The sequence below is a fragment of the Muscardinus avellanarius genome (assembly GCF_963383645.1).
Source record: "Muscardinus avellanarius genome assembly, chromosome: 14".
Classification (NCBI taxonomy): Eukaryota; Metazoa; Chordata; class Mammalia; order Rodentia; family Gliridae; genus Muscardinus; species Muscardinus avellanarius.
Genome location: NC_137800.1, coordinates 42994895 through 43283252, shown reverse-complemented (window position 1 = coordinate 43283252; position 288358 = coordinate 42994895). Strand labels below are relative to the sequence as shown.

The 288358-nt window shown below is 35.7% G+C and overlaps 1 protein-coding gene across 1 annotated transcript; it reads left to right on the top strand.

Moving 5' to 3' along the window:
- Nucleotides 1-100529: 100529 nt before the first annotated feature.
- TUSC3 (tumor suppressor candidate 3) lies at nt 100530-260226 on the top strand (the record flags this gene model as incomplete). Its single annotated transcript, XM_080710637.1, has 9 exons — nt 100530-100712; nt 150892-151061; nt 171999-172116; nt 177620-177760; nt 180591-180731; nt 203455-203544; nt 244822-244885; nt 256578-256652; nt 260132-260226. The coding sequence occupies exons 1-9, from the start codon at nt 100575-100577 to the stop codon at nt 260224-260226; spliced, it is 1032 nt and encodes a 343-aa protein (XP_080566763.1). The 5' UTR covers nt 100530-100574.
- Between the last annotated feature and the right edge of the window lie 28132 nt (nt 260227-288358).

Below are 288358 nucleotides of genomic sequence, written 5' to 3'. Positions count from 1 at the left end.
TTATATGTCATGTGAAAAATGTTAATTTAAAATAACAATGAAATGCCATAGAATAACTATTAGAATAGTCAAACTTCAAAACACTAAAGCAAGGATATGGAACAATATGAATTCTCTTTCATTTCTGTTGGGAATACAAAATGGTATAGGAAACAGTCTGGCAGTTTCATATAAAGTTACATATATTTTTACCATATGATTAGGCAATTGTAATCCTTGATATTTATCCAAATGAATTAGAAACTTATATGCATAGAACTTGTAGCCATTTATAGTAGTTTATAAGAACTAAGTTATCCTTCAATACCTAAACAGAAAAATAAACTATGGTATATCCAGACAATCTAATGAAATATTATATGGTACTAGAAATGGCCTATCCATCCTTGAAGAGACATAGAAGAAACTTAATGCATATTTTTTAAAAGGTCAGTGTCAAAAGACTGTATACGATTTGCTTCTAACTATACGTCATTGTGGAAAAGACAAAATTATGAAAATAAAAAGACCAGTAGTTTCTAAGAGTTGAGAAGAGAGAAAGCTGAATAGGCAGAACACAGAGAATTTTCAGGACAGCAAAATTATTTTCTCTATGGTACAACAATGGTAGACACATGCCATTATACATTTGCCAGTACCCATGGAGTCCATAACACTAAGAATGAAATCTAATGTGAACTACAGACTTTGGGTGATAATGTGTCAATATAGATGTATCAGCTGTAACAGTGCATTGCTGTGGACTAAGGATGTAGCTCAGGCCTAGCATCGGCCTAGCATTTGTGAGGTCCAGTGTTCAATCTTTAGTAACACACACACACACACACAGTATTCCTTTGGCACAAGATGTCCAGTGTTTGTGGCTGGAGAGGAATGAGGTACATAGGAATTCTTAAGTTGTTTTTTTTTTTTTTTAATTTCACTATAAAACTGTAGCTCTCTAAAAACTGAAGCCTATTTTTAAGAGTGTTTTATCATTCTTGGAAGAAATTTTCTTTCATTCTTTGTGCAGAAGACATTTTCTAGCAATCTTATTACTATGAAGACTTTTTTGTGTGATTGTGGGTCTGGGGATTGAGCCCAGAGTCATTCTACCTCCGAGGTACACCCACTGCCCTCATTTTTTAAATTCTGAAACAGGGTCTAAGTTGCAGACGGCCTCACTAAGTAGCTGAGGCTGTCTGAAAACCGTTATCCTCGGGTCTCAGCCTCTCAAATGCTGGGATCACAAAGGTGTGCCACCATGCCCAGCTATTAAACTCATGTCTGAATATTTTAAATTTTTGAAGAAATAGACATTTATTTGAGTGATTTTATAGTATTTTAAGTTTAGTAATAAATGACATATCAGTTTCCACTGGGGTGTGTGTGTGTGTGAGAGAGAGAGAGAGAGACAGACAGAGACAGAAGACATGGGGTTAAAACCAGGGGTGTTCTACCTCTGAGCTACATCCCCAGACCTTTTTCATCTTTAAAAAAGTGTCTCATTAAGTTGTTGAGGCTGGCCTCAAACCTGGGATTCCCCTATATCAGCTTCCCAAGTACTGGGATTGATTACAGGAAATGTACCACTATACCCAGCTAGTTTGAACTGATTTAATGTCATAATTAAATAACAATTTATAGCCATTAGTTTTTCTTCTGGATATGTGAGCAAAAATAAAAATTAAAAGTCTCCCCCATTCAAACAATGTATAATCATAGCAAAAAAATGTTAACTTTTCAATAATACACATAAAATAAAGTATTTCCTAGCTTTGGGAAAGAATTTTGCAAATTAGAATTAGTCTATTTAAAATATCATATGGACACCAGGCGTGGTGGTGCACGCATGTAATCCCCGTGCTTGGGAGGCTGAGACAGGAGGATCACACAGGTTCAAAGACTGCCTCAGCTACTTAGTGAGACCCTGTTTCTAAATAAAATAGAAAATAGGTCTGGAAGTATAGCCCGGAGGTAGAAAGCCTCTGGGTTCCACCCCTAGTACCACGAAAAATAAATAAATAAATAAATAAGAATAAATAAAATAAAATATATGGAGAAAGCAAAATAAAAATCTTAATTTTTGCTTAAGGCCTAATAAATTTGCCTTTTTATGGTGAGTGATTTTTTTTTAAGATTTAAAGAAGTTTATTAGAAAGATAGAAATACAGAAGATAGGTACAGCTCCATACCAGACTGGCATGGAGGGGTGACTCGAATGAATACACCTGTGATTTTCAAAATACCTGCCTCAAATGATTATTATAATTTAACAGCATAAGTTACACTGATATTTTTAATCAAGAAAATCAGACCAAAAAATGAAAATCAAATAAATTAAGACTTTTTTCAATGATAAGATTGAAAAAGATTGCCTATTACCTAGGCAATGTGTGATATTGCTGTAAATCAATCATTTTGCAGATGACTTTAGATGGCCTAAATTTTACGTCTGACTATTCCTTCTAGTCAAGGCAAAAGTTTGCCACACGTAGTGAAAATCCTCTGCCATTTCAATTTCCTTCTTGAATATTTGCCAACCCCAAGTTTGTGTTTCATTATAAAGCATCAAAGTGAATCATTTCTTCTGCAACAAAGAACACTTCAGTATATGCAAGATGGCAGAAGTATCTATGCAAGACATTGGTTTGCCTGGGACTCTTCAGTTATAAGCTGGAAATTGAGTTCTTAAAAATTTTAAATCAAGCCAGGCATGGTAGTGCATGCTTGTAATCCCAGCATTTGGGAGGCTGAGACAGGACTGTAGTTAGTGGACAGCCTCAGCTTCTTAGTGAGGTCCTTTGCAACTCAGTGAGACCCTGTTTAAAAATAAAAAAATAGGGCTAGGGGTATAGCTTAGAGGTAGAATGCCCCTGAGTTCCATCCCCAGTACCACAAAAAGAAAAAGTTAATTCATATGGTGTCAATTATTTACATCTCTACCTCTAACAAAGAAAATCAAATTTATTACTTGTAACAAAATCTGTTCAAGTATTTGTATGCAGTAAGTGGTACATATATCACAGGCATGGACAGGATACCCAGAGGAAGAGTGAAATATATTCACAATGATCAGTAATAGTATATAGTTATGTTATATGAAGTTGTATCTGAAATGGCACATGAACACCAGCTCCCTAAGGCAAAGCTGGAAAAAGGAACTTCATTTTCCTATTTATGTAAACTTCATGACACAGTCATGATTCTATTTTTTTAATGTGTGAAAGATAAAATGGCATAAAAATACTGACTTCAGCAGCATATCATTGTTGTATGCAGGTTTGTCGAGAAATAAGAGACTCAAAAGTACAAGGGAATGTGCCTAGTGAAGCCTTTATTAGCTGGCCAGTAGCAGTACCCTCAGCACAGAAGTTTGGCTATAGGGGTGCATCAAGGTCAGACAGCAGGAACCTTTTATACTAACAAGGGACCAATCAGATTCTTAGACATTTAACCCAATCACCACAGGAGCTACTACAAACAAGCCAAATACAGAAGCCAATTAGCCATTAACAGGGGGCTAGGGTGGGAACACACAGCTGCAAGCCATATATAGTGATTACTGAGGCCAACCAGAATGTTGTGGTTAGCTAGATCCTGTTTAAGAAGAACCATGTTTTAAACCTTGCACAATCAACTCTATAGTTACAAAATTGTGGAGAAAAAAAAAATAAAGTTACTTTGGTTTCACATTCCCCACTGCTGTAAAATTCTCTCAAATCCTTGAGAAGCTGAAGTTTGTTGTTTGTTTGTTTTTTAACTTTCTGACACCTGTCAAGCCAAAGGGAATGGGGATGAAGAAAGTCAATCAAGCTATTTCCATGCTGAGAGGGGTCAATGTGGGGCCATGGCCTTGAGGGTGTGAGGAAATCACTTGTGGGGGTTAGATCAGCTGATATTTGATCTAACCATATTTGTCCATGGCTGTCTAAGGGGCTCTAGCAGATGTTTATTTGGGATATTATCTGGAGCATCATCTGGATCTTAACAGCTTTAAGTCTGTGGGAAACAAAACTCATAATATAGTTTAGCAGGCATGACCCCAAAATAAGAAAAGGGTAGGAGCCATGTCACCCATGAGGAACTGTATAGGTTTTCATGAGCAGTCTGGTGCGTTGTCTGAGATAGTTGGCTCTAAAGCTGCTGACTTCAGGCAGCTGTGATGAACTGATAGACAAAACACCAGTCAGTTTAACTAATACCTAAGCACAAATATAGCATTACTGTTACACAAGAGTTAACGTTTAATGGGAAGTATGCTTATTACCTCCTGAAGGCTCACCACTACATAGCCTGATTTCTGAGTTTACTAAACTACCTTTTTACAGGTTTAAGACATCACAAATTTGGACTTGGGATGCTATCAACGCCAGGTACAATATGGGTCGCTTTAGCAAAGAACTCTAGGAAAGACAAAGCAAGCAAAGAACTAAGCCCTGTATCTGAAAATATCAGTATTTTGCTGTCACCTCAAGAGTCACTCAGGCTTTTGTATTCAGCTAGTGAGAGGGCTGATCAAAGGGGGCCTTGCCAAGCCTTGGACATCCTCAATCTTTGTGGGCAGCCATAATGGGAGCAGATGACTTCACTTCCCTTCAGAGTTGAAGGCAACATGCTTTCCAGTGTTTCCTTTTTACATAGGTGGCACAGCCCAGCTGCAGATGGACTCCACTCAGTGCAGTCCTTGACACATTGCCCAGACATTTTGCAATGATGGCAGCTGCCAGGCCTCCAGCTCCTTTCCCTCTCTAGAAGAAGCCTTTGGTATCTCTGAGGGGGCAGGGACTTATTACCCAATGCCAGGGCTATTAAATGGGTTTGTTCCTGTGTCTGCATTTGTCTCCTCTGTGCTTAATTTTGTCTGCCTTATCTCTGTTGAGAAACCCCAAAGGCCAAACTTAAAATCTAATTAGTGGGAGTCTAAGTCCCAGAGATACAACAGGATATATATATTATTTTTGTTAGCCAGGTTCTGAAATTCATTAATATATTCATCAAGGTTTTCTTAAAATTGACTCTTTATACTAGCCTAGCTCTGGTAGTCCATTGATCCATTTTTACACTGAAATACACTGGTAATTATAAGTCTATGTAAGCTAAAAGTATTGACAAAAATCAGGTAGGTCTAGATTTTTATAGTTTTAGAAAATAGTATTAATAAAAAATAACTTGTTATAATCATCTGTCAGGTATTTTTACTCAATCAGGACAAACAGATGTAAGTCAGGTCTTAATGCTGAATCTTTATCAAAATGACAAAAAAAATCTTAAGACATTTTATTTGATTTTACCAAAAAACTTAAACCCTTTAAAAACTCAAGCCACATAAACTAAGATGTCCTCTTATTTTTACCTTTTTAACTTTAGGGACATTTTCCAGCAAAACACAATTAGATGTTAACAAGAGATTAGAATAAATTATATTTTAAGCACAGTTTTTTTTTAATTAGTTGGTGCTGTTCTTAAATGCCCCGCCCTAGTAAACACTAGGTTAAACTAGAAAATGAGACCAAAAATAATTAGATCTTCCTGGAGGTTCACTACAGTTTTATGGCCCTGGGAGGGCCTTAGGTCTAGGACCTATAAGGAGGAGTTGCCCTTTCACAATCCAATTCAGCATCATCAGACAAGCCTTATCCTGATTCAGGGGAGAGGCTGATTTAAAGCATTAGGTAACCAGCCCCCATGTGTACTTGTCTGGCAGAATCTTCTCTTTTATTTCCCCATCCAACTTTGGGGTGGGGTGTGTAAAAATTCAAACATATGCACACCAAACAGACAAGTCAAATACAACAGGACAAACATAGAGAACGACAAACAGCTAAACAGAGACCAGATCTCCAGGAGCCTGAAGAGAAACCCAGAGGCTAGGGACATCTTGCGAACCTCTGGAGACCAAGGTTACAAACTGCATCCAATCAACCTTGACTCCCCCAAATAAGTCAACTCACCAAATAAATCCCTTTGGAGAATTTATCTGCCAACATTGGATGGGTGAAGGAGGCAGGACGCTGAACGCTCTCCTCCTCTGAATCATTGTTTAAGGTTTGATTTGGGTCCATTCTTGCTGGGCTTTCAGAAATCCAGGCATCTAGACCAGAGGGCATACAATAGTGGATTTGGGTGGTGTCAGAGAATGAAGCTGAGGAACATCTTCTCAGGTGCTTCGCAAAATTTGATTCCCGCTGAGAATTCTGAATTTCTCTCAAATATCTTGCTGAGGCCTCCAAAATGTTGTATGCAGGTTTAGCAAGAAATGAGAGACTCAAGAGTCCAAGGGAATGTGCCAATCCAAGCCTTTATTAGCTGGCCAGTAGCAGTACCCTCAACACAGAAATTGTACTTTAGGGGTGTGCTGAGTCCAGGCAGCAGGAACCTTTTATACTAACAAGGGACCAATCAGATTCTTAGACATTTAACCCAATCACCATGCGAGTTACTACAAACAAGCCATATACAGAAGCCAATTAGGCATTAACAGGGGCTAGGGCAGGAACACAGCTGCGAGCCATATATATGGTGATTACTGAGGCCAACCAGAATGTTGCGGTTAGCTAGATCCTGTTTAACAAGAACCACATGTTTTAAACTTTGCACAATCAACTCTATTGTTAGAAAATGGCAGAGAAAACAAAATGAAGTTACTTCAGTTTCACACCATAGTGATACAGGTATACCCATGTTTTAGCAGCACAATTCACAATTGGCAAGTTAAAGAACAGCACAGGTGTCCATCAACAGATGCACCTGACTAGGAACAGCAAAGGGAACAGGTATAAGAAAAACTGTCTGCATCCTAGAATCTAAAAAGTTTATTATTGCAGAAATTTTTGAAGTTAAATATTGTGTAGATATACATATCTTGTGAGGGTAAATCTGGATTTTCAATTTGACTGGGTTATTACCTAATATTATGTGAGTTTGGGTGTGTTGATGAGTTTGGCTGGCTTATGTAATGGCAGATTGAGAGGTCCTGCTTTGAATGTAACCAGCAATGTTCTGATAGGCACAGGAACAAGATAAAAAGAAAAAAGTTGCACAAGGGCATATGTGGTTCTTCTTGAGAAACATATGTCTTCTTTCACCTAAGATAACAGCCTTCAGCTCTTCCAACTGGACTTTCACTATCATTTTTTCTGGAGAGTTTCCTGGTCTTTCCATCTTGGACTGGGACTGCATTATCAGTCACTCTTATTCTGTGGTTCCAGCTCTTGGACAACTTTACCAAGGTTCCTCCAGCTTTTCACATGCAGGCAGCCACTTGAAACTATACTACTTTGTAATATAAACTAATTTGATAAATTTCCTTTTACCATATACACATAATCTAGAGAATTCTAATACTGTGTTTCACACTCTAGAGAATTATAATACATATGTGTGTGTGTGTGTGTGTGTGTGTATAGTCAGGTAAATACTTATATAAATGTTCATTATTTGGGAAATTTCAGAGAAAATATATACGTATATATAATATGTATAAAATGTGTGTATGTAATTTTGTAGCTTAGAGCTTAGACTGGGTTTTTTAAAAAGAAATATATTTTTGTCACAGTAGAAAAACCTAAGTTTGAATACCTAAATATATAAGAAAATACATCTGAAAATAAGTGTAATAACCAAGACATACTGATGGTTTAGAACCTGCAATTTATTTCATAACCTCTCCTCTTAGAATTTTCTTTCATACTCACACAAAACCCATCTCAATCTCATTTAACCTCAACCTTGACCTACTAATCTCCCAAGAATAACCATTTTCACAGCATTTATATCATTTTTCTAACAATTTTATCTGTCTTTAAGACACTGTGACTCCATAGGTTCAGATATTAACAACAAAACTGTTTTGATAATTGTCAACTACTATAATTAAAAAATTGTATTTATAGGTATCCCTTTATATGTGGTTTTCTTCTATATAACAAAAGTAGCTAATTTCATTGATCAATGTTTATGTTGTCAAATTTTTGTCTTAATCTGTTTTCTGTGACTATTACAGAATACCTAAGACTGATAATTTATAAAGAAAAAAGGCTCATCCTTGCCTTATGTTTCTGGTATCTGGGAATTTCAAGCATGGTGCTTGTATCTATAACAGCTTATTTTTTTAGGGGGGGGACTCGTAGTTCTTCAATGCATGATGGAAAGTAGAAGGGCCAGAGGGTATGTCAAAGGCAAAAAAAAAAATAGCCTCATTTTTATAAAATCTTCTCTTTTAGTAACTATACCAATCTCACAAGAGTAGGAACTCACTTGAGAAAATCATTCATGCATTTATAAGGACTCTGTCCCCACAATACAAACACATCTCCCTAGGTCCCACCTCCCAATACTGCTGCATTAGAAACCAGGCTGTAACATGAGTTCTGATGGGGACAAAAATATATTGAAACCATAGCAGACAATAATAGTATTTTTATTGAGCAATTTTTATGTTGTCAGGCTTAAATTATCCTATTCAGTCTGCAGCAACCCTGCGACTATTAAACGCACTTTATAGATGAATCTAAAGATTCTAAGAAACTTGCCTGAGGTTACTGAATTGTTATCAGGCAAGCTAACACCAGAATCCAAATCAGCCTGTCCCCAGAGATGAAGCTATTATCCTTTACTGTTTCTTGATACATTTGCCTGGTGTTTATACAGGTAAGGAAGCATTTGAGGACAGTTTTTAAGTAGTGTCATCTTCTGCTTCATTTATTTAGTACCAATCTTATTCTCCCCATCTGTCAGTTTTCTGTTTATCTCTCAGCCTCTTAGCCAAATTCCAATATAGATTTCTAAATTCCCTCATCTAAACTTTGAGATCAGAAACTGTTTAACCCTGTATAAAGAGTTTCATTGTTCTAGAGATAAAACAAAATGTATAAACTGATAAACTAGAAAAGTGGGGCTTTAGAAAAAAAATTGATGCATAAACTTACAATAGATTTTAAAAAAAAAACACTTGTAATTTTATATGAAGATCATTAGCTTAAGTGTGTTTTTCTTTAGTTTAAATTGTGCATATTACCATAAATACACAATGCAAAGAGAAATAACTAATTTGCATTTTATAAATGTAATTAGCATTAATAGAATGTGGGCACTCTGATAGTCTCGATGACATTGTTGCATTAATTTTTTCCCTGGATAGATTTAAGTGATTCAGAATATATTCCTTTCTAATTAGATTGTTCTAACAAGGATAACTCAGCATGATGTGCATTTAGAGTTCAACAGAATAGGATTTCTGGAACTTTAACAACATAATGAGATTTTTTATTTTTGTCTTTCTATACATCAAGCTTTCAAAGATACCTTTAACATTATTGCTACAGTACTTGTTTGCTCCTCCTTGGAAATTTTATCCTGAATAAAGTGAACTTTTTAGCACACTAAAATGCAGCCTGTACCCAAGAGGTAACTATGTAATTGTGTACTTTTTCAAATAGGCTTTATGCTATTATGTAAAAAAATAAACCACTAAAAGGATGTCTTTAAAAATTATAAAATGTAATCCAATGTGCACACTGAATAGAACAGAATAAAAATCTATATTAATTCCTACAACACATTTAATTACCCAACATGTGTGTCATTTCACAATGTATTCCATTCCTTTGTGTTTTCCGTATTCTTTTTTTTTATATAGTTCAAAAGTTTAGAGAGTATGCTGATTTTAACATATTATATTATTTTTATTTTTTAACTAAGATATTTCCTCCCCTAAGGAACCTGGTAACTATATCATCAAATCTATTAAGTCCTCAAATACTGAGGTTTAAAAAATGCTCATTTATATTTTTAAATCTTATTTATAAAATAATTTATTCCATATTGTGCCACAGAATTAGAATTTTCCAATATCATTGATCAAAGAGTAAATGTGTCTCGATCTAGTTGCCCATGAGGTTATATCCTTCCTGCTTTCTACGGTTTTCCAGGATGGGAAAAAGAAATGTTGCCTACAACTTAATATCAGACTTTCGTTGTAGAGAAAATTTAATTCTGCAAATAATTACTTGCAGTCACTTTAGTAACTTAGAAAATTACACCACATTAAAAGCTTAAAAAACATAAACATAGTGAGAAACATATATATCTACACATAGGGTGTTTTCATGTAAATTTTCAAAGAATTCTAGATGAGATGATATTAGCAACATTTCCTTCTTACTTTCCTATTTTTATTGTCCTCTTTCTCCCCTCATTTTCAGTTAAGCTCCATAATGTTACAGAAACTAATAAAATATCTATGAAAAAGTTTTATAAAGAGATACTATACTTGACTTTTCTTAGTTTACTTAGACTGCCATAACATATTGCACCAATTGCGTGGTTCATATGAGAGAAATTTTCTCAAAGAACGGGCCATAAATTCAAGATGAAGATGTCAATGGCTTGAGTTATTCTGAGTCCTTTCTGCTGGGTTTTCAGATGGCTGTCCTCTGGCTGCCTTTTGACGTGGTCATCTCTTCTTTCATTAACTCCCTAAAGTCTCTCTGTAAGTCTTAAGATCTTCTTATTAGGACACTAGTCAGGAGTAGAGGCACCCAAAGGAACTTATTTAATCTTACTACAAATTTTAAATTCCTATCTCCAGATGCAATCACATTCTAAGATACTCAGGCCTCAGGCTTCAACATGTAAGTTCAGGGTAAAACAATTTTGTTTCTATAACATGCCTTTAATAATTTTATGAAAAATTAATCTATTTTTCTTCATCCCAGTAGCCATCCTTATCTCAGGTTATCATAATGCATCCCAGATCCTGATCTTTGGAAAAGCAAGTGAAATAGAAACACAATGTTAAAGGTAGGCCTGTGCTTCACATGATCTCTTTTCCTTGGGCAAGGTTATAGATAAAGACTACTCCATTAGTCCGTATTCTAGAATAAAAATAATATGGAGCTGATTCTGAGCTACCTTCAATTAACATCTTCGGTGAGTAATAAATATATCTTTATTGATTTATTCCAGTGAGATTTAGGGGATTATTTTTTCCAGAAGAATATAGCTAATTCTGTTGAACACAGATATATACATATAATCATTGATATGCTGTTCAGTCATTTAAGGTTCTCTAAACTCTAAGAATAATAATTGAATACATGGTCTCTAATTTTTTAACACTTGTATAAAAATAGGAAATTAAGTACTTTTATTGATTAATAAATTGACACATGAAATTATATGAATTAGATGTTCAAATTAAATCCATAAATCTTATATATTCAACTTTATCCTCCAAGGCATATTAAGAAGATAAACCATAGCTGCTACTGGTAATTTTATAGTTAAAAATAAACTAAAAAAATAAATGAGGTATCAGCATGTCAATCACTGTTCTTTTAGTCATATGTTAGAACCACTACCAAACATTCAAGGATATTTGTGTAATTGCACTTTCAATTGTATAAAATATACTTATTCAACCTATATTATATATACTCAATAAAATATTTTGCAATTATTAAAAGAATATTTATTGTCGCATCCATAAGGCTCCGACCTGCAGAGCCCCAGGAAAGAAGACACAAACGCCGAGTCTGTTGATGATGCTTCCTCTTTAATCCTTCCTCTTTAATGCTACCCTCTCAATGCTCACAGCAGGCAAATATATATCAGTCTCATAACTCCTCCCTCATCACTCCACCAACCCCAAGCTTCCCACCGCTAGGGCATGCACATTTCTAACCCTCTCATAGGCGGGCTGGTGGTAGCACAAGGCGCTGCGTCACTGATCATCCGTAGGGCGCCTGATAGGGCACACTGCGCAGGCTCAGGGCACCGCCAGCCTCGTGAGCCTCGTGACTTGGCAACATGCCTAGGTGCCATCTTGAGCCACCGCCCCATCCCGGTCTAGCTGAGCAGGCCCCGACAATTTATAAAGTTTATAATGACATAAAAATTAATGCTATACATGCACAAGGCCCTAGGTTTAATTCTCACTACTACACACACACACACACACACACACACACACACACACACACACACGAAAAGCTGTATTAAAGGATGATATGATGAAAATTTGTATACAGAATAACAGCAAATTTGTATGCACAGTTATTTCTATGAATAGAAAAAATAAGAACAACCCAGGAAATAAATTTAACTGCAGTGCCTTTGTATGTTATAATGAATGACTTCCTGTACTCTTAAAAAAAACTGTCTTATGTGTTCAAACAAAAAAAATTTATGATAATAGAAGTTGAACTCAGGGGCATTTTGCCTCCAAGAAACACCCACAGATTGCTTTTTAATTTTGAAACAGAGTCTCACATGAATTATATGAGTTTAAACTTTAAATAATGAGTTTTACTTAAATAATGTCTGCTGTTTTGGTCAATATTCTCACTGCGATAATCCAAACTACTGACCACACAATTGAGAAGAAGGAATTGTTCTCTGCTCAGTTTTTTGGAGATTCTGAGTTCAGTCCATGTGAGGCCAGGGTCTCAAGTTCAGGGCAAGGCAGTGGAAAGCAGAGAGAATATGCAAAGTTCTGAAAAGCTGAAAACAGAGAGCGAGCAGAAAGAAGAAGGCTATATAGTCCTGAAGGTCACACACCCAGGGACCCCTTTTAAGCAACCAAGCCCCACTTATAAAATAACTACCTTGTTTCCATGATGGCTACAGGGACATTCTACATTCAAACCATTATCCTCCACCCCAGCCTCTAGATTTTAGAGTCACCTCACAAGGCGAAATGCATGTGGTTCATTTCCAAGAGTTCCACAGTCTTACCAGTTCCAACATCACTCAAAAGTTCTAAAATCTCCTCTGAGATTCAAGATAAACTCTTGGCTGTCAGTTCTTATAAAAATAAAAAGCATGTTAGATACATTCAATGTACAGTGCCACTGAATAAACATTTTTCTTACAAAAGGGGAAAATTGGACCATAAAAGGATGGGACTCAAACAATATCAAAATTCAGGAGGGTAAGCATTTAATCCTGTAGCTCCATTTTGGCATTTGGGGCACATGATAGTGAGATGTGATTTTCAAGAGGCATTAGCAGCATCACCTTTGTGGCCTGGTTGATGGCAGTTGACAGCATACTAGTTCTTCCAGTCTTACTCTGTGATTCAAAGCTTGCAGACAAGCTGGGCGTGGTGGCGCACGCTTGTAATCCCCGAACTTGGGAGGCAGAGACAGGAGGATCGCGCAGGTTCGAAGCCAGTCGCGCGCGCTGATTTAGGAGACCCTGTTTCCAAATTAAAAAAATGTAAAAATAGGTCTGGGAGTGTAGCCCGGAGGTAGAAGGGCTTCCAGGAACCCCAGTACCACCACCAAAAAAAAAAAAAAGCTTGCAGACATGCATCTAGTATTTCTAAATACTAATAAATCATTTTAAAACACCAACCCTTGTAGATTACAAACAACCTTTAATATTTACAGAAAATTATGCAACATATTGCCTAATTATATATTAAACAGAAGAGAAAATAAATTTAGAAGAAAGTGATAACAGCTTATCTGCTCTTTTAAGTTAAATCTTATTGAATTTTATTGTTAAGTGTATTTTCTGAAAGTAAAAGGAACAGGAGTAAATAGTAATATATCCTTAACTTTCAGATAAGTATTCTTAAGCAACACAATGTATTCATTGCTTGAAAAATATCATGAGATTAAGAGTATAGGAATCCACTGTGATTTTTAGGTACATGTTGATTGGCTCTTCCTATAAATGTTAAGATCATTAGCAATGCTTTATGTTTTCTTTCGTTCCTCTCCCACCATCCCTTTATATGCATTATATTAAGTTTATTTTATTGAAATCTTAATATTTACATGTGTTTACACAAGTCAAAATTTTTAATTATTTCTCAAATTCTTCTCATGAGTCACATTTTAACTCAAATCTCAGTCTCCCAGGAAGCCTTAAATTATCATATTAATCTCTATTTATCAGAACTGGATATGATTTAGTACCTAATTGTTCTCAAGTTGCTTCCATTGTGCTTATTTAGATTTATGACTATTCTATGAAGCTACAGAAACAAGTGCTTTTATTTTCTTCACATTTTTTTAGCATAACTGGGGACACACTACTAGTACTCAATAATCTCATGTGTGTTATTTTTTTAGATGCATCTAAATGTCCAGTAAAGTTAGATCTGACATATTTATTATTCTTCATTTCTATATGGACATAGATAAACAGTAAAATTAATCTGAGCACCTTGCTCTTCACAAAATTATTTTAGCAATATACTACGTTAGCCTAGGTACATATAAACCATTCTTTTAATGTAGGCAATTCTTGCTTTGTACAGTAGTGCAAAGTCATAAACTAACCATAAACTGAGACCATGCAATGAAATCTTAATATTTAGTGAGAAAAACTATGATTGTTTAATTTTTTGTCAAAGGGAAAAGGGAAAAGAACTGATGAAGGAAACAGTTCAAATAATGTTATGTCCATATACAAAGATATCATTACCAATCTCACTAATATGTATATGGAGTGGTGGGTAGCAGGGAGGATCTGAAGGGAAACACATCAAGTGCTGTGTGCACATATGCTTGTATCACTTTGACTTCACTATGATGTATACTAAAAATGCAACAAAGTATTGTTTTAAAAGTAAAATGCTGTTATTAAAATTATTAAAACTCTTACTATTGTATTAAAATCAGAACAGAAATAAATGAAATAGAGAATAAAAAATTCAAACAATCAACAAAACAAAAAGCTGGTTCTTTGAGAAGATTAATAGGATTGGCAAACTCCTGGCCAACCTAATCAAAAGAAAGAGAGAATCAACTCAAATTATTAAAATCAGAAATGAAAAAGGAGACATCACCACAGACAGAGGGAAAATTCAAAGGATTATCAGAAACCATTTTGAGAATTTATACTCCAACAGACTGAAAAACATGGAAGAAATCAATAGATTTCTAAGCACACATAACCTACCTAAACTGATCCAAGAGGACATAGCATGCCTAAACCAACCAATAGAAAACAAATCAATAGAAACAGCAATCAAAATTCTGCCAACAAAGAAAAGCCCAGGCCCCGATGGGTTCCCAGCTGAATTCTACAAAACTTCCAGTAAAGAACTAATACCAAAACTTCACAACTTGTTCCAGGAAATTGAAAGAGATGGAATTCTCCCAAATTTCTTCTATGAGGCCAATATCACATTAATCCCCAAACCAAATAAAGATACTTCAAGAAAGGAAAATTACAGACCAATATCCTTAATGAACATAGACGCAAAAATTCTAAACAAAATACTAGCTATACACATTCAAAACCATATCAAGATAATTGTACACCATGTCCAAGCTGGTTTCATACTAGAAAAGCAAGGCTGGTTCAACATATGCAAACTAATACTTGTTATTCACCACATAAAAAGAACTAAGAACAAAAACCACACGATCATATCAATAGATGATGAAAAAGCGTTCAACAAAATCTAACACCCATTTATGTTAAAAAAACACTGCAGAAAATTGGAATAGAAGGCAGATATTTCAACATCATTAAGGCTATATACAATAAACTCAAAGCCAACATCATATTGAATGGAGAAAACTATAAGAATTCCCTTTAAAATCCGGCACAAGACAAGGATACCCATTATCACCTCTCCTTTTCAATACCGTCCTTGAGACTCTTGCCACAGCAATAAGACAAGAGAAGAAAATCAAAGGAACTCAAATAGGAAGAGAGGAGCTAAAACTATCCTTATTTGCAGATGATATGATTCTTTATCTAGAAGACCCAATGAACTCAACCAAAAGACTTCTGGAGCTGATTAACCAGTTCAACAAAGTTGCAGGATACAAAATCAACCTAAAGAAATCCATTGATTTTCTTTATGCCAACAATGAATCCACAATGAAAGAAATAAGGAAAACTATTTCATTTAGGATAACCTCTAAACCAATAAAATACCTAGGACTAAACCTAACCAAAGATGTAAAAGACCTCTACAGAGAAAACTACAAAACATTAAAGAAAGAAACTGACGAAGACCTTGGAAGATGGAAAGATCTCCCTTGCTCATGGATAGGCAGAATTAATATCATCAAAATGGCCATTCTGCCAAAAGTGATCTATAGATTCAATGAAATCCCCATTAAAATACCAACAACATTTCTCATAGACCTGGAAAAATCAGTTATGAATTTTGTATGGAGAAAGAAAAGACCCAGAATAGCCAAAGCAATTCTCAGCAACAAGAACCAGGCTGGCGGCATCACAATCCTGGACTTCAAATTATACTATAGAGCAATAGTAAAAACATCATGGTATTGGCACAATAGGCAGATTGACCAGTGGAACAAAATAAAAGATACAGAAAAAAAAACCCACACATATATAGTCTAGTGATCTTTGACAAAGGGGCCAAACTCATACACTGGAGAAAAGACAGCCTTTTCAACAAATGGTGCTGGGAGAACTGGCTATCCATTTGTAGAAAGTTGGATCTGAATCCTTACTTCTCACCATGCACAGGAATCAACTCGAGATGGATCAAAGACTTAGAAATTAGACCAGAGACTGTAAAGTTATTAGAGAAAGGCATAGGATCTACACTCCAACATATAGGCACAGGCAGTAACTTTCTCAATATGATTTCCAAAGTGCAGGAAATTAAAGCAAGAATTAATAAGGGGGATCTCTTCAAACTAAAAAGTTTTTTTTCTCATCAAAGGAAACCATCCAGAACCTAAAGAGGAAGCCTAAAGAATGGGAGAAGATCTTTACCAGCCACCAGTCTGATAGGGGGCTAATATCCAGAATATACAAAGAGTTCAAAAGACTCTACACTAGCAAAACTAACAACCCAATCAAGAAATGGGCAACTGAAATGAATAGACACTTCACAAAAGACAAATGGCCGATACATAAAAAGATGTTCTTCATCATTAGCCATTAGGGAGATGCAAATCAAAACTACAATGAGATTCCATCTAACCCCAATAAGAGTGGCAAGCACAAAAAAATCAAACAACAATTGCTGGTGAGGATACGGGGTAAGAGGAACTCTTTTACACTGTTGGTGGGAGGGCAGAGTAGTTCAGCCACTATGAAGATCAGTATGGAGATTCCTTAGAAACTTGGGAATATATCCACCATTTGATCCTGCTATACCACTTCTGGGTATATTTCCAAAGGAGCTGAAATCAGAGAACTACAGTAACATATGCATACCCATGTTCATAGCAGCACAGTTTGTAATAGCCAAAATATGGAACCAACCTAGATCTCCATCAACAGATGAATGGATTGCAAAACTCTGGGAAATACACACAATGGAATTCTATTTAGCTATAAAGAAGAATAAAATAATAGTATTTTCAAGAAGATGGAAGGAACTGGAGAACATTAAGTGAAATTATTCAAGCACAGAAAGAGAAGGGAAATATGTTTTCTCTAATATGCCCAAGCTATGGAGTAATGGTAATACCAGAGGGACTCCAGATGATGGCAAAATCTCAGCGAAGCTTGAATGGAAGGATAGGGGAAGAAGAAAGCTGAGGTTATTCAATGGAGTAGCTACATACAAATATGTGTAATAGTATAAATATAGCATGGTTAACCTGGACACTCTTTATTGGGAGGGGGGAAGGGAAATGAGGGAATGAAGGGGGGGAGGCACAAAGCACAATCTAAATGTACACCATTTTCAATAGTTCCACTTATAAAGAATAAAATAAAAAAAACTCTTACTATTGCTTATAAATAATGAGAATAGAAAGGATGATTAAAAGCAGCAAAACTAATGTGTATTTCCTACAATATAATTTAAGGGGGGTTACAGAGTGTAAGGTGATAGAATAGAGAAGAACAATGCATTTGGGTTTCTCTGAGACTCCAGACTCAACCAGCAGTAAGACTGTTTCTTGGCAAGAGAAGAAATACAGTCAGAACTCAACACAAGAATGACAGTCAAAATGCGGTGGAATTAAATGCAGCAAAAAGAGCAGAGAACTGTAAAAAGCTCCAAGTGTCTCATCTGGTGAATGAGAAGCAGAGTTAGTGTCATCTTGGAGAGTCCTCATCAGGGCTGGTGACTGTGAGGACCCAGCAAGCCTCAGAGACCAACTCCAGAAAGAAGAAGCAGTATCTCATTGAGCCAATGATTACAGAAAACCATCATCAAAAGCACTGCCATTCTTCTCTTCACACTGGAATTTCAGGACTGGGATTCCCCTGACCAACCATTCAAAACATTCAGTGAACTCCTGTGGTTGCAGCTGAACTCTGATTGAGAGATGACAGGACCTTTCTGAAAGGACCCCAAAGTCTACAATCCACGTCATCAAGACCATAGTGACTATAGAGACCAACCAGCTAAACTGCTCAGGGAACTTCTCTGGCTGCAACTGAATTCATCCCTGCCTGCAGGGACCCAGGCAGCACTTGTCAAGACCTTCAGTTTATAAACTGTCCCAGTGGGAGCCCATATGGCTATAAAGACTTGTGTCACAAGAAAAATGATTCACAGGGTCTGCGAGTTTGCAAATCATCCATATGGATGTGGTGACAGGGACTACAATCAGACACGACAGAAACATGAGCTAGAAAAGAGTCCCTAGGGACACTCAGCTGTTCATGACGCCCTTGCAGAGTCTTCAGCAATAACCACAGGACTACTAGCATTGTTGTCTATGGGATGAAATAGCTTGACCAATCATGTTGCATGCTCAGAAAGCTATAAACTCAGGCACAGTGGTGTTTGGATGCCATAAACACCAAAGCCAGAGGTCAAAAAAAGTTTCATATGAACACCATATGAAACAAAAAATAACTCAAAATGACAAGAAACAAAAGTCATCTTTTAATATTGAGATGATCTAATTTTGAATGTCCAAAGTCTAAACTCCTTAATTAAAAGACATAGATTGGCAAAGTGAATAAAAGAACCGAATTCAATTATTTGCCTGTAAAATAAAGTTTCTTGCAAGCAGCAAAGATATCCATACACTAAATTTGTGGTGCTGGGGATTAAACCCAGGGATCTTCTACCTCTGGGCTACACCTCCAGATGTATTTTTATATTTTATTTGGAAAGAGGGTCTCGCAAAGTTGCCGAGAACCTCACTAAGCTGCTAAGGCTGGTTTTGAACCTGCAATACTCCTGAACTAGCCTCTCAAGTGCTAGGATTACAAGTGCGCACCACCATACCTGACTTTCCATACACTAAATTTGAAAGGATGGAAAAAGATACAACATGAAAATGGAGTCTGAAAACAAAGCAAGGGTAGCAACACTTATATCCAACAAAGCACATTTTAACCTAGAACCTACCCAAAAGGATACAGAGAGTCACATCTTTTTTTTTTTTTTTTTTTTTGGTGGTACTGGGGATGGAACCCAAGGGCATTATACCTCCTAGCAACACCCCCAGCCATATTTTTTATTCTTTATTTTGAAAATGGGTCTCATTGAGTTGCAAAGGGCCTCAATAAGTAACTGAGACTGGCTTGGAACCTGTGTGATCCTCCTGTCTCAGCTTCCTAAGTGCGGGGATTACAAGCATGTCCCACCACACCTGGCTCAGAGGTCACTTCTTACTAATAAAAGGAACAACCCAACAAGAAAATGTGATGGTAACAAACCTTTATGTTCCAAATGTGGATGCACCAACTTTTATAAAACAAGCTCTTTAAGAAGACTCTTCAGACTTAAAGAACACTATAAACCAAGTGGACCTAATAGACATATTTAGAATATTCCAAACAAAAACTGAGTACATATTCTTCTCAGTTGCTAATGATACCTTATTCAACAATTTCAAAAAATGTAATATGATTCCTTGCATATTTTTAGATCATAATCAATGAAAGTAGAATTCAACAATAGGAAGACCAAAAAATACATAAATACATAGAGACAGAATGATACTTTTGAATGAGAAATGTATTGTAGAGGAAATAAGGAAAGAACAAATTTTTAAATAATCCTAGAATTAAACAATAGAGACACAGTATAAAAATCTATGGGGCACTTTGAAGGTGGTTTTAAGAGAAAAATTTGTAGCATTGAGTGCTCGTTTAATTAAAAACAGAAAGTCAACAAATAACCCAATGACACACCTCAAGGACTAGGAAAAACAGGAACAGCCAGGAGAAGGCAGAAGATAATTAAAATTAGAGCAGAAACCAATGAAATAGAAAACAAATTAAAAAAACAATACAAAAGATCAACAAAATAAAAAGCTGGTTCTTTGAAAAGATAGCAAGATTTATAAGCCCATAGCCAGCTTCACCAAAAGAAAAGGAAAATCAACCTAAATTATCAAAACTAGAAGTGAAAAAGGAGACATTACTACAGACAGTGGGAAAATGCAGAGGATCATCAAAAACTATTTTGAAATTTATGCTTCAAAAAACTGTAAAACATAAAAAATGGACAGATTTCTAGATTCATACAATCTACCTGAAGTGAACTAAGAGGATATAGAAAATTTAAACTAACCAATAGCAAGTAAAGAGATAGAAATAGCAATAAAAAAACTTTCCATCTAATGTCCAGATAGATTATGAGCTGCAATGACAGTTTTAATACATTAAGAAAATAAATTAAGAATCTTAGAAGACAGAAGCATCTCCGTTGCTCTAAAATAGGCAGAATAAATGTTATCAAAATGTCCATTCTACCAAAAGTGATCTACAGAATCAATGCAATCTTCTCAAAATAACAATGGCTTTTTTCACATACCTTGAAAAATCAGTCCTAACTTGCTTATGGAGAAACAAAAGATTAGCCAAAGAAATTTTCAACATTGAGAAACATGCAGGAAGCATCATAATTCCTCACTTCAAATTATACTACAGAGTTAGAGTAATAAAAACAGCATGGTATTGGCCAAAAAAAAAAAAAAAGACGCATAGATCAATGGAACAGAACTCATGATGCAGAAAAAAATTCTCACACTTTTAGTCAATTGATTTCCAACAAAGGTACTAAACACGTATAAAGGAGAAAAGACAGCCATTTCAACAGTGATGCTGAGAATATTGGTTATTCATTTGCAGAAAAATAAAATCAAATCCATACCTCTCACCCTGCACAAAAGGAGGGTATAGGTCCAACTTTCCAACATATAAGAACAGGTGGACACTTCCTTAATAATACACCCAAGGCTCAAACAAGAATTAATAAATGGGATGTCATTAAAATAAAAATGTTCTGCTCATCAAAGGAAACTAACAAGAGTCTAAAGAGAAGGCCTACAGCATGGGAGATCTTTGACAGTTATCCTTCTGATAAAGGACTAATAGCTAGAATATACAAAGTACTTAAAAGACTTAACACTAAAAACAAATAACCCAATCAGGAAATGGGCTACTGAATTCAATGGACACTTTACAAAGGAAAAGATACAAATGGCCAATAAATATTTGGAAAAATGTTCAATATCATTAACAATAAGGGAGATGCTAATCAAAACTACACTGAGACTCCATATAATCCCAATCAGAATGGTAATCATCAAGAAATCAAACAACAATAAATGCTATCATTTAGAGATTAAGGATTTAGAGAAATAGGAACTCTTCTTCACTGTTGATGGGATTGTAAATTAATAGAGCTGCTATGAATATCAGTGTGGTGATTCCTCAGAAAATTAGGAATGGATCTACCATATGATCCGTTATACCACTCCTGGGTATCTTTCCGAAGAGAATAAAATGATAATATTTTAGTAATATATGCATAGTCATGTGTATAGTAGCAACATTTACAGTTAGCCAAATTATGGAACCAATTTAGGTGTCCACAACAGATGAATGGACTACAAAATTATGGAATATATCCACAATGACATTCTACTCAGCAATAAAAAAGAGCAAAATTATATCATTTGCAGGAAAATGGATGGCCCTGGAGAACATTATTTTAAATGAGATTAGTCAGTCACAGAAATGAAGACTCATATGTTTCCCCTCATATGTAGAAGATAGGAAGTAATTAGGACACCCAAAGGGAAGTAATTAGGACACCCAAAGGGGTCCACTAGAGACTCTAGTGGATCCAAGGAGGTGGTCTAGGAGAAGGGGAGAAGAGGGAAGATCGATGAAGGAATCACTTTCATTGACATTATGGTACTTATGTGAGAATACCAATATCAATCTCAACATTCTGTTTGGGGAAGCGAGGCAATGGGGAGGGAGCTGGGGGAAAGCCAACCAAGTGCTGTGTGCATGTATGTCACCATTACTATGAAGTACATTATGATGTGAAACTAATGCACTAATACATGTATAAAAATATAAGACAAAGATTTTAAACATTAGATAATTGAAGATTAAAAGTTTTATATCTATATGAAAATTAATTGTAATTTGAACATGATTAACTTCCACTTCTCATAGTATTACTTATGATGTGGAGTGAGCATCTGTTTATGCTTTGGTGAATTCTCATGCTCCATGCTAAGTTTGTATCAGCCTGTTCATTTATCATTTGCATTTCCAATGTCAGAAACAAAAAAAGTGAAGCCTTTTGCTAGGATCACTTCCTCTAGGATACCTTTATTGTTTTTTCATAACCATGTTCCTTCTTTACAATGGTGAGGTCACCTTCAACACATTTCTTTGCCTATCAAGAAACTTTTGAACATTAGTAGCATCCACATTTCCATTAATAGCTATTTTTTATAATATCATTAAATTCAATTAGAATTTCACTTCTTATGCTATACCTTTTCATTTCTTCATTTCATTTTAATCTCTATTAGCAAATTTAATCTTTTAATTGTCCATTTTTTTTAAGTACCACATGGATTTATCACTGGAAGATAGGAAAACAACATAACTGTACTCTCTGTTGTCCATGCATGAACTGAATAACAATTGCACAGTGACTAGTTGCCCATATACTGAAAAAAAATGATGTTGATTGGTCATGGATCATGATGTGCACCTGTTATTTACATAGTGATCTATGAATCAGAAAGTATCAGTGATGTTTGTATATCATGTGATTATTATCAATTAATATGAGATAGTAACTGGAACTTGAACTGTTCAGGGGAAATTAATATTTAATGAAAATGTGGTAACTGAAATTTGTTCATATCTGGACTATACAAATGAGTGATTCCTGTATTTGGTTTTAATATTTCTTTATACTGATTATTCTATAGTCCCAAAGAATAATCTTCTCTCCTTCTATACTCTATTAAGATAAATATATTGGTTTACTTTAATATTTTCAGAAATTTATTCTGTACTCTTTTGCTCAAAATTGAAACTAGCATTATAAATATATTTTAAACATCTTAAGAATGCCTGGATTCCAATAATGGCAATATACATAGATACTCTATATATTTTCTGCTAATGCAAATCTTGCACCTTTCAAATATAATTGAAACATGCTTTAATCAGTCACCTAACATGTCATCTTATTTGAAAGGATAAGAATCTTCAGTTTTTAGACCACATTTCTTATTTGTTTTCTCTTCTTTTCTGACAGAGTAAGGAGATACTATCTCTTCTTTCTGCATTGCCTATTATGTTTGAGTTCCATTTTATTTTTGTATTTTATTGATCCTAGTGTTTTTATATCTTCCTTCTTTCAATGATCTGACCTGGTTTCTATGACTCCAATTTTTTCCAGTTAACCTGAAAATATTGATTTTAAGTATATCATACTCTTGTTTTCTTCTTTTACAAGAAATTGTGCTTGACTTCTGAGTGTCTTTAAAACCAAATAACTTGTCTTACTAGTTATTTTTTCTTTTAGTATGCTGGTAAGTATCAACATTTATGTTAGAGTACATGATTATTTTTAATGTTAATATCTTCTCTAGCACCTGTTTTAGTAATTACAGTCATTGATACTGACAGTCTGTCTCTAAATTTTTTTGGTGAGCTGATCAAAGAAAAATTAATCCATCCCCTTAGTTTTTTGTAAAAGTCTGCTTTGTCATGGTAGACTTTTACCTCCAGTACCACCAAAAAAAAAAAAAAGTCCCTGTTTCCCTAAATACTGTCTCTCTACATTTGACTACAAAACATATCCAAGCTATTTTGTTATTTTTTCTAAATTCTTTCTTCCACATTAAATCTTTCAAAGAATCAGTTATTTTTGGCATGAATGCCTTAAAATTTCAAAGCAAACTACACGTAATTTAATATCTAGTCTTAGTTTATTATTTTCATTGCTAGAGCAATCAATATGCTGACATGTTTTTCTGCTGAAGAGTAATACTCTTCAGTCATTGAAAACAATCTGGAAGTCAGGCATGATGGTGCACACTTGTGCACACAGTACCTGGTAGGCTGAGATGGGAGGATTGCAGGTTCGCAGCCAGCCTACTTAGTGAGGTCCTCTGCAACTTAATGAGAACTTGTTTTGAAATAAAGGATAAAAAAAGGGCCAGGGGTGTAGTATGGAGGTAGAATGCTCATAAGTTGAGTCTCCAGTATAACAGGAAAAAAAGAAAAAAAAAAAAAAAAAACGTACTGGGAATTCAGGAGATGCAAATTCTACACTTAATTCTAATCTAGGCAGTGTGATCTTTAGAAAATCAATTTTCTTGAGCAAAAGTTTCATTATCTATAAGATCATGTGCATTTGAGAAAAAATTATTTAAAGTAGATGATTTCTACTTTTCTTTTGACCCCTTACCTTGTCCTGATTAAGGTTTTTTTTTTTTTTTTTTTTTTTTTGGTGGTGGTGGTACTGGGGTTCTTGGAAGCCCTTCTACCTCCGGGCTACACTCCCAGACCTATTTTTTATATATTTTTATTTGGAAACAGGGTCTCACTTAAGTTCACCTGCGCGATCCTCCTGTTTCTGCCTCCCAAGCGCGGGAATTACAAGCGTGCGCCACCACGCCGGGTTTAAGGTCTTCTTTTGATACATTACCTAAAATTTTTCTCTAGTATTAACTTTGTATATTGGCTTTATCTCTAAAATGTTTCTGTCACTATACTATAGTGACGTAGATTGAATTGAATGTTTTTCCGTTCCATAAATTCATATGCTAATATTCTAATCCCAAGTGTGATGATATTGGAGTTGACTTTGGAGAGGTGATAAGTTTTAGATAAGATCATGGGAGTGGCATTCCTTCAATGGTGATGATATTCATATTTAAAGAGAAATATCAGAGCCTCCCCCCTGTGAAAATAGAGCAAGAAGACTACTGTCTGCAATCCAGCGAGTGAGCTCTCTCCAGACACTGAATCTGCTGGTGCCTTAATCTTGAGTTGTCTAGACTCTATCACTGTGATAAATAAGCGTATGTTCCTTAATGCACAGTCTATGGTATTTTGTTGCAATGTTGTATATGTTATCTGTTATAGTTAAGACAGGTAGGCTCTTTCTCTCAACCAGGCATATGAATAAATACGCTGATTTAGAGGACTACCCTCATAATCTCAATTATTGTTTTTGAAAACTTCTACTTAAATACATCTATTTAAAGTATAGTATAAGCTAGGCATAGTAGTGCACCCTTGTAATCCCTGCATTTGGGAGGCTGAGACAGGAGAATCACGGTTCATGGACAGCCTCAGCTACTTAGTGAGGCTCTTTGCAACTCAGTGAAAACCTGTTTCAAAATAAAGAATGAAAATTAGGGATGAGGGTGTAGCTCAGAGGTAGAATACCCCTGGGTTCCATCCCTAGTACCACAAAAATGAAATATATAATATAATATAATATAATATAATATAATATAATATAATATAATATAATATAGTCTAGCCCCGGTATGGTGGTGCACATTTGTAATCCTAGCATTTGGGAGGCTGAGACAGGAGGATCGTAGTTCACAGATAGCCTCAGCTACTTAGTGAGGCCTTTTTCAACTCAATGAGACCCTGTTTCAAAAGTAAAGAATAATGCCAGGTATGGTGGCACATGATTGTAATCCCAGCATTTGGGAGGCTGAGACAGGAGGATCGCGGTTCTCAGACAGCCTCAGCTATCCTTCGCAACTCAATGAGACCCTGCTTCAAAATAAAGAATAAAAAATAGAACTGAAAGTGTATCTCAGAGGTAGAATGCCCCTGGGTTCTACCCCCAGTACAGCTAAAATAAATAAATAAATAGAAAGAAAGAATAAAAATAAGGCTCATGGTGTAGCTCAGAGGTAAAATGCTCCTGGGTTCCATCCCCAGTACTGAAAATAAATAAACAAACAAACAAACAAACAATCATAATCTATTCTATTCCTAAACAGATATATGAAATATATCAATTAGCTGGGCATGGTGGCACATGCTTGTAATCCCCACGCCTGGGAGGCAGAGACAGGAGGATCGCCCAGGTTCGAAGCCAGCCATGCTGGACTAAGAGACCCTGTTTCCAAATAAAAAAAGTATAAAAATAGGTCTGGGAGTGTAACCCGGAGGTAGAAGGGTTTCCAGGAACCCCAGTACCACCAAAAAATAAATATATTATATTAAATATATTAATTCTGATATGACTAAGCAGTAATAAATGATAAAGTTTTATAATTCTGTTAGAAGTAAAATAGTGTAAAGAAAAAAATTATCTTTTCTTGTGTTGTTTTACTAAGGTACTGTGCCAGCAAGTTTTTTATAAAAAAAAAAAAAAGACAGAATTCTTTCCAGATATAACAATGGAAAATATTTACTAGGGTGTGTGTGTGTGTGTGTGTGTGTGTGTGTGTGTGTGTGTGTGTGTACATTACTAGGAATTGAACTCAGGGGCATTCTGTATCCAAGCTACAGATTTATATCCCCCCCTTTTTTTGTTTAAACAGAGTCTCACTAGGTTGCTGAGAGTCTCACTACTTGCTGAGGCTGTCCTCAAACCTGTGATCCTCCCATCTCAGCCTTCCAAGTACTGGATTACAGGTATGTGCCTCTATGTCCAGTTCTTGTTTGTTTATTAAGATTGTTATGGTTAAATATATAATGACCTATGAAGAGTTCATTTATTAATGTTCAGAGTTTATATAATAAAATATTGAGTGTTGTCATCTCATCAGTAGATAAATCCACTGTAGTAAATTTCCTGGGTGGTAGTAACCTAAGCTAGTGGACTGTAGCTGGAAAAGGGGGTTCCTGAGGGTGTGGCCTTAAGGATTGTGCTTTTGTCTTCGAATCCCTTGATTGTTAGCTCTCTTGCTTCCGGCTTCCATGTAAGAGCAGAATCCTGGCTCCTTCTTTCTCTCTGCTTCCCAGTCCCATGTCCTGAGCTCTACAGACCACAGCTGAGCATGGACTGAACCCCAAATCTCCAAAAACTGTAGCAAATAAATCTTTCTTCCTTTAAGTTGTGTTCAGTTGTTTTAGATTATAGCACTGAGAATGTTGACTGAGACAAATATAGATAATGAAAGTGCTAGAAAGTAAAACAAATGATGGTGAGTAATCCTAAATATCAGGTCAGTGGGAGGCCACCAACATTCCTCATCAAAAGAGACAAAAGATGAGGCACTGCTACCAGAAAGCGGGAGAAAAAAACACAAGCAAATGAAGCTATAATCATGGTAAAGCTGTCCTTGGTAAAGCTGTCTGGAAGCACAGAGAATTCATCACCCCTACTAGAGAGCATCCTTAGGGGGAGAAGGAGGACACTCTAGCTTCTCCGTTTCAAATCCCATCACCACCACCATTATCACTACCCTGTAATTTTCCACAATTCCTCCCATTGGCTGTCCCTAGCTGGGGACCTGAGAACAAGGCCTGAGAAATGCAGCCTACAGAGTTCAGCACAGTAGGGGATGAAGAAGGTGAGCTGAGGGCTCACAGCCCAGCCAGGAAACATGTAGAGCTGGTTGTCTGGTTTCTCAATTATTCAAAACAGAATATGTTTGGCTTGAGGGAAGTGCTCATGTATATGTGATAAATCACAGTAATAAAGGTTGCATTTATCATAACCAATACATTGTTTTACATTATTTACCAAAATGAAAGAAGTTCATCAAAATAATCTTCTTCAGGAGATTTTCTTTCTTAATTTTCTCAGCTAGACTTGTGCTACAAATCTGAGTGAGTCTTCTGGATCTATCCAAATGCTTTACCCAACAAAGGCATGACTGACTTTCTTTTCTTTTCTTTTCTTTTTTTTTTTTTTTTTTTTGCAGGTTTGGGGATGGAACCCAGGGGCATTTGACTTCCATGCTACACCCCCTGCCCTGTTTTTTACTCTTTATTTTGAAACAGGGTCTCACTAATTGCAGAGGACCTCACTAAGTAGCTGAGGCTGTTCCTGAACCGCACGATCCCTGGCCTCAGCCTCCCAAATGCTGGGATTACAAGCATGCGCCACCACACCCGGCTGCATGACTGACTTTCTAGTGGAGAGATAGTTACAAACCTTTTCTTTGGCCACCGAATTTTCTTCTCTCTGCTGACACACACTATGCTAAATATAGCTAATTATCCTTGGATAGTGTGATTCCCTAATCTTTCCATCCTGTACTAGCTCTCCAGCTGATTCACAAAGGCAGAGTTTAAGGAAACTAGGACCAAACACCATATAAGAACCTTAGAAAACTTTTAGTATCTATCCACCAAACCAGAGACATTAGCTGAAAAGAATGGGCCTGACATAACCAAAACACCTTAACAAATTCTATAACCAAAATAAGCAATGACTGGCATATAACAGTAGTATTCCACATAATAGTTTCTATTCTTAGTCATTCTCATGTATTAACTGCTCCAATTATTCACATTTAGTTTATATATTAACAACTTTCATTATCTTTTTTATTTTTATTTTTTGGCGGTACTGGGGCTCCTGGAAGCCCTTCTACTTCCGGGCTACACTCCAGGCCTACTTTTATATTATTTTTAAATTTTTATTTGGGAATAGGGTCTCTTAAGCTAGCGAGGCTGGCTTCGAACCTGCGCTATCCTTCTGTCTCCACCTCCCAAGGGCAGGTGGGGATTACAAGCGTGAGCCACCACACCTGGCTAACTTTCATATTCTTTAGTGTAGTTTATTCTATCTAACTACCTAGAATTACCTCAAATCACCATGCAGTTTTATATGTTCAAGTTTTTTAATGTGTTTTCTGCTTCCTTAAATGCTTTACTTCTAATCTACCTGGTTATACCATATTCTTTAATTGATTTATAAAACATTTGCTGAGTACTTACCGTGGTCTTTTGGGCAAAATCTTGGAGCCTACCAGGCCATAGATATGTATGTGGGAGGCCATGAAACACAAAGGTGAGGTATCTAAACCCTATTTGGGTGGTGTGGTAGTGTGAAGAGATGAAGCATTAGCTCCAACTCAAGAAATAACTATTTAAAGTCTTCCTTGATCAACTACCCCAATACTAATAACATTAATGTGGCAGTTAACTTTAGCCTCTTGGTTCTAACAGTATTTTCATTTTATTATTTAAAGAGCTCATATGCAGTACAAGCTTACTATATTATTAACTTTGGATATGTGTGTTTATCTCTAAAATGTTTCCAAAAATATAGTAGTAATATATATGAATTTTTTTCCAAAAGAAATTTATATGCTTATATTCTAATCCCCAACATGATGGTATTGAAATTGGCTTGAGGAGGTGATACATTTTAGATGAGGTCATGGGGGTGGAGTTCTCTTGATGGTGTTAATGTTCATATATAAAGATAAAGAGATCATAGTCTTCCCACTCTGGTCCATACAGCAGGATTGAGGTTGATGAGAGCAAAGTCACAAAGGCACCCTAATTAACGGGAGCACCACACATCTGAGATCAGCCTTAGTAACTTAGCAAGGCTCTGAGCAACACAGTGAGAACTTGTTTCAAAATAAAAACTAAATTAAGACTGGATTTATAGCTCAAAGGTATAGAATACCCCTTAGCTCAATCCCCAGTACTGCCGCCCCCAAAAAAGATGTAGGGGGGTGAAAACCCTGTTTATAGAAATGTTGGGAGAAAAATTGGACATTGGATGGCTCATATCAGACATAGAGTTGGATATTTAATTTGGAAACCTCTCAGATGTCTTAGACACAAATTATGTAATTTTAAGAATATATCATTAATATTTATATGAGATTTCATCCTTGCATATTCAAAGTATATCAAAGTACAAAGTTTGGGGAATTGGTTACCTAGTGATGATGTTAACTCTATTCACATAAATCTTATAATACATTATTAAAAAGAAAACATTAGCCGGGCGTGGTGGCGCACGCTTGTAATCCTTGCGCTTGGGAGGCGGAGACAGGAGGATCGCGCAGGTTCGAAGCCAGCCGCGTGCGCTGGCTTAGGAGACCCTGTTTCTAAATTTAAAAAAATATATATAAAATAGGTCTGGGAGTGTAGCCCAGAGGTAGAAGGGCTTCCAGGAACCCCAGTACCACAAAAAAAAAAAAAGAAAGAAAACATTATTAAAAAGACAACTAAACTTCTATGGTGTTTCATGTTCAACACTAAGTACTTGGTAAATGTGATCTTTAATCTTAATAAAAACAGAAACTTCTGTAAGGTAAATATTCTTAAGGAAATAAGAATAAAAGTGGTTAAATAACTTAGCCAAAGTCACAGAGTGAATGAAAGGGTTAAAATTTCTACCTGAGTCCTAGTACAGATTCTGTATTCCTTTTTTTTCTTTCTTTTTTTCTGTACATAGGATTGAAACCAGGGACATTCTAGCTCTCACCTACACCCCCAGCAATTTATATATTTTTTAATATTGACCAGTTTATTTATTTATTTATTTTTAAACAAAATTTTTATTGAACATAAATGGTATACATTTAAATTATATTTGGTGCCATCTCCCCCCACCCCGTTTTCTCTTCCCCCCTCCCACCAATGGTTGTCCAGGAAAACCATGTCATATTCATAATTTTACACATATTCGAATGTAGACCCTCATTAATCAAGATCAGCCTTCCTCCTCTCCTATCTTCCCATTCAAACCTTGCTGATATTTCCCCCCCATTATCTGGAGTCCCACTGGTATCCTCTGTGTTCCCTAGTTTGGGCATATTAGAGGAAACATATGTACCTTCTCCTTCTGTGCTTGGCTGATCTCACTTAACATAATGTCCTCCAGGACTTTCCATCTTCTTGCAAATGATATAATTTTGTTCTTCTTTATGGCTGAATAGAATTCCATTGTGTGTATTTCCCAGAGTTTTGCTATCCATTCATCTGTTGATGGAGACCTTGGTTGGTTCTATCTTTTGGCTATTACAAATTGTGCTGCTATGAACATAGGTATGTATATGTTGCTGTAGTTCTCTGAATTCAACCCCTTTGGAAAGATACCCAGGAGTGGTAGAGCTGGATCGTATGGTGGATCTATTCCTAGCTTTCTTAGGAATCTCCACACAGATCTCTATATAGTGACTGAACTAGTTTGCATTCCCACCAACAGTGTAAAAAGAGTTCCTCTTTCCCCACATCCTTGCCAGCATTTGTTGTTATTTGATTCATTTATGCTTGCCACTCTGACTGGGGTTAGATGGAATCTCAGTGTAGTTTTGATTTGCATCTCCCTGATGGCCAGTGATGAAGAACATCTTTTCATGTATCTATTGGCCCTTTGTATCTCTTCTTTTGTGAAGTGTCTATTTAGTTCAGTTGCCCATTTCTTGATTGTGTGGTTTGTTTTGCTAGTGAAGAGTCTTTTGAGCTCTTTGTATATTCTGGATATTATCCCCCTATAGAGTGGTGGCTGGTAAAGATCTCTTCCCATTCTGTAGGCTTCCTCTTTAGGTTACTGATGGTTTCCTTTGGTGAGAGGAAACTTTTTAGTTTGATGCTATCCCACTTGTTAATTCTTGCTTTAATTTCCTGAGTGTTGGAGTTTTTGTTGAGAAAGTTACTGCCTGTGCCAATATGTTGTAGTGTTGAACCTATGCTCTCCTCTACTAACTTCACAGTCTCAGGTCTAATTTCTAAGTCTTTGATCCAACTTGAGTTGATTGCTGTGCATGGTGAGATATAGGGGTTTAGTTCCATCTTTCTACAAATGGATAGCCAGTTCTCCCAGCATCATTTGTTGAAAAGACTGTCTTTTCTCCAGCATATGAGTTTGGCCCCTTTGTCAAAGATTAATTGACTAAAGATGTGTGGGTTTGTTTCTGTATCTTCTATTCTAATCCACTGGTCAGTATATCTGTTATTGTGTCAGTACCATGCTGTTTTTACTACTATTGCTCTATAGTATAATTTGAAGTCTGGGATTGTGATGCCTCCTGCATGTTTCTTATTGCTGAGAATTGCTTTGGCTATTCTGGGTCTTTTCTTTCTCCATATAAAGTTCATGATTGATTTTTCTAAGTCTGTGAAGAATGTCTCTGGTATTTTATTGGGAATTACATTGAATCTATAGATCAGTTTTGGCAGAATGGCCATTTTGATGATATTTATTCTGCCTATCCATGAGCACGGGAGGTCTTTCCATCTTCCAAGGTCTTCTTCAATTTCTTTCTTTAATGTTTTATAGTTTTTGTTGTAGAGGTCTTTTACATCTTGGGTTAGGTTTATTCCTAGGTATTTTATTGGTTTTGAGGTTATAGTGAATGGAATTTTTTTTCTTTGTTTCTTTCATTGTAGATTCATTGTTGGCATAAAGAAAAGCCACTGATTTTAGGTTGATTTTGTATCTTGCGACTTTGCTGAATTTGTCAATCAGCTCCAGAAGTCTTTTGGTTGAGTTCTTTGGGTCTTCCAGATAAAGGATCATGTCATCTGCAAATAAGGATAATTTTAATTTCTCTCTTCCTATGTGGATTCCTTTGATTTCCTTCTCTTGTCTTATTGCTGTGGTAAGGGTCTCAAAGACTATATTAAAAAGGAGTGGTGATACTGGGCATCCTTGTCTTGTTCCTGATTTTAGAGTAAATTCTTGAAGTTTTTCCCCATTCAGTATAATGTTGGCTTTGGGTTTACAGTATATTGCCTTAATGATGTTGAAGTACTTTCCTTCTATCCCAATTTTCTGCAGTGCTTTTTAACATAAATGGGTGTTGGATTTTGTCGAATGGTTTTTCAGCATCTATTGCTATGATGATGTGGTTTTTGTTCTTGGTTCTATTTATGTGGTGAATAACATGTATTGATTTGTGTATGTTGAACCAGCCTTGTTTTTCTGGGATGAAACTGACTTGGTCATGATGTATTATTCTCTTGATATAGTTTTGAATGTGTATGGCTAGTATTTTGTTTAGAATTTTTGCATCCATGTTCATTAAGGATATTGGTCTGTAGTTTTCCTTTCTTGAGGTATCTTTATTTGGTTTTGGGATTAATGTGATACTGGCCTAATAGAAGGAATCTGGGAGAGTTCCATCTCTTTCAATTTCCCGGAACAAGTTCTGAAGTATTGGTATTAGTTGTTCACTGAAGGTTTTGTAAAATTCAGCTGGAAACCCATCTGGGCCTGGGCTTTTCTTTGGTGGAACAATTTTTATTGCCATTTCTATTTCTTTCATTGCTATTGGTTAGTTTAGGCTTGCTGTGTCCTCTTGATTGAGTTTAGGTAGGTTTATTGTGCTTAGAATCTATCGATTTCTTCCATGTTTTCTAGTCTATTGGAGTATAAATTTTTAAAGTAGTTTCTTATAAACTTTTGAATTTCTTCACTATCTGTGGTGATATCTCCTTTTTCATTTCTAATTTTGATAATTTGAGTTGATTCTCTTTTTCTTTTGGTTAGGTTGGCTGGGGGGTTATTAATTCTATCTTTTCAAAGAACCAACTTTTTGTTTTATTGATTCTTTGAATTGTTTTTTGTTCTCTATTTCATTTATTTCTGCTCTAATTTTAATGATTTCTTGCCTTCTGCTGGCTTTGGGAATAGACTGTTGCAGTCTTTCTAGGTCCTTTAGTTGTGTCATTAGGTTCTTTACTTGGTGATTCTCTGTCCTTCTTATGTGGGCACTCAATGCAATAAACTTTCCTCTTAATACTGCCTTTATAGTGTCCCATAGATTTTGGTAGGTTGTGTTTTCCTTTGTTTCCATAAATTTCTTTATTTCTTCCCTAATTTCCGCTCTTACCCATTCATCATTCAATAGTGTATCATTCAATCTCCATGTATTTGAATAATTTCTTTTGAGTTTCCTGTTGTTGATTTCTACTTTTATTCCATTATGGTCTGAAAAGATGCAAGGAATCATATTACATTTTTAAAAATTTGCATGCGCTTTCTTTGTGGCCCAGGATGTGGTCTATTTTGGAGAAGGTTCCATGGGCTGCTGAGAAGAATGTGCATTCTGTAGTTCCTGGCTGAAATATTCTGTAAATGTCTATTAGGTCCATTTGATTTATGGTTTTCTTTAGTTCTAAGGAGTCTTTACTCATCTTTTGCCTTGAAGATTGATCCAGATGTGTGAGAGGCATATTAAAGTCTCCCAGAATTATTGTATTTGGGTCTATTTGGGATCTGATGTCCAGAAGGGTTTGTTTTATAAATGTGGTTGCATCCGCATTTGGGGCATAAATATTTATTATCATTATATCTTCTTGGTATATTGTTTCTTTTAATAAAATGAAGTGCCCTGATTTGTCTCTTCTGATGTGTTTTAGTTTGAAGTCTGTTTTGTTGGATATCAGGATTGCTACCCCTTCTCTTTTTTGGTCTCCACTAGCATGGTATATCTTTTTCCATCCTTTCACTTTCAGTCTGTGAATGTCTTTGGCTGTAAGGTGAGTTTCTTGCAGATAGCATATATTTGGATTATGTTTTTTAATCCACATTGCCAGTCTATGTCTTGATTGGTGAGTTAAGTCCTTTGACATTAAGAAATATTGAAATATGATATTTGTTTTCTTTCATTTTGTGTTCTGTCTTCTATTGGGTAGTTTGGTCCGTCTTCTTTATTTAAATGGCTCACTTATTAACTTCCTCTCTTCTATGGTTCTGAAGTCTGTTTCTTTTTTCTTCTTTATGGTTTATATCTCCTCTCTGGTTCTGAGCTCCATTCTGAGTCCTCCTCCTCTCTGGAGCCCGGCGCTGCGAGGGAAGATGGCACCGGCGGGCTGGTTTCCTCTCTGGCATCTGGCCGTTCTTCTAACCTTCCTTCTCTCTGTCCTTTGTACTTGCAGTTTTTATTTCTCTGCTGGTGGTGTTTTCTGGCCATGAAAAGCGCTGATTTTGTAGTAATAAAGATCAATTGTTAGCAGGATACGTAAACGCCTCTTTATTCGGTCGCCACCCTCCCGGAAGTCTGTATTTTTTTTTTCTGAAACAGAATCTTACTAAGTTGCTAAAAGTCTCACTAAGTTGCTGAGGCTCGCCTTTAATCTTCAATTCTCCTGTCAGCTTTCCAAATACTCGGATTTCACATCTGCACCGCCACACCCAGCCTCTGTATTTTTTTTTTACTATATTAAATAATTCCTACTTACAGACATTAATTTAAAAAACGAGTCATCAAATACTTATTGAATTATTGGTCTGAAACAAGACTTGGAAGGTACAATGAAATTCAAAAATAAGAATAAATTAATCCCGTTATGAAAAAATGACACCATATATTGGAAGACTAACTTCACAACTGAGTGCAAATAATGAGCACAACAGATAAAATTTACTTTGATTTTCCATCTAGATATTAAATATGTATTTTTACTTTTTAGTCAATTAGCTAATTGGAAACTTTACTTTCAGTTGGCTTTTGAAACCAAGATATTAAATATCTAAATATCACCCTTCCTTGTGGTTAAAGGACCATATTGGTGGTTTTTCACTGAAAAAGTCAATAAAGATGCTAAAACCTCAATAGTTGGTGTGCATAAAATTTGCTCTTTGATTTACAAGTCCAGCTGGTATTTGCACAACATGGCATTTTTTGCATTGTCTTCTCTTAGATTCATAACATGCTTGAAATCTTTGTTCAAGAATAACCCCACCATACCAGCCTGCTGTTCCACCAGCTGCTCTGCTCTCTGCTGCTGCTATTGTCCTCATAGTCTCTACTAGGCTGTGTTGTTTCAAATGGTCTCTCAGTTGTTTACATAGTCAATGAAATTTGAATCTGAATTCCTTCATAGTTCATGGATGCCATATGGAGTCTATTAACTCCACTGCGAGAGCAACATGGAGTGATGCTTTGCCTAACAGGTAATAAAATTAGGTATCTTGGACATAAGATATTTATGTAACAATGAGACACCTCTAATCCAATGATTTCCAGTCTATGGTCAGTATACATTTCATTACTGGACTAAGGAATTATTACAAACAGCTCCCAAAATCATATTCATGATATAGAGAAAATAGATCTTAAAATATATGTGCTACTATTCTCACATGCATATGACTAAGAAAACACAAACATTCAAATCATGACTGGGTTTATATAGCCTTTTATTATTTTTAAAGCCAATGTATGTCTAAAAATATCTGTTGTAGACTGGCATTCCTGCGAACCAGATTCTGACAGTAATCCTAAATATCAGTAACAAGAGATAGCACCAACATCCCTAGGCAGGAGAGACAAAAATAAGCACTGCTCCCAGTGGGCGGGATATAGAAGTTAGCCTTCAGGATAATTATTAAGCAGTGCCTGTGGAAGGGAGAATAAGACGCAAAAGTGAACACAAGGAGAAGTTGAGCTTTAGTGTTTTGGTTTTACTTTTTTTTTTTTTTGTGGCCCTGGAAATTGAACCCAGGGGCATTCTACATCTGAGCTACACTCCCAACCCTATTTTATTTTTTATTTTGAAAAAAGATCTCACTAAGTTGTTAAAACTGGTCTTGAACCTGTGATCCTCCTGTCTCAGACTCCCAAGACAGTGATTACAGGCATGCACCACTATGCCCAGCTAGAAGTTGTGCTTTGATACAGGACAATGATGGGTCTGAGTTAAAGGCATGTGGTTGGGCATAATGAAGTGGGCACAAAGAATAAATTCCTGATCACATGCTAAGGCTCACCAGAGAACAACTATAGAGAAGAGGTTTTAACTTCAAAAAAATAATAATCAAATAACATTAGACATCTATTATCAGTCAAAGCCAGTATCCTTTCTCTATAACTGCTAAGTCTTTCTGTCCTCTATTCTGATAGGAATGGAAAAGAACTCATTCACCAAATCATTTGCTACATACCATGTACCTGAGACCCTTTTAAACTCTTCTAACAAAAGAAGAGCAAATATGGCATAGCAGAAAGAAATGGGGATTCTGTTTTGTTCAGTTTATAGTATTTTTTTGGCTCCATCTATTTTTTTCTATGAGCATGAAACTGGTAAATTAAATGAATGTGTGCTGAAAAAATAACATCCCTGAACCCTTTAGATGTTTAAGAGTGGTGCTAATTTTTGCCATCCCTCTGGGATAAAATGTCTGTTTTTATTTCTCTCTTGTCTGGAGTGGGGAAGAGACTTCCAATTAACCTGCCCCCTACAGTATCACTTACCTGACAAACCCCCAATGTTGGTGGTTTGACAGTTACCAGTTATTTCTTCTGAGTATATACTCAAGAATCATGGAAAGCCTGGCTTGGTAATGCAGGCTTTTAATCCCAGTACCTGGGAGACTGACAGGAAGATCACAGGTTCGCAGCCAGCCTCAGATACTTGATGAGGCCCTTTGCAACTTAGTGAGACCTTGTTTCAAATGGACGTGGTGGTGCACACTTGTAATCCCAGTACTTGGGAGGTTGACACAGGAGGATTGCACAGGTTTGATGCCAGCCTCGGCTACTTAATGAGGCTCTCAACAACTTAGTGAGACCCTGTTTCAAAATAAAATATAAAATGGGTCATAGGTGTAGCCCAGAGATAGAGGCCCATGGGTTCCATCCCCAGGATCACACACACACACAAAAAATAAGAATAACAAATGGGGCTGGGGTGTGGCTTGGAGATAGAATGCCTCTGGGTTAAACCCCAGTTCCATAAAAATAAAATAAAATAAAATAAGAATTATGGAAATGATCTTCTGATACACGCACAAACCCAGTAGATCGATTATGACCGGATCTTAGCAAGCACTTCACTTGTTATCTGTCCTACATATGCTTACCTTGAGCAGGGACCCAGAAAATGATTTTGGTCTCCAGGTATTAGGCAACTCAGATCCTTTGCCTAATAGCCCTTGAAATATTTGTATATTATCCTTTTCCTAGTCATAATTTTACCCAAGAAAATTCAAAAGAACCTTTGGGGCAGGATGGGATTTTTGCTAAGTGTATTTATCATATGGTCATTCCTTCGGAGACAAGAGGAATTGAATGGTGAGCTTCAGGTTCAAAACTTGCTGAAGTACAGAAATTGGGAAATGTGATAGCTTTATATATTGTAGAAATGGCCCTCACACTCATAGTATCTGCCTTTAGTTCCTTTTAATAGTATAACTAGTATCTTTGCCATTCAATATAAAAACTACATCTACCTGACTTCTGACAGATGATAACACTACCATGCAGTTTCTGTTGTTTCAGAACCCTGCCATCTCTATTTCTACTAGTGACCCTACTTCTCTAATAGTCCCTCATACTGTCAGCCCTGTTCGGAGGAAGAAAGTACTTTTTCTTTTTTTTTTTTTTTTTTTTTTGCGGGTTTCAGGATGGAACCCAGGGGCATTTGACCTTCAAGCTACACCATCTGCCCTATTTTTTACTCTTTATTTTGAAACCGGGTCTCACTAAGTTGTGGAGGGCCTCACTAAGTAGCTGAGGCTGTCCACGAACCGCGATCCCCTGGTCTCAGCCCCCCGAATGCTGGGATTACAAGTGTGCGCCACCACGCCCGGCTAAGAGAGTACTTTTTACATTACGCTGAAACACGTTGTAAATGGCCCAAAATATAGACAAGCTTGGGATCCACTTATAACGATTAAATCTACACAAAAAAATATTTTTACTTTTACTTTATCATTTAAAAACATGATTTTTCCCTACTGCATTTTTAATATCATTGCTTCAGGACCCTTTTTATTTAAGATGAAGAAGAGTTTACTGGTTCTTATTTTTGTACCTTTTGTACATATAACTTTGATCCTTTTATAGTTTGTGCCTTACTGATATTCTCTTAATATAAAATTTCACAGCTCAGCCGGGTGTGGTGGCTTATTAAAGTTTTTAAATTTAAAAATCAAAGAGAGAATAAAATCTTAAAGCAAAATTTAGGATACTAGATGTTAGAAATTAAAATATAATACTGTACTCCGAAAAGTATATATATAAGGTACTGAGGTTCCTGGAAACCCTTACTACCTACGGGCTACACTCCCAGACCAATTTTTATACGTTTTTATTTGGAAACAGGGTCTCTTAAGCCAGCATGGCTGACTTCGAACCTGCGTGATCCTCCTGTCTCCGCCTCCCAAGCGTGGGGATTACAAGCGTGCGCCACCATGCCCGACATAAGTACATATATTTAAAGAATATTTATTAATACTTATTTCATATTAAACCATGAACCACATTAAAACAGTACAAAATATAGGTGTATGAAGCACATGACATGACTATTATACATTATATCTCAAAATGAATAAAACCAAATAAATAATGAATAAATTTTAAGTCTCCCAAACAGAACCCTTTATTCATAATTAAATTTGCTATTAAATATAAAATTTGATATTTTTTAACTTTTTTCTTTTGGTGGTACTGGGGTTCCTGGAAACCCTTCTACCTCCGGGCTACACTCGCAGACACCTATTTTTTGTATTTTTATTTGGAAACAGGGTCTCAAGCCAGCAAGGTTGGCATCCAACCTGCGCAATCCTCCTGTCTCTGCCTCCTCCCAAGCGCGGGGATTACAAGCGTGCACCACCACGCCCGGCATATATTTTTAACTTTTATTGGTGCATTGTACTCATACATCTTAATGGGATACAAGATGGTAGAGACTTACATGCCCACATCACTCATTTAGCCCTTCCCCAATTCCCTCTCCATTCCCTCCACCCCCTCCTCCTTTTATGTTTGGCGTAGTGATTGATATGTTTGTAAATGTACATCATGTATATTAAGAAATTTCTCTCTTCCCCTTTCCTTTTCCCTCAGTTAGGTTGCATTATTTGCTCATCTATAGTTTCTCCTTCTTTGTCTAGAGTTCCTCCTGTGACCCTTTTTCTCCCTAGCTTCCGCATATTAGGGAAAGCATCCAATTTTTCCTTTGTGTGACTGACTAATCTCACTTAGCATAATGTTCTCTATTTCCATTCAAATTTTATATTTAATAATGCCTAAATTTAAATTTATTAAATTTTATATATAATAAGTTTTATATTTAATGAACACCTAAGGATAGTTTATGAACTGAGGTGAAGACCCCAAGAGGGATGAACTGACAAGATGTCATTGAGAAGGGAACATAGAGCAATTTAAAAAGCAAAACGTCAACGAAAGCTAGAGATGGTGGCCTTTTCCTTAGAAATATGCCAAAATTATCAAATTGAATTGACATTATAGGTAAATGTATAGTTCTAAAGGCAAAAATAAAGAATATTGAGGTAATTAGAAATATAAGGCCTCCCTTGTAAGTGAAATGGGAAACATAGGCACTAATAAAGACAACGGAAACTAAAGTTTATTGACCTTACTGTACCACTCACTGTGTTAAGAGCTTTAAATTCATTACCTTAATTAACTCCTCCATATAAAGTTGGCCCTGTGACTGTCTCCATTTGACCAAATGGGAAATTGAAAGTTTTAGAAGTTATATAACTGCTGCAGGTTGCAGAAGTCTTGCCTGGTGGAATCATAATTTCAAATAAACCTGTGGTCTCAGAATTAGAAGGTAGAGTTGAAAGGTATGAATTATCTTCTTTGGGAAATTAAAGATTCAACTGATGAGCAGAGAAAAGGGGAATCTGAGAACTCTGGTAAGGAGGAAGTCCTTTGCTCTACTAAAAATCAACATTCATTTCCCTTTTTTTTTTTTTTTTTTTTTGGCAGTACCGGGGATTGAACCCAGGGGCATTCTACCTCCGAGCTACACCCCCAGTCCTATTTTGTATTCTTTAGTAGTTGCAAGGGGCCTAAGTAGCTGAGGCTGTCTGCAAACCACGATCCTCCTGTCTCAGACTCCAAAATGCTGGGATTATAAGCGTGCACCACCTCACCAGGATCAACATTCTTTTCTAATGACAAAGAAAGATTGGATATTGGAGAAGAGTAAATGACAGTGCTTTTGCTTCTTTCAAATGTCCCTTCTTGTAAATAAATAGCAGCTAAATAAATAAGTCTTCCCTACATATTATTAGTGTGTATGTGTGTGTGTGTGTGTGTGTGTGTGTGTGTGTGTGTGTTACAAGGGATGGAACCCAGGGTTTTCTATTTCTGGGCTACACTCCCAGACCTATTTTATATTTGATTTGGAAACAGGATCTCACTAAGTTGCTGAGGAGCCTCACAAAGTAGCTGAGGCTGGCTTCGAACCTGCGATCCCCTTGTCTCAGTCTCCAAATTACTAGGATTGCAAGCATGCACCATCATAACCAGCTTTTTAATTTTATATTTATATTTATTGTGGTACTGAGATTGAACTCAAGGGCATCATACCTCCAAGCTATTCCCCAAGCCCTATTTTAGTTTTATTTTGAAATGGGTCTCACTAAGTAGATGAGAGTCTCACTACTTCTGAGGCTGTCCTCAAACCTGTCTCAGTCTCCCAAGGATAGCCTCCCACCACACCCAGCTTTCCCTTTTATTTTAATCTAGTACATCCTGAAACTCAAATTCTAATTCCAAAAACATTAGACTAAGTATTTGCAGGATAAATTGTAGTCTTAACTTCACCATTTTTATTATCTCTGGGCTTTACTTTTTCATATTTAAAATTCAAGTGATTTTGCCAGGCATGGTGGTGCAAGCTTGTAATCCCCTTGCTTGGGAGGTGGAGACAGGAGGATCATGCAGGTTCAAAGCCAGCCTTGCTGGCTTAAGAGACCCTGTTTCCAAATAAAAATATAAAACAATAGGTTTGGGAGTGTAACCTGGAGGTAGCAGGGTTTCCAGGAACCCCAGTACCACCAAAACAAACAAACCAAAAAAAAAATTCAAGTGATTTTGAAGTATACATTTTAATAAACTAATTGTCCTAATAATATGAAAGTGAGGTGAATATCAATACATAAACCATTTTCTTATGTATTAGTTGATTTTTAAAAAATATGTAAGTTTTGAGGCAGGTGTGGTCCTCCTAGTACTTAGGAAGCTGAGACAAGAGGATTGCAGGTTCATGGCCAGTTTCAGCTATTAAGGCCCTCTGCAACTTAGTGAGACCCTGTTTCAAAATAAAGAATTTTTAAAAAAGGCTGGGGGTAGAGCACACAGATAGAATGCCCCCCAGTTTCAATCCCCACTACTGCAAAAAATAAATAGGGGTAGGGGTGTAACTTGGAGGAAGAATGCCTCTAGGTTCAATCCTCAGTAACCAAAAAAAAAAAGTTGCAATTGTCTAATAGGTTATTTCTCCATCTATCTAATGCTGAAAGAAAATTCTAGAAAGCATTGCCAGTTCAAATGTCAAACATTAATCTCTTGATTTTACAGAAGCATTAGATTGATAAGGTTTCATTTGTTCTCTGTATTTAACAATATCTAATTGTCTAAAACAGTAGTCAGGTTTAAATTAAATTTCAAGGCAAAGAGAAACTCAGTATTTGATAGCTATTGAAATAGTGGTATTTTACCTAGTAAAGTTTTAACAAAGGGCCGAGTGTGGTGCCGCACGCTTGTAATCCCTACTCTTGGGAGGCTGAGACAGGAGAGTCACACAGGTTCGAAGCCAGCCTCAGCTACTTAGTGAGGCTCTTAGCAACTTAGTGAGATCCTGTTTCCAAATAAAATATAAAATAGGTCTGGGAGTATAGCCCGGAGGTAGAAGGCCTTTGGGTTCCATCCCCAGTACCACCAAAAAAAAAAAAAAAAAAGTTTTGAGAAAGGTGAGCATCTTCAGGGAACTTGTAGGATAATTTTCTGCTTAGCTACAATTATGTAGTAGAACATCATTACTTTTATTTTATCTTGCTTTACCTTATACTCAGTTTATAATCAACAGTGAACATAAGTTTAATGGGGTATTTTTTCAACATAGAGATTCAAAGTTTGCATGCTAACAGAGCTGAACTTTATGTCCTTCAATAAATTCATTGAGAAATTCTTTCTTACTATAGAAAGTTTAGAACTAGCACACACACTTATTTAGCCTTCACCCCTACCCCTTGATGCTAAGGTTTCAACCTAAGGCCGTGTGTATGCTGACCAAGTGCTCTATCACTGACCTACACTCCCACCACAAGAAATGCATTTCGATGTAATACTTTTCATTGAGGTAAAATATCCATTCAGATATATATATATATATATATATATATATATATATATATATATATATACACATATATATATATATACAAAAGTGTAAATCTCAATAAATTTTTCTACCAAATAAGTAGTATTTATGGTAAAAAAAAAAAAAGAGAGAGAGAGAGAAGACACAAAAGTCATAAGATGACGTAAGAAGACTTCTCATAGCCGGGCATGCTGGAGCACTCTTGTAATCCCCATGCTTGGGAGGCAGAGACAGGAGGATCATGCTGGTTCAGAGCCAGCCTCGCTGGCTTAAGAGACCCTGTTTCCAAATAAAAAAAATATAAAAGAGGTCTGGGAGTGTAGCCCGGAGGTAAAAGGACTTCCAGGAACCCCAGTACCACTAAAAAAAAAAAAAAAAAGGAAGACTTTTCATCCTCCTATTTAGCTGTCGTTTCATTCTTCCAAGGTAACAATTATTCTGCCTCTAACAGTGCAGGTTAGTTTTCCCTATGTTTGAGTTTTGCATAAACACAGCAGTATAGTGTATACTATTTGTTTAAGGGTCCTTTAATGTAAAAGTATGTTTTTGAGATTCTTCCAGGTAATTGTATATAGCAATAGTACATTAATCTTCATGTCACGTACAAGAACATCAAAGGAAAATATGAATCTTTGCAAAAGAATGAAAATTTCCAGATATAGTATTTGTTAATTTATATTTAAGATTTTAAAATCATTTATACATCTTTAAAAATAATTGTTTCAACAAAAGTAATAAAAACTGAATGTGAGGAATATGTTTGATTTTTGTCTTCTGTTCCTGACATAGCACTCCTAAATCTATTGAAATTTTCTGGTTGATAAGAATGTCTTTTGTTTTAAGGAGGTGACTCTTGTGGGCTGCTGAATACCAGCCAAATAAGAACTGATCTCCAGAAAGGCCAAGTCTTTATTGGAAGCTTGGAACTTTCAGCCTCACCCTTCGTCCTCTGGGGAAAAGGAAGGTATTAAAGGTTGAGTTCATGATCAATTGTGTATATGTAATGAAGCCCCCACAAAAATCTCTAAACTGGGCGTGGTGGTGTACGCTTGTAATGCCTGCGCTTGGGAGGCAGAGACAGGAGGATCACGCAGGTTCGAAGCCAGCCATGCTGGCTTAAGAGACCCTGTTCCCAAATAAAAAAGAGTATAAAAATAGGTCTGGGAGTGTAGCCAGGAGGTAGAAGGGTTTCCAGGAACTCCAGTACCACCAAAAAAAAAAAAAAAGAAAAAAGAAAAAAAACTCTAGTTTACAGGATTCAGAGTTTTCAGTTTGGTAGATGCACCTATGTACCATACCAGGAAGTTAACACACCCCTAATTTTCCATAGGTACAGAAATTCTTGTGCTCAGAACGCATCAGGACCTTACTCTACATACTTTTTCATCTAGTTGTTCATTTTTTTTTCTCTTCTTTTCTTTTCTTTTCTTTTTTTTTTTTTTTTTTTTGTGTGGTACTGGAGGTGGAACCCAGCAGCTTTGCTACCTCTGGGCTATACTCCCAGATTTACTTTATATTTTACTTAAAAACAGGGTCTCACTAAGTCACTAATTGCTGAGAGCCTCACTAAGTAGCTGAGGCTGGCTTCAAACCTGTGCTATCCTCCTGTCTCAGCCTCCCAAGCGCTGGGATTACAAGTGTGCACCACCATGTGTAGCTCTGGTTGCTCATTACTATCCTTCCCCAAGTTCTGTGAGCCATTATAGCAAATTAATATTAGATTTGATAAAACCTAAAAAGTGTTAACGGTTTCGGTGTTGTTGGGAGTCCTTTTGCATGGCTAATATAGAAGTAAAGAGCGAAGAAAACTCCAACTGCAATGCTTAAGCAAGTTTTTTTTGGGTTTTTTTTGTTTTTTTTTTTTTATATAGGATAAGAAAATCTAGAAGAAAGGATGCTCTCTCCTGACTGACGTGTCTCACTCACACTCACACAGAGGCTCATGCACCTTTGCCTGGAGGTTTCCTGCAACTTGACCTCCAAGATGACCCTACCAAGGAAATACTTTACCACCTCCTATGGTGTTTCTTACCCTTGCCCATGCATGCAGTTACCTGGTCATCATGGTTTTTACTAGGGCCCTTTCCCCGTGTTGCCAAGAGACTTGTGCTGGGTCTCAGGTCTTAGCCTGTTAGGGATTTGCCACGTTGTCCTCAGCACCCAGAAGCAATCCTCAACAAGGCAGTAGGATGTATCTCTCCCTAAGTGGGGAGTCTGTGGCACTCACCCAAATGGCTAGGATACTGGATGCACCCCAAAACTGTTAGAAACTGCTTCCAGGGAAGCTGCAAATAAAGCACATATAACCAAGTAACTTGGCAAAGCAATTTATTTCTACGGAAGAGTGTGCAATCAACACAGAGTTTGGTTAGTAAGCATATCAAGCAGGTATCTGCTCAACTTTTATCCCTAACATCATCCTGTCTCTCATCCTGATTCAAGGAGGGTTTGGGTTTACAACTCTGTGTGATTGGTTATTTTCAAAGATATACAATAAATTTGAAATAAAGTTTATCATTCGGGACCTAAGATGGACAACCAAAGCTAAGATGGTTGACTTCTGGAAAAATTTTAGTCAACTAAAGGTCAACTATGAGCTAAGATGGATGACCAAAACCAAGATGGCTGACTTCTGGAAAGTCTGGGAGGGAAGCAGATACATGCATGTATCATTACAACAAAGAATGCTCATTTGACAGTTACAAAATGAAAGAAGTACATTTCCATGTAATTTGCTACCTTGACAGAAAGATTGTTTTAACTTCTTACAAAGAGAGAATGAAAACCCCTGATTTGTAGACAAGTTAGTCAAAAATATTAGGGGCTCAGGACTTGTAATTATCATACGAAGTGGGAGCAGTCTTGTGGAACTGACTCAGCCTGTGGGATCCACATGGACTCCAGGGACATACTATCAGAATTGAGTCAAATTATATAACACCCAGTTGGGTCAGAAGAATTGGAGGAAAACCTCACACATTTAGTATCAGAAGAGTTGTGAGTATAGAAAACAATTTTTTTTAAGTTTATTAAATGTAAAGGTAAAATGTATGACAACAGTAAAAAATAAAATTGAGTAAAAAGTCAAGAACAGAAATCTATCTGGAAAATCCTCCATCTTGAAAACTGGATAACACACGTCCAAATAATATGAAAATCAAAAAGTAAATTAAAAAGCCAGGCATGGTGGCACACACTCGTAATCCCAGCATTCGGGAGGCTAAGACCGGAAGATAGCGATTTTTGGACAGCCTCAGCTACTTAGTGAGGCCCTATGCAACTCAGTGAGACCCTGTTTCAAAATAAAGAATAGCGCCGGGCGTGGTGGTGCACGCTTGTAATCCTCGCGCTTGGGAGGCGGAGACAGGAGAATCGCGCAGGTTCGAAGCCAGCCGCGCTGGCGTAAGAGACCCTGTTTCAAAACTATAAAATAGGTCTGGGAGTGTAGCCCGGAGGTAGAAGGGCTTCCAGGGACCCCAGTACCACTAAAATAAATAAATAAATAAATAAATAAATAAATAAATAAAATAAAAATAATAGGGCAGGGGTTGTAGCTCAGAGGTCAAATGCCCTTGGGTTCCATCCCCACAACTGAAGAAGAAAAAAAAAGTAAGTTAAAGTGGAAGTTAGAAGTATTTTGAATTAGCCGGGCATGGTGGTGCAAACTTGTAATCCCAGCACTTGGGAAGCTGAGACAGGAGGATTGCACAGTTCAAAGCCAGCCTCAGCTACTTAGTGAGACTCTTAGTAACTTAGTGAAACCCTATTTCCAAATAAAACATAAAATAGGTCTGGGAGTATTGTTCGAAGGTAGAAAGCCTCTGGGTTATACCCCCAATACCACCAAAAAAAAAAAAAGTATTTTTTTAATAAAAATACTTATAAAATACTTATAAAATAAAAGCATATCTTTTATTTTATTTTATTGTGGGATGGTCCTAAAGCAGTACTTAGGAAGACTATATGGTTCTAAATACAATAGAAAGGAAAGAAAGAAAGAAAGAAAGAAAGAAAGAAAGAAAGAAAGAAAGAAAGAGGAAGAAATAGAGATCTCAATGCCTTCAGATTCAAATTCTGAAAAATCTAGAAAATAGCAAATAAACCCAAAAGAAGGAAAACATAAAAATAAAAAATTAAGGTGTAAACAATGCAATACAAAGAAGAAAAAGAAAAAAAGGAGGAAGAGAAAAATAATCAGTGAAGCCAGAAGCTGTTTCTTTGAGGAGGTCAATAAAATAAATAAACTTGGTAATGTTGGTAAGGAAAATAAAAGAAGGTACAAGTCACCAGTATCTGAAATGAGAGCAATGGCATTAAAGTATAAATGTATACCAGTATATTTGACAACTTGTGTGAAATAGAGTAATTACTGGAAACATCACTTCTAAATCTCACTCAAGAAAATTAGATAATCCAGGCCACATGCCTATAATCCTAGTACTGAGTAAGATGACAGGAGGATCACAGGTTGGAGACCAGCCTCAGCATAAGTAGAGACCCTTTTCCCCAGCAATTTAGAGAGAGCCTGTTTCAAAATTTAAAAAACTTAAAAATTTAAAAAATTAAATGGGATGAGAATATAGCTCAAGGGTAGAATATAGCTCATGGGTAGAATCCCCCTGGGTTTAATACCCAGTATCAAAATATAAAACAAAACAAACCCATAGTGTGTGTGTGTGTGTGTGTGTGTGTGTGTGTGTGTGTGTGTGTTACTGGGTGTTTAATACTGAGGGCATTTCTACCTCTTAACTATAGCCTTAGTCCTATTTTATGTTTTAATTTGAATCAGGGTCCCACAAAGTTGCTGAGGCTGACTTCAGAACTGTGATCTTCCTGTCCCACCTTTCAAGTACTGGGATTATAGGCACCTATCACCATGCCAAGTTCCTATAATCATTTGATAAAAAATTATTTGCAGTTAAAAACTTTCCCACAAAGAAAAATTTAGGCCCTGATGTGGTCTCTAATATCAAATATTGGAGGAAGAGTTTATACCAATTTTATAAAAACTCTTTCAAAAATCTGAAGAGGAGGAGCTGGGCATGGTGGCACCACGTGTAATCCCAGTACTTGGGAGACTGAGACGGGAGGATCACAGGTTCACGGCCAGCCTCGGCTACTTAGTGAGGCCCTCCACAACAGAGTGAGACCCTGTTTCAAAATAAAGAGTAAAAATAGGGCTGAGAGTGTAGCTCAGAGGTAGAATGGCCCTTGATTCCATCCTCAGTACCAAAAATAAATAAATAAATAAATAAACAAATAAATAAATAAGAAGGAGGAAAATACTTTTCACCAAGTAGCATTACCCTCATCACAAAACCAAAGTTGTATAAAAAAGCAAAATCAGAGACTAATATTTCTCCTGACTATGAAGACAAATATTCTAAACAAAATTTTAGAAATCTACTCCAACAATAAATACAAAGAATAATACATTATCAAATTAGGTGGAAAAAGTGCATTCCTGAATGCACAATTTAATATTTGAAAAATCACTGAGTAAAATCGATTGCATTAACAGTTTTTTGTTTTGTATTTTTTTGTTGTTGTTTTTTGGTGGTACTGGGGTTCCTGGAAGCCCTTCTATCTCTGGGCTACACTCCCAGACCTATTTTACATATATATTCTTATTTGGAAACAGGGTCTCTTAAGCCAGCGTGGCTGGCTCCAAACCAGCGCGATCCTCCTGTCTCTGCCTCCAAAGCGGGGGCGGGGGACGACACGACCACGCCTGGCGACTGCATTAACAGTTTAAAGTAGAGAAAACTACTTACCATGTCCATATTTGAAGAAAATATTGTTAAAATAGTCAACAAGTATCTATAATAAAACATTTAGCAATCCAGGAATAGACAATAGACACTCTTCCACATTATAAAGGGCATTCACAAAAAAAAATGTAACTAATATCAAACTTAATAAAAGTTTGAAATATTGCCTCTATGTTTAGGAACAAAGCAAGAATATACACTCTACACTATTACCATTTCTACTCATCATAAAGCTGGAAGCTCTACACAGAGGAAAAGAGGAAAGAAGAAAGGGAGGGAGGGGACAGGAGTGGAAGGAGAGGAGAGAAGGGGAGGGGAAACAAGGTGTCTAGATTGGAAAAGAAGAAATAATGCTAGTTTGGGTACATTATATGATTTTCTATGTAGAAAATGTGATGAATTATATAAAATAAGTATTATAATAGTTTAATGAGTTTATTAAGGTTAAATAAATCAAAGTCAATATACAAAAATGAGTTGCATTTCTATGTATCATCAATGAAAAGTCAGACACTTAAATATAATACTAAAATATAATACCACCAATTTATTAGTTTTGAATATATTAAATATTACAGGAAAAATTTACTGAAGATGGAATCCAGGGGCATTTAACCTCTGAGCTATACCCCCAGCTCTATTTTTTATTCTTTATTTTGAAACAAGGTCTCACTAAGTTGTGAAGGCCTCAATAAGTAGCTGAGGCTGGCCGTGAACCTGAGATCCTCCTGTCTCAGCCTCCCAAGTACTAGGATTACAAGTGTGTGCCACCTTACCTGGCAATATTACATAAATTTAAAGGTGTCTAATTCCTGTACTCTGAAAGCTACACTGTTGGAAAAAAGAACACCTAAATAGATGGAGATGCTTACTATTCCATAGATTAGTAAGCTTAATATTAAATATAACTGATTCTAATTTTATCCATAGATTCAATGCGGTTGCAATAAAAATTACACTAGGAATTTGTAAAAAGTTGGCAAACTAATTCTAACAGTCATATGGAAAGGAAAAAAGTTAAATGATCCAAAACACCTTTGAAAAAGAGGAACAACATTGGAAGACTTGTACTATGTGATTTCAAGAATTATACAATAATTGAGACTGTGATATTTGTGAAAATATAGAAAGCTAGATTAGAGAAAGGAGAGAGATTTCAGAAATAGACCCACAAATTTAATTTTGACAAAGGTCCAAAGGCAATTTAACTAAAAAAGGAAATCATCTTCAACAAATGGTGATGGAAAAAATGGATCTCTCATGCAAATAATGAACTCCATGCCATATGTAAAAATGAAGTCAAAATAGATCATATACCTAAATTTTAAAACCATAATAAAGCTTCTAGAAAAAAATAAAAGGGAAAGTCTTTTAGACCTTGGGTAAGACAATACTATTTTAGATATAATACTAAAAGTTAACCCACAAAAAATTAATAAATCAGATTTACCAAAATTAAGAACTTCTGTTTTTTTGAAAGACAATTTATAGAATTAAAAGATAAGCTGCAAGTTTGAAAAAATATCTATAAACTACATACATGACAAAGAACCTGTTTTCATGATATGTAAAGGCCACTCAAAACTCTTAAATAAAACAACCCAGTAAAATGTGGATAAAAAATTGAATCGAGTACTAAATCAAAGATGGTAGATGAATTGCAATTCAGTACAGGTGGAAAATGTTCAGCATTATTAATCATTGCGCATTCAAACTGAAACCCCAATGAGATATTACAACGGGAGAGAAGGGAACTGAACAGGAGAAAGGGCATCTACGGAGACATGAATAATCTTTTATGAGTGATAGATAGATTCCTTATCTTAATGATGGTTCAACGAATGTCTACATATATAAAGACTTACATATTTTACAGGGTAAATATTATCATTTATTTATATTAGTTGTACTTCAAAAAAGGCTGGATTTTTTTTTCTTTTTTTTTTTTCTTCTTTTTTTTTTTTTTTTTTTTTGTGTGTGTGTGTGTGGTATTGGGGTGGAACCCAGGGGCATTTTACCTCCAAGCTACATTTCCAGCCCTGTTTTTTATTCTTTATTTTGGTTTATTTTATTTTGTTTATTTTTTATTTGGTGCACTATAGTACCATATAATGTGAATCATGTTGACAATGGCATATATTCACACAGTACTTGGGCCCATCCCCCACACACACTTTCCCAATTTCCCTTCTTCCCAATGCTAAGTGTCCAGGTTAACAATGTTATATTAGTATCACATAGTCCCATGTAGCTTTTCCATTATTGAACCTCAGCCTTCTTCCTCCTCTACCCTTCCTTCCTAGCTTTGCTGAGGTTTCCCCTCCATTGTCAGGAATCCCACTGGTATCCCTAATACTCCCTAGCTTGAGCATATAGAGAAAAGATATTCCCCTTCTCTTTGTGTGCTTGGCTAATCTCACTTAACATAATGTTCTCCAGGTCTTTCCATCTTCTTAATAAATGACAATTTTGTTCTTCTTTATTGCTGAATAGAATTCCGTTATGTGTATTTCCCAGAATTTTGTAATCCATTCATATGTTGATGGACACCTAGGTTGCTACCCCTCTGATAGAGGGCTAATATCCAGAATTTACAAAGAGCTTAATAGACTTTAAACTAGAAAAAAAAAAATCAAGAAATGGGAAACTGAATTGAATAGACACTTCACAAAAGAAGAGATACAAATGGCCAATTGATATATGAAAAGATGTTCAACATCCTTAGCAATCAAGGAGATGCAAATCAAAACAACACTGAGATTCCATATAACCCTAATCAGAGTGGCAAGCATAAAGAAGTCAAATAACAACAAATGCTGGCAAGAATGTGGGGAAATAGGAACTCTTCTACACTGTTGGTGGGAGTGCAAACTAGTTCAGCCACTATGGAGATCAGTTTGAAGACTTCTTAGAAAATTGGGAATGGATCCACCATTCGGTCTGCTTATACCACTACTGGGTAGCTTTCCAAAGGGGATGAAATCAGAGAACTACAGTAACATATGTATACCCATGTTCATAGCAGCACAAGTATTCTTTATTTTGAAACAGGGCCTCACTAGTTGCAGAGGGCCTAGGTAGCTGAGGTTGCCCACGAGCCTGTAATTCTCATGTCTCTGCTTCCCAAGTACTGGAATTATAAGCATTTGCCACCACAACTGGCTAAAAAAAAGGCTGTTTTTAAAAATCCCCAAAAAGTAGCTGAAAGAGCTGAATACAATTGTTTCTGAGAGACAAAAATGGGATCGGAAGAGTTGATTGCAAGCAATTATATCATTTTAGCACAATGCTTTTGGTACTGTTAAATTTCTTAACATATTAGTTTGCTGAAAATAAAAATAAAAGCATTTTTATAATTTTATGTGAACAGTATAAGAAAACATAAAATTTTTAATTTTTATGTCATACTTGAGACTTTTCAAAATGATTTCTCCATCTATTATTTCTCATATTCCAATCTGTCTTTTAAAAAATTTTTATTGGTGCATTATAGTCATACATTTTAATGGGGTACAAGCTGGTAGAGGCATACATGCACACATCACTCATTTAGCCCTTCCCCAGTTCTCTCCCCATTCCCTTCCCCTTCCCTCCTTCTCCTGTTTGGCTTGGTGATTGACTTTGATATATCTGTGAATGTACAGCATGAACATTAGGGAATTTCCCTCTTTCCCCCTCTCCTCACCCTAAGTTAGGTTGCCTTATATGCTCATTTTAGATTCTTCTTTCTCATCTAGAGTTCCTCCCTAGATGACCCTTGACCCTTGTTCTCCCTAACTTCCACATATTAAGGAGAGCATCTGATTTCTCACTTTTTGTGACTGACTAATCTCACTTAGCATAATGTTCTCGAGTTCCATCCATTTCCCTATAAATGCTGTAAGTTTGTTCTTCTTTATGGCTGAGTAAAATTCTGTTGTGTACATATCCCATAATTTTGTAATTTATTCATCTGTTGATGGGCATCTTAGCTGGTTCCATAGTTTGGTAATTGTGAATTGTACAGCTATGAACATAGACACGCATGCGTTAGTTTTGTAATTTGATTTCTACTCTTTAGGGTAGATACCCAGAAGTGGTATTGCTGGATCATATGGTAGGTTTGTTCTCATTCTTCTGAGGATTTTCCATACTCTTTCCAAATTGCAATCCCACCAACAGTGTAATAAAGTTCCTACTTCTCCACATCCTTGCCAGCATTTGTTGTTCTTTGTGTTTTGAATGATTGCTATTCTAGTTGGAATTAGGTGAAATCTCAGGGTAGTTTTAATTTGCATCTCTCTGATTGCTAATTATGTTGAGCATTTTTTCATACATTTATTGACCATTTGAATTTCTTCTTTTGCTAAGTGTTTATTTAGTTCACGTGCCCATTTTTTTTTAATTGGGTTATTTGTTTTCTTAGTGCTGAGTTTCTTGAGTTCTCTGTATATTCTATATATTAGTTCTAATCTATCTTAATGTCAGCTGGTGGTTGAATCTTCCTAAAGTCCTCAGGACATGCCAATCCCCTTTCCTAAGACTTTCAATGTCCACACTGTTAAAAATATTTACACATCTCCAAGTTTGATGCATGGCAGATGGGTTACTGATTGGTAGGAAAAAGTAACAGCCACACTTCTGTTATAAATTCTGGATGTATTAGGCCTGGGGAGATTATTACAAAAGTAGAGAGATAGTTAAAATCTACAGGGAGTGATAGGGCTCACATTAGAATATGCTGCCCTTTGCCCTGAGTCCCTATGGGGGTACACACCTGCCTATAACTATCCCTCATTATATAGTTAGGGTTCCTGTCAGAGCTGAGAGAAATGCTAATGTCTCAGTATGCAACAGGCCTTTTATAATAATGTTTAAGTCATCACTCTAAAAGTAAAGATAGAGTTTTAATTTACTAGAAATTCTTGAATCATGCACCAGATTCATCAAGAAGATCCCATATTCCTGGAAGTAAAGTGGCATTGATGTGATTTTCAGCCTTGAAACATCTCTTCCTATCACCCCTTTCCACAAAGAAAGAATAAATAATACAGAAATTCACAGATAATTAATATCCTAAAATGTAAAACAAATTGAACAATGAGATCAAAATTGTTGGGAGACAATTCTCAACAGATTTCTTTTTATCTCTCCTTTTCTGAGCAAGAATTAACAGCTTGGTTTCAAACTGATCTTTTCAAGGATATTTATAGCAAACAGCCTTTGAAACTAGAGAGAGTAATTTCCATCAGGGTCAAGGGCAGATTTTTTTTTTTCTGATCCCAATAATAAAGACAACTTCTCCCTCTGGGGCAAAGTTTAGAAGGTTTGCTAGCAAGCCATTATGAAGTTCCAGGTTTCTTAAACTCAGGCTTCCTGAGCTGAGGTGTGAACGTACTGCATACATAGGCCCCACCTAACATACTCTGTGCTAGGATTTTCAGGGCAAGAAGATTCTGAGAAACGTGAAGCTCATACTGCCCACTGTGCCGTGAGTAATGAAGTACTTTGTCTCTGACCCAAGAATATTGTGTCTTTCACGGTTTCAGTGCTACTGTGGAAAACTAATTTATTAGCTTTCAAGTAGCATAGAATCACAAACCTTTGACAGTTATTAACAAAGATATGTCAAAAGACAATTCTTGATACCAGAGGGCCTAATCATCAACTCTTAATTAGAAAGAAAAAAATTGATGATATAATTGGACTTTAAGAGAAGCAGTAAGATTGAAAATTTCATAGCGGAGATAACGGGAAATCAATAAGAAACCTAGCTGACCCTGATTATGTTTTTGAAATTTGAAGACAAGGGCCGGGTGTGGTGGCGCACGCTTGTAATCTCCGTGCTTGGGAGGCGGAGACAGGAGGATCGCGCTGGTTTGGAGCCAGCCACACTGGCTTAAGAGACCCTGTTTCCAAATAAAGAAAATATTAAAAAATAGGCCTGGGAGTGAAGCCCGGAGGTAGAAGGGTTTCCAGGAACCCCAGTACCACCAGTAAATAAATAAATAAATAAATAAATAAATAAATAAATAAATAAATAAATAAATAAAAAAGAAAGAAAAAAGAAAAAAATTTAAGAACAAAAAAAAAACTTTTAAGAATTCATGAAAAAGAAGCCAGTTGTTTACTCAGGAAGAATGAAGGAGGACATGAAACATGAGGTTGAGGAAGAAGAGGAGCAAAAACAGAAGAAAATCAGTGTCAACTGACTGAAGGAAAAATATCACTAATAAATTATGTTTAATTATATGAACCAAATTGGTTGGACCATGGTGACCTGCTCAGGTATTTGGTCAAAAATGAATCTGGATGTTTCTGTGAGGTTATTTTTGAAGATCATTAGCATATAAATTGATACACTTTAAGTAAAGCAGATTATTCCCCATAATATGGTTGAGTCTTATCCAATTCCTTGGAAGTTTTAATAGAACATAAGTTAGCTCCTCCAACAAGAAAAAATTCTGCCAGCAGATTGCCTCTGAACTTGAACTTTAACTGTTCTGTAAGCCTTCATTTTGCCTGTCAACCCCAAGAGATTTACAGATTTTGGACTAAACAAGCTTCCATATTCATATGAACTAATTCCTTAAAATTTCCTCTGTGTGTGTGTGTGTGTGTGTGTGTGTGTGTGTGTGTGTGTGTTCATAAAACCCAAAAGCTTAGTGTAAAACAATGTGCTGTCTTACATAGGTAGCAGCCTCAAACATGCTTGTCTATTGAATGAATTCTTTTCTCCTATGCTTGATTTAATCTTGTATCATTTTGTACATCATGGCCCTTAGAGTCATAGGCTTTCATAGGGAGAATTAAGAGGTATGTTTTAATTTGGGAGAGCTATAAATTGAAAATTGTATACTTAAAAAGATATAAAGGCAAAAATCTATTGTAAAATAAGAGTATATTCAAAGGTTTAAGAAAGTGCTTATAAAGCTGTGGGGGTCAAGAGACAAAGAAAAATATAACTTAGAATAATAATTTAAATCTTATATTCCAGTTTTAGATTTAAAAATCTTATTAAGAATTTAGATCCTGAGCTGGGCGTGGTGACTCATGCTTATGATCCGAGTATTTGGGAAGCTGAGACAGGAGGATCGCGGTTTTGCAGACAGCTTCAGCTACTTAGTGAAGGCCTTTACAACTTATTGAGACCCTGTTTCAAAATGAAGAATAAAAAATAGGTCTGGGAGTATAGCTCAAAGGTAGAAATGCCCCTGGGTTCCATCCCCAGTACCGCAAAAAAAAAAAAAAAAAAAAACAGAATTTAGGTCCTTCCTTATTGACCAAAGGTTTAATGTTTTTCAAGATATTTTACTTTTGTAAATAAGACTAAATTATACATTTATATGATTTATAAATTAAGGATATTTACATATCAAATAAATGTAACAAAGTATAGGATAGTTTTGAGTAAAATCCAATGTGTCTCTGGGTCTCTGCACAGATTCTGTCCCAGTCTAAAGCAACAAGTTGTTTGGAAGAACAGAGAGCCCAAGACTCATGTCAATGGCAAAATTCTCAGGAACCAAGGGCACCTACATCTTGCCACAGCAAATGAGCGGGGTCGTTCTCTTTTCAATCTACTTCTTAGTTGCCCCCAACTCTACCCTCTCTTTTCTTCTCTCCATCTCTTCTTCCCTGTGCCTAACTTCTCTTCCTCTCACTTCTTCCTCCAGCTACTTCTCTACTGCTCTTAGCTTCCTTCCCTCATTCTTTACGTACAGTAATTCTCTTACAGCACCTAGAAACATACGGTGCTTTTCACTTCAACAGCATAGAACTTATTCTATATATTATCACTTCCCAAGGAGGCATTAAAAAGAGGGGCAAGCTGGACATGATGGTATATTCCTATAATTGTAGTACTTGAGAAGCTGAGACAAGAAGATTGCAGGTTCAGGGACAGTCTCAGCAACTTAGCAAGGCCCTCAACAACTTAGTGAACCCTGTTTTGAGATTAAAAAAAAAAATTAGATAGGGCTTGGAGTGTTGAAGCCCCTGGCTTCAATCCTCAGTGCCTAAAATAAAATAAACTGGGCTCCATGGCACACACTTAAAATCTAGCAATACTGGAAAGGTTGACACCAGGAGGATCTCAGATTTGAGGCTAGTGCATGGTGACTTAGTGAGATACTGTTTCAAAATATGAAATATGACCAGGCATGATGACACACCCTTGTAATCCCAGTGCTTGGGAGGAGGATCTTACCTCAGATCTTACCTCTGAGACAGAAGGATCGCAGCCAGCTCAGCTGTTTAGTGAGAATCTCCGCAACTTAATGAGACCCTATTTCAAAAATAAAGAATAAAAAGGCTTGGGGGTGTATCTCAGAAGTAGAATTCCCCTGGGTTCAATCTTCATTACTGCTAATATATATGGCATGTAAAATACTAAAAACAAAAATGGTCAGGGGTGTAGCTCAAGCAGTAGAAGTAGAATGCCTCTGGGTTCAACTCAATAAGAGAGACAGAGAGAAGGAGAAAGAGGGAGAGGAACAGGGGGAGAAGGAAGAGGAAGAGGAAGAGGGGGAGGAAGAGAAGTGTAAGAGAGAAAGAAAAAGAAAAAGATGATTTTTGTTGGTATTTATATTTATACTGCAAATCCAACTGCATTTAATACAAAGTTATTTAGATGTTTTACTTTATGTGGCATGAAAGTACTGTGCTCTTTATGTAGACACCCAAATTTGTTTTGTCCTCCCATATTGTGAGGGAGTGATGAGTGAGTTAGTAGGTGTAAACAGACAAAAATACATGTTTTCTTTCAAAATAATACTTAGATCTGTAGTGTAACTTATTTTTATATCTTAGAAATTTTTTAACACTCTGCCAAAAGTGGTTCAGCAAGAAAATTAATATAACAGGAATACAAAAAAAAACTGTTCATCATTTCAAAGCATGCAGAATAAAATGTATCCCTGAGTATGGTGTAATATTTTTTAAATATATTAACTGTAAAGGCCACATGTGGAAGGCTATGAGATTTGCAGTTCACACTCCTTTTATAATCATGCTGAAGGCAGAAGTCTACTTCTCCAGGGTGTAGAATTCTGTACATCTGGCACGTTCTAGAGACATAATTACTGTTTTGCTTACATATTTTATATGAAATTGCCAACTACGTGTGTTTATGAAACTATTTTTATGATTATACTTAATTGGTTTTAATAATATTAAATTATATTATTTTGAATACTCATTTCATTTATATTATAAAGACCTGTCAAAGGTATCGTGTAGGTGGTACTTGCTTTGGAATTAGGGTCTAGCATCAAGTGGACCTGGGTTCAGAGTTACAGTTCTGCCACTTCTAGTTAGTTGCATCAAGCTCTCTCGGTGTCATATGCTTTGCCAATAAAATTGATAAAGAAAAGCTACCTTTCATGGCTGTGGCTAAGGTTAGAAAGAAATATGTACATACACCATAATCAATACTCCATAAATGAGAATATTTATGGGTTGAATTTTGGGTTGAATAGTCAACGGACCATATTATTATGGTATTATTTCTGTGCTCTCATTTTTTCCCCATTGATCTATATGCCTGTCCTTAGCTCAAGACCACACTGTCTCCAGGACAGCTTTGTGCAAAATGTTATAACTAGAAAGTGTAAGTTATTTGATGTTTCAAAATTGTTTGGGCTTCTTTTTTCTTTTTCAAGAATGTTTGGACTATTTGGGGAGGGGGGAGATGTCCTTTGCATTTTCCCATGAATTTCAGGATGAGCATATTCAATTTCTCCTTTAATGTTTTTCAAATAAAAACTTAAAAAAAGAGCCCACTTCTGCCAGCTGCCAGACCGCAGTGAGCCATTAATACTCCTGAGGTTAAACATATCTAGTTTTTTTTCCCCTTACTTACTTCACTGAGACTTCTAGTAATAAATTTAAGGAGATTTCCTGAGAATCTAGCTGTGATTTTTTTTCAAATTCTTCTTTAGCTATAATATGAATTGTCATACAGCATTTTTCTGACTCTTAACAAATGACTGAATATATATTTTCTTTGGTGTATTGTTAGTTGGTAGATTTGAATCAACATTTAAATGCTTTCATCTTAATCATGGTCTAGGGCAAAAGAGCAGTAGAATTGTGTGTGTTTTCAAACAGAAAAGTTTATATAGTTTATTAAAAATAAATTTTATTCTTCAATTTTCTTTTTACTATCCCTCATGCTTCAGTATGATATTTTATGTGTGAAATTATCCTAAACAATTTCTAGAGAACTTTGGAGAAATGTATAAAGAGGTCAGTTTAGTATTGATTTTTATTCTTACTCTTTGTTAATGACTTTCATGGTTGAGTCAACTGAATTTGATTCATCCTCATCTATCGTACCAGAGATGCTTCACTGATCTCAGAAGTGACATATATTTTGTATCTTCTGTCCTTGATATATTCAGCATATCAGTAGGTACTAAAACAATTGCAGAGGAAATGTACTGACAATCAATATACAGAATTCACGGTCTATTTCAACTTTTGAAAGCAGGTTATTAAAATGTTCCTAATGTTCTCACAGGACCTTAATTACTGACAATTTTGGTTTGTTTTCTAGCTTCCTTTGTTGTAGATTACTTCTCACTTTGATTACTTTGGGGCATTATTCATTTATAATACATTACACTTGGGCTCTATGTATTTCTCTTGATACATACATAGCTTCTTGATACTATGGCAGGTGATTTTTTCCCCTTGAAAAGGGTTTGGGTTTCCATTACCATACAGATTACTTTTCTTAATTAAAGTGGGTAGGTTTATAAATTGGAGTTGAAAGCCTTTGGCTCCTCCTTGAAACTCTGTTTTGCCATTCATTACTTGAAGTGTTCTCTCTCACAGTCATTCTACCATTAACCAGAGGGCAAAAGTGTTTCTGATTTAGACAGGCTATATTTAGACAAATTAATTTTATGAAACATAAAAGGTCACTCAGTATTCCTCCTATGTTTGTTGAACAATGAAAATGGTGAGTAATAGACCATCAGACAATATGTAAAACTGGGGGTTATTCATTATGAAGATTAAGCTTTCGAATGAGTCTATGGCTTTAAAAGTAATACATAATTTTGAGTACTCACATTATTTAACTTTAAAAAGTTGGATTGTTAATTTTATGCTCTGAAGGTGTGGACAGGATAGATATAAAGCATGGGGCTCTGTAAGAAAATTCACTTGAAGAAGTATCCTTTAGCCTTTCTAAGGTAACTGAATAAGACAATAAGGCTGGAAAAAATAACTTCTTATCATCTATAACAGAGCTAACAATCTTCGATCCATAGAAATAGTCCATTTAGAGCAGCCAGGAGGAACAGGGTGGGGACGGGGTCGTTCACAGAACTTTACAGAACTTTTTTCCAACCATTTTCTGGACCACTGAACTAAACTAGTGCTAGTACACTGTCCAGATAGAATCAGCGCCTGGGGGCGGGGGAGGAGGGCAGGAAAAAGCCAAGGACAGGACCCAGCCTGTCCCCAACACCTCAAGAATCATGAACATCCGCACCCCAGAGCAGCATGGTTCCCCTCAACATCCCCATAAAATCAGCTTTATCAGAAACGGCTTGGGCCCAGCCCCAGCAGGCTCAGGAAAATGTGGTGCCAAGTACACCACTGCCCTGAGAGCTGGCGCCTCGGGGCAGCCAGCAAAGCGGAGTGCCTGGTGACCTAGTAAGGGCTACACTCTCCCTAGCCACTTCAGTTGGTTCCGCAAACGCGGGTGGGCTGACAATACCAGGATCCTTCCTCCTTCCCTCTCTTTCTGAGACCGAGCACGCGCTGAAATGGCTTGACCCAGAGAGGTTCCAGAGTGCGCGGTGGCGCCTCGCCCCCTCCCACCCATCAGGTCCCAGTGAGCAGTGAAGAGCTCCCCTGCTTCCGGGAGTGTTCCTGAGGCCAAAGCTGAGCCTCTCCCTCCCCTCCACCCAGCACCAGTGTCCATCCACCTTCAGCAGTGCTGAGGCCAGCCCCGCCCACCCCAAACGCGCGGAGAACAGCGCATACAGTCTAGATCTCAGACTGACATTAAAACAAATGTCACCGCTGGCACAGCCTGGCCACAGCCATCAAGTCACAGCCAAAGGTGTGGCTTAGGCCAGAGAGCGCCCCCTCCCAGAGGTAGTAGCACAGGGAGAAACACCAGCTGGACCCCAGGCCCAGGGGCACCTTCCACCAGGAACTGCTAGCAGGCTTTCCTTGCAAAGTGGTCAAGTTTCTGTTATAGACCCAGTGGCAGCAGCAGGAGCCCAAACTGCAGGGGAACCAACTCAGGTTGAGGAGAGACTGAGGCCGACTGCACCAAGGTCCACCCTACCACAGACCTGCACTGGCAGAGTCTGCGCAATCTCAGTAGTGTCTCTAGGTGATTGCTCTCAGCACATCACTCCTGAACGCAACAAAGGAGGAATGGAACCCAGCATAAGTACTGTATCCAAGGCGCTCTTAGGTCACGCATTCGGGAGCACTGGGCCTACTGACAGGGACCAAAGTAGAATCACTGAGCCTACTGACAGGGCCTACTCCCTGCCCTACTCAGTAGAGCATCAAAGCTACTGGTGCAAGGAAGAACCCACAAACCTTAAACTGAACCAGAGAAGAGTTGAAGGAAGGCTCAAATGAGCTCAAATTGACCCACCTTATTCCTGCTTGCTAAAGGACAAAGGAAACACAGACTCTTATCAAGCAGGAGCAGCAGGAGCCCATAACCATTTAGAACAGAAGATTCCTTTTTGGGGGGGGGGGTGGAGATGGAACCCAGGGGCATTTGACCTCTGAGCTACACCCCTTGCCTTATTTTTTATTCTTTACTTTGAAACCAAGTCTCACTGAATTGCAGAAGGCCTCACTAAATAGCTAAGGCTGTCCACAAACCGCTATCCTCCGGGTCTCAGCCTCCTGAACTCTGGGATTACAAGCGTGCGCCACCATGCCCGGTGAAAGAAGATTCCTTTATTGAACCTTCACCATAAACAAAATAAAATCCCCATCCCAAAACAATAAAATATAAATTAATCTCTCTTAAAATTTGTATTAATTTTAAAAATCTTTTCAAATCTTTAAAAATATTTAATTTTTTAAAGTTTTAATCTAATGTTTATTTTTCTTTATTTTTATTCTCTAATAAATAGTTGCTCTTATTTCTCTGTTACTGGTGGCATTTGGGGGGTCTTCTGGTTTTAATATTTTGTGTTAGGCTGATCTCTTTCCTTTCTTCCCTTTTATCATTATCTAAAACACAAAACTTTGGCATATACATACAATGAAATTTTACTCAGCCATAAAGAACGAAAGTACACCATTTGCAGGAAAATGGATAAAACTTGAGATTATACTGAGTACATCCAGTCCCAATTAGTGAGTAGATGTATGTTCTTGATTGTATGTGGAAGCTAGAGAGATATCTGGAAATAGGACAACATCAGATAGATAAGCAGAGACTCCAGGAGAGTGACGAAGGGAGATTAGGGAAGGTGGGGGGATGAAAACATAAAGAATGCAATAGTAGAAATAATGCTATGAATGCTTACAAAATTGCCGATTCCAATCTCAAAGAACTGTGAGGTGAAGGTGAGATAGGTGGGAGACCTATTGGGGAGGGTAACAAGAGGTGTGCGCATGTATTTTTCTAATACTCTGTACCTCAATATGATGTAAAATCATAATGCACTACATTTTTAAAAAGTAAAAAAAATTATACTCTTTCACATTTTTGGTTGATGCATAAAAATATACATATTTATGGGATATCATGGGACATTTTGATATGTGTATATATTATGCAATGTTCAAATCAGAATAAACAAATATATCTCCTCAAACATTTGTTATTTCTTTATAGTGAAAACATTCAAAGTCCTTTATTCTAAGGTGTGTGTGTGTGTGTGTGTGTGTGTGTGTGTGTGTGTGTGTTTTACTGGGGTTGAACCCAGGGGCATCTGTCTCTGAGCTAAACCTCCAGCCCTATTTTATTTTTGTTTAATTTTGAACAGATTCTCACTAAGTTGTGGAGGGCCTCACTAAGTTGCTGGCCACAAACCTGTGATCTTCCTGTCCCAGCCTCCCAGTTTCTAGAATTGCAAGCATGTGCCACTATGCCCTTTTTTTTTTCCAATACACACTATATTAACATTATCTATAGTCACTTTCTTACGCAACAGACACCAGAACATGTTTTCCTAATTATAATTTAATGCCCATTAACGCACCACTCACTGTCATTTCTCCCCTCCCCCATTTACTCTCACCTTTTATGAGATCAATTTCTTTAGATTTTACATATGTATGTGATGGTGTGGTACTTGTGTTTGTGTACCTGGTGTATATTTCACTTCTAAGCTCTTTTAAATACAATAGTCTAACCAAATGCCACTGGACAAAATGTTACTGAAATGTGATAAAATTTTAGGGATAAGAAAATGTTTATAAATCATTTACTTCATGATAGTATTGCTTAAATTCCCTTCATCCCTTAATTAATGCCTGTATTTTCAGTGGGAACATGTGTTATGGGCTTAATGAGTTTTTGTGCTTTTCATCACAAGAATCAGATAAAGGCACAGCTGTAGTGAGTACAAGACTCCTTACCAGGGCTTCTTCCTAGAAGGGAAACACAGCACTGACCAAGACAGTTTTAATCTGGCTTCACAACAGAGAAGAGAGCTAGTTTTATTAATGCATAAGGGTGGTAAGGGTAAACTGCAGCATAGGGATATTAATTGGCTTTAGGTGCATTTCATTATTTTATTTTTTGGTACGGGGAGTTGAACCCAGATGCATTCTAACTTCAAGCTAAACCTCCATCTTTATTTTAATTTTTAAATTTTGTTTTTACATAATTTTATTGATTCATTGTAAATGCACATCTGTCTGTAGTTCAGAGTGATAGGGGCATTCATGGATGAGCTTTTCCCTGCAACTCTAAGACCCTGCTTCAAAATCAAAACTAAAAATTGTTACCGATTTGTGAAGATGATATTATGGTTTTGGGGAAACTGTCCCCGGGGACCCCTGTTAGGGTCCTGGACACAATTTCCCTCAAACCACATCAAAACACAAAAACAGAAAAACCGTGGGTTCTTGTTCTGAGCTAAGGATAAATACACATTATCCTGGACTCTTGCTGAAGATTTAAAGAAGTTTATTAAAAAGATATAAATACAGAAGATAGTTACAGCCTTATGCCATTAATGGCATGAAGGGGGTTCGAGTGAATGCCCCACCAAAGATACAACACGTGGACCAGACCTTTTATACCCATGACTTCCATCTTGTTTACATAATTATGACTAGTAAAGGTCCCTGTAAGGTTTCTTCCCAGGCAAGGTGTCTCCTTTCAAGAAGGTCAACCCTTCTCCCATCCTTGCTAGATTATCCAATTATTATGTAAACCTGTCTTTAGAATAAGGATGAGGAAATCCTAGTTCCCCTCTCCTATAGACTTGCTAATTACCTTTAGCTAGATTAATTTACATTGGAATAGTTGCCTGCTTTTTTTTGGTGGGGGGGAGAAACCAAGTCCTTTCACCGAATTTTGAAATATATTAATCAGAGCTTTCTCAAATCTACCTAGGCCATTCCCAATACTAGCACAAAAAGGGGCTTGAGGTGCAGTTCCATTAGAGGGAAACATGATAAGTCCTTGGGGTTCTTGGATTCCATGGCAGAAAAGAATTTCAGCACATGCAGGTCAGAGAAAAAGATTTATTTAGGAAATTGAGGAAGAAAATAGGCTACCTCAAGAGTGTGTGTGTGTGTGTGTGTGTGTGTGTGTGTGTGTGTGTGTGACACAGAGAGAGAGAGAGAGAGAGAGAGAGAGAGCGAGAGAGAGAGAGAGAGAGAGAGAGAGAGAGAAAGAAAATCCTCAGGTTTCTGACATTGACATCAACCATCAACGTGCGGTGGCTGGGAAGTTATAAAGATTGTGGTGGCTGGGAGATAATAAAGATTTGCCTGACCTTGTCCCTCCTTATGGATCCTTTGTTTACTAAACATATCAGGAATCTCAGATGTGGAGAGGGGCAATTGTGCCTAAGGGTGTATGGACTCTTTGGGCCTAAAGTAGAACAGATCTTGTGGGTGGGGTTAGATTAAGGGTGTGGGCCTATTGAGTCTTCTGCTTGAAATAGAACACACCCTGTAGGGTGAAGTTAGAGATTATAAAGTTTCTAGGTTTTCAAAATACATTTTTCCTCCTTCCCAATTTGTCCCCATTCTACCTGTACCAGTATTGGGAATGGCCTAGGAAATTTTGAGAAAGCTCTGATTATTAATATATTTCAAAAGAAAATAATTGATGCATTTCAAAATAGTTGTGTCAAAATGGCGGCAGACATGGGTAAAGAAAGGACCAGGATCAAACAAGAGGGTTAAAGCAAGTTGCAGAATGTTTGTGGTAAGTTGCAGAGGGTGTGTGGTATGTTTGCATATGTGATCAAGATGAATTATTAAAAGGGTGTAGGTTTCCAATAAGCCTACCGCTTGTGTATTCCCAAGAGAAAAGCGCTAGAGTTCAGCAGGGGTGTACTATGAATAGAAAGGCTAGAGGATTACTTTTGGTAATAAAATCAGGAGACCCCCAAAGTCTGCAATAATTCTTTAAAACTGGCTTCAAGATTATTTACGGGGAAAAAAGTTACAGGAGACTAAATCGCATCATACAGGGATTTGAAATTTGCTTTAGAAATTAATTAATTCCAAAAATAGCTTCTTAAGTCCACCAGGCAAGCAATCTAGACACACATGTCCAGGTAAAGATTGGCAGCTTGGGTTCACTCATATGCCAGGAGAAACTTTTCGATCTTTTCTGACTGGGACATAGTCCTAGATAACAATGTTACCCTATTGTTATTGTACCAGCAAGTTTTAAGTAAACTTCAAACAGTGCCAGAGGAAAAGGATAAATTCTGTTTTGTGCAGGTTACCTGGTACTCATCAAATCATCTAAAATCTTTATTCCAAAGCCTAGTTCAGGTCTCCACAGCACTAATTTCTGGGTTCACATTGCACAAAATAAACTAAATACATCCCACTTTTGTGTGTTTCAGCCTAAGTCAGCGAAACAGGTTTTAATTTCTCATTTAAGTGCTATGTTTGGGTTTTCATGGTTAACCTGTATTGTGAGTGTTGTTTCATAGGGTTAAAGCTTTCTTTTTTTTTTTTTTAGGTTGTATTTTCTATTCATTTTATTTTATTTTTGGGTTAAAGCTTTCTGACAGACAGAACCTGACAGCCATCTATCGAGGCCCTTTGGATCATCATAGACACACACGGCATGGACCCATCTGATTCCCCCATGCTAACTATATGCATGAATATTACCCTAAAGCTGGGGCCCCCAACTTTGCCCCTGTTCAGCTCGAAGCAGTTTATGACCGACTCGACGTCCTTCTTCCTTTGCTGAGGGGTACATTCATGTGATAGAAATGGGGGAAAAATTAATGGAAATTGAGCTCATGTTAAATGTTTGTAAAATTGTAAATGTCAAAATGTATTTTCTGTATCTACCTTTGGCCTGACAGGTGTCAGGAAGTTACTAGACAAAAGGGGGAATGTACCAGTATTGGGAATGGCCTAGGAAGATTTGAGAAAGCTATGATTATTGATATATTTCAAAAATTGGGTGAGGGGCAAATCTGTGCAAGGACTTGGTTTCTGCCTAAAAGCAGGCAACTATTCCAATGTAAATTAACCTAGGTAAAAGCAATTAACAAGTCCATAGGAGAGGAACTAGGCCTTTCTCTATCTAAAAACAGATCTTAGGAGAGGAGAACTAGGCCTTTATCTAAAGACAGAGCTACATGATTGGATAAGCTGGCTAAGATGGTAGGAGGGATCGACCTTCATGAAAGGAGACACCTCACCACACCTTGCTAAGGGGGGTACCTTACAGGGACGTTCATGACGTCAGAATTACATAAACAAAATGGAGGTCATGGGTATAAAAGTCCGGTCCACGTGCGATCCCTTTGGTGTACTCATTCGAGTCATCCCTCCATGCCAGTCTAGTATGGAGCTGTACCTATCCTCTGTATTTCTATCTTTTAATAAACTTCTTTAAATCTTCAGCAACTGTCCAAGCTATGCATATTTATTCTTAGCTTAGGACAAGAACCCATGGTAATTTTCTGTTTTTGGTTGTTTGGGGTTTTGTTATGGGTTGGGGGAAATTGTGTCCAGGACACTAGCAGGGGTTCCCGGGGAACAGTTTCCCGAACCATACTCTCCCCAAAACCGTAACACTACCTAATATTTTATTTCTCCTATTCTACCTCAGTTCAGGAGTACAATGCCTTTGGATTCACTTCCTAGTACCAGACAAAAATGTATTTTAATCACAATATTATATGTTTTTAATTTGCTAGATATGTTTTAATTTACTATCTCAAATTATACATGATAGTTTTATCCTGATAGCATGTGATATTGAGAAAAATAAGTATAATATTAAATACAAATTTAAAAATAAAAAAAAATAGAAAATAGTTTTTTTCTTAAATTTGTATGTGTTATTTGTAATGAAAGAAAAATATGCAGAGAACATTTAATATATATAAATGCTTATTATATATGAAAGAGAAAGAAACAGAGATGTAGATTTTCACTTTAACTAGTCAGAAATTTTTATATTTTAGGCAGGGTCTTGCCTTGTTGCTCAGACTGGCCTTGTTCTTCTGGGCCCAAGTAGTTGGGATTATATGTGCATGCTGATAGGTCAGTTCCCTCCCTTCCCCTACAGGACCCTGCAGCAGGGAAGGAGATGGAACCTCAGAAGCCAGAGAGAGATATCAGGAGAATACAGGTACCTGAGACTCCAAACATCATGAGACAGACTCCAGGCATCTAATACTCCAGATGTCACTAGAGAATCGGCATATTGGCATTCCCACACTGCTAGCCCAAACCCAACCCCGCTACCTCCCTTAAAACATCAGTACTTTAGCTCTGCCATGTGACTGCCAACCGACTGTGACCCTGCTTGACCGCATGGTTCTATTGCTCAGTCATCAGTCCCTCCCCCCATAGGCGGCAGACCTCACCCGAAGATGCTGGGTTTGATTAAAGCAGCAGTTTTTGATAACCTGGCTGGTGTTTGCCTCCTTTGTGACTCCCCAGATCAATTTCGACATTACACATGCCACCACGATGGACTTTCAGATGGTTTAATTTTAACTAATTAAATTAGATAAAGATATCATCGAATCATTTTTTCCCACAATGTTTATGTCCTTTTGTTTCTTCCATAGGCTTGTAAAGAAACATTAAAATGCATATTTGTACAAATGGCTACCAGTCTTAGCAATAAATTAGAATTTTAAGGAAAAAAATAGGGTGAAATCAGCTTTATGTCCCTAAAGGTTCATGCAGGGATACTTTTAGTATGTATCTAAAGGAATTTTAAAATCAGTAATGCTAACAATACTTAATTTTTATAAAATTAAACATAAGTTTTATGTTCAAATTGCATATAAATATGAAGTTGCAATTATATTAACAATGGAATGTTCTAAATTATACTATTCCCTCTCCTCTCTTTGAAAATGTTTTTTGAACTATGCCCATGATACTCTAAGTCCCTCCTAAAATCAAATCAATAAATGAAATCTCTGTGTGCAAATAAGTCACAGAATAACATTACTATGCTTATACCACAAAAACATTATTATAACAATGTTGCATGGTCCCATATTTTGGCTCATTGATTTGGCTCCCTGTGTACTCTGATATATACATCTGCTGACATAAGATTTATCACCCATCTTTTAATTAAATCATTGAAGTGTGATGGAGGAGTCATGATTGCAAGAATAATGATTCCATTTTATTCTCTTATTTGGCTAATTTTAATATAGTTTCAAAAAGTTTTGGTATAAAACTCTAATTGAAACTTATTAAAATTATAAAAGCATTAATATATGAAATGTAGGCTCAGGACCCAGATAAGTAAAAGAGAGTTTAATGTCAGGAGCCTGGCAGGTTGTTTCAGGTAAGAGCAGCAGCCAGGACCCTTTGACAGTATAGGTTTTATAGATTTTTGAGATATAAGCTGAAATGGTGGAAGAGTCTATTAGGGGCAGGGTTGACATTTAAAAAAAATGCAGTGTGCTTTGCCATGGCCACGTGTTGTCTTGGAGTGTTATTTTCAACACAAACAAATTCCTTGGTTCCATCTTCTTTTTTCTTTCTTTTTTTCTTTTTTTTTCTTTTTGCTGGAACTGAGGTTCCTGGAAGCCCTTCTACCTCTGGGCTACACTCCCAGACCTATTTTTATACTTTTTTATTTGGAAACAGGATCTTTTAAGCCAGCGCGGCTGGCTTCGAACCTGCGCGATCCTCCTGTCTCCACCTCCCAAGTGCTGGGATTACAAGTGTGTGCCACCACGCCCGGCCAGAATTCCTTGGTTTCTAAGGAAACTAAACTAAATAGACTGGCTACAAACATGGTGGCTGGATTCTAAAATGTCAGGATTTATGCGAATAGCAGTGCTTATACCAATTATATATATATATTATCAATGATAAATAATATATCAATATATATTTATATACTTTTTTCAGTACTAGAGATGGAACCCAGGGGCATTCTACCTCCGATCTATACCCTCAGTCCTATTTTTTATTTTTTATTTTGAAACATGGTCTCACTGAGTTGCAAAGGGCCTTTCTAAGTGGCTGAGACTGTCCACAAATTGTGATCCTTCTTCTCAGCCTCCCAAATGCTGGGATTGCAAGCATATGCTACCACACTCAGCTATATTTTTATATTGATCTCAGAAGTATGTTTTATATAATCAACATTTTAATAGTTCTTTATTATAGCTATGAGGGCTTTCAACTAGCTGATTACTCAATAAATTATAGAAATCCAAAGCTATAATTGGCTAAGTGATCATTTAGTTGTAGAAAGGTCTGTATCTACCATTAAAAGCAAGCAGAGCCAGGCGTGGTGGCTCACGCTTGTAATCCCAGCATTTGGGAGGCTGAGACCTGGAGGATCATGGTTTGCGGACAGCCTCAGCTACTTAGTGAGGCCCTCTGCAATTCAGTGAGACCCGGTTTCAAAAATAAAGAATAAAAAATAGGGCAGGGGGTGTAGCTCAGAGGTCAAATTCCCCTGGGTTCCATCCCCAGACCTGCAAACAAACAAACAAACAAAAAAACAAGCAGATATTTATTTTGACATATATTTGCATATAAAAATTATCCAATTCACCAGGCATGGTGGTGGTTTGAAGCTAGCCTCAGCTACTGAAGGAGTCTCTCAGCAACTTAGTGAGACCCTGTTTCCAAATAAAATATAAAATAGGTCTGGGAGTATAGCTCAGAGGTAGCATACTGACCAGTAGAACAAAATAGAAGATACAGAAACAAACCCATACACCTATAGTCAATTAATCTTTGACAAAGGGGCCAAACGCATATGCTGGAGAAAAGACAGCCTTTTCAACAAATGGTGCTGGGAGAATTGGATATCCATTTGTAGAAAGATAGCACTGAATCCTTACCTCTCACAGTGCACAGGAACCAACTCAATATGGATCAAAGACTTAGAAATTAGACCAGAGCCAGTGAAGTTATTAGAGAAGGGCATAGGCTCAACACTACAACATATAGGCACAGGCAGTAACTTTCTCAACAAGACCTCCAAAGCTCAGTAAATTAACGCAAGAATTAGCAAGTGGGATGGTGTCAAACTAAAGTTTCTTCTCATCAAAGGCAACCATCAAGAACCTAAAGAGGAAGTCTAAAGAATGGGAGAAGATCTTTATCAGCCACCACTCTGATAGAGGGCTAATATCCAGAATATACAAAGAGCTCAAAAGGCTCTACACTAGAAAACCAAATAACCCAATCAAGAAATGGGCAACTGAACTGAATAGACACTTCACAAAAGAAGAAATACAAATGGCCAATAGATACATGAAAAGATGTTCTACATCATTAACCATCAGGGAGGCGCAAATCAAAACTATGCTGAGATTCCATCTAACCCCAGTTAGAGTGGCAAGCATAAAGAAATCAAATAACAAAAACTGTTGGTGAGGATGTGGGGAAAGAGTAACTCTTTTATACTGTTGGTGGAAGTGCAATACTAGTTCAGCCACTATGAAGGTCGGTGTGGAGATTCTTTACTGGGAATAGATCCACCATATGATCCAGCTCTGCCACTCCTGGGTATTTTTACAAAGGGGTTGAAATCAGAGAACTACAGTATCATATGCATACCTACATTCATAGCACAATTTGTAATAGCCAAAATATGGAACCAACCCAGGTCTCCATCAACAGATAATGAATTGCAAAATTGTGGGAAATACACACAATGGAATTCTATTCAGCCATAAAGAAGAACAAAATCATGTTATTCGCAAGAAGATGGAAAGTCCTGGAGAATATTATGTTAAGTGAGATCAGCCAACCACAGAAAGAGAAGGGACATATGTTTTCTCTAATATGCTCAAACTAGGAAGCATTGGGGATACTCCAAATAATGGAAGGGAAATCTCAGCAAAGCTAGAATGGGATAGAAACTAGACTGAAAGGATAGGAGAGGAAGAAGGCTGAATTTGATTAATGGAGAAACTATATCCAAATATGTATAAAAGTATGAATATAGCATGGTTACCCTGGACACTTATTGTTGGGAGGGAAGGAAGGGAAAACAGGGGTTGGGGGGTGATGGCACCAAGCACAGTTTAAATGTTACCATTTATTTTCAATAAAAAATAGTATTAATAATGTCCTTAAATTTTTCACACACACAAACACACATACACACAGAGAACACATATAAAATCAAACACAATGAGAAGATCCCATTTGGAATTATTTTTCAAAACAGACTAAAACTGAGTCATTAAAATACATTGATGAATTTCTTATGGAATTAAAATTTCAGAAGAACAAAAAGAATTCAACAAACATTCTCTTTCTCCAACAAATTATGGAAACACTGAGGTAGAGAGAAAAGAATGAGACGTGGTTTTTGTTCACAGAAATTCATGATTTTGTAAGTATACAGAATGTTGAAATGTCATGAAAAAACATAACTCTGTAGTTTTTGGTTTCCATGACAAAAAGAATGTCAGCACACACAGGTCAGAGACAAAGACACAGGGTTTTTTGGGGTTTGTTTGTTTGTTTGTTTGTTTGTTTGTTTTGGTGTTACTAGGATGGAACCCAGGGGCCTTATAACTCTGGGCTACACTCCCAGACCTTTTTTTTAATTTTTATTTGGAAACAGGGTCTCTTAAGCCAGCGCGCGCGGCTGGCTTCGAACCTGCGCGGTCCTCCTGTCTCTGCCTCCCAAGCGCGGGGATTACAAGCGTGCGCCACCACACCCGGCAGAGGTTTTATTTTGATTTTTGTGTGGTTCTGGGTTTATTTAGGAAAAGTAGGATATATGTTCAAGGGAGGACACAGGCCACCCTGAAAATGAGATATTTTGGAATCTTTGCAATCCTTTTCTTATAGGAGACCTGGGGTGGTGGTGTCTGGGGGGACAGGCGTGAATGGGATGTCTGGTCTCCTTTTTTTAAAAATTTAAGTTATCACCATTTCATTGGTAGGTGCTGGGCTTGACAAAAGACGATAATTGGGGGAGGGGGGGTTCTTCCCAGAAAGTTGAAGTGCAAAGCTGGTATCTGGGCTTGACAAAAGGTGAAATTTCTTCTTTCAATTTAGTGTCTCCGGAATTTCAGTTGTGAAACTAGGCCATTATGATTAAAAGTATAGGCCAAGCTTTTTGAGAATTTAAAGGACAGGCCAGATGGGCTATTCCTCTTAAAGTATATAGGCCAAACCTATTAAAGAACTTTGCCTAAGGAAAGGGTAGGCCAAGTCCACTATTATAATTAAAAGTGTGGCCCATAAAGGATTTTTGTCTAAGAAAGAGTAGGCTCTATAAGGTGAAACTAAGGATTGTGAAGTTTTTAGATTTTTTTTTCCTTTGGTGGTACTGGGGTTCCTGGAAACCCTTCTACCTCCGGGCTACACTCCCAGACCTATTTTTTATATTTTTATTTGGAAACAGGCTCTCTTAAGCTAGCGAGGCTGGCTTTGAACCTGTGCGAGCACGGGGATTACAAGCGTGAGCCACCACCCCCAGCCAAGTTTCTAGATTTTAAAATTATATTTGCCACCAGGAGAGGTGGCGCATGCTTGTAATCCCAGCACTTCGGAGGCTGAGACAGGAGGATTGCGCAGGTTCAAAGCCAGCCTCAGCTACTTAGTGAGGCTCTCAGCAACTTAGTGAGGCCCTGTTTCCAAATAAAATATAAAATAGGTCTGGGAGTATAGCCTGGAGGTAGAAAGCCCCTGGGTTCCATCCCCAGTACCACAAAAAATAAAAATAAAAATAAAACTGTATTTTCCCTTTCCTTCTTAATTTGTCTCCTTTTCACCTAATATTTTATTTCTTCTATTCTACCCCAGAAGTACCTTTACAATCATAAAAACAGATCAGTGCTACATTACAATTGGATTTTTTCTTCCCATTTCACCACTTAACACTGTGACCTTGAGTTCCATAAGCCTTCATCTCCTCATTTGTAAATGAGATGATTTCTGCAAACCACTCAGTCTGGTGCCTGAAACCTTTATAACACATTGTTGGCCATTTTTAGCTAATTTTATTAAGTGGCATCAATTTGTATTTCTGTAAAACTGAAAGTGTTCTCTAGGCTACCATGAAATGTTCCTGCTTAAGTACTGGATAAGCCTCTGTATTGAATAACAAATACAATTTTATTTCATTTACCTGGAACTAAAGAAGACTCATAGGTTTAATTTCTTCATAATTGTCCTCAGTTGTTCTCACTCTTCTCTTCCTAGCCAAACTCAGATCGCAGCCTGTATTGCCCCTGTACCAGGGGTCCATTTCATGCTTTGAGTATGAACTTTAAGGCAGCCAGCAGGTGCCTTACTTTAAAATTGACACTTATATTTTTCTCCTTCCTGTCTTCTCTCCTTCTGCCCCTCCCTAACCATAAAGGAAAGATTAACATTCTTATTCTTATCATGCTCTTCTACTCACTGACCTGACCACAGGAATGGAAATTGGTAGCAGGGGGTCTGAGGACATCATTTGGGCATAAATGATGTCTCCTGATAAGCATACCTGGAGCTTAGTCATTGTATTTCTTCAAGAAGCTTGTTCTTCTCCTTATTGGGTGAGGGAGGGGTGTCAGCTACTTCTGAACATCAGTCACTGTGCTTCCCTGTTTGCTAGCAAATGTGAGATGAGGTGTGTCTGGATTTTTCCTTTCCTTAAAGATTAAACTATGCTTTGTTAGTCAGGCTTAACTGCTTGGCTCCTGTATTTTTTGCCTGACTTGCACTGAGGAACCTTCCACCCCTAACCCCCTCTGACCTCGATGTGAGTTACCGAAAGAATTTTAACTGCTATTATCTGCTTCTATAATCTGCTTCACTTGAGGGGACTAACTTGGTCCAAAGATAACAAGAACATGTTGATTATCCAAAAAGAATATCTGGTATTTGCTATAACGATGAAGGCTTGACCTTTCCATACCCCAACTTTGTAACCAAGGGATATAAAAGGCAGTTAAAACTGACATGCAAAGCTTTAGAATGCTGTTTGCCCTGGCTGGAGAATAAAGCCACTTCTTTAGCACTTTGGAATCTGGCGTGTCTCTGTGGGTTACCTTGCAACAAATCAACAGAACTTTTTCCTTTTCCTCAATGCTTTGGCCATGATTATGTGATCTGGCATCAGAACAAGATCCTAGTTTTTGGTATTATCCCTACCCACAAGAAATTTCCCAAAAATGCTATTATTTATTCTATAAAAATAGGGTAGTATTTTCCTTAGTGCTAGTTTTAGGAGATCCAGAAATGAGTCAGTCCAGGTTCTTGTCCTGATAGTCTTGTTGGCAGGAACATAAATAAATAAAAGTAAACCAGCACTTACAATGAAAGGGCAAGTATTTTATTTGTAAAGAGATCCAAGAAAAGAAAGAAGTGAGAGTCAGGGGGAAGTAAAACAGGGGAAAGAGGCCGGGCGTGGTGGCACACACTTGTAATCCCAGCATTTGGGAGACTGAGACCGGAAGATCGCTGCTGGCGGACAGCCTCAGCTACTTAGTGAGGCCCTCTGCAACTCAGTGAGACCCGGTTTCAAAACAAAGAATAAAAAATTGGGCAGGGGGTGTAGCTTGGAGGTCAAATGCCCCTTGGTTCCATCCCCAGACCACCATCCCCCCCAAAAAAAACAGGGAAAGGAGAAATATTTGGCAAGAATGTTGGTCCCAATGTGGGAGACTGGTATGTCATCCCAATGGTTCTTCTGAGGTACTTTATTAAATAAAATGCATTGCAGAACTGACACTTCCTGTTGATCACTGACTCTCTTGTTTCACTGGTGCCCTTCCCTGTTGGTTGAGGGTAGCCCCAGGACTTAATTTTCCTTTCACTGCTAGGCTGTACATGGTTGAGTAGCTAGCTGATCTTGCAAGTAACTCAAGCTACTGAGGAAGGACATGAGAAGTATGTCCCCAAACCCCCCTGGCCTCCAATCCCTTCCTTAATCCTATGTGAAAGCATTTCTGGAATCTACCTCAGTTCCTCATCGACTATTGTGCCCAAGCTTTGCAGAAATATCCTATTATTTGTACTAGCTCCAGGTTCCTTTACCAGGACATTGTACCCCAACTCCTATGTGTTAGAGCCTCAGACAAAAGTGACTCCATCTTGGCCAGGAACTCTCAAGTGTGGCTCAGTATGCTCTTCCCTCTGCTTCCTGAAAATGTCTCCACTGTCTTGCCTAAGACTTCCCCATAATCCTCTTGCTTATTGGACCACTCTGCTTATGGGAATGCTCCATCATCCTGCTTAACCTTTAAGTAACACACTCCTCCAGCCCTGTAGAATCTCCCCTTAATGACCTTCTTTAATAGCTAACTACCACTCCCCCTCACTATAGAATCTCTCCTTAAACAACGTCTGTCTATAGGCAGATATGAGCTTCAACCTTTCCTGGATACGCCCACCCTCTCCCACCCTAGGTTTTATCCCAATAAAGCCTGTCCTACCATTAAGCCATCTCTGTTCTCCTTTCTCCCCCAAACCTTTCAATATGTAGGTACTTCCAACTTAACAAATAGTATATTATCCAGCCTTTTCTTCTTGTCACTTTGACCCAGCTTGTTTTAGGTCCACCTTCACACATGTTCCACTCATTTCTGACCACTTACTATCCAGATTGTGAATCTTTGGGGTGGGTAGGCTATTTTCTCCAAAGCAGTGGCTATTTCCTACTCATACTCTACAGAGTTCTCATGCAGGATCCAGAAATACAGAATAGTAAGGAAAAAATACATTCTTTTGTGAGGCTCTGGCATCACCCACGGTGTTTTCAATGTTTTGAGACAAAGGGAAGCATCTTTCCTCTGGTGACGGGGTTACCTCTGCCACTCTCAAGGATACTGATCATTTCCAATTCTCAAAACTGCCTGCATAATTCCCTACTTCAGGAGTGTTTAAGAAGGGTTGACAACCAATATAAAGATGCATCATCAAGTAAGGTGTCACCAAAGGAGACTAATGTTTAATTTTGTAGGCCCTTCTGAGAAGTTTTATGGAAGACTCAGTAATATCCGCCAGTGTGATGACACAGAGGAGCTCTGTCCTTGGCTTTCATCCCCTGATGGTCAAGAGGTGTTCAACAGCCTTCATCATCCTGCACTCATGGATGTCCCTGGGGTATGAGGTAAAAAGTGCAGGACATGATCTGATTTGAAGTATTGCCCAAGCCATATGTGGAAAGCCTAGAGAAAGTGGTGACTAGTAGCAGTGTGGCTGAAAGAAGAATGTTAGGCAGCGTGCACAAGAGATTTGAGGAGTCCTGTATAGATGTTTAGGAGTGATACAATAACTGTATTTGTATTATCATTTTTAATACATGATATAATTTTTGCTGTATCCTTTGTATTATTACTTATCCCTTATCTATTTTTCAAAAACATTTATTCTCTTTTCCAAAAATATGTAAGGTTTTTTAGGACCAAATCTTTTTATTTTAATTATTTTATATTCTGAGATGACCCATCACTGTATTGTGTCCTATAATAATAGCATGCTAAATGATTGTTAATTAGTAATTATTATAAATAAGTAAATGTATTGCCTACTTTCCAAATATTTGACTCCCTAAATATTAGTTTAAAGAAAGTATGTGTGTATGGTGTGTGTGTGTGTGTGTGTGTGTGTGTGTGTGTGTGTGTGTGTTATTGGGGATTGAATCCGGGGTATTGTAGCTCTTAGCTATACCCAATCCCTTTCTATTTTTTTATTTTGTAATAGGGCTTCACTAAGTTTCTGAATCTAGCCTCAAACATATGATCCGTCTGTCTCAGCCTCCCAAGTAGTGGAATTATAGGCATGAGCCACCATGACTAAGAAACTTTTTTTAACAAAATAATTTTTTATAATAGGAGATAATTCAAGTGCAGGTGCCAGCACTGCTGACTTCAGCGCTGCAGCTCCAAGAAATCCCAACATATAATTCAAGAACTTTAAGTGCAAAAAAAGCAGCAGCAGAGGTCCAACATCTTAAATGACCAGCACCACACTTCAGGGATGCAGAAAAAGATCCAAAAGCCTGTGTGCTTACCAGAGGTAGCACCCTCAGTGGCTCCACATGCCCCCCAGCGACCCTGTAACAGAAAAGCTAAGTAATCACTTGCCTTACTCGGTACTTGGCAGAGGGGGAAGACCACCCAGAGCAGCCGTGGAACCCCAGTGGAATAAGACCAGAAGGCCCCCATTCCCAGATGTAGTCCAGTTAGAAACTCCAGAGATGCTGGAAAGATGCTCAAGGCATGGTACCTGCACAGGGTCACAGGGGATCACTCCAAGACTACACTGGATGCCCTCTTCTGATTCAACACCCTGACACCTAAAAAGAAAGCTGTCAGAGACTAGAGAGGCTCAAACAATCATAGAGTGGGTTCAAAAACTAACAATAGGTTATGGGACAAATGAGAGACATTGGAATACACTCCAGAATCTACCACAGTAAACAGACATGCAGACATTATACTGGCCCCAACCCTTCATATGTAAATTAGTAGGACTGCTGATTTTTTTGTGTTTTTTTGTATTGTTTTTTCTCTCACCCTACCACTAGTTCTGTTTTATTTCATTTTTGTTCTTTTTTTCTCTTTTGTATTCTTTTTTTCTTTTGTGTTTTTTCTTTGATTTATCATTGTTATTGTTTATAATTTGTTTTGTTACTTTATTCGTGTTTGTTTGCTCCTTCCCCCATTCCTTTTACAAACGTTCTCACTCTAGCCTATCTACTCTCTTCTCTCAAAATTTTTCTTTTTTCTCTTACTGTATCTCCTTGTTTTATATTCAAAGTATTTCATATCTCCATACTTAAATATTCTAACTACAAGAATCCTACTAACCTTCTCTCATTCTCAACCAGATACTACCTTACTATACTTAAATTCGTACTTAACCTAATTATATTCTCTACTTTACCAACTTCTGTACCCATCACCCCAGATCCTCCCTCATTATCCAACCCTCACCATTGAAAAAAATCACTACTTACTTGCTGATAACCTCTAAATTCCTACTACTAAGATTGGATCAGATAGAATACCCAAAGAATCACACAGAAAAGTGAAGATATCAAGACATCAGAAAAACAAGCCTGAGAAACCTGAAATTATGATAACTAGGAACAGTGAAGAAATAAGGGAAATCATGAATACTAGCCTACAAGAAATACAAGAAAGAGAATTCTGAATCCTGATCTTCAATATGAAGAAAGGCCTTAAAGCAAGTGTAGAGGAAATGAAAGAAGAAATAGAGACATTAAGAATCAGAATGAGGTCTGGAATTAAATGAAAGGGTCAATAAATGAAATGAAGAGAGCAATAGAAAGAAATTTAGAAGATTAGATGAAATGGAAAGTAGAATATCACTGTTAGAAGACAGTTTATTCAAAATCAAAAGCACAGTCAACATCATACAGAAGTCATCACAGCAACAAAACTTAAACATCCAACAGCTATAGGACAACATGAAACATCATAACTTACAGATAAAAAGCATTGAAGAAAGAATAGAGGTACAGACCAAGGGTATTCTTAATCTCCTCAAAGAAATAATTCCAGAGAAGTTTCCAAACATGGAAAGAGACAGGAGACATACAGAACACTGTTAAGGTCAAAGAAGGATCTCCCCACACCATGTAATAATAAAAATGACCAACATAGAGACCAAGGAAAGAATCTTAAAAGCAGTGAGAACAAAAGAAGGGGTGACATATATGGGCAAAACAATAAAATCACCCCAGACTTTACAACAAAGTCATGAATGCCAGGAGAGACTGGTATGATAAAATTCAGAACCTGGAAGAAAACCACTTCCAACCAAAACTGCTATATCCAGCAAGGTTACTATTCAAAATTGATGGAGAAACAAAGTATTTCAAGATAAGCAGAATCTCAAAAAAAAAAAATCATGAACACAAAGCCAACACTAGAAAAAATACTTAAATACTTAAAGAAATAAAACATAAAGTAGAATAAAGAAGCAAATTTTAGAGCCAGGGAAGAGATAAAGTTAATCAGCGGGGCATCTAAGTAAAGAAGAAATAACATTATACCAAAGAAAAGATAGGACACAAAATGACAGGAAGCAAAAGTCATATTTCAATAATAACCCTGAACATCAAAGGACTTAACTCACCAATTAAAAGACATAGACTGGAAATGTGGATTAAAAAACGTAATCCAAATTGCCCGGCATGGTGGTGCGTGCTTGTAATCCCCGTGCTTGGGAAGTGGAGACAGGAGGATCATGCAGGTTCGAAGCCAGCCTTGATGGCTTAAGAGACCCTGTATCCTCTTTCCAAATTAAAAAAATATATAAAAATAGGTCTGGGAGTGTAGCCCGGAGGTAGAAGGGTTTCCAGGAACCCCAGTACCACCACCGAAAAAAAAAAAAATCATAATCCAAATATATGCTGCTTGCAAGAGACTCACTGAAAGTGAAAGGATGGAAGAAGATATATCATGCTAATGGAGACCCAAAACAGGCAGAGGTAGCAACAGTGATATCCAACAAAATATACTTTAAGCTAAAAACATATCAAAAGAGACAAAGCAGGGCACTTTCTTTTATTAAAAGGAACAATTTACTAAGAAATATGAGAATAAATGTTTATGCCCCAAATGTGGGTGCACTCACATTTGTAAAACAAAACCTTCAGGACATCAGATCTCAAATAGACCAAATACAATGATATTGGGAGACATCAACACACCTCTCATGCCACTAGATCAATCTTTAAGGCAAAAGATGAGTGAAGAGTCTTCAAAATTAAAGAAAACTATAAAATAAATGGATCTAATAGACATATATAGAATATTTCAACAAGGAAGAACATAATGCACATTCTTCTCAGCAGCCTATGGAACCTTCTCCAAAATATACCACATTCTGGGACACAACGCAAGCACCAGCAAATTCAAAAGATGTAATATAATCTCTGCATCTTTTCAGACCATGATGAAATGGAAATGGAAATCAACAACAGGAAGACCAAAAGAAACTATTTAAATACATGAAGATTGAGCTGAGCATGGTGGTGCATGCTTGTAATCCCCAGACTTGGGAGGCTGAGACAGGAGGATCACACAGGTTCGAAGCTAGCTTCAGCTACTTAGTGAGACTCTCAGTAACTTTGTGAGACCCTGTTTCCAAATAAAATATAAAATAGGTCTGAGAGTATAGCCCAGAGGTAGAAAGCCCCTGGATTCCACCCCTATTAAAAATAAATAAATAAATAAATAAATAAATAAATAAATAAATACATGGAGATTGAACGATACACTATTGAATGATGAGTGGGTAAGATCAGAAATAAGGGGAGAAATAAAGGAATTTCTGGAATTAAATAAAAATATAGAGACAATTTACCAAAATCTATGGGACACTTTGAAGGCAGTGTTAAGATGAAATTTTATAGCACTGAGCACCACATAAAGAACAGAGTCACCAAGTAAACAATCTAAAGACACATCTCAAGGAACTAGAAACACTGCAACAGTCAAATCCCAAAGTCAGCAGGAGGCAGGAAATAATTAAAATCAGACCAGAAATAAATAAAATGGAAAATAAAAAAAACAATTCAAACAATCACAAAACAAAAAGCTGGTTCTTTGAAAAGATTAACAGAATTGACAAACCCCTGGCCAACCTAACAAAAAGAAAGAGAGAATCAACTCAAATCATTAAAATTAGAAATGAAAAAGGAGACATCACCACAGACAGTGGGGAAATTCAAAGGATTATCAGAAACTATTTTCAAAATTTATATTCCAGTAGACTGGAAAACATGGGAGAAAGTGATACATTTCTAAGCGCATATCACCTACCTAAACTGAACCAAGAGGACATAGCAAGTTTAAACCAACCAAAAGCAAGCAAAGAAATAGATACAGCAATAAAAATTCTGCCATCAAAGAAAAGTCCAGGCCCTGATGGGTTTCTAGCTGAATTCTAGAAACCTTCAGTGAAGAACTAATAATAATTCACAACTTAATTCGGGAAATTGAAAGAGACGTAATTCTCCCAAATTCCTTCCATGAAGCCAGTATCCACATTAATATCAAAACCAAATAAAGATACTTCAAGAAAAGAAAATTACAGACCAATATCCTTAATGAAGATAGATGCAAACACTCTAAACAATATACTAGCTATACACATTCAAAACCATATCAATAGAATTGTATACCACAACCAAGTTAGTTTCAACCATTAAAAGCAAGGCTGGTTCAATATATGCAAATCAATACATTTTATTCAACACATAAAAAGAACTGAGAAAAAAAACACATGATCATATCAATAGATGCATTTAACAAAATCCAATGCCCATTCATGTTAAAAACACTGCAGGAAAATTGGAATAGAAGGAACATATTTCAACATTTTTAAGGCGATATACAATAAACCCAAAGCCAACATCAATTGAATGGGGAAAAACTGCAAGAATTCCCTCTAAAATCAGGAACAAGACAAGGATGCCCACTATCACCACTCCTTTTCAATCTAGTCCTTAAGACTCTTGCCACAGCAATAAGACAAGAGAAGAATATTAAAGGAATTCAAATAGAAAGCAAGAAATTAAAACTATTCTTGTTTGCATATGACATTATCCTTTATCTAGAAGACCCAAAGAACTCAACCAAAAGACAACTGGAGTTGATTATCCAATTCAGCAAAGTTGCAGGATACAAAATCAATCTAAAGAAATCAGTTGTTTTTTTATATGCCAACTATGAATCCGCAATTAAAAAAATAAAGAAAACAATTCCATTCACTATAACCTCAAATCCAATAAAATATCTAGGAATACAGCTAGCCAAATATTTTAAAAACCTCTACAATGAAAACTATAAAACATTAAAGAAATAAATTGAGGATGACTCTGGAAGATGGAAAGATCTCCCTTGCTCATGGAAAAGCAGAATAAATATCATCAAAATGGACATTCTGCCAAAAGTGATCTGCTGATTCAATGCAATTTTTATCAAAATACCAATGACATTCTTCATAGACCTCGAAAAATCAGTCATGAATTTTATATGAAAAGAGAAAACACTCAGAATAGCAATTCTCAGCAGTAAGAATCATGCAGGAGGCATCACAATCCCTGACTTCAAATTATACTACAGAGCAATAATAGTAAAAACAACATGATATTGGCACAACAAGAGACATACAGACCAATTGAACAGAATATAAGATACAGAAACAATTCCACACACCTATAGTCAATTCATCTTTGACAAAGGGGCCAAACTCATACACTGGAAAAAAGATAGCCTTTTTAACAAACGGTGCTGGGAGAACTGGCTATCCATTTGTAGAAAGACAGAACTGAATCCTTACCTCTCACAGTGCCCAGGAACCAACTCAATATGGATCAAAGACTTAGAAATTAGACCAGAGCCAGTGAAGTTATTAGAGAAGGGCATAGGCTCAACACTACAACATATAGGCACAGGCAGTAACTTTCTCAACAAGAACTCCAAAGTGCAGGAAATTAAAGCAAGAATTAAAAAGTTGGATGACATCAAACTTAAAAGTTTCTTCTCATCAAAGGAAACCATTAAGAACCTAAAGAGAAAGCCTACAGAATGAGAGAAGATCTTTACCAGACACCACTCTGATGGAGGACTAATATCCAGAATATACAAAGAACTCAAAAGACTCTACATTAACAAAACAAATAACCCAATAAGAAATGGACAATTGAACTGAATAGACACTTCACAAAGAAGAGATACAAATGGCCAATAGATACATGAAAAAATGTTCAACATCACTAGCCATCAGAGAGATGCAAATCAAAACTATGCTGAGAATCCATTTAACCCCAATCAGAGTGGCAAGCATAAAGAAGTCAAATAACAACAAATACTGGCCAGGATGTGAGGAAAGAGGAAGTCTTTTACACTGTTGGCGGGAGTGCACACTTGTTCAGCCACTATGGAGATCAGTGTGGAGATTCCTTAGAAAACTGGGAATGGATCCACTATATGATTCAGCTATACCACTCCTGGGTATGTTTCTAAAGAGGTTGAAATCAGAGAAATTACAATAGCATATGCATACCCATGTTCATAGCAGCACAATTTGTAATAGCCAAAATATGGAACCAACCTAGGTTTCCATCAACAGATGAATGGATTTTACATTTATGGGAAATACACACAATGGAATTCTACTCAACAATAAAGAACAAAATCATGCAATTTTCAAGAAGATGGAAAGACCTGTTAATCTCATTTATGCTAAGTGAGATCTGCCAAACACAGAAAGAAAAGGGACGTATGTTTTCTCTAATATACCCAAACTTGGGAGTATTGGATATATGAGAGGAACTCCAGATAATGGAGGGGAAACCTCCATTGGAATGGAAGGGTAGGAGAGGTAGAAGGCTTAGGTTGATTAATGGAGGAGCTACATCTAAATATGTATAAAAGCATGAATGTAGCATGTCAACCTGCACACTCATTGTTGGGGAGAACAGGGTAGCAGGGGGTGGAGGGTACCAAGCACTGTCTGATTGTATGCCATTTTTCATATGATCCATATAAAAAATTAGAACTAGCCTATAGTCCTAATACTTTAATAGAATCATTTTATTTCTTTATATTAATTGCTATGATAATTCTACATAGCTAATTTTGTATTCCTTAAAGTTAAAATTAAGTGTAAGTTAACTAGCATTTATTATTTAATTAATTAATTTATTTATTTTATTTTATTTTTTCAGGTCTAGAGATGGAACCCAGAGGCATTTGACCTCTGGACTATACCCCCTGCCCTATTTTTCTTTCTTTCTTCCCTCTTTTCTTTCTTTCTTTCTTTCTTTCTTTCTTTCTTTCTTTCTTTCTTTCTCTCTTTCTTTCTTTTCTGCTTGCTTGCTTGCTTTCTTGCTTTCTTGCCTTATTTATTTGGTGGTACTGGGGTACCTGGAAATCCTTCTACCTCCGGGCTACACTCCCAGACCTATTTTTATATTTTTATTTGGAAGCAGGGTCTCTTAAGCCAGTGAGACTGGCTTCAAACCTGTGGGATCCTCTGGTCTCAGCCTCGCAAGCACGGGTCTTACAAGTGTGCACCACCATGCCCAGCTATTCTTTATTTTTTATTATTTATTTATTTATTTTTTAATATTTTTATTGGTGCATTGTAATCATACATCAATTGGAATACAAGACTTGGAGGATATACAAGCACACATCATCCATATAGCCCTCATCCAATCCCCATCCCATTCCCTCCCCCTCCATTGATCCCATGCTTGATTGGTGATTATCTTTGATACATTTGTTTACATACCTCCTGAGTTCTAAAGGATGTAGAGAAGAAGCAGTCCTCCTTCGCGGGGAATTTTTCCAAAAGTTCTAGTTCAGTTGGATATGTTTTGTCTGCATTTCCAGTATCCTGGCTGCTGCCACGGCCATCTTAATCCCTCTCAGATATTTTTTCTTTTTTCTTTTTCTTTTCATATATATATATATATATATATATATATATATATATATATATATATATATATATATTTTTTTTTTTTTTTAAATAAGAGAAGACAGTATGTGTGGTTTGAGGAGGTTGTGGGATCAGTCACTCGGTAGCAATGAATTTTTTTTCTTTCCTCCCTTCCAAGTGCAGAGTCCAACAGCCTCACCTGTTGGAATCTGTTGTTCTAAGCGCACCATAGCCTGGCGCAGCACAGTAGTGCTGGGTTTTTCTGTACCCGCAGCTGGGCCTCCTATTTGGTGCTGGGCCTCCTGGAGCTCGGGCTCGGCCTCCTGCGCGGCACCATGCCTTCCCGTGGGGTAGGCCGGGCCGCCCATCCCTCACCCAGGGCACCGGACCTTCCTGGGTGCCGGTTTGCCCTGTGCAACTCCCGTCCGGGGCCCAGGGCCTTGCGGCCCGGACCTCCGGACTCTTCCTAGGGGCAAGCGTGTCCCACGCGACCCCCGCCCTGGGCTCAGGGACTTGGGGCCTGGGCTCCAGTCCTTCCTGAGTGCCTGTGTGCCCTGTGTGACCCCCGCCCGGGACCCAGGGCCTCCGGACCTTTCAGGGGGCGGGTGTGCCCCACGTACCTATTCTTTATTTTGAAACAGGGTCTCAGTAAGTTGCAGGGGGCCTAAGTAGCTGAGGCTGTCCACGAACTGCAATCCTCTGGTCTCAGCCTCCTGAATGCTGGGATTACAAGTGTGTGCCACCACGCTCAGCTTAACTAGCATTTATTTTTAAAATAGTAACCCATTTACTGTAAATAATGTCCTCCAGTAACTTTACCATCCTTCAGCCATAATAGCAGTGACAGATTTAGGAGAATTAATAGACTTAATCACATCAAATAAAAAGAAATTGTGACCAAATAATCCCCAAGTCATTTGATTTTGAGTATGGAATAATAAGGACTTATAAAAACAATAATATTTTATTTATTTATTTAGTGCTATTGAGGATTAAACTTCTGAGCTACACCCCCAGTTCTATTTTTTATTCTTTACTTTGAAGCAGGATCTCACTAATTGTGGAGGGCCTCACTAAGTAGCTAGCCAAGAAGCTAAGATCCTCCTGTATAAGCATCCCAAGTACTGGGATTATAAGCATGCACCACTATGTCCAGTTCAATAATAATGTTTGATATTCTCAGAAACTCAAGGGAATTTGCTTAATGTAATACTAAAACTCATATAGTTTTTTGTGGTACTGGGGGTAGAACCCAGGTACTTTCCTACCTCTCGGGTATACTCCCAGACCTATTTTATATTTTATTTGGGAACAGGGTCTCACTAAGTTGCTGAGAGCCTCACTAAGTAGCTGAGGCTGGCTTCAAACCTGTGTGATCCTCCTGTCTCAGCCTTGTAAGCGCTGGAATTATAAGCGTGCGTCACCATACCCGGCTTCTTATATACTTTTATTAAACTGAGTGTATACTCTGTGAAAGTGATACCCATTTTAGCAGTGGGAGAAACTTATTTGAGGATTAAATCCTCAAAGAGGGCAATCTCTACTTGAACAATAGTGACTTCCTTCCTGTTTTTATATGTTGTAGGTGGATTAGATAGAAATAGACCCAATGACAGATTAACTTTTAGATAACCAAACCTGTAATTCTCTTGCAAGGGTACATAGTGGAATTTTTTTTATTATGTGTAATTAAATGTAAAAATAGTTATGCAGCCGGGCGTGGTGGTGCACGCTTGTAATCCTCGTGCTTGGGAGGCGGAGACAGGAGGATCACACAGGTTCAAAGCCAGCCGCGCTGGTTTAGGAGACCCTGTTTCCAAATAAACCTTATAAAATAGATCTGGAAGTGTAGTCCGGAGGTAGTAGGGCTTCCAGAAACCCCAGTACCACCCCCCCAAAAAATAGTTATGCAAATGTAGCTGTCTCTTAGTAAGTTAGATATTAAGAAGGCTGGCAAAAATTTAAAATATTGCCACCCTTCTCATTTTATATGTTAAAAACATGCTCTTTATATTAACAAACAGTAGGCTTACTATTACTTTTAATTAAGTGGTTTACATTTTTTGCTTTATTTTATAATATAGAAAATATTGATAGATATAACCCACATAAACTGAAACTCTTGAGATCTTCAAAAATTTGGGAAGTGTAAAGAGGTCTTGAGTCCAAAGAGTCACTAATTGTCCAATGGTAGAACTAGGCAAAGAATTCAGAAAAAGAGCTTACAGTGATTGGAGGATTCAGTGAAGACTTCTTGGAAAAATAGGAACTTGCACTTGGTCTTTAGTAATGAGGAGATATTATGGTTTGAGACTAGAATGGCCACCAAAATCTCATGTGTTCAGTTTTGGGCCTTTTGGGAAATGAGCAGATCATGAAGATTGTTTTAGTCAGCACTCTTGTTGCTATGACCCAAATACTGAAGAAGAACAACTTAAGAAAATTTGTTTTGGTTCATGGTTTCAAACATTTCAGTCCATAGGGCTAACTCTGAGTCATAAACTATGGTGGCGGTGGCAATAGCAGCAAGGTATGTAGTGGTGGAAAGTAGTTGTATGTCCTGGTGGCTGAAAAGAGAGAGGGAGAAGGAGAAGGAGAGGGAGAAAGAGAGTGAAGAGAGAGAGAAAGAAAAATAAGAATAAGAATAAGAAGAGGAGGAGGAGGAGGAGGGGGTGAGGAAAAGGAGGAAGAGGAGAGGGGAGAGGAAGAGAGAGAGCCCATGGACATATACAGTCCCCAAGCCCACACCCGCAGTGGCCTGCTTCCTGCAGCCTTGCCCCACCTCTAACCCTTGCTGCATGAGGGTCATGCTTTCAACTCATTCGCGTTTGGGATTTTTTTTTTTTTGGTGGTACTGGGGTTTCTGTAAGCCCTTCTACCTCCAGGCTATACTCCCAGACCTATTTTATACATTTTATTTGGAAACAAGGTCTCTTAAGCCAGTGCGGCTGGCTTCAAAGTTGCGCGATCCTCCTGTCTGCCTCCCAAGTGCAGGATTACAAGCGTGCACCACCACACCCGGCATATTTGGGAAAATTTAAAATCAAAACTATCACAAGGAGTCTGACCTCATCAGTGGATTAGTCAAGTGATAGCTGAATGGACCTCTGGGAGGCACCAGGTTGGAGGAAGTAGGTCACTGGGGTGTGCTCTGGAAAGGTTTCTCTCCAGCCCTTTCCTCTTCCTCTCTCCTCTGAGCAGTGTTCTCCTGCCTTCCTGACATGAGGCCCTGCCACACCTCAGGTTCAGAGAAATAGAGCTGGCCAACCACGGACCAAGTCCTCCAAAATCAGTCTTTTCTCCTCTAAGTTGTTTTTATCAGGTATTCTGGTCACAGTGATGAAAAATTGACCGACCTAGGGGTATGTCAGCATTGAAGGAGGGGCAGGACCTCCCATCCAGGAATCCAGCGAAAGCAAAGACAGCACAAAACAGAGTGTAAAGGTGGGGAGATCCAACCAGCTCAGCTGCATTGAGAAAGCAAGTAGTGGCAAAGTATATATGCCGGAGCCAGCCGGCAAAAGTACAGGTTCTGAAGAGAGGAGTGAGGATGAGAGAATTCAATTCTAAGAATTTAATTGAAAGAATTTTAATTCAAGCATGGAAGGATCGCCAGTCGACTCCCAAGTCGATATCTCTACTGGCCAACAACAGGGTTTATTCTCTTGTGGTTATTTATACAGTTTCTAGCTTCAGGTTACCCCAGAATAAAAGAAAGACAAGTCCAAAGTACATATAACTCAGGGCAGGTCAAACAATACCCTGGTGCAACACAAACAACACAAACCTAATCTTAGCTCAGACAGAACAATAGCATCATTAGTTCTGAGAGAGTCTTAATTACTTTGAAACCCCCATGACCCCAAACCTTGTTGACTCTGGGCAGAAGGACAGTCAGGAGTATTCTTTTAGTAAAGATAAGGGGAAGACCTTAATGGCTCACCACATATATAGAAAGGTAACAGGAGATAGTTTGGAAAGACAAAAGCTAGAATGCAGGATGAGGGGGTTAAATGTCATCATATTGGCTGTTGGGAACCAATGAAAGTTTTCAAGTGGGTGTGAGGGAGATATAAAACTAATTTTCTATGGAAGAAATTCATCATGATGGCAGCTTCAATTTTGTAGAAAAGTAAACTAGTAGAAATTTTATCATAGGAGTACTTATATAAAGTTATGAGGACTAGTACTAAAGTTTTAGGGTTTGAGGACTGACTAATCACTCTGTAGGGATTAGAAGATAAAATATCCACAATGATGATAAATCACTATTTGATGGTGAAGAGATTTCTGAATCATAAACACTATACAATATTTGTTTTAACTTAAGAATTTATTATTGTCATATTAGAATTTTAACTCATATGAATGTATAAGCAAAGTATATAAAATTTAAAAATTAATCTGAGGCCTGGAAGAGATGGGGCCCGGGTCGCAGGACTCTAGGCCTCCTGGGTTGGACTGCGCGGAGCACACCAGACCTCTGGAGAAACCTGGACGGGTCACATGGCCCTGAGTCCTGGGCAGGGGTCAGGTGGGGCACGCTGGAGCCCAGAAGAGACGGGGCCCGGGTCGCAGGACTCTGGGCCCCCGGGCCGGACCGCGTGGAGCACGCTAGACCCCTGGAGAAACCTGACCGGGTTGCATGGCCCTGGGTCCTGGGCAGGGGTCAGACGGGGCATGCCTGAGCCCAGAAGGGACGGAGCCCGGGTCGCAGGGCTCTGGGCCCCCTGGGCCAGACCACACGGTGCACCCAGATCCCTGGAGAAACTGGGCTGGGTCACATGGCCCTGGGTCCCGGGCAGGGGTCAGGCGGGGCACGCCAGAGCACAGAAGAGCCGGGCCTGAGTCGCAGGACTCTGGACCCCAGGCAGAGTTGTGTGGAGCATGCTGGACCCCAGGGGAAACCGGGCCTGGGTCACAGTGCTACTGAGTGCCTGATCCCACAACCTCCTCAAACCACACATACTGTCTTCTTTTATTAGAAAAAAAAAAAAAAAAGGAAACAAAAAAGAAAAAAGAAAAATATCGAAGAGGGGTCAAGAAGGCCATGGTGGATACCAGTATACTGGAGATGCAGACAAAACTTATCCAAACAATCTGGAACTTTTGGAAAAATTTCCCGTGAAGGAGGACTGCTTCTTCTCTACAGTCTTAAGAATATTAAACATCACCTGTAAGGAGACAGTTTAGCGGAGACCTAGGAGAAAGGCAGTGTTGGAAGTGGTCTCTGTGATTGTGGGGGAGACTTGTATTCAGGAGAAGCAGAAATTGGATCCTACCAACCTTATTTATTGGAGAAATTACACAAACATCGAATGCTACCGTCGCACATGCTCAGGAACACTGGACAACATTCAGAAGGGAAAAAGAGCTTGGGAAAGATTTGAAATGGTGGAGTCAGTGGCAGTGGCAGTGGCCAGTTCCCAGGGGAGGCAGAGATCTGATGCATTACACCTGGAATCTTTGAAGTAATAACCCCAGAGGCAGAATGCTACAACTACACACCCTCAAGAACATGGGACAAATGGCTGGGCGAAGAGGGTGCTTGGATTGGAGCCTGCTGAGGGGTGAGGCCAGCGATGGATACAACAAAGCTGGGATTGGAGCCTGTCGTGAGACAAGGCCTATGCTGGAGCCTCCGAGGCCAAGATCAGAGCCTGCCGAGGGGTTAGACCAGTACTGGGGCCAGTGAGGCCAGGATTGGAGCCTGCCATGAGGCAAGGCTGGTGCTGGGGCCTCCGAGGCCAGGATCGGAGCCTGCTGAGGGGTTAGGCTGGTGCTGCCAGTGAGGCTGGGATCGGAGTCTGCCGTAAGGCAAGGCCAGTGCTGGGGCGAAGGCCGGGATCGGAGCCTGCTGAGGGGTTAGGCTGGTGCCGGGGCCAGCAAGGCCGGGATCGGAGCCTGCCATGAGGCAAGGCTGGTGATGGGTCCTCCAAGGCCGGGATCAGAGCCTGCTGTGGGGTTAGGCCGGTGCCGGGGCCAATGGCCGGCATCGGAGCCTTCTTTGAGGCAAAGCTGTTACTGAGGCCTCTGAGGGCAGGATCGGAGCCTGCCGAGGGGTTAGGCTGGTGCCAGGGCCAGTGAGGCCAGGATTGGACCCTGCCATGAGGCAAGGCTGGTGCTGAGGCCAGCGAGGCTGGGATTGGAGCCTGCCGTGAGGCAAGGCGGGCGCTGGGGCCTCCGAGGCTGGGACCGGAGCCTGCCAATGGTTAGGCCGGTGCTGGGGCCAGCGAGGCCGGGATTGGAACCTGCCATGAGGCAAGGCCAGTATGGGGTCTCCGAGGCTAGGAGAGGAGTCAGTCGAGGGGTTAGGCCGGTGCCAGGGTCAGTGAGGCTGGGACGGAGTCTGCCTTGAGGCTAAGCTGGTGCTGTGGCCTCCGAGGCTGGGATCGGAGCCAGCTGAGGGGTTAGGCCAGTGTTGGGGCCAGCGAGGCCAGAACTGGGGCCTCCCATTAGGCAAGGCCGCTGCTTGAGCCAGCAAGGTCTGGATCAGTCCACCGGGTAGCCAGGCCACAACTGGGGCTGTCAAAGTGGGATCAGTACTTGCAACGCGGCATGCACAGAGAAATATCGCAGAAAATAAAAACCAGATGCTTCTCCTAATCAGCAATAACTAGGAGGAAAGGGAAAGGGGCAACAGGAAGAGGTCGAGTTATAGAAAGGGCCCTATAGTGAAGCAATTAAGGTGACCAATCAGAGGGTATGAAATAGGGGAGGATGGAGCCTTTTTTAAAATGTACGAGGTACATAAACAAATGTATCAAAGTTAAGCACCAATCAAGCATGGGATCAGGGAGGGGGAGGGAATGGGATGGGGAGTGGATGAGGCCTGATTGGATGATGTGTGCTTGTATATCCTCTCAAGTCTTGTATTCCAATGTGATGTATGATTACAATGCACCAATAAAAATAAATTAAATTAAAAAAATAAAAAATCTGAATAATTGATTAATCAAAATTTCCCAGTTTTTTTTTTTTTTTTTTTTTTTTTTTGCAGTAGTGGGGATTGAACCCAGGGGCATTCTACCTCTGAGCTACACCCCCAGCCCTAATTTTTAAATCTTTATTTTATTTTGAAACAGGGTTTTACTAAGTTGCAAAGGGCCTCACTAAGTCGCTGAAGTTGGCCAGGAACCTGCCATCTTCCTGTCTCTGCCTCCCAAGTACTGGGATTAGAAGTGTGCACTACCAGACCCAGCTCAGAATTCCCTATTTTTAACCATGCCAGGTAACTGAAATTTACTTTAATTTGCACATTGACACACACTTTGAGCTGCTTCACTTATTATGAATAAAATATAGTTGTTATTGATTTAAAAGTTATTTCATTCATTATTAACCACTTTCTATGTGATGCTTGAATCCTTTTGAAACTTATTCTCAGTTGGAAAGACAATATATGCATTAACTGAGTTACTACTATTGAAAAAAGAAACTTCCAAATAATTGGACAAAATAAATCCTTCACTTAAAATGGCTTTTTTTTTTTTTTTCAGTCAGGCATGCTGGCGCATGCTTGTAATCCCTGTACTTGGGAGGCTGAGACAGGAGGATCGCAGGTTGAGGCCAGTCTCAGCAACTTAGCGAGATTCTCAGCAACCTAATAAAACCCTGTTTCCTAGAAAAAATTAAAGGGATGAGGGGTGTAGCTAAAAGGTAAAATGTTCCTGGGTTTAATCACCAATACTACAAACAATAACCCCTGTTGTTTTTTTTTTTTGGTGTTTTTCTTTGAATCGTGTATATACATTACCCTGTTCCTACCCTTATATTCATTTACATCTACTTTTTTTAATGAATGAAATGATTTGTTGGAATAAAATCAATGTAGATTAAATATTTTAACTAATAAAATGGTACATAAAATTAGAGGTTCCTGGTAAGTTTTGGTTTTAGCAGAAAGAAATATTCTTTGACATATTTTCATAACATATTTGTCCCCTGAACAGATAATAAACTCCTGTAGGCAAAAAACAAATGGATTTTTCACAATAATCTGCCAATAAAATGAGGTAACTGACTATATTTACAATTACATAATTAATTCAATTTTTGTTTGTTAATACTCAGTCTTGCTCATACTCAATACTCAGCTCAGCATCTGTGGTGTGAGGAAAAATATTCATCATTTCTTTCCTTGAAAATGACAAGGTTAAAAATGAACATTTACTCAGTGAAATAAAATTATTGGCATGTAAGTTATGACCTCATTTGGTGAGTGTAGAAAATAAATTGAGAAGAATGCCATGTATTTGGAGATTCAGTATATAGTTCATTCATTTTAAAGTTTGATTCAAACTTCATATATAATTTAAAAGACAGGATAATTGAAAGGAAGTCAAAATATGTTGAATTGGTCATTTGTACGCAAATAAATTATAGCATTTTTTTAAACCAAGGACCCACAAATCAAACTACACTGTTAAGTATTCTGAAGCAAACTCCCATCCAGCCCAGCCCAGGCAATTTGTTTGGCATTATAAGGATAGAAAAATTATCTCTGCTGCTCACCTGGCTTCACAGTTTCCTTTCCAATGTTTTCCTGGCTCAGAGAACCTTTCTTCAATTATTTCAAGAATCTCAGAGATACTCTGTACATGCTCCTGTGACCCTCTTGGATTCCTTTCTCTTTTTAAAAAATTGCTTACAAGTTGCTTAAATTAAATAGCTTCAATCATTTGTCTGCATCCCTACTTTCCCTCTATATAATTTCATTAAGATAAAGTGAGTTTTCTTAGCAAATCTAGGAAAACTCTGGATGTGTCCTACCAAAAAGAACCCAGATGTTGTGCTTTGACATCAGAACATCTGATAGATCAGAATTCAAGGAAATAATTTCCTTCACATTTCTCTCCTTAGTTTTCTTCCTTGCTTGAAGTTACTAACCAATGTAGGGTTCTTTGAAATAGTATTTCTTAGCCCTAACCTATGCTCCGCTGGCCTTTCCAGACACATGGAACATGCTGAACAAATAGGCGCAATGCTGTTTGCTTGAGATAACCAGATGTTCAACATCACCGAATAACATGCTGGGCTTTGTTTCCAAAAACATCCCAAACATAAACACAGGTTTGAAGCCAATTGCACAGGTGCTTGCTCTTTAGTACTGTAATTCATTTGGTAAACCATTTTCTAGGCTATTCCTTAATACTGTGCCTTAAATATGAATTTATATTGGCCTTCATAGAAGTCCTAAGGCAGAAATCAAACAACAATAAAAAGATCACATGCAAAATTATTTTGTATATGTTACTAAATTACATAAAGGAAGAACATGTTTTACTTTGGTAGTGTGAGATTTGGCATTAGGTTGAGGCTTAATGATACTACTGAAAATAATTTAATTGCTGTTGATTACATAGAAATAGTACTTTGAGATTTCAGTTATACAGTTTAAAAATAACAGAATGGAATTCATCATAATGTACAAAATCATTTTTACTTTAGAATATTTTGAGAAAATTCTCATTATAGGAAACTTGTTTTAAATAGCCAACTGTTTAAAAAATTATGACATTACTTAGACATACTGTCTAAAATTATATTTAGGAAAATGAGAAAAGGCAGGTAGGATTAAATATTGATCCCTAATATTCTCAGCAATTACTTTTCAAACTGTGTTTGGAGTTTAGAGGTTTTACCCCTTATAATTTCTTTTGTATACACATGTTGGTATCTATATAATAATTTTTAGGACAAAAAGGTTTTATGCTCCGATGTGACATCATACACAGTACTAGGAATGTGGGGTCCAAGTCTCTGCTCATGTCCCTCCTCCCTTGGATTCCACTGTTCACACAGCAGCTGAAGGGACACTGATGCACCACTGTTCCACTCATTTCTCTAATGCAAACGCGTTCAAGTTCTGTGCATGTTTCTTAGAGCAGGATATTTCTTTCTTGCCCTCCCTCCTGCATTCATTCTAGCGTCTGGCACAGTGGAGGACTTGGTGTCAGAAATTTAGTTTAATATATGTTGAGTACCTACTGACATAACAGAAGTTAATATGTAGCATTTATAGATGTTAGATGCTGTTTTAAATATTTTACATCTATTTGCTTATTTCTTCTTCATAGTTCATTACTATGCTCCATATATATATAACCCTGAGACACAGAGATGCAAAACAATCTGCTTAAGGTCACACAGCGAGGAAGAGACAAAACAGGTATTCCAGCTCCAGAACTCCTGTTCCCAAGCACTGTACTGTGATTGGTGAGGAGGGAAACAAAGATTAAAAAACAAAAAAACAAAAAAACAGCCCCTGCTGGCATAATGGCGCATGCCTATGATCCCAGTACTTGGGAGGCTGAGATAGGAGGATCATAGATTCAAGGCCAGCTTCAGCAACTTAGCAGGACCCTGTTTCAAAATAAAAAATCAAAAGTGCTGGTGATGTAGCTCAGAGAATGTCCCTGGGTTGAGTTCCCAGTACCAAAAAGAAATAAACCCAACAAACAAACAAAACAACACAGTGCCTGTCCTCAAACAGTTTTTTATAGATCAGGAAGGAAACTAACATTTTTTCAATGTAATGGTAAATGTCTCTGTAATGATGGCTTTAGCAAATATTTATGCAGGGTGTATCTAAACTTTGTAATTTTCCTTTTACTTATATTGTTTCTCACAAGAGTCTCATGATTTTTCTAAATGTAGAAATAAAGGTAATTTTGCCCAATGTGGGAAAGATTAATCCATTGCCTGGCTCTATCAGCTTAGAGCTGGCCTGGCTCCCAAAACAGACTACTGAAAAGTCTCTTAGAATGCCGACATCGGACAAGGCCCCTCTGCGACTGTGACAGAGCAGGGCAGATATCAGTACTCTCCACCATCTTGTTGGAGATACACAAATCAAGAGCACTATGACAAAATATGACCTATCCTCACTCTCTTGGCTAATACAACGTGACTTCTCCTTATGATCAATTGTAGTTTTAGTGTCTCTTTGTTCTTTCCACCTAGACAAAGATCACTAAGATCTCTGCCATAGAATCTCCCATTTTTGACAGCTTCTAACCGCCACAAACCAGACTTTCTTTAATCCTCCTGGAAACCTTCTGTAGATGTCCGAATCCTACAAGAGGCCTCATCTAACTTTCTCTTTTTGAGACTTCCCACAGTCCCTCATGGTGTGCTGCCTTCCTTGCTACAATGAAGCAATAAACCAAACTTATTTTGAGTTCCCGTGTGTTCCTGGTGGACTTTGGCTGGAGGTTATTAACAGAAATGAAGGCAGCAAGGATCAGCTGCGACAACAGCAGGCACCTGTGGTGTGTGTGGCTGGAGGAGGTGAGGACCTGGGTCTTGAGAACCATTCTTTCTGTTTCCCCTTGGGTATGAGCCAGGCACCATCCTCTGCCACCATGTTCCTGCCTTGAAGACAGCCAACCATGAATTGAACCTCTGAAACTGTAAGCTAAATAAATATTTCCTCCTCCAAGTTGTTCTTGTTAGGTATTTTTGTTACAACCACAAAGAAAGCTGACTAATATAGAGGTCGACCTGAAAAGTCCATCTTTGAGCAAGTGCTGAAAAAGAAGAGTTCAGAAAATATCATTATACTGGTGTTTGTCAGATAATGTTTCCTAGGGCCAACATTTCAAAATCCTTAGAAGGAATTCCCCTTTAGTCTTGTGAGAAATGATTTAGTTATAGCTCTCTAGAGTCAGCTCCCCCCCCCCCACCACGGTCCCTGATCATTATCAGTCTTTGCCCAAGTTGTAGAGACACAAGATTGAGCAAACATGAATTTATGGACCCTTAGAATTCTTGTAGGGTCTTCTCAATCAAAAGCTATACCTCTTTTAGGCCAAATATTGGTTTCCCTTGTTTTCTGAATATAAAGTATACTTACCCTCTGATTTGTGGCATTCCCATAGAAATTTAGAATTGTAGTGACTGAAAGAAACTTTGACATTGGCAAAAAAAACCAAAACAAAAACATAAAGCACACACTATTTCAGACAGTGTGGATACAAAGCCCCTGTCCTATGACATCTACATACTAATTGGGAGACTAGAAAAAACATAAATAGCACAATGTTAGGTAGTAATAGTATGAGTACTATATAACGTTAAAGTGTGAGTAAAAGGTAATTATTTTTTTTTAGATATGGTCATTTGAGAGATTAGGAGAGATTAGGAGATGACATTTAGAGATGGGGTCTCAGCTTGAATAAAAGAGAAAAATCTTTCAAGGTGAAAGGGTTACAACCCAGAAAGCAGCAATGCAAAGTCTAGAAGCAGAGGAAAATCAAAACAGATAGCCTTGCTGGAGCACAGCAAGAAAGCAAAGGAAAAACAGACAATAAAGTTGGAAAGGAGCCCGATGCAAGGTAATGAGAGGTCCTGAGGGCACAGAAGACTTAGCTCTTTCCAGTGGGGATAGAGAAAATACTTTGTACTGATGTATGTTTAAAAAGGATCACTCTGGCTGCTTTACTGAGAATCGAATGCAGGAAGGCAGAATCAAAGAATTTTGGATTATGTTCCTAGAGAGGATGCTAAGATTATAAATAAGGAAAAGAAGATCAACTAAAAATGATCTAGCCTTTATTACTAAGATGTTGTGTGGTGGGGGAAATTGGAAACTGAATGCAGATGGCAGTATAGTTGGAGATAATAAGGAAAGCGGATTGCAGCTTTGAGGCTCTGCGAATTGCTGACTGGGATGGTGGTACCAATGATAACAATAAGTGAATTAGGCCAATTTTTTTGGGGAAAAGTGAAGACGAAGGATTTTGATTACATTGAATATATGTAGATGTTGATATAGACTGTAAATTTATTCTTGTCTCCAAGTAGCCAAAATTTGGGGCAATTTTCACAGGTCTTGAAGTAAAGACAAGGGACTCTACTTAGGGAGTGTTGAAATGAGGCCGGTGGGTGGCACATGCCTACAGTCGGTACTTGAGAGGCTGTGACGGGAGGATCACAGGTTTTAGGCCAGCCTCATCAAGTTAGGGAAACTTGAGCAACTTAGTGAGACCCTATCTCACTAAAGGGAAGGGACTGTGGATGTAGCTCAGAGGTACAATGCCCCAAGCTTCAATCCTAGCACTCCCCTACCCTGCCAAAAAAAAAAAAAAAAAAAAAAAAGGCAAAACAAGGAGAAGGATATTAACCAGGAGTTGTTCCCAGACACAAGAACTCTAATGTAAACACACTCTAACTTGGAAACATTTCTCCTATAATGAATTTGAGAAACAACTACAGCAAATGAGCTTCAGCCAATCACAAACAGCCAATCAGCGGATTGTTTATGCAACCAGGGACCTCCCATCAGACCGTACTGACATTGGCCAAATGCCTATCACATCATGCCTCCAAAAGGTATGGCAAGTAATTCCCTCACTTTGCTTATAAAAACTGCCTGCCTACCTGCTGGGGCTGAGCTTTCTGAATCCCTTCTGCCTCTCAGTGCTGCCAGATTTATGAATATTTTTTTCTCAGATAAGCTCTGTTCATTTTAATTTAAAGGTTTTCTTTTAATAGGAGTGATAAATAAGCAAAATACGCACATAATAGAAATCCAAAGCTTGGGACACAGAGTTACCTGTAAACTTTTAAAACAGTGGTATAGCATAAGTTTGACTATAGAGCTACACTGTGCACATTCTAATCTTTGGCTCCAACCTTTTCTAGATATACTGGGTAATCTCCAAATGGGTCTTTTAGACTTTAATTTCTTTATATGAAAATTGTTATACTAGCACTTCCCTGAAAAGGTGGTTGTGGAGCAAACATTCTTAATTTGGAGTCCAAAAATTCTAAGTATCTGTGAACTTAGTACTGAAAAATTGTAACCCTATTTCTATTGATAGTTCACAAAATTGTTTCCTTCCTTTATAAAAGCAGGTAACAAACTATAATATTAGCAGTACCTGTGGCTTTGTTTTCTATAGAAACTACAGATATTTTAACCACTACAGTGGTTTGAGGATGTCATGAAGTATTGTGATCCCCACTATTTCTTTTTTGTGTGTGTGGGTCTGGGGAGGGAACCCAGAGGCATGTGACCTCCGAGCAATACCCCCTGCCCAATTTTTAATTTTGAAACAGGGTCTCACTGAGTTGCAGATTGCCTCACTAGCTGAGGCTGTCTGCGAACCATGATCCTCAGGTCTCAGCCTTCCAAATGCTGGTATTAGAAGCGTGCACCACCACGCCCGGCAGGATCCCCACTATTTCAAAATTACCAAATTTGTTAGAACTGTCATTGAATTGCAGAAATTATATATATTCCCTATGCTACTTGGTTTAGTAATATTCCTAAAATTTTGTGTCTCTTGTTCAACTATAATCACTCTGGGATGTCTGAATGCTTACAAAATCTCACATTTATATTGCTGTCCAGTAGCCGCAAAATACAAATGTTCATTAGTCAATATGAAAAAGGTGAATTGTTTTATTTTTATAGTATTTATCATTGATTCATTGGTAATTCCATGTATTTGATTTCATGCTTTTAAAAATACTATTTAAACCAGGTGTGGTGGTGCACCTTTGTAATCCCAGCATTTAGGAAGCTGAGACCCGAGGATCGCGGTTAGCGGACAGCCTCAGCTACTAGTGAGGCACTCTGTAACTTGGTGATACCCTGTTTTAAAAAAAAGAATAAAATATAGGACAAGAGGTGTAGCTTAGAGGTCGAATGCTCCTGGGTTCCATCCCCAGACCCACAAAAATAAATGAATAAAAAAAATAAAAATACTATTTAAGATGCAGGCTAGAGTTCACCTTTATTAAAGGTATTCATGGAACAAGTGAAAAGAACCCTTGAAGTGGAGGACTAAAATAAGTACACATGAGACATCAGAATAGCACTTGGTTCATATGAAATGTTTGATGACAAATTCTCCTTTTGTTCTTAATATATTCAGAGAACAGGAATTTCTTTAGTTCGATTTATTCTTGCTCTGAAAGCCACCAGAACAGTGGTCATTACACTCGGACTCCACACCTAGTGAATGAACATGATCGAGGACTACATTGCAGGCCCCTCAGTTGGGGGTGGAAGAACCAGCTGTGAAGTTGCATGGCGGCTTCTATGCATCTGGGATGGTCTAGAGTATATTAGGACAATTCAGAAGATTCAGGAGGGGGCCCAGTTGTGCTCCTAGACTTGCTCTAATGTAAACGGAGGCTTCAGGAGTCTAGGGAGCAGGTTCCTATTCTTCAAGGCTCTTCAATATCCAATCAGGCAATCAGATCTAAGGCTCCAGGTAAAGTGTAGGACGACCAGGTCCCTTCTATATAATGGTTTCAGACCTGGCAGCTTCAGATTTCAGTATAGGAGTAGCAAATCGCGCCTCCCCACTCGTGCTCTGCTGGCGTGGTCTCAGGGAAAGCTCCAGTGGGGAGCACCGCGCAGGAGGATCACACCCTGGCCACGCCCACTTCCTGCCCATCCAGCCTTTCCCGCTCCCTCTCCCTGTGAACCGGATGCGCCGTCAGCCAGTCTCCTCCTCCGCGTCCCGGCCTCCTCCCCGCTCGGTCGCCAGCCGCAGCCGCCCCGGGGCCCAGGCGGGAGGCTCTGGGTGCTGGCCTGACAGGTGCGCGGCGCGGTAGGAGCTGGGCGCGCACGGCTACCGCGCGTGGAGGAGACACAGCCCTGCGGCCATGGGTGCCCGGGCCGCTCCTTCACGCCGGCGACAGACGGGGCGGCGGCTGCGGTACCTGCCCACCGGGAGCTTCCCCTTCCTGCTCCTGCTGCTGCTGCTCTGCATCCAGCTCGGGGGCGGACAGAAGAAAAAGGAGGTAGCGTGAATCGCTTTGATCCTCCGGGTGGGCCGGGCTGGACGCGTTGCCTGGATGCCTGGATGCCCCGCTGCGTTGCTAGGCAGCGGGCGCGGGCGATGGCGATGCTCCGGCGGCCTGGTTGGTCCCCCGTGGGCGGAGGCCTTGGGAGTGTCCCGGGGCCTGGGGGTCCTGGAGGCCGGGGGGGGGGGGGGGGAGTGTCCTTCGGCCTGCAGCCTGGGAGCCGGTGTAGCCCAGGCCTGCCCTGAAGGCTAGGACACGTCCACCAGCCCTGAGTCCCTGCACCTCCCGCCTTCAGTCCCGGGGCACTTTGAACCTCACCTGTAATAGGCTGAGCTTTCTGTTTTTGTGTCTCTAAAAGGAGCGTGGTGGTCATGAATACCCGTGAGAAGTATTTATAAAGCTATATGAACTATTTACCCCCCCCCCCTTTTTTTTTACTCTGATTTTTTTTTTCTTTTTGGTGGTACTGGGGTGGAACCCAGGGGCTTTTCTACCTCCAGGCTATACTCCCAGACCTATTTTATACTTTATTTGGAAACAGGGTCTTACTAAGTTGTTGAGAGCCTCACAAATTGAGGCTGGCTTCGACCTGTGTGATCCTCCTGTCTCAGCCTCCCAAGCACTGGGATTACAAGCATGTGCCAGCACGCCTAGCTTACTCTGATTTTTTATCTACATTTATTTCAAGAGGCATACTGCGAGTGTTTTTTTTTTTTTTTAAGTGATTTTGTATTCTTAATTGTAGCTTCTTTTGGCTTGTTCTTGTTTTTGGTAAAGGGAATTGAGCCAGGGGCTTTCTACCTCTGAGTTACACCCCTATGCCTTTTTATTTATTTATTTTGTTTTGAATCGGTTTTGCTAAGGACCTTGCTTAGATTTAGAGGCTGGCCTCTCTAACCCACAATTCTTTTGCCTCAGCTTCCAAAGTACTGGGATTACAGGTGTCCACCAACACACTTGGCTTAATTATAGCTTTTAAAATTTGTATTAAACTCTGTATTACTATGAGAATAATCACATTTTTGTTGTGCAAATTTATTTGTGAAGTTTAGATCATCTGACTTCAATCTTAGTCCACCATTAACTTTGAGGAGGCTTGAAATTTGAAGAGACTGTATTTATTTATTTTTATTTATTTATTTATTTGTACTAGGGGTGGAACTTGGGCTTTCTATCTCTAGGCTATACTCCCAGACCTATTTTATATTTTATTTTGAAACAGGGTCTCACTAAGTTGCTGAGAGCCTCACTAAGTACCTGAGGCTGGCTTCCAAACTGTACCATCCTACTGTCTCAGCCTCCCAAGCATGGGGTGAGACTGATGGTATTTAAAGTGGTTGTAGAGTTACTTGTGAATTCTGTCCTGGTCAGTAATGAGCATAGTTATAAGATAGTTTTTCCTGGTGAAATGATACAACTTATAAATGGCTCATAATCAGAATCAGATTTAAAATATTATCAGAACTTTCTTAATAGTTTGGGTAGAGAGAGTGTAAAGTTTCACATACAAAGTGGTTCTCATGAAATCTTTTTTCTCACTCTGCACTACATCCTATGTGTGTATATATTTAATTTATTTTTTATTTTTGTACTGGGGATTGAACTTGGAGGTATTCTACCTCTTAGTTATACTCTTAGTCCATTTTACTTTTTATTTTGCAACAGGTTCTTAAGTGGCCGAGAGCCTCACTAAGTTGCTGTGGCTGACCTCAAACCTGAGATACTCCTATCTCAGCCTCCCAACTACTGGAATTATAATGGTGTATCTGTGTCTGGCTTCTATTTCTATGTTTAATATTGACTTTTGTAAGGCCTTACAAAATTCTGGGTGGAGTTCTGATAAGACATTTAGAGAGATGTACTAGTGTTAAAACTGTATTACAAAAAGCAGAAAGTTTGACATAATCCTACTGTCTACTTATGCTTTTGTTTTCTGTCATTTTTGGGGAAAAAAAACACTCTCTCATTCCAGTGTCTTGAAATGTTTTATTGTAGTTTAATAAAATCGGGTCTTACATTTAAGCCTTTATTTATTTTGAGTTAATTCTGGTAACGGATGAGAGGTAGGGGTCTAGTTTCATTCTTCATATGGTGGGTATTTGTTTTTCTAACCCAAAAATGATTTGGCAGATATAAAAAAAGTATTTACACTGCTTAGACTTGACCACTTTGAGAATATAATTTATAAAATTAGACCATCTATTTCTTTATGAAGCTTATTCAAATAGATGAAGTTAGGCTAAAGTAATCTTAGGTCACAAGTAACATCAAACTATTTAACTTATGTGGATTAACAAAGTATGATTATAAGGTTCTTGTTCATTTTTGCTCAGACTGTTGCTCTTATAATCCCTACCACTAGCTGGGCATGGTGGTGCACACTTGTAATCCCAGCACTTGGGAGGCGGAGACAGGAGGATTGCACAGGTTTGAAGCCAGCGTCGCTGGTTTAAGAGACTCTGTTTCAAATTAAAAAAAAAAAAAAAGAAAAAAAAGGTGTCTTGGAGCATATCCCGGAGGTAGAAGGGTTTCCAGGAACCCCAGTACCAGTACCACCAAAAAAAAAAAAACAAAAAGAAAAGAAAAGAAAGAAAAAAAAAACTACCACTAAAGAAAGCACTCTCATCTATTTGCCAAAGCCAGAAATTTGAACAAATTTCACTCAACTCCAAACTTTGACCCATCTGTGATTTTTTTATCACCGCTTTCTACTTCTCAGCCAATGATATCCCCTGGTACTTCTCAGAAGTTGTCTTGAGGAATGATGTTAAAATACTGTTGGCCTGTAGGACAGTCTAAATTTCTTTGCATGCTACTTAGTGCTTTTCCTGTGTGAGCCTTTGCCTTCTCTGTTCTGTATCTTAACCATTCTTACCTGCTTTCTACCAGTGTTAGGCAAGTTGGCCTTTTCCCCCACTTTGGATGAGGTACTCCTCTGAACTCGTAAGTGTAGATCTCTGTGCTTATTTTTTATTGCCCTTACTTGCAATGTTGGCTATTGTCTATCATTCTCTTTGTTTCATAAGCCCTTTGAGGGGGATTGTTTTACTTTTGTCCCCTGTCCTCTACCATAGTGTCTTGCACTTGGTAAATGTGTAGTGAAGTTGCTTTTGTCAAGATATTTAATATATGTCTCAATTCCTTTATCTGAAAAATGAAGATAATCTGCTAGTCCCTACTATAGAGTTGGGCGCCATAAATGAGATGATAGGAAACTACTTAGAATAATGTCCGGAGCTTAGTAAATACTTAATAAATGTTAACTTTGGTGCTGATATTGGTGAGTGAATTTGGGGAATGTCAGTATGCATTGTTTGTCTTATTTTCTAAGTGAGTTTTTAGTAGCACACATTGCTTTTGCATTGCTAGATTTTAAAAATGTATTAGATACACATAATTTTTTTTCCCCTCAAGTACTTAGTTTTCCTTTTGACAAATTTTAGTACTGAAATGGTTCTTGCACCATATTTAGCCTTTTTGGCATGACCCTACATGATTTTGTACTGTGATGGTTGTAGGATCATTAGGATAGTCCTATTTCCTGTTCTGTTTGCCACTGATTTATTTGTTGTTTTTCTTGGGCCCCCACTTGAGATCTATGATACTTTAAAGAACTAGGGTTGGAATTTCTTCCTTTCTTGTGTCATTCTTTTTTTTTTTTTTTTTTCAATTTTACTGTTTGCTAGTGTTATGAGTGGAATTAGAGTGAGAAAAGCAGGTGATGTGAAGTCCAGCCCCATTATTTATCTTTGCAAATTTAGATTACAGTTTCCTTTTTCTTAGAAGGAATAGTAATAGTAACTTGCACATAGTTGTTTTGAAGATGAAATAAAATGCTAACTTACAAACTGGAAAGAGTTTTGTAGAAGTTCTGGAAAATAAAATGTGGATACTCATTTCTTTGGTGGGAACTCAATGTGTTCTTGGGCAAATCTCTTCACCTTTTGGAGCATTGGTTTCCTCTAGTGTAAAATGAGAGAATAGAATAAGATCCAAGATTTCTAAGCCTGGGGAAAAAAGGAAAAGTTTAGCATTGGCCCTCTGAAGTTATATACATTTTTTATTTGTTGCACAAATGCTTCCCCCCCGCTTGTGGTGTATCTGTGTTTTCTTAGATTCTAGAAATATTAGAAATTACAAGAGTAAATATTTGCTTAGATCCTTTCTAGATTTTAAGAGTATATAATATATAGTGATAAAATGATTTATGATAATTTCTTTATATATCAAAGCTAATTTTATATCTCAGAAGTTGACTTAGTAACAGCTCTGTTTTGATCTGATTGTAACTACCTAATAAAGAAGCCTAATTAATTTTCAACATTTAGAGTTACATGATCCTTAGGGAGTAACCAGAACTAAATTGGCTATGAAGGATTTAAGTTCTTATGAATTTAACAATTAAATTTACTCCAATTTAAGCCGGGTTTGGTGGCGGATGCTTGTAGTCCCAATACTTGGGAGGCTGAGACTGGAGCATTGCAGATTCGTGGCCAGCCTCAGCTACTTAGTGAGGACATTTACAACTTAGTGAGACCCTGTTTCAAAATAAAGAATAAAAACAGGGGGGTATAGCTCAGAGTTAGAGAGTTAGAATGCCACTGGCTTCAGTCCCCAGTACACACACAAAAGAACTTCAATATTTTCCTAATCTACTAATCTACAAAGCCACAAATGACAACAGTAAGCTATTTTTTGCACATTTCTGGAGTTTTCAAAGTATTTCATAGGTGATATAATCACAACACTTCATGACAGATAAAAAACTGAGAGAATAATTTGTCTAAGTATAATCATGACAACGTGTTCAAGGTACATTTTATAACATATTTTAAAGTTAAGAAAGAATGGGGTGGAGAATTGCTGTATATGTTTCCTTTATCTCTATTCCTTTTCCTTGCCAACTTACTTCTGTGAATTTGGATTATCTCTATAGCATTTCCTTAAATAGTTATACTCTTGTTCTTTTTATAAGGTTTTATTATGAAATTGTAATTAGATGATTTCAGGGAGCATTCTATACTGTGTTTTACTGATTTGTTACCAAAATCTAGTCTTAGTAAGTCTAGAGACTTTTTAAAAAAAATATGCATCTGTATAACCACAGCAGAAGCCTAAAGTAGATGGCCTTTTTAAGTTTTATGACTAATTGCTAATTTCTAAGTATTTTCTAAGTGTTTTTTATGTCATGTAGTTTCTGATGATTTTAATAGAAATATTATTGAAGAAAGCACTAAAAAATAAGAGTATTTGAGTACCATCTCCCTAAAATCTGGCATGTTACTGATCAAAGGGCTAAACTACTGAAATTTTTATAAAATTTGATATATCAGTCCTCTAACAAATATTGATTGGTGAATAATATACATTTGGCACTGTGCTAGATTTGAAAGTAGAGTGATAAATAAGACAGTCACCATTCCTAGTGTATCCTATAGCTGATAGCCCAAGGGGGATTGAGACAGGAAAGCAGGCTCTTATAGTGTGGGAAGTGCATAAACTATTGAGTGCTGTGGTAGTATATAGGAGTGAGCTGAAAACCAAAGAGATAACCATAGAAAGTAACCCAACAAAGAGACTGCACTCCAGTAAGAGTAAAGTAGCACTGGGAAAGGTTCAGAAGTGTGAAAAAGTGCAATGCATCTAGACAAATCAAAGTGGTTTAATATTGCTGAGCTCAGGAGAGGAGAGCAATGGGTTAAGGCTGGAATTGAAGCTAGACTCAAGTCCTAAAGAAACTTTGGTGATAAAGACTTGATCCTGATATCAGTAGGAGACTTGAAGGGTTTTATCTTAAGAGTCAACAAAATGAGGTTTTTATTTAGAAGGCTTGCTCTAACCATGATGGGGAGAAAGCTTTGATAGGGTTATAAGATTGAAGGAAGAGCAACAATCTTTTTTTTTTTTTTTTTTTTTTTTCCCCTGTGGTACTGGGGATAGAGCCCAGAGGTATTCTAACTCTGAGCTACACCCTCAGCCCTATTTTTTTGTCTTTATTTTGAAACAGGTTCTCACTAAGTTGTGGAGAGCCTCACTAAATACCTGAGGCTGGCTACGAACATTTGATCCTCCTGACTCAGCCTCTCAAGTACTGGGATTACAAGTGTGTGCCACCACACGTGGCTAACAATGTATTTATGAGGTTACTGCCAAACTGAAGGTGAGATGTAATGATGGCATGACATTGGTGTGGCAATAAGAATACAGAAAGATGGATGGATTCTAGAGGTGTTTGGGAGCCAGACTAAGCAGTACTTGGTAATTGGTTGTGTTGTGTGTGGGATGAGGAAAAGGAGATAAGAATGACTACTTTTTTTGGTAAAAGAAAATTGTATTTACTGAAATGGGAAATAGGAGAAAGAAGATAACATATTCACCATTGAGAATGTGTGAGATACAAGTGTGAAGACAAAACAGATGTTTGATAGGCAATGGAAAGTCTGGGTATGATTTGATCTGTCTTAAAGATATAATAGATTGGGGAATCATTATCATAGATGGGGACTGAATTCATGGTGTTGGAGAAAAATCACCTAGCCATAGTATATACAGTGAACACCAAGGCTGTAGTACAAAACCTTCAATGATGCTAGTATTTTGGTGTCTTACAGAAGATATGCTTTTAAAAGATACTAAGACTCTTCTTTGGATGTCACAGGAGGAAAGCATGTCAAGGTGAGATCACTGGTGACATGTGGCAGCTGTTGCGAGGTTCAAAACCATTGCATCTGTCCCTTGGATTTAGTAAGGATAGTCTTATTATAGTGGTGGGGGAGAAATTAGGATATAGTAGGAGAGAATGGGTTGTGAGGTAAGCAGATGGTAGCTGGAGAAGAGGTTGAAATGAAAGAAAGTAACTGACACTGAGGTGACTGAGAAGGTAAGAGGAAGGAATGGGAAGTGGCAAAGAGTTGGTGGAATTAGCCTTATGTAGGAATGTGATCCTTCTTAGTAATATTTACAAATATTTGGCTTTCTTCCATGTATATGGTAGTGTTTTAGTCCCCTGGAGCTGCTATAACAAAATACTGTAACTGTATAGATTCTAAGCAACAGAAATTTATTTCTCATGGTGTTTGAGGCAAGGGAGTCCAAGATCAAGGTGCCATCAGATTTGATTTGTGGTGAAGGCCATCTTCTCATAAGTGGAACCTTCTTGCTCTGTTTTCACATGGCGGAAGGGACAGGTAAGCTCTCTTGGACCTATGTTATAAATTAGAGCACTAATGCCATTCAAGAAGCTCTGCCCTCATGATTTAGTCATTTCTTCAAAGCCTACCTCTTAGTATCATTGGTGGTTAGGGTTCAACATGCAAAATTGAGGGAATAGAAATTAATTTAGAATGTAGCAGGTAGAATTATACTTTTCTGTTTTTTTTTTTTCCTTTGGTAGTAGGGATGGAACCCAGGGGCATTCTACCTCCGAGATATACTCCCAGCCCTATATTTTAGTCTTTTTTTTTTTTTTTTTGTTTGTTTTTTGAAACAGGGTGTAACTGAGTTGCAAAGGGTCTTTCTAAGAAGATGAGGCTGTCTGCGAACTGCTATCCTGGTCTCTGCCCGAATGCTGAGATTACAAGCGTGCGCCACCATGCTCGGCCAACTTTTTTTTGTTCTTTTGAATTTAGCATAGTCATATACTTAATAATATTAGCGAAATATGAGCAGATATATTGTGTGTCACTTCTAGGCAGAAGCTTGCCTTACCATATTCTTTCTTCCTCTATCATTGTGACTGGGATTGTTTGAGATTGTGGTTGGTTGATTAGCCTGGTTCTCTGAATAAGTGAGTTGAACAGTTCCCCTGCCAACCCATGAAAGAGGAGGTGTGTGTGTGTGTGTGTGTGTGTGTGTGTGTGTCTGTGTGTCTGTGTGTCTGTGTATTTATCCAGAGATGTGTAAGTTACTATAGTCTAACCTGTTTCTATTATTTCAATTACATTTTATTATTTCACACTGTAGTACAGTTTTAAATAGCAAGTGTAAGAATAGGTCATTTGACTTAGAAAACAATGAAGCATTGTTAAATCACTGGAGGGACCACTTAAATTTGGGGTTCTAGCAAAGAGATTAACAGAACACATAGAAGATGACATAGAAGATGTAAAGGCTTAGTTATCTTGAAATTTTTGCGTAGTATTTTTCCTTAATTAGGTGACAGTATAATCTTAAGGTGAGAAATTGTGAGGCAGTTATGGGTAACCTTCATTTTTCTCATCTTACATATCTCAGATCAATTTCCTCATATTAGGACATTCTTATGAATCAGATAAACCATTTCACATTTGCAGTATTTCATAACTGCATGGAATATTGCTTCTGTTTATATTATCTTGTAGAAATGGGCAACATCTGATCATTTATTCTAAGCAAACTTTTGTTTACAAGTATTAACTAGCTAAAGTTTTTATAGACCCTTTTAGTTGTAGGTCATCTTGTGAGATGTAGCCCAATAAGTATTCATAAAAATGTATAGGTTTCTGATAAGAATATAATAGTAGTGAGTGATTTTTTTTAATACAAATTATCAAAACTAGCATAGAGATAAAAATCCATTTTTAAATAAACCTTCACACCTAAAATACACTTGGAAAAAGAGCAGCATTAACACCAACTATGCAGGAACCTCTTAATTTCAGAGATTTTAGAGATAAAAACTCTTCCCAGCATTTTGTTATAAATGGGGATATCACTACAAACTACTGCATGATGTTAAGAACTGTAGTGATTTATTGACTACTCTTTTGTCATGGTTTTCTTCTGAAAGGTTATCATTTATAGATTTTGTATATAAAATGCCTTGTTCTAAAATAATATGTCTTGGAAGGAGTGGTATAGCTAATAAAACTGCTTTGCATTTATCTTTCTATGACACCTCTTAAGATGAATCATCTATGAGCATTAAAATATAGGATATGAATGCAAGGGTGGTTTGTGTTTATCTTAGTTTAAGATGCAAACATAACAAATTGTCACAAATTTATTGGCTTAAAATAACACCCAGGGTCGGGCGTGGTGGCGCACGCTTGTAATCCCTGCGCTTGGGAGGCAGAGACAGGATCGCGCAGGTTCGAAGCCAGTCTTGCTGGCTTAAGAGACCCTGTTTCCAAATAAAAAATATAGAAATAGGTCTGGGAGTGTAGCCTGGAGGTAGAAGGGTTCCATCCCCAGTACCACCACCAAAAAAACAAAAACAAAAACAAAAACAAAAAAAACCCCAAGAAAATCACCCAGGGCTGGGGTGTAGCTCAAAGGTAAAATGGCCCTGGGTTCTAGGTCTTATCTCAGTTTTTTTGTGTGAGAAGTCCTGGTATGGCATAGGTGGATTCTCTGCTCAGAGTCTTTAGGAGACTGAAATGAAGGTGTGCTTGGGCCACATTCTACTCTATATCTCTGGGTGCTTTTCTTCGCTCATTCACACTTTTGGCAGAATATAATTCATTGGGGTTGTAGGACCAAGGTTTTTTTTTTTTTTTCTTTTTTTTTTTTTCTGCCTGTGTTGCTCTCAGTTCTTTGCAGCCACTCTCAGATTTTAGCCACCTCTATATACAGTTCATAACATTTTTTTTTTTGCTTTCTTGTTGGCCAGAACGATGGCCTGTCTGACACTTCACCTTTTGAAATGCTTACCCGAGAGCACCCTCCTGGTGGCACATGCTTGTAATCCCGGAGCTTGGGAGGCGGAGACAGGATTGCTCTGGTTCGAAGTCAGCTTTGCTGGCTTAAGAGACCCTATTTCCAAATAAAGAATATATAAGTAGGTCTGGGAGTGTAACCTGGAGGTAGAAGGGTTTCCAGGAACCCCAATACCACACACACACACACACACAAAATGCTCACCTGAGCCAGCCGTGGTGACACACACTTGTAATCCCAGTACTTGGAGGCTGAGACAGGAGGATTCCAGGTTTGTGGCCAGCCTCAGCTACTTAGGCCCTTTGAAACTTAGTGAGACCCTGTTTCCAAATAAAGAATAAAAATAGTAAAAGTAAGTAAATAATAAAAAAAATAAAGAATAGCCGGGCATGGTGGTGCATGCTTATAATCCCCGTGCTTGGGAGGCCTAGACCGGAGGATCCCACAGGTTCTAAGCCAGTCTTGCTGGCATAAGAGACCCTTCTTCCAAATAAAAATATAAAAATAGGTCTGGGAGTGTAGCCCGGAAGTAGAAGAGCTTTCAGGAACCCCAGTACCACCAAAAAAAAAAAAAAAAAAAAAAAAAGCTATATTGTCATTTACGATGCATATTTAATGGATCATATTCAGTTATTCAGTTAAATAATTTTTTGTATATATTGGCATATAAACATGTTTTTTTATTTGGAATCAACAGAAATTTTGTAAAGTATAAAAGTACATTCTGTGCATTGTATATTTTAATTTTTTTTAGTGCTTTAGTGGAATGGAACCCAGGGCCTAAGTGCTCTACCATGGAGCTACAACCTAGCCTGTGTGTTCTCTTCTTAATAATTTGCTTTTTTCAAGAAGGACTAAGGCTGCCAGGGTTGTATTAGAAGACTTATAAACTAGAATTGTTTGATTTTATTTTGTGATCATTATTAAACTTGTTATTTTTCATGTGGAATCTTTTCTTGCATCTAATTTAAATATTAAAAAAGTTAACTATCATGGGTATGCATATGTTACTGTAGTTCTCTGATTTCAACCCCTTTGGAAAGATACCTAAGAGTGGTATAGCCGGATCGTATGGTGGATCCATTCCCAGTTTTCTAAGGAATCTCCACACTGATCTCCATAGCAGCTGAATTAGTTTACACTCCTACCAACAGTGTAAAAGAGTTCCTCTTTCCCCACATCCTCACCAGCATTTGTTGTTATTTGACTTCTTTATGCTTGCCACTTTGATTGGAGTTAGATGGAACCTCAACGTAGTTTTGATTTGCATCTCTCTGATGGCTAGTGATGTTGAACATTTTTTCATGTATCTATTGGCCCTTTGTATCTCTTCTTTTGTGAAGTGTCTATTTAGTTCATTTGCCCATTTCTTGATTGGGTTATTTGTTTTGCTTCTATAGAGTCTTGAGCTCCTTGTATATTCTGTATAGCCCTCTATCAGAGTGGTGGCTGGTAAAGATCTTCCATTCTGTTGGCTTTCTTTTTAGGTTCTTGATGGTTTCCTTTCATGAGCAGAAACTTTTTAGTTTGATGCCATCCCACTTGTTAATTCTTGCTTTAATTTTTTGTGCTTTGGAGGGCTTGTATATGCATACCCACATTCAGAGCAGCACAATTTGTAATAGCCAAAAAATGGAACCAACCTTGGTCTCCTTCAACAGATGAATGGATTGCAAAATTATGAGAAATACACACAATGGAATTCTACTCAGCAATAAAGAAGAACAAAATCATGTCATTTTCAAGAAGATGGAAATACCTGGAGAACTGTTAAATGAGATCAGTCAAGCACAGAAAGAGAAGGGACATATGTTTTCTCTAATATGCCCAAACAAGGGAGTATTGGGGATACTAGAGGGACTCCAGATAATGGAGGGGAAACCTCAGCAAAGCTAGAATTGAAGGATAGGAGAGGAAGAAGACTGAGGTTGATTAATGGAGGAACTACATCCAGATATGTGTAAAAGTATGAATGTAGCATGGTCGACCTGGACACTCATTGTGGGGATGGGGGGAAAGGAGGAATGGTGGGGGTAAGGGCTCCAAGCACTGTGTGAATGTATGCCATTTTCAGTATGATCCTCATAAATATAAATTAAAAATATCAAATGTATATATGTGTACTATTTCATTATAAGAGTATGATTACAAGAGGATTTTTTTATTTCAAAAATCCTTTTGAGATATACAGTAGTTCCCTCTTACTGGGCATCATTTAACATCATTTTCTATGGTTTTGGTTACTGCTGGAAAACCATAGTATGGAAATATGAAGTGGAAATTTCAGAAATGAATAATTCATGTACTTTACATATCATGTTGTTCTGAGTAGCATGATTAAATCCCTCAACCTCCCACTTCTTCCCTCCCACGATATGAATTATTCCTTTGTCCAGCATATCTCTGTTGAATAATTACTTAGCAAGTAGTCATCTAGTAGCTGTCTTGGTTATCAGATTATGAGAGAGAGATGGAGGAGAAGACAGAGGAAAGGAGAAGAGAGGAAGAGTAAAAAAAGGAAAAGGGAGTGAGAGGCCACATCTTTATAACTTTTCTACTGTATTGTTAGAATTGTTTATTAATACCGGTTGTGGTGGCACACACTTCTAATCCCAGCATTTGGGAGGCTGAGACCAGAGGATTGCAGTTCGAGGACCGGAGGATTGAAGCTACTACTTAGTGAGGCCCTTTCCAACTCAGTGAGACCCTGTTTCAAAATGAAGGAAAAAAAATAGGGCTGGGGGTGTAGCTCGGAGGTAGAATGCCCCTGGGTTCCATCCATAGTACCACACACACAAAAAAGGATTGTTTATTAGTGTTAATATTCTGTATGCCTAATATATAGAGAGAAGAAAATACAAATGAAGAAAAGAAGAAATACAAATGGCCAATAAAGATATGAGAAAATATTCAACATCATTATCAATCGGGGAAATACAAATCAAACTGCACTGAGATACCATCTAACTCCAGTCAGAATGGCAATCATCAAGCATACAAACAGTAATAAATGCTGACGAAGAGGTAGAAAAATACAAACTCTTATATGTTATTGGAGGGATTGTAAATTAGTACAACCACCGTAGAAGTTTCTCAAAAGAGTTGGAATAGTACTACCATATGTTCCAAGAGTACTACCCACCCCCCGTATCTTTAAAAAAAAATTAAAGTGGAAATATTATAATGAAACCTGTATATCCATGTTTATAGCAGCATGATTTACAACAGCCAAATTATGGAACCAACTTAGGTATCTGTCAACCAACCTAGATGTCAATGACCTAGGTGTCTATGAAATTGAAGAAAATGTGGTATATACACACAGTGGAATTTTACTCAGTCATAAAGAACAAAAAGATTGTGTCATTTGCAGGAAAATGGATGGAAGTCGAGAATATTATGCTAATTGAGATCAGTCAGTCTTGGAAAGTCAGGGGTTATATGTTTTTCTTCACTTGTCGAAGCTAGAGAGAAAATAGTAAACAAGGGACTTTAGTTAAATGAGAGAGGCCAGCTGGGCGTGGTGGCATACTCTTGTAATCCCAGCATTGGGGAGGCCTGAGGATTGCGGTTTGTGGCCAGGCTCAGCTACTTAGTGAGGCGTCTGTAACTTAGTGAGACCCTGTTTCAAAGTAAAGAATAAAAAATAGGACAGGGGGTGTAGCTTGGAGGTCTCATGCCCCTGGGTTCCATCCCCAGATTTGCAAAAAACAAAAAAATGAGAGAGACCAATAGAATAGTTGTATGGGGAGAGGTGGAGAGCGGGGTGGAATCCAGAGGGAAACACACCAAGTGCTGTGTGAGTGTGTATTTGTGTCACTCTGGACCTCGGTATGACATGTAATTACAGTGTACCAATATAAAAATATTAAACAGTTTTGTCATAGATATGAATTTCTAGGAAAAAAAGTATATTTTGTGTACGCATGGTTTAGGCTTTCTCTGGGGGCTTTCAAACTTGTCCCCAGTAGATAAGAGAGCATTACTGTACTTCTCTTGTTAATCTGTAGTACATATCACTTTTGGTAAAAATTATTCATATTTAAACTTTTAGGTGGTTTATTTATATCTAAGATTAAAACAAATTTTAAGTTGGAAGGATTTTCAGAGTAAATCAGAAGTTTATGATTTATATGTTAAATATGTATTAATTGAAAATTGATATAGCAGTTGAATAACATTACAGATTTTAGGTTTTGATAGTGATTTCAATTTTTTTTAAAAGTTTAAACGATATGAGTAAACTTTTTTATTTATTTGAACTTCTTTGTTCAATTATTTATTTGGTGTACTGGGGATTGAACCCTGGAACATTCTACCTCTGAGTTAAAACCGCATCCCTTCCTATTTTATTCTTTATTTTGAAACAGGGTCTTGCTAAGTTACGGAGGCCTTATTAAGTAGCTGAGGATGGCCTTGAACCTGTGATTTTTCTGTCTCAGCATCCCAAGTACTGGGATTATAAGCATGCATCACCATGCCCAGCTTTTAATTGAACTTCTTATCACTAAAGTTTCTGTTTAAATTTTTCTAAATAAAAGATTTCTATTACAGCATCAATCAGAGGTTTGAATAATACGCTGCATTCTTGCTTGCTTATCTGTGAGAGAACGTTAGTTGATGGACCAGCTTGCTTTTGTAGCTAATTAGGAATCTACTGTTTTTTCTTTCAGGGTGTGAAAAGTGAGCTAAGTTAAAGACATTGTTTTTTTGTGAGCAATGAGACAAGGCGGATTTTATAAAATACTTGTTTCATACCCTTTGAGATGTGGTCTGGCTGTGTTGCCCAGGCTGGCCCTCAACTCCTGGTCTCAAAGGATTCCCTTGCCTCAGGCCCCTCAGTAGTGGGATCACCTAGTGCCCAATTAATACTTTCCTTAACATCATTTTTGGAAATGGATTGAGGATACATGTTATAAATAAGGACATTTTGACCACTTGAATATGAACAGCTCTGTCTTAAGTTTCTGAAAATTCACAGTAACATTTTAAATGGCAATTTAAAGCTTAAAGATACTAAAAATTAAAGTTTGTTGTGTATGTGAGAATTAAACTTGGGGGAATTCTACCCCCGGCACTGTTTTTTTTTTTTAATTTTAATTAATTTTTTTTTTTTTTTTGCAGTACTAGGGATCGAAGCTAGGGACATTCTACCTCTGAGCTACACCCCCACCCCTATTTGTTATTCTTTATTTTGAAATAGGGTCTCACTGGGTTGCAAAGGGCCTCACTAAGTAGTAGCTGAGGCTGTCCTTGAACCACAATCCTCTTGTCTCAGCCTCCCAAGTGCTGGGATTACAAGCATGCACCGCCACACCCGGCCTTGTTTTTTACTTTGAAACAGGATTTTAGTTATGTTTCTGAGGCTGGCCATGAACCTAAGATTCTCTTGTCTCAGCCTCTCAAGGATAATAAGTATGTGCCACTATGCCCACCTTTAAAGATGTTTTAAATAACATGTAAAAATACATACAGGTAGGTAAAACTGGAACACATTTGGGAAGGAAAGGAAATGCTAGTAATAATTACCCCATATAACATGCATAAACTAGAAATGTTCCAAGCAAATACAGTGCACATAGGTTGAGATGTTAAGCTGTAAGACAAAAATAAATAGTATATTTTAGATATATTTTAAAAGTACATTTGCCACCTGACACAGTGGATCCTAGCATTAATAATCAAAATCATATTTGGTTTCATGTTATGCAGGGCAATTTGTTCCTCTTTAGAATGGTTGAGGTCGAAGCATATTTTATTTTATTTTATTTTATTTTATTTTATTTATTTTTTTGGTGGTACTGGGGATGGAACCCAGGGGCTTTTCTACCTCTGGGCTATTCTCCCAGACCTATTTTATTCTTTATTTTGAAACAGGGTCTCATTGAGTTACAAAGGGCCTCACTAAGTAGATGAGGCTGGCTTTGAACCTGTGCAATCCTCGTGTCTTAGCCTCCCAAAACCAGGGATTACAAGCGTGTGCCACCACGCCCGGCTAGAAGCATGTTTTAAAGTGCTCTTTCATTTGCTTATTGTCTTAGTCTATTTTCTGCTGTTACAACAGAACACTACAGACTGAATAAATTTCAAACAATAGTAGTTTATTTAGACCACAATTCTGGAGCCTAGGAATTCCGGGAGCGTGGTATGAGCCTTTGGAGAGGGCCTTCAGGCTGTGTCATTTAATAACAGAAGGGTAGGCAAATGTGTGTGAAAGAGTGAAGCATAATGAACTCAGTCTGTCGGGAACTCACTCCTTGATAACTAACCCACTTCCATAAGTGGCATTAATCCATGTATGAGGCAGAGCCCTCACGAGCTTATAATTTTTAAATTTCCCATCCCATAATACTTTTGAAATGGCAGTTAAATTTTAACATGAGTCTTGGAGGTGACATTCAAACTATAATAGTTATGTTTTATAATTTGTCTATTTATATTCTTTGGTAATTCATTATATCATACTTTAATTTCTCAAGCATGGTTTCCCTTAGGTTTTGAATATAATTATAATAGCCAATTTGAATTTTTTTTGCCTAAGTCCAACATCTAGACATACTCAAAGGTGATTTTTCTCCTATTTTTTTCCTTTCTTTAGTTGTGCATTTTAACATATTTTTGTTTGTTTGTTTCAATGCTGTCCCTGAGCAGGTGTAGTCTAGAATGTGACCTTTTCATACCATTAGGGGTATGTGCAGGCTTAGGAGGATTTGGGGGAAGGGGTCTGTTTTTCCCTAAATCTTTTTTGTTAAATTTATGACTCATACACTGTTCTTCACACTGCTATTAATATCTGTTTCCCTAATTGCTTATCCCTGTAATCTCTGTTCTTTCACAAAAGGCCCTGAGCAATGCTATAGTGCATCTCTTCCTGGAGAGCCAGCCTCTGTTGCACTGTCCTGGTGCTGAGACTAGGAAAATGGTGCTTGCTTCTTCCTAAGTAACACCTCCATTCTATCAGGAGTAGCTAGAACAGGATTCCTTTGCTTTCCTGAGCAAAACTAGATCCAGTGGATGGATATTACATGGATGGGTGGAATATATATATATACTACATACATATATACACACATATATATATATATATATATATATATATATATATCTTTATATTTCAATATAAAGATGACATGAGAAATGTTATCATTGTATTGAAGTGGAGTTGGCTGCCTAGTGAAAGAGCAAACTTTTTTTTAACAGAAATTTTCACCTCCGGTGATCAACTGTGAGTATATTGCACATGCCATATTGCATGGGAGGCAAAATTAAATTACTTCTATTCCAGTACCAATTATATTCTTTTGTAGAGGGGAATGACAATTAATTATTAAAGAAATGGTTTTTTTTCTTCTTGGACAGATTTTGAAAGAGTGTATTATGAGACACAAAAGTCTTTTTGTATATGAAACCAGAAATATTATTTTTATCTGAGACTGAGGATACAGTTCTAGGAAGGAAAAATCAAGAATGGTTACAAAGAAGAGGAATATCACTGTAGTAAAAGCAGATGTGTTAAACCACATCTCTTGATAGATGGAGTAACTAATTTGCCCTCCTTGCCATGGGGCAGTATTCTGCAAAGAAATGTCTAGCTTAGGAGATTTATGGGAAGCCTCACCAAACACAATGGCTTAACTCTTTTAATATTTCTCTGGGAATTAAAATATTTAGATGCTCAATTGATGTTAAATTTAATATTTATTTGGTAGTGTTAATTGTGAACCTCATAAAATACCATAATAGTTAGCAAATAATATAGGGGATATGTATGTTGTTGTGTGGTTACAAATTACCTGTCTCAGCAGAACATTGACTTAAAGGCAAACTGATCCAGGATAGGATACTCCCTCTTTTTATATTATATTAGGCTAAAATATAATACAAATATACCTTACAGGTTAGGGGACTCTTAAGAGTGAAGATAATTCATTTAATTCAGGGAATGTTTAGTGAGAGAAATAATATTTTCAGAACTTACAACAGCAGTGTGAGTGCTATAATTGAGCTACTTTATGACCTGATAAGAAGGCCCTGTATATGCATATTAGGAAAAAGAAAGTCTTCATAGTTAGCTAATTAACTGAATTTAATCTTGACTAATGAAAAGTGTTTGTCATATTGATGGAGGATGTAGCTTGGATCTGGAGTGCGTGTGTGTGTGTGTGTGTGTGTGTGTGTGTGTGTGTGTATGGGGAGGGGTGGAGTTGGAAGATAATGGTGAATGGAGAATCCTAAATGGTATGAATAGGATTCACAAAGATACAGCAATCTGAAACTATCATTTCAAGTAGTAGGGCTTTTTGTGTGTACCTGCTTCTAAGTGAGGCTGGGAAGGTATAAATCAAAGGCATTCTGAAAAGTCTGGAATACTATTTAAAGTGTTTGAAATTCATATTGGAGGAGATGTGAAGTACACATGTATATTTTAAAAAGATAATTCTTGTAGTGCAGAAGAAGAAATTTTGATTTGGAGGTGCTCTAAAATAAGACCTTGTGATCAAGCATATGAAAGTACTAATTTGGAAGAGATAACAAACATCTCTTGTGTTATGTTTAAAAGCAATGGAGAGATGGGGGCGCAATTAAAAAAAATGGTTGATTAGGAATCTGATGCATTTGCCAGCATTAGGAATCTGGATATCAAAGTTGTATTAGGGTGCATATAAGTTCAATTTTTGATACTTGGCATTTGAGATTTTTGGCAATTCAAGGTTCAGAAGAGAGATAAAGAATTGAAGTTGATGATGGATGTTGTAATTGTGTAAACTGATAAAGCTAAGAAAGTAGATAAGATCATCCAGGGAATTAAAGGAAAAAGATCAGATGACTATAGAAACAGAATTCTGAAGAAAACCAGTGAGGAAGGCTGAGAAGTTGCCAGAGAGTTATGAGAACTAGGAGAGTACGGTATTTCAAACCAGGAAAAATATTTAAGGAGGGTAACACACATATCAAAGTCAGTCACTAAGCCAAACAGGAGAAGGAGGCATGGGGAGGGAATGGAGCAGGAATTGGGTAAGGGCTAATTGGTTGATATGTGCATGTATGCTTCCACCATCTTGCACCCCATAAAGATATGTCTGACTCCAATGTACCAATAAAAAAAAATGATAAAAAATAAAAAATGGTGCCAAAAATTATGTTCAGAGAAGGTAGAATCAAAGGATATTTATCGATTTGCTAGTTAAGAGGTCATTTGTAGTTTGTCAAGAACAGTTTGCATGGTGAGTATGAAGACCAAATATTGTGTATTAAGGGGTAATTTAAGGTGAAAACAATTGGACAGATTACCTTTTAAAGATGCAATATATGGAGTGGGGTGGTAAGCAACACTATTAACTAGAAGTAAATGCAGGTTCAGAGGAGGAATTTTCTTTTGGAGGAAGACAGGGTAGAAAGATTTAAACTTGTATATTGGAAAACATTAGAAGGAGCCAGTAAAATAAGTTGAAGCTGTGAGGGTGGGAAAATGAAGGACTAAATAACTGATCAAGGTCCTAGAATGATTGAATTCTTGGAACACAATTAAGTGGGTAATAATCACTTCAGAACCATATAAGACACACACTTCTAGGTCAGGAGGTAATTAGTGTGGATTTAGGTAACTTGGGGTGAGAAATTAATAAGGGCTGGCATGAACCCATAGCTGGGTAGTAGGATTAGTAGGTATTTAACTGATATCAGCATTAGTTTTAATGCAGTGGTTTTCATTGTGGTCTTAGATCAGCACCTCAGCGATATTAGGAGCTTATGGAATAAAAATTCTTGGGCCCTACTGACCTGATTTTGAAACTCTTCATTTTTTTTTAATAAACCCTCATGGTGATTCTGGTACATGCTGAACTTTGAGACCCACTGCTGGCTAAAGGATTACATTTTGAAAATCACTGTTCTTAGCATGTTAATAACCAGTTTTTCTGACTTTCTCAGGCCTCTTTTTCTTCTGTTAGAGAAATTGAAATAATTATTTATCAGAAGTTCATGGTAATTAGCTTGCTGTCTTCTCAGATTGTACACAGGTTGGGTATCCTTTATTCAAAATGCTTCAAACTAAAAGTATTTTGGGTTTTTTTTTTCAGATATTTGAATGTTTGCCTATACATAATCGGATATTTTGGGGATAAGACCCAAGTTGAATGAAATTCATTTATGTTTCATGTACAACATATATAGATAGCCTAAAGGCAATTTTATACATTGTTTTAAGTGAGTCTGTGCTTTGATTTGGCCTGGGTCATGAGATTAAGTGTGCAATTTTCCACTTGTGACATCATGCTGGTGTTCAAAGAAGTTTAGGAGCATTTATGATTTCAGATTTTTGCATTAGGGATGCTCAGTCTGTATTTATATGTTGGCTTACTTCTACACATTGTACAAAACTGGAGCTAATGAACTTCATGTGGACTTTATTTCTGACATTGCTTCTTTAGTCCTGATCTCAATTTAAAAATTTTTTTGAGATACTGGGGACTGAACCCAGGCACTACTTCTTCCAACCTAAATTCCCATTCCTATTTTATTCTTTACTTATGTCTCAGAGGGCCTCACAAGTTGCTGAAGCTGGTACCAAACTTGTAACCCTTCTGTCCTCAGTCTCCCAAGTACTGGAATTTATAAGTGTGCACCACCACGCCCAGCCTTAGATTTAATTTATTAAAACTTCTTTTCAGATATGTTAGAATTCCAAAAATGTGCTATTCCATTTTCTGTGCCATTGTAACGTTGAGTTGTATTACTTACCAACTTATTTATTTATTGGTAATGGGAATTGAACGTAGGGGCATTCTACCTCTGAACTATACTCCAACCGCCCCCCCCCCCACTTTTTTTTTATGTTTCAACAGGGTCTAAGTTGCTAAAGCTGGTCTGGAACCTGTGATCCGTCTGTCTCAGCCTCCCAAGTACTCAGATTGCAGGTGTTTGCTACCACATTCAGCTATGTTTTATTTATTTATTTATTTATTTATTTATTTATTTAATTTATTTATTTATTGGTGGTACTGGGGATGGAACCCTTCTCCGGGCTACACTCCCAGACCTATTTTATGTTTTTATTTGGAAACAGTGTCTCTTAAGCCAAGCGAGACTTGCTTCAAACCTGCGAGATCCTCCTGTCTCCGCCTTCCAAGAATGGGGATTACAAACCTGCGCCACCATACCCGGCCAGATATGTTATATTTAAAAGAATGATCCATAAGCATTTCACAGCATTCATACTTAAAATTACTTTATATTTTTGGAATAGCTCTTAATAAGATGTTTCCCTTTGCTACCCAGAAACACACTAAGAGGAAGATTTCTCAAAGTAGTGTTTAAAGTGCTTGGATGTAGAATCCCTGAGGTTTTAGATGTTGTTTTGCTCATACCTTTAAGATAAAATTTTTTCTTGAATGATTTAGTCTATAACTTGAACTGTATTATTAAAGATGTTATATGATAATTATATCTAAATGCTATTTTATACCATTATTATAAAGTGTTTTATATTTATTAAGTAAAGTTCTTTTAAGAAATTATATATGCTTAACTTTATTAGTTTCTTTTTAGCACAGGTTCTAATTTTTTGCCTCAAAAACTAACCTTTTACTTCCCAAGGTAATTTGTTCTGAGGTTGCTGGCATTCATGCCTTTGCTCTTTCAAAGTGTGGCTCCTAGACTACCAGTATTGGCCTCACCAGGGATCTCAGACTGAGATCCCAACATTTTGATCCAGAACCTGCATTTTGACAAGATCCTAAAGTGATCAATATGCACATTAAAGTTTGAGAAACCCTGCTGTAGAGACTAGGATGCAATTGAAATGTAAATCGATCACTTAGAAACCTAAGGATAAAAATTAAGATGGAAATGTATATTATAAAACAGGCTTTAACATTAGGTTAATAGTGGGTAATTAAAAATTAAATTTTAAATTAATATTAAATTTGCCTCATTATAGAAAATTAGCCTGCTACCACATTGGTATTCATAAATAGTATGCTGGATCTAATGCTAATGTTATTATAATCTATAATAAGAAGGGCCTTATTAAAATTCTATGTGAAATCACAACCTGTATGGCATTAGATTACTTGGATAATATGTGTAAGTTTGAAATGACAGTTTCAAAATTGAGGATGAAATTCAAACGGACTATCAGTAAGGTTTTAAAAACACATTTATAGCTTAAAACAGAAACAGAAATAAATTATTTATTTGAATATTTAATTTGCTTTTGATAGATCACTTATCAATATTATCTTACATATGAGTGTCTCCTAGAACTTAATTTAGTCATTGTCCCACTGGAAGTGAATTAATGGTTGAGCCAAGATATGCTCCTATGGCCTGTTTCTAAAACAGAATCATTTTTGGAAAAGTTGGAACAGGCAACAACTTCCACATAGGAGCAAATGAGTAGACAATCTCACTGTCTCCAGTAAGAAAAATAAAATAGGAAAGAACTAATAAATTTCAGCTTAAAGTAGATTTCCTCTTGTTGCTAAGGTAGATTTCACTTTATAATGCTTCTCTGTAATTTCTGATTATCCATTCAAAATTTGAATTAGATTCAACTAACTATATTAATATTTTGTTAGAGCCTCTGGCTTAGTATTTAGGAGGCCACATATTATATTATAAAATAGATGATAGATGACATTTAAATTTTAGATGGATATTTAATCTTTAAAGTTAGTCATATTGGATTTTTTTATCAAAAGATATTACATATGATCAGGTTCTTATTATAAGTATGAATTTGTGTTTTTGTCTTAAGAACTTATGTAGTTACTGTCTTTGTTTATGTGTGCTAGATGATAGAGAAAAGAAACAGATGCTTGAGACTCTTTGTAAAGCCTGAACCAATGCTTAAGCTCCTGTCAACAGTCGATGATTTCATTGATATGAGAGGGAGCTGACTGTCTATGTTATAAATTCTCCTATGTAGCTGGGGTGGTGGTGCACACTTGTAATCCCAGTGCTTGGGAGGCTGAGACAGGAGGATAGCAGAGGTTCAAAGCCAGCCTCAGCTACTTAGTGAGGCTCTCAGCAATTTAGTGAGACCCTGTTTCCAAATAAATTATAAAGAATAGAGCTGAGGGTATAGCCTAGATGTAGAAAGCCCCTGGGTTCCACCCCCCAATAGCAGGCGCATGCACACACACACACACACACACACACACACACACACACACACACTCCTATGTAATTTCAGGGTAGAACTAGCTGAAGATTCCATGGAGGAGTTTTTAATTGGTTTTCCTACTCCTTTGAACTATTCACATCTACCTATTGACGCCTTTCAAAACATAGGGTCTTACGAATTGTGCTGCTATGAATATGGGTATGCATATGTTACTGTAGTTCTCTGATTTCAAGCCCTTGGAAAAGATACCCAGGAGTAGTATAGCTGGATCTTGTGGTGAATCTATTCCTAGTTTTCTAAGGAATCTCCACACTGATCTCCCTAACAGCTGAACTAGTTTGCACTCCCACTAACAGTGTAAAAGAGTTCCTCTTTCCCCACATCCTCACCAGCATTTGATTTCTTTACTCTTGCCACTCTTATTGGGGTCAGATGGAATCTCAGCATAGTTTTGATTTGCATCTCCCTGATGGCTAATGATGTTGAACATTTTTTCGTGTATCTATTGGCCATTTGTATCTCTTCTTTTGTGAAGTGTCTATTCAGTTCAGTTGCCCATCTCCATCAACAGATGACTGGATTGCAAAATTATGGGAAATACACACAATGGAATTCTATTCAGCTATAAAGAAGAATAAAATCATAGCATTTGCAAGAAGTTGGAAAGATCTGGAGAACATTAAGTAAGATTAGTCAAGCACAGAAAGAGAAGGGATATATGTTTTCTTTAATATGCCCAAACTAGGGAGTAGTGGGAATACCAGAGGGACTCCAGATAATAGAAGGGAAATGTGGTTGAGGTTGATTAATGGAGGAGCTACATTTGAATATGTGTAAAATTATGAATGTAGCATGGTTAACCTGGACACTCATTGTTGGGAAGGGGGGAGAGGGCATCAAGCACAGTCTAAATGTATACCATTTTTAATATGTTCCACATATAAATAAAATAAAATTGAAAAAACCAGAAACAAAACAAAACAACAACAACAACAAAAGAAGAAGAACAACAACAAAACACAGGCTCTAGGCTACCAGCAATAGTGAGATGCTTCCTGGGTGGAGATCAGCTCTCGTTTTCTTTCTTCCCTGGGTTCTAATTTTTCTTTTTGGGCATCTAAGAAATTAATTAATGTACTTTATTGCCACTCTCACATGCATTAAAATCTATTTTTGTTTTAAGTTTATTTACTATTTTTATTTTTATTTACTTATTTACTTTTTGTGGGTCTGGGGATGGCACCCAGACCCACAAAATGTAAATAAATAAATAAAAATATTTATATATTTATTTATGGGGTATTTGACCTTGGAGCTAAAAACCACCTGCCCCCCCCCTTTTTTTAAAATTCTTTCTTTTGAAACAAAGTCTCACTAAGTTGTGGAGGGCCTCACTAAGTAGCTGAGGATGTCTGCGAACCACCATCCTCCGGTCTCAGCTTTCTGAAGCTGGGATTACAAGCTTGTGCCACCACACCCGGCTTATTTACTATTTTAGATGTTCTAGAATGGAAGGAATTTCCTTGAATACTAAGCTGCCATGTTTTATACATGGATATTCTCTCAAAGTATTTAGTTATTCATCATCATATTATTATTTTTGATACGGAGATTTGATTTCAGGAGCATTCTACCTCCAAGCTGCACCTCCAATCCTTTTTTAAAATTTTTTGTTTTGCAACTAGGTCTCAGTTGCTGAGAGCCTCACTACTTGCTGAGGCTGATTTGAACCTTTGATCCTCTTGTCTCAGCCTCCCAAATACTGGGATTGCAAGCCTGTGCTACCATGTCCAGCTTTACTCAAAGTATTTATGATTTGTTTTGGTATACATAAACATGTAGTAGAAGTCCTGCCCAGGGTTACATTCTTAACTTTAAAGCATATCAAGAAAGTATGGTGATGATTAATACTCAGCCATAAAGAAAAACACAGTTATGTCATTTATAGGGAATTGGATGGAATTGGAGGACATTATGCTAAGTGAGATTAGTCAGTTACAAAAAATAAATCAGATGCTCTTCTTAATATGCAGAAACTAGGGAGAAAGTGGGCCATAGGAGGAACTCTAGACGAAGAAGGAGATTCTATAGATGAGGAAATAAGATGACCTAAGTGAGGAGATGGGAAGGGGGAAGAGGGAAATTCTCTAATGCACATGATGTCCTTTAACAAACATATCAATATCAATCACTAAGCCAAACATGAGAAGGAAGGTGGGGGGAGGGAATGGGGTAGAAATCGGGTAAGGGATAATTGGGTGATGTGTGCATGTATATCTCCACCATCTTGTATCACATTAAGATGTATGTATGACTACAATGCGCCAACAAAAAATTTAAAAAAGTACTTTAAATAGATGTTTGTCACAGATTTTTATGGAAGTAATATAAATCTTTCACAGTCCAACGCAGAAACTTTTTACATTGATTTTGAAAAGTCATGGCCTTTTAAACCAAAGGGCTCTGAATGAGTATTAATTTGGTTTCTTGGATTATATCTCATATTTTGAAGGTAAATTTTATATTATTTTTGGGCCATCTATTTGCTGTTTTCTGAAGTACTAGTTGCTAGTTTCTGTTTGTCATTTTGCTTAGGTAATTTTTTAGCTAATTCATTTTTCTTTTTAATTGAATTAAATATATATTTCACAAAAGAAAAGATACAAATGGCCAATGCATACATGAAAAAATATTCAACAACATTAGCAATCAGGGAGATGCAAATTAAAACTATACTGAGATCCATCTAATCTCAGTCAGATTGGCAGTCATTAAGAAGTCAAACAACAATAAATGCTGTCAAGGATGTGGGGAAATAGGAACTCCTTTACACTTTTGGTGGCATTGCAAATTAGTGCAGCTGCTATGGAGATCAGTGTGGAGATCCCTCAGAAAAGTGGGATTGGCTCCACTATATGATTCTTCTATACCACTCCTGGATAACTTTCCACAGTAACTGAAATCAGAATAACAGTACTGTATGCATATCCAGGTTCATAGCAGCACATTTCACAATAGCCCAATTATGGAACCAAACTAGGTTTCCATCAGCAAATGAATGGATAACAAAATTATGGAATATATATACAATGAAATTCTACTCAGCAATAAAGAAGAAAATCACATCATTGGCAGGAAAATGGATGGACCTGGGAAATATTATGTTAAATGAGATTAGCTAGTCATAGAAAGTGAAGGCCCATATGTTTTCTCTCATATGCAGAAGCTAGGGGAGTAATGCAGCTATCAGAGGAACTTCACATAATGAAGGAGAAACTCCAGTGGATCCAGGGTCTTAGTCTAGAGGAACAGGGGAGGGAAGAGGGAGGATCAATGCAGAAATCACTTCCACTGACATCACATACATATGTGAGAATACCAATTCCATTCTCAATAACTGTGTGAGGAGGGGGTGGAATGGTGAGGGAACTGCGGGATAGCCCACCACGTGTTGTGTGTATGTCTGTCACTATCTCTATGAACTGCGTTATGATGTGAGACTATAATGCACCAGTAAAAGCATTAAAATTGTAATTTGGCATAGTAAACTTTGTGTTATATAGGTTATTTTGTAAATAATTTTAAGTGGTCAAGTACATAAAATATTAATAGTACCTAAAATATTAGTTGCATAAGCATAGAATATTGGATATGTATTTAACGTAAATATACATTAAAATTGCACACTAGTTAGAAAAACCTTCATGAATTTGTTCTTGGAAAATTGTCAGATATCAGATATTAGTATTAAAGACATGTTCTGAAAACATATGGTTGAGTCTTAACTTCTTGACCTCTTGCTATTTCATACTTTGTCATTTGTCAGAAATAAGCATGGCCTAGATTTTTAAGGCAGTTGGAATTCTAAATTGGCAATGGGGGGAAATATAGTTAACACTGTATTTTTTGCATATAATATGTAGTCAGTGTTTATGTCAGCATTTATATATGTATGGATTTACACACTTAAACATACACCCTACATATTCTAGGGCCCATCGTTATATTTCATGGTCCTTTTTCACATAAGGTAATTATTTCTAGGTTCAGTATACCCATTGTGGGAATCAAATTAAGTCTAAACATAGAGTTTTTGTATGTGTATATAAATATATATGTATATATTTAGCTGGTTCACAGCAAAACCAAGAAGGTACAGATTTTTCACATCTCTTGTTCCCACCCATACTCAGACTCCCCAACATTTTTACCAAAGTGGTACATTTGTTAAGGTTGATTAACATATGGTAACACATAATCATACAAAGTCTATAGTGTACAGCAATGTTTGTTATTCAGTGTGTTTGGACAATGTATCCACCATTATAGATGATGTGTTTCTACCATTATAGGTTGGAATATATGGAATAGTTTACTGCCCTCAAAATTCTCTGTTTTCTACCTATTAATTTCTCACTCTCCTCGACCCCTGACAACCATACTTCTTTTTACTGTTTGTAATTTTACCTTTTATCTAGTGCTATGTAGTTAAACTAATATTGTATGTAACCTTAGGTTGGTTTCTTTCACTTACTAATATGGATTTACCTCTCCCCCATCACTTTTCTTGGTTTAATAGCTCATTGCTTCATTTCTTCTTAACAATGAAAAATATTCCATTGTCTACATGTACCATATTATATCTATTCACTCACTACAAGGAAGGCATTTTGTTTGTTTCTGAGTTTTGGTGATTGTGGATAAAGCCTTTTTTTTTTTTTTCCAGTACTGGGGATGGAATCCATTCTACTTCTGAGTGACACCCAAGCCCTATTTTTTCTATTTTTTTATTCTTTATTTTGAAACAGGGTCTCACTGAGTTGCAAAGGGCCTCACTAAGTAGCTGAGTCTATCTATGAACTGCGATCCTCCTGTCTCAGCCTCCCAAATGCTGGAATTACAAGCGTGCACCACCACGTTTATCTGATAAAGCTTTTTATAAATACCTTTGTGTAGATTTTATGGAGACATAGGTTTTTAACCTCCTCTGGATAGATGAGATTGGTGGGTCACTTACTTTAAGAGTATGTTAGTTTTATAAATAATTTCCCCATTGTCTTCCAAAGTGGCTGTTTCATTTTATATTCCTATCAGCAGCAAAGATTCCTATTGTTCCACATCTTTGTTATCAATTGATGTTGTCAATGGTTTGATTTTTTACTATTCTGATAGGTTAAGTGATATTTCATTGTTTTAATTTATTTCATGAATCTTGCCTATGTGTATATAAAAAGTCATTGCCATATTCAAATTATCTAGGTTCTCTTATGTACCTTCTAAGAGTTTTATATCATAATTTTTGATCTGTAACACATTTTGAGTTAACTTTTGAGAAGGATATATGGTCCATGTCTAGGTTCTTTATAATTTTTTTACAAGTTGATGTCCATTTGTTCCAGCATTGTTTGTTGAAGAGACTATCTTTCTTTCGCTGTATTGCCTTTTCTCATTTGCCATAGATCAGTTTACTATATTCATGTCAATTTATTTCTTGACTATACTGTTCCATTAATCTATTTGTCTTTCTTTCTTTCTTTTTTTTGCTAATACCACACCGTCTTTTGATTGGTTTTTGTAACTTGATAGTAAGTCTTGAGGTTGGAGGTTGTGTGTGATCTGTTTCCCAATTTTCATCATTAAAAGTTATGTTGGTTATTAAGGATTTTTTTTATCTCCAAGTAAACGTTAGGATAAGTTTATCTATATCCACAAATTAATTAGGGTAGGATTGCATTGAATCTATAGATTAAGTTGGGAAGAACTGCCATCTTAACAACATTACATCTTACTGTCAATGAATATATCAATCAATTGTTTGATTTCTTCAAGTTTTATAGTAGGCCTCATAAATCTTGTGCATGTTTTATTGGATGTTTTCCTAAATATTTTATTTCTTGATGGTATGAAGATAAATGGTATTGTGTTTTAATTTCAAATACTAGTTGTTCATTGACTTTATATAGGAGAGCATTTGAAATTTGTGTATTAACCTTTTTCCTACAATCCTACTATTATCACTTAGTAGTTCCAGAACACTTTTATTTTTGTTGTTGTGGACTCTGTGTTTTTTGCATAGATGATCATGTCACCTGAGAACAAAGACAGATTTAATCTTTCCCAATTTGTACACCTTTATTTAATCTTACCCAATTTGTACACTTTCTCGCTTTATTTCATTGGCTTGGACTTGAAGTACGATGTTGAAAATGAGTGGTGAGAGGGATATTCTTGCCTTGTTCCTGATTATAGTGGGAAAGCTTTTAGTATTAATCTTACCCAATTTGTACACTTTCTCGCTTTATTTCATTGGCTTGGACTTGAAGTACGATGTTGAAAATGAGTGGTGAGAGGGATATTCTTGCCTTGTTCCTGATTATAGTGGGAAAGCTTTTAGTTCCTCACTATTTAGTATGATGTTAGCTCCTGGTTTAATTTTTATTTCTCAAGATGTTACTACATTGTGGAAGTTTCTTACCATTCCTATTTTCTTGAGAGTTCTTATCATGAATGGGATTTACATTTTATGAAATGTTTTTTGACATCTGTTATGATCATATCATTTTTTTTTCTATTATGGTGGATTACATTAGTTGATTTCAACACTGGTTCTTTCTTGCATACCTAGAATGAATCCAACCTGGTTGTGGTATATAGTTCATTTTTAAAATTAAATTAAAATTTTTTATCATTTTACTTTTTTTTTGTGGTGCACTCTAGTCATACATCTTAGTGGAGTCCAAGATGTTAGAGGCCTATATGTACATATCACTTTAGCTTTTACCCAATTCCTACCCCATTTTCTCCTCCTCTCTCCTTCTCATGTTTGGCTTAGTGATTGACATTGATATGTTTGTGAATGTACGTCACGTATATTAGGGAATTTCCCTCTTCCCCCTCAGTTAGGCCTCCTTATTTGCTCATCTACATACATTGTTGAATTAGGTTTGCTAATGTGTTGAGGATTTGCATCTATGTTCATAAGAGATACTGGTCTGTAGTTTCCTTGTAATATCTTAATATGTTTTTGGTATTAGGATAATATTGGCCCTATTAAATGCATTAAGAAATTTTCTCCTTGCTTCTGTCCTTTGAAAGAGATTGTAGAACACTGGCTTAGTTTCTTTCATAAATTTTGGTGGAATTCATCACTGAACCTATCTGGGCCTAGTGCTTTTTAATTTGGGAAGGCTATTTTAGTTATTGATCAACTTTTATCGTAGATATAAATTTATTCATATTAATTAACTTTGGGTGAGATTTTGCAAATAGTGTTTTTCAAGGAATTGGTCCACTTTACCTAGGTTATCAAATTTGTGGCCATCAAATTTGTTATAGTATTACCTTTTATCCTTTTATTATCTATAGGATTTTTATTGATATTCTCTCTATTTTCCCCCCCCAGTACTGGCGATGGAACCCAGGAGTGTTCTACCTTGAGCTATAACTCAGCCCTATTTTTTATTCTTTATTTTGAAACAGGGTCTCACTAAGTTGCAAAGGGCCTCACTAAGTAGCTCAGACTGTCTGCGAACCATGATCCTCCTGTCTCAGCCTCCCAAATACTGGGATTACAAATGTGCCTCACCACGCCAGGCTCTCCTCTTTCTATTTTTAAACTTTGGCTTCATTATTCCGTTTTTGATACTCTTCCTTTCTTTGCGTAGATTGAATTTAGAATCTATATTATCTTCCTTCTCTTTAAAGGACTTATTTTAGCATTTCTTGCAAGGTAGGTCTACTGTCAACAGATTCCCTCAGGTTTTATTTGACAGGGACTAAAGTACTTTATTCTCCTTCACTTTAAAGAATATATTTTTAGGGTATAGAATTCTCATTTTTATTTAACTTTCAATATTTTAAATATTTTTATCCACTATCTTCCTTCTTGTATGATAAAAACATATAGTTTTTATCCTAGTTCTTCTAAAGGTAGTTTTTTCTCTAGCTCTTTTTCAAGGTTTTTTCAAAGATAATGATTTTCCTGTAGTTTGAAAATGATATGCCTTGGTATATTTTAATTAATTTAACTTTTAAAATTTATTTAGAACTTAGCCTGCTTGGGTTTTTTTCTGAGCTTTTTGGATTTGTAGTTTGCTCTATGACAATAATTGGGGAAAATTCTCTGACATTATTTCAAATATTCTGTTCCATTTTTCCTCCTCTTCTCTGATATTTTCATTTTGTATATGTTATACCTTGTTATACTGCCCACAATACTTGAATTTTTTTTTATATTCTTTGTTCTCTTTTGATACAGCTTCAAATTCAGAATTGCTTTCCTTAGTTGTGCTTAGTCTACTAAGAAGTCCATCGAAAGCATTGCTCATGTTTGTTAAAGTGACTTTGATCTTTATCATTTGGTTTTGGCATGCTCTTAACATTTCCATCTCTCTGTTTACATTGCCTATTGCATGCTGGCTACTTTATTGGAGCTCTGAGCATATTAGTCCCAGTCTTATAATTTCAACATTTGTCATGTCTAGTTCTTAGGCTTGCTCTGTCTCTTCAAGTTGTGATTTTTTTCCTTTAAAAAAATGTTTCTGATAGCTGGAAATAATACACCAGGCTAAAGGAATTACCATAAGTAGGCTTTAAGTATTGTGATGGTAAGGTTTCAGAGGATAGGAAGCATTCTATATTCCCTTGATTAGATTTTTATTTATATTTTTCTTTTTGTGGTACTGGGGATGGAACCCAGGGGCATCATACCTCCGGGTTACACCCCCGGCTCTATTTTTTAATCTTTATTTTGAAACAAGGTCTCACTGAGTTGCAAAGGGCCTAGTAAGTAGTAGCTGAAGCTGTCCTTGAACTGAGATCCTCCTGTCTCAGCCTTCTAACTGTTGGGATTACAAGCGAGTGCCACCACTCCCGGCTTAGATTTTTCATCTTTTAGTGAGCTTGTTCCTGGACAATTACTTCACAGTTCTTCTTCCCTGCCCCTTAAAGGTGGGACAGGATAGGTAGAGTGGATGCAATTGAGTATTTCCTTTCCCCTGGTCATTTAGCCTGTGATAAACAACATCCTGCAGATTAAATTCTGCTTAACTAAAATCTTTTTTAGGGCTGGTTTTGAAAATACCGAGTTTTCTGGCATATTTCAAAGTGGTTCCTTTTCTCCTGCTTCTGTAAACAGAAGATCCTGTCCTTGTATTTACTATAAGAAACAGGTTGACTTTCTAGGGATAAAACAAATATGTGTGGGCTCCTTCTTTACTGAATTCTCCTGGAATTTTAACTGCCTTTCCCACATCAATCCTCTAGCAATTTGTTTGTTGGCGCTTCGAGTTTTCTATGCCAGGAGTTACCTCTGCTAAGACTCTGCAGAGTCAGTTATGAATCTGTGTTCACTTGACTGGCTTCCTCCAATGTCAAGTGCAATGACTTTCCTTCCCTTTCTCCTTCCTCTTTCCTTTTCTTCTCAGGCCATACAACTGATTAGGGGTAGAATCTGGGTTAATTTCATAATGATTTAGACTTAAATTTGAAACTTTTTATTTAAGTTTATTATCTACTTATAAAATTAGCTCTATAGCAGTAGAAGCATTGATTTAACATTAGATTCAAGCTAAAATTACAATGCTTATGAAGTAGATAAATGGATAGTGGCATATTGAAGTTAGAGATGATGATTCTAATATAATGAATGCTATTGATATGGTATTTCCTGAGTTTCTGAAGGACTGATGGATGTTTGGATTTTGGGAATGATTTGTCTGGATTTCAGAATGAAAATTGCATTAAATGTTTTATATTTCCACTATTTCTTGTTTTGCTGTACTACTCATTAAAATATGAATTTTTGTTAGAATTATTTTGTATTTCTCAACTATAACATATAACAAGTGAAATAATTGTTTTTAATACAATTGTGAACATAGTGCTGGAATTCCTTTAATTTATTAAATTGCTGTATGCATTGCATCATTTTTTCCTCTGAAATACTTGTTTTTTTCATATGTGTATGTTACTTAGAAACTGAATCTGAATTTCTACACATTTAATGCATTTTTTGGTTTGCTTTGTACCCATTTTTATGGATATATTTGTTTTCTTTAGATATGCTATATGAGTTTTATAGTTATTTATATTATAGTTTTTCAGTTTCCAGAATTAACTGAAATGCAAAACTGAGCACATACATTTACATTACAATTTGTATCATATGGAACTTTACTTACTAGTAAGTTTATTTTTTTTTATTCCTCACTTCATTCAGAATTATTTATATTATGAATTCAGTATAAAATTTGGTTTGTCTAAATGAAACCGACATTAAATGAGTTTTAACATACTGATGAAAAATAATAGGTTTTATTTCCACACAGCATATCAAATAGATTATATTTTTTACATCTAAACATTTTACATGTACTTGTAAACTGTATTGTTTTTGTACTTATTAGAGGTGGTTGTTTTGTTGGTAGGAAAAATATATACATATTGTACATAAACATGATTAGTATGGTGCCTAGTGTAATATAATTTTAATGCAAAATAGCTGTTATTTTTATTATTTGTTATCAATTATACTTGTTTTATATGAAGAAAAGGCACTGGAAGTAGTAATCCATGGGGAAAATTAGATTATTACATCATAGTATAAGTAAAAGTAAAAACCTTATGTATATGTGTAACTTTAGGGAAGGATATTTTGTGATGTCATAGTAGAGAAGGTCTTTTTAAGTAAGACTCAAAGAATTACAAATTATAAAGGAACATATTTAATTTTGACCATATATAAAAACAAATGTCTATGTGACGAATTTTGTAATTGAAGATTTTTTTTTTAACTTTTCCACTTGGAAAGGAAAAGCAAATCTTTGAAGAGTGTTTGATATTTATCATGAATGTAAGCCCTGAGTGCAGTTAGGTACTCTGCAATAACATAATAGCCCTAAACTTTTTCATTTTTGGCATCTTTAATACCAAAAGAAAAAATTAGCTCAATACTTTATTATACTAGACTCAAGAAAATGGTGTTATTTATTGGGCTTATATTAGATTTTTGTATCTCTTCTCTCTAATGGTTCACTAAATTAGATTTGAAATACCTGTTTTGTTTTCTTCAGTTTTGTAGTAAAGAGATATATAAAACCATTGTTACTGAAGAACTTCTGGTACATACTCCAGGTCATTTTTTCCTGAAATGAACTGAGGTGTTAGTCAATAAAGATAAATGTAATAGTAACTGTGCCAGTTGGAATATAATGAAATGTCCTCATTTTCTCAAATAGCATCCTGACCCAAAAAAAAGGATTATATTGAAGTGCAGTGAGCATAACTTCCAAGAGAGCTGAACCGATCAATAGATGGGAAGATGAGTTTAGGAGCAACACAGAGACATACAGCTGTGGATGCCAGTGGCTGACTTTTACTTCACAATCCTTCCTAAAGAAATCAACATTTCTTGACTTTTAACAACTGTTTTTTCACTCTTTCACTGTACCCTTGTAATTGATAATTCCTGTTGTTTTGTCCATCAAATGATACATGTGAAAATGTAGTAATATAGAAATTTGTAAGGTATGAATAAATATACTCCTATGATCATTTCCTGTAGAAATGAACCATTTCAGATTGCTATATATTCCTCTCAAATATTTATTATATTTGTAAAAATGTTGATGAGTGAAGAGACACATGTGTATTTAAAACATGAAATGGCACTTTAGTGTTCTTATAATATTACTTAGCTGATAAAATTTATTGAATGACTTACAGGCAAATTGTGGATATCCCTTTAGGTAAGTCTGTCTTGTTAGATAAATATAATATAATGTTTTATTGTGATCTAAGGACACTCTTCTTTGTACACAAAAATTGAATTTTCAAATATTTTGTACTTATGAGCAATGCTGTAGTGAATATCCTTTTAAATAAATGTATGCATTATCTTATTTCTTTAGGATAAATTGTTAGTAATACTATACTAAAGGATACACACATTTACAATTTTATGTGTATTATTAGTGTGACCTCTTGAATTATTTCATCAATGTCTGTTCATATATACCTATGGTATGCTTTTAACTTCTATTTTTTAGTGTTCAGTGTTGCAAAGATTACCTCCAAATTTTAATGATCTGCTTTCTTTCACTCTGGCTGCTTTCTCTTATCATAACAGTAATTTTGTGTGTGTGTCTGTGTATGTGTCTAGGGATGGAACTCAGGGGCATTCATCCTCCGAGCTACACCCCCTACCCTATTTTGTATTCTTTATTTTGAAACAGGGTCTCACTAACTTGCAGAGGGCCTCACTAAGTAGCTGAGGCTGTGTGCGCAAACCTTGATCCTCTGGTCTCAGCCTTCTGAATGCTGGGATTACAGGTGTATGCTAACATGCCCAGCTGTGATAGCAATTGTTTTACTTTTTTTATTTTTATTTATTTAATTATTTATTTTTGTGGGTCTGGGGATTTAACTCAGGAGCATTCAACCTCCAAGCTACACCTCCTGCCCTATTTTTTTATTCTTTATTTTGAAAAAGGGTCTCACTAAGTTGCAGAGGGCCTCATTAAGTAGTAGCTGAAGCTGTCAGTGAAATCGCGATCCTCAGGTCTCAGCCTCCCAAATGCTGGGATTACCAGTGTGCTCCACCACACCCAGCTTCTTTATTTTTTTTAATTAAAAATTTTTTTTTCAGGTCTGGGGATGGAACCTAGGGACATTCAACCTCTGAGCTACACCCCCAGCCCCATTTTTTATTCTTTTTAATTTGAAACAGGGTTTCACTAAGTTGTGGAGGGCCTAAGTAGCTGAGGCTGTCTGCTAACTGTGATCCTCCGGTCTCAGCCTCCCAAATGCTGGGATTACAAGTGTGTGCCACCATGCCCAGCAGCACTTGTTTTAAAAGGACTAGTTCTCCTGCCACACGTGGCTAGGGAAGGGTGTCTGGACTGAAGAAGTATGTTACCTCTGAGAGAGCTATATTAATTCTGTTTTGCCCTTGCAAATCGTCCCATTAGTTAGTTATACAAATATTTTCTATATGACAGGCCTCAAATAATATATAGTTCTGAGCTTTCAGGAGTTTGTTTAATGATAGAAACTGATTAGTATCTGAAAATAACCAACTCCTTTAAACCAAAATTACAGCTATAAAATGAGTCATTATAACAAAAGGGAAATTTCAAATTCTTGATAAGTATAAAAAACAAAATTCACTAAATTCTTTACCCAGCAGCAACAATCACTAACATTAGTAGATTTTATTATCCATCTATCATTTTATTATGAATTTTCCAAACTTGTAGAAAAGTTGATAGGATTTCTAGATAGTATTACAGTGTCCACCAACTAGATTCTACAGTTAACATTTTATCATTTTAAACTTTTTTTTTTTTTTTTTTTGCAGTACTGGAGATGGAACCCGGGGCATTCTATCTCTGAGCTATACCCCCAGCCCTATTTTTTATTCTTCATTTTGAAACAGGGTCTCACTGAGTTGCAGAGGGCCTCACTCAGTTGCTCAGGCCAGCCTGGAACCTGTGATTCTCCTGTCTCAGCCTCTCAAGTATTGGGATTACAAGCATGCTCCACCACAGCTGGCTTAAACTGTTTTTTAATGTGAGATGGAAACAAATGTGTTCTTCTCTGACTTGAGCATGCATAACTTAACTGTTGGTTTAAATAATACTATGTTTGCTGGGCATGGGAGGTGGAGGCAGGAGGATTGCACAGGTTTGAATTCAGCAAGGCTGAATTCAAACTGTTTCCAAATAAAAAATATAAAATGGGTCTGGGAGTGTAGAAGGGTTCCATCCCCAGTAACACCAAAAAAAAAAAAAAAAAAACCCAACACACACACACACACACACACACACACACACACACACACATATATATATATGTATATGTATATGTATATGTATATGTATATGTATATGTATATGTATATGTATATATATACACACATATATATAATTAAAACAAATAAAAATAAATAAACTATGTTTTATTGATCAAGTTTTTTTATTGTAAGAGAACTTAAATATCTTCTGTCAGGAATAACTTTTAAGAATTCTGGTGTAAGTGATACCATTTGGTTAGATAGGACCAAAATTTTTTTTCCCATTATTTTAAAATGTTCTGTGTGGCAAAATAAAATTAGATTAAGGCATGTTTATAATGATATGAATTGACTTATATCAGGAAATAAATTATCTTATGCCTAAAATATAAGGCCCTACACAAAAATTTATTATTACTAGTTATACCATTCCTATAATATCAGTAAGAGGTGGTTCTCTTTATTCTAATGATTTTTAGCTTAGCCTCTGCATTGTCAGATATGAGAGTAGCTACTCCTCTTTACTTTCTGCCTCCATTTGTATGAAATATTTATTTTTCTATTCATTTGCCTTTAGCTGTGAATATCTTTGCCTATTAGGTAAGTTTTTTGCAAGCAGCATGTTGTTGGATTTTAATTTTTAATCCATTTTGAAAGTGTGTGTCTTTTAACTTGGGAGTTAAGACCATGTACATTCAGTGTTATTATGGAGAGATGATTCTTATTTCCTGTCATTTTGAGTTGCATTTTCAATTTGATAAAGTATTAATTTTCCTTTATTTAATTAATCATCTAATGGAATTTGTCTCTTCTGGCTTTTTAAAAAAATTTCTTATTTGTATATTATTTTAGTGTTTTCTCTTGTGCAGGCTTAGTAGTTATGAATTCTACTTTCTGTTTATCTTAGAAGACTTTTCTAGGTCGGTTTTGAATGATGGATTTATTAGATACAATAGTCTTATTTGAAAGTTATTTTCTTCCAGGGTTTAGAATACATAATTCTAAGTGCTGCCGGTTTTCAGAAATGAGTTGAGAAATCTGGAGTAATCTTTTACCTTTGAGTGTTATGTAGCCATTTGCTCTGGGCATACTTAAGATTCTATCATTTGGATAATACTGTGCAATGGAAAGGTTCTTTTTATCTTTTGTAGTTGGGGCTTTGAATGTCTACTGTATGTAAATGTCCATTTCATTTTCCAGGTTTGCAAAGTTCTCTAATGCTATTATCTGAAGAGATTTTTATGCCCTTAATTTTTACCTTTAAATCTTTTTTCAATGCTAGTCACCCTTAGGTTTCGTCTTCTAATATTTTTCCACCTTCTTTTTCCTCCTTCCTTTCTTCCCTCTCTCTTTCTCTCTCTCCCTCTTCCCTTCCTCCTTTCCTTTCTTCCTTCCCCTCTCTCTCCTTCCTCCCTCCATCCTTGCCTCCCTTCTTTTCTTTGTAATAAAGGGGATTGAACCCAAGGAGATTGTGCCTCTGAGCTATATCCCCAGCCCTATTTTATGTTTTATTTTGAAACGGAGGTGCTCACTAAGTTGCAGGGGGCCTTGCTAAGTTGCTGAGGCTGGTCCTTAACCTGCGAAACTCCTGATTCAGTTTCCCAAATATTGAGATTATGGGCATGTGCCAACATGTCCACTTTCCCTAATTCTTGGATCTTTTGGTTATGATCTTTTATTATCTTTATATTACTGGCCGAGTATCCAGTTTTAGATTCAATATCTTTTAAGGCGGAGACTGTTTCTGTTAGTGATACTTTCTATTGACTTTTTAAATTTGGATCATTGTCTTTTCATTCAGTGTTTCTGTTTATTTCTTTTTCCAAAATTTATTTTTTTTTTACTGACATATTCTTTTACATCCTGTATATTCTCTCATTCTTTTTTTTATTTTTTATTGGTGCAATGTATTCATACATCATAATGGTATAAAGAAAATACTTTTGTAGACATACATGCACACATCGCCCAGTTAGCCCCTACCCGATCCCCACCTCATTCCCTCCCCATCCCTCCTTCCCATGCTTGGCTTAGTGGTTGACATCTAGTTTTATAGCAATTTATCCAGTATTAATGATGATAATCTCACATAACAGTTTAATTTGTCTGATACCAAGCTTTTGATGACTTAAAGATAACATTTCAATATTTCTTTTTGCTTTCTTTCTTACCAGAGAATATTTTTTTTCTTTATTTTTTTTTAGGTGAAACTATCATACATTTATTTATTTATTTTTCAGACAAAATCTATCCTAATATGGAATATGGACTCTAGATACCCAAAACAATCTCAAAGAAGAACAAAGCTAGAAGATGTATATTTTCTGATTTCAAACCATATAAAGCTACAGTAATTGAAACAGTGTAGTACTGTTCTAAAGGCAGATATATAAACCACTGGAGTTAAATAAAAGCCTAGAGATAAATTCTTCCATATATTGTCAAGTTATTTTTGACAAGGTTTCCATGAACATTTGGTGGAGGAAATAATCTTTTAACTAAATATTGTTGAAAAAGAATAATTACATGAAAAAAAATAAAATTGGACCCTTACCTAACACATATTAACTCAAAATAGATAAAAGTCCTAAATATAAATCTTAATACTATAAACTTTTAGAAGAAAATCTGGGTCATAAAACCTCACAACATTGAAATTGGCAGTGATTTCTTGGATATGATTTCAATGGCACAGGCAACAAAAGAGTGAATAAACTCCTTAAAAAAATTGTATATCCAAAGACAATGTAAACAGAGTTAAAAGTTACTGATAGAATGGGATAAAATATTTCCAAATGCTATATCTGAAGGTATATTAATATTCCAACTAGAAATCCTAAAAATTAACAACAATAAAGGCAAACAATACAATTTAGAGATAGGTAAAAGACTAACATAAATAATGAATCTCCACAGATAACCAATCTTAGTTGTCTTTTGGATGGAAAATCTTATTTCTCTGGTTCTGGTGTGTGTTACCTATTTCTTCTTTGTAGTTAATCTCTTTGAGTATTTTCTCTAGCGCTGGTTTTGAAGACATAAATTCCTTCAGTTTCTGTTTGTCGTGGAAGATTCTTATTTCCCCATCTAATTTGATAGAAAGTTCTGCTGGGTAGGAAATTTTTGGCTGGAAGTTGTTTTCTTTCAGAGTTTGGAATATGTTACTCCAAGCCCTTCTGGCTCTCATGACTTGGTTTGGGAAGTCTGGAGTGATTCTAATTGGTTTGCCTCTGAATGTCACTTGGCCCTTTGTTTTTGTTGCCTTTAAGATTCTCTGCTTGGCTTCCACATTGGTCATTTTGACAATTATGTGGCGTGGGGATCCTCTTCTCTGATCCTCTGTAACGGGGGTTCTATAAGTTTCCTGGACCTGTGTATCGACCTCTTGCTCTATGTTTGGAAAATTTTCTGCTATTATTTCCTTGAAAAGATTGTTAATCCCTTTGGTTTCACCTTCTTTTCTCTCCTCTATTCCAATTATTCTTAGGTTAGCTCTCTTAAAATGGGCCCATATTTCTTCAATGTCAGATTCCTGCTGTCGGATTTTTTTTCTAAATTAGAAACTATGCGTTCATTTTTTGAATGATCATCTTCTAGGAGCGAGATTCTTTTCTCCATGTGGTCTAATCGGTTGTTTGTACTTTGAATTGAGGCCTTTACTTCATTAATTGCATCCTTTATCTCTTTTTGGCTCTCTCTGAGTTCTTTTCGAAGCACCTCTATTATTTCTACAGTTATTTTCCTGATTTGATCTTCTAGAAATCTCTGAATTTCTGTTTTATCAGGTTCTGATGTTGTGGGGTTGTGGGCATTCATTGCTCCATTGTTATTCCTCTTTCCCATGATTTTGGGAGTTTGTTGCTTCTCTGGGTTCTTCCCTGGGTCACTACGACTTCACTGAAGGTGCTGTGGATCTCGAGTCTGTGGTATCTCAGTCCCCACTACTCCTTTACTGGGTTGTATCGCAGAGTCTCAGACCCAGGGAATCAATCAAGGCTGCTTTAGACCGTGGGGGGTACCACGTTGGGCGTTCTCCTATGGTGTAATATCTCTGCCACCACCACTCCCCCACTGAGTTAAGTCCCTGGGAGTACAGTACTGGGATTTCTCCTCTAGGGGCCGCAATTTGAATCACTGTTGAGTGCGCAGATGGAGCTGTTGTGGACTTGGTGAATTCGCTGCTGCTGCTGCCGGTAGCAATATGGCACCGTTGCTGCGCCCTTGGCCGTGAGGCTGGCGTATTTCTTTTATGTTTTTGAAATCCACTCTGCGTCTCTGCAGGGTGCGCTGAGCCCAGCCCCTGGGAGCTTTAGCTGCTTCCTGCACCGAGAAATCTGCCTAATCCCACCCGGCTGTTCAGCAGCAGCTCACCTCGGCTTGCTGTCCGCCGCTCCTCTCTGGAGCTTGGTGGGCTGTTGAGTGCCTTGGTGTGGTGCTGTCTGGTGAACTCACTGCTGCCGCCAGCAGTAAGGTGCTGCTGCTGCATTCTCGGGCGTCAAGCCGATGTATCTCCTCTCTGGTTTCTGAGCTCCGCTAATAGTTCCTTTCCTCTCTGGAGCTTGGTGCTGCAAGGCAAAATGGTGCCCGCCGATTCACGCCGTGGCTCCGGCTGCAGCACTGCGGTCTGGTTTCTGGTGTCTCGTTTTTCCAGCCCTCTTTTTCTCTGTCCCTTAAAATTACATTTTTTGTTTCTTTGCTGATGGTGTTTTCTGGCTATGAAAGGCGCTGATTTTGTGGTAATAGAGATTGGTTGTTAGCAGGGCTCGTAAGCCCCGTTTTGCTCCGTCGCCATCTTCCCGGAAGTCTATTCTCTCATTCTTAAGCTCTTTGATCATCATAATAATAATTAAAATTCTGAATTCTCCTTCTGGTATTTTCTGTACCTCTGTTACAGGGACCTCCATTATTGCGGGGTTGTGCAAATTTGTCTTGTTAACTTTTTCCCCCTCATGTTTGTGTTCTTAGATTTGTACTATTGTGTTGGTGGTTTCAATTTCAGTATTGACATGTTCTTTTACATCCTATACAGATTTTAATCTTAGCTACTTTGGTCATATTAATAATGAAAATTTTTAATTTTCCTTCTCACATTTTCTGCATCTCTAAGTGACTTTCACTATTATGGATGTTAGGATTTATTGTTGGACTATTTCCTAATGTTTTCAAGGTTTTTATATTTGTGCCTCTCCATTGTGTTGATTTTCTATTTTTAGGAAAGAGGAATTGGTATTTGTAGTTAATATTACTCACTCTGTTAACATGTGGGGCCTATTAGCCTACTCCTTTTACAAGCTAACAAGGATGGATTTTTTTCTTGAGGATTCTAAGATTTCTTCTTATATTTCTGATGTGATAGATTTATGCCACCTATGTCTATTTTCTATCCTTGCTTCAGTAGTGGAGAAAACCAAATGTACAACCTTCTTTATTGATAGGACCTGACTAGATTTCAGAATTGTTTTGGCCAAATTAAAAGCAGCTACTACAAATTAGCCAATATCACAGAAACAATATCTTTTTTACCATTGTTTCCTGAGTTAGCACTAACCATTTTCTTAATAGCAAAGCCATAGTCATCACACTTATCATACTCTAATATAATATATATATATATATATATATATATATATATATATACTACAAATTATTTTCTATAAATACCTTGAAATAGGATCTTACTCATCTCTTTTTTCCAAAAATTAACACAATGCTTCTTGTTATATAACAAGTATTTTTACAAATCTCATTTAAAAATTTAGAACGCTTGTCATATAGTGAATGCTCAAATTACATTTGGTAATTTTATCTAGTATTGAAGTATTAGTGAGATTTTAAGAAAATGTCTCATTGTAAATGTTCTCTTAACAGGCTCCTTATAAGTCGCTCATAGTTTGCCCTGAAGAACAGGGAACAAAATTTGAATGTTTCATCATTAGTAAGATGGTATGCTAAGGCTTAATTTTATCTTAATTCATTAATTTAACATTTACCAATTACCATTTACCAATAATTTTGAGATATTTTTATTTCATAGATAAACAGACTTGAAAAATTAATTTGGTGTACTTACCTGGTAGGGGAGATAACATGATCATGAAGGTGGCTTTCCCAGTCCGTGGCTTATCCATTTTACTCCAGATGTGCTGACTCATGTGATTTCCCAAATTGTGGGAGACTCGACTGCATGATTTGTGATAGTAGGGTCTACATTTGTGCTCTTGTGTTATTAAATAAATATGTAAATAAACAAACATGAATAATTTGGTTAAGACTCAACTGCATATAAATTTAGTCATTTTTTGAACTTGACACCACATCTTTTGTCCAATTCTTAAAATGAATACGTTTTATTATTTGTTTTACAAATGTATTATATTCCATCTTATGATCCTTCTGTGCTTCCTTAACTGGGAAGATTTTTTTTTAAGGAGTGACCATTTTTCACCTGTTTCATTCTTCAATTGGAATGAGGGGGTTGAAGTTTATGGTTATGCTTCTCTACAAGAGACCAAGGGACACCCAAAGAGAAGTTTAAACTAAATCTTAGGGATCTACTCTAAAGATTCACTTATTACTTTGGGTTGTCTGGTATATATCTTAGAAATATACATGTTATTAAACTTATTTTTTTCTGGTTTGATTTATTATAGGAAGTCCCAGTAATTCACTATGAAGGGCAGAAAAAAGTATTTTTCTTTTCTTACAATATTGTGAGACTTCTTGGATTAAGAAGTATCAACATTGTTTTCTGGGGGAATCAAGCATTTTCTGTTCATTAGTTCAGAACACATTATTTTCATTAAACCTCACAGAAGGAAATACAAAATAGTGAATCTAGGTTCTGATGGTATTTAGCTTTAGATCAGGTTCACTTAGGCCCTCTAGACTTCCTGCTCCATGACATTAACATGTTTTAAAAGCTACTTTATTTTGGAGTATTTTGCATATGATTAAATATATCCATACACTTGCACAATGATATTAGTAACTTAGTGAGTGGTACAACCACCACCAGGGTTAAGTCTTAGAACTTTTTTTTTTAGTTTCCAGTAAAATAATACTCATGCCTATGTATAGTTAAACCTACTCCCATCCCTAGGAATATAGACATTTTGTCTATGTAAATTTTGTCTTTCTAGAAATTTTATATGAATGGAATAATACAACATGATCTTTTGGGTTTGACTTCTTTTAATAAAAATAATGTTTTGAGGTTTATCCATAATGTAGCATTTTTCAGAATTTTGCTTTTTATTTCTTGACAGTATTCCAGTATGTGTATGTACCAGATTTTGCCTAACTATTCAACAGTGGGTGAACATTTAGGATTTGATCACATTTTAAGTTTAAAATCATGCTCCTACAAATTTATAAATTGTTGTGGACATGGCATAATGACCTGGGAATTACCAAATTCTCTTTTGGTAAAGATTTGTGGTACCTAGTAGTTTATATATCATACACGTTCCTTTGTTTAGAATTGCCAGTTACAGCTTAGTCTTCCTGTGTGTTGGAAGTGTAGAAGTACAGCTAACCAGTTTGATCTTTTCTGAATTTGCCTCCTAAATCTAGTTCTTGACTCACCTTAACCATGTGTTTGAAATTCATTTTTAATAGACAATATTTTTGCTAGTTTGAACTTCAAATGTGCTGTTCACTTATTGGTACTTTTAAAATGCATTATACAATATTAACTTAAAACCCGTTGTCAATTGGAAACTTCAAATTAATTTGTTTATCTGGCCTACTTTTTGCCATATATAATGTATTTCAAATTAATTTGTTTATCTGGCCTACTTTTTGCCATATATAATGTATTCTGACAAATAATTGCATTTTAGGCCAAACCAGGTTAGACGAACTTCTATAATAAACTTGCTCACTGTATAGAAAAGTTTACTCTTGTTTAAATATTCTCCAAATTCTTTTTAAAAATACATTTGTATGTGTGTAATATAGGACATACATATACACATGAAAAAGAGACAATAGCATATGGGTTAGAAATAAAAAAGCTGGATTTGTATTAGGTAATTCGGAAATGATTAGTTAAAGGTGCTCCTAAGTTGACTGCTGGCTCTACAACAGGGAAAAGATGCTTGATGCAAGAGCTATAGAAACTGATTACCCTTCTAATGTGTTGAAAGTGAAATAAAAGAAATAGTCTACTAAGTATAGGAATAGGTTATAAGATGAATTTTTTAAAAAAAGGAAGTCCTTTTTTTCCACCTTTTCAAGTGACTAATTTTGACTTTGGAAGTTTATAAGGATATGTATTTTGTTTAAAATTTATTCTTGGAAATTTGCATGCTAAATATGTTTTTATGCTATTAATCTATTTTACTGATTTAAAAACAAATTCAGGTTTCTTAAATTTGCCAAGTTTAATTAAGGAATTTTTTTTTTTTTTTTTTTTTTGGTGGTACTGGGGTTCCTGGAACCCCTTCTACCTCCGGGCAACACTCCCAGACCTATTTGATTTTTGGAAACAGGGTCTCTAAGCCAGCATGGCTGGCTTTGAACCTGTGGGATCCTCCTGTCTCCACCTCCCAAGCTCAGGGATTACAAGCATGTGCCACCATGCCCAGCTTAAGGAAATGTTTTAATGTTCTATTATGGTGATTGTTCCTCCTCCTCTTTCTCCTCCTCTTCTTCTTTTTACTTTGTTCTTCTTTCTTTTTGTTTTGGTGGTATTTAATGAAACCAAGGGCCTTGCTGTGTGCTAAGCATAGACCTAATCACTGAGCTGCATCACCAGCCTCAAGTTTCTAATTTAAGGGGAGTAGAACTTTTGCTTTGGTCACATACTACTTTAGTATTTATTCTGTTCTATGGACCTTTTTTTTTTTTTTAAAAAAAATATAGTGCTACAAAGGTGACAAAAGATGATTCTTGCCTGTGCAGCCACACAGATAAATATAGCATAATATAGTAGGTGGTCTAGTAGAGATTTCTGTAATAGAGGAGGGACTGACAGTCTATGAGGGAATTTATAAAAGGATTCTTGAATTGGGGGTATTTGATTGAATTGGTCTTTTAAACCAAGGTTAGTTCACATCGAGAATGGTAGTATGTAAAAGGTGAGGTAGGCAATTCTTTTGAGTAGCTTGTGCTTGGTCCCTGAAGTGTCATGCTTTTGAAAAAGAGCTAAAAAGTAGCTTTTTCAAGTCAAATTTCATTTTTATTATTATCCAAGGAATTTAATAAGAAAAATACTGATTTCTGATAAACCCAATCTAATATCAGGCACATGAGGTAGTATAGGCACTTTTCTTTTTAACTTTCTTCTTCCTTTCTCTTTTTTGTCTATGCATATAGACAAGAAAGAAAAAGTGGGAAAAAATACCAAAATCTGGCAAGGGGAGAGTGAATCTCACATTCTAATACATTACTACAATGGAGATAACATTTGAATATCACACTGACACAGTGATTTTAGGTAGCATTCAATATAACCAAACTTTTCAGTAATGGTTCTGTCAGCCGATGCAAACTGGATGTTTTAAAAAAAATTTCTAGATTATCTGTGATGAGAAAACTGTATATATTTGGAATTCTACCTTTATTAAGAGATGGCTGTAAATATTATATTTTTACATAGATTTTTATATTAAACATGATCATGTATCCTAAAATGTATAACACGGTGCTTGTCAACTTGTAGGATATCAATAATTAAAAAGGAAAGACTTATATTTGTATGATTCTGAAGACATATTATAACTATATAGCAATTATAAAGCTACCATGAAAAGGAATTCAGTTAAGCCAAATTTTGTTTATGTATTGTTGTATTTTGTTTAGTTAAAAGCAGATGTAATGCCGGGCATGGTGGTGCACGCTTGTAATCCTGGTGCTTGGGAGGTGGAGACAGGAGGATCACGCAGGTTCGAAGCCAGCCACGCTGGCTTACGAGACCCTGTTTCCAAATAAAAAGAAGTATAAAAAGTAGGTCTGGGAGTGTAGCCCAGAGGTAGAAGGGCTTCCAGGAACACCAGTACCATAAAAAAAAAAAAAAAAGCAGATGTAACTTAACTAGTCTTTTGTAACTTATAGAAAATATTAATATTGCTGTGGAATTTTCATTGGCAATAAGGCCTGGCTTAATATTAACTCATAGGTAGAAAGCATTTGGGATATATGAATGTTTATTTTCTTTCATTTAGCATGGATTTTTTATTTCTTTTTTTGGAACTGGGGATTGAACCCAGGGGCATGGTGTTCTACCTCCAAGCTACACCTCCAGCCCTATTTTTAATTCTTTATTTTGAAACAGGGTTTTACTAATTTGCAGAGGGCCTCAAAGTAGCTGAAGCTGTCTCTGAATCTGGATCCTCTTGTCTCAGCTTCCCAAGTGCTGGGATTACAAGTATGGACCACTACGCCTGGTTTAGCATGGGTTTTGATGGAAGCAAACTTATGTAGTATATCCTTTAAAATAGGTGGAAATTTTTGTGAGATGTGGTTGCTTGATCTTGACTTTGAAGTCTTGAAGGCTTGAAACAAAATCTAAAAATAGTTGAATCTTACAGAAGATATTTTGGAATAGACAGATAAGTTTTTCTTAGCCAAATATAGTGTTCTTTCAGAACCCCATTATGAGAATGTCAGGGTTAGCCACCTACTTGCATTACTCAAAGGATAGTTATTTTTGACAAATTAGAGTATATTTTTATATTGTCTTTAAGCATGCATAGCAGAATAAAACTTTTTTTAATTCTTAAAAGGTCCATAAATAACCTATATTGAGTATTTCACTTGGTCTTTGTTTAGATTATGATTTCAAGTTATGTGTTCTAAAGAATATACTGATTAATACTATTGGGAAACAGTTCTCCTTGGAGCTATCACGTTTCTGCACATTTTATGAGTATAAATGTTAATTTTTTGTTGGACTATAATTTTAAATATATTATTATGCCCAAGTCTTGGAAAGTTGGCTTCTTGATAACTTGCAAGTAAAATATTTGACTCTAAAGACATGTTTTATGTTTTGATACATATTGATGTAATTATGTGTTTTTTAACGAACAGTAAGATTATTGTAGGATTTGAAAGAGTATGGTGGTGGTGGTGGTGTGTGTATTTAATGAAAAAAATATATTTTAAAATATTCTAAGAACTTATAGATTCTCTTCTTCATTAGTGTATTGCTCTGCTTAATTTTTAGTCTGGAGAGATTATATATTTTCATAAGGTACAATTCCTAAATGTTTAAAATGTTTTATTTACTTAGACTATAACTTATTTTTTAAAAATTTCAAAGCTTTAAAGAATTTATAGATACTATGTTGGCTTGCTAAGTGTAAAAAATTGAAGACTCTCACATAAATCTTATTTAATATATAACAGTTTTCTATAAGACATACACTAAAAAATTTTGCATAATGTAGAAAATACCCTCTCTTTGCTTCTCAGAAATAAAACTAAGAACATTTAATAAAGTCCTGTGTAGTTTTCAGCTGTTTGGGGTATATTGATGAGACATAAAAATGTTTAAAATGAGTTTTAGTTTATTTTAATGAGATTATTATTTTACTTATGTAAATAAATTCATACTATATTTGGAGGCAGAATTAAATCCCTTATAGTAAATATAACTAGATCTAAGTGGCTTGTTTTGAAGTTAGGATCAATTTCAGTTCTTGCTTCTAATTATATCACTTTTGAATGAACAATTATCACAGTAATTGACTACAATTTTTCTCATTCATACCGTTAGCATGCCATTGTGTGCTTACCTGAATGTTCCTTTTCTGCCAGAGTACTGATTTGAATGTTCTGCTCTTCGTTCAGGTTACTCTACCTCCTACTCCTCCTCCTCTGTCTTTTGATTTGTCTTTTCTTGTTCAGGGGGTGCACAGCACTTCAGCAAGGGTTTTGCCCTAATGCGGTGCTTTTCTTGCTACTAATACATACCCAGTTTCTGAGTCACTGTCATTTTTCTATGTGAGATAGGAGAGGATAAAAACTATTTCCCCTGATCTGTAGAGATTGTTAAAATAGCACAATTGAAGCCTCTCTTCTACCTCTGGTACTTACTTGCTTTTCTAAGGACAGAGAATTTCTTTTTCTTATACTAATACAACCCTGTGGAATTATTTCTTCAGACTTTTTAGGCAAAAAGGAATGACCTAAGGCTGAAAGCCTTCTTTACAGAATAGAGTGCCAAGTCCCCATCTCCTCATTTGTAACAGGCGAGTCCTAGTACTCAGCTCTACTTATGTTGCCTCCTAGTGTCTGTGCTCCCCCCACCCCGTCCTTCTGACTGCTCAGTAGTCATTAGTGTTTTAATACCTTAAGTGAGCCAGGTGTGGTGGCGCACGCTTGTAAAACCCGCCCTTTGGAGGCGGAGACAGGATTGCGGAGGTTCGAAGCCAGCCTCTCTGGCTTAAGAGATCCTGTTTCCAAGTTAAAAAAAAAAAAAAAAAAAAATATATATATATATATATATATATATATATATATATATATATATATTTTATATATGGGTCTGCGAGTGTAGCCCAGTGGTAGAAGGGTTTCCAGGAATCCCAGTACCACCAAAAAACAAAACAAAAAAAACCAAAAAAACAAAAAAAAAACAAACAACAAAACAAAAACAAAAACCCCAAACAAAAAAACCCAAAATACCATAGATGATTTGTTCTTGTTTTCAACCTTATTACAAATAGAATCATACAACGCACGTTTTTGTAGTTTCAACTTTGTTTTTATGAGATTTCTGCATGTTGTATAGAAAGTCTTAAAGATAAACTTACAGTCAAGTGGCAGTGTCTTGTTTAGCCTTTGTGAGGGGGGTAGTAACCAGACCCCATTTTTTTTTTTTGTTTTTTTTTTTTGGCATTTGGCATTTGGCTGGAGTAGAGCAGTTAATATTTTCTTACTAGGCTGCCCTTCTTGTTCTTTGGGTAGAGAGCACAGAGCAAGCTTTCCTTGAGGATTCTTTTGTCTGACAATGAAAATGTATTGGTGACTTCTCTAGCCACCAGTCTAGGGAATATGAGGCCATATGAAGCCCACAGAGCTCCTCACTATGTCCTTCTGCAGGTCCTGAGGACTGTAACCAGCCTGTCTTCTCTCTACCATTCATAGACATCATCTTAGGAAAGTTTCTTTTTACATAATGAAGAGAATTTTTAGTTATATTTAGGGGGAGGATTAGTAAAATATTTCTGGAAGCATAAATTTGTTTTGCTTTTAATATCTCTATAGGCTTTTGAAATCATTAAGAAAAATAAGATATTTTATGCACACCTAGTCGTTACAAAGAAATATATTCATCAAAACAAGGACTTTGAATAGGAAGTAATTGGGAGCCTGGCGTGGTGGTGCACACTTGTAATCCCCGTGCTTAGGAGGCTGAGACAGGAGGATTGCACAGGTTCAAAGCCAGCCTCAGCTACATAGTGAGGCTCTCAGCAACTTAGTGAGACCCAGTTTCCAAATAAAGTATCAAATAGGTCTGGGAGTATAGCCTTGGAGGTAAAAAGCCTCTGGGTTCCACCCCCAGTACCACAAAAAGAAAAAAAAAGGAATTGGGTTAAAGTACAGTTTCATAGTAAATCCAAACTAAAGAATTTTAACTCTGTGTAAACTTAAATTTCTCTGTTTAATTGCAGAATATTCTGGCTGAAAAAGTGGAACAGCTGATGGAATGGAGTTCCAGGCGCTCAATCTTCCGAATGAATGGTGATAAATTTCGGAAATTCATAAAGGCGCCACCTCGAAACTATTCTATGATTGTTATGTTCACTGCTCTTCAGCCTCAGCGGCAGTGTTCTGTTTGCAGGTAACATATATATATATATATATTTAAATTTAGGCTGGGCATGGTGGCACGTGCTTGTAATCCCAGTACCCAGGAGGCTGAGATGCGAGAATTGCAGGTTCACAGCCAGCCTCAGCTAATTGTGAGGCCCTCTGCAACATAGTGAGATACTATTTCAAATAAAGCAACAAAAAAATAGGGCTGGGGTATAGTTTGGATGTAGAATGCCTCTGAGTTTAATCCTCAGTATTGCAAAAAAAATTTAAATAAAAAATTTAAAAAATTTCCAGGCTCATGTTTTTATATTTATTGTAGGATTAATATGTATAAGATAATTAAATAATTGTTCAATGTTGTAAAACTAATAGTGGACACTTAAAAATAATCTCAATCAGTATATTCCAGTAAATGGCTGATAAGTAAATATTTTTTCATTGTGGATATGGGCATTTTCTTTTGTTTTGTTTTTTGGTGGTACTGGGGTTCCTGGAAACCCTTCTACCTCTGGGCTACACTCCCAGACCTATTTTTATACTTTTCCTATTTGGAAACAGGGTCTCTTAAGCCAGCTCTGCTGGTTTCAAACCTGCGGGATCCTCCTGTCTCCGCCTCCCAAGCGCGGGGATTACAAGCGTGCATCACCACGCCCGGCTGAATGGGCATTTTTGTGTCATACGTATTACCTTATTGATTGCCTAATTATATTAGTGGTTGATAAAGTGACTTCCATAATTGTACTCTATTTTAGCAGTTTTGTAGATAGGACTTACTTTTACGTAGGGAAGTCCACTCACTTTTTGAAACCTTTAGTGATTAGTAATCTTTTCCTAGGCTATAGAAATAATTTGAAATGAGTGAAACATTTATCAGTATGAATAAACTGAAGAAAATTTTGGATGAGAACAAATGTAAAACATATGTAACAAATACTTTTTCAAGTAAATTTTTTTTGTGTGTGATACTAAGGATTGAACCCAGGCACATTCTACCTCTGGGCTACCCTTGCTCTTTCTTAGTTTTTTGTTTTGAAACAGGACCTTCCTAGGTTGCTGAGAGTTTTGCCACATTTCTGAGGCTGTTCTTCAACCTGTGGGATTATAGGTTTGCCTCACCATGTCTGGCTCAATTGTTTTATTTTGAGATAATTGTAGATTCAGATGCAATTACAAGAAAGAGTACAGAGAGATCCTGTACATCTTTCCTCCAGTTTTCTTCAATGGTAGAATCTTTAAAATGTGGTATATCAGCAGGTATTAGCATTGATAAGTCAAGATACAGAACACTTATAGCATCATAATAATCTCTTTTTTTCTTTTATACCCACATCCTCCTGTCTTATTCTCTACCCTACATTTGGCCTCCTGTAATCACTAATCGCTATCTCATTTTTTAAATATTATTTCAAGAGTGTTTAAAAATGAAACAATATGGTGTTTGACATTTTGAATTTTTTTTTTACTTACCATAACTCCCTCAAAATCTATACAAGTCATTGCAGTTATCAATAATTTATCTTTCTTCCCTGAGTAATATTCCATGGCATGGATGTTCTGCTATTTATTTAACTATCTGTCTATTAAAGGGCATCTGGATTGCTTTTAGTTTCGGGTTATTATAGGTTGAGCATCTCTAATATGAATATCTGAAATCCAGAATGCTCTAAAATCAAAAACGCCTGAATAATGACATGATAACAAAAGGGAAAAATTTTCACCTAAGCTCAAGTGCCATGCCCTAGACAAAGTGCAGGTACAGCCAGGCACAGTGGCCCACGCTTGTAATCCCAGTACTTGAGAGGCTGAGACAGAAGGATCTGGGTTCGAGGACAGCCTCAGCTACTTACTGAGGCCATCTGCAACTTAGTGAGACCCTGTTTCAAAATAAAAATTGGGACTGGGATTGTAGCTCAGAGGTAGAATTTCCCTGGTTCAATCCCTAGCACCACACACACACATGAAGTGCAGGTACACAAAATAATTGTATAATTTTTTTTTCAGGCTATGCGTATAAGACACATATTCCAAAATGTTTAACCTCAAACACTTCCTAATCTGTACAAATAAAACAATGAAAGCTTTTAGATAGCTAATGATGTTGAATGTCATTTCATATGCTTATTAATCTTGTTGGTTACCTTTTTATGTGCTTATTTGTCATCTTTATATTCTTTTTGGTGAAATATGTGTTAATGTATTGTGCTCATTTCTAAATGAATTTTCCCACCACATTTCAGGAGTTCTTTATATATTTATGTACTACTCCTTTGTCAGAAATGTGGTTTTCAAATATTTTCTCCTTGTCTGTAGCTAATAATTTCATCCTCATTACAGAGTCTTTGTGGACTTTAATTTTGATGAGGTTAAATTGACCAGTTTTTTCTTTTATAGCTCTTGCTCCAGTTGTCAAATAAAAAACTCTTGTCCTAGCTTTCTATCCAAGTATTTTCTTGTATGCCTATTTTTAAAAAGTTTTATAGACTTTTATAAAAAGTCCATATGTTTTTTTATGTTTAAAATTGGCCTGATATTTGGGAAAAAACATTCAGTCTTTCACCATTAAGTGTGCTGTAGGTATTTTCATAGTTTGTTTTTATCAAGTTAAAGAAATTTATTTTTATTCTAATTTGCTGGGATTTTTTTTTATCATAAATTGGTGTTGTATTTTGTCAACATTATTCTTGGTGTCAGTTAATATAATTTTTCTACTTTAGCATGCTGATGATAGTAGATTACATTGAATGTTTTTCCAATATTGAATTAGTTTTACATACAGCAATTAAAAAAAAATATATATATATATTTGCGATACTGGGGATGGAACCCAGGGCCATTCTACCTCTGATCTACACTCAGTCCTAATTTTTAGTCTTTTGAGTTTTGAAACAGGGTCTCACTGAGTTTCAAAAGGCCTTGCTAAGTAGCTGAGGCTGTCCATGAATGATGTTCCTCAGGTCTCTACCTCCTGAATACTGGGATTACAAGCATGCGCCACTATGCCCAGCTATATACTGCAATTTGATTGTGGAATATTCTCTTTTGTATTGCTAAATTCTTTTTGCTAATATTTTGTTAAATAATTTTGCATCTGAGTTCATATTAAGTATTGATTGTATTTTTCATCTTTTAATATTATTGTCTAGTTTTGTTATCATGGTTATACTGGCCTTATAAAATGAATGGAAGAATATTTTGTCCTCTGTTTTTCAGAAGAGATTGTATGGAATTAGTATTATTTTTTCTTTGATTTTTTGGGATTGGATATTTCTGTTTTAGGAGCTTTTAAATTACATATTCTTTCTCTTTAATGTTAAAGGACAGTGTAAGTATTTCTTCTTGGCCAGCCTGTGTCCCCTGAACACTTTTTGTATGCCAGTACTCTCTACATTGAATATCTATTGTAGATTTAGTTTAGGCTTTTACATCATTTTAAATTCTAGTGGAGACCACAATTACTAGTAACTTGTGATAGTGAGAAAAATTAGTTTCAAACAAACTAACTTGCAGAAGGAAGATTTCGGTACTTTGAAATTTTCAAAAATGATTTTATCACAACCTACTAATGATATGTTAGGTCATGATTAGAAGTTGGTAAAGATAATGAACAAAACCATTTTGAAAAGCACCATTTTACATGATACTGCGTTACTCTCATCAACTTTGAGGACCAGGACCCAGATGGGTATTAACACTTTGTCAGAATTGGGCTATTACATACAGAGTTCACTTTAGGGATGCTATAGAAACCTGCTCTCACAAAAATATAACATTAATAGCATTTTGGAATAACAGTTTAGGTTCCACTTAAATAAAATATCTGTTGCCAGTTGATTGAACTATTTTCTGGCACATTATAATACTATATGTTTTAGGAAAATTATTTATTTGCTTCTAAAAATTGAATATATTGATTTCCTCTTATTGTGTTGTACTTTTAACTATACTATAAAAAGGTTTATTATCCAAATATTTAGTTCACAGTTACATATAATTACGTGCTGTGATAACACAGTCTATAACATAATGTTAAATGGCACATCTTGTGGGTAGTATTTTACTTAAATCATTATGTTGTTAAATGGGTTATTAAATATAGACCCTTAATTTTGATGACTTGTAGCTTTTAAAGCCTTTATTTCTTTTACTTTTTGTTTATTTATTGCAGCCTATTTGATAATAAACTTTTAGATTTTAAAATAGTTTTAGATGTATCAAGGCAGGGTTGGAGTTGATAGAAAACAAAGATAAAGACTTGAGGAAAATAAAGTATAAACCAGGTAGATTTATGATCCCCAGAGCCAGACATTCTGATTGTTTTGTGGTGTGCCCATTAAATAATGGGATTGGCATTATTAAAAGTGTAATCTTAGTAAATCTAGTGTGCAGACCAATATAGAGAAAGAGAAAGGAGTAGATTCATTAATAAAAAAATTTTCATTAATAAAAAGATTAATAAAATATTTTCATTAATAAAAATGCAATTTCTATGAGGAACAATGGGAATGGAAAATATTATTTAATGGGATGTCAGTTAGCATTGAGGATCTTTTTAGAAACAAGACTAGAAGATCGCAGTTCATAGACAGTCTCGGCTACTTAGCGAGGCCCTCCGTAACTTAGACCCTGTTTCAAAATAAAGAATAAAAAAAGTAGGGCAGGGGGTGTAGCTCGGAGGTCAGATGCCCCTGGGTTCCATCCCCAGACCCGGAAAAAAAAAAAAAAAAAAAAAAAAGGAAACTAGAGTATAAGACTTCTTAATGACAAATCTACATAGTTAAATGATTTTTATGCTCACCAATTTAGGAGCAAGAACCACATTCCTTAGAGATAGCCTTGTTCAATTTATGGTAAGAATCAAATTAAGTAAATATTCACAATATATATTTGTAATATATAGTTGTGATTTTAAAGTTGGGAAGGGGCAAAGGAAGCTGGGAAAAATTGACAACTTAAGTGTGATACAATTAAGCTAGATTTTTCACAAGAGTGCATAAGTGGTTTTGTGTAGTAGGATTTGGTTGAAAACTAGGAAGTTGGTCAAAGGACTTATTTAACAAATGGATAGATGACTGATGTATGATTATGATGGCATAGAGAAGCTTGAGGAACTAATGAGATACTGGTTATTGTGTCAATTATAAATTTATGTGTTGAAATTACTCAGATGATATTAGAATTTGGAAAATATGAGCTATAAAGGTATGCCTTGAAGTTTATGAGATGATGATGAAAAATTTATGTTGTAGGATGATGTAAATTTTACAGGAGAATCTGTTAAGTAATTATGATTGAGCAGTGGTCTTGAGATCTTCTGCCATTAAATCAAGAGTGTACTAAGTGGGCTGCATACGGTTGTTGGCAGAGTCGATCAAAGAGACCTCAAGGTAACAACTAAGATAAGAGTGGTACATGGTGGCACACACTTGTAATCCCTGTATTTGGGAAGCTGAGACAGGAGGATTGAAGGTTCAAAGCCAGCCTCAGTAACTTAAAAAGGCCCTCTGCAACTTAGTGAGACCCTGTTTCCAAATAAAATCAGGCTGGGCGGAGTATAGCTAAGAGTTAGAATGCCTCTGGGTTCAGTTCTTAGTGATACACAAATGCACACACACACACACAATGAATGAATGAATGAATAAATGAATGAATGAATAAATAAATAAATAAATAAATAAAACTAAGATGAGAAAGTAAATAGTTCCAAGAAAAATATTTAGCTTGTATACTGGAATTTATAAATTAAGCCTCAATGGAAGGTGGAAATATAGAACGTCATCAGCAGCCATGTCTCCTCCTCTTCCCCCTACCCCTGACATTTTCCTGAGTCCTTCCATGTCTGCAATTTTGGTATGTTATAATCTTATAATTCTATAGAATTTTCAAAGGATGATGATTATAATTTTAAATTGTTATACTTTCTTTCTTTTCTTTTTTTTTTTTTTTTCTGGTGCTGGAGATTGAACCCAGAGACACTCTACCTTTTATCTATATCCCCAGCCCTGTTTTCTTTTTTATTTGGAAACAGGGTCTTGATACATTGCTAAGGGCCTCACTAGGTTGCTGCGGCTGGCTTCCAACTTGTGATCTTCATGTCTCAGCCTCCCAAATATTGGGATTGCAGGCATAAACCATCATGATATTTTCTTTTATGAAACATTTCTGCTTATTTTTTAATTAATAAAATGTGAGATTTTCTTCTAAGTTAACTCATACTTAGATCCTCCAATTGCTTTTCTTTGCTGACAGGGAGCCCTTAGACTCCTTATATGTTCTTTCAGCAAATCATTCTGTTCTTCCTTCATACAGTTAGTTGATTCACAAATTTTAGAATTCAATTCTCACCTCCCTCAGTGCTAAAATCAAACTCCTTGGCCAAATAAAGTTGTTAATTATGACTACTCAATACAATTCTCAGCTCTCTTTTAAGTGTAAACTCCAAACTTCCATTATCAAATTATACTGTAGGGAATATTCCTCATAATTGCTAAGTCTTTTATATGTATTCTCTCATAAAGTAACTCATCTCCAGAATTTGCTACCAATATCTTCTCTAAGGGCTATTGCTGTATCTCTCAGTAGATTTAAGGAAAATATCCATTTGAAGGAAAATCAAAAAGTAAAGTTTTATAATATGTTAGACAGTATTGTATATTATTGAACTGTCTGACATCTCCCATCAAGATAAAATAATTATTTGGTGTTTGTAAATTTGTAAACTATTGAGGGCTGGGCCCTATGTTAATTCAGATGCCACGGACATACAAACACATGAGTAATTCTCATTACTCTGAAAGGTAGATCTGAAAAAAATTCATTTTATAGATGAGAACATTAAAGCTGAAAGGTTATATAATTTATCCAAAGTCACATAACTAATACCTGTCAGGATTGAGATTTGAGACTCCAAAGCTATTAGAGTTTAATGCTTTCCTTAAGTGCATATATTCATCATTGTCCTTGTCCTGTGAACCATAATTGTATCTTGCTTTGCATCCCCAACTAAGATTATTAGTATTTTAGAGTAGGGCTCTGTCAGCCAACATTTCCCACACTCCTAAGATCATGACAGCTTTCATTCAAGGCAGGGTCTCATAACAGAGATTGGCACATTGAGTTTAGCTAGCTAAGCCATGTGGAAAAGATTCATCAGCTTTTTACTCTATTACAGTAAGGTCACATTTCTCATAGGATTAGATAAAATGGAAACCATGTATAGATAAAATTATTCTTGTACATCAGTTATAGCACATGTAAGTACATTACTTTTTAAGTGGTTTTGGAGACTGTAACCTTTATTGTTCTCATTGCTTAGATAACATTTCTCTGTGACCTTTTTAAGTTTCTTTTATTTGCTTGACTGCCAGAGGGAAAAAAAATTTTGACAGATTAGAAAATACTCATTCAATTCAGATTTTTTTTATGGTATGTTTGATACATGTGACATATTTCAGGCATGAGTGAATCTGTGACCACTTTAACATAAACGATGCTAGGAAAACTGTTGAGTTCTCTAGTTCATTTTTTAATGTAAAAGGCACATGATATAATTTCATTCAAGTTCTTTGTAGGTTTTTTCTCATGTATTATATATATATATTTACTGTTTTTAGCGAACTCTGATTTGTGTTAAATCCTAGTATTTCCTGAACTCTTTGCTGTTTTCTTTATTCTTTCTTTTTAAAGTCTTACTTTAGTCTCCCCACCTTTATAATTTCAGAAATACAGAAAATTGAAGCAGTAGCATACTGGGCACTAGTGTTATTCTTTACCAAGATTTACTAATTATTCACATTTTTAACAGTTTTGATTTTTCCACTTCTACCTATAGATCAAACATCAGCAAAGGTACCTATGAGTTATAGACATCATGTCCTATCATTCCTAAATATTTCAGTAGAGCATTTAAAGGAAAAAAGACATTCTTACATAAAGAGAATACTGTTACCACTTTTAAGAGACTTTTCATTAATCTAATTATATAATATTATTTTATATCCATATTTTAAATTGATATGTGTCTCCAGAATGTCTTTTACATATCTTCCTCCTTCCCTAGTTTGGGATTGAGTTAGGGTCCATCTATTACATTTGACCATTATGCCTTGTTAGTTTCTTTTAATCTACAGCATGCCATTCTTTTAAAAAAGACTTTTTTCAAGCTGGTCGTGGTGGCACTCGCTTGTAATCCCAGCATTCGGGAGGCTGAGACCTGGAGGATCGCAGTTCGCGAACAGCCTCAGCTACTTAGTGAGGCTCTCTGCAACTCAGTGAGACTTGTTTCAAAATAAAAAATACAAAATAGGGCAGGGGGTGTAGCTCGGAGGTTGAATGCTACTGGGTTCCATCCCCAGACCCACCCACACACACACAAAAGACTTTTTTCTTTTAATGACATTGACTGCTTTTTGAAAATATATTTTGAGGCATCTAAGTAACCCATGCTCTGGATTTGTCTGTTTCCTTATGATCAGATTCAGGTATTTTTTGGTAAAAGTACTGTAGAGGTCATTCATATACTTCTTGTGTAATCATATCAGGAGGCACATAATATTAGGTTGTTCAGATGCAAGTGCTGATACTGATCACTTGAATTAAGGTCACCAGTTCTCTCTCCATTGTACATCTTTCCCTTGACATAAATTTTTGGGAGAGGCAAGTCAGATAAAAGAGAAGATGCTTGGCTATCATGCAAATATCCTGTTTCTCAGTATTTGTTTTTCTTTTTTTGTCCAGTGGTTGCAGCATCCATTGGTAATCCTTGCTTGAATTTGATATTATATTGGTGATTGTGAAATGGTAGTCTTAAATTGCCACTCCATCTAAATTATTTGCCATTCTTCTGTAAAGGAACATTTTTTTTCTAACTAAACTTCTCTCTTTTTTTTTTTTTTTATGTGGTACTGGGGTTCCTGGAAGCCCTTATACCTCTGGGCTACACTCCCAGACCTATTTTTTATTTTTTTGGAAACAGGGTCTCTTAAGGCAGCGCGCGTGGCTGGCTTTGAACATACGCGATCCTCCAGTCTCCGCCTCCCAAGCGCGGGGATTACAAGCGTGTGCCACCAGGCCTGGCGTTAAACTTCTCTTTTGAGTATCTCAACTCAAGGATTCTTTTTTATTCACTAATCCATTACTATGATCAAATTGTTTTGAATTTGACCCAATGGTAACCGACTCCCATATCACGACAGATCTCTATTGGTCTGCTTTCTGGTAGAAGATACTCTAAGTTTAGTTTGTACTTTCCTTGTAATGGAACTGCAAGCAGCACTATTTTCAAAGAGCCCTGGTTCCTCTGAGTTAGAAAATATTTAGAAAACAAGAGCTGAGGTTACTGGTGGGTAATATCATTGCTTTTAGGCCTTTTAAGTAGAGAGAACTAAATATGTGTATTGTTTGTGTGCAAGCATATACTTAGATAAAAATTACATATTAAAATTAGGTATTATTCAGTTGGCTGTGTACTATTCTAGAGAATAGCAAGCTCATAGTTCTCCCTTTTCCCTCTCATTCCATACTTTTATTGCCTCTTATTCCTAAATGAAAACCTGCATCCCAGCAATATTGAAGTGTTTGCTCATTTGCTCTAGCAATGTACATTAAATTGCTTCTGAAATACACACCAGTGCGACCTCAGAACACTAAACTCTGTAACTAAACTTCATATTTTCTATTTATTTCTTTTTTTTAACCTCAGGAAAAAAGTGAATATAGACTAGAATATAATATTTAAAGTTTACTTGAATTAATCTTTGTCTCGTTAGTTATCTTTGTTTGACATATAGTTAAGTTTTTGTGTTTCTGTCTAAATTCATTATTAGGGTTTATTTATAGTAAATTTAATTTTACCTCTTGAATATATAGAATATTTGCATAATTCACACATATACATAGGTATATAAAGTTGAGAAAGTATAAAAATGGATACCCATACCCTATTGAAAGCATTTATTAACATATTGTTTATCCACTGTACATACACCATAGTGATTTTATCACTTTCAGATCATAAATTGCTATGATTTAAATGTCATCACCAAAGTACATGTTGAAATTTAGTCACTACAGGGACTAAGAAAGGTAGTAAAGTATTAAGAGTAAGACCTTTAAGACATGATTAGGTCATGAAAGCTAAGCCTTTAGGAGTGGATTAATCCATTCATGTATTGTGGATTAATGGGTCATATAAAGGTGATCTCAAGAATGGGTCTGTTAAAAAAGCATGTTGTCTCTGTCTCTTGATGAGTCTCTTCACCACTGGTGCCCTGAACCATCAGTGTGTGATGGCTCTAACTTTGTTACTTCATGGCTTTGGCTATTTGGACTTATGTGGTTCCGTATGACTTTCAGGACTTCCATTTTCTATTTCTGTGAAGAATTCCGTTGGTGTTTGGATTGGAATTCCATTGAAGCTGTAAATTACTTTAGGTCATTTGGACATTTTTAACTACCAATTCTTCCTACCAGGAACATGTGATATCTTCTTTTTATTGTTGGTGTTTTTAACTTTTTGGTTAGTATTTTAAATTTTTCATTGTGGAAATAATTTTTTTTGTTAAATTTACTCCTATACATTTTATTTTACTCTCTTTGAGCTGTTGTGAATGTATGTACTTATAAGACCCTTTCTTTATATTGTCTCATAGCTGCTGTTATCAAATTTTAGACATCTTTTAGTATTTCTCAAGTCAGGTGAAATCTGATCTTTTTCTCTTGCGTTCCATCTCTCTTAGGATCTTTCTTCCTCTCTCTTTTTTTCCTTTTTATTTATCCTTGTTATGCTATTGTAATGAATAGTTGTTTGTTTGTTTGTTTGATTGTTTGTTTGCAGTACAAAGGGATGGAACCCAGGGGCATTCATTCTACCTCTGAGCTACACTCCTCAGCCCTATATTTTATTCTTTATTTTGAAACAGGGTCTCACTGAGTTGCAAAGAGCATTGCTAAGTAGTAGCTGAGGCTGTCTGTGAACTGCAATCCTCCTGTCTCAGCCTCTGGAATGCTGGGATTACAAGTGTATGCCACCAAGCCCAGTTGAAAGGAATAGTTTTATTGGTCTTCTTGTACAACAGTGATTTTTAGAAACCATTTACCAGTTACCACTCTTCTATGAGAACCTAGTAATTTTGTAGGTGTAGTATTAATCTTAATAGGTAAACAGAATCTGACCACAAAGTTCTTTAAGTACAAACTATTATACTAATTGGATGGTGATGATGGTGGTGATGACGCCCGTGAAATCCAGGACTTGGTACTTTTTGAGTGCTTTTTAGAATTTTATTAAATGAAAGGAAGAAGAGTGTTTTTATATTAGTTAAAAACTAATTGAATAAAAATTGCTCCACAATTATAAAAGTACATAGGGTACAAAATGGTGGTGTGTGTGTGTGTGTGTGTGTGTGTGTGTGTGTGTGTTACCAGGGTAAAACCCAGGGGCTTTTCTATCTTTGGGCTATACTCCCAGACCTATTTTATACTTTATTTGGAAACAGGATCTCACTAAGTTGCTGAGAGCCTCACTAAGTAGCTGAGGCTGGCTTCGAACCTGTGTGATCCTCCTGTCTCAGCCTCCCAAGCACTGGGATTACAAGTGTGCACCACCATGCCTGGCCAAAATAGTGTTTTATTTCTCTAAAAATGTGGTTTTTGTGAAGGTTATTACAGAAATGATATAATTACTTCGAAAAGTATTATCTTAATAGCTACTCTCAAATAGTCAAAGTGAAGATCAGAATTTTATTTTTATTTATAAAGCTAGCAATGCTTGCATATAAGCTTGTGTTTATAAATTATACAATATTCATGAATTTTTTTTAGCATTTGTCCTTAGTTTCCATAGTTTTAGGATATGTTAGTCATTTAACATGTCAAGATTTACTATTTTTTATGGCCTCAGATCTTAGTCCTCAAAAAATTTCTCTTAGCTACATAGGAATCTTGGTTCCACAGAAAGACTTAGTATAATCCAGTACTTTAATCCAAGAAAAACCATTTTAGGTATGTATTCCTTGACTGTGGTAGATTGTTGTCTTTGTGAACAAAATACAGTGAAGATGATGTTCTCTTTTTATTTATCAGGAGGTAGTGATTATAATGGACATGTACAGAGAAGCTTAGCATAGCAGTTCTGAAATTGCTGTCTTTGAAAAAGCAGCTCACAGATTTGCCTTTGGATTGTGCATGGGAGCACAATTTTCGGGGATGCTTCCTCCATTGATTGTGGATGGGAACACAAGTTTCGGGGATGCTTCCTACATTCCTTAACTATGAGGATGGCTCACCATTTCTAACCTATTGGCACAATGGTGTAGTTAATGCTGATCACCTATTTTTTTCTGTGAGCCTGGAATTTTCTTGTGGAGTCCACAGAATATATACATGACTGGGCCTTTTGGGCACTGAATCTTTATTGAACCTTCTTGATAGACACAAGGCTATAGAAACTGTGTCTTAAGAGATGAAGATTGAGCCAGGTGTGGTGGTGCATGCTTGTAATCACTGAGAGGCTAAGAAGGGAGAATCACAGATTCAAGGATAGACTCAGTAAGTAGTGAGACTCTCATCAACCTAGTGAGACCTTGTTTCCAAATCAGACATAAAACCAGGCTGGTTAAGTGAATGATAGGTAAATTAGTTTTTTTTTTTTGTTTTTTACTATGTTGCATATCACTCTTGTTAGAATCACATTTAAGCATTTCTGTGCTATTGTTACTCAACTGTGTATAATATATATGGTTCAGTATGTTTTATATTCACATATATTTTTGCTTTAAGAAATATATTTGAGTCATATTTTGTTAGTTTTTTTAAGAAAAGAGTTTTATTTAGGTCTGATAAAGGAAAACAATGGATACACAAAAAACATAGAGGTTTAATAGACACAATCTATTTACCAACCAACTTGTGAATTATGCAGTTTGTTTCAGTATGATGATTGGCTGTTCATTTCTCAGCTCTTTAATGACATTGGGTCCATTTTAATATATTTCAGTGCCATAACTAGTCTGATTCATAAAGCTCAGACTGGCCAATCTGCTCACTTCAAATCTATAAATATATAAATATATGATAGTTTCACCTAAAAAATAGAAAAAATAGATTCTCTGGTAAGAAAGAAAGCAAAAAGAAATATTGAAATGTTATCTTTAAGTCATCAAAAGCTTGGTATCAGACAAATGAAACTGTTATGTGAGATTATCATTTTTAATTTTTGATAAATTGCTGTAATACTAGATGTCAATCACTAAGCCAAGCATAGGAGGGAGGGATAGGGAGAGAATGGGGTGGGGATCGGGTGGGGCTGACTGGGCAATGTGTGCATGTATGTCTACAAAAGTATGTATCCCACTATGATGTATGAATACAGTGCACCAATTAAAAAAATCTATGTATAACACTATATAAATTCTTTAACTTGGAGTTTTGTGGAGGCATACTTTAGAGTAACTATGTAATTTTCTTTTACATATGTATGTATGTGTGTAATTCATCACAAGTATACAACTAAACATGCATATGCTGAGATTTTACTATAAATCTCTTTTGTTACTTGATAGGAAATTTTATTAATATTTTTGAAGTTTGATTGATATTAAAGAGACACCATATTCTAAAACATTCCTTCAAGATCACTAAAGATAAAAATTATATTTATCATGGGAAATCTTAAATATATTGAACTGTAGAAGAGTTAATCTTTTTAGTTTTATATAGCCCTTTAAAAAGGATTATAATATTAAAAATGATAGCATTTGAATTCAGTGATGTCTTTTCTTGTCCCCATAATAAAAAGTAGAGAAGATTTAATAGAACGTTTCACAGAATAGTACCCTGCAGTTAATATTTAAGGGCTCCTGGTTCCTTTTGATGCAGCTTGACTGCCCTCTTCAGGCTGAATATGAATGTATTAGAGCAATTTACAGTAGTCTCTCAACTTATAAGGTTATAAAATTAATATTCCGCTTATCTACCAATATAAAATATTTTTAGTTAACAATATTAGAAGTGTGGTTATTTTATTTAGGTGCTTGGATAATTTGTAGTTTTTTTTTTAGTTTTCCAATTCCAAATGGCATTGAGGTCCAAAGTGTGCAATTATGTACATCTTGCTTTTTTTGCTCATTAGTGCAGGCTGACATAAACATATGCAGGAATCCACTGAATTGCTTTCTCTTTCTTTTGATAGATTTTCTATATCTTCTGTTAAGCATTAAAAAGTTGGTTGGGGGCATTAGGGATAATAGTAGAGAATAGGTAGAGAGAAATGGTAGAAAATAGAATCTTTGTTATTGGGGTGCATTTTTTAGGAATCTTTTGAATTCTAAATATCATTAAGCCGGGCATGGTGGCACACATTTGTAATCCCAGAACTTGGGAGGCTGAGATGACAGGATTGCATTTTAAAATCCAGCCTTGGCAATGTAGTGAGGCTCTCAAGAACCTAGTTAGACTCTTTTCACGTAGCTTGGAGGTAGAATGCCTCTGGGTTCAATCTCCAGTACCAAAAAAAAAAAAAAAGATATTATTAATATTAAATTAGAGATTTCTCAGGCTCATTGAATTATTTTTATTGGCACAGATTTGATTGCTGATCCTTTTGCTGCTGAATTATACCCAACAGAAGCAAGTTCCCATTTACTTTGTTGACATTTAATTTTTACTAAGTATTGTACTTGAGATGAGAAAATGTGATTTGCTTTGCTTCTTATAGAATTCCTTATTCAAGTTAGAGCTATTCAGAGATATTCCTAAGTAGATTATTTAGAAACTTTTACTGGATGTTATAGCTCTTTAGATTACAAAGAAGAACATGTATAAAATAAGTCACCTTTCATATAATATTTAATAACCTGTGTTTTCCCATTATAGTAATTTTTGACTGGATTTCAAACATTTATTTTCCCCTTATCTAATGTATTTTATATATATATATATATATATATATATATATATATATATATAATTGCCAGACATTGTTATAAAATAGTATTTTGCATTATCTACTTCTTTCAAAAACACTTACTTGAAGTTGATCACTGTTTATAGAATAAAGTCATTACCCTATTTATATTTGTCTTTTCTTTCCGTATTTTTTTAACATGGAGCTTATATTCTATTATCAATCAATTAAGAAACATTTAATACTGAGTAATTTATAATAATACTATTTCTGTTACCTTATTGTTTGCTCCATGTTCTTTCTTGCTTACTATAGTTTTAGTCCTTCTAGGTAAGCTGTTATTTTCAAGTTTTTTTAAATTTTTACTTTCACCCTTTAGTACACTCTACTATGACCCTGTCCTCTGAATCTGTCCTCCTCTATATAGCATCTACACTCTGCATTCTTTTAAAAAGTATGTGTATCTTATTTATGTATTATATGTATCTCCTAATATACCTCTCCCCAAGACCCTAAATATATGTGTGTCCTAATATACCTTCTCCTCAAGACCCTAAATAAAGTGACGTAAATTTTACTAAGTGAGTTCTTAGGCAAACTTTCTAGAATTCAGAATTTCTAATGTGATAAATTTAGTTTTAAGTTTATTATGATACAGTGATTGTTGAGAAACATGCGTTGTTCACCATCACTATCAGCAAAACTTCATTAAATACCTGTTTTATACTAAGCTCTATCCTTAGGACAATTAGTATGTGTACAAAACAAGTTGGAACTATGCATAAAATAAATAGTGCTATGCAGTGGCTGGACATTTCTGTTTTAGGTGGTCACATTAACAAGTATGGTAGGAATTGGCATTTGAAATGACTTTGGAAGAAGAGGCAGTTTATAAGCAAGCTGTTTAGAGGGTAGGACATTCTAATCAAAATATTCAATACATATGGTAAAGATATGCTCATGAAACAAACTCAGTGTGATATGATGTTCCTGAGGCAGATAATATAAGTGTGGCCAGGTTGTGGACGATCTTGACTAATGTCTATTATCTTTATTTTATAGCTAATAAGAAACCTTTTTAGAATTTTGAAATAATGGGTAGAATGCACACACTGGTTATTGGAAAATTAAAGCTGAGAAAGTGGAATGATATGAGGTATAGAGTTTGAAGGAAAATTCCTCTTTGACTCCTCATTACTCTATCATATTTCTTAATTTTCCTAGAGCACTTATGGTTATCTGATAATCTGTGTGTTCATTTGCATGAGGCCTCTTGTGCTAGAACATAAGCTCCTGGAGTCAGGGATTTTCTACTAATTACCCACTTCACCATTACCAGGAACAGTATTTGCAGTAACATGGATTTGTGAATTGAACTAATAATTCCAGTAACATATCTTTATTAGAATAATTTGTACTTATTAATATAAAAATGTACACTTAATTGAATTAATAAGTGCATGAATATAGCATTAGTAGGGCTAGGATATAATAGTATGAGGAAAAGAAATTCAGTATTATTCTTGTCATATGGGTATACCATATGATATTATACACAGAAGTTGAAAAGTCTAAAATACGATTTTCTCTTTGTTAATATTTTTTTAGATTGAAGCATTTTCATATTGTATAGCATTATCATAAGAATACTAGTGTTTTGCTGATTTTCTGTTTTCCTATTTCATTTTAAAAGTTAAAATGTTTTTGAATGAAATAATTCAGTAATGCAATTCTGTTCATATTCTACTTTTTTAGTTATAATGCCATCCTTGTAATATTTATAAAAGCATTATTGGTCTCTTAAGGGTTATTAGTATACCAAGATGTTGTCCATGCCAATTCACTGTGTGAAGTTATACATTTTTTTTCTTTGAAAATCAATGATGAAAGCTTACCAGCAATATTATATTCGATATGACAAAAGTATCAGGTTTTAGGACTCCTGCTGGTTTTAACTTTATTTATTGTAGGACTGAAAGTGGAACAGTGCAGCACTGAGGGAGGGCATATACTGTGTAATATCACATCTTCCTCTAGGAAACAGAGCGCATACTTTCATTTACATGACAGCTTCTTTTACCACCATCTTCAATTCTTCCCCACTTTCGGCCTTTGTGCTTCCTATTTTGACTGCCTGAAATGTCCACTTTCTGGGTCTTTTCAGCGATGGCTTTCTCATTCTTGGGATTTGGGCTTTAGTGTCACTTCATCTGAGAAGCCTTTTATGACCATGCCATCTCCATTAATTTCTTTAATGCCATCCTGTGTATTTTTTTATCAGCATGCAATTTAGGTTTTAATTATTTTTATTTATTCATTGAGTTTTTGATTAGTCTTTCCACTAAAACATCAACTCCCAGGAGAACAGAGGCCTTGAAAGATTAGCATACTTCTTGCTCTTTGTTACTATGTTAATAGTTTGAGTGAATTGACAGTGGTTTTGGTTTTACTGAACCACCAAATGTGATAGCCATTTTCATTGAAAATATTCTAAAAACAATCCTGTATAGTTTTCTACATACTAAGCACAATGCAATCTTACCCTAATCATTACAATGAACAGTTTTTGTACTATGCTTTGGTAAAGTGATGTCCTTAATATATTTACTTTATGCTGAATGACCTCAGATTATAGCACTGCTCATATTTACCCTTCTTAAAAATTATTTTTAAATTCACAGCTACATTGTGTGCTCCATTTCAATAAAAAGGATGGGGAACTTGAAGAATGGCAACCCCAGCCCTTGTACTCATCTATTTGCAAGATGTTTGGGCTAGAAATGATTACTGTTATTCCTTTGTATTTCTTGTTCTGTTCTTTTTTCTGTGACTCTAAATGTTATTCTTAAAACAGCATTTCATACAGTGAACTTGTTCTCTACATTTCTTGCTATGATAAAGCTTTACCCTTTCTGATTTTTATCAATTTTTATTTCTTCTTTTGGTTAGCATTGTAACAATAAATGGCATCGTTGTATTTCTTGTCTATTAACCATAAATAGAATTACTTGGTTTCCTAATTTGCAACAAAAAGATCAATAAGCACACCCCTCCCTATTGCCTACTCTCCTTTCTTTTTACCTGCTAAGTCCAGTTAACTGTACTTCTATGTTGCCATAGTTGATTGCACCTTTAATCTATAGTGTAACTTTAATTATATCTATGCCCTGTGTGTAGGTTGATTTTTAAAATTGAAAGGAAATAAGTACCCCTTAGATTATTGTTTCCACTTATAAATAACATCTTTTGAAAACTAGAAGGTTATATTTATGGTTTATTTTCTATAGGGCCATCACATATAACCCTGCCCAACTCAAAAGAAAGTGTCCAGACTAATTAATTTTTGTCACCATCAACTGATGAGAAGTATGCTCCATTTTAATTTTCTTTTTATTTGGATCTTGCTCTTATAACCTTTTATTGTTGTTTTCATTCTGTGGGAGCAAATATGTTCCACCATAGTCTTAATCTCTTCAGCTATTTCCATTTTTAGTGATTGCTTAGGAGCTCTTCTCTCCATCTTGAAGTCCAGTTCAACTCCTGTTCTAATTTTTAGTGGTTGCTTCCCAGGTAGACAACAGCTTGCCTACGCATCTCCTGCCTTTCCTACCTTGCCACATTTTCAATTGTCTTTTCCCTTCTCTTACACTGCTTTTGTCATAGTCTCATGATTTTTACTTTCATTCAAATTATTTTTTCTCTCAATTATATCTTGATATAATTTTCTAAGTAAATGTGTGGGAGGTGAGGTTTGAGAACATGTTTTATTCAAACCTGATTGTTTGACTCAGTGTAGGATTCTAAGTAGAGAACATCCTTGCAAAACTATGCAGGACTTATTCTCGCTGCCAGTATCTACTGTTGGCAAAGAACAATCTAATCCAATCTTATTGTTTTCCTTTTTTACATTTTTTTGTGAAACCTTTAAAGTCTTCTTATCCATATGTTCTGAACTGTCATATCACATTATTTTTTGGTTTTGATCTTTTTACATTTCTCGTATTCAGAACCTGGGAAATAATTTTAATTTCAAGATATAGTCTTCATTTCTGAAACTATCATTTCCTGTTTTATTTTTGTCCTCCAAATGAATGTATTTTTAAAAAAAAACAAAACACTTAATTAACAATTGATGCTTGTACATCTTTACCTGGTAACAATGCAATTTTTTTTTTTTTTTTGTGGGTTTGGGGATGGAACCCAGGGGCATTTGACCTCTGAGCTACACCCCCTACCCTATTTTTTTTGTGTGTGTGTGTTTGTGGGTCTGGAGTTGGAACCCGGAGGCATTTGATCTCTGAGCTATACCCCCTGCCCTGTTTTTTATACTTTATTTTGAAACAGGGTCTCACTAAGTTGCGAAGGGCCTCACTAAGTAGCTGAAGCTGTCTGCGAACCACGATCCTCCTGTCTCAGCCTCCTGATTGCTGGGATTACGAGCGTGTGCCACCACGCGTGGAATATTTTGGTATGTTTATACATTGTAAATTGATTAACTCAAGATATTTTGTTAATCAACATTTATTATTTCCTTGTGAGGAGAAAACTTAAAATTCTGTTTTCTGGCTATTTTGATCTATACAGTACAATCTTGTTAACTAGAATCACATTCTCACTGGGTATGCCAAGACTTCAAAGGCCTGACTGTTTTTTACTGGGGCAGTCTTTCAGGATTGTGTGTGTGGTGATAAACCTTAATGAATTAGATCCTCCCCTCAACAAACACGACACAGGCGCCCCCCTCCCCCGTCTGACCCATCAGTATTATATCTTTCACCAGGTTTTATGAAACAGTAACAGGTTAGCTTGTGTATAGGATAAAATCCCAGACCTTACATAGTTTTGATAGAAAAATCTTAGACTTTTTTGAGAATATTACTTAGATTTTCTCTTAAGGATTGTTGTTTTTTAGTTTATGTCAGGTTTTTCTCAAACATATGGTTGTTGTTGTTTGTATACACTGGGATTGAATGGGGGTGGCAGAAGCTTGGGTGTACTGTTTGTGTAAGGAAGTTAAGTTATAGTGCTTTTTTGGCTCCATTTCTTATCAGACAGAAGCAGACTCCTGTGTCTGAATCCAGTGCGTTTCTTAGCTTTCTGCTGTGCTGCATTCCTCTCTGAGATCATAGCTTTCTCCATCAAAACTATCCCTCTAGTGGTTTTCCGAACATTTCTTGAAATTTCTTACCTGCTGCTAATTCCACTCAAGGTCTTTTTATATTATGAGATTGTATCTTTTTCTTTCTTCACTTGGGAAGAGGAAGAAAGAAACTCCCCAAAATATTCAACTATATAGCAGGAGCTTTTTCACTTTAAAAGAAGATATTTAAACAGTTATTTGTTGCTTGTTTTTCCTACTCCCCTGCTTAGATCCTGCCAGTCATGCCATTTGCTTTTTCTACTCCCCATACACCTGAATATAAAGCTGATTCATCATGGGCTCAGTATAGTAATAAATAGTATCTTAGAGAAGGTCTTGTGGCATCTGATTTAGGCACTCAAAATTTTTTGCTTACTTTCAGGTTTGACTATAAATACATTTTAGATAAATTGAATACATAAAGGTGCAGTATAACTGTATTTACATCTTTATACCTTATGTTTTCTTAGGATTTTTTTGTTGTTCTATTCAACTGAATTGCAAATATTCTCAAAATTGCCTCAGGCCTTTTACTAAAAGTTATTAGATGATTTAATTTATATGTATAGGAAATGCACAAAATGCTTTTATATCTTAGAACAAAAATTGGCAAACTTTTTATTTAAAGGACGAGGCCAGTGTTGTGGCCCATGCGTTTGCTATTACGACTACTCAAATTTGCATGTAGAGTATGGTTCTAAGAAATAGGCAAATCAATTAGTGTGACTATACTGCAATCTAAACATTTATGAATACTTGAATTTAAATTTTATGTAATTCTCACATGTAATATATTTATTTCTTAGAAAACAATAATTTACTTTGTAGGCCATAAAATTGCTGGTCAGTTCTCTCTCTAGACTATATTAGTGTCTTTGTTACTTGAATACTAATGTTTCTATTTTGCCCCATTACTTTTTCAGGCAAGCTAATGAAGAATATCAAATATTGGCTAACTCTTGGCGCTATTCATCCGCTTTTTGTAACAAACTGTTTTTCAGTATGGTGGACTATGATGAGGGAACAGATGTTTTTCAACAGGTAAAAAAGTTGCATTTCATTTTGGTAATACATAATGGAGTTGGTTATAGTGGATACATTTTTTTTTAGCAGAAAAAATATAATTGAGTTAGTAAATGCAGTAAATCATTATAATACATTCTGTCTTTTGAGAGTTATCACTATCGCCTTACAGTTTTTGCCATTAGTGAGTGAACACATTCTGATTGTTTTAAAGGAAATGTGTTTCTTTAGCATGAAGTGGCAGTTTACATACATTAGTCTTATTTTGGTGCTTAATTATATGTGATTTAGGAAGTATTTTGCACTCAAATTTATGACATATAAAGTTCAATGGAAATTTTAATTAACCTTTATTTCCCCAGTGTGACAGAGAATTTTATATGTAAAGTATTATTTGTATAAAAGTGTTTCTCTATATTATAGATTAATTGTATCCTCCTAAATTTATATATTGAAGCCATAAATCATATTGTGACTGAATTTGGAAATAGGGCCTTTAAAAAGGTAATTACGGTTAAATGAGGTCATAGGGTGAGCATCTAGTCCAATAGGATTGATGTTTTCCTAAGGAGAGGAAAATGCACTAGGCCTACCTGTGTAGACAAAAAGTCTTTGTGATACAGAGCAGTAGGTAGCCTTCTACAAACTAGCTGCTTTACCAGAAACCACCCTGCCCGTGTCTTGATCTTCAACTTCCAGTTTGTAGAAATATGAGAAAATAAGCTTCTGTTATTTAAGCCACCTAGTTTGTTGTGACAGCTATGTAGTCTAAGGACCCTCTCATTTACACAGACTTTTCTATAGATAAATTATTGGATTTTGGAATAAGAATGAGAATTGGTATTGATGTTGTCATGGTTTGTCATCATCCTTGCTAACATTAAGTCCTTTTGTTCCTGACACTGAATTTAATGCTTCATATCTATTATTTTACTGTTTTACAATAGTGATCTAGTGAGAGATACTTTTATTTCATAGATAAAGATAATGTATGGGAAGATTGTCACTTAGCCAAAGTTATAATGATAATATAATGTGTAGCTAGAGAGCTGATGGCTCTCAGATCTCTAGCTCTTAATCATGCTGCTACCCAGAAGTTAATATTTTCAAATATTTTTACTATTTGATGAGTGACTTTCAAATGTAGAACTTACTGTATTACCCAACTTTGATTAATTTCTCTACCTTGCCCTATTTTATTTTTTCCTCCTACTTGTGATATTCTGGCATAATGCTGTAAACCCATGTCATGGAAAAATATTTTGTTCTTATTACTAATAGTGAGTATCTTGGCTTATTTGCTTCCAGATTTATGCATTTTTGCCTATTTTTAGTTTAATATGATAGATTCTCTCCTTTTATTTTCAGTACCCTTTTCCTATTAGTCTTTTTCACTTAGTTCTTTTCCTATGAACTTATTTTTAATGTTTTATTATGGATGTTTATTTGTACCTAGGATGTTTCTTTGTAGCCATCCATTTATCAAATATCACTGAGTATTGCTCTGCAGGAGCAATTAATTGATAAAAAGTACATAGTTCCTCTTTATAAGTAGCTTACAAATTAAAAAAAGAAAATTGACTTTAGAGATCATTAGATGGAAATGTTATTCATTATATATCTTAATACTCTGTTTGGTGGTGGTACTGGGCTTCCTGGAAACCCGTCTACCTTCGGGTTACACTCCCAGACATCTATTTTTTATATTTTTATTTGGAAACTGTCTCTGAAGCCAGTGAGGCTGGCTTCAAATCTGTGCTATCCTCCTGTCTCTGACTCCAAAGTGCGGGGATTACAAGCATACACCACCACGCCCTGCTGAAATACTCTTTACCCTACTGGCAAATAGTCATTTACATCCAGCCTGAAAGTCTATCCTGACCAGGCTGTGAACTAAATGAAGAAAGTGGTTTGGGTTATGTAATTGTTATCTTTGTTTATTTACATAATATTAATTATATTAAACCTTCACTTTCACAAATAATTTGCTTTCTCCTATTTTTATTAAAACAAAGTCTTTCTTGTTCTTTTTTTAAAAAATGGATCCTTATTAGAAACAGTCATTTCACTTGTCTTCTAAGTACTATTCGGAATAAGATTGGCAAAACACTATGGGTCTCACCTGGCTCTTGCTATTGGGGATCTGCTGGGGTGATGCAGTCTCAGGCGAGTTGGTGAGATGTACTTGACGGCTGCAGAAGACAAGTGCCTCAGCTCTGGCCTTGATGAAGAACTGTAGGCTACATGTAGCTAGATGAATGTCTCAAGAAAAGATCCTAATATGAAATTTTATATGAAATTTCTAAATCTGTAAAATGCTGACAGCTAGTTCATATTAGAAAAAAAACTTTGGGAAAAACTAATCTTAGAACGCTGAGTACTGAATCTAGGTTGAAGTCTATAACTGTATAGTTATAGGGTTAGATAACAATAGTTGAATTCTTTTACATGCGTTAGATATTTTAAAAAATTCGTCATAGTTTGGGAGTTGAAGTCATGATTGTTTTTTAATTGAAAACTTTCCTCAGGTTAATTTTGATCCAGCAGATTCCTAATATAGATCTGCTCTGTCTTTTCCAAAACCTAGCCCCTGGCTTAGAAACGAGAGTTTTCATTTTAAATGGAGAAAGGCATAAATGTTATAGCAGTTAATGATTTTTATGAAGAATTATACTCTGTAGAAATGAGGATTATGTAGTTTACTTCACTCAAAACTACTAAAGGGTTTTTATGCTTCTGTTTTCTTTTTTGTTGAGGCATATTGTGTTTAAATATAAATAGAATTGAAAAATATTGTAATTTCTAGCTTATTTAGGGACTTGTTGGAAAACTAATTTCAGTTATATGAGATTCCTATGGTAGTGTCTGAGGTTAAATTTCTGATGTTAGGCCATTGGGTTAATGAATATAGTGTATTGGAAGGAGATCTGCACTAGAAAACAGATCTATGTTGTGCCCTGCTTCATTCAGTGCAGCCTTAGGGAATTTCCTCATTTTAATTAAGATGAAGACTTTGAATTATATGACCTTTATAAAACTCTAAAACTATAGAATATTAAGCTTTCATGTGGGTTTTTTGATTGTTCTAATTAGGGGAGGATAAGGAAGTCTTTCTCCGTTGTAATATATTTACATTTTGGGTATAGTTGTCTCTTGTGCATGCATGAGAAAAACACAAATGAATAGAGTCTGGAATGGGGAAGTACAGGGAAGAAACAAACTGTTAACTTGATGGTTTGTTCAGTTTAACCAGTATTACTACATGTCCATAACATGTAAGCTCCTCATTGCAGAGAAAAGAAATAAGATAGATTACTGATGTACTGACATACAAACACACACATACATATACATATACACATACATACGTACCTATATATGAAACATCTTTCATGTATATATTTATAACATACATATAAAACACGTATGTATATATGAAAATGTATATATGTGCCTTATATGATACATGTTATCTGGTCATGTTTGTACCATATTGTATGATCTTATTGTTATAACTTAGTATTATGCACTTATTCAAACTTTATAAAAACTTATTTATGAAAAGATCTTGTGAAATTTTTATCCATGGTGGTAAATTTCCAAAAGCATCATGATATAGTGGAGTGAACATCATGATATAGTCAGAAGGTCCAAGTTCACATTCCAGGTTTACCTCTTCATAGTGTCTATTTTCTCATTTGTAAGAGGAAAATAATAGAGCATTTCTCATAGGACTGTTGGAATGATTAAAATGGGATACTGAGTAGATGTTTAACTCTATGCTTGATGTATAAATATATAGTAAATTATTATAGTAACATGCATTAGCAATAATACTAGCATGTAGCCCCTTCCCCTCCCAAGACTATTTAATTTTTGCAAAAGTTGATTAACTCTAAATTTTATAAAAAGAATTAAAATTTATGATGGAGGAATTGAGAACAGGAAGAGAAACAGGACAAAAAATCTGATTATCCCTTCAGAAAAATAATTTCTTAAACATCCTGTACTGCTGTAACAGAATATTTGAAACTAGGTAGTTTATAATGAACAGAAATGTATCGGCTCAAAGTACTAGAAGATAGAGATTCTAATTTTAAGATGCTAGCATCCTGCAAGGATCTTTTCGTTGTATTATCATACAGCAGATTTTGGAGAAGGCAAGAGAGAGGCAAAGTGGTGAACTCTCCCTTTTAAAATGACACCAAGTCCATACATGTGGTTTGATTTTATATTCAGCTTTTTCCCTAAACTGTATAATACTCCACAAAGTGATTCAAAGTCATCTTATGAATATGAGAAATTCTGTAGTCAGTTTATTTGTAGGAGAGGAGCTATTGCTTTGGTCTTGACTATAAACTTTGTTACTGTCATAGCTAAGCTTTTAATGCTGTAACCTTACCTTGACATCAGCTGTTATCTAACATGTAATTTAATTTGATTTTGACTTTCATAATTAGGAAACAAGAACTTTATTGCAAGTCAAGGGCCAAAAATTTCTTGGTCTTCCATTTTAAGTTTTTTTTTTTTTTTTTTTTTTTTTTTGGTGGTATTGGGGATGGAACCCTTCTACCTCTGGGCTACACTCCCAGACCTATTTTTTATATTTTATTTGGAAACAGGGTCTCTTAAGCCAGCGCAGTTGGCTTCGAACCTGCATGATCCTCCTTCTCAGCCTCGCAAGCGCGGGGATTACAAGTGTGCGCCACCACGCCCAGCTTAAGGTATTTTTTTAATAACTGCTGGGCAGCAGAAACTTTATATATAGTATTTAGTTCATATCTAGGTTAATACAAATTACCTAATATATTTTTAGATATTACAGTTAATAAGCATTACTTATATTAGAATAATGTTCTATTTAGTATACTTTTCAAAGGGAGATTACCCATAGAAAACATTTCTGAGATGTAACCATTTTAAGAGAGTTGAATTAATAGAGAAGTTGAGCAGAAAGACTATTTGAATTTCTTCTGTAGTCTTTGGTGAAATGAAGTAGTTTGAAACAAAATGCCAGATTCTGTTGCTTAGTGATCATCATCACAAAAAGGAATCCTTCAGTTTTTAGTAAGGAATTCAATCTAATAATGTGTTTGAAATTAATGTCCTTATTTTCTTTTTACCAGATTCTAATAACTGCTAAGAAATGAATTAACCCTTGTGTTACCAACTCGAAATATTTCAATTTTTTACATTTAGTCACTTCTTTCTTTACCTTAATTGCACAATTCTAAAATGTGAATAAAATGGCTATTTAAAATATAGAAGATAAGATTGAGAATATGATGTATGTTAAATGTGACAATTCAGAGAGTTTAGTTAAATTCATCACCTTTTTCATTCAGTAGTGCTTTAAGATGAATAAAACAAAAATTTAATTCTGGAAATCCATTTGGATTTTCATAATAAAAGTTATCTTTACAAAATTCATGCAAAACAGCATAAACTGTTAGTTAGATCAACTATATATAAGACATGTTGGGATGATACTGTATTTATTATTCTTTATCACATTTTACAGCTCAATATGAACTCTGCTCCTACATTCATGCATTTTCCTCCAAAAGGCAGACCCAAGAGAGCTGATACTTTTGACCTTCAAAGAATTGGATTTGCAGCTGAACAACTAGCAAAATGGATTGCTGACAGAACGGATGTTCATGTACGCTTTATTTTTCACAGTTATAACAGACTGATTAGCTCCATTTCTTAGAGCATTGTAAACAAGTCCATAGAAGTTCTAAAAATTTTTGTGCAGATATTTCTCCTTACATAGAGAAAACTATGTTTGATAGCTATAACTGATAAGGTGAACACTGATCAGGTACATTCATATGATTTTTTAGAATTGATATTTTAAAATCATTAAAAAGTTCATAAGTTACATATGAAAATGGTTCAGAATTATTAGTAATCAAAGAAATTCCAGTTAAGAAGCAAGAGGCAAACTTTTAACCTATTTTGTACAACTACAAACAGGATTTACTACTCACAAATACTACTCTTGGGATTATAAATTGGTATAACCATTCAAGCACTTTATGTCATACCTTGATTGTTATGAATTTAAGTTTAACAATTTTACTTTAAAGAATTTAAGTATATAATAGGGATTATTCAAATTCTTGGCCACAGAAAATATTTAACAGCATTCCTTTTAGTGGAAAATATTAAAAACAAATCAAATGCTTAAAAATAAGACACAGTAAATGCACTTTGGCAGAGCCAAAAATTATTTATAACAGTATTTCACAGAGAATAAAGCTCATAGTCCACCAAAGGAAAAGGTAGGTTAGAAAAAAAAAACCAGAAAAATAGTATTTGTGGTATGATCTAGAATTTGTTTTCGAATGTAAATATGAATATTTGTTGAAACAGACTGCTCATTCTGGAAGAAGATGAACCAAAATGTTGATGACAATGGCTATATAAAGGCTTATTGTTATTTTCCTTTAATATCATCAATATTTTCCATATTAAATAATATTAGCCAGTTATTTTAAATGCTAGAAGTATTACAAGTATTTTTTTAAACAAAAAATATAAACACATTTATTTTGAGTCAAGGTGGTTTTCTCTTGTCTGGTATCACCATCATTCATTTATGTTATTACTTCTATCAGAGATTTTAATGATATTTTGGTGACTGAATTTATTTCCTAATTCTTGTCAGTTTTTGAAATATTGCAGTAAATCATTTACTATGCAATGTTCCATTTAGTTGGTGTAACATATGATGGGTAATATTGAGAGTACTAAATTGAATCTAATCTACCTGTCACACTTATGTGCAATTGATAACATTTTGTGAAAAATTATTCAGAAATATTTCAAATTTTAGAATTTTACACATTCACATTTTTTTTCTTTTTGCTGAGAAAATACTTAGAATGATTGTATTTCCCAGAAATACATAAACACAGACCAGTTATGAACTTTATAGCTTTACCCTGGTACAATAATTATATTTGAAGTATTATTACCCATGTTAAAATTTTTGGATTCTAATATCTAATTCCAGTTAGAACGTTACATCTTTTGTAACATTCTTACACCTTCAAAGATCCATTCAAGAATAAATTATTTCACTTAGTTGTAATGTCCTTTAAGTCTCTCTTTTAATTGGGAACATTTCTATAGCCTATTATCCTTAAAGATATCAACCTTTTACAGAATATAGTCTTCCCAACTTTTTAAATGGGAAGTTTCTCTGTGATCTGCATGATGTTTGCTCATATTGGATTCTGCCTATGCTTTTGGAACCACAGTATTGCATAGGCTATATTTTATTTTAATCACATCGCTAGGCACAAGATACCCCTCATTGGTGATAATAAATTTTGAATGTCTGATCAAAGTCTTCCCTATTTTTCACTGTGTAATTACTCATTCTTTTTTCACCTCCTTTATAATTAACAATGTATAGGTAATTTATGCAAATAATTCTATTTTCGCTGGGTGTGGTGGGGCATGCTTGTAATCCTCACGCTTGGGAGGCGGAGACAGGAGGATCATCGTGCAGGTTCGACGCCAGCCTTGCTGGCTTAAGAGACCCTGTTTTCAAAAAAAAAAAAAATAGGTCTGGGAGTGTAGCCCGGAGGTAGAAGGGTTTCCAAGAACATTAGTACCACCAAAAAAAAAAAAAAAGAAAGAAAAAAAAATATTTTCTAGCTCTCTGTATTTATGGTTGGCTGTCACTAGAGTCCTACTTTTTCCATCTACATTTCATTCACTTGTTTATCAGTGGTTATATATTTACTTACTTATTTTTTAATTGATTGGTGCACTATAATTATACATAGTAGTGGGATTCATTTTCACCTTATTTGTACATGCACATACATAATTCGGTCAATTTCATTACCTTCCCCCTCACACCCATCTCCTTCTAGTGATCTGCCTCTGTTCCATCCACCTTTCTTTTCTTTTTACTCCTAGTTTTTACACAGAAATTGTAGGTAGTAGTTAACATAAGAGTGGAAGTTAGGGGGACAAATGGTTGATTGAGGTGCTTAAAATTTTCTAATGACCATGGTGATGGCTACACAATTCTGTAAACTCATTGAATTATACACATTGAGTGGATGAATTGTATGGTGCATATGAATTGTATTTTAAGAAACTTGTTAAAAACAGCCTTTTAAGAAATCCCAACTTGAAATAATACAAGTATACTGCCATGTTGCCCATAATATGGGTGAGCCACAGTAGCTCAGGGTTGATTTATATGTGTAAGATTTGCATTTGCTTGAGTGTATTCACACAAAATGGACAGTCTTTTACGTGGCCATGTTTTAAAGCATATATCTTTGACACAAAAGTGTAAAAGTAGTGCTAATTCCAGATGTAAAAATGGTGAAATGTTCCAACTTTTTAAATGGAAAGTTAAGTTCTTTGGGTTGAATACTGGTAGGACTAGTATTTGTATGGTCAAGAAAAAAATTTAATATCTTTTCTCTTTCACTTCTTATACTTTCATTACATTTTTGCAGATTCGAGTTTTCCGTCCACCCAACTACTCAGGCACCATTGCCTTGGCCTTGTTAGTGTCACTTGTTGGTGGTTTGCTCTATTTAAGAAGGAACAACTTGGAGTTCATCTATAACAAGACTGGTTGGGCCATGGTGTCACTTGTAAGTTATTACATTGCCCATTTTTCTCTTTATTTCTTTGTATAATATGGTAAATTTTATCAAAAATTGGAAAACGTGATAAAAGGACATTATTTTATATTTGAAGAATTATTAATATTCAGTACTAAGAAAATAGAAAAGTTGGTTTTAAAATAGTCTACTTTTGTTTAAGATTAAGGAAACAAACACAATCCAAAGTTTCTTTTTTTTTCTTTTTTTTTTTTTGGTGGTACTAGGGTTCCTGGAAACCCTTCTACCTCTGGGTTACACTCCCAGACCTATTTTTATATATTTTTTATTTGGAAACAGGGTCTCTTAAGCCAGCAAGGCTGGCTTCAAACCAGCGCGATCCTCCTGTCTCTGCCTCCCAAGCACGGAGATTACTAGCTTGCGCCACCATGCCCGGCCAACAATCCAAACTTTCTTTCCTAGTGACACAACTATAAAAACTAGATTGAAGGAAAGTCTCAGTCATTTGATGTTTCTAAAAAGTAAATTTCATCCAGTTGTGGTGTAATCTTAAGTACTTAGGAGGCTGAGACAGCAGGATTGTAGCTTTGTAGCTAGCTTTAGCAACCTAGTGAAGCCATCAGCAACTTAGTGAGACCTTGTTTCAAATATAAAAAAATAATAGGACTGGGGTGTACCTCAGATGTAGAACACCCCTGGATTCAATCTCGAGTACTACACACATATACAAAAAAGTAAATGCAAGCAGACAGATGAATCAGGTAAAAATACCAACATTTAAAGTGACATCTTTAAATGTCACTTTAAATTTTTTACTATTTTAATTTTCCTTGGCTTGAATTCAGTGCATGTTTAAAATTTAGAAGCTGGGCGTAGTTGCACACGCTTGTAATCCCCGCGCTTGGGAGGCTGAGACAGGAGGATTGCACAGGTTTGAAGCCAGCCTCAGCTACATAGGCTCTCAGCAACTTAGTGAGACCCTGTTTCACTATAAAATATAATATAATATATTTATGTTTCCAAATAAAATATAAAAAATTGGGCTGGGAGTATAGTCTGGAGGTAGAAAGCCTCTCGGTTCCACCCCCAGTACCACCAAACATAAAATAAAATAAAATAAAATAAAATAAAATAAAATAAAATTTAGAAGTGAATAGTCATGAAGAGAGATATTAAGGATATACTCTAGTTTCACCCAATAAACAGAAGGAAGTTTGTTTTCAATCTTTATGATAGCCAAGATATAGAATCAAATGTCTGTCAGTAAATGAATGGCAGAATGTAATTCTGCCATTTGCAAAACATAAATGAACCCAGAGGACATTGTGTTTAGTGAAATAATCCAGACATGGGAAGACAAATACTGTATGATCTCCCTTGTATATGGAATTGGCAGAGTCTGAAGGGTTGAGAAAATGGGTATATATTGGACAAAGAGTACAAAGTTGAAGTTATAAAAGATGAATAATTTTTTAAGATCTAATGTATAGCATGGTCTATTGTTAATAACAATGTATACTTGAAATTTGCTGAAGTAGGTCTCAAATGATCTTTCAACATATTCAAAATACAGTAATTGTGTTTGGTAATGGATAGGTTAAATTAGCCTGATTATGTATATATGCATGTATGTATGTATTTATGGTCCTGGGGGTAGAACCCAGGAGCTTTCTACCTCCTGACTATACTCCCAGACCTATTTTATGCTTTATTTAGAAACAGGATCTCAATAAGTTGCTGAGGCTGACTTTGAACCTGTGTGATCCTTCTGTCTCAGCCTCCCAAGCGCGGGGATTACAAGTGTATGCCACTAGGCCCGGTGCCTGATAATGTTTTAATATTTCCACAATATAGGTCAAAATACCTTGTTCTCTTAAACATATACATTTTTATTTTTCAGTTATACATCAGGAAAAGGTGGGGGGAGAAATTCGCCAAAATAGATATTACTATGATTAACTTGAAAACATATAGCTAATATTGCCTAAACTACATTAAGAAAAAAACTGAACGTATAACAAGTGAAAAATAAAAGACAAAAAAATCACAAAGATTCTATGGTACCTTTATTAACAAATAACTATTGACAAGACAAATAGGGAAATGAGCATAAATATTTCATAGGTTGGCCTCCCAAGCGCAGGGATTACAAGCGTGCACCACCACGCCCGGCTATTTTTTATGTTTTTACTTTAGATTTTTAAAAAAATTTTATTGGTACATTGTAGTCATATATCTTAATGGGGTAAAAGATGGTAGAAACATATATGTGCACCTCATTCATTTAGTCCTTACCCAATTTCTACCTCATTCCCTCCCTCCTCCCTCCTTCTCATATTTGATATGTTTATGAATGTATTTCATGAACATTAGGGAATTTCCCTTTCCCCCTCTCCTGTCCCCCTCAGATCACCTTATTTGCTAATTTATGGTTTCTCCTTCTTCATCTAGAGTTCTTCCTATGACCCTTTTTCTCCCTAGCTTTTGCATATTAGGGAGAACATCTGACTTTTACTTTTTGTGACTGACTAATCTCACTTAGCATAATGTTCCATCTATATCCCTGCAAATGACCTAATTTTGTTCTTCTTTATGGATGAGTACAATTCCATTGTGTACTTATCCTATAGTTTTGTAATTCATTCATCTGTTTATGGACATCTTAGTTGGTTCCATAGTTTGGCAATTATTAATTGTGTGGCTATGAACATAGATACACATGCATTAATTTGATTTGGGTAAATACCCAGAAGTGGTATCGTTGGATCATATGGGAAGATCATTCCCATTCTTCTGAAGATCTTCAATAACAATTTCCAAAGTAATTACACTAATTTGCAATCCTACCAACAATGTCTTAGAGTTCTTCTCCACATCCTCGCCAGCATTTGTTGTTGTTTGTGTTTTTAATGATTGCCATTCTAATTGGAGTTAGGTGAAATCTCAGGATAGTTTTGATTTGCATCTTTCTGTTAATGATGTTGAGCTTTTTTCATACATTTATTGGCTATTTGAATTTCTTCTTTTGTGAAGTATTTATTTAGCTCATTTGCCCAGTTTTTGAATGGGTTATTTGTTTTCTTAGCTGTGAATTTCTTGACTTCTATGTATATTCTAGATATTATTCCTCTATCGGAGGAGTAGTTAGCAAAAATGTTTTCCCATTCTGTTGGCTCTCTCTTGAGGTTTTAGATAGATTCTTTTGCTGTACACCTCTTCAGTTAATGCAGTCCCATATATTGATCTTCCTTTTAATTTTCTGTGCCTTTGAGGTCTTGTTGAGAAAGTTTTTACCTGTGTCTATGTGTTGAAATATTAGACCTATGACATCTTTAAGGAGCTGTATCTGGTCTGATTTCCAAGTCTTTAATCCTTCTTAAATTGACTGTTGTGCAGGGTGAGAAAGTGGGGTTTATTTCCAGTTTTCTGCATATGCTTAACCAGTTTGCCAATACTATTTTTCAAAGAGGCTGTCTTTTTTCCATAGTATGTTTTTGACCCCTTTGTCAAAAAAAAAAAAAAAAAATTGCTGTTAAGTGTGCCGATTTGTTTCTGAGTTTTCTTTTTCATCATTTTAAAAGAAGTGTTCATGAAGGGATTATATTATTTAGTGAATTTTTTTTTCCAGGTCTGGGGATAGAACCCAGGGACATTTGACCTCCGAGCTACACCGCTGCTCTATTTTTTATTCTTTATTTTGAAACCGGGTCTCATTGAGTTGCAGAGGGCTTCACTAAGTGAAATTTTTTATAGAATAGTAAAAGAGAAAATTTGTCATGTTTTTTTTTTAACAATTTTTTACAATTATTCAGTGATACTAAGTGTATACATGAATGAGTTTTACTGTGACATACATGCATATATTGTTCTTTGATTTTATCCATTCTCCCTACTAACCTGTCTTCCACCTCCCATTTCCTTTACCTTCCCTAGTATTCTCTTCTATTTTCCAGTCATCTTTCTTTTTTTTAAAAATAGTTTTCACGTATGAGAGAAAACATAGTATGTATCTTTCTGTGTCTGGCTGATTTTGCTTAACAGTTTCATTCAGATTCCTGCAAATGACACGGTTTCATTCTTTATAAACCTCAATTTCTTTTTTGAGGCTATTTTCTTTCATATTTAAAGTTTTCTTTGGATTATTATTCTAGTTTAGGTTTGAACATTCCCATTTTTCTTTTGGAAATTAAGCACATAAAGAACAGCAAAAAAAAAAAAACAAAAAAAAAAACAAAAAAAAACCCTCTGAAAGCTAACTTAAAAATGGCTAGAAGGCAGGAAAAATGGCCATACCTCCAGTTACTTGTGAATTTTGCCAAAAGTAATGGAAACCAGCAGAGCATAAGATGCTCCCTTTTCTAGTGTCCCTTCATGAGGAGTAGGGAGTGACGAAAGACTTAGTAAGGGTGGCAGATCTCAAACACTGGCAGCAAATACATGCTCCCAGAAAATGAGGATGCTACTCTGAATAGAAATAGTTGAGTGTGTTTTGATGGCTCAAGCTTGTAATCCCAGCATTTGGCAGGCTGAGACCAGAATATTGTGGCTCATGGACAGCCTAAGCTACTTAGCGAGGCTCTTCAAAACTCAGTGAGACCTTGTTTCAAAAATAAAAAGACAAAAACTAGGGCTGAGGGTGTAGCTCGGAGGTACAATGCCCCTGGGTTCCATTCCTGGTACCACTAAATAAATAAATAAATAAATAAATAAAATAAAATAAAAAAAGTTGTGATTTGGACCTTCTATATGGATACCTTATCTGGTTATCTGGGTAAGTGACAAATAACACCTTAGACAATGTTGAGGAACCCCCAAATAGAATAATTCCAAAAGTACAAGTGAGTGTCTCACCTAAATGAGTCACTTAGAAAGGTATTGATTGTGGGTTTTAGTATCAGTGGCTTATCAATCAATGAATGCAAGTGGAGATTTAACGGTAGAATTCCACCTAAACTCAGATTTTAAGAGACAATGCAGACAAGGTTATGCTCAGGTGTCATACTTTAAGGAAGCAGCTAGCTTCCTTAATGACAAAAACTGAACCAGTAAATTCTGAAATCTGCCATCTAAGAACTGTTTCAGGAAAAATAGACCTTATTCAAATACAAGCAAGAATACAAATAAAACAAAAATACAAATATAAACAAAAGACTTAACAATGTCTGTACACATCTATAAAAATAATTTATAAATGAGAACAATATTTACCTACAGAAAAAGGGTGCCACATAATTTATGGAACTTAGAGAAAAAATTTTGCTATGGAGAATGAAAATAGTTACAGTTACACAGAAGACCCTAAGAACAAATTGAACTTAGAGAAGAGATGGGCAAAACATTAGAGTAGGTGACATGCACCTGACAAATCTTGCTTATGAATATAGAAGCAAAAGTTAAAAAAAAATCATTGCCCACCAAAAATTAGTGTAGGAAAGGTTAAGCATTTAAGCATTTGGGGAAGTATAAATTATTTGTAAGCCATCACATTAATTGTTTAAAGGGGAAATGTGATTATGATTGAGTATGATTAGATGCCATACAAATTACTTTTAATTCATCACTCATGGTTTTAAAAGGTTAACAAACTATAAATTCAAGTGAACATTCTTAATTAGGTAAAAGTCTATTAAAATCTCTAGCAAATACTTAAATGAAAATTTAGAATGCTGCCTGTAGTTTGCTTTTCTTCATTTTATTAGTGGAATAAAGGTACAGGAGCAGAAAAAGAAATATTGGAAATAACAATTGTGAAGGAAAAGGCATGGCATTACTTACATATAATATGATTTGTCCATGATATAACTGTTCACATGGAAAATTCAAGATAATGTAGGGATCTAATAATATAACATTAGATTTCAGCCATTTTTCTGAATTCATAGTCAATATCCCCAAATCATTAGGGTTTGTATATACTAGATAATTTTTATAATTAAAAATAAAAATTTCTTTATAATAGAAAATTATATGGTATTAAAGTAAATCTTATATGAATGGTATATTTATAAACAGAATGTTGAAAATGAGTATATAATATACTTTCTCATGTTTGGCTTACTGATTGACTTTGATAATACATATTTTTACAGCTGACTGTCCGTTTGTTTATTCTACCTTTTTGGACCATTTATCCTTTTCATTTTATTTTAAATAAAGGTAGGTAGGGGTCTTGAAGACTGAATTAAAAATAATAGGACAGATTGAGAATCAGCCTATGCAATAGTCACCTTAAAGCAGTTCCTTTCTTTTCAATAATAGCTAGAATTTAAGATATTCAAACAGAACTTCTTTGGTAGCTAGGTGTGGTGGTTCATGCCTGTAATCCCAGTCTTGGGAGCTGAAACAGGACAATCGCAGGGTTGCATTCATTCTTAGCAACTTAGCAAGGCCCTCTGAATTTTAGTGAGACTGTTTCAAAAATAAAAATTAAAATAGGTCTAGGGGTGTAATTCAAAGGCTGTCGGGAATCCTGCCCGACAGCTGACGGGGCTTGACGAGATGATGAGTACCGATGACTCAAACACAAACCCATGAGCCAGGAGTCAAGTCAAGTGAGATCTCATTTATTTCTCTCCAACCAGTTCTTTATATAGTACCAAGCCACGAGGGAAATTTCCATGAGAAATAGCCTATCCTATCCGGGATAAAGATCACTAGCACGTAGTTTACAGCCAATCCCAGGCCAGTACATGAGCCATTCATGTGTGCGGAAAGCTCCTTTAAAGGTAGAAAGGGAAAAACCGCTCAGTCTCCCCACCCATAATGAATGGGGAAACCACGCCTTCCTAGCTTCCTCCAGGCACCATCTTTGCCCCTTTTTTGCTGAATCACTTTACTTAAAGTTTTGCCTTAGGCCGTAGGCCACTCAGGCCGAATCTCCTTAGGTGCTATATAGACACTCCCCATCAAAAGGCAGAATTGCCCTAGGTTTAATCCCCAGTAGAACGAACACACACACACACACACACACACACACACACACATACATACATACACACTTTCTTTGCCCTTCTTGTAGATGGAGATCATATAAATTTGAAATTAGATTTTTTAAGAGTAAGGTAAGATTTATTAAGAATTTTTTTTTTCATTTTGGGGGGGATACTAAAGATTAAAACTGGGGCACTCTGCTTCTGAGCTATACTCCCAGTCCTACCTATTTTATATTTTATTTTATAACAGTGTTTCTCCTAGGTTGCTGAGTCTCACTAACTTATTTAGGCTGGTTTTGAACTTAAGATACTCCTGTCTTAGCCCCTCAAGTATTGGGATTACAGGAGTGTGCCAACATGCCTGGCTATGAATTTCTTAATCTTTTCAAACTTGATTATCGAGTTAAGATAGATTAATTAGTTATCCTCTAAAGTAATGGGCCACTATGGGTGAATAAATCACCTTATTTATTAAGTTCAGCAGTATTTTGGGTTTTGTTCAGGCTAAATTTCAAGTTGCTTCCTTCAGTGAAGCTACTCAGGTTTCTTGGTAAAAATATATTACCTCTTTAAATTGTCGGAAAATCAAAACTACTTTAGCATTTAAACATTAATATTATTCCAAGTCTCATCACTCTTTTAGTCCACCAAAATAATGATTTTCTCTCCCCTCTGAATTCTTAATCTTTGCGAGAAACCCTGCAGTTATTATATTATTAGTAATATTTGGCATTACTCTTTATGGAATCTCTTCTTTGGAGTATGTTTTTGTACTTATCCCTTAAAAATTATATGAAGGAAAATATATTATCTTTGTTTTACAAACAAGGAAACAAAAATGTAGTTAATGTCAACTTGCTAATATTCACATAATTAGAAAGTGATTTAATTCTGAGTTTTAAATCCAAGATTTGTATTCTTATACAATTGGGTTTCTTTTAAATCTGTCCACATATATGTTGGATATTTAACCAACTGTATATAATGACCCATTATGTTTACAAATAAATGCACAGAACATTTATATAATACATATATGTTGAAAACCTTAGCAGATCACTTTTCTTACATCCTCTGTTAAATCATTCAGATGTTGTTTTTTTTTTTACTTTGACTCTTTGAACGGTATTTAACTTGGCATAGCAGAAGATAGCCTAACATACCCTAACATCCACAAACATTTACTTGAGAACAGACTCTAGGCAGATATGCCTGCTCCCAGTGGCTTTAGAGAACTAATAATATGTTCAGACAATAATTGAAGTGATGATAAAGGTTTAGTTAAAGAAAATACCCTGACTTCCGGGAAGATGGCGACCAAGATAAGTAGCACTAATGAGTCCTTTTGACACCTGATCTCCATTGCCTCAAAAACACCATTGTACAAAGTCAGAAAATACTATAAGTAGAGGAATAAAAATGATAAATACAAGGGAAAATGAATATGAAGATTAGAAGATCGACCAGAGAGCAGAAAAGAAAGCACCCGCCTTGCTGTGCTGGGTGTTGCGGCAGCACCATCTTGCCTCACTGTACCGGACTCCAGAGACAAAAAGGAAAACAAGGACATGAAATGAGTGGCTGAGATTACTACACACCCCAGAGATCCAGAGCAACGCTCAATAACACCATAAGAGAAGTTGCAGTTCCATGGGAAAACACCCAGCTCAGTGCCTCCAGGAACGCCTGCAGCCTTGATAAACTCCCTGAGTCTGAGATTTTGTACTTCATACCAGTGAAGGAGTAATGGCTGCTGAGATTACCACACCGTTCAAAGATCCAAAGCAGCTCTCAATAATACCATATGTGAAGTTATAGTTCCAGAGGGAAAACACCCAATCCAGTACCCCCAGGGACTCACACAGCCCTGATAAACTTCCTGGGTCTGAGATTTATGTTACAATCCAGAAAGATGAGAATAGAGTCTAATGTTGGACATAGCAGAGGCTCAGACAGACTAAGGCTCTGTTCAGTGGAAAGTGTGGGGGGGAAACCTATGCTTAAAACTAAACCCAACTAGTAGGATCTCCGGGATCACTACACCCCTCTCAATCATGGTGAATGGGGAGAAGTCAGCCCAGCCCAGCTCTAGCTGTAGAGACCAGACTCCTCTCTTTACCTGTTGACACCTCTAAATTCCCACTACTAAGATTGGATCAGACATAATATCCACAAAAGACAAGAGGCCAAGACATCAGAAAAACAAGCCTGAGAACCCTGAAAATACGAAAACTAGGAATAGTGAAGAAATAATGCAAATCACGAATACTGACCTACAAGAAATGCAAGAAGGAGAATTCCAAATCCTGATCTACAATATGATGAAAGAGCTCAAAGCAAGTGTACAGGAAATGAAAGAGGAAATGGAGACACTAAGAAAGAATTAGAGTGAAGTTTGGAATGAAATGTAAGAGTCAATAAATGAAGACAGCAAAAGAAAGAAATTCTGGAAGATTAGATGAAATGGAATACAGAATATCACTGTTAGAAGACAGTTCATTTAAAACTGAAAGCACACTCAACAGCATACAGAAGTCATTACAACAACAAAACCTAAACATTCAACAACTATGAGAGAATATAAACATCTTAACAGATAAAAGACATTGAAAAAGGGATAGAGGTACAGACCAATGTTATTTATAATCTCTTCAGAGAAGTAATTTCGGAGAATTTTGCAAACATGGAAAGAGACTTGGACTTACAAGTTCAGGAAACATATAGAACACTGTTAAGACAAGATCAAAGAAGGCCCACCCCACACCATGTAATAATCAAAATGACCAACATAGCGGCCAAGGAAAGAATCTTAAAAGCAGAGCAAAGGAACAGGTGACAGATAGGGGCAAAACAATAAAAATCACCCCAGACTATACAACCCAAGTCATGAATGCCAGGAGAGACTGGTATGATGTGATCCAGACCCTAGAAGAAAGCAACTTCCAACCAAAATTATTATTCAAAATTGATGGAGAAACAAACGTGTTTCAAGATAAGCAACGTCTCAAAAAATTCACGAATTCAAAACCAACACTAGAGAAAATACTTAAAGAAATAAACTACAAAGAAGAAAAAAGAAACAGACTTCAGAACCAGAGAAGAGTTGATGTTGATCAGTGGGGCATGTATGAAAAGAAGAAATAACATTATACCAAACAGAAGAGAACACAAAATGACAGGAAACAAAAATGATATTTCAATAAGATTAGATCACTTCAGTAATGCAATAAGTAAGTATATGATTAAGTATAAAGAAGAGTGAATAATTAATGAGAAAGGGCAATGCAAATTCTCTACCTTCATTCTCCTTATTCAGAAGAAGACTTATAGGTAGCTGGGGTTTTGGTTTTGTTTTTGTTTTTTTTTTTGTTTTTGTTTTTGATTTTTGCTTTTTTTACAGTTGAACCTGTTCAGAAGTACATCCCATGGGAATTTTAGTGTTATGAGATGTCAGTTTTGGTTAAGCTATATTCTAAGACTATTATTTTCTTTCTTTTTATTGTTTGGTTTATTGTATGTGACTCATAACTTGGATAAGAATAAAATGTGTATTGGGGAAAGGAATGACTCATAGATAGGAAAAGAATGAAATGAATTGCTTTAAGGTCTAGTTTTTACAGAAAGCTTGCAACTTCCTGACAGAGAGGAAATAAGATATGCAAATATTAAAATGCATACATATTAGAGCTTCCAGGGTCCTGAAATAAAGAAAAGAGAGATAAAAGGATACTAATAAGTAAATCCTCCTGGTCTGAGGCTTCATAATGAGGAGGGTTGTTTACTACTACTTGTGGAAGCTAATGATTGTTTATGAACAGAATATACAGTGTTGATTGGTTCAGGTTTCACTCCTTGTGTTCTCTCACTTTCTAAACAGAGAATGGTAGATTATAAACATATACATTTACCTGATTTATGATAAATTTATGTAAAATATGGTTGAGTAAAATCTTGAACTCTACTACTACCTCATTTTAAAAATAATAGGAAATGTTTATAAGGTATTGTTTTGTAAAAGCTTGTTTACTTGCAATATCAAAATGAGTTAAAATAGTATGTTTTGTAGCCCATAATGAAGATCTTTATGACCACTTAAAGCTCTTCATAGATTACTGTCATTTTAAGCCAGAAAATAAGCTGGGCATGGTAGCACACGCTTGTAATCCCCGCGATTGAGAGGCTGAGACAGGAGGCTCACACAGGTTCAAAGCCAGCCTCAGGTACTTAATGAGGCTCTCAGCAACTTAGTGAGACCCTGTTTCCAAATAAAGTATAAAATAAGTCTGGGAGTATAGCCCAGAGGTAGAAAACCCCCTGGGTTCCATCCCCAGTGCAAGAAAAACAAAAACACTCCAGAAAATACTAGTTTTGTAAGTAGTAAAGTTTATTTTGAACACAAAGGGGAATACACTAAGGATTTGCAATTAAGAACATGAAAGATAAATCATCTTTAAAAAGATCTAATAACCTTACCTTTATTATCACAGTAAGTCACAGTAGGATAGAAGTTGTTTCCTGCCTGTTAATATTGCTGATCTATATTGGTAGAATGCTTCATATACCCTATTGTTCTTCTGCCTCAAAGAAATTGTATCAGTTTAATTACTAAAATTTTATGAAAATTTTAAATGTTGAAGGTTAGCATATATTTTTATACAGTTTTCACCTTCACGCGAGCATCTATGACATACACATATTGTCTTTCATCAAAACGGTTATATTTCCTTGGGCCATTTAAAATGGCTTTGACTTCAAATAGGGTTGAAAGAGGAATTTCTTTAAAACTTAAAGTTATATAACTTTTAATAAATATGGTCAGTGTAGCTGTGGTTTATTGTTTTGTTCACATTGGAAGAAAGGGAAAATAATTACTGGTACTGTTTTATTTTTCAGTGAAGTAACTATTCATTGATGACTCATAGTTTTGTCCAGTTATTTGTCTATTTGAAGATAAGAATGTCTATTTTCTAATAGATAATTTCTATTTAGAGACAAATGAATTTTTAAAGATTTAAAGACAATAATGAATTTATATTTTAAGGTAAACTTGATAAATCTATTTCTTAATTTTCTGTAGTGGAGAGAAACAATTACCTCAGTAACTCAAAAACATTATATGAATACTCATGTTATTGGATAGACATTTTTAGAAATTTTTTTTAAGTGTTTGAATGTGTTGAATAAATCTTTTGTTTGATAACCTTACTGTAAAGAGCCAGTACATGAATCCACAGCATTCTACGCTACTGTTAGTCTTAACCAAACTCAGTGGTGGTTATTGATATTTTTTAAAACAGTTATCCTTAATGTATAATTCCTTTATATGAAATTAAACATTTAGACTTACTTGCTTTTCTTGGTAGCCGAAAGGGTCATAAAATACTTCCAACCTTTTTTCTTTAAAATGCAGTATGTAGTCTGAGTATGAATGAAGTGATAACATTCTATTTTAACCAAATTCTTAAGTTGACTACAAATAATTCACTTGTGAATAGTAGAAATTGAATTGTGTATAAAGTTCTCTGATAAGCTTTTCTGCTATTACTCTTATCATTTACATACCTGTTAACTAAGTAAAGCGATTCTATTAGGTTTAATAGCATTAATATAAATTAATATATTATATAAATTAAATTTAATAGCATCAATATATATTAAAATATATAATTTAAATTTAATAGTATTTATATATTAATATATTTTAAAGTATATATTTTAAAGATACTGAACATAAAAAGAATTATATAATATATATCAAATAGAATATTAAATCTTTTGCTGTCTAGTTAGATTCCTTATTATCTGTAGGGGATTGTTCCAGACACCCTCCCTCTCCTGCATATATAAAAATTTGTAGTAGCTCAAGTCTCATATAAAATGGCATAGTTTTTTTTTTAGTAGCCTACGCACATTTTTTATATTTACTAAAATCAGCATTAGATTACTTATAGTACCTAGTATATTAACTACTATGTGTATATAGTTGTTGCAAACTATGCTGCTTAGGGAATAATGTCAAGAGAAAAGGTATGTATATGTTTAATACAATCAAATAATTTTTAAATATTTTTGATCTGTGGTTGGTTCAATTTGCAGATATGAAACCCATACATGCAGAGGGCTAACAGTATTGAATTTTTTATGTTCACTCATAGCTTATTGACTATGATTACTTAGGACATCTTCACATTAACTCATGGCCTTATTTAAATTTTGAATTTTGCAGAAAAAAATAAAAACTTTTGCTTTTCAAGTCTGCATCAATGGCATTCTAGAAATCTCTGAAACATATAAACCCAAACTTTTTTTTTTTTTTTTGGTGCTGGGGATGGAACCCAGGGGCTTTCTACACACCTATTTTTCTATTTCATTTGGAAATAGAGTTTTACTAAGTTGCTGAGAGCCTCACTAAGTAGCTGAGGCTGGCTTTGAATCTGTGCAATCTTCCTGTCTCAGCCTCCCAAATACTGGGATTACAAGCATGTACCACCATGCCTGGCTAACCCAAACATGTTTAAAGCATGTTAAGAGCTTTCTTTTTACATAAAATATAAAGTTTGATATGGTGGTCTCTGCCTATAATCCCAGTTCTTGGGAAGCTGAGACAAGCGGATCACAGGTTTAAGGCCAGCCTCAGCAACTTTGCAAACCCTGTTTTAAAATAAAAAATAAAAAGTTCTGTGACTATAGCTCAGAGGTAGAATATTTCTGGATTCAATCCCCAGTACCACAAAAAAGTAAAAAAATCAAAACAAAGCAAACAAAACTACATAATATGAAACATTTCCTCCAAACTAAATTTCTTCCTCAAGTCCATTTTACTGAATAATTAAATAAGCACAAGTTGTTATGGATGAAGTGGGAAGAAATACAGTGACTCTCTGGAGAACTGTAGAAGCTAAGAAGCTCATTATGAAAAACAAGGAAAACATGCTTAGAGGAAGACCCTTCAGATGAGTGGTATTTTAGGTCACCATCGGTCTGTGGAGACCTAGGTGTGATATAATGATCACTTCAAGAATTGTCGAGTGTTTGATTGTTTATTAATTTGGAAGTATTCTCTTACTCCAGTGAGGTAGAGATTTATGTCAGTTTTATGCATGTATCACTCATATTTTGTATTGTGCTTGAAAGGTAGAAAGTGCTCAATATACATTTGTTGAATGAGTGTCACAAGTGCTCTGCATCATAAGACAAGGGACATGCACAACTTGTGTCTTTCCAGTGTCAGCTTTATTGATCATAAAACAAAAGAGGGTAATAACCACACAATGTTCAAGTCTGTCCCTGGCAGAGTTTGGTCAAATGGCAAGTCAAACCATATTTCATTAATTGTACACAAATTTTAAGTTTGCATTCACACAGTTCACTCATTTTTAGTTCAGAGTCCAAATTGAACCTGGTGTGGTGTGACAGACTTGTAACCCCAGTACTTGGAGACTAAGATGGGAGGATGTCAGGTTTGCAGCCAGCCTTGGCAGCTTAGCGAAGGCCCTCCACAACTTAGTGAGAACTTGTTTCAAAATAAAAGAATAAAATAGCCCGGAAGGTATAGTTTGTAGGTAGAATGCCCTTTGGTTCAGTCCCCAGTAAGAAAACAAGCAAAATTTTAAATAGGAAGTCCAGCCTGTGAAGAGAGAGGGTCCACCATTGTCCATGGCCTAGTTGTCCTTGTTGGGCCCCCTCCAGGTAACTGACTCTTGGGGCTCCAGAGCTCCTAGTCTAAGAGGCAGGCTGGAGGGGCTTGTCTCTCTCCTTAGGGGCAGGGTCCTTGTGCCTGACAAAGGTCATTTAAGGCATGCTCTTTTGAATGCTGGGTTCAAATCTGTGTGCCACGGCTATCACTTGTCTCACTTGCATTGAGCTGGCCTCCATTTTTTATTTATTTATTTTTTTTTCGGTACTGGGGATGGAACCCAGGGGCATCCTACCTCTGAGCTACACCCCCAGCCCTATTTTTTCTTTTTTTCATTTTGAAACCGGGTCTCACTGAGTTGCAAAGGGCCTTACTAAGTAGCTGAGGCTGTCTGCGAACCACGATCCTCCAGTCTCAGCCTCCCAAATGTTGGAATTACAAGAGTGCATCACCACACCTGGGTCCCATTTTCCATTCTTCTTTATGTTTTTTTTTTTGTAGTCATGGCTGGATTATTTGCTTTTCTTCTGATTGGTTAGTGGGTTCTCAGGTCACTTCCTTCCAGTTGGTCACTTACCCTTACAGAATATTTGTTTACAACTATATTCTGTCCATAATATTTGTTTACAACTTTAATGCTTGTTTACAACTATCCTATACCATTCTATCCCATAGCATTTATAAATGTGCAATAATATTCCATAGCACACTGTCAATCAATCTAACTGCTAATCAAGTTAATGAAATTTTGTCACTGATAGTACTTGTAATAGTGAGTGAACGTTAAAACGATAAATATAGCTAGGTTTAAGGAGATTTTAAAATGTGGTTATTTTCTCTAATATTCATAGCACTGTGTGCCATGACTGGTACTAGTACATTTTTTTTCATAAAAATGCCAATTTACATTCTCTGCATTTTGATCAAGTTTAAAATAATAATTTGGGGTTTTAGTGTATTATTTTTTAATCCACATTTATCCATTCATTGAACAATCAACTACAATTTGAAAGCCAACTATGTATTTAGAGCTATGAAAAAAACCACATGGACCTACAAAGATAGGACAAGAAAGACTCTGACAGAGGCTCTGCCCTCAGGGACTTTCCATAGAGAGGGAGGTAAATCAGATATGTTTATCAAAAGGAAACAAATTATATGATGAACATATGTCCACAATCTTGGTTTTCCACGATGGAACTATTTTTATAACTCTGTAGGAATATACAAATCCAGAAACCAAACTGCCTTTCAAAGGGACTACATTTGAAGATGTTCTTTGAACTAACTACAGCAGATTATCTGAGTAGGTTTTCTATTATTACTGTTTTCTATATTTCTCTTTAGTCTTCATTTTCATTTGAAGTCAGAACTCAAAAAGAACAGTCTTATCTTACCTAAAATTTTAAATACTCAAGTATCTGATACTGAGGAGAAAAAGAAAAACAAGCAGAGTTTGGCAGAAGCTTCACAAGTCTTGAATCCTAGGACATTTGCTGAGCGAGGATGGTTTAAAATCCTTAGCAGAAAGCTTTGGAAAAGCAGACTAGCGTATTTCGCAGTCTTGTGAATTAAAAGTTACAGATAGAGCCCACCTGACTTTTACTTGAAAACCCTCAATGGCTGGGGTTAGTCAAGCATAGATGAGCTTTGTCAGATTCATCACTTAACCATGATGCAGTACTCAATGCAGTGGATTAAGCAGTGACACATTTACAACAAAGTTAATGTTCTCAAGGAGGTTGGACAACTTTAATAAACCAAGGTAATACAAGAAAAAGAAGGTCAGCATATTACCCCTGGTTAAAGTAACAGAATCCATCACTAATACTAATACAGAATCCATTACTAATACTAATTTTGGCAAACAAAAAATATGCCAATGATATATACTCTTTTTCATGAGTAGAAAAAGAGCAAGGCTACTTTATTTTTGGAGCAAATATAACTTTGATTTTAAGATCTGACAGGGACATTTAAAAATGATAGGGTAGTGAATATGGATGCAATTTCAATCAAAATATTAGAAATTATAGTTGCACATGGTGGCGCACGCTTGTAATCCTAGCCTCCAGGAGGCTGAGACAGGAGAATCGCAGTTCGCGGCCAGCCTCAGCTACTTAGTGGGGACCTCTGCAATTCAGTGAGACCCTGTTTCAGAATAAAGAATAAAAAATAGGGGTGGAAATGTAGCTTGGAGATAGAATGCCCCTTGGTTCCATTCCTAGTGCCACAAAAAAAAAATAGAAATTATAGTAATTGATAAGTAAAACTAGTAATGTATATCAAGTATTCATTTCGGTAATATAAAATTAATATGTAAAAATATACCAGTATAATTCTCTGCACTAAGAGGAAAGAGGGAAAGAAATCTGATCACCTTGATATATGCATACAAGCATTTGATAGATCCAGTGTACATTGAAAATAAAAGAAAAAACCAATAAAGATATGTAAAGGCTGGGTGTGGTGGCACACACCTTTAATCCCAATACCTGAGAGGCAGAGATAGGATTGCAGGTTTGAGGCCAGCATGTGGTAAATTAGTGAGGCCCTGTTGTAGTATAAAAAATAAAATAAGACTGAGGGTATAGAATGCCTCTGAGTCCAATCTCTGCTAACCCCCACCACCCAAACACATCAGAAGTGTAAAACCTCTACACTGAAAGCTACCAAATGTTACTCAGGTCTGACAGGTTTATAGAATGGAGAGCTCAGCATTGCAAAGAGACCTATTTTGATCTTGAGAAAATCTCAGCTGTGTGTGTGTGTGTGTGTGTGTGTGTGTGTGTGTGTGTGCACGTGAGCGCACACATGTGTGTATAACTGAAAAAGGGATTCTTAAATTTTAATGGCATATAAAGGGTAAAAAAGTAGCATAATTAAGACATTAAAGAAGAGGAATAATACTAGGAATTTATACTTAATTGTAATCAATCGTTATCATGGGTCTTTAAGATTTTATAGTATTCATTTTACAAAAAAATATGCAACAAGACTGATAGTGCATATTGCAGAGTCATGCTTATACAGTCATTTGATTTATGACAAGTGCCTTTACAATGCAGTGAGTAAGTGTGATGTTCTTACTAAGTGTTTCTGAGCCACATATGGAAAAAAGCAAATTTCAATTCCTATCTCCCACTATATACAAAAAATCAATTCAAGCGGAATCATAAACCTAAATGTGAAATACAGACCCTTTTGGATGACAGCTTAGGTACTTGTTTTCATGACTGCTGGACAGGAAAAAATTTCTTAGAATATAAGTGGTAACCAAAATAAAAGAAATAGTTGATAAATAAAACTACATTAAAATTAACTTCTGGTCTGGGGGTAGAGCTCAGTGGTAAAGTGCTTACAAAGCATGTGTGAGGTCCTCTATTTCATCCTTAGAACCACTTAAAAAATTATTTTGTCTAAAAAACACTAAGAAAATGAAAGCCATGAGTTTGCTATGTTTATATTTAACATAGATTTTGCATCCAGAAATATAAAAAACTTTGGAAAACAGTAAGAGAAAGATAATCAAATATTAAAAGTACATAAAAGATTTGATAGGTAGTTTATATTATTCAAATTCCACTAATATGAAAAGACATTTCATTAATCAGTAGGGAAGTACAAAACAAAACTGCAATATGACACCATCACACCTCTATCAGAGTGGCTAAAATGAACACAGAGGCACACATCAATATGACATGTTGGTGAAGATGTTTATCAACCAGAACTATTTGGAGCAGAAATGAATCTCCTGAGTAATCTTTCATTTGATTTACTTAAGGTAAGTATATACTTTACATTATAATATTTTCAAGAAAATCCCCTTAACTTTCAGAGGGTTATGTTGGCCATGATTAGGGAGTTATACAAGAGTGCTCCTATTTTTCTGATCGTGTTCTGTTTCTGGAATTGCTGGTTGCCAGGGTATGTTTACTTTGTAAAAAAATTTATTGATCTGTATGCCATTATGAATCATAACTTTTTCCCTTTTTTTGTGGTACTGGGAATGGAACCCAGGAACATTCTACCTCCGAGCTAGCCCCTCAGCCTTGTTTTTTATTCTTTATTTTGAGACAGGGTCTCACTGAGTTGCAAAGGGCCTCATTAAGTAGCTAAGGCTGTCCGTGAACCAGGATCCTTCTGTTTCAGCCTCCCAAAAGCTAGGATTACAAGCATGCGCCATCACACCCGGTATCATGCCTTTTTTTGTATGAATAAAAATTAAATGATACTTAAATTATCTGCAAAAATTAAAATGTCCAGATTAGTGAAAGTAATTAGTGATATTTAATTAATTAAAACCATAAAAGTAAATAACAGTCATACTTTCTTAGAGAAAGGGTACTTATTATAACTGAGCTATTTTGCATTTTAGAAGTTTGAGGTTGGACTTGGTGGCACATGCTTGTAATCCCAGTATTTGGGAGACTGAGACAGAAGAGTCGCAGGTTCATGATCAGCCTCAGCTACTTAATGAGGCCCTCTGCAACTTAGTGAGACCCTCTGCAACTTAGTAAGACCCTGTTTCAAAATAAGGAGCAAAAAATAGGGCTAGGGGTTTAGCTCAGAGGTAGAATGCCTCTGGGTTCAATCCTCAGTTCTGCCAAAAAAAAAAAAAAAAAAAAAGGAAAGAAAAGAAAAAAGAGTTTGTTTACTCAGTATTTCTTTTGTGTCATAAAAAATGCCACAGCTATGTGAGTAATTGTAAGTACTGTAAATACATCTGTTGCTTCTTCAAATGACTCAGTATAGTACTCTATACTATTTAAGCCTACTTTTATTAAGCCAGTTGCTAGAATCTTCATTAAAGCTTGTCTTAGAATGAATATTTAAAAAAATTGAGTAACATACTATAATGGTGTTACTATTACATTTAATTTTTTTAGAAAATTTGAGCATTTTCTTTTAAGTACAGCTAAAACTTGTAATATATTTGTTTGCTTGATAATGAATTAAATCCTGAGACCTAATTGTGGTCCTAATTAATAATACCATAATTTTGATGTTTATGAATATGAACTGGGCATGGTGGCACACACTTGTAATCCCAGTACTTGGGAGGCTGAGACAGGAGGATCACAGGTTTGAGACCAGCTCAGCTACTTAGGCTCTTGGCAATTTAGGGAGACCCCATTTTCAAATAAAGAATAAAAAGTAGGGCTGGGGATATAGCTCGGAGGTAGAATGCCCTGCTTTCAATCCCCTAGTACCACGAAAAAAAAAAAAAACCAGTATAATGATATTTTGAGATTATGATTATAACTCAATATGAAAATATGTCTTTCATTTGCAATATTATAGTTCCTACTAAAACTGTTGTGATCTATAGCCTACATTCCTAATGGAAAGAAATTATGTATTTTAATTGTAAGAAGAAGAAAATGAAGGTTTTTATTTTCATCTCATTGAAGTCTAAAAGTGTTCTCACACACCCACACTTTGAGAGGCTCCTTTAACTAAAGGTAATAAAAAAAAAAATGAAAGAAAGGCCTGGAGGGTTTTCTCCCACCTCAGTTCTCCTCATCTGTATTTCCTTTCTCCAGCCTGTTTCTTCTTTACAAATTCTAAATTCTAGAAATTGCCCTTGCTCTGATCTCCAGCCTCTTCTCTTCCCCATCTGTACCTACTGACTCCCAAGCTGACTCCACTCATATGGCTTTATTTTTTGTTGCTCTGTAATTTTTATACTTTTATTGCTGCAGGATGTCTCACATCATAATGTAGTCACAATGATAGTGACATTACACCTATACAGGACCTGGCGGGCTTTTCCTGGCCCCCTCCCCCTTTCCCATACAGGGCATTGAGTTTGACATTGGTATCCTTACCTAAGTACAATGGAAATGATTCCTTTCTTAACCTCCCCCTTCCCATGGACCACCTCCGTGGCTCCTGGAGCTTCTCCCCAACTATCTGAAGTCCCTCTGATTCTCCCTAAAGGTCTTCAAGTCTATGAATTTAAAAAAAAATTCCTGGTTTAAACACAGCATATTTACAAATATGTATAGCGATTGATCTGTGACTTCTATTCCATATTCTTATCCTTTCTTTTAATGCCTTGGATATTTGATATTATTTTTCCAAGTATATGTATTTTTTCTGATCTATCCAACAGAGATAAAAATAATCCCTGTGAGTTTTTCTTGGCTGTATCTTTTTGTTTTTCCCCCATATCTAAACATCTTCTGAATTTACTGTTAGATACTTTGCTAAAATTATTTAAGTACTTATGTAGATATAAGTATGATAGCCCAAGAATGTAGGCTCTTGGTGATTCAAACTAATACAGAAACGGAGTCTAGACGATCTTGATAATTGTCATTTCCTATCAACTATCACTAAAATATCAAGTGTCTCATCTGTGCTTTTGACTGGCTTAGGTTCATGCATACAGGATTAACTGTCACCATGCCAGGTGATTTACATATGCTTATCTAATCATTAGCATTTTCTTCAGCAGAGTTGCTATCTCAGTTTTATAGATATGAAATCTCAGATGTAGGGAAAATCAGCAGTTTACCTAGTGTCTCATAGTATGTGAAATATATATATATGAGAGCTGATACATGTTTTTTAAAAGATAGTTTCAATAATGATGGCCGTTGTTAATATATTTTTATTAGTGCATTGTAATCATACATCTTAATGATGTGCAAGATAGTAGAGGCATACATGCACACATCAGTCATTTAAAATGAGGCACACAGTGTAGCTGTGATGAAAAGGAATGTTATAAAAAGGGTAAATATGAGCAGTGCTGTAATATGAAATCATTCAACATAAAGTAAATAACTAAAGGACATTATTTTACCAGAGCATAGTACAAAAATTGTTAATGGTAATGATTAGGTTAAGACTGCATTGTGGTTAGTAGGTAGAAAACTAAGCAATATTGTATTTATATTTATTTATTTATTTATTTGTGGTACTGGGGATGAAACCCAGGGCCATTCTACCTCTGAGCTACACCTCCAGCCCACTCCCAGACCTATTTTATACTTTTTATTTGGAAACAGGGTCTCTTAAACCAGCGAGGCTGGCATCGAACCTGCGCCATCCTCCTGTCTTCGCCTCCCAAGCACAGGGATTACAAGCGTGCGCCACCACGCCCGGCAAGTCTTTTTATTTTTGAAACAGGGTCTCACTGAGTTGTGAAGGGCCTCAATAAGTAAGTGAAGTAATCCCTGAACCACAATCTTCCAGTCTCCACCTCTTGAATGCTAGGATTACAAGCGTGCAACACCATGCCCAGCTTTATTTTTTTCCCCATGCATTGTAATCATTCATCTTAATGTGGCAGAAGATGATAGAATCATACTTGCATACATGCATTCATTTAGCCTTTCCCCAATTCCCACCCCATTCCCTCTCCCTTCTCTCCTTCTCATATTTGGCCTAGTGATTGACTTTGATATGTTTGTGAATGTATATCATGTGCATTAGGGGATTTCTCTCTTCCCCCTTCCCATCTCCCTCAGTTAGGTTGCCTTATTCATCTAGAGTTCTTTCTGCAACACATTTCCTCTCTAGCTTTCATATATTAGGGAGAGTATCCAAAATTTTACTTTTTGTGACTGGCTAATCTCACTTACCATAATGTTCTCCAGTTCTATTCTTTTTCCTGCAAATGACTTAATATTGTTGTTCTTTATGGCTGAGTACAATTCCATTGTGTATATATCCTTTAGTTTTGTAATCCATTCATCTGTTGATAGACATCTTGGCTGGTTCCATAATTTAGAAACTGAATTGTGCAACTATATACATAGATACACATGCATTAGTTTGGTAGTTTGCTGTCCATTCTTTTGGGCAGACACTCAGAAGTGGTATTGCTGGATCATATGGTAGGTTCATTTCCATTCTTCGGAGGATCCTTTATACTGTTTTCCAAAGTAGATGCATTAGTTTGCAATCCCACCAACAATATATTAGAGTTTCCCACTTCTCCACATGCCCACTAGCATTTGTTATTATTTGTATTTTTAATGATTGCCATTCTAATTGGGTTAGGTGAAATCTCAGGGTAGTTTTGATTTGCATTTCTCTGATTGCTAATGATGTTGAACAGTTTTTCATACATTTAATGGCCAGTTATATTTCTTTTCTTGTGAGAAAAGAACATATGATATAAGCATTCTCTGTTTTACCTATTGAAACATTCTACCTTGTTTTTCAGTGTATAGTCTTTGCTATGACATCTGGCCAGATGTGGAATCATATCCGTGGACCTCCATATGCTCATAAGAACCCACACAATGGACAAGTGGTAAATATATTTTCCAACCATTATATTCTAATCACTATTTCTAAATAATAATACGAATCAGAAATTACATTTAGCATTTAGTTAGAAAGGATTCTACTCGGAAATCAAAATAAATGTTCTATCTCATTTACTGCCTCTGTCATATATATACACACACACAAGTTCACAAAATCACACATATATATACACATAGATACAAAAAGTACACAGTTCTTTTTGCATATAGACTGCTTTTGTGTTGATTGTAAAAAAATCATTATTTATACCACAACTTTATAAGATGACATCGCAATAATATGTAATGTCACAAAAGAAAATAGGAATATTTGTAGCTGGTGTTACATGAAAGGTAAATTTAACTTTAGAAGAGGTTAAAACATCAGTATGAACCCTAGCAATCATTGTAGTAGAATGTTATGAATGCTTTAACAAAAAATTATAGGTGGAATAGATGTATTGTTAATAGCAGAGTTCACATTAATAACTTTCTAAGTTCATATAAATTAGTTTGTTTCGTTCCCTTGCCTTTCATTGGTAGGAGATACTGTGATAGATCAGCATAGCCATATACTCTCTTTGACATTTAGTATTATTAGGTTGGTGAAAATTATGCATATTTCAAAAATGTGTTTTTTTTTCTTCTCCCATTTGTTATCCTTTAGAAAATATGGAAAATTTGAGAAAATAATATAATGACACACCCTCATATACTCTTCATGAAACTATCAGTGAAAAACTCCTAGCCAGTCTTTATTTTTAAATTTATTATTGGTGCATTGTAGTCATACCTTTTAATGGAGTACAAGATGGTAGAGGTATACACGTACACTTCACCCAGTAAGCCCTTACCCAATTCCCTAACTCCCATCCTTCTCATGTTTGGCTTAGTGATTGGCTTTGAAATGTTTGTTAATGTACATCCTGCCTCATCTGTTCTTCACATTCTATTCATTTTGCTTGCTCTTGGATTCTTTAGAAATAAGTACTTCTCACATCACTGGATTTCATACATAACTTTCATGAGGTATCCCTACCAAAGTTTCTTGCTGGCTTAGTCAAGTTTTAGGAATCAATTGCATATTATTATAATTTTAGTCATTTATATTATAGATTAATCAGTTTGGTCTCAAATTTTTGTAAGACATTTCAGTGTTTCTCCTATAGATGGTAAAGAAACAGAGTCAGTATTAGACTCTGGAAAATCAGCTACCATTGTAAATCAAACATGGTTTTTATGTTTTTGAAATGACATTATTTAAAGAGAGAATTCCTTCAGTGTTCAAAATCAAGTTATAACAAAGAAGAATAATTGGAATTAATTATATAGCAACAAATCATTTCTTTTGAAGTTTTCACATAAAAACTGTCTTCTCAGTGAGACCTTTCCCTACCACTCTGTTTGAATCAAGTCTGTTCCTTTCATTCTCTTCTCTAGTCCTCATCTCTCTCCCTTTCCTGTTTTATTTTTTCTCCGTAGCACTGATCACTTTATAACATGATTGAATTTAGGTATGTTGTGTTAGTTTTGTTTGTCTACCTTTTACCATGACTTCTGTAATATATCAGCTCCTAACATACAGATTTTCTTTTCTGGGTACTAATAAATTTCTCTTATATGGAGAAGAAACCATTGCAGAGATTTGATTACTGTTGTGTTAATGATGTTTAAAGGGGTAAATTTAGGAAATCTCATAAATTTTTCATTGCTGCATTTTGATATTTAAAAACAGTATTCCTTAGATTAAAACATTGTTTTTATTATTTATAGTTTATTAAAATAGATTAAAATTGATCAATATTCTTATGAAATGTTTTAATATGTCAGTGTGTTCTCTGTCCTCTTGCTATTTCACTCACCACTTTTCTCATGAGGCTCCATCCTCCTACGTGTAACTTACTATAACACACTGCGGTGCAGTGTATGCTGAGAAGAACAGCAGCAATAGCAACAACAAATGCCATCTACTGACCTGTGAATACGTCTGGCACTAGGTTATGTAAATGACTATGTTAGGCCACTACTTCATACTATAGATACATTTCTTGCCTCGCAGCACCAGGCGAATGGATTACAAAACTGTGGGATATGTACACAATGGAATTTTACTCAGCCATAAAAAAAACCTCAGTTACATCATTTTCAGGGAAATGGATGGAACTGGAGGACATTATGTGAAGTGAGATTAGTCAGTCACAAAAAATAAGAAATCAGATGCTTTCCCTAATATGTGAGAGTTAGAGAGAAATGGGTCATAGGAGGAACTCTAGATGAAAAAGGAAATCCTATAGAGGAGCAAACAAGGCAACCTAAAGGAGGAGAAAGGAGGGGGGAAGAGGAAAATCTCTAAAACACACAATGTGCTTAAATATATGGAAGTCAACCACTAAGCCGAGCAAGGGAGGGAGGGACGGGGAGGGAATGGGGTGGGAATTGGGTAGGGGTTAAATCAATGATGTGTACATGTCTGTACACACAAGTTTTTTACCCCAATATGATGTATGAATATAATACACCAATAAAAATAAAAATATATAAAAATAAAAATAAATAAAAAGAAAAAGAAATAAAAATAAAAATAAAAAAATAAAATAGAAATGTAAAAAAAAGAAGAAGCTGTATACTTTTCTACTTCTTAGAGAAGCTCAGTGCTAGTCTATTTGTACTGCCCGCTATTCCTAAAATATATGCTGTATTCTTCTGAGATACATTTTTTATTATTTACATTTCTCTCCTGTCATTTAATATTGAAGGACATATAGTTAATCTTTTTTGGCATCATAAGTTTATAATAATTAGTACACTAATTATTATTAGCATAATAAAAATGTTTCTCATATTCCTTATTAGTTAACTTTTTAATATATATAGTTTATATTAAGCTATTTTCCATCTGTACAATATTCATATAGCTGGACTTCAATATTTTATTAAATAATTATAATGAATATATATTAGGAAATTTTTATTTCTTAAGATAAATTATCTTAATTCTCCTTTATACTTTTTTCTCACTAGTCAGATGAATAATAGAATCAAGATATCACTGTTAATTTAACATGAATCAGATAGTAACCTTAATGTGACAGGAACATTTGTTTTTAAAGTGCACATTAGGTTAAAGAAAAGTTTTCCTTACTGATTTAGAAGATTTTTATCCTCCTTTTATTTATTTTTTTTGTGTGGGTCTGGGGAGGGAACCCAGGGGCATTCAACCTTTGAGCTACACCCCCTGCCCTGTTTCTTATTCGTTTATTTGAAACAGGGTCTCAGTAGTTACTGAGGGCCTCAGTAAGTAGCTGAGGCTGTCCATGAACCACAATCCTCCAGTCTCAGCTTTCTTTTTTTTTCTTGGCCATGATTTTTTTTTAATTTAATTTAATTTAATTTTTTATTGGTGCACTGTATTCATACATCATAGTGGGATAAAAAAAACAACAACTTTTGTACACATACATGCACACATCGCCCAGTTAGCCCCTACCCGTTCCCCACCCCGTTCCCTCCCCATCCCTCCTTCCCATGTTTGGCTTAGTGGTTGACATCTAGTATTATAGCAATTTATCCAAAATTAAAAATCATAATCTTACATAAGAGTTTCATTTGTCTGATACCAAGCTTTTGATGACTTAAAGATAGCATTTCAATATTTCTTTTTGCTTTCTTACCAGAAAATATTTTTTCTTTTTTTTTCAGGTGAAACTATCATATATTTATTTATTTATTTTTCATAAAAAAATCTATCCTAGCTGGGCATGGTGGTGCACGCTTGTAATCCCCGTGCTTGGGAGGCAGAGACAGGAGGATCACGCAGGTTCGAAGCTAGCTGTGCGCGCTGGCTTAGGAGACCCTGTTTCCAAATAAAAATGCAAAAATAGGTCTAGGAGTGTAGCCCGGAGGTAGAAGGGCTTCCAGGAACCCCAGTACCACACACACACAAAAAAAAAAAAAAAAAAAAAATCGCCCAATTAGTCCCTACCCGATTCCCACCCCATTCCCTCCCCATCCCTCCTTCCCATGCTTGGCTTAGTGGTTGACATCTAGTATTATAGCAATTTATCCAAAATTAACAATGATAATCTCACAGAACAGTTTCATTTGTCTGATACCAAGCTTTTGATGACTTGAAGATAACATTTCAATATTTCTTTTTGCTTTCTTTCTTACCAGAGAATATTTTTTAGGTGAAACTATCATACATTTATTTATTTATTTTTCAGAAAAAAATCTATCCTAATATGGAATATGGACTCTAGATACCCAAAACGATCTTGAAAAAGAACAAAGCTAGAAGATGTATATTTTCTGATTTCAAACCATATAAAGCTACAATAATTGAAACAGTATAGTACTGTTGTAAAGGCAGATATATAAACCATTGGAGTTAAATAAAAACCTAGAGATAAATTCTTACATATATTGTCAAATTATTTTTGACAAGGTTTCCCTGAACATTTGGTGGAGGAAATAATAATCTTTTAACTAAATATTGTTGAAAAATAATAATTACATGAAAAAGAATAAAACTGGACCCTTACCTAACCCCATATACAAATATTAACTCAAAATAGACAAAAGACCTAAATATAAATCTTAAGACTATAAACTTTTACAAGAAAATCTGGGTCATAAAACCTCACAACATTGAAATTGGCAGTGATTTCTTGGATATGATTTCAATGGCACAGGCAACAGAAGGATATACAAACTCCCTAAAAAATAAAAAATAAAAAAATTGTATATCCAAAGACAATGTGAACAGTTAAAAGTTACTGATAGAATGGGATAAAATACTTCCCAATGCTATATCTGAAGGTATATTAATATCCCAACTAGAAATCCTAAAAATTAGCTACAATAAAAGCAAAACAATACAATTTAGAGATAGGTAAAAGACTATAGTCTCAGCTTTTTTGAATGCTGGAATTACAAGCGTGTGCCACCATGCCCGACTATCCTCCTTCATTATATATATATATATATATTTTTTTTCTTTTTTTTTCTTTTCTTTTTTTTCTTTTGCGGTACTGACAATGGAACCCAGGGGCCTTTTACCTCCAAGTTACACCCCAGTCCTATTTTTTAGTCTCTTTATTTTTGAAATAGAGTCTCACTGAGTTGTTAAGGGCCTCACTAAGTAGCTGAGGCTGTCCGTGAACTGAGATCCTCTGGTCTCTGCCTCCCGAATGCTGGGATTACAAGCATAAGCCACCAAGCCTGGTTTGAATTCATAATTTCTAAATAGACTTCTGAGTAGTGATGTTATATTTGTTATATTGTGTCATACTTTTTATTTATATTGTGTCATACTTTTTATTTATGGAATTTGACTGCTAGTTTGCTTATATATGTGAGGCTTTTATTTCAGTTGTAATAAGGACATTTTACAATCTACCCTCTTAAGTAATATTTTGAGTGTGTAATACAGTATTATTAACAGCAGGCAAGATGTTTTGCAGCAGATCACCTGAACTTACTCATCTTGCATAACTGAAATTTTTCCCACTGAATAGCACCCCATCAATTTTCCCTTGACTCATCCCTTAGCAACCATCAATCATTCTTTCTGCTTCTGAGTTTAACTATTTTCGATACTGCATACAAGTGGAGCCATGCAGTATTTGTCTTCTATGACTAGGTTTTTTTTTTAGCTTGATGCCCTAAAGTTTCACCCATGTTGTCACATGTATCAGGATTTCTCTCTTTAATGGCTGAATAATATATCATTATGTGTATATACTACACTTTATCCAGTTATCTGTCAGTGGATAGTTTCCCCCACTTTATGGCTATTGTGAATAATGTTGGAGTGAACATAGGAGTGTAAGTATCTCTTTGTGATTCTAATATCAAACATTGGATGAATATCAAGAATTGAAATTGTTGCATCATGTATTATGTCTATTGAAATTAAAAAAGTAATCCCCATACTGTTATCCATAATAACTGTACCATTTTACATACCCACTAGAGTTGTACTGTGGATTCTTTTTTTCCACATTTTCAGCACCTTTTTTAATAATACCCATCTTAACATGTATGAGGTGATATCTCATTGTGGTTTTGATTAACATTTATCTAGAGATTAATGATGTTGGACATCTTTTTATTTATTCTTTGGGCATTTGCATGCCTTTTTTGAAAAGCATATATATTAGCCTTTTGTCCACTTTTTTCTTTTATTTATTATTATTATTATTATTATTATTATTATTATTTTGTGATACTGGGAATTGAACCCAGGGGCATTCTACCTCTGAGCTATATCCCCAGTCCTATTTCTTTATTTTGAAAAAGGGTCTCACTAAGTTGCAGAAGGCCTCATTAGGTAGCTGAGACTGACCGCAAACCTACGATTCTCCTGTTTGAGCCTCCCAAGTACTGGGATTACAAGTGTGGGCCACCATGCCTGGTTGTTGCCCACTTCTTAAATCTAGTTATTTGGTTTCTTGCTGTTGAGCTTTAGAAGTGTGATATATATTTTGGACACTGACAATTATCAGATACATGGTTTATAAATATTTTCTCTCTTTCTGTAGACCACCATTTTACTCTGCTGATTGTTTTCTTTACTGAGCGAAAGCTTTTATTTTGATATAGTCTTACTTGTCTATTTTTGTTTTGTGATTGTGTCCAAGATATTATTGCCAAGACCAATATTGTGAATATTTTTCTCTGTTTTCTTTTCATAGTTTTATGTCTTAGGTCAAAGTGCACCAATTTTCATTTAGACATGAGTTTATTTTATATATATATCAGTGTTACCACTTGATATTTTAAATTATGCTTAATAAGAAACTCATTTGAAAATTTAAGTGGGTTAGAATCAAGATGTAGAAAAAAGAAGTACAAAGCCAAGTGACCTAGATTTCTAGTTGTCAAACCTTATTTTAAAGTTATATTAACTAAGGTAGTATTTTATTAATATGAACGGACAAATAGATAAATTTAACATAATATTGTTTATGGGAGCCAATGTGACCATGTGATTTATAGAAATAGTGATACTGAAATGTTGTGGGAAAGCCAGTTATGGTGGTGCATACTTGTAATCCCAGTACTTGGGAGGCTGAGTCAGGAAGATCGCAGGTTCAAGGCCAACTTCAGCAACTTAGTGAGGCCCTTCGCAACTTAAGACCCTGTTTCAAAATAAAAAATAAAATAGGTATGCGGACATGGCTCAAAGTTAGAATGTCCCTGAATTTAATTCTTAGTACTGTTAAAAAATGTACTGAAAAAACTTTTTTTATTTGTAATAAATGGAACTAAAGTATAATTATATATGTACATGGGAAAACATGTTATTGCATACTGTAAACATGTTACAGGTGAATTATGGAAGAAAATAAAAATGCTATGAAGGACTAGGTTTAAGTTAAGATCTTCTCTTCAACAAAAGATGCTGTTAGGAAAGGGAAAAGACAAGTCACAGAGTTGGAGCAGAAATTTTAGTACATATGTTTTAGAAGTAGTTGGATCCAAATACATATATCTTCTTCAACATAGTAAGGCACAGACAGGCAGCCCCAAATTTGGAAAAATCAGAAGGACCATATCAGGCACCTTTTCTTTTTAGTCCTTCCTCCAAGTTATCATAAAACATGCAAAAAGGTGATCAGCCTTAGTGATTAGTATGTAAATGATGAAAGTACAACCAGAAGCCAAAGTACACTCACCAGCATCATTAAAACTGGTCACACTGATACCACACCTGAGTTTCAGCAATTGGAATGCAAATTGGCCACTTAAAAAACTGACAATGTGTATTAATACTCTTGATTATACAGTTTTATTTCATACGTTTATACTTGAGAAATAAACATATTTGATGGAGAAGTGATTTATGTAAAAATGATAGTAGTAGCATGATTCTCAATAGCCCAGAATGACAACAACCTAAATGTCCATCAACAATAGAAAAGATGAAGAAATTGTAATATATTCAAATAGTAGAACATATATAGCAGTAACTGCTTTTTATATAAAACAGTAAGGATGAGTCTTTATAATTAAGAAAAAGAATTCATACACAAAAAAATGTATCTACTGTAAAATGTATTTATTTATTTTGGTAGAGGGAATTGACCCCAGGGGCTCTATCTCTAAGCTACACCCCCAATCCCTTTTATTTTTTTATTTTGAAATAGGTCTCGCTAGTTTGCTGAGAGTCACACTAAGTTACACAGAATGTCCTGAAACCTGTGATGGATCCTCTTATGTCAGCCCCCGAGTATGAGGATTATAGCCATTCTCCATCACACTCAGCTGAAATCACATGTATTTAGATAAAAAGCAGACAAAACTAAGTGTTAAATGTCCAGAGCGTCTACTTTTGGTCTAGGTAGTAGCAACTAGAATGGGACATCAGGAAGCTTCTAGGTATCTTACTTTTGCTCTAGGTCTTAGGTACTCTGGTACCATTAGTAAGTGAAAATTTATCTAAATGTAAATTTATAAAAATATGAACTTTTTCTCTTATACCTACCATACTTATAAAATATTTCTAAAGCATAAGAGCTAAAACTAGATGCTTTAAAATGTTTTGATGGTGATTAACTTGGTTTAGCTCTTCATAATATTTTAGAGATACGTTTATCTGATAGTAAAACCTACCTAGTAGGCTGCTTTCAAGGATTAGAGATTGTTATCATAAGTTTTTTTCTCTTTATCAAATGTTTGGTAAATGCAGTATCTAATATTATTCATTTGGAGATTTATAGTACACATTCATAGATAAAGAAAACTGTGTTTAACTCGGTGCCTCCTAAACTTATTTATCTCCTCTATTCATCTTCCATAGAACCTAGCCCATACTCTGGGGCAATCCTGATAAACTGAAATATAAAGAGCTTTGATGCATTAAAAAGAATCTCATGGAAAACTTGTGGAGGAAAATGTGAAATAAATAAAGCTTATTTGTAGCATGAAAAAAAAAATCAATTCCAAGCACCAATACTGTGGGGTTGTAGAATGGTATTTTATAAATGAGGAAATTAGTATTCCAGGAAAACATAATAGAAGAATTAGAATGGTATGTCTCTTTCCTTTATTTATTTATTTTTTAAGAATTTTACTAGCTGGGTGCAGTGTCTCACGCTAATAATCCCATTACTTGGGAGGCTAAGACAAGAGGATCATAGGTTTGCAGCCAGCCTTCGCAATTTAGTGAGACTCTGTTTCTAAATAAAGAATAAAAAATTAGGCCTAGGGGTGTGGGTCAGAGGTAGAATGCCTCTGGGTTCAATAACCAGCACTGCAGAATTTAAAAATATAATTATACATCTTTGTAAGACCCTAGTGATATATTCATATATGCACAGAACATCTCCTGACATGGTTCCCTTTTAACCCCGTCCTGGCCAACCCACCCTGTATATACTAGTAAGATTGCTAGTGATAACCCTTATATATACCTGTTTCCTTCCTCAACCCTCCATTTGCCTCCTCTTTTTATTATCATGAAGTCCCTTTTCTTTCTAGTTTTCTCATTTGCTTCCACACATGAGAAAAAATATACAACCCTGGACTTTTTGAAACTGGCTGATTTCACTTAGCATAAAGCTCTCTAGTTCCATCCATTTTCCTGCAAAGGACATAATTTCATTGTTATTTATGGCTGAGTAAAATTTCTTTTGTGTATATACCACATTTTCTTTATTCATCTGTTGACACACCTCTTGGTTGGTTCCATAATTTGGTTATTGTGAATTATGCTCCTATAACAATGGCTGTGCATGTATCGCCATAACATTCTACTTTTGATTCCTTTAGGAAGATACAAGGGAGTGGTGTGACTGGATTATATGGTGCTTCCATTACTAACCTTTTTAGGAACCTCCATACATATTTCCATAGTGGTTGTGTTAATTCCCAAGATGATGCTATAAAGAGGTAGAAGGCAAACAGGAATGAAGAGATTTTTTCAGGATTAGTAAGATGGCAGATCTTTTTCTTTCTTCTTAAGATATTAATAAGGATGTGTAAGAATGTAAAATTGACGGCAGAATTACAAAGTAAAGCTAAGCTGAAATGCCAAAATACAGAGAACTTCCTTTAATACCCAAACTTATTGAAATAGACAAAAGTGAACAAAATTCATTTGAAGTTTTTCAACAGTATACTTTCATCTGTTTAACTTATTCTCCAGAAATATTGTTACAGTTTGCATGCTGTATCTTCTTTATCTTACCGCAGAATATTTTTTGTTCTTCCTTAGATTGTCATAGCTATTATACCAGTGATAGAACAATAAGCTTGCTCTGTGGAATACACACTGGTAATAGATTCCACTTTTGAAGCAGAATGTAAAAAGCCATTGTTCTCTCTATGTAATACCATTATGTTATTTTTCAGAGTTGTAAGCTTCAGGCTTTTTTCCAGGCTTGGTAACTTTGGAATCTGAAACATTAGATAAATGTTATCAAGACTTAACTTTTCCTTTTTTTTTTTTTTGTAAAAATTTCAAGGTAGATATAAATAGTTGATGTTCCAATACCACATTAAACTTTACTGTCCTTATAGGCTGGTTGTATTTTATGAAATGTAGTGAAAATATATTTGGGCTATAAAACTCATGTACCCCAGAGAATTTTGTTAGTGGCCTGATACGTTTTGAGTTGTCATGACTGGTAATTAGTAGTAGAGGCCAAGATGCTGCTGAATTTCCCACAGTACAAACCATAGCCATATACATACATTAGAAAAATCAGCTAATTCAAATGTCAAATTGTTGTAAGTAAGAAGCTCTGTTTTAGATCCATAGAAAAGCTTAGATACAATTTTGTTTTCTTAAATATTTTCCAACTAAGAACAAACCCCATCTAGTATATAGTCAAAATGTGACTATTTTTAACCAAAAAAAATTAAGTGAAATAACCGGTGCCTTAGGATCTTGCTGAAGAGGTACCAGCTCTCATCAGTCTCTTGTTGAGTGCTGGTCCTCTGTTGAATACATTACTTTCCTGGCACTGATGAGCTTCATTTGTCAAAGAAAGGCAACCAGGTAGAGAGGAAGGTCCTGGAGGTAGAAGTCAGGCTGGTGTACACTGAAGAGCCAGGAGAAGGTATGAGGAGTGCACTCCAGGCAGTGTTCACTGCAGCCTCCAATACCGTGCCAGCCTTCCTTTTCTTTCCTCTTTCTTCTTTCTTCTTCTCTTCTTCCTTCCTTTCTTTTTTCCATCCTTTTTTCTTTTCTCCTTTTTTTTTAGTAGCTTTCAAAGCAGATAAAAAATATATGTAAAACTGCCCTTTCATACTGGTATTTTAAAGATATAATACTCTGAAAATAAAGCAACAAATACTACTTAAAATGTTTCAGCAATTGTGGATAGTTTTATTTTTAATGACAATTTGTTATCTGTCTTATAAGCCTGTAAAACAAAAATGCATATAGATACTTAAGAATATCTTCATTAGAAATTGGTTCATCATTACTGTGCACTTTAACAATTCTTACATAGATGGATAGATCATTTGTTCCCCTACAGAAGGTTGGTTTTTTATTCTTTGTCAGTAGGACCTGTGTTTGGAACTGTATTTTTCAGAAATGGTCTACATTGTAGTCCTCTGAGCTGTTCACTGTTACTTCCGATTTATAATATAATCAATGCTGCAGACTTGGGGAACTACTTAATAGTATTGCATTTATCTTGTCATTACAAATAGAATATATATTATAGATGCAATATACATTATATATAATCAGTATATAATAGATATGTGTCAGCTCTGAAATTCTTATTCTGTCTTACTAGTTTAATTTTCTAACTGAACTGCACTTACTGAACTGAACTTAATGGAAACTGGAGTATGTTTTCAGGTCCTTAATTCTTATTGTTAAAATTAAAGGTATTTGTAAGTTTGTTGACTTGATTCACATTAATTATCACATTAATTATGAGGTGAAACATGCCTAGAACAACCTGAAAATATTAACAATGTTACACTTCATTGAATGTAAATGTAAATTAATACAGAGAATATAAAGAAAATTAATAGTGCAGGGAGTATGATGCTGTGCTGATTTGCAAGTTTATTTGTTTGGCACTATTAAGATGCTATGTAATGGCACAAGTCAAGTACTAATGGTCTACTTAACAGCATGAAAGTCATCACAAAAGCAGTCATTACTGTGTAGCTAAAGGGAACTGTACAACTGTATGGTTACATTGGACATAAGGACATTTTTTGTTCTTACAAAAAGTTTATCTTAAAGAAAAATTCATTAAATGCACTAAAGCTTGTACGTAGGATGTAACTCCAACTATAAATAGACGAATTGTTTTTTATTTTCTTCAAGATAAGAAGTATAGCTGCTGCCTGAGGATTGCTGTGAGTTTGCCATATGTAATGCAAAAATGCTCATTACATTGGAGTTCGGGTATGAATAAGTCTGAATGATGTGTTCTGTGTGCACATACAAAACAAAGTTTATTGGAAAACAGCATGCTGCTGATTGGATCTAAGGCTCAGCATTACGGAGCTTCCTAGTCTCATACTTCCTTCATTGTGCTGCACTTTGATTCCTCAGGGATTTTGCACATGCTAGATTTTTTTTTTTTTTTGGTATATGCTAGATTTTTGAGGGACATATTAAGGATACTGTAATCCCATGTCTAGTTATAAGTTGAAAATCATACAGATTTACTTAAGCTGAATATAATTATTATTATTATTATTATTATTATTATTATTTTTATTTTTATTTTTTTGGTAGTACTGGGGTTCCTGGAAACCCTTCTACCTTTGGGTTACACTCCTACTCCCAGACCTATTTTATATTTTTATTTGGAAATAGGGTCTCTTAAGCCAGTGAGGCTGGCTTCGAACCAACGCGATCCTCCTGTCTTCGCCTCCCAAGCGCGGGGATTACAAGTGTGTACCACCACGCCTGGCTAATTATTATGTTTTGAATAGAAACATTTACAAAGGATATTCAGTAGTTTTGTTATAATTCTTATAGCACCCACAAAGAGAATGCTATTTGCATTGTCATTTTTGTTTTGATCTTTTTAAACAAATCCCAGCAAGACAATTGACACACTAAAGATATATAGAAAACTTATCATAGAGATTAGAATTGGGTTATTTTCATTTACTCATTCCTTTTTTTGCATCTAATATATGTTTGTTGAGAGTTCATTAAATGTCATGTACTATATTTGCCCAAGTAGTATAGATATAACATAGGGCTCATAGACTAGTGGAAAGACGTAGTATGTGTTGATCCAAAGTCTCAGCTTTTGGAATCTCACTTATTACATTGCATAGCATTAGAAATGTTTTACAAATTTAGAACTGGGATTATGTCAGAATTTTGTTAACATGGTTATTTTAATGCTGTTATCTTGTGTCTGATGTTTTAGAAACTTTGCCTAGTCTGTCTAGATGGCTTTGATGAATCTTTTTTGCCTTAATCGTTAGCATCTGTTGCTATGTTTTATGCCTTTTTTCTACCTTGTTTTGGCTTTTATTATCAATTAATTAAATGTACTCTTAATCCTAAACTGGCTTTATCTTGATTGCCAGTTGTGGGAGCCAACCCAAACTGCTTCCATTCAACTGTTGCTACCTATGACCTGACAAGTAAATTGAAAGACCATGTGATTGGTTTCCTTAGCTCTTAACAATATACTTTATATATAATAAATATTAAATGAATGATAGCTGAATAGATGAATAGGTCTTTCTTTTCAAAAATGAACTCAAGATATATTTTAGTCATTCAAAAGTTTTAATTATATTTGAATGTTTGTACTTCTAATTAAAGCATTGGAAGCACATACACAGGAATTAATAGAAGTCCAAAATGAGAATGTTTTAATATGTCATATTTCATCTAATACAGCTAAATATTCTCTGAGAATCCAGAATAAATGTGACTTTAGAGGACAAAGTATAAGAATAAAAATAGAAGAATCAACCCTCCCACAAAAAAGGGATGAATTACTCATTAGCCTGTTCATATTGTTTAACTTCTTTACAATTACAGAAAGTTATTTAGTACATTGGGAAGAATAATATGCTAAATAGAACTGTGTAGTCTTTAAAAACCAAGGGAGCTATTCATATAGGTCACTATCACTGTGAACTTCATTATAATGTGAGACCATAATGCTCCAATTAAATAAAGTATTTTAAAAAATAAAACTAAGGATATTATTCTGAGCCTGTCAAGAAAACTGGGTTCAACTATATTAAAGATAATTCATAATCATGCTGAGATCTGAAAGAAGCAGTTTTAAATATCATTAATTTTCAAAATAAGACCATGCAAATTTCAGTAATAGAATATTTCTTGTTCTGTGCGTGGCTATTAGGATATTTTGATTTATATAATGTGAATCATTATATTAACATAATGAATTTCATAAAAAGGCAGTGAAATAAACATTCAAAACTATCACTTCAATATTCATATTATCTGTCACCTCTGTCTAGGTGAAAAAGGAAATTTTATGTAAAATTTAAATATTAGTTTACATTAAATTTTTTTGTGTTTTTATATGGTTAAGGAGTATTTAAATATTTTTTCATAGTCGTAACACCCCATGTTCATTACATATGCTAAGCTTAATCTGTTTGAAAAGTTTATACTAAAGCTACTGTTTCAAAATACAAAGTTTATATGTACCATAAGATATTTAAAACAATAAAAAATAAGTGACTTTACTATAATTTATAACACTTAATTTCTGAAAATGTAACTTAAAAGTTATTAAAAATATAATATTCAAAGTAAGTCTTCTTCCCCAAATGAATTTAATAATTTGTCACTAGCAAAGCTACTGTGTAAATAGAGAAAAAAATGTTTTCTTTCTGAAATAAACTATTTACTCTGGAAAGAATCATTTTATTGCTACTAAGATAAAATTATGTCCTATATCATAGTTTTGCAAGAATTTGCCAAAAACTATGAAAATGAAGTAACATTATATAGTTTTCTTTCACTGAAAGACTGAAAGCAATCACTTTAAAATAAAGAAAACTATTTTTTTGCACCTTTGTAAAAAAATCAACTGACTATACAAATATTTTTCATAATATTGTCTAAAAGTTCTGTGAGAATAGTCCTTTCCTGTTGCTTTCATTAGAGAGAACAGGCTATTGGAGTACTTTTTTTGCTTTGTTGTTTTGTCTATGACCATTGGTGTTTCTGAGTTCATGGCTTCTCTAATGTTGTCTAATTCAAGATACAGGAAAAGAAATCCTAAGGAACTTATGTTATTCCCTTAAGTTGATACCTGTGTGCTTTTTTCCTCACTTCCTTTTAGTATAGTATTTTTCCATATTGTGTCCAGGGATTTTGGCAGTATTTAACCAGAGGAATAGAGAAGTACATACATCTCATCTAGTACTAGAAATCTTAAATCACAAAATATTATATTAAGAAAATGTGCAAAGAATGTAATTCAGAGTTCAAGTGTCTATTTTGAGAAATGGGTATGTTTCTATCATAATCAAGATACAAACTTTTATTTCCCCAGTTTCTTCAGACTCCCTTCCATTTACACTCCTCTTATTCATAAAAAGCCTTTGTTTTAATTTCTGTCACCACAGTTTAATTTGTCTGTGTTTGAACTTAAAAAAATCACATAGCATGCTTCTAAATATTTTTAAATAATATGATGGTTTTGAGATTGAAGATGATATTTATTTATTTATTTATTTATTTATTTATTTATTTATTTATTGGTGGTACTTGGGTTCCTGGAAGCCCTTCTACCTCTGGGCTATACTCCCAGACCTATTTTATACTTTTTATTTTTTTTTTTTTGGAAGCAGAGTCTCTTAAGCCAGCGCGACTGGCTTCGAACCTGCGTGATCCTCCTGTCTCTGCCTCCCAAGCACAGGGATTACAAGTGTGCACCACCATGCCCAGCTGATTTTTATTTTTTTAAGATGACTTTTGAATTCCTATTGCTATCCTTTGTATATGTCTCCTAAAGTTTATGTGTTAGAATTGTAATTCCCCATGTGACTTTATTGAAAGTGGGACCTTAAAGAGGTGACTTTGCCAAGAGGGTTCTCCCTTAAGGATGGATTAATGTGAGTTCATTATTGTGAAACTGGGTTTGTTATAAAAATGAATGTGGTCCTCTCTTGTACTCTCTTGCACCCCTTTGCCCTCCAGCATTCCTCCATGGGGTATTGTAACAAGAAGGCCCTCACTAGGTATCAGCCACTTGAATGTGGATTTTCCTGTCTCCAGAGTGTAAGAAATAAATCTATTATTTTAAATTACCCAGTCTCATATACTCTATAATACACAGAATGGATCATGATACTTGGTGAGTGTATATTTTTTTTTACTATTAAAGATTTTAAGCCATAGAATAATAAAAAATAGTGTTTTAGGAAGGAAGTTAGCTTTGCCATAGGTATAAAAGGTGCTTGGGGGAAGGGGAATGGGGTGATTGATGGTTCCTGGTAGAAGTAGGTGGGTAAGAGGTTGAACTCTCCAGTGTCATCAGACAACTTGTTAATAAAGCAATGCTAAATTTTATTAGAACTGACTGAGAAAACATAAGTCTATGAAGTGTTTTAGTAGGAAGAAATAGAAGTAGGATCTTTATAAAATAAGGCTTTGGGATCTGGAACTAAATGATTTAGGGTGGGCTTTTCAAGGCAGGAAGCTAATATAGATTAGGAAAACTTTAATGATAGAATAGTTTAGGTTTGCTGTACACTATACGGGAAGAATTTTCAAGTAAGCTGTTTACATAGGTGGGTGGGCTATTGTCTATGATAAATTTATGTGTACAAATTTCCTGAAGCAAACAGTGAAGTTATATATTTGGTATTTAGTCTTATCTTTGCCAGGCAAAGATTTCCTTGAATAAATCACTAAGTCATGTTGACAGAGATGGTCTCAGTTCTCTGAGATAAGTTACGAGTTTGTGGATGAATTTCAAGTTATTAAGGCTGCTACAAAGATAATGGCATTTGATGAAAACGGAAGAACAATTATAAAGAACCAACAAAGTGGTTGGGGAGAAAACTAAATGTTTTCAAGGGCAGATGGGACTTGTTTTTGTAGCCTCTTTTACTTTGGCATTTATTCTTTAAAATTTGTAATAGAATTTATAGACAAAGGGTCTTTATAAGTTACCAATGCTAGAATCCTCTATTTGAGCAAGATTCTTCTATAGTATACATATTAAATGATATTTGTTGAGCTTCTTCAAGATGATAGGGAACCTTTTTTTTCATAGGACAGCCAATTTTTTTTTCTTTCTAAAAGGTATTTTTTCTTTCTTTTTTTTTTTATTGGTGCACTGTATTCATACATCAAGTGGGATACAAACTTTTGTAGACATACATGCACACATCGCCCAGTCAGCCCCCACCCGGTCCCTACCACATTCTCTCCCCTTCCCTCCTTCCCATGCTTGGCTTAGTGGTTGACATCTAGTATTATAGCAATTTATCCCAAATTAACAATGATAATCTCACATAACAGTTTCATTTGTCTGATACCAAGCTTTTGATGACTTAAAGATAACATTTCAATATTTCTTTTTGCTTTCTTTCTTAGCAGAGAATATTTTTTTTTCTATTTTTTTTAGGTGAAGCTATCATATATCTATATATTTATTTTTCAGAAAAAAATCTATCCTAATATGGAATATGGACTCTAGATACCCAAAACGATCTTGAAAAAGAACAAAGCTAGAAGATATATATTTTCTGATTTCAAACCATATAAAGCTACAATAATTGAAATAGTGTAGTACTATTCTAAAGGCAGATATATAAACCATTGGAGTTAAATAAAAGCCTAGAGCTAAATTCTCCCCTATATTGTCAAGTTATTTTTGACAAGGTTTCCACGAACATTTGGTGGTAGAAATAATAATCTTTTAACTAAATATTGTTGAAAAATAATAATTACATGGAAAAGAATAAAATTGGACCCTTACCTAAGCCCATATACAAATATTAACTCAAAATAGATAAGAGAATTAAATATAAATCTTAAGACTATAAACTTTTAGAAGAAAATCTGGGTCATAAAACCTCACAACATTGAAATTGGCAGTGATTTCTTGGATATGATTTCAATGGCACAGGCAACAGAAGAGTATACAAACTCCCTAAAAAATAAAAAAAAATTGTATATCCAAAGACAATGTAAATAGAGTTAAAAGTTACTAATAGAATTGGATAAAATATTTCCAAATGCTATATCTGAAGGTATATTAATATTCCAACTAGAAATCCTAAAAATTAACAACAATAAAGGCAAACAATACAATATAGAGATAGGTAAAAGACTAACATAAATAATGAATCTCCACAGATAACCAATCTTAGTTGTCTGTTGGATGGAAAATCTTGTTTCTCTGGTTCTGGTGTGTGTTACCTATTTCTTCTTTGTAGTTAATCTCTTTGAGTATTTTCTCTAGCGCTGGTTTTGAAGACATGAATTCCTGCAGTTTCTGTTTGTCATGGAAGCTTCTTATTTTTCCATCTAATTTTATAGAAAGTTTTGCTGGGTAGGAAATTTTTGGCTGGAATTTGTTTTCTTTCAGAGTTTGGAATATGTTACTCCAAGCCCTTCTGGCTCTCATGAATTGGTTTGGGAAGTCTGGAGTGGTTCTAATTGGTTTGCCTCTGAATGTCACTTGGCCCTTTGTTTTTGTTGCCTTTAAGATTCTCTGCTTGGCTTCCACATTGGTCATTTTGACAATTACGTGGCGTGAGGATCCTCTTCTCCGATCCTGTCTAGAGGGAGTTTTATAAGTTTCCTGGATCTGTGTATCAACCTCTTGCTCTATGTTTGGAAATTTTTCTGCTATTACTTCCTTGAAGAGATTGTTGATCCCATTGGTTTCACTTTCTTTTCCCTCCTCTATTCCAATTATTCTTAGGTTAGCTCTCTTAAAATGGGCCCATATTTCTACAATGTCAGATTCCTGCTGTTGGATATTTTTTTCTAGATTAGAAACTATGTGTTCCTTTTTGGAATGATCATCTTCTAAGAGCGAGATTCTGTTCTCCATGTGGTCTAATCGGTTGTTTGTGCTTTGAATTGAGGCCTTTACTTCATTAATTGCATCCTTTATCTCTTTTTGGCTCTCTCTGAGTTCTTTTTGAAGCACCTCTATTATTTCTACAGTTATTTTTCTGATTTGATCTTCTAGAAATCTCTGATTTTCTGTTTTATCGGGTTCTGATGTTGTGGGGTTGTGTGCATTCATTGCTCCATTGTTATTCCTCTTTTCATGATTTTGGAAGTTTGTGCCTTCTCTGTGTTCTTCCCTTGGGTCACTATGACTTCACTTAAGGCTCTCTGTATCTCGAGTCTGTAGTATCTCTGACCCCACTACTCCTTTACTGGGTTGTATCACAGAGTCTCCGACCCAGGGAGTCGATAGTGGCTGCTTTAAACTATGGGGGGGGGGGGTGCCAGTTTGCACGTTCTCCTATGGTGTGATATCTCTGCCACCACCACTCCCCCACTGGGTCATGTCCCAGGGAGTACAGTACTGGGATTTCTCCTCTGTGGCCTGCAATTTGACTCACTGTTCTTGAGTACGCAGATGTAGCTGTAGTGGACTCGGTGAATTTGCTGCTGCTGCCGCCGGTGGCCATATGGCACCGCTGTACGCCCTCGGCCGTGAGGCTGGCGTTTATCTTCTTGGGTTTGAGTTCCACTCTGAGTCCCTGCAGCGTGTGCTGAGCTCAGCCCCTGGGAGCTTTAGATGCTCCCTGCTCTGAAAAATCCCGCCTAGCTGTTCCGCAGAGGCTCACCTCGGCTTGCTGTAGTCGTCAGGTGAACTCGCCGCTGCCGCTGGCAGTAAAGCACTGCTGCCGCGTCCTCGGGTGTGAGGCTGGTGTATCTCCTCTGTGGCTTTGAGCTATGTTCTCAGTCTGCTTTCTCTCTGGAGCCTGGTGATTTTTTTGTTTCTCTGGTGATGGTGTTTTCTGGCTATGAAAGGCGCTGATTTTGTGGTAATGAAGATTGGTTGTTAGCGGGGCTCTTAAGCCCCGCTTTTCTCGGTCGCCATCTTCCCGGAAGTCAGGACAGCCAATATGAGCTTGTTTCTTTCCCCTGGAAATTCATGGAATAAATGTCTTCTAAGTTCCTCCTATCAGCTGAGGAAGTAGGCTAGCATATTGGACTCCTAACTAGGCACCCAATTTCTGTTACTATTCTGTATTTTGCTACCCAGTTAGTCAGTGATGCTCTTGAGAGCTTCAGGTTTAAGTTGAATACTATTCTCAACCTGGTCAGTGTGGAAGTACCTTTCTTTCTGGGTACCAAACTTTTATTATTTAAAATAACAAATTGGAACAAATAATGACAGAAACAAAAGCTACCTTCCTTTAGCTTTTCTACAGCTACATCAGATTGTAAACTCATGGTCCATTTGGTTTCTGCATTACTAAGCAGAGTTAAAGAGGAGAGTAACAGTTCCAGAGAGATGAGTTTAAACTGTTTATGTGGAGGATGCTGAGAAATATATGGTCCCTCCTTACTAATCTAGAAAAAATCATTTGCTGTTTGCTTCCTGTCTGTGCCCTCTGAAAGTGAATGGTATAAGGAAAGGTTTGTAAGGAGTTTGTGTAAGTAAAAGCCAGACTTCTACTAATAAAAATAGAAAAAGTAGCTGTATTCCTGAAGTAAGACTCTGTCAATGAGTTAGTATTTTCAAAGAAGATATAAAATATTGTCAGCAGAAACCCTATTGCTACTTTTGGATATTTTTTAATTAATGATTCCTCTGTTCTTTGGTAATGCTAGGCTATCTTATTATTATTTGTTTAATTTAAACCCTACCACAAAGAAGAAATGCTGAGATTCTTGCATGTTGATTTCCAAAATAATCCCCAAATCTCATTTTAGTTGTATCATTTGTTATTACTACAGAGGAGTCTTTTGAACTCCCTGTGATTTCAAGGTTGCAGAAGAAACAGCATAAACTTTTAAGAGATACTTAAATCGATCCTAATTAAGTGTAGAACATATTATTATGGAAGTAAACAAAATAGATTACATATTATTTTCCTAATCTCTTTTTTGTTTTTTGTTTTTTTAGTGGTACTGGGAGTGGAACCCAGAGGCTCTCTACCTTCAGGCTATACTCCCAGACCTATTTTATATTTTACTTGGAAACAGGGTCTCACTAAGTGGCTGAGAGCCTCACTCAGTAGCTGAGGCTGGCTTCAAACCTTTGTGATCCTCCTGTCTCAGCCTCCCAAGCATGAGGATTACAAGTGTGTGTCACCACGCCTGGCTCCTGAACTCTTCTAACTGGAAATTTAATGTATTGAATTGAAGATCTGAAGTTTCAGTCTTGACCTTAACATATCTGTACTTTATATTTATTGGTGATGCTGAAAACAACCATTTTGGGTAGCCTCATATTCACTTGTTTATTCCTTTTTCTCTTGAACAGAAGTTTTAAGAAAATACCTGCAGTGTGCCACACATGTTTTTCTAGTCAGACTCTTAGTAAGTCTTGGTTAAATAGTGCAAAGTAATTGATAAACAAAGGAGACAAAGCTCTTGCCTTCTAAAAAACTTTCATTGTAGTCGGGGAACAGACAATGAAAAAGCAAATATGGCAGGTGGTAGGAAGTGATTTGAGAAGAATAAAAGAGAATAGTGGGAGGTTGGGAGAATGCTTTTTAATAGTGTTCCGAGAAGGCCTGTTTGAAAGGAGTCATTTAAGCAGAGACTTGAAGGCAATGGGAGTGATTTGTACTAATATGTAAAAGAAGGAACACTAAGTACAGAGCCCCTGAGCTGGAAAGATTCTTAGTTTTGTTGGAATAGCAAGGAAGCCAAGATAGTTGCAGTGACGAGGGAAAGGTGGGTGTGGGTAGAGCAATAGTTGGCACCATGCTGTGGGGCAGGGTGGGATATGGGTGGCTGTGCATACTATGAAGGGTCTTGTAAATTCTGATAAAGAGCTTGATTTCCATCTAAGTGGATGGAAGCCATTTGGAGGATATTAAACAGAGGAGTAAGATAATGCATCATTTTTAAAAGAATCGATTATTTTATTGGCCATTGGTTCTTGAACTAGACATTGATACTGTTTCTCCACAAGATGCATATTTGCCAATTAGAAAAAAAAAATCCTAACTTTCTTATGAGCAGTAGCATGTTGTGGCTGTGTCTTTGTTTTAAAAAAGATCTAAGCCTGGTGTGGGGTACACACCTTTAGTCTTAGTACTTGGGAGGCTGAGACAGAGGGTAGCAGGTTTGGGGACAGCTTTGGCAACTTAGTGAGACCCTGTTTCAAAGTAAAAAATATAAAGGGCTGGGGGTGTTCTCATCAGGGTTCATTCCCCAACAAGTTTTAAAAATAAAAGAGAAATTTTGAAAAAATGTTTTTAAATATACTAATATGCCAGGTATGGTGGCACATGCTTGTAATTTCAGCATTTGGGAGGCTGAGACTGGAGGACTGTATAGGTTTGAAGCCAGCCTCAGCTACTTAGGCCCTCTACAACTCAGTGAGACCCTCTTTCCAAATAAAGAATAAAAAATAGGGTTGGGGGTGTTGCTCAGAGGTAGAATGCCCCTGGGTTTCATCCCTAGTACCACAAAAATAGACAAATACATAAATAAATTTAGCATTTCCTCATTTATTTGAAAACATTTATAGATGCCAGTATAAATATAGTATTTTATAAGGTTAATTGATCCTTTAACAGTGTGTATAAAAAACTCTAAATAAAATCTTTTTATGTAACCTTTTTTTGCAATATGTAGAGCTACTAGACTACCTTTAAAATGATTATTACTAAAATGTTGATAACTTGCTCTGTTAAAAATTTTGCCAGAGGATTGATTAGTAACTTTCAACAGATTAGAAAAGGGCATCTTTGTTCTCTCTTCTGTGTGCTGCTGCAGTATTCCTGTGGAAATGGCGAGTGCATCACGTTCAGCTGGTCCCATTTTTTTTTTTTTTTTTTTTTTAGGTATTACTGAAATAGCTTCTGTGCTGTCAGCTATGCTCTAAGTCTCATTTCTAATTGAATAAAACTACATATTTCCCTTCCTTCTTGTAAACCTTGAATCTTTGTGCTGTGTGCGACACAGTATAGGTTATATTTCAGGCACCATTTTCTATTATTTGTTTTCTTAAATGTAGTAAGCTTGAATTTTGGTTTTAAAGATAGTCAGACTGTAGGTGGTTGAATCTCTTAAATTTTAGTACTAAGTCTACAGGAATACATCTTTTGTACCTAATTGAATTTCATTGTAGTCTACAGCCAGGAGCACTACTCCTGGTATCTCAGTATTATATAGCATACTATTGTATAATGCTCTAAGTTTTCATAATAATGAGTACTAAGGAGTTACATATGGTGTATTTTGATATATGCTTGTATGTCTCCTGGTTATTTTCATTTTATATCCCTCTAGTATTATTCTTTATTTTTATTAAGAAATCAATTAAGGAATTTAAAGAAAAACATGCCATTTCTCATGAACAACATTCTGTGTTGAGGTGCTTTTCCTTGGAAATGAAAAAAAAGTTTCTCATAATATATAGTTAACAAGAATATCCAATTAGCTATTAAAATATTGGTTTTGAGTAAGCTAATAAAGAAAGTATTCCTCATACTTCTTCATAACTGTGTTTTTATTCAAATAGATGCTGGTGTTATCACATAAATTATAAAAGAAACTTTCATTCCAAAATTATATTCAGAGAAAAGAAGACATTTTTTTTTTTTAGAGGATAGCCACTTTCACATTGCCAGACTGAAATGTGCATTACAATGTAAAATATGAATACCATGAAAAATGTATAACTTACAAATAAAACTATAAGTAAGCTTGCTGTATGGGTGGAGCATATAATTACATTGAACTCTGGGTTGCGCAAAAATATAATCTGATTCTACCCTTTGCAGGATGCTCCCTACAGTGGAGCACCCTTCCATTGTACAAGAATTTCACCATCTTAGGAAACTAAAATAATTCTATGTAAACATATATTGAGCTATCAACTTTATTATTCTATCTTAATCTTCTAAATTTGGAAAGTTAAGTTGTGTGGAAATTCACATGTTTTAGCCATGAATAACAACATAAAAACATTAATGGTAACTAGAGAATGCTAGTTTTGATCACTGAATTGTATGAATTATTAATCATCACTTATTGTCTATAAATCGTGTGCATTTTGTTGTTTTAAGGCTCCATGTATTTTTTTTTCCTGAATACTGACTTTGTTGTGTTTTTGAGTTACTATGTCTCTCAAAGCTTTGGCACTATTGTTTAGCAGTATGTTAAAAGTCTGTAAAGCTAAACTAATTTTATATCAGATGGTATTCTTTTAAGACTCAGTTGCTTTCATAAAGTGACTGAACTAGACAGTAGGTTAATGTAAATTCATACACATTGGGAAAATGCTTTTGCCAAGCTATTTTCAATGAGCTTTTTAATTCACACTAAAAAAAATCTAGGTGTGGCCTATAATCTCAGCTACTAGGAAGTTTGAGGCAGGAGAATCATAAGTTCAAGACCAGCCTAGGTAACTTAGTATGACCCTGTTTCAAAAGAAGGGCTGGGGATGTAGCTCAGTGATAGACTACTTAACAAGTATATTCCCAGTGTTCAATCCCATTTTCACAAAAGAAAAATAATCTGATAATAAAGTTCTTGGGCTTTTGTTTTCTATCCTGATCATCGGTGATAAGCATTATAATGACAATCCCTTCATGTGGTCTTTCTTTTTAATGATTTAGTAAAGTATAAGAATATGTAAGCTGAATGGCTTATATTTGGTTTTTAAAACCTACACATTTAGATTTTAGTAAGTAATTTTTGATATTATGTCAATCACCAATAAATAATGGAAGTCAAGGAACAAAGTCATTTTTTCTGTTTGCAACAGATAAATTGTAAAGCAGTAACAATTACACAACTCAGAGACAGTAAATAATATAAGGTTGAATATATTTGTGTAGGATCAAATGAGGAGCAATGACTTACTGCCTGGATCAACTTGTAGGAAATGAGGAAAAGATTCAGAAAGGTCCCAGAGCTTTATATTTAAGTAGGAATTCGTGAAGTGGGTAACTGGATGTATTAATTTTAGGAAATGAGGAAAAGATTCAGAAAGGTCCCAGAGCTTTATATTTAAGTAGGAATTCGTGAAGTGGGTAACTGGATGTATTAATTTTCTAGAGCTAGCCTACCAAAGTACCAAAAACTGGGTAGCTTATAAAAATTAGAAACTTGTTCTCATAGTTCAGGAGGCTCAACATCTGAAATAAAGATATTGGCAGTGTTGGTTCCTTTTGGAGGTTATAAGGGAGGAACCCCCTTGTATCTCTTTCCTAGTGTCTCATAGTTGCCTGCTCTTCTTGGTATTTCTTGGCTTATGGAAGCATCAAAACAGTCTCTGCCTCCATCTAGACATAAATTTCTCTGCTGTCCCTTTTGTCTCTTTATAAGGATTCTTGATCTTTAATTAGTTACATCCATTTCCAAATAATGCCATATTCTGAGTTTCATTTTGGACTTGTTTGGTGAAGGGCATTATTAAATACTGGGCAAAGTAGCATAATAATGTAGAGTTTACGTCCAGGTACAGAGGTTTGAAAAGTTATTGGGAAGCATGGGGTAATAAGTAGAGTAAATGGAGTAAATGGTATATTGCTGAGAAAAGTACACTGGGCAAAGATTTGTAAAACAAGATTTGTAGATGACACTAGGGTGTTTAGAGACCTTTTGTGAAGAAGCCAGGACTAAAATGATTTAGGAAGCTGGATGTGGTGGTACATGCTTGTAATTCCAGTTCTTGGGAGGCTGAGACAGGAAGATCAGGAAGAACTTGATCTTGGCTATTCACAACATATAAGTATAAACCTATACAGTCAGCTCTATTTTACTTCTGCCTTTTTCCAAATCAACATATAAGTATAAACCTAGTGATTCTGATACATTAGAGTTTTAGATTAGAAAAAGATCTATGTAGAATTCAGTGCTATAAAGAGATGAATTGAAAGCCGGGTGTGGTGGTGCACGCTTGTAATCCCATCATTTGGGAGGCTGAGACCAGAGGATCGGGGTTCGCAGACAGCCTCAGCTACTTAGTGAGACCCTCTGCAACTTAGACCCTGTTTCAAAAATAAAGAATAAAAAAAAAAAATAGGGCTGGGGGTGTAGCTCGGAAGTAGAATGCCCCTGGGTTCTATCCACAGTACTGCAAAAAAGAAAAAAGAAAGAAAAAGAAAAAAGAAAAAGATGAATTGAGAAGGTGGAACTTAGTTTAGATTTGATAAGTCACTTGAATTTTAAGTTCAAAAGAGGATTGAAAGAACTCCCATTGATAACTAATCATGTTAAGACTGGAAGACAGAAATATAAATGGTGTGTGTTGTGCAGAAAAAATAATGTGAAGTGATAAAACAGCCAAACATAGATTGCATAAAGTTTGAGAAGGAATATTGCAGCGAACAAAGTCTACTTTAGAAGATTAGATAGGTGAATTTGTACAAAATGTGTAGCTAATAGGTTATAAATGGGCATATGTGTCGGGGGTCCTTTTTAATAATACTGTCTCAGCAAAAACATACATTTCTACAATTTTATTAGAAAATAAAAATAATCCAGCCCCGAAGCCTTTGCCTCAGTCCAAGTATGAGATAATGACAACATATACTGCTAAAGAAGTTAGTTTTATGTGGTTAGGCTGCTTTACATATTTCCTAATTCTCCTTTGTCTTAAACCTAGTCAATTCACTTCTCATGTATCTTACATCTTCGTTTTTTCTTCTTTACCTTTTACTTTCACCACCAGAATCTTACAAAATTCTCATGTTAGTTATCTCCGTCCACCCTCCGTCCAAGGCTCATGGGCAGCATGAGCCTTGTGATGAAGTAAATGATGAGGGCAACTGAGTGATGAGGACAAACTGCCTCCAGCCTGTGAAGAGCTCTGTATGTCATGATTTCCAGTCCTTACAGTACTCTAGCATGAAAGAGTCACTATTGTCCCCTAATCACAGTAAGGAACTTGCCCAGACAGGTTAAGCAACTTAATCAAAGTGGAATGACAGCAGAGCCATTCACAGTCACTTCATAATAGGGTGGCCTGTACACCTTCCTCTTTCTTTTGTTGCTGCAGTCCTTTAAATTCACCTCTCTGACTCAGCTTCCTCAAGTGACCCACATCTCCTTTCCATTCAGAAGTCTTCCCTGACTCAGTTATGCTTACACAGCTCTATTTTACTTCTGCCTTTTTCCAAGTCTCCTCGAGTAGTGACAGTCTACACTTCGCTCCTCATCGCTGTGTACCTCCTGGTAACCCCACCTACAGCCTATATTCTTCTTTTTCTTACTGCTTCCCTACCTGCCCTTTCTGGAGTATTGCCTTTTTTTCTTTCTGTCTACATGGGAATCTTATCTAGATATTAGAACTACCTCATGATGGTATCCTCCCAGAAAACTTATCTTTCCACTCATCCTCTTAAATTTATGTCATTTTCTTTGATACCACTTATTTTTAAATTTAAGATAATATATACCCATTTAAACAAGATTCTAAATTTCTTGAAAGCAGAAATAATGAAATAATAATAATAATAATAATAATTATTATTATTATTATTATTATTATTATTATTATTTTGGCACTACTGGGGATGGAACCCAGGGACATTCTGATTTCGAGGTATACCCACAGCTCTCTATTTTTTTTTAATTCTTTATTTTGAAGCAGGGTCTCACTGAGTTGCAATGGGCCTCACTATCCTCCTGTGTCAGCCTCCCAAATGCTGGGATTACAAGCATGCACCACCAAGCTCGGCTCTGAAATTAATTTCTAACTTTCGTGTTACCTATTATAGGACCTGATACTCTTTTGGATCTAGATAAAATAAAACATAAAAGCAGATGAGTTATGACCTAAGGAAAATTCTCATTCTATAGTGTAAATAATCAGTCAGCTTGCTGGACAAGTGGAAGAGAAGGGTTTATTCAGTGGCCCAGAAATGCCTATGGCAGGAAAGAAAATGATAAAGAAATTACTTTTGAACCTCCTAACTGCCATATTTTCAATTATGTTCTGGAGATTGGCTGCATAGATTCCCCAAGGCACTTGCTGAAATGAAGATTTCCAGAAAATGAGATCCAGAAGTTTAACTTGAAACAAGATTCCCAGGTTCTTATTTATTCATTTATATGAATGAAATTTCTATAGATACATTTCACATAGGCAGAAAACTGCACAAACGTATAACATAATTTTCATGAAGTGAATACACATAACCAGCACCAGATACAGAAATGGACTGTTATCTGCTTTCCAGAAGCCATTCCACACTGGCCTGTAGTTGCCCAACCCTGCCACACCTTCCCATAAGGGATTCCTGAGTCTTGTGTAACGTCAACTTAAGAATGTCTGCTCCAAATTCAGGCTTCTTCCTGGTAATGAATAAATGACAGACATTATTTCTCAAACTATTACCATGTTTATCTTCTTTCTACGTTTTTGTCTTTTCCCTCTCTACTAGTAGTCTCATTGGCAATAAAAAGTCATGAAACATTTCATCTGGAGAATTTCTGTAATTTCCTCTTCAGCATTGAACTCCATAGGCTGAAGTCCTACTTTAGGGGATCTCATCTTTCTTTGGTAGTATTCTCTAAATTACCTCATTAGGCTTAAGAATATTATGCTTTATTTTTGTCAAACAGTATTTGGAAGATTGAAAATGACCAGTTTATATAATTTCAAAAGGTAGGTACCTCTGATGGTTTATTTTACTTTTTCAAAGCCAAAGTCTTATCTCAGGAAAGAGGCCACTAAGTTTTAGAGCAAAAAGAAAAGGTATATGAATATATTTTTTAATTTTATTGAGCATCAAGACTTTTAATTTTATAATTTGTAATATCTTAACATCAGTCATCTTTATATAAGTTTGTCACTGAACTGCAGAAGCATTGTTTACTAAGAACATTAAAACCGTCAACAGGTTTGTTGAGTTTATTTTACTCAAGAAAATGTTTTTAATATACTTTTATTGGTGCACTGTAATCTCACATAAAGAAAATATCTTTAATAAATAATATTAACTCAGCCAGGTGTTGTGGTGCATGCTTGTAATCCCAGTACCTGGGAGGCTGAGACAGGAAGGTCGCAGGTTCATAGCCAGCCTCAGCTAATTAGTGAGGCCTCTGCAACTTAGTGAGACCTTGTTTCAAAATAACGAATAAAAAAATAGGGCTGGGGGTGTAGGTCAAGGGTAGAATGTCCCTGGCTTCAGTCTCCAGTACTGCAATAATAATAACATAATAATAATAATAATAATAATAATAATAATAATAATTAGCTCTCTTCTTTGCATCTATAAGGATAAATGCTAATTGGCTAATTGTAAAGAGTTTATCTGTTTATGGGAGCAAGTTTTCTACTTGAGAATTTTTTATCAACAACTTTACTACTTGAATATTTTTTAAAATTTATAGATTCCTTTTCCTTTCAGTTTGCTATAGTCTTGTTTCTACTGTCATTTTAGGGGCTAAAATGAAATAACTTATTTGGAAAACCAGACTAGAGTCTAAGGGACTTTTAAAGGTTTATCTAATTAATTCTGTTTTTAGAAAGAAGCATGTTCAGAGGATCCACACTTGATTCTTGCATAATGGTTTCATGTTATCATTTTTCTCTAAGTTTTGTTTCTACCTATCCACTTTATTTAAAGCAGTTACTTGGAAACTACTTGAAACCTCATCAAAACTATAACAATTCTAAAACCAGGATTTCAAACTTGAAATTTACATTGAGCTCAACTTCAGTTTCTTTTATTCCTGCTTATTCTGATTTTCATTTCATAGGATTTTGCACTTTCACTTTAAGAAAAGAATAGTTCAAGACCAACAGTATGTATTTGTGTGTGTGTGTCCCACAAAATTGGATTCCCTCTCTCTCTCTCTCTATCTCTTTCTCTCTCTCTCTCTCTCTCTCTCTCTCTCTCTCTCTCTCTCACACACACACACACACACACACACACACACACACTTTACCACTGAGCTAACCCCAACCCATGTGACACTCCCAACCCTTCTTTTTTTAAACACTTTTATTGGCGCATTACAGTCTCACATCATAATTTAGTTTATATTGAGGGTGACATATAAGAACATAGCACTGGGTGAGCTTCTCTTGGCTCTCTTCCCTCCCCCTTTTCCCCTTAAAAGATCCTGAGAATGGCATTGGTATTTTCACATATGCACATAATATCAGTGGAAGTGTTTCCTTCATTGATTCTCCTCCCTCTTCTCCCCTAGACAACCTCCCTCAGCCACTGGGGTTTCTCCTTCAGTATCTAAAATTTCTCATATCCAAATTACTCCCTAGGTTCCACATTTCTCTGGTTGCTAATGATGTTTCTTGTGACCTTGGGGTCTTGTTGAGAAAGTTTTTACCTGTGCCTGTTTGTTGAAGTGTTGGACCTATACCCTCTTTAAGGAGCTGAAAGCTCTCTGATATAATTTCTAAGTTTTGATCCGTCTTGAACAAAAGGGCCAAAAATATACATTGGATAAAATATATAGCCTCTTCAACAAATGGTGTGGCAAAACTTGTTAACCATATGCAGAAAAATGGAAATGAATCCTACTTCCTGACACTGCACAAGAGTCAGTTCAAGATGGATCAATACGTGGGACTGCATTAAGCTGAAGAGCTTCTGTACAGCAAATGAAAGTATCAGGAACCTCAATAGAGAGCCAAAAGAATGGGAGAAAATTTTTGCCACCTACTATTCTGACAGAGGACTAATATCCAGACAGAGAACTCAAAAAACTCAGCACTAGAAAACAAGTAACGCAATCAAAAATGGGCAAGTGAACTAAATAGACACTTCACAAAAGAAGAAATTCAAATGGCCAATAATGTATGAAAAAATGCTCAACATCATTAGCAATCAGAGGGATGCAAATCAAAACTACCCTGAGATTTCACCTCACTCCAATTAGAATGGCAATCATTCAAGACACAAACAATAAATGCTAGCAAAGGTATGGGAAAGTGGAACTCTAGAGCACTGTTGGTAGGATTGCAATTAATGTAATCACTTTGGAAAACTGTATGGAGGATGCTCAGAAGAATGGGAATGATCCTTCTATATGATCGAGTAATACCACTTCTGGATGTCTGTCCAAAAGAATGGAAACCAAACTACCACAGTCCAACTTTAAATCCAGCAGCCTGGTTTAGAGTCACAGCTTCTTACTTTTAGAGTATAGAACGTCTGTTGAAAATAATTATTTTGTTGCATGTGATGAAATTTTTATAGTAGAAGCAGAAATTCTATATCATACTGTTTTATGTTACATAGCTAACATTTCTCATTTAGCTGGGTTCACATTCATAGTATACTGATTATAAATAAAGGTTAATGCTGTTAATTTGTAATTTTCAAATAGTAGCTTTAAAAAATAGAAAATTACATAAAAAATTTAAGGTTTCATTTCACAGTATAGCAGGGAAAACTACTAACATCTATTATTAGTTAAACCAAATCCAAAGGCCTGAAAAGCCACAGTATTGTCAACTATGTTATATCGGTCTAAATCTGAATCCTTATCAACGTGCCATTTCCATTTCTTAGGCAGGTATCATTTATCATATTGTTGTACTATATTTCACAAGAAATGTCAAGATAAAGTTTGCGATGTCAGAGATTTAATGGCAGTAATTTTCCAGATTTGTTCATGGGACTGCAGTGGTCCTAGACATTTAGAGAACATGGATGACACAGGACTTCTAAAGCAGTTGGCAGTGGGTGAACTTTCAGAGAAGTTTATTCTTGAGACCTTAGAAGTTTCAAGAGTATAATCTAAAACTATCTGAAGTAATGGAATAGTAGTCTAGCATGACATAATGGGACTCAGATTCAGTACTATTTTTCTTGTAATGTAATCATTGAATAAGTTTAAGCAGTGATCAGCAAGATATCTAACAGATACTGTAAAAAGGTCACAACAAAAAACTCATTACTGAATTTACTTAAAAGGTGAGTCATAGGATGCCCTTTTAAATGTTTGCATTATATTCAAAAGACACTTTTTTGGACTTATCATTTTGTCATCTTTTTGTTCTTTTAACATATATTTTGAAAGTACAGTAGAACTAGAAGCTTTCTAATTAGTCATATTACCAGGTTTGTTCAAAAAGTAAAAGTGCTTTTCCAAACATACTCTACTCCCATTAGCTATCTCACCTATTGTGTGAGTTGTGTGGGGCTTGTTTTAAATTATCCTGGGTGATTTTCTAGCCCTACAATCTATGTTTATATTAGAAGGGTCTGAGTAAGACAGGGCATTACCTTCCTAATCTGGAGCTGCAAATATACAAAACCTGTGAACTTGTCAAAGTCCCTGGTTAAGAGCTAGTAGCCTACCATTTGGTTCTTCTTCTGTGTAAATTTTACCATAGCTCTTGGCATCAGAAAGTATCAGAAATCTAGACAGGATGACTGAAATAAGAGTTTTTAGCGATTCAGTGACTTAACACTACCTGCCTGATTTGCATCATGTAGTTGTTTTTCTGTTGTTTGGCCCCCAAATTACTGTTAGCACTCTGTATTAGCTCTAAATCACAATTGCAAAAGCAGTTTCTTATTGCTTACAAAACAAAAATACTAGTAAACTTTTCTGTGAATATGTACATCTATAATATACATGGAGAGGGATTATAAAATCTAAAGATCTCATATATAAGTATATATTAAATATATAAATAATACACACACATCTATCTATCTATCTATAAAGACAAAACATGGCTCCTTCTCATACAGTTTTCTGCAAAATATAGTTACATACAGAAGGAAGGAAGGATGGGTCAGGGTTAAGATATACTCTTCAAAGAATATATCAGTGGTCTACTTCCTCCAATGCAGTTACACTTCCTGATAGCTGTTCATCTATGAGCTCATTAATAGATTTATGAATTCATTGATAATGTTAGTGCCTTCATAACTCAATCTCTACCCAAAGCTTCATTGCAGAAAATTGCTAAATTGGGGATAAAGCCTTTAACACATGAGGGGACATTGCATATCCTAACTATAACAAAGGCTAAGAGATATCACTAAAATTTCAGGTAACCAAAGAATGATGGCTTATTGATAACAGCTGAAAGAAAAATTCTTTGAGTGATAAGTAATTGAGGTTTATTACTGTTTTCAGGAACACCTATTTTATTTCATATTGCTTTTATCATTTTTTTTAGTTTACACCAGTTGTTTATTGAAGTACTTACAATTTCCAAGCTCTGGGGAAATCAAACACAGTGGTAGGCTTTGTCACCTGGATGTAGACAATACCTATTATATCTTTTCTTTCAAGCAAATCCAGAAGGACTTAACCTAACTATTTCATTATCTATATCACATTGGCAATTTGGTGTAGTGGCCTACTGAGGAATCAGATCTGCCTCAGAGAAATTGATTCAACTTGATAAATGGAAAGAAGACTACAATGATAGCACAGTAAACATGTAACTATCAAGAAATAGAGGACTCCTCTATTAGAATGCCAGAGAGGGATTCCAGTTTACTTTGTGCAGTGAGTGGTGACCCAGGATGCTTCCTCTTGCCACAAGTTCAACAAAAGCCTCCCCCACACTTACTGTCTTTGCTTCTCTCCCACCTTCACCCTATTTCCCTCATTCACCTTCTTCCTTCCCTCTTCACCCCCTCACTCTCTTTTTTGTTGTTTGCTCATGTATTTTTACTCAGTTGTTTGTCTCTTAGGCAGAATTACAATATGACACAGTGGGAAGTTCCTAGTATGACTTTGAGTATTTCTATTAATGTTAGAACAAAATAAGTTAGTTTGTCCTATCTTAACAGCTCCAAAGGACCCTTTCCTGAACACTGGTATTCTAAGAAAAGAAAACTGAGAAGGAAATAGTAAGGATTATTTCATTTTGGTATTCTGGATATCTTGTCACATGAGAGACTTAGGACTATAATTTTATCACTATTTATCTATTGATGATATTTGAAAATGTTATTTGTTTAGAATTACATGGTGGTATGGGCTGAATTGTGCCCTCCCCCCAAAATATATGTTGAAGCTTAAACCCAACCTGACATATTTATAGATAGGATCGTTAGAAATGAACTAAATTAGTAAAGAAAGGGCTCTTATCAGATAGTATTTGTTTATAAGCAAAGGCTCTCCTTCCTTTCCCTCTCTGTTCACAAAGAAAAATTCATGGGATCACACAGGGAGAAGGTGGCCATCTTCAGCACCACAGTGAGCCTACCTGCTGACATCGTACTCTTGGCCTTTTCAATTCCTGCAACTGCAAAAATAAATTTCTACTCTTTAGGCTACTTGGTTCATGTTATTTACTGTGACCGTCTTAGCAAATTAAGATATGTGGCAAATATAATCATACATAGAAAACTAGTATTTTTAATTTTCTACAATGATTGATCAGGGAAGGTATAGCACTTCTACTGGAAAATCTAACATAACCAAGGTGAATTTCAAAGACCTTTAAAAATTTAAAAGTAGTAAGGTAACCCTTTTGACTTCTTGGAAGTGATATCAGAGAAAATATGGACTTTTTATCCTATGTTCTGTTTTTATGTTTATAGTAAACTATCATCTTTTTGTTATTGCAATACATTCCTACCTTCATAAAGAATACAAAGTCATGTTAGAAAATATTATCACTTAAAGGATTTTCTTAGATTTTAAAAGTACACTGTGCAAGTACTGGGACGTAGTAAAACAGGCTAAACGGATTCACTCTAGTACTTTCATGATGTATTCAAGAAGGCGGAAAGAAAATAGAATTTACATGTGATTTTATATTGATTCAAATAAAACTATGAAAAGTTGGCAGAAAGAATTTATGTGCATAGTAAAAACAGTCACAGCAGTGTGTCCCTTTGCAGCCAACACGCTCTTAGTTGAGTTTGTAGTCATGTATTTTAAAAGGAAAGAAGAGAGCAAAATGGTTCCTGTGGACTTACCCTTGAAGTGAGTCAGTTATTTGAGTAACACCCAATATTAAATCTTAGTTTCTTTCATTTGCCATTTTTTTGGTGCATAAATGATCCTTTGTTAATAAATTACATTTTTTCTGCAACGAACAGATTGCAAAATCATAACCTTTAGGACTGGATTAAGCACTTTTTTCTTTCTAATAAGGAAACTATGCCAAAGCAAATAGGTACCAGCATGAATTTTATTAACGAGTAAGAGAGAAATAACAATTAGGTTGAGCTCTATATATATTTATCTTCAAAAGAGCCATTTTCAGGCTCATATTTATTACTTCAGTTTGCACTCTAATTAATGGTATTGTTTGGTTTTGTTTCAAAGCCAGTTTAACCAAAGTTAACTTTGTTTGGGTTCATCAAACAGATTGGTTGCTTATATCTTTTACTTTCAAGGGTAATAATTTTAATATTAGCTTGGTATATAGTGTACAAATTATTTACTGACAAGAGAATTTAAACTTACCATCTCTGAGTTCCTTGACTAAGAGTATAATTTTGAAACTCATTTGAATTTTAGATGATAAATAAATAATGATGATAGATTAAATTTACTGATTGCTTACTAGGTTTTAGGTACTATGCCAAAAATTTTGTGTGTGTTATCTGGTGCACTTCTCACATTTAATTATTTCCATCAAACAATTTCATAGTTTGAGGCTTAGAGTAATTTATTGAATGTCTCATTTGTGACAAATAGAGGAAGGATAAGGATATCAGTTCAGATATTTTGACGAAAATGAATTTCATAAACCATTACCCCACACTGTTTTCTCTATATTGTCAGTATTAGTGTCTATTTTATAGATTGGGAAAGTGAATTCTAAATTATTGAACTGACCGGGTAAACAACTAGTTTTTTAAAATAGATGCCTATTATCAGTACTGCAATCCAAGAATCTTTAGTTCTTTTTGTTTTTTGTTACGATAGTCACCTTTTCAAACAACCTATTAGTCCTAACTTGCTATTATTAGTTTCATAGCAATAAGTATTTAACATGAATTAATGAGTATTTACAAACACAATTTTTAAAATAATATTGAGAAAAAGCAGAACATACTGAAAGGGATCCTACTTCTAAGAGTTTAGGAATAAGTTTAATAGAATGAAATTTATTTCATCTACTGATATGTAGTATATTCAGTTTACTTAGTATTTCATTTTTACTTATTCTTGATACTAATACAAATGGATAAAAGTCAAATGTTTGTATTAGAACCACTGTATTAAACAAAATAAACCATTTTTATTTTCAAGTGTTCTTGAAATTAAGAAAATAAAATATTTTCATATTGTGCTGTGCAAACATCAATTATATCATTTTTATTTTATATAAAATTGGGCTTTAATCAGGCTAATTAATATTCTTATAAAGTGATTTGTGAATTTTTTTTATTTTGTTTCAGTAAATATTCAGTAAACCAGAAAAGTGGTGATTATATTAATTTTATTAAAATACTGTTTTATGCATAAATTTATATATAATATCATAGACTAAACATATTTTCTTAACTATGTATCTGATCTGCAAATCTATTTCTCTTATTAATAACAGTGAAATATATGTTTTAGGGTAAATTATCATTAGCTACTGATATTTCCCTCATTCATCAGACAGTAAAAATCAGAGAAGATGAGAATACAAATGAATATCATGGCTTAGCTTTATTCATTACTCAGTGTTCTTTGATTTGTAAGTATATGCATCTATTATATACAAATTTTCAAGACCAGCTTAATCTTAACTGAGTTAAGTCTTTGCTTTAGGTGTTCTAAAGTCATTGCTTTTTCTCAGGGAATGCTGTTCGTGTAAGGACCATGGTGAAGACATCTGGACTGCTTATTTCTCCATATTATTCTTGTGGTTGCTCATTTGTGTGCCAGTAATTTCTTTGTTGCACTGTACTGGACAAAATGTGTTCTGCTTTGAGTGTATAAGCTTCTTGAGAGCAGAGTTTTTGTTTTGCTTTCTCTGTTACTGTTGTTGTTGTTGTTGTTGTTGTTGTTGTTGTTGTTGTTACTACCGGGTTCCCATTGCCTAAGTTGGTGGCTGATATATGTTAATTGCTCATTAAAAACTACCAAATGAAATCTAGTTTATCAAGTTCTAAAATCTTTTGGGGGGATGTGATTTTGAAGACTAAAAGAGATGGGTAAAAGTCAAATGTTTGTTCAGGTTTCTGAATATCATCTTTTAAAAACAGAATTTTCATGTAATCCAAGTACTTGGTAGGCCGAGACAGGAGGATTGCAGGTTCATGGGCAGCCTCAGCTACTTAGTGAGGCCCTCTGCAACTTAGACCCAATTTCAAGATAAAGAAAAAATATATATATAACGCTGGGGGTATTGCTTGGCGGTAGATGCCTCTGGATTGAATCCCCAGTAGTGCAAAAACAAAGAAAAAACAGTTCAAATAAGGCATGGTAGAGGAGAAAGCCTAGTGGAGTAAGGGAGATGGTGGTTTAGGGATAGAGAGGGAGAATTAACAAAGGAAACACTTCCATTGACATTATGTAATATGTTTGAATATAAATGCCAATCCCAATATCCCACACAGGGAAGAGAGTAGAGGGGAGGGAGTGGGAGGCTCACCAGGTGCTGTGTACATGTTTGTCACCATCATCATGAACCACATTATGATATGAATCTATAATGCACCAATAAAAGCACAAAAATTATAAACAAAAAAAAAGAGGAGTGGTCAGATGCAGCAGAAGTCCAGATAGAGTATATCAAGTCAAATTGAGAATGACTATACGATTTGGCCGTGAAGAAGTCCATCAGTGACTCTGACAAATGCTTTCACAGAGAAGATTCTATTACTTAAACAAGAAAGTTTTGAAACCATTCATTTAGAAAACGTCTGAGTTCTTCTCTAAATTTATGATTCTAATATAGGCAAACTACTTTGCAGTTATTATGTAAATCTGGGTGTATAATCCTTAGAGTTATGTTTAGATATTATATAAATGTTGATTATAATTCATTTATCTGTCACTGCTGTCTGATTGCCAAGTAAAGCTTATTTTTTTTTTCTCTTCATGTTACTTGGTAAGTGGTTCTTGTATCGGTAGAGGGCATGACCTCTATGGGCAGACCCAGGTTTCAGGCCAGATTTCAGTTATTACTAGATATACGATCTTGACCAACAAGTTAAATTTCTCCAGTGTCAGTTTTGATATGGCTGTTAAGAAGATTCAGTGGGAAAACATACATGAAGTCCTTAATTAGGTTTTCAGCAAATAAGTAATATAGTACATAAGAGCTTAAGTGCTGAGCCAAATAGACCTGAGTTCACCCAGAGCTTACATACACTAAATGTGAAAACTCAGGCAACTCTCTTCACCTCTCTCAATCAAGACTCTTAATTATACAACTGCTATCATAAAATGAACTTATGCTGGTCATGGTGATGCACACTTGTGATTCCAGTACTTGGGAGGCTAAGACAGGAGGATCACTGGTTCATGGCCAGCCTCAGCTACTTAGGCCCTCTGCAACTTAATGAGACCCTGTTTCAAAATAAAGAATAAGAAGTAGGGCTGAGGGTATGGCTCAGAGGTAGAATGCTTCTGGGCTTAATTCCCAGCACTACAAGATAGATAAATAGGTGTGTTACATTTTTTTCTCCAGTATTGTTTTGTTGAGTGAAAAAAATCAAGACAAAGATTTTTCTTTAAAGCAACTTCATAATTTTCATAAGGAAGATTAATAGAAAAATACTGTGAGTCAGTTTAGAAGCAAAATATCCCAGATAAAGATTTATATTAAAATTTCTATAATCAACTGGTATCATATGCTAACTCCTTAATTTTTTTTTTTATCGGTGCACTGTAATACAATTTGATGAATTTCAGAGTGATAGAGGCATACATGTATACAGCAATCATTGAGCCCTCCCCCAGGTTTCACCCATCATCATCATCATCATCATCATCATCATCATCATCATATGGGGGCCTTCCTGTCCTCAGCACAATGATTGGTTTTGATAAATTAGTATATGTATATCATGTCCATTGAAATGTATCCCTATTCAAGTCTTCCTCCTCCTCCAATCTTCCTCACATAGGTCTCCTTCATTCAACCAAGGTTTTACTCCTTTGTCTGGAGTACCTACTGTTCCCAATTTCTTCCTACCTTCCACATGAGAGGGAAAACATAGACCATTCACTTTTTGTGACTAATTTCACTTAATATTTTCCAGTTCCATCCATTTCCCTGAAGATGGCATACTTTTGTTTTTCTTTATGGCTGAATAGAATTCCATTCTGTATATATTCTATAATTTTGTAGCCTGTTGATCATAGTTTAGCAATTACGAATTGTGTGGCCATAAACATCAATATGCATGCATTACTATGGTAATCTGGTTTCAGTTCTTTTGTGTAGATACCCAGGAGTGGTATAGCTGGGTCATATGATGGTAGATTCATTCCCATTTTTTTGAGGACCTTCCACACTATCTTCTAAAGTGGCTGCATGGCCTAAAGAATACCATAAGCTAGATGGACTCACTAAACATATACAGATAGGCCATCTCACTACAGCTGAATATGCATTCTTTTCAACTGCTCACGGAGCTTTCTCTGAAATAGAACATTTCCTGGGCCACAAACAAGCACTAGCAAATTTTAAAACTGTGACATAATTCCCTGTATCTTTTTATACCATAATGGAATGATCTTATAAATCAACTAAAAGAAGACCCAGAAAAACTTAATGCATGGGAACTGAATATATTGCTGAATGAGGAGTAATAAAAAAGTTTCTAACCGGGCATGGCGGTGCACACTTGTAATCCCCGTGCTTGGGAGGCGGAGACAGGAGGATCTTGCAGGTTCGAAGCCAGCCTCGCTGGCTTAAGAGACCCTATTTCAAAATAAAAATATAAAAAAATAGGTCTGGGAGTGTAGCCCGGAGGTAGAAGGGCTTCCAGGGACCTCAGTACCACCAAAAAAAAAAAAAAAAAAAAAAAAAAGTTTCTAGAAACAAATCAAAATAGAGACATAGCAAACAAAATATCGGGGAAACTTTGAAGGCAGCACTTTGAAATTTTTGATAATATAGAAAAGAATGACTTGATATTTGACCATTTTTTACTTATTTTAGAAAGTGAAGATTCAGAGCCAGGCATGGTGGCACACACTTGTAATCCCAGTACTTGGGAGGCTGAGACAGGCCTCAGGTAGTTAGTGAGACCCTCTGCAACTTAGTGAGAGCCTGTTTCAAGATAAGGAATAAAAAATAGGGCTGGAGGTAGAATGCCCCTAGGTTCAGTCCCCAGTACCACAATACATACATACATACATACATACATACATACATACATACATACATAATGTGAAGATTTGAAATTTTTTTTCTTGAAGTGTACTTTCTGTCATCAATCACTTTTTTTTCTTTTTCGTCCTGGGGATGGAACACCAGGGGCATTCTACCTCTGAGCTACACCCGAGCTATTTTTTATTCCTTATTTTATTTTATTTTTTTTTTTGGTGGTACTGGGGTTCCTGGAAGCCCTTCTTCCTCCGGGCTACACTCCCAGACCTATTTTATATTTTTGAAACAGGGTCTCTTACTCCAGCGCGGCTGGCTTCGAACCTGCGCGATCCTCCTGTCTCCGCCTCCCAAGCGCGGGGATTACAAGCGTGCGCCACCACGCCCGGCTTATTCCTTATTTTAAAACAAGGTCTCAAACGTCTTTCCTTAGCAAAGCTGAAATGGAAAAGTAGGAGCTGAAGAAGGCTGAGGTTGATTAATGAAGGAGCTATATTCGAATATGTGTAAAAGTATGAATGTAGCATGGTCAACCTGGACACTCATTGTTGGGAGGGGGGAAGGGAAAGTGGAGGGGAAGAGGGCACCAAGCACAGTCTGAATATATGCCATTTTTAACATGATCCACATAAAAATAAAAAGTAAATTGAATAAAAAAATAAAACGGGGTCTCACTGAGTTGCAAATGGCCTAAGTATCAATCACATTTTTACAGTAAACTCTGGAAGAATTATCATATTGTGTTTCTATTTTTTGTGGTCAGTCTTTTAAGAGGTTAGATTTACATATTTGTTTACTTTTGATGTTAAATTGCTGTCGACAATTTACAATAATATCATCAACCAGCATTTTCATTTGGCTGATATTTTATTCTAAAGAATTACAAATAGAAACCCCATTAGTGTGTTTCCATTGTTTATTTTCATGACATAAAACTATAAAATAATTGCATCTTTTCACAGATTGTAAATTCTGTTTCTTTATCTTGTTTTGTAGAGCTACATTCATGGGAGCAGCCAAGCTCAGTTCGTGGCAGAGTCACACATTATTCTGGTACTGAGTATCCTTCAAATAACTGATGAATTGAAAAGGGCAAAGCAAAGCTGCATGCTATAAAATTGATTTTCTTCCTGACAGGAAATATCAAGCCTTTTAAAATACATTAAATTGTAAGCTTTACTATATGACTAATTTTCTAATTCCTATTCTAATTATTTTCTACTACAGGATAATTTTCTTGTTACATTGAATCATTAACAGATTGTAATTTTCTTGGTTTTACTCACTATTGGATTTCAAAGTATTGCCTTCACTTTACATTTACTATCTCTGACTAGATTTTGGTGTTACTTATTTGGTTTTTCTTCTATAGAATCTTAATGAGTAGAAAAAAAGTGCCCTGTGATATAAATAGCAACATAAAAAGCAATTACCTTTTATTGTGTGGAGTAATTGAAATAGCACACCTAAACATCTGGTGCTCACAAAAATCTAGTCAGTTTAATTCCACCCTTATTCTCCCACCGTTTTTATTCTTAACTTTGCTAGTCCCACATAGTAGGCATAAATTCATGCTTCTTGGTCAGTTTTTAGCATTTGATAAAAGTACAGGTGACCAGAGGGAAAAATTAAACTCCCATGGTATTTATAGGAATTTTTGAGCTTACATTAGGGAAATGAGGTATGTGGGTTTGCCTTGGATAAATAGGCAATTTGGATAAAGGATACTTTATCCAAAATAGTGAGTTCATTAAAACATATCAGGAGTGCCCTAGCAATGAAAAACTGTGGAGACATCATTCTGTTGTATGGTAGGAATTCTCCAAGGTTTCATTTTGTGTCTCATTGACATCCAGCTGAGGTTTAGGATGCAAAGACATTTACAAGCAGTATGAAGTTTTCTATATAGAAATAATACATAAAAGAACCAAAATTCCCTATTCTCTATATGCTAACAGTCATTATGTGTTGCCTCATTCCTCCTGTGTATTTCTTACTTTTGCAGATATCAATTATACAGAGATCATTTTAAAATCATGAACTTAAGCCATTTTATAACAATTTATTACTTTATTTTCACTTGACAGATTATATTGATACTTTCTGAATTTAACACATTTTAAAATTTTGTGTATTTTTTCTTCTGTGGGGAAAATAAATGTCGAGGCCAGATGGTTACTTTTTGTTTATCTATAGAAAATGTTTCTTTCACTTTTCTTCTTCTAATTTAGGAAGTCAGATCATTAGATGTAGTTGCTGTAGTCCTACAGCAACTACAGTTTGGTTAAGAAACAAAACAAAACCCTGAGAGGAAAGAGATGGAGTCATAGGTTATGTATTTATATTAACTTTAAGATTTTTCTCCCTATTTATAGTGCTTTATTTTTTCTTCGTTCCTTATATAGGAGAGGAGAAAGGGAACAATTCTAAACTGTGAGAATTGTGAAAAGGAATAGAGAAATGTTAAGATATATATATATGGAGTATATATGAACCATCTATTAATAAAGTATATGTAATGGTATGTATTTTCATAGTATAGATTCACTTCATTTATTTTTCACCCAGTTATGTTTTTAATAATAGATATAAATATGCATAAGGTACTTGCTGTTTATAAGAAGTTGACAGAAAAATGCTTTTCATTCAGCTTGACAAATGTTGTAATATTGTGTGCAAAGGAGACAGCAAGAGGAATGACATGGCACCAAGAGAAGTTGGACTAACTTTTCAGCTAGGAGTTATAGTGAAAATGGAGATTCACTGGAGAAGAGTGTGAGGGAGTATTCTGGTAGAAGGTATAATAAATGCAAAAAACATGTTAGAAATTAGTTGCCCCACTGGGGGTGGTAGCACAAGCTGGTAATCACAGTACTTGGGAGGCTGAGACAGGAGGATGGCATGTTTGGGGCCAGCCTCAGCTACTTAGTGAGCTCCTCCACAACTTAATGAAACCTTGTTTTCAAATAAAGAATAAAAAAATACAGCTAGAGGTGTAGCTTTGAGGTAGAATGCTCCTGGGTTCAAACAGCAGTTCCACCAAAATAAATAAAATAAATAAATAAATAAATAAATAAATAAAATTAGCTGCTCTATTAATTCTTTAGGAGATACTCTGAGGTTGGGCCCAGAATGTCCTGATAAATTTGGTTGTACAAAGGGAAAAAGTGGAATGTATATTCCATTCCTGTTTGCACAATGAGAATCAATCAAGATTAACTTAAGTTATAATATTGAAGATAAAGTTGAGGGGAGAGCAGAGAAAGTGGGACTTGCTAAAGAGTTCGACACACAGGAAAGCCATCAGTTAATAAATGAAGAATTATATTGCTATTTGAAAGAAAGAATTATCAGCCTGTAATCCCAATACTTGGGAGTCTGAAACAGGAGGATCATGGGTTCAAAGCATGCAGTAACTTAGCAAGACCTTGTTTCAAAATATAAAATAAGCCAGGAGTGGTGACGCACACTTGTAATCCCAGCATTTGGGAGGCTGAGACCAGAGGATCGCAGTTCGCGGACAGCCTCAGCTACTTAGTGAGGCTCTCCCCAATTTAGAGAGACCCTGTTTCAAAATAAAGATTAAAAAAATAGGACAGGAGATGTAGCTTTGAGGTCAAATGCCCCTGGGTTCCATCCCCAGACCCACAAAAGAAAATAATAATAATAATAAAAAAAGTAAAAAATAAAGTAGGGCCGGGCTTGGTGGTGCAAATTTGTAATCCCGCGCTTGGGAGGCGGAGACAGGAGGATCGCGCAGGTTCGAAGCCAGCCGCGTGCGCTGGCTTAGGAGACCCTGTTTCTAAATAAAAATATAAAAAAAAAAATAGGTCGGGGAGTGTAGCCCGGAGGTAGAAGGGCTTCCAGGAACCCCAGTACCACCAAAAAAAAAAAAAAAAAACAACCCTATTTCCAAATATAAAAAATATAAAAAATAGGTCTGGGAGTGTAGACCAGAGGTAGAAGGCTTTTCAGGAACCCCAGTACCACCACCAAAAATAAAATAAAATAAAATAAAATAAAATAAAATAAAATAAAATAAAGTAGGGCTAGGTTTGGGCGATAGCTTAAAGGTAGAATGACCCTAGTACCACCGCCCCCCCCAAAGGAAAAATTATCAGAGCTTACTAATAGATGTTACAAGTGAGGTTTAAGGATAGGAATTATATTACTGTGGAGTTGAGATGTGTTGGAAGATAGCTTAACATTAATAAAAGTAAGATATACAGGAGGAAAATAAGGTTTAGAGAGAAATGTTTATTTAGCCTAACAAAATTCCTAGTATTGATATGTCTCACTTTTAATTGCTAAAAGGGTTTAATTTATTTAAAGTGCTTAAGATCATAAAGCCAGTCAGTCAAAATCAAAAACTTTGAGCCCATTTTTCCCTCAGTAATATTTTCCCTGTAAGTCAAAAACCTCTCTAGCTAGTAATAGTCTTAACACAAAAATTTTATAACAAGTGCATTTGCTAGTCTAGGCATTATATTTATTTTTGTACAACTTTTTACTATTTGCCATAAAATACTAAATAGTTATTTTTTACTGAAAGATTATTTTCCTAAGAATTTACTAGATATGTTTATACCTCTATAAAATGCCATACCCTCCTGCATTACAAAATAAAAAGTATGTGTTTGAGGAAAATACATAATTATAAATATATGTGTACATGTGTGTATACCAAACTATGATTTGTGTATGTTAGTAAACACAGAAATACACATACACACTCCTACAGGCTATGTACTGAAGGACAAGTTACCAAACCTGGCAAGGACCCTGATGGTTGTCTAAATGAAGAGACATATTTATAGCAAATAATTATTCAAACTATTTAATTCCAATTGCATTCTTTAAAAAGCTTTCACTTGTCTGAAATTTGGTAATACTCAGATTTAAGGCATATGAATTTTATCTGGGATATTATCAAAATTGGTTTATAAAACCATAATCACTTCAATTTATATATATTTATGATGTTATATATAAAATGTCTTTGTAATTTCTCAAAGTAAAAATTGTGAATTGTAGTGATAGAATGAGAAGGTAGTATACTTTTTTTTTTTTTTTTTTTTTGGTGCTACTGGGATTCCTGGAAACCCTTCTACTTCCGGGCTATACTCCCAGACCTATTCTCATACTTTTATTTGTAAACAGGGTCTCTTAATCCAGCGCGGCTGGCTTCAAACCTGCGCAAATCCTCCTGTCTCCACCTCCCAAGCACGGGGATTACAAGCGTGCGCCACCACGCCCAGCTATACTTTAATTTTAGAATCTTTAAAATTCAAAACTTTGTATGTCTTTTTTAAAGTTAACTTGAGCTAGGCATGGTAGTGCACGTTTGTAATCCCAGTACTTGGGACACTCAGACAGGAGGATCACAGGTTTGCAGACAGCCTTGGCTACTTAGTGAGGCCCTCTGTAACCTAGTGAGACCTTAATTCAAAATAAAAAATAGAGCCAGGTATGGTAATACACACTTGTAATCCCAGCATTTGGGAGGCTGAGACAGGGGGATCACAGTTCGAGAACAGCCTCAGATATTACTTAGTGAGGCCCTGTTTCAAAATAAAGAATAAAAAAATAGGGCTGGGGGTGTAGCTCAGAGGTAGAATGCCCCTGAGTTCCATCCCCAGTATGCAAAGAAAAAAAATAATAAAAAATATGGCTGGAATGTGGCTCAGAGGTAGAATGCTCCTGGGTTTCATCCCCAGTAGCACACATGAAAAAAGTTAACTTGAAATTTGCTTTTCTTACTAATACACTTCTAAATATGACACAATAAAATAGACATGAAAATGTAAGTAGTGTTTTTATTTTCATAAACCAGCAATTTCGCCTTCCACTTAAATGACTATTTACTGAAATGTATAATTTAACTACTCTACAGTTGTTTCTACCAATAGATAACCAGGTTAATGGCACATGAGGTGGGAGAAATGTCATTTAAAACTTTATTTAAAATCCAAAACAGGCTAAACTATAGTCAATGTCCCCTGGTCATGGGCAGGAATGTTTCTACTTAATTTGCCAAGATGTGGCATATGTGCCAGTGGATATAATATATGAGTTCTAGGACTGGCTTTATTGTCAACTATATAAAGTCTTACACGACACCATCTCTTAATTCTATACCTTCTATAAGTTCTGGGATCACAGGATGACAGGAATTATCAGTTGGAAGTCAAAGTATGGATACAAAATCATACTAGCAATAATATTTTATGTCTTAATATTTTTATAGAGATTACATTTTGTTTCTATAAGAAAAACATTTGTTTTGTATTCATTATGAAAGAATTTCTCATTGCATTTATTTCCCATCTGTGACAAAGAGCAAATGTTTCTCTTATTTTAATGTGTTGTATCCAAGGAGAAATATACTATACTAAAGAAGAAAATTAATGATGGATGGAAGTTGAAGATAATTTTAGATTTAGATTCCTTTAAGTATTTTATAATGTACTAACATGTTTTCAGCATCTGTTCCTATTTATCTTTAAATTGACAAAATCCTGATTCTCTCTCTAGAAGCAACAGTAAATTTACCATCATATGTGATACAGAATGAATCATAAAGTAGATACAGATGTATTTGTTACTAGTTCTTGTAGGATGTTTATTGACTTTGGGTATTATATGTAATTTACATAGATAGCAGCTTATGTGGAATAATGTCAGTATATTGACTATTTAAGCAGTAGCAAAATGATCTACAGGGTCAGCAAAGAAACGAGTATGCGCAGTAGTTGAAATATATATTGTTGAGATATTAATAGAAACTGGCAAATGGGTTTGTAAACTGAACTAAGTGTGTGTAAGGTGCATAGAAAGGTGTGTGTGTGTGTGTGTGTGTGTGTGTGTGTGTGTGTTGCACAGAAAGTTAATTTAAGGACCTTTCTCTTTTAATATTGAGACTCTTCAGTAAGACACAGGTCACTACACCCATCAATCTAGTGGCAGGAAAGAATTTGTTTTCCCACAGTTACATAGTCTTTTCAGATTAGTGGGGGATATTGTTTTTATTTATTTGTTTGTTTGTTTTTGTGGTGGTGGGTATTGAACCCAGGGCATTTATCTCCGAGCTACACCCCAGCCCCATATTTTTTGTTCTTTATTTTGAAACACAGTCTCACTAAGTTGCTGAGAGCCTCACTAAGTAGCTCAGGCTGGCTGCAAACCCAAATCCTCCTATTTCAGCTTCCTAAGCACTGGGGTTACAGGTGTGCGCCACCATGCTCGGCTTTAGTGGGGGTTTTAATAGTCACTCAATCTTGTATCTAGTGACAGAAAGGCTACGTATGTATTAAGCATGGCAGATGATTGTGTAGTTGCTTTTTCTGTCTAAAAACTAACATTTGTATGCTATATACATGGCACTTCTCTTTCCAAATGTTAAGTGTTGTGTAGGCTCACTTCTAGCCAAAGAGATTTTAGTCAATGCAATGAAAAGATAAATGAGTCTTAAGTCTCAAACTCCTTAAATTAAAAGAGAGGGCAGGTTAACAAGTTTAAAACCATTTGAGTTTAATTCCTATGTTGCAATTACCACCAGCAAGTTGAAAATAGGCCAGCTGCACTTTCCTTATTATAGCCCAGAAAAATCACTTCTGTGCTCATACCTGTTTGCAGTATATTTTACCTTGGGTTAGACACAGCTGTGCCTGGTAATCCCTGTAGTTTAAAATTGCTACATTATAGTTGTATGCTCAGGAGTTTACTAAATTCTCTCATTTCTTTATTTTCAAGAAAGAATAAAGCTAACTTTCTTTGTGGCATTGCATGAGAGCCTCTGTAGCAGGGGTTGCACAACAAAAAACCAACATAGGCCAAAGCCAGCTTGTCTACTATTCCCGCAAGGAACATTTTTTATTAGAACATAGCCACACCCATTCTTCTGTACATTGTCTGTGGGTGACAAGATTATCTCATTTTACTATTAAGAACTTTTGATCCACTTCATTTTATATGATTATTTAGTCTATCACGTTAAAGTCCCATACACTGCAGTTGACATTTGTGTTTTTAGTATTCCACTATTATAAATTATCCTTAAATAAATGATTTTTCTTTTTTTCAACCTTAAAGGAAAATTAAGTTGCACACCCACTGTGAAAGAAAAAACAAAGACTGTCTTACAAAAGTGAGATATCTACCTTGAAAACACATATTCTAATAAGTACGTGGAAATGGCAGCTGAGGTGGTTTTATAAACAGAAAACGCATTGGTTGATACGTGACACTGGATGACAAGAATAGCACAGATTTTTCATTGCACATGACTCATGTATATTATACATTGTGGGCGAAGAATCACAAAATCAGGAAAAGCCTTTCCTAGGCTTCTTTATTTTCTTTAGAGCATCAGAGAGTTGGCAGATGCCTGCTGTGCCAGGTCAGAGTGACCAAGGTAGTTGCAGTCAAATGCCTCAAGTTTCCTCTGGGTCTCAAAATTCTTTTGACATTTTGAAACATTTCTCAATTGGTGTATTTAGTTCTGGGGGATATTTTACGTATTGTCTTATTTATTTAGGAATAGCTTCATAGGAGTAGAGTTGTCTGGCACATTCCTGGAATATGCATCTATTTCTGGAATACATAGTGATCATTGAGATCTGCTGAGCTTTCCGACATGTTGAAACCTCGAAATGTTTGTTAGTCTTGAGATTTCTATAACTTTCTTGCCTTCTTTACTGTAGGGATTTTGCTCATTATATGAACTCTTATATAATCTGAAAAATGCTTTAACGTTATTTCATTTGTTCCCAACAAAAATCAGTAAATTATGAGAATTTGATTCAAAGCCACCAGAAATATATAGAGATAATATAAAAGCAAAATTATAATCTCGATAGGCATGCTTGAGGTAGCAGTTTGTGAATAATTTTCAAACTTTACTTGGAAATTCTGCAGCATGAATATGTTTTGAAGTAGCAAAAGTTGTTTTAATGTTCTATGCTTTATGAAAAAATGTTTTTCTGTTTAGCATAAAGATTTTTATACTAAAATCAAGCTAGCTATTTTTATTCCTTTGCCCCAACTCTGACTATCATTTTCATCTATCCTGATGCCATTCTTTGTCATTTATCTTATGCTGTTTGCACCTTTCATTCACTAGTTTGAAACTTTGAGAAAGTTGTTTAGACCTCTTTGGGCTTCAGTTTTCTGTAAACCGATATGTACATCAAAGACTTGTTGGTCCTGCTAAGAGAGTAAGTAAAAGTTCTACCCTTTAGGGGCTAACATTGTAGTGGTATTAAAAAAAAGCAATAGGTAAAAACAAAGGACAAACAGTCTGAATGTTCTTTCAAAACTAATGTTATAAAAATAAGATAAAGCAAATAAGAAGGGCAAAGGCAGCTTATCTGATCAATTTGTGTGTGTGTGTGTGTGTGTGTGTGTGTGTGTGTGTGTTACTGGGGATGGAACCCAGGGGCTCTTCTACCTCCCAGACCTATTTTATATTTTATATTTTACTTGGAAACAGGGTCTCACTAAGTTGCTGGCAGCCTCACTCAGTAGCTGAGGCTGGCTTCGAACCTGTGTGATCCTCCTGTTTCAGCTTCCCAAGTGCTGGGATTATAAGTGTGCATCACCACGCCCTGCTGATCATTCATTTTGAAGAGACCTGATGGAACTGAGGGAATGAGTTTCAGGACTTCTGGAGAAGAGCGTTTCAGGCAGTAGGAGTAACAAGTGAAGGACTCTGAGGCAGAGGGCACCTGACTTGGAGGAATAGTGAGGAGAATGAGTAGGCATAGACACGAGCAGAGCAGTCTAGCCTTGGGCTGAGGGACAGAGCATGTCTGGCTTGGAGGTTAGTTTCAGGTCTTCAAGCCTTTATTCAGAATGAGTCAGAAAGCTATTGCAGTAAGAATCACGTTAAGCAATAAAAGAAAAGGCTAGAGATATTTCCAAGACCTAGGAATAGGAATTAATTTTATAAGCAACAAACAATTAAAATTCTTTATTAATTTTTCTAATTTTTTGGTGCATTGTATTCATACATCTTAATGGGTGGAGACAGACATGCACACATTACTCAATTAGGCCTTGCCCAGTTCCCGCCCCATTCCCTCCCCCTCCCTCTTTCTCATGTTTGGCTTAATGATCGGCATTGATATGTTTGTTAAAGTACCTCATGTGCATTAGAGAATGTCCCTCTTCCTCCCTCCCATCTCCTCAGTTAGGTCGCCTTATTGCTCATCTATAGTATCTCCTTCTTCATCTAGCGTTCTTCTTAGAACCCTATTTCTCCCTCCTTCCGCATATTAGGGAAAGCATCCAATTTCTTATTCATAAAGGAAAATAATCACTAAATGGCCATGTTAAAATTAAAGCCTTCTTCATGAGAAAACAATTTAAAAGAAAAGCATGTTTTATCACATTGAGCCTCATTATGATGTATAATTGGAATGTACTAATAATTTTAAAAATATAAACCATAAAGTTGAAGAATCTGTATGCAACACTTTAACGTTGATACTCAGAAAAAAAAAAAAAAGAGAAAGATATCTTACAAATTCATGAAAAAAGGAAGATATGAGCTGGGCGTCGGGGTGCACCCTTGTAATCCCAGCATTCGGGAGGCTGAGACCTGGGGATCACGGTTCATGGACAGCCTCAGCTACTTAGTGAGGCCCTTTGCAACTCAGTGGGACCCGGTTTCAAAATAAAGAATAAAAAATAGGGCAGGGGCTTTAGTTCGGAAGTCGAATGCCCCGTGGTTTCTATCCTCAGACCCGCAAAAAAAAAAAAAAAAAAAGAGAAGGTATGTTTAATTGGGCAAAAAGTAATTACAAAAGATTAAATTAAAAAGAGGAATGGAACGCCTGGTGTGGTGCACACTTGTGATCCCCGCGCTTGGAAGACAGAGACAGTAGGATCGCGCAGGTTCGAAGCCAGCCGCGCTGGCTTAAGAGAACCTGTTTCAAAAAAAAAAAAAAAAGTATAAAATAGGTCTGGGAGTGTAGCCCGGAGGTAGAAGGGCTTCAAGGAAGCCCCGTACCACCAAGAAAAAAAAAAAAAAAGAGGGATGGACATATCAAAATATAGCCAGACTTAAGTTTGATAAAAGCATTCTGATAATACTATGTTAGTAAAAAAAGGAAAGTAGAAATTCTTACATTGTTCGGTGCCCCCCCCCCCGCCCTCCCGGATTGAACAGCCAGGGGCATTCTTCCTCTGAGCTACGCCCTCTCAGCCCCTTTTTTGTTTGTTTGTTTGTTTGTTTGTTTGTTTGTTTGTTTTTTGGTGGTACTGGGTTTGGTGGTACTGGAGGTAGAAACTCTTCTACCTCCGGGCTACGCTCCCAGACCTATTTTTATACTTTTTTTCATTTGGAAACAGGTTCTCTTAAGCCAATACTGCTGGCTTCAAACCTGCCCGATCCTCCTGTCTCAGCCTCCCAAGCTGGGGATTAAAAGCGTGCTCCACCATGCCTGGCTTGTATTTTGAAACAGGGTCTCCCTTGGTTTGTGAATGTCTCACTAAGTGTCAAGCTTGGCCTCGAACTTGTGATTCACTTGTCTCAGCCTCTCAAGTACTGGGATTACAGGTGTGCATCACCATGCACAGCTCACTGTTCATTTTTAAAGCAATATATCTAGCAAATTTGAAAATACATATACTCAAAATTTCAAAAACTCTATGTCTATACATAAAGCCCTGGAAAATACTACTCATATACACTAAGAGAACCATAAATATATATTCTTCTCAGGAATATTTAAAATGGCAAACATTTGAGAACAACTTATATCTGAGTAAAATAACATAATAAAATGTGGCAGCCTCATGAAAATCATATAAGTTTCTTTAACAGCATTGTTTAGGAAAAGCAAATCAGTTTTCAACATAATGTAACAATTCAGAGGGAGAATGTTAGTGGAATAGGATACATCCAGTTATCATCCAATAAAAGATATTTTACTAATATACTTTTCACTGAGATCATGTCTATGTTTGTGTATTTATAGATTCATATTTGTGCACATGTATATTTATGTGCGTGTTGGAACCTGAGAATATTTTACAGTGTGGCTGCTTATTAAAATGGTTAGACATTTAGTTTTGTGAACTTTATTTTTCATGATTTTATTCATGAAATTGAGAGAAATGCTTAGCAGATATATTAATCATTAATAAATATTTGCTATATTGTAATATTTATAAGGATATATTGTCAAACTAAAATACTCTAGAAACCTGAACAAATTATCAATGGGTAAAATGTGTATTTGATCTATTACTACATGATTGAAACTCGGATAACACCTACATTTCAGTTGTTTTAAAACTGCACATTATTGATCCCTAAAAGATTCATGGTAGCATTTGGCATACGTCTCCTGTGTGGTAGGGAAGGGGAGAGGGCAGCATTGTCTACTGTTAAGATTTTAGAATACATTCTAAGTTTCTAGGATTGCCAATGAATTGTTACTGTTTTTATAAATGACTCATTTTTGTGTATAATGTAAAATGTTATAACTGGTTTTAAAGGTCGATAGAATTCATGTGTTATAAATGTCCTAGAATTTTAAGCATTTAAATTAGACTCAAAATTTTGCAACTTAAAGTTTCAAGTTATGTTAAAAATTAAGACTTAGAATGGTCATTTATAGTCAACTGCATTTATCTGTGCATTTGCAGTTAATCATTCTGTAACATTTTACTCATATCCAGGAAATTTAATAGATTTTACTCACATCTATTTGGTACTGGCACTGTTTCCTTGACAACTACCATAGATGCTGCTATCACCATGGGGATGGTTCTTCTAAATGAAGCAGCAACTTCCAAAGGAGATGTTGGAAAAAGACGGAGTAAGTCTCTGTTGGTATTTTTATTACTTTATTTTTAGCCTTAAGATTCTTTAAATCAAATGGGAATTATAGAAAAACTACTCATAAACATAAACTTCTAAAGAAGTGGTCTAGTTTGAAGAAGGTTAAGATGTTTTGTCCTTTTTTGTTTCTTGGTTGTATGTATGAATGTACTTGAAAATGTATTTCTTACAAAATGGGATTTGGATGATTTTCTGTACAGTTACGTGTAAAGGTGAGATGTCATTGATGCTCTGATCCATCCTTGCAGAAGCCATAGCCTGTGCTACAATATCCACACTAGAAAGAATATTGTGGGCAGTCTTCAAAAATCTTACTGGCGTGTAATATGTTCCTTATGCTAAGAGAATCAGTTATACATTAAAAGCCTAACTCAGATGGAGGAGGCTTCTGCAAAGGTTTTATATTCAAATGTTACCTTCTGATTCTCTCCACTTCTTTTATGAACATGGGCGGGAGGTATCTCTTGTTACTGTCTCTTCCAGGGGCTTTGCCTTTTCTCTTGATATACAAAGATCTACAACTCTGTCAAATTTCAGCTTCATCTTTTTAAGCAAGTCGACTGTTTTATCCTATGATGGGACTATTCTCCTCAGAGGGTTGTGGAAGACCAGATGTAGTTTTCTAAAGTAACAATTTTCACAGCTGAGAGAAAACACATAGAAATATCTTCTGCCCCGGAGAACATACATTAGGAAAGGACACAGGGCCTTAGAGTAGGGGTTTCCTGCCACAGACCTTTTTTATAATTAAATTTCTATCTGGTATTACACTTATACCTCCACAAGCCTATAATTAATTTTTCTCAATAAATTTTGCATTTCTGAACTCTTTTTATAACCCAGAATTTATGTGTAAAAGGCATAGGTATCTGAAAAAGACTAATAATTTATTAGTATATTTAAAATAAAACCCAGGCATTTTAATAAGATTTTTAACGAGTGTGATATGTAAATGAACCGTAGTAATTTCTGAATATGTAACTGTTAAGTGTTAAAATGTTTGAATGTAATGTATGGTCAAGATTGCCCTTGATTTTCTCATGATGTTATTGATACAGTGTTGTTAATTAACTACAAAAGAAATGAGCATATTACCTTGTTTAGTTAAGCATTGTTGAATATCACTTTATATCTTTCGAATAAATAACATCATGATGTTCTTGAGATTGGTAAGTCATGCTTATGAGGACAGTAGTAATATAATTACATAATTTGTCTTAAAAACCTGTCATGTTGAGGTAAGTAATAGTAATAGAAGTTATGTGGGAAATTTTTTAGTTTCCCAGTATCTACAATTACAAGTTTATAAAATCATTACTTCCAGCTTCCTTCTTGGTAGATGTTTCTATTGTATCTCCTACTCACACCACTTGCAGATCATTTGTGTGTAGATGTGTGTGTGTGTGAGAGAGGAAGAGAGCACGGTTCCCGTGAGCTGGAAAATGTATTTTAAAGTCATTCCTTTGGGATTCTGATGTGATTTCTGGTTTGGGTACCTTACAACGGTTGTGATTATTAATGTCCTGGTCGGAATGCTTATGAGATCAAGGCATTTTCTTCTTGCAGTGGGCTTCTTTCATGTGGGCTGACATGGTCCATCCACTAACCTCTCACCATAATCAGCCTCACTCCCTTCTCCACATATTAGTACTTGAGCAGCATAGTTTTGTTTCACTGTGTAGGTAAATAAATTCTGTTTTACTTGGTCTTATATATTAAACCTTATTGCCCATTTGAGCAGAACCTAATGAGGCTATAAATAGAAGCAAGGGAGTGAAAAATAAAAATTAAAGGTGATATAAAAGAAAAATATTTGATGAAATATCAATTTGGAATGGTATAATAAAAGTATTATGTAAGTAATTCTGGACTTAATAAGACCATTGTAATCAGTTGTTAATCTAGGGCCTGGTGTCTGATATACTTAGATATTGTACAGTTTTTTAAAGTGTTTTTCACTTACAATATTCAGTTTTTACTTTATTTTTTACCAATATTAATTTGAAGTAAACTGTACGAGTGTTGTCTGAAATGAAATGTCACAGAGGCTGCAATTGGATGCTTATATTAAATGCTATGTTTTGTAATTGGTACTCAAAACTTAGATATTTCTGCAGAGTTGAATGAAAACTGACCAGAAGATTAATGGGTCATATTTGACAGTGTCATAGTTTACCTACTCAGTTATTCGGGATTTTAATTAAACCTAGTTTCAATTATATGCTGGAAAAATGTTTAGAGATTATATTTTATCATTATTGAAGTATATTGATCTGTCTGATTATCCTATATCTCCTGTTTATATTTTTAATCTCTTTTCTCCTTTCTTTTCTTTCATAATAGTATTTTAGATTTTTTTCAAACTTTTAGAGTTCCCTGAATCTAATGAAAATATTTAAATATTTTGCAAATGTTTTATTTTTAAAAGATGTTTAGGTATTTCTTATTAAGCAATAATACTAATTTCTAATTTTGTAAAACAGATATAATTAAAATTTAGCTTATTTATATATATTTGTTTTAATTCATTCTAAACATACATTTGATTGGCTTATATTTTTAAGAATTTGAACTTTATAAGCATGTTACTTATTTTTATTATTAATGAGTCTTGTTCAATATGCAAAATATATACGTGAAAGAAACCTGCTATATTGTATTATCCATCTACTTCTGAGTAAAATCTTACCAACCATAATAAAAAGGAAATGGAAAAGAAAGAAAGTAATTTTTCTCATGTCAGCTTTCCTGGGACACAGTAATATTGAAAACCTATACCACAGGACATATAACATATGCCCTCTGTTCCTTTGAAAAGCAAATAACTGCAGTACTCTGACACTGTTTCCTGCTTTGCTTTGAAGGGGATGGTCTCCCCTTTGGCTCTCCCTGAGATCGTTTTTCCCCCCTCTGTCATCTTTATTTCTAGCCTCTGTACACTAAGATAAACTATTTCACAGTAACATGCTTAAGTGAAGCGATAATCTAACAGTAACTTAAAATTATATATATTTCTTTATGAATATTGCATGACATTCAACAAATAAAATTATATTTAGCATTCTAATAATGCAAATGCTCCTGCTATTATAGCCAATGCTTCATAATGCAGGCGCTGATAATCTTGTTTGTGGTTCATCATACATTTTCTTTTGTTTTGATCCCTCTGGGGCATTTTAGTACTTATAGGAACTCTGTAAGAGAAGAAAACTACCAGAAGACTTAGATCAGTCAATTTTGTTGTTTTCATACCCCAAATAGTACATTTTCATTGAGAAGAATGTGGAAAATAATGAATACATTGTATTGTGGATTATCTGGTTTGTTGTGCCTGTATGTGACATGAACTATTAAATGTAAGTATTCTGTAAAATTGAATGCATTTTTTAAAATATACATATTTGGGGTTTTACTGCATATTTTTAGACAGTAATGATATTTTCTCTCTTTTTCTAGTAATCTGCCTGGTGGGATTAGGCCTGGTGGTCTTCTTCTTCAGTTTTCTACTTTCGATATTTCGTTCCAAGTACCACGGCTATCCTTATAGGTAATATCTTTATACTAAACTGAATATTTTTATTTTTATGAAAACAGAATTTTAATGGTTAGAAGAAATTAAACTAAATCATTTGCCACATGGTTTTAAATGTAGTTAGCAATTTTTTAACATCTACCTGTGTTCAGCATAGTAGACTATACAAAGGAGATATAAAGCATAATTACTGTTGCTAAGTAAGGTATTGTTTCATTTCACTCCAGAGTGAAATTATCATGTGTTATATAATGTGTTATATATGAGTATAGATATTAACAGAACAAATTTTAAGTTTTATGAATTTCTTTGAAATTTCTTCCTATGGTTTGCCTATTCATCGTGATTTAGACTTTATTTGCAAGATTATTTTCTCATATAACTTATTATCAGTGTCTAATAATCATTGCATCATCCTTTGAATTCTGCAAATTTGTAACTTTTTTAAAGAAGAAAGGCCAACTTGAGAGGGAAAAATTAAATAATTAACTTTGGTCTCCAGAAGTCATCAGAATGAATATCTAATAAGATTTTCACTAGTATGATGTCAAAATTGCAAGTGGCGAGATGTTGAAAATTTATTCTGAGATCATGTTATTACAAAACTACACATTAACTGAAACACTACAGTAGATGTGTCAGATTATAGCTCTTCAGCTAATGAATTAGGCATATGCTTACTTTTTAACACTACTTGGCCCTCAATTTTTATAAAGAAATAACTTTTACTTTTTCTGGGGAATTCTTCTTATAGATTAACCTATCTTTTTCTATTACAAAGAGATAAAAGCCCTTTCTTTTCTTCCTCAGAGGTTTTGAAGACCCTTTTTGCTGACATAGTAGAACCAGTGATAGTTAGAAAATAAAAGCTTATAATACATTAATATACCTTCCCCACGTGAGCAGTGAATATTTTAAGAGAATTATATATATACATCATTCATGACAACAATACTTAGCATTATCTGGGGCAAAAATAATCTTGTAAAATGGAGATCTGATCATCAAATTTTTCAAAGAATAAGACTCCTCCAATCTCTCTTTCTCTCTCTCTCTGTCTCTCTCTCTCTGTATATGTGTGTTATTTCATGTGGATAAAGGTACATAACCAGATCTCTTCCCACATCCATTAAAAATAAATTTGCTAAGAGAATAGCAGAAATGTGGGTATCAGATCTGGGTTTGGGGATCATCTGCTTTAAACCTTGCCTGCAGCATAAAAAAAATTTTAAAAACATCAGTTCTGAGGCTACAAGAATAATAAGAAAGGAAAACAAAGTTTTTTTCTTTTCTTTTCTTTTCCTTTTTTAAATTATTTTTAAAAATTTTATTGGTACATTGTAGCCATACATCTTAATAGGGTACAAGACAGTAGAGACATACAAGCACACATCGCGTATTCAGTGCTTCCCCGATTCCCTCCCCTTTCCCTCCTGCTCATGTTTGGCTTAGTGATTAACTTTGATATATTTATGAAAGTACATCATGTACATTAGAGAATTTTTTTCTGCCCCCTTCTCATCCCCCTCAGTTAGGTCACCTTATTTGCTAATAGTTTATAGAGTTTCTCCTATCACTCATTTTCTCTCTAGCTTCTACATATTAGGGAGAGCAACCAGTTTCAGTTCAGAAAATGTGAAATGATAGAATTAATAAAATCCAGAATTGAGCAGTACCCAAGAAGGAAGAAAATAATTTTTTTTCCCCAATTTTCTTACTACTATGGGATTGAGAGTTCTAGTTCTGAATGATTTGTCTTACTTGAACAAGTGTTCTATAATTGGGTCTGTAACCAAATTAGATATACCTTGCATTTCTGAATCTTATCTAGGATACTGAAAAAGATTTAAGCAATTCACTTCAATGTGTAGCATTTCAAATATATCAAAAGAAGGGAAATATGTTAAAGGAAGAGTTAGATTTCTGTTTTTATAAAAATTATAAACTATAACAAGAGTTGTCATGAGATTCTTAACCCCTACTTGGTTAACGGGAAGATAAGAAAGAAAAAGGGCAGGTTCTAACTTTTCCTGTATTTCAGGCCACAGAATCATACCAGAGTATCATTTTCTAGGTAGATTTTTCTCTGAAAAAGCAATAGAATGACTAAGAATGGTAGGCCTGTATAACAATGTTACATTTGACAGTACCATTTTAGTAATGATATGAATAATTTTCAAGGTTGTACTTTTTTCCAAGGAGTAGTAATCATTTAGTTGAGTAATTCTCCAAGTTTTGGGGTTTGTTTTGACTTTAACCATATATATCCCTTGAGAGGCTTTTCAGAATGCATATTTACTTGATATGAATAGTAAGCATGTCTGAAACAGAGTTTATGCCTGCTTGTTTTACTTCAACTTTCTTACTGTGTAACCAGTCTCGCTTTCCTGTTTAGGCCACACTATCCTAACCAGAGGGGCTTACTTTCAGTTGGCCTCATAAGGTATAAAATGTAGATCAGGTCAGATCAGAATGAGAGAGAAAGAGCCCACCACAGTAGACTACCAGATGGGTTTAACTCTCCAAGAGCGAGTTTAGATTCAAATCATCACGGGGCAATTAAGCCATTTTAAATATGAGGTGGTTTATGATAAAGATACTGGAGAATGAAGGAAGACATCTAAAACCCTAGATGTTATACAACTGGCCCTCTCGGGTGTTGCAGAGTGCTTCAAAAATAGGTTATTTGACAGGACACATTTTTGCCGTCATCCCATGCTCTAGAGATAACTCACTTACCTCTCACCTTGAATTCTGTCACTGTTACTACTGAATAATTTCTCTACTTCTCTCTCGCCTCCCCTTGAGCAAATTGGAGCCTTCTCTGTGCCTTTGACTGCCACCCTTGCCTTATTCTCCTACAGTACTTTGTGTGCTTTTTTTTTTTCTAAGAAAGGCCTGATTTCTCAAGTGTGTTACTGTTTGGTATGAGCAGGAAAGTAGAGAATGTTTGTGTAACTCCATCTTCTCATGGGCCCTAGCCCACTCTCTGGCCTCCTTGACGATACCTTCTTAACCAGTTATTTTTCCTCTTCATCAGTATTATCTTTATATGTCAAAGGTCTAACTTACTTAGTGCTACTCAAAGCTGAATTATTAGAACTCTCTTTCTTAAAACATATAAAAGGGAAGACAAATACAGTGACAGAGACCCATAAAAGATAAAAGCATCAAATATGTGAACAGGGCAGTATTCAGTTTAGCTCGTCAGTGTTTGGAAAAATGATACACTTTTGACTTTTCCTAGAAGGAGTTCTTAAAACTCTGACTTTCTATATAGATAATAGTGTCTATAAAATATCAAGTATAATTATTTTAAGGAAGACTTTCAGATGTTAACATCTATCTGAAGACAAATTGCATTGAACAATATGCCAACCAGTACCCCATGTGGTTCAAATTATAAAAATCAAGAAAACACAAATTTATTGCTTCCTATAAAGCAAAATAGTGAATGTATTCAATAAATGATGATTAAGCCATTACTATCATGTGCCAGTTATTAGGGATATGATCATTAATAGGAACAACCAAAATTTCTGTCCCCATAGAGCTTATATGTGAGTTAAGGGGTGATATGGAGATAGAAAATAAGTAAAATATACAGGATATTTAATAAAGAGAAAGAGAGGTATGTCTGTTTTATGCCAATACTGTGCTGTTTTTGTTACTATAGCTCTGTAGTAAAATTTAAGATAAGGTATTGTGATGCCTCTAGCATTGCTTTTATTGCTCAGAAATTCTTTGGGTACTTCTGAGTCATCTATTCTTCTCTATGAATTTTAGGATTTTTTTCTAGTTATGTGAAGAATGTCACTAGTATTTTGATAGGAATAATTGCATTGAATCTATAGATTTCTTTTGGCAGTGTGGCCATTTTGGCAGTATTTATTCTCCCTATTCAGGACATGGGAGGGCTTTCTATCTTTTAAGGTCTTTTTAATTCCCTGTCTTTAATGTTCTCTTTCATAATACAGGTCTCTTACTTTGGTTAATTTTATTCCCGGATTTTTAAGTTACTGTGAATGGAATTGTTTTCCTGGTTTCTTTTTCAGCAGATTCATTATTGATGTATAGAAGAACTATTGACTTTTGTATGTTGATTTTTTTTCTGCTAATTTGATGTGTTTATCTGCTCTCAATGTTTTCTGGTTGAATTTTTTTGAGTCTTTTAGGTATAAAACTATATAATTCACAAACAAATAACGTATTCCTTTCTTGAATGTATCCCTTTTATTTCTTTCTTTTGACTAATTCCCCTGGCTGAAATTTCAAGTGATGGGCATCCCTGTCTTGTTCCTGATTTTATAGGAAATGCTTTATTTATCTCCATTCAGTTTGATGTTAGCTTTGTTGTATATTACCTTTATGATGTTAAGTTCCATCTGTCCCTCATTTCTTCAATGTTCTTAACATGAGTGGGTATTGTATTTTTGTCAGGTGCTTTTTCTGCATCTATTGGAATGATCATGTGATTTCAGTCCATAGATATATTTATGGAATATATTAAGATGATTGATTTCAATGTGTTGAGACATCCTTGCATCCTTTGAATGAAATCAACATTTTCATAATGTACAATATTGATATATTATTGAGTACAAATTTCTAATGTTTTATTAGGGATTTTTGCAGTTATGCTCATCAAGAATATTGGCCTATTTTTAGACGGGCGTGGTGGCGCATGCTTGTAATCCCTGCGCTTGGGAGGCGGAGACAGGAGGATCACACAGGTTGGAAGCCAGCCGTGCTGGCTTAAGAGACCCTGTTTCCAAATAAAAAAGTATAAAAATGGGTCTAGGAGTGTAGCCCATAGATAAAAAGGGTTTCCAGGAACCCCAGTACCACCAAAAGAAAAAAAAATATTAGCTTATTTTTTATTTTTTATTACCTGGTTTATTATCAGGATGGCAATATCTTTATAGAATGAATTGGAAATGTTGAATTGATTATATTTTATATAATAATTTGAGGGGCATTACCAATAATTCTTCTATAAAGGTCTGGTAGAATTCATCTGGTTCTGAGATTTTTTGTTGTTGGAATGCTCTTTTTAACTGCTTCAGTCTTGTTGCTTGTTATTGGCTTGTTTAAGCTTTATAAGTAGAGGGGTTTTTTTCCAAAACTATATCAGTTTTTTTTTTTTTTTTTGCAATTGTTGGTCAGCTTCATTTTCTTAAGCTTCCTTCAGTTTTTTATTTTTATTTATTTATTTATTTATTTATTTATTTACTTACTTATTTTTGCAGTACTGGGGATGGAACCCAGGGGTATTCTACCTCTAAGCTATGCCCCAGCCCTATTTTTTTTCTTTTATTTTAAATTTTTTTTATCAGTGCATTGTAGTCATACATCTTAATGGAGTACACGATGGTAAAGGCATACATGCACACATCACTCAGCCCTATTTTTTATTCTTTTTTTTTTTTTTTTTTGGTGGTACTGGGGTTCCTGGAAGCCCTTCTTCTACCTCCGGGCTACACTCCCAGACCTATTTTTTATATTTTCATTTGGAAACAGGGTCTCTTAAACCAGAGAGGCTGGATTCAAACCTGTGTGATCCTCCTGTCTCTGCCTCCCAAGCACGGGGATTACAAGTGTGCGCCACCACACCCAGCTTATTCTTTATTTTGAAACAGGGTTTGTCTAAGTTTTGGGGGGCCTCACTAAGTAGCTGAGGCTGGCCATATGCCTTCGATACTCCTGTCTCAGCCTCCCAAGTATTGTGATTACAAGCCTTGCACCACCATGCCTAGCAGCTTTCAGATTGTTGAAGCAAACTTTCTCCTTTGCTCACTAAGCTCATAGAACTCTCTACAATGCTGCCTGATGCCTTTATTCTTTTTTAATCTTAGAAACCAGTCTTTGAGTTTACATAGTTACTAGCTCACCTGGTTAGCAATGGCTTTTCCCTCCATGTCTATATCTCTGTTAGCTGCTGCAGTTTTTACAAGGTTTCTTTATCTCCTTTTTCCCATCCTGCTTAAGCCAGTTGCCTTTTTACCTCCCCCTGACCTAATGCAGGCACAGGCCTACCAATTACCTCCATGGTGTTAGCCTTTCTTGTTAGATTTAAAACCAGTATGTGCAAGATGTGTTACTTGGTTAACAAGGTCAGGGGTTACATGGTATGTGCCCACTTTGGAGGAGGCCTGTACCATCCACCTGTGTCCTTGGGGAGTTTTCAGCCCTTTCCTATCTGTATCTACTAGAGTTTATTTATTATGCTGAAAACCTGTCTTTAAAGTATGGAGGCTTTGGGCTATAACTCTTCTGTGTACTTGGTAATTAGTATAGGTTCTCTTAACCTTAAACTATAGTAAGAATTTAGTGTTTGTTTTACATTCCAGGTTTAGCTGGGCTAACAGCTAACTTTTAGGTGACCGAGATCAGTATCGGCTGCAGCTCTTAGCTGACAGCTTAGAGACAGAGAAAAGGATATTATTGTTTTGCCTAAGTATGAAAGTTTATTCTTATTAGCAATTAATACAGCTCTTATTAAAAATCAATGTAGGCTCAATCCCCATCATTTACTTTCACAGAAAAAATTATACTAAAACTTTTGCTAATAGATTTGGAAGAGTAAAGTATAAGGCAGTTGCCCCAGTTCTAGCTCTGATAAATAGGACATTACTGACTAAATGAATTTTCTACTGGGCCTTAAAAGCCAACAGCTTTAAACTTGATTACCAGGTAAATCAAATTCTGCGAAAGACTCATTAAAGAAAATCCAAAGGATTTTGATTTAACAGTATCCGATCCTGAGCTAGATCACTAATTTTTTTCCCCCAGAGTTCTACAATTTTCAGCAACTGTAGAAAAGTCTATTTCTGAAGAAGAGATATGTATCCAAATGTGAAGGTTCTTGCCTGTTTTTTTTTATGCTACGATAGCAGTATGTATTCACCAAACTTCAGAACTTCTTGAGTAATCATTGGGATAAAGTTTCAGATATCTGGGATCTTAGTCTCTTTCTCTCTAATATAACTATCTTCATGCTTTGGCAAGTTACCTCAGTAGGTTTTCATTTTTCCACATATAATGAGGTGGTAAGTTGGTATAAATCAGATTTCTTTGTTGGCCATTTGAATCTCCAACAGAACTTTTAGAATTTCAAATAAGGTGACCTAACTGAGGGGAATGGAATGGTGGAAGACAGAAATCTCCTAATTTCTTGACCTACATTCACAAACATATCAAAGTCAACCACCAAGCCAAACATGAAAAGAGGGAGGCGGGAAGGAATGAGATGGGAATTGAGGAAGGGCTGATGGAGTGATAAGTGTACGACTACAATACACCAATAAAAAACTTTTTAATATTAATTAAAAAAATTTAAAAAGAATTTAAAATTTTTTCACATACAACTGAATTAAAATCTTCAAGTATAGGTCTTAAGAATCATTGTAATAATTGCCCACGTAATTATGATGAGCCAGTCATAAGGAACTAAATGATTTCATAATTGCCTTCCAATTTCAAGATTTTTTTACTTCGAGTTATTAAACAAATACTTTATAGATGCCACAATGCTTACTATGAATCAGTTTTAATATGTTTAGGGAAAGAAAATATGCCCATGAAATAAGATACCCATGAAGAAGGAAATAACAATATAAAGTACCAAAAGCTAGTGGCAGTCTGTCATAGGGAAATAATTTACAGGTGGGAAAGATCACTGTTGTTTGATTGAGAAAAGGACTCCAGAAGAAGGTCTAAATTAGACTAAAGCTCAGGGGAGATATTTTATTCAAATGAATTTATAAGTGAAACTGAGGAAGTAGCTCTAAAGTAGAAGGAAAATTTCTGATTCTCAGTTCATCTCTTATCTCTCCTGTGTCATATATTGTACAGATCATCTAAGTCTTATATTTCTGTAAATAAAAAATTGTCCCAAAAACAAAGTAAAAAAAAAAATGAGGTCAAATGTATGAACTCAGTAATCTGATAGCCAAAACATTTAATGAAAATATTAACAATTAGGATGTTGAACATCAAGGTAATAACTTCCTATTCTGTCTCTTGAACTCCTTTTTGACCTCTAATAGTTGAAAAGGAAAAAGGAACTTTACTCAGAAATAATAAGAATTTGTCTTATTTTCCCCTTATATTTGAAATGAAGCAAAAGAAGATATTCAGAATTAAGGGTTGCTGACAAGATTATCTTTTTAATTAAATAAAATAAAAAGAAAACTTATTTTTATACCTTATTCTTTACTGAAATAAGCCACTATAATTTACATGTTGGAAAAGGAAGAGTTTTTTTCCTTTAAAAAGTTTTCTCTAAGTTTCTTCAGATTTTTACTGAGATTTCTATTATTTCTATTTTACTTGAATTACAGAATTGAGTTATCCAGCTATCTCACTGCACAATTCAAGTTATTCTTTTAGTTTAATTACCACTTCCCATATCACATCGAACCTTATTGCATTGCTTTTCTTTTTTACATTCTGCATTTTCGGTGGCTTCAATAAATCCTTATACCACAAACACATAGCCCTCCTAATGTTCGTTCTCAAATATTTTGCTTTGTCAGGTTTTATAAGATATATGTTCCCTTTATTGCAGTATTGGAAAGCATTATGAAGAAAGAAAAATGCCAACTTTGCACTTGAAAACGTTTCTTATATTAGCTAGCATGTGCGTATATGCTACTATCGCCTTAGTGATGATACATAACGCTCAGGAAGCTCTGGCTCCTTTTATTTCATTTTTCTTAACTTTCTTCAAAATAAGCTTCCATTTTTTTCCTCTCAGAAATTTTATGAATTCTCACATTAATTATTATGAATTAGATGATAAACATTGAAAGCAAGCATTTTAAAAGGACTACAGAGAGTATATGCCAAAACTTTGGAGAGTTCCTGAGCTAAGTTCTAAAATCCTGATAGTACAAGGGAAAAAATATATACCTATACAATTAGTTAACTGGAGAGAAAGCCAAGGTAAGGGCAAAAGCAAGAGTGAAGCAGAAAGAAAAAGCATCCTGAGACTAGTTGAAAGGTGAGATATTGGTAAAGAATAAGAGGCCTGTAATACTGGGAGGCTGAGATGGACGGTGGCGTGTTCAAGGTCACTTCAACTTAGTGAGGCCCTTGGAAATTTAGTGAAACCCTGTGTCAAAAGGACAGGGTTGCGCCGGACATGGTGCCGCACGCTTGTAATCCTCACCCTTGGGAGGCAGAGACAGGAGGATCACGCAGGTTCAAAGTCAGCCACACTGGCTTAAGAGACCCTGCTTCCAAATAAAATAAAATATATAAAATAGGTCTGGGAGTGTAGCCCAGAGGTAGAAGGGCTTCCAAGAACCCCTGTAACACCAAAAAAAAAAAAAAAAGACAAGGTTGGGGATGTAGCTCAGAGGTAGAATGCCTCTGGGTTCAATCCCTAGCACCACCACCAGTGAGACCCTGTTTCAAAAAATAAAGACTAAAAAATAGGGCTGGGATATAGCTCGAAGGTAGAATGCCCCTGGGTTCCATCCCCAGTACCACACAAAAACAAAACAAAACAAAACCCATTTCCTATTTCCTATTCTGCCGGAGAAATTTGTCACCTGTGAGCATAGCACTACATAGTTAAGGGACACTTTATATATTTCCAGAAGTATTTATTTGCACACCAGCATTATATTACTTGACTTAAAATTTGAAGGAAAAAAAACTTATATTAGGTAAAGGCGGGTTGTAGGAAATGAGTGGACAAGATGCAAAAAACCATCATTCTAGAAAGAGGAAAACTCACAACACATTCTAGAAAAAATACCCGAGGGCTAAGTACTTCTGAGAAGATGGTTGCAGATGTCAATTTCAAAGAGCATTAGGCTCCACGGTCTTAAATCATAAATCACAGGAACCAAGAACTAATCTAATCCAACCATATATGACAGAAATTTGTTGAATTAAGCTTATAACAGCAAAGAAAAATAGTTTCTCAACCAAGACCATATCCTTGACTTTCCCAATTCAAACAAATGTCCTATTAAACAAGAAACAAGCTACAAGGAGATTTATGTATTCCCTTCCAAAGTAGCTCTTAGAGTATGTATGACAGTGATAGTGAGATTTAAGATGATACAAAGCCAGAGGCTTTGGGAGGCTGAGTCAGGAGTATCACAGGTTTGCCTCCAGCCTTGGAAACATACTGAGTCTCTATAAAATTTAGTTAGACGTTTTCTCAAAGATTATTTGTCAGTAAGTTCTGTTTCTACAAGCAAGTCATTTCTTCATGCGCCTTCCTGTGCTTGTGATTTTCTTATGTTTGTTGAACCTGGGCATTTCAGCATATCTCAGATAGAGATACAAGGGCGCTGGGTTCAATACCCAGTACAACAAAATAAATAATGAATCCAAAACACACACACACACACACACACACACACACACACACACACACAAAGGTACCTCTTAAAAAGACCTCTCACTTTAGGTAATATTTGGGAGAAAACTTGATATCCCTTAGTAAAGACGTACACTGAACATAGCACTATCTACTGCTCAAATAATCACCCATAAGCTTGTCTTTGAATTTTGCTATCAATTGCTTCCTTGGGGATTATGTCAACATATTCTGCCATTTATAGCTTTCAAGGGTCTTCCTTTTGAAATTATGAATTACAGCTTTTGTGCCAATCTGATACACAGAACTCTGGATAATTATTGTTATATGTAGCTCCATGTTCATCTTTAAACAATATTTTTCCTCTGGGCATGGTGGAGCATGCTTGTAATCCCAGTACTTGGGAGGCTGAGACAGGATTGCATGTTTGAAGACAGCCTCAAGCAGCTTAGTGAGGCTCTCAGCAACTTTGTGAGACACTGTTTCAAATAAAAAACACAAGCCGGGCATGGTGGCACACGCTTGTAATCCCGGCATTCGGGAGGCTGAGACCGGAGGATCGCGGTTCGCAGACAGCCTCAGCTACTTAGGCCCTCCGCAACTTAGTGAGACCCGGTTTCAAAATAAAGAATAAAAATAAGGCAGGGGATATAGCTTGGAGGTAGAATTTCCCTGGGTTCCATCCACAGACCTGCAAATAAATAAATAAATAAGATAAAAAAACATTAAAAATAGGTCTTGAGGTATATCCCAGAGGAAGGCCTCTGGGTTCCATCCCTAGTACCACAAACAATTCTTTTCATTTCCTTCTCACAATTTTGGATTGTTTCTTTTTTTTACAGCCCTATATGGAGTGATTCTTTTCTGAATATTAATTTTAATCTTAAGTCTCAATAAATCTTAAACATTTATGTTCCCATCATATATTCTCAATATTTCACACTTACCTTTAAAATTGCTCGGGGCTTTTTTTTTTTCTTGATCTATGTACCTGGTAAAAGCACAAAGCATACCTTATTCTATTTCTTTAAGTTTTCCCCAAGTTTCATTATTAATGATGTATTCTATAGTTTTGGACTGTTTCATCCCATTACTAAAATCTCCTAGGTTGTCTATTAAGTTTTAAAAAGCAAACTTCTCTTGTGTCCCCATTCTGCTTACTACTATGTGGCTTGGGGCAAACTACTTAACTTCTTAAACCCTAGATTTTCTTATTTGTAAATAGAGATGATTTTACTGCCTGCTCTCTCTGTCGACATGAGAGAGAGCATGCAAGTCACCTAGCACATTGCCTGGTAGGTAGTTACTCACTCAAATGTTTTATACTAATCATTATAACTATTATAAATGTTTTAAATTTATATTATTTACTATTCCTTAAGAATGGTGTTTTTCTATGCTAAATATTAAGCAGCTTTGATTTATATTTGCATAGCTCAGTTGAGTGAAGGAAATATTTTCCCCAAATCTTTTGATGAACTTAATTGGGCTCCAGAGTCCCTTGAAACTAACTGTGAAATATAAGATTTCTTATGAATTTGGTCCAATTATCATCTGAGCCATATTCAGAATAAGTAAAAAATTAACTTTACCCTTCTTAGAAAATGGGTCAAGAACTAACGCTGGTAATGATCTGATAGTCTTTACTTATTGGCAGTTACCTCCTCACTATTCTCTACCGGCACTCTGCAACTCACAAAAATTCTCTTCAGATGACTTCTGTAAAAATATCTGTGGTACATCAAGTCTCTGTTTTAGTATAATAACATGAGACTCTCTGTATTAATTCTGTCACTTTGATTCTTAACTATCCACAAGAATCATCTTTTAGAAGTAGTGTGGCATAATGAAAAATAATAGTAATCGAGTTCAACTTGGGGGTTTAATTTTGGGTATGAAGCAGCTCAGAGCTTTGGCTGTGTAGTTAGACAAATCTGCGTTTGAATCTTGGATCCTTTCCTCACTAACTTTGGGACGTAGAGTTAATTTCTTAATTTATAAATATTTTTCTTCAGCTCTAAAATAGTATTTTTGTGGGATTAGAGAAAGGCTTGCTAGACATGTCTGTTATTTCTATGTCTTTTGTCAATGCATTTAACTTTGTTAAGCCTGTTTCTTCATCTGTTAAATTGCTATACACCAGCCTCATTTCTGTGGGGTTAATCTTGCAGTCACTGAAATCGAAAGGGCTCGCAGTCTAAAGCAATGACTTTGCCTTCCTCTCTGCACCTACACTAACCATTTTACTGCATTATATTTTTTTATTGTTTTTACATGTAACTAGTTTAGGTTCTTTTGCTTCTAGAAGACTGTAAATTATTTGGGGTAGCGTTTTATATCTACAAAGGCTCTGCACATAGTAGGTTTTCATCATCTGATTATTCAGTCTCTTTGCTCAAAAATGCTAATCTTAGCGACTTCTAGTAAACACAAAACAACTGTTAAAATAGAGTGAAGGTAAAATTACTGGTTTGCCACATTGTACAAATCTCGAAAATACAGTCCACATTGATTGACACCTGGAGTTTTCAGGTTATTCCACACAGCTCCCTTTAGTTGTGGAAAGATGTGTGGAAACAATTATTCCCGAAACCTGATTCTGAACCAGCTGACATACTAAAAGCAGAATGTATATTAATTATGCATGTAATAGACATAGGAATTGCCTCCCATTGTCTTAAAGATAATTATAGTTCATGATATATTTGGTAATTTTAAGAGATGAATAGTTAAAGGTGAAATGAAATTCAATGAGGGAAAGTTCAGAATAGCAGGTAGAAATGAAAAGCATTACAAATGTTGAGAAAAGTATGTTGGTGAACAGGCACAGCAAAGCAAAGAAATCCCAGGATGTACAGTGTACATTGTACGGCAGTATTTGTGTATCTTAGATATATTTATCTTATCTGTAGGGAAAGTATCAATCTCAAGGTATAAAAGGAAAGCTAATACAGAAATGGTGTAGTGACCAGCCCATAGTACATATATATAATTGACAAGAATTTCACTGGGACATACTGAGTCCCAATTTGAGGGATGGAATAAAAGTCCAAACATTTGGAAATGATTCAGAGAAAAGCAGGAGTGCTATGAAGGCACCATTGTTTATCCCCTGTCTTATCTAGATAAAGAAAACAGTGCTGAATCTTGTAATAATATTGTACAAATGGAAATTGAATCTTAAGGATTATTTTCTCCATATTGTTGTATTCCATTGTGGTGTATTGGAAAGTGATCTGGACTTTGAGTGAGAAGATGTGATTTGGACCATGGCAGTTAAAATCTTTAACCCCAGGCAAGTCTTTTAATCTTTTCTGAGCCTGAGTTTTCCTCCACTTTCAAATAAGACCATAATATGTATCTCATAAGTGAAAGACAAGTTGTAGTAAATTACTGTTTTACAAATGTAAGACAACAGTAAAATTCTGCATTGCAGTCCTTTGCTGCTGTACTTAGCTGCTGTAGGGACAAGTCCTCAGTATAAATTTCACCAACAGACTTTGACCTCTGGAATTAAACCATTTGACTATATTTTTTAATAATAATACTAATATCCAAGCATATCCCCTCTACCTTAAAATATTATTCCCTGATTTTTTACACATCTGTTACCACTTTGGAGAAGAAATAGGAAGATAAAACAATGATATAAATATACTTAATCCTGTCCATAAAAAAATGTAGTTAAATCCCTCTTCCATTAAAAAAGCATACACACCTTAACATCCAAGATTAACAGAACAAAATACAAATCTTTGAAATAATTAACATACTGGAAACTTTTTAAAAATATTATTGGTATTTGGAAACCTTAAGAAATAAATACCAGGAACACATAAATCAGAAAAAAAAATTTATAGTCTCCACAAGTCTTTTATCCCACTAAGATGTATGACTACAATGCACCAATAAAAATTTTTTTAAAAAAAGAAAATCTATCAGCATTGGGAAAAAGTAAACTGTTTTTCCCGATGGCAAAATAAAAAAAGTTTAGAGTCTAGTTCCTTCTGTATATCCTGACCCTCAAAAACAAGGACACAGTCTGAGTCAATTTGCACACCAGGTGTGCTCCAGAATGTCATTTCTGTTGTGCAAAACAGTGTGCTTACTTTGCTAGGAACAACCCATTGAAAGCTGGGACAGAGTGTACAGTGCCTGTGCTCCAAATGAGTTCTTTATTCTTCATCTGTTCTTACCCCTTGACTTTTTTCTCCAAACCAGTACCGATGTTTCTCACCATTTTTAATTATTAATGGTCATGTCATCAAAACTGTTAGTAAGTTTGCCTTCTCTGTACATGGCATAGAGAGCTGGCCTTCAGCAATAGACTTGACCACTATTACCCTGTGTAACTACAGAGACAGAGGGGTTTTGATTCCCAGAAATCTCTTTGCTTACTCCTAATAGAGGTTTGGATTTCTTTAGGCCTCTTTAAAAGACCATTTATTTCAGGCTTGAAGACATTTCTGGGTTCAGTAATATTCTATTACAAAGAAAAGAGCCCTAGGCCTTTGGCTAAAGAGATCTGCCTACAAGCTCTAATGTCCTCCTCCCTGGCATTCCCATGTAACACTTACAAATGTAAAGATTTTTTTTTTTTAATCCTAAGAGTGAATCAGTGAGTTTCTCTAACCACAAAGCCAGTAGAATAGGGAGTAAAAATTCAGCCAGCAACCTCTCCGAGCTCAGTGAAGAAGTGCAGCCTTTCCTCCTCTCTGTACTATTTTTGAATACCAAGATGAAATCTGAGTAGGTGCCCCATGAGCCACATAAATTGATTTTTGTGAGAATGTGCCACTTTGTAACCACTAGATCTCTACAATTTCTTCCCCAGGTTGTAGGAAGTAAGAGCTGAGCACAAAGTCTGACCAGCTAAAGATTTCAGTAGAGTATTTAACCTGTTCCCAACTGTGGACAGAATATACTGCCTGAAGCACAGCATGTAGATCCTGGTTTTCCACAACACCAGAAACAGAGAAAATAATTTTTAAAACAAAACAGCAAACCACTTTTAATTACCAGTTCGCCTATCTCACAGGAAGGCAAAAAGACCAAACATGCTTTCAGTATCTCCCGCAGGGACCAAAACCAGTCTCTTCACATGATCTTTCTGGCATTTTAGTTGAACAGCCCTTAGCCCCTTTAAAACTTTATACCCTGGATTTTCTAACATGACACTCTTACATCTTCTTTTCTTTTAGATTACTTCTCAGTTCCAAATACATGTAGATGTCAAATCGTGATCTTTGAGATCCTTCTGGATGAATATGACTACCACATCCGTGCTTATTCCCAGCATGTTCCACATCAGTGTCCTCTCCTCCCCATCTCCTCCGAGACAGTACCAGTCTCATAGTCATGGGAGACGGTATCTTGGAATTGTTTTGTATTCATCCCACATCCTGTGTTATTAGATTTGGTTTTCATCACTTTTCTGTTCCTACTGCTAAGTCATTTACATACATTTTTTAAGACTATTGGCTGGCCTCCTAATACATCTCTTAATATCTAGTCATTATTCTAATATAATGTCAGAATTATTTTAAGTTATTAACTAATAATGTTTCTTCACCAAAACAACAAGAAAGAGGAGGGGGAAACACATATTTCTTCTGGTAGACACAGATAAGCAAAGTGAGAAGAAAATACTCAAATTCTAATACCCAGATTATAGCAAAAGGTTAGTTTGTGTATTTTAGGGGGGTTACTGGGGATGGAACTCAGGGGCATTGTACCTTCGAGCTACACTCCCAGCCCTATTTTTTAGTATTTTTATTATTGAAACAAGGTCTCATTGAGTGTGAAGGGCCTCGCTAAGTAGCTGAGGCTGTCCGAGAACTACAATCCTCCATTCTCAACCTCCTGAATGCTGGGATTACAAGCGTGTACCACCACACCCGGCTAGTTTGTGTATTTTGAACTTAGAAGATTATATGTATTTCATAAGCTGCATGTCTTTCCTTCATATATCATGAGCATATTTAAATACCACTAACTATTCTTTCTATGGATTTTACTAGCCATACAATATATCAATAATTTATCATAAAAATGACCTTAAATTTAGGCCCATCTATCACAATGCAGCCTTCAGTGTATCTATGGTTTGTTGCAGGAGTCAGCGACTAGTGTCTTTTTTGGTGTGGCCACAGACTGAGAATGGATTTTACAAGTTTTAAAAAGATAATATTTTATGTGAAAATAATATGAAATTTAAATTTCAGTGCCTAATTAAGTTCTAGCGAATCATGTTCAGGTTCATGGTGTTCATAGATACTTTTTACTACACAGCAGAGTAGCTTTAACATAACCCTATGACCCAGAAAATGTAAAATCTTTGCCTTGTGGCCAATTGCAGAGAATTTGCCAATTCCAGGATTAGCCCTAGGAAACACGGCACTCATACTTTCATACCATGGTATCTTTGTTCATTAGCTGCTTTAGCCTACACTGCTATCTTGTGGGGTTTTTTTTAATTCTTGTGACACTTTGATTTAATTTACTCATTTCTTTCAGTCATTCCATTTCCTACAATGCCCTTCTATGTGCATTACTCCTGAACACTTTGTTGGACCCTTATTGAAACCAATGTGGGGTTTTCTCGGTTGTGAGGGTTGTTGTTTGGCCTGAATCAAGATATTTTGAATCACATTCTCTAGAACAGATTTTTACATTTCAAATAATAAGCTTACTAATTAATTTTTGGACCATCAATCCCCAGAGCAAGTTAAAGACACCATTTCTGTCTAAACCTTGGCTCTATGATGGAGTCATGAGAAGAGAGCCAGGTCTTAACGAGAGGAATGGTTTATCGTTATCCCATTCCCTCTTCGTACACAAGCATCCTTCATGTACTTTAAATGATTATCAAGTTACACAGACTGGAAGGGAAATAATTCTATACCTTCAGGCTGAGAGAAAGAGGAGCTGCTAAGGATAGTTTTCCTTGTTCTGCCCTGCTATCAATCTCTTGTCACTTAACTACTTACACCAATTAGCCTCTATTTTATATTGCAACCCAAGTTAAAGTTGCCCACATATAAGGTAACCATGAAGTCACTGATTATACATCTGTAGCTACTGCAAGATTTATTTTAATAACAGAAGGTAGAGTGAGTTCAAACAGAAGGTGATAGTGCCCAAGGCAATTTCTTGCTCCCTTAAGTAACAAATCTTAACACTGTAGAACATAAGTAAAAGGAATATATTCAGATTTTAGTATTCTTGACAGTTTTTTTTTTAAGTAGAAAAGCATGTGTCATTTTTGTGATAAGCATTAGGAAAAATACCCAAGCACTGTTAGGTAAATTTGAAAAGAGAAAAAAATATGTCAGACCTAGTTAAATAGAAATGACAGGTGAATTTCTTGAGTGGTATCATATAAAATATTGATACTGGAAAATGTTTCAAAAACATTTATATAATGAAAATACACAAATCCTGAATGATTACCTAGAAAAATATGTAACAGAAAAATAGCAAAGAAACATTCTAACTAAACATCTTTGACATTTTTGTACATTAAGTCTTCGAAGTATCTTGAACATTCATTTGTTAAAGAAGTTTTTATAGCTGGGTGTGGTGGCACACGCTTGTAATCCCAGCATTTGGGAGGCTGAGAGGGGAGGATCATGGTTCACTGACAGCCTTAACTATGTAGTGAGGCCCTTTGCAACTCCAGAGACCCTGTTTCAAAATAAAGAATAAAAAAAATAGGGCTGAGAGTGCAGCTCAAAGGTAGAATGTCCCTGGGTTCCATCCCTCGTACCACACAAAAAAAGAAATTTTTATAATGCATTTTCTTATGAAAAGGAATCTCACATGTAAAACAATATCAAATATTCTACTTATTAGATATATTCCTTATTGCAGGACAGTTAATAGAATGGTTTAAGATTGAACATATTTTTAAATACATAACTAGATGTAAACAAGTGATCTTCATAACAAGTTTTATAAATAATTTCTATTTTAGTTTGGAAAAACTAAAATAACATAACAAATAAGGATTCTTAGTCCATTTTTATATTATGAAAGTAGTCACAAAAATCCCTTCTCTGTTAATATAGCAACATCTAAATATGACAATACTTCTTTAGCCTTTCTAGCTGTAAAAAGCAAGTTTAAATTGTCACAAAGGGTCACATTACTATTTTTGCTTTTATACAAGTTAACTTTTAGCAATAATAAAAGGTTAGTTCTATTGCCCTATCTTGAAATGTTCATATCAGTCTTTTAAAAACAAAATAGAAACCCCACAGTTTGTAGTTTTAAATTTCAGTTTTTCAAACTAATTCCAGTTTAAAATATTTTATGATCATTTACCCTCATTCTTCAGTGAGACTATTTTCAGGGCAGGTTACTGAGGACAAACAGAGTGTGTTGAGCAGTTGCTGTGGTGAGGCTTTTTGCTGATACTCTTCTTCATGGAGATGGTGACCCTTCCACAACTTCACTCAGAACTTGTCATCTTGGCCAGGCGCAGTGGCGCATGCTTGTAATCCCAGCATTCCGGAGGCTGAGACCAGAGGATTGTGGTTCGCAGACAGCCTCAGCTACTTAGTGAGGCCCTCTGCAACTCACTGAGACCCGGTTTCAAAATAAAGAATAAAAAATAGGGCAGGGAGTGTAGCTCGGAGGTAGAATGCCCCTGGGTTTCATCCCCAGACCCGCAAAAACAAACAAAAAAACCCTTGTCATCTTGAAATGTCTGATTGCATCCTTAGTATCAGCACATAATTTCTTTGAATAATTCCTAAAAAATAGATATATGGATTTATACTGCTTTACATCACTGTATTATGGTTTATGACTTGTAATTATCAAAACAGTATATACTGTTTTTGTATTTTTATATTTAAAATGTATTATATATTTTGTGTTTTATAATAAAACATATATTTTAAACATGTTTATTTTTAGCATATAGTGTCACTGGAAGGAACAAGCACTAATAAGAGGTTCCGAAAGATAAATTTTATGCCATATGCCTAAGATGTTACAGACATACAACAATATAATTTTTCAGCAGTAGCAACCATTCATTTATTTTTAATATTTAGCTTAAAATTAGGTGTACCTTGCAACATTGTCTTACCTTTCCAAGACTGACAAATATGTGCCGTATGTTGGGGAAGAGGTACAAATATCAAACAAGCTTCCTACATCTACTCAAATTGAAGTTTTACTTAAGGAAAGAATTACCTTTTACTTTTAGTTCTATATGTATAAGCATCTGTTTGTATATATTTTTGACTGTTTAATGAAATTATTAACTACAGTAACAAAAGATCAAGTGTTTCAATAATTATTTTAAGTCCATGAATTATTCAATAAGAAAAATGTTTAAGACATTTAAACATTTGTTTCAGTTTATTTTCTTTTATTTTCTCTATAGTCCTGTTTTAAGTGATTTAACTTGTGCACTAACTAGTGATGAGAGGTGCATCTATGAATGCCAGAATTCAAGTTATCACATCTCCTCTGACCCTTTTCTCATATAAACCTGGCCCTCTTATAGAAAATAGTTTCAAAAATTGCCCTGATAGGAAAGTTATAATTAGGGTGAATTCATATAATTATGACATTTACATATACTAATTTAGAATAAACAGCATCTCATGTTTTCTTTATGTTCAGTACATAATAATTTTCTTTCTTTTTCAGCTTTTTAATTAAATGAAGCCAAGTGGGATTTTCATAAAGTGAATGTTTACCATGAAGATAAATTGTTCCTGACATTCTATTTTGAATTCTTGAGTTCATTTCTTGTTGATTGTGATAAGCTATCTTATTCTTTGTATACTTTTTTAAACTGTGGGTTTTCCTAGTAAATTTAATTTATAGAAATGATTAGTAATATTCAATATTCTGCAAAGGAAAAATCCAAGTGTTTTTTCAAGCATATTCAGTGTATGCCACAGGATTGAAATAAATGACAATGTAACTATGGATTTGTGTTTCAGAACTGTTGACTCATGAGTAAACAACCTATGGAATGTATGTTAAAGAACTTTAGTACTGTATAGGGATAAAGCATATGCATGAAAATGTCATGTATGGAAAATTAAACTTATTGCAGTTTCAGTTATAAAGGATGTGAACTGTTGAAAATAGTGTTTTGTTCTTATTAATCATAACTAAATCAAGGTGTACAGGACAGAAATGGATGAGGAAAAGGGAGGTTCTTTCTGGGATCCAAATCTACAGCAAATGTGCATTAAGCAACATGTCTCCATGGCACAGTGGCATCAGGCAGGGGACACAGGACACCATGACTAAGAATGAATACTTCTCCGTCTCTGCAAGTGTCATCTAGGAGTCCAGATTTATGAGAACAAACCTAACCCACAATGGCCACTTTTCTTTGTTTTGCGGTAACAGCTTGCCCAAAGCCTCATTCGACGAATCCATATAAAAGGTTAGTTTGCCTGGGACGAGTGAATGCCTCAGTGAAACTTTTTTTAAACCAGACACAGGAGTGAAACATGTATGTGTACTATTTTAGTTTATAAAGCTCATTCACATTTGTGTACATTAAAGTACTTGTTCTTTATAACGTCTTATAAATTGGACAGGAAATACAAAGTTTGTCTGACTTGTAGGAATAATCGAAACTAAAAGCCCAAAATAAGTTCAGCTCATAATCAGGCTTTCAAATACTTAAGCCTGTATTTTTATATTCTATAGTGCAACTCAAAGATGGATTTAGGAAAATTATTTATACAGTTCAATATATTTCTCTTTAAGACTTACCTAATTTTTATTAATATCTGAAATAGACTATGGAGCATTGTGTGCATCAGGAGTCCTAGCTATATAGTCTCGTAGAAACTAGATGTCTGTTTGCCAAGTTTACTTGTTTTGTACCTATGAATTTCAATGAAGAATGGAAAACATAAAAGCCTACTGGGACATGTTTATCAAGCTATATCCTGGCATAGCCTGTGTGCTAGCTGGATGAAGTTATCTTTTCAAAACATAATATTCAGTGAAAATCACATAATAGCTCAGGACTATATTAGCCTTGACATAGTCTCAAGTATATTATTAAGAACACTAATTTTCCCAGTTACTATTCACAGATTAATAAGTGCAATTTCGGAGTGGCATTTATGGAAAAGCAGTAGGTGAGCATAATTGCTTGATGCCTATTTCTAGTTAGCACTTGACTTGTAGTTTTTAATTTATAATTCCTAATCCATTTATTATTTCTGTAGTCCCTAAAGTTTATTCAGAACTTTAGGAAATACAAATTGAGTTTGAGATCAGATTTTTTTTACAGTAAACATTTATTATGATCACTTCAGGTTGTCTTCTTAAATCTCAAAATTATCTCTGAGTTTAGTCTGCAGTTGAATGATACTGACAAAACATACCTAATCTCTCTATAAAGCTTAATAGTACTTAATCATGACCAAAATAAGAAGTGCTTCCTAATAGGAGTGGTGGCCCAGACCTATAGTCCCACTCTTTGGGAATCTAAGACAGGAGGATTGAAATTTCAAGGCCAGTCTCAACTTAGTGACACTCTCAGCAACTTAGCAAAACCCTGTTTCAAAATTAAAAGGGCTGGATGTATAGCTTGGAGATAGAAAGCCCCTGGGTTCAATTACAATAACACTAACACACACGCTCTTTAGATTCCCTACAGACAATCTGCATCAGGAAGATGACTCTAGAGAGAAATATATTGTTTCCACATAAATCTTTAAGGAAAGTGCAATATACAAAACTATAAAAGGTGGCTTATATAGTGTGCTTACAGAGTGTATAGAGCATGTGCAGAATCACACTATACTTTATGGTACCATCGGGCATGGTGATGTTCCCCTGTAATCCTAGTACTTAAGAGGCTGAGGCAGGCAGATTGCAGTTTGGAGGCCAGCCTCAGCCACTTAGAACTTTAGAAAATACAAAACAGAACTTTAGAAAATACAAAACAGCCCCACCCTGTTTCACGGTGAAAGGGGCCATGGCTGTAGCTTAAAGGCAGATTGCCTCTAGGTTCAATTCCCAATACAAATAAAGCATCAATATGATATTACCTCTGCCAGACAATGAGAATTCATTTGTATCTAGGGTGATACGCCAAATTTGCAGTATCTGTCACTCTCATAAAAATTTATACATTTAACGACCTCCAGTTAGAATTTAAAAATTGAATTTCTGCTTAGATATAAAATTCCTAATATAAAACCCCAGCCAAATGAGTTTTATTTCGTCACAACATCTGACGAATAACTTGTTGCATTTACTCAGCATACGGTTCTTTGCACTAGGTATTCACACGACTAAGATCAGTAATGTTGTATGTTCACCATAATTTTCTTTTACATATAAAGTACTATTCCTTGTCAGTTACAATTCAGCAGTCATGGTGATTTGGAGAAGCTAGATCATGCTATAACCACGGAACTTGACAAGTATTCCCTTTCTTGGCTGTTATGAGAACCTTCCTAGGGGTACACAAAGAGTGGTTATTCTAAATAAGGTATGACATATCATTGCTTTTATATCACTAACATTAAACACCATATTTTAGGAAGTTCTAGTAATAAGGGCAAACATATTAGTTAAAGCATCCAGGGACATATTTGAATGGACTTTTATGACTTAATATTCTTAAGAGTCCACATAGCCCATTAAACTTAAAATATTAAAACATACTACTTTTTATACTCCAGCAAGAAGCTTTACTGGGTCAGACCAATGTTGTATCTAATATTTCTGTTAATGAGAAAAGGGTGAGCATTATAGCCAATCATTTTTATTTTTTATTTTTTTAGTACTGGGGATTGAATTCAGGGACATTCTACCTTCAAGTTATATCTCCTATTTTATTTTTTATTTTTAAAGAAGTCTAGTTGATGAGTTTGACCTTGAACCAGTGATACTCCTACCTCAGCATCCCAAGTACTAGGGTTACAGGCCGTGTCACAACACCCAGCTTAATCATACTTAAGGATATAAATTTGCATACATTAGCCCCAAAGTTCCTTTACATAATTCACGAGTAGGTGTTACTTATGTTTCCATGTTCCTTTTACATACATATATATGAAGTGGATGCATATATTTCATGTGGCATGAGAATCTAAGTAAGTATACAGTGTAACAAAGCATCTCACATTCAGGCTATAATAGGAAAATCATTTCATTAAAAGTTAGGCATGTCTGTTAGGGAAAAAGATAGAAACTCTAGGAGTGAACCCCCATACTCCATAGAAACATTGGAAAAAACTGTCAGTACCAATTTTATGGCAAAGTAGAGATTTAGAACAAATGCAGAAAAAGGCAACCAAAGCCTAACAGGATAGCTTTCTGGCTTTACCTTACCCTTCTTCCTTTTTTCTTCCCAGTCATCGAGGGTTTTGAAAATGGTAGCCTACATTTTTGATGTGGGTTTCTAGTTCTGGTGGGAGCAGGACAGACCTTGTTTTTATGACATAGTCTAGAACTTACCTTTGCTTTTCGCCTAACTCAGTAATCAGGGTGAAACAGTAGCTATAAAGAGAAAGATTTCTTGAAAGCCTGGGACAAACGATTAAAGTTGGGGCAAGCAAAATATATCTCTGAAAGGCTTAGGAAGAAAAGCTAGTGTGATCTTCTGTGTAGACAGCTCACACATATACAGGGATCCTGGAAGAGCATGTGCATGACCAGAGTAGGGTATGTGCTTACAACAGCACAGGTAAGATGCTCAACCTTTGCCTCTTGCTGACTTTGACATGTGGCCCAAATAGGAAGTGAAGACTAACGTAGGATCAGAAATAGCTTGAATACATGTTGGAGAATGAAAGAGTTCCCTAACAGCTGGTCAACAAACTTGGAGAGAATATTTTTTGTTTGTTTACAGAAATCTTAGGGAAATTGCTATACAATTTAGACAACTTCTAAGCTCATGGTGTAGAAAAGTCACAGACCACATGTAACAGAATAGTTTCTAAAAGTCACTAAGCAATGAGCAGCAATCTATAATAAACAGCAACAGCAAAACTTGGAGCTGATTCTAATTTCCAAGTTTGCTATCTTATAATACTCAGTTTATTAAAGTAAAAAAGTATGAGGTATGCAAAGAGACGAGAAAGGGTAGATCATTCACAGTACAGAAATTAACAGAAACTATTCCTGAAGAATTGGATTGAACTTCCTACATAAGGACTTTCATATCTTTAATATACTGAGAGAGCTAAAAGAAACTATGAACAAAGAACTAAGGGAAACAAAGAGAATAATGTCTTACCAGATACAAAGTATCAATAAAAAGATGGGAATTATTAGAGGAGTCAAGTAGAAACTGATTATGATAAACACAGTAATCAAGATAATAACCAATAATCAATAAAGCAAAACGAAAAATGCAATAATATGAAATTCACTAAAAGTTTTAACAGCAGAACAGATAGACAAAGGTATCAACTTGAAACTAGGTAATTTAAATGATATATATATAATTTTTTTTTGTGGTACTGGGAATGGAACACAGGGGCTTTCTACCTCCAGGCTATACTCTCAGACCTATTTTATATTTTATTTGGAAACAGGGTCTCACTAAGTTGCTGAGAGCCTCACTAAGTAGCTGAGGCTGGCTTCGAACCTGTGCGGTCCTCCTGTCTCAGCCTCCCAAGCGCAGGGATTGCAAGTGTGTGTCACCACACCCGGCTTGAAATGATGTAATTTAAGGAGGGAAAAAAATGCACAGTGACTTAGGAACTCAGACTATTCTTCTGATAGAGAACTAATATCTAGAATATATGGGGAACTCAAGAAACTCAGCACTAACAAATAACCCAATCAAAAAATGGGCAAGTGAATGAAACAGACACTGCACAAAAGAAGAAATTCAAATGGTCAACAAATGTTACGAAAAAATGCTCACCATCATTAGCAATCAGAGATGTAAGTCAAAACTACCCAGAGACTTCACCTAACTCCAATTAGAATGGCAATCATTCAAAGCACAAAAACAAATGCTGGCGAGGATGCAGAGAAGTTGGAACATATCATCCAGCAAGACCACTTTGGGGTATCTACCCAAAAGAAAGGAAACCAAACTACCAAACTAATGCACGTGTATCTGTGTTCATAGCTGCACAACTCACAATTGCCAAAGTATGGAACCAGCCGAGATGTCTATAATCAGATGAATGGGTTATAATACTATGTGTTATGTGCATAAGATTCGTCAGTTACAAAAAGTAAGAAATTGCATGCTCTTTCTAATGTGTGGAAGCTAGGGAGAAAAAGAGTCAGGAGGAACTCTAGATAAGGAAGGAGAAACTACAGATGAGCAAATAAGGTGATCTGACTGAGGGGGATAGGAGGGGGGAAGAAGGAAATTTCCTAATATGCATGATGTACATTCATAACCATATCAAAGTCGATCACTAAGCTAAACATGAGGAGAGTAGGGGGAGGGAATGAGGTGGGAACTGGGGAAGGACTAAATGAGTGGTGTGTGCATGTGTGCCTCTACCATCTTCTACCCCATTAAGATGTATGACTACAATCCACCAATAAAATTTTTTTTTAAAATGAAAAGTAAAATAGAGCTGGGGGTATAGCTCAGAGGTAGAAGGGCCCTGAGTTCAATCCCTGGTACCACAAAAAAAGAGCAAAATGAATTATTTCAAAAAAAAAAAGGAACTCAGACATCATCACGCATACCAATATATAGGAGAGTCCCAAAAGGGGTGAAAAGAGGGGAAAGAACAAAATATTTGAAGAAATTATATCTGAAAACTTCCAAATTTTGAAGAAAGATAGGAATCAAACATTTAAGAAGCTCAACAAATTCCTACTAGTGTAAACTCAGAGATCCACATTGAGACAGAATCTTGAAAGCAGCAAGTTATTAAAAATATCCAGGAGGTCTTTAGTAAGACTTAACAGCCAGTTCTCATTTGACACCATCAGGATAGAAAGGCATTTTAACGCACCTAAAGAAATAAATGGTTAACCAAGAATTCTATATCTGGTAAAATAGCCTTAAAAAATGAAGGGTTTCTCTTTCATTATCTAAAGTCACCCTTGTATCCTGATTACTCCCTAGCTTCTGCCTCTGAGAAAAACATGACCTTTCACTTTCTGTGACTGTACATATGTGAGAATACCAATATGAATCCAGAATCATGCATGGGGAAGGAGTGGGAGTGTGGAGGGAGCAGGGGAAGCCCACCAAGTGCTGTGTGCATGTATGCCACGATCACTCTGAACTGACATACAGGGCACCAAGAAAAGTATGTAAAAATAAACATAGCATGAATTAATATCCTCCCAGATAAAGGAGTCTGTTGCCAGAAGGCCTACCCTATGAATATTGTGCTAAAGGGAGTCCTTGAAGCTTAAATGTAGCTCGGTAACACAAGGCCATACCAAGGAGTGAACATTTGTAAAGAAATAATGATATAGATTGAAAACAGGTAGTATACTTTTGGCTTGTAACTTTTGTTTACACATGAAATTAGGAAGATGCATAATACAATTACAAATCTATGTTCAAAGGTACACAAACATAAAAGGTAATAGATATAGTTGTATAGAAGCAGAATTTTTCTATGCTATAGGAACTAAGTTGATGTTTCCTAAGTAATTCTGTAAAGTCAATATTGCCCTGTTACCAAAGCCAAAGACACTTTAACAGAAGAAAACATAGATCCTAATCCCTTATGACAGTGCTTGTAAAATTCAACAGAATACACTAGCAAACATAATTAAAGAGTATATTAAAATTAATGTTAAAAGTTTTATTTCACACAACAAAAGAAATTTAATCAATGAATGCAAACAAACAAACAAAAAAACCCTTTATGCACCACATAGTGAGTACAAAAAAAAGAACCCACATAATACTATCAATTGATTCAGAAATAGCATGTGACCTAATTTGATGCCCATTCATGTGTGGATGTATGTGTGGTACTAGGGGTTGAACTCAAGGGCATTCTACTTCTGAGCTATACTCCCAGCCCTACTTTATTTTTATTTTGAAAAAGAGTCTTCTAGGTTGGTGAGAGTCTCACTGTGTGATGAGGCTCTCCTCCAACCTATGATCCTCCTCCTGTCTTAACCTCCCAAATACTGGGGTTCTAGTTGTATACCACCATGCCAGACTTCCATTCATGATTTTTTTAAGTGTATATTTTTATTTTTTAAGCTTTTATGCATTTATTTTACCATTTATGATTTCAAAACAAAAACACTACCTCAACAAACTAGAAACTAACAGAGAACTTTCCCTAAGAATTAGAAGGAAAGTTTCTCAGTCTGATGAAAGATATTAATGAAAAATCTGTAGCTAGAATCATATTCAATAGTGAAATCAGAAACATAAGGCTACCCACTTCTCAACATTGCTACTGTCCAACATTGTACTATACATTTTATACAGGATAATTAGGTAAGGCAAAAAAGGAAAGCCGCAGATTGGAAAGGAAAACATAAAATGATCTCTGTCATAGATGACATGATCTTGACATAAATAAATCATAAGGATTTTAAGCTATTAAAGTAATTTAGCTGAGTGTGGTGGTGCTGTAATCCCAGCATTCAAAAGGCTGAGGCCTCAGTTCACAAACAGCTTCAGCTATGTAGCAAGGCCCTTCATAATTCAGTGAGACCCTATTTAAAAATAAAAAGAAGTAACTGGCCTGGTGCTATATGCTTGTAATCCCCCTGCTTGGGAGGCAGAGACAGGAGGATCACACAGGTTTGAAGCCAGCCTCACTGGCTTAAGAGACCCTGTTTCCAAATAAAAATATAAAAATAGGACTGGGAGTGTAGCCCATTGGTAGAAGGGTTTCCAGGAACC